General features: G+C 44.9%; 3 protein-coding genes across 5 annotated transcripts in view; 1 reads left to right on the top strand and 2 right to left on the bottom strand.

Moving 5' to 3' along the window:
* The first annotated feature begins 11,009 nt into the window (after positions 1 to 11,009).
* On the top strand, positions 11,010 to 65,349 carry LOC139262703 (uncharacterized). The gene is made up of 15 exons (XM_070877855.1): positions 11,010 to 11,304; positions 13,232 to 13,304; positions 19,283 to 19,503; positions 22,327 to 22,858; positions 26,090 to 37,828; positions 44,582 to 44,785; positions 47,018 to 47,201; positions 49,706 to 49,840; positions 53,024 to 53,144; positions 55,614 to 55,741; positions 57,224 to 57,288; positions 57,804 to 58,009; positions 62,713 to 62,792; positions 64,518 to 64,676; positions 64,760 to 65,349. The coding sequence occupies exons 1-15, from the start codon at positions 11,010 to 11,012 to the stop codon at positions 64,859 to 64,861; spliced, it is 14,244 nt and encodes a 4,747-aa protein (XP_070733956.1). The 3' UTR covers positions 64,862 to 65,349.
* Positions 65,350 to 65,594: 245 nt separating this feature from the next.
* On the bottom strand, positions 65,595 to 161,063 carry cdan1 (codanin 1). The gene is made up of 28 exons (XM_070877856.1): positions 160,872 to 161,063; positions 152,088 to 152,764; positions 146,475 to 146,699; positions 141,325 to 141,500; positions 134,760 to 134,879; positions 131,698 to 131,773; positions 130,066 to 130,186; positions 125,120 to 125,229; positions 124,192 to 124,281; positions 118,288 to 118,363; positions 116,454 to 116,659; positions 109,605 to 109,719; positions 103,179 to 103,322; positions 100,721 to 100,887; positions 95,241 to 95,322; positions 93,975 to 94,055; positions 90,928 to 90,982; positions 88,509 to 88,642; positions 86,952 to 87,055; positions 83,964 to 84,113; positions 80,950 to 81,013; positions 80,453 to 80,531; positions 75,686 to 75,846; positions 74,050 to 74,157; positions 72,864 to 72,927; positions 70,068 to 70,261; positions 68,676 to 68,786; positions 65,595 to 66,452 (listed from the first exon to the last, which is right to left on the bottom strand). The coding sequence occupies exons 1-28, from the start codon at positions 161,061 to 161,063 to the stop codon at positions 66,348 to 66,350; spliced, it is 3,987 nt and encodes a 1,328-aa protein (XP_070733957.1). The 3' UTR covers positions 65,595 to 66,347.
* Positions 161,064 to 189,298: 28,235 nt separating this feature from the next.
* The window catches only part of LOC139263127 (tau-tubulin kinase 2-like), a 269,673-nt gene continuing 170,613 nt past the window's right edge, over positions 189,299 to 288,358 (bottom strand). For 2 of the 3 annotated variants that reach the window (XM_070878714.1, XM_070878716.1), the window contains 10 exons: positions 282,733 to 282,798; positions 275,419 to 275,511; positions 269,103 to 269,228; positions 263,312 to 263,469; positions 249,678 to 249,909; positions 235,045 to 235,256; positions 228,800 to 229,247; positions 211,426 to 211,671; positions 196,296 to 197,734; positions 189,299 to 193,192 (listed from right to left, as the gene is read on the bottom strand). In XM_070878714.1, coding sequence (XP_070734815.1) covers positions 192,715 to 193,192; positions 196,296 to 197,734; positions 211,426 to 211,671; positions 228,800 to 229,247; positions 235,045 to 235,256; positions 249,678 to 249,909; positions 263,312 to 263,469; positions 269,103 to 269,228; positions 275,419 to 275,511; positions 282,733 to 282,798 — 3,498 coding nt within the window. In that variant the 3' untranslated portion in view covers positions 189,299 to 192,714. The remainder of the gene's footprint in view (positions 193,193 to 196,295; positions 197,735 to 211,425; positions 211,672 to 228,799; positions 229,248 to 235,044; positions 235,257 to 249,677; positions 249,910 to 263,311; positions 263,470 to 269,102; positions 269,229 to 275,418; positions 275,512 to 282,732; positions 282,799 to 288,358) is intronic. The other variant, XM_070878715.1, reaches the window with a different exon arrangement.

The raw sequence follows: 288,358 nt of genomic DNA on the forward strand, positions 1-288,358 counted from the left end.
CCTGAATATGTCCTCCTGAAGTCTGTCACCATCCACCTCACTGTTTGCTATACTTCCAAGTTTGGTGTCATCTGCAAATTTTGAAATTGTGCCCTGTAAGTCCAAGTTATTAATATTTATCAAGAAAAGCAGTGGTCCCAGCACTGACCCCTGGAGAACACCACTGTATACCTTCCTCCAGCTCCGAAAAATAACCGTTCACCACTACTCTCTGTTTCCTGTCACTGAGCCAATTTCATATCCATGCTGCCACTGTCCCTTTTATTCCAGGGCTTCAACTTTGCTGTCAAGCCACTTTATCAAACGCCTTTTGGAAATCCATGTACACCACATCAGCCGCATTGCCCTCATCAAAAAAACTCAATCAAGTTAGTTGAACACGATTTGCCTTTAACCAAAATCCATGCTGGTTTTCCTTAATTAACCCACACTTGTCCAAGTTGGTATACATGTTCTTCCCACTGCTGTTTGTGGGATCTTGCTGCCACATTTGCCTACTCCGTGTACAGCCAATGTACTTCAAAACAATTCATTGTACTTGAAATATAATTAAGCGTTTCATCTTTTTTGAATGTGTAGACTTGTTTTCACCTTGTATTGCTGGAACCTCATATTGTGAGCGTGGTCGTGGAGAGCTGCTGTTTGCTTTTTCTCCTTTAGTTGGTGTCCGTATAAGTCAGGGAGGATGAGAATGGTCCCTGGCACAGGCTCAGAACAGCACAAGTCTGAACTAGTTTAATAGCCCGGCTGGTGTAAAAGAACACAGATCAGCTAGAAAGGTTGTTGAGACATAAGTCCTTTGAAAGGGGCCAGTGCCAATGTCAAGGCGATAATGGGTTGTCTGTGCTGGTGTGGGAAAGCTTTTGTATTGTGCAGTTAGAGCTTCTGTAAATGTAAACTAGCCTTATTTACTGCAGAACATTCTTTAGTTGTTGCTTTGAAAAACTTTGAAGATTACGGGAGTTCAGATTTAATTATTCCTTCAGTCTAAATCAGTTTTAGTTGTGGGCAAGTAATTCATTATGTTCTACTTGTATTGCAGTCCTCGATCAGAACCTGGCATTTATTTTATTTGTGGATGCACAGACTCTCTTTCCCATACTTGTGTTGCATTTTTGGGATTGAATTAATTCCACACATGATATACTTCAAAGAGTAACTAACATGGAAAACTCTGGCCACTGTAGTGAAAATTAACAGATTACCTTTCCTTGTGAGACTGTTTGTATTTGTAGAAATAGGATTAACACATACTGGAGCAGACACCACTGTTACTGCACATCTTTGATCACACCTTCATCCTCTCCCTCTCTGCTGTGCAGCATCCCCATTTGAGACTTTCACCTTGTCCTCCACAGTTGCCAGGAGGTGTGGGAGATTGAAATAAAAACAAAATGCTGGAAATACTCAGCAGGTCAGGCAGCATCTGTGGAGGGAGAAACACAGTTAACGTTTCAGGTCGATGAACAGATGCTGTCTGACTTGCTGAGTATTTCCAACATTTTCTGTTTTTATTTCAGATTTCCAGCACCCGCAGTATTTTGATTTTGATTTTGTGTGGGAGATTGATATGGGTGATGAGCGAGATGAATCTGCCCCCTCAGGTGGATGTAAACAATCCCATAGCACTATTTCGAAGACGAGCAGGGAAGTTCTCCCGGGTGTCCTGGCCAATATTTATCCTTCAGCCAACATCACTGAAACAAATGATCTGATTGCTGTTGGTGGGATCTTGCCGGGCGCAAATTGGTGTTTTCTAGATTGCATAGTGTCAGCTGTGGCTCAGTGGGTAGCACTCTTGCCTCTGAGTCAGAAGGTTGTGGGTTCAAGTCCGACTCTAGGGACTTGAGCACAAAAATGTAGACTGACACTCCAGTGAAGTGCTGAGGGAGCACTGCACTGTCGGAGGTGCTGTCTTTTGGATGAGAAATTAAACCGAGGCCCGGTCTGCTCTCTCAGGTGGACGTAAAAGATCCCATGGCACTATTTTGAAGAAGAGCAGGGGAGTTATCCCCAGTGTCCTGGCCAATATTTATCCCTCAACCAACATAACCGATACAGATTATCTGGTCATTATCACATTGCTGTTTGTGTGAACTTGCTGCGTGGAAATTGGCTGCCACGTTTCCCACATTACAACAGTGACTGCACTCCAAAAGTACTTCATTGGCTGTAAGGTGCTTTGGAATGTCTTGAGGTCATGAAAGGCGCTGTAGAAAACCAAGTTTGTTCTTTATTTTGTCATCCTCTCTGCCCCACTTGTTAATCGCTCCTGGTGAACATTTAAATTTCACCTAGTGGAGGGCTATGACATGATCCAAGGTGTGGTAAAAGTCCAGTGTATCTAACACCATAATGCCCCTAGTTAAAATGAGGGGAGGGGAAGGAATGTATATTTGCTGAAAGTACTCCTTCAGTGAAAGAAAATGTTAGCCTCGGGAGAGTTTTCTTCAATTAAAAAAAAAATAATGGTCAGTTTTATTGCTGGCAGGAAGACCCTAAAGTAGAAATGTTTCTCCCTATTCGCCGGATCTTACTGACAACAACAACTTTTATTTATATCGTGCTTTTAACATAGTAAAACATCCCAAGGCGCTTCACAGCAATAAAGGTCTCCCGCTGGAGTGGAACTAAACTACAGAACCAGTGGGAACCTGTTCAACCTTCGCCGTCTCCAGGCCAGATCCAAGACCACCCCAACCTCTCTCGTCGAGCTACAGTACATGGATGATGCCTGCGTCTGCGCACACACACAGGCTGAACTCCAGGACATAGTCGACGTATTTACTGACGCGTACTAAAGCATAGGCCTTACGCTAAACATCAGTAAGACAAAGGTCCTCCACCAGCCTGTTCTCGCCGCACAGCACTGTCCCCCAGTCATCAAGATCCACGGCGCGGCCCTGGACAACATGGACCACTTCCCTTATCTCAGGAGCCTCTTATCAACAAGAGCAGGCATCGACAATGGGATCCAACATCGCCTCCAGTGCGCCAGTGCAGCCTTCGACCGCCGGAGGAAAACAGTATTTGAAGACCAGGCCCTCAAAACTGTCACCAAGCTCATGGGGCTGTAGTAATACCCACCCTCCTGTATGGCTTAGAAACATGTACCATGTATAGTAGACATCTCAAGTCACTGGAGAAATACCACCAATGATGTCTCCGGAAGGTCCTACAAAACCCCTGGGGGGGACAGATGCATCAAAGTTAGCGTCCTCGACCAGGTCTACATCCCCAGCATTGAAGCACTGACCACGCTTGATCAGCTCTGCTGGGCAGGCCATATAGTTCGCATGCCAGACACGAGACTCCCAAAACAAGCACTCTACTCGGAACTCCTTCACAGCAAGCAAGCTAAAGGTGGGCAGCGGAAACATGAAAGGACACCCTCAAAGCCTCCCTGATAAAGTGCAACATCCCTACTGACACCTGGGAGTCCCTGGCCAAAGACTGCCCTAAGTGGAGGAAGTGCATCCGGGAGGACGCTGAACTCCTTGAGTCTCGTCGCCGAGAGCATGCAGAAAGCAAGTGCAGGCAGTGGAAAGAGCGTGCGGCAAACCAGTCCCACCCACCCCTTCCCTCAACGACTATCTGTCCCACCTGTGACTGAGACTGTGTTTCTCGTATTGGATTGTACAGCTACCTAAGAACTCACGTTAAGAGTGGAAGCAAGTCTTCCTCGATTCCGAGAGACTGCCTATGATGATGATCAGACAAAACAGATAAATTTGACACTGAGCCACATAAGAAGAAATGACCAAAAGCTTGGTGAAAAAGGTAGGTTTTAAGGAGCATCTTAAAGGAGGAAAGAGAGGTCGAGAGATTTAGGGAGGGAGTTCCAGAGCTTAGGGCCCAGGCAGCTGAAGGCACAGGTTGAGCAGTTATAATCAGGGATGCTCAAGAGGGCAGAATTTGAGGAGTGCAGACCTCTCGTGGGGTTGTGAGGCTGAAATAGATTAGAGATAGGGAGGGGCGATGCCATGGAAGGATTTGTAAACACGGATGAAAATTTTGAAATCTAGGCATTGCTTAATCGGGAGCCAATGTAGGTCAGCGAGCACAGGGGTGATGGGTGATCGGGACTTGGTGCAAGTTAGGACACAGACTGCCGAGTTTTGGATCACTTCAAGTTTACGTAGGGTAGAATCTGGGAGGCCAGACAAGAGTGTGTTGGAGTAGTCCAGTCCTGAGGTAACAAAGGCGTGGATGAGGGTTTCAGCAGCAAAAGAGCTGAGGCAGGAAGCATCACCTTGAGTCTCGGAGCGCATCAGTAGGAAGTAGCAGTGTCCGCAACTTCAGACCTGCCTGAGGCGACTCCAGGGCTGTCCGACCACCGAAACCACGCCACTGCCTGAGAATGCAGATCCCCTGCCCAGTAGCATGGTTTCCTGGGTTATACTACTCCAGGGACACCACCAGAGTGTCATGTCACCAGCGCAATCTAGCAGGGAGCTCATTGTGTTCCAGGGATTCCATGCTAGCAAGTAAACTGTTTGTTTCAAAATTATTCCAAAGAAAATTCTCCTGAGGTTAACAAAATGAGAAATGACGTGAACAAAATATTTGGCCAAAAATTGTGGTCGGAGCTTCCCGCGGGCGGTTGCCTCCGACCGAAAAGTATTTTAACGAAAGTACCTGGTGGTCCCGGAGGAATGAACACATCCTGTCCGAGGCCTAGATGTGCAGTCCAGCGCAGAGGCCTGCGTATCCCAGGAACGTATGCGCATCTTGGGATCATGTGGGCCTGGACTACCGATCACAATGTAATATTCTCACTGATAATAATGGTGAGTTCTGTTTGTGTGGAGCTCCCATTACTATCAATGGGAACATCCCCAAAAACACAAACACAACAAAATAAATAAATAAAACACCTCGCATATTTAAAATTAATTGAAATTGAATTAAATTAAATGTTATAGGGAAAAAAATATTTTAAAAAAAATGTTTTTTAAATGTTTTAATAGGGTTAAAAGTAAACTTACCTTAATGGACAGTGTTTTGAATATAAAAATTAGTGATAAAATTTGATTTTTCTATCTTTTAAAACTCTTAAGATGGTAAAAGTCGGTCTCATGCCTGCTTTTACCAGGTGTAAGAATTTTAAGGACATTTGCTGGGTAAGTAGCCCAAATCTCCGCCCGCGAAGGCCCTTCGCCCGGTGATGCGTTGGAACATGCGCTTTGCGCGCCTAAACCCAGAACTTGCAGGGCCTCTTTGGGCGTGTGCGCACATTGTACGCACCCGGAGAGGCCGCAATGTATGACCCATTCTCTTTGCCCCTCCCCCAGACTTGCCTTCCCCATTAACTGTTTAGTCTTACAATTTCTGATATTTTCTGGAAAGAAAGTTTGAAATCTGACCATTGCATCTTCCTTGCTGTATCAATTTCTTCTCCTCTGTACCCTATTTCCTCTCCGCCTCATGAAATTAATGACCCATATTCGGGTACAGATATAACAACTGAGTGACTGGTAGTAGGCGGTCACAGCTGAATCTGATCTTTATCTCATTCAACAGCCACAGATAGAAACATGCAGTCCAACAGGGATCACCACATAGCAGTCAGTGATCCCTGTTTGGAAGTGTCAGCTGTGGCTCAGTGGGTGGACCCTATCTCTTCTGAGTCAGATGATTGTGGGTTCAAGCCCCACTCCAGAGACTTGAGCACAAAATCTGGGCTGGCACTCCAATGCAGTGCTGAGTGAGTGCTGCACTGTCAGAGGTGGCATCTTTCAGATGAGATGTTAAACCAAGACCCCATCTTGTCTGTAAAATTTGGATCACAGGTCATACACAGATTACCCAAAGGGTCTTAGGAGTTGTAAGGCGTTTTATTAAAGAGCGACAGTTTTAAGCACAATCAGATACTACCTGCGATTGAGATAGATATAGTAGACATACAACCCGTGACAGATGATAGCGATCTACGGCCCCGCGACGGACGGACGGACGGTGAGGCAGAATGGTGGTCTCGGATTGGCTGGAACCCTGCAGCCTGCGGCAGCAGTTGCTTCTGTTGGGTCGTCCCTCGAGCTGTTGGAGCTGTCATACTGTCAGCTAGCATCGATCCACCCCGGAGGTTAACCTTGACCAAGGTATTAGGCCGTAGCCAGCATATGTCCACCTCGGGGCAGCTGTTCCCCCTAACTGCCTGCTTTTCTCTCTCGGTCGCCTGTATTTATACCTTATTTCTCTGGGCTGGTGGATACCTGGTGCCAATCATTTTTACCCATTCCATGGTCCAATTACTCGGGATGAGTACCTCTGACAGCTCCCTCCCATCCTCCTGAGGTCAGCTTTTTCCTTATCTCTGTTCTAAATGCCTTGTTCTTCTGCAGACAGCCTGTTTATCTTCAAGGTTCCTTGCTAAAATCCCTTATCGGCAGAGCTATTCCATGAAGGCCTGTTTTTCTCTCTCTGACCTTGCAACTCAGTCTCTGTCGAACTCTTCCTGACATGACTGCAATCCTTCTGTGTCCTCAACTTAGGAAAACTGCTGAGCTAGGGAACCTGTAACAGACTATTATTTCTTCCAATCCATGATTTCTTACATGTCCTCAATGGGATGTAAAAGATCCCATGGCACTATTTTGAAGAACAGGGGAGTTCTCTCTGGTGTCCTGGCCAATATTTATACCTTAACAAACACTAAAAAAACAGATTATTTTGCTCTGTTTGCAAGTTAGCTGCCGCGTTTCATACCTTACAACAGTAACTACACTTCAAAAAAATGACTTAATTGGTTGGAAAGCACTTTGGAACATCCTGTGATCGTGAAAGGCACTATATAAAAACATGTACTTCTTTTTTTAGCAGTCAGGAGCATGAATGATGAGTGTCTTATCCCTCTCCCAAGCCAAGAGTTGCTGAGGCCAATCCAGTGCCCCTCCCATCGCCCCGACTATTGGCTAGCGCAGCAAAATCTTGGGGTTAAACCTGAGATGGCCGTGGTCTGCATTGCTCAGGGTCTCACTGTGTTGTACACTAATCCTCCAAGAGGCTGGGAGCCTTTGTGACTTCCCTAACTAGAAACAAAAATAGTTCTAGGATAAATAAATGATCTAATTCGTCACCAAAACCATTGGAATATTATAAGCGAATTGTGTGATATGTTGGAAGTTGTGTTGATGATGAGCTTTTCCAGGTAGTGTAGTTACAAAGCCCACAAAAAAGGTGCGCAGTGTACAGAAAATACGATAAAGACTTACATTTATATAGTGCCTTTCACGACCACTGGACGTCTCAAAGAGCTTTACAGCCAATGAAGTACTTGTGGAGTGTAGTCACTGTTGTAATGTGGGAAACGTGGCAGCCAATTTGCGCACAGCAAGCTCCCACAAACAGCAATGTGATAATGACCAGATAATCTGTTTTTTAAAATGTTGATTGAGGGATAAATATTGGCCAGGACACTGGGGATAACTCCCCTGCTGTTCTTCGAAATCGTGCCATGGGATCTTTTACCTCCACCTGAGAGAGCAGACAGGGCCTCAGTTTAACGTCTCATCCGAAAGACGGCACTGGAGTGACAACCTGGATTTTTTTGTACTCAAGCCCCTGGAGTGGGACTTGAACCCACAACCTTCTGACTCAGAGGCGAGAGTGCTACCCACTGAGATGCTGAATTTCAATAGTACTTCTAGACTGTTTTTGTGATGAAGTCAATGGGAGAATGTCATTCAAACAATTGTGGATGAGCGGCATCTGCTACATTACGACTGCAATTATTGCCTTTATATTAGGGTTGCAAATCTCTCACTTTTTACTTGTATAAGAACAGAAAATGCACAACAGGACAGAAAGCAATCTTGAAGAGAAAGGTGCAACCTTTAGCAGAACATAAAGCACTTGTGTCGCAGCCAGTGTAACTTGTATCTCTTGGGGGACTCGTAAGTTTGGTGGCTGTTTCTAGTTTTCGACGTGTAGTACTGATCACCGACCAATGTTTCCTCTAGGCCGCGCAGTAATGGGAAAAGTCCCACTTAGGCCACTCACCGGCTTTAACACTGCAAACACCGCGCATGCGCAGAAATTTTAAAGAAGCGGCACATTTAAAGAAGCAGGCTGCGCAGAACAAAGCACAGCTTACAGGGAACGTTGTCGCCACATGCAATGCCTAAATCATTGTGTAGCGGATGTGCATGAGGGATTGTGCATGAGGGATTGGTAGTTTACGGAATATAAACGATGAATGCCACAAGCCACATTGTGTGTCCGTTTGACTGAGTTAGCAGCACTCATAATGCAGTTAGATTTAGGGTAGTTATGGAAATGGACAAAGATAGACCAGGAATAAAAGTTCTCAATTGGGGAAAAGCCAATTTTTCTAAGCTGACATGAAATTTACCCAAAGTGGACTGGAAACGGCTATTTAAAGGTAAATCAGTGTCCGAGCAGTGGGAGGCATTCAAGGAGGAGATCCTGAGGGTTCAGAGCAAAAATGTTCCCTTCAAGAAAAAGGGTGGGGCTAAAAAATCTATAGGCCCCTGAATGACGAAGGACATACAGGGTAGGATAAAGCAAAAAAGGGAGGCTTATGACAGATACCAAGGGCTCAATACTGCAGAAACTTTAGAGGAGTATAGAAAGTGCAGGGGTGAAATTAAAAAGGAAATTAGGAAAGCAAAGAGAGGGTATGAATACATTTTGGCAAGTAAAATCAAGGAAAACACAAAGATGTTTTATGAATACATTAAGAGCAAGAGGATAACTAAAGAAAGAGTAGGGCTATTAGAGACCATAAAGGTAATCTATGTGTGGAGGCGGAAGACGTGGGTATGGTTCTGAATGAATACTTTGCATCTGTTTTGACAAAAGAGAGGGGCGATGCAGACATTGCAATCAGGGAGGAGGAGTGTTAAATATTAGATGAAATAAACATAGTGAGAGAGGACGTATTAAGAGGCTTAGCAGCTTTGAAAGTGAATACATTTTCACGCCCAGGCTGTTAAGGGAAGCAAACGAGGAAATAGAGGCTTTAACCATCATTTTATAATCCCCTCTGGCTACAGGTGTGGTGCTGGAGGACTGCTAATGTATCTTTGTTTAAAAAGGGAGAAAGGGATAGACCGAGTAATTACAGGCCAGTCAGGCTAACCTCGGTGGTGGGAAAATTATTGGAAAAACGGATTTGTTAAGGGAAGGTCGTGTCTGACTAACTTAATTGAATTATTTGAGGAGGGTCGATGAGGGCAGTGCATAAGATGTAGTGTATATGGATTTTAGCAAGGCTTTTGAGAAGGTCCCACATGGCAGACTGGTCATGAAAGTAAAAGCTTGTGGGATCCAGGGTAAAGTGACAAGTTGGATCCAAAATTGGCTCAGAGGTAGGAAGCAAAGGTTGATGGGTGACTGGAAAGATGTTTCCAGTCGGGTTCCGCAGGGCTCAGCACTAAGTCCCTTGTTTTTGTGATATATATCAATGATTTAAACTTCAATGTAGGGGGTATGATTAAGAAGTTTGCAGATGATACTAAAATCGGCTGTGTGGTTGATAATGAAGAAAAAGCTGTAGACTTGCAGGAAAATATCAATCAACTGGTCAGGTGGGCAGAACAGTGGCAAATGGAATTCAATCCGGAGAAGTGTGAGGTAATGCATTTGGGGAAGGCTAACAAGGCAAGGGAATACACATTAAATAGTAGAACACTGAGAAGTGTAGAGGAACAAAAGGACCTTGGAGTGCAGGTCCACAGATCCCTGAAGGTAACAGGCCAGGTGGATAAGAAGACATATTGAATACTTGTCTTTATTAGCCGAGGCATACAATACAAGAACAGGACGGTTATGCTTGAACTGTATAAAACACTAATTAGGCCACAGCTAGAGTACTGCAGCAGTTCAGGTCACTACATTACAGGAAAGATGTGAGAGGGTACAGGGGAGATTTACGAGGATGTTGTCTGGACTGGAGAATTTTAGCTCTGAGGAAAGATTGGATCGACTGGGTTTGTTTTCTTTGGAACAGAGGAGGCTGAGGGGAGACCTTATTGAGGTGTATAAGATTTTGAGAGGCCTGGATAGAGTGGATAGGAAGGACCTGTTTCCCTTAGTAGAGGGGTCAACAACCAGGGGGCATAGATTTAAAGCAATTTGGGGGAGGTTTAGAGGGGATTTGAGGGGAAATTTATTCACTCAGAGGGTGGTGGGGGTCTGGAACTCACTGCCTGAAAGGGTGGTAGAGGCAGACACCCTCACCACATTTAAAAAGTACTGGGATGTGCACATGAAGTGCCGTAACCTACAGGGCTACGGACCAAGAGCTGGAAAGTGGGATTAGGCTGGATAGCTCTTTGTTGGCCGGCGCGGACACGATGGGCTGAAATGGCCTCCTTCCGTTCTGTAAATTTCTGTGATTCAGTCTGGTCTCTATCAGAGGGTTGCAGCTTTGAGCCACAAAGTAGGCTTTGGATGGAACAGTAACTTGAGCCACCTGCCTGTTAGTGGTTCAGATGGATGGTGAACATCCAGTAATATAAGAGCAGCAGGGAATCCTCAACCAGTACAACACAAAAACAGAGTCCTCACTCTCCTCCTGCTGTGTCTGGGATGCTGTTGATGGCTACATTCGCTGCACATGAAAATGTTTTGTTGTGTAAAGAGCATTGTGATCTTTCAGCATAAAAGACCCTGTATCAATACAAATAGATAATACAGGTGCAGCGTCGAAGATCCGAAATCTTCCGGACTCCAGACTGATCGGTGGCAGGGTCGTCCGGAATCTGTGAAATGTTCTGGAATCCGGACCAGCAGACCCTGCCGACCTCATCTCGCTGCCGCTGCCCTTCCCTCGGGGCCTCCTCGCCAGCCTGCCCGAGCACCACCTCCACGGCGGGGCCCCACCTGATGACTTTATCAATGGGGCCCCGCCTGAGCACCTCCTCCACAGCGGGGCCCCCGCCCGATGACCTTATCGATGGGGCCCCGCAGGAGCACCTCCTCCACGGCGGGGCCCCGCCCGAGCACCTCCTCCACAGCGGGGCCCCCGCCCGATGACCTTATCGATGGGGCCCCGCAGGAGCACCTCCTCCACGGCGGGGCCCCGCCCGAGCACCTCCTCCACAGCGGGGCCCCCGCCCGATGACCTTATCGATGGGGCCCCGCAGGAGCACCTCCTCCACGGCGGGGCCCCGCCCGAGCACCTCCTCCACAGCGGGGCCCTGCCCAAGCACCTCCTCCACGGCGGGGCCCTGCCCGATGACCTTATCGATGGGGCCCCGCAGGAGCACCTCCTCCACGGCGGGGCCCTGCCCGAGCACCACCTCCACGGCGGGGCCCTGCCCGAGCACCACCTCCACGGCGGGGCCCTGCCCGAGCACCACCTCCACGGCGGGGCCCTGCCCGAGCACCACCTCCACGGCGGGGCCCTGCCCGAGCACCACCTCCACGGCGGGGCCCTGCCCGAGCACCACCTCCACGGCGGGGCCCTGCCCGAGCACCACCTCCACGGCGGGGCCCTGCCCGAGCACCACCTCCACGGCGGGGCCCTGCCCAAGCACCACCTCCACGGCGGGGCCCTGCCCAAGCACCACCTCCACGGCGGGGCCCCCCCCCCCGCCCCCCCCTCCCCTTTCTGACATTCTGAAATCCGGAAATACCCGAACCTGGGCTCGGGTGTTTCCAGATTCATGCCATCAGAAAGACGAACAATCCCAGAATCCGGAACGGCCTCTGTCCCGAGGGTTCCAATTGTCGACGCTGCACCTGTACTGCAGATACTGGAATCTGAGAACAAAAACAGAAAAAGCTGGAAATACGCAGAAGATTTGTGGAAAAACAGAAGCCAGTCAATCGATGTTTCTGGTCTTAAGACTCTGAGGAACCATTTTAATACTTGAAACATCAACTGACTCATTTTTCTCTATAGCTGCTGTTGACCTGCTGAATATTTCAGCATCTTTGCATTTTTATTTAACAGCAATAAAATATTTGGGGGGAGAAATTTGGTCGCGCCTCAATTGAGGCGTTAACCCAGGTGGAGCGGTAATTTTAGCACCTTGAAAAAGTTTTCACCTTCCGCCCAGAAATTTGTCGGAACTGGGCAAAGAGCTGAAGATGGCACAAAATCAGCCTTTACAAACCTGACCTGGGGGAGGGGACGCGAATGAAAATGTTGGCGCTAAATTTCGCATGCACTGATCTCCGATTGCGATCCCGGGAATAGCCGACTCTTAAAGGTGACTTCCAGAAGACTTTTTTTCAAGCTAAACTGTTATGTCTGTCTGCTGCTGCAAACTGGGAGGCTCACACACCACGTTGCACTGACTGTGACCCCCGAGGGAAGCGCTTCCTCATCCCTTTAAGTAGCCACCAGTTAACGACTCTGCAAGCCTGTGTACTGACTGTTTTTCCAGATGTTGTTATTGGCGGGCACTAAGTGAGGCAGCCGCACCTAATTTAGTGAGCTGGGCGCAAGTGTGGGCGTTGCACCAGGACTGATGTCATGATCAAAGTGATCGTCAGCAGCTAGTGGTTTGTGCCCCCGCCAACCCTGTGACAAATCTACTGACTGCGCGCTAAAAGCTGTAAGCCTCGCATTAAAGCCCCCTCTGGGCGCTAACTGAAGTTATAGACAACCGATAAATCCAGCCTTTGGGTTTTGTTCGACATTCAGTAAATGTAATGAATAGAAGAGAGATTTAGTTTAATAATTGTTATGAAACATAGAAACATAGAAAATAGGTGCAGGAGTAGGCTATTCGGCCCTTCGAGCCTGCACCACCATTCGATAAGATCATGGCTGATCATTCCCTCAGTACCCCTTTCCTGCTTTCTCTCCATACCCCTTGATCCCCTTAGCCGTAAGGGCCATATCTAACTCCCTCTTGAATATATCCAATGAACTGGCATCAATGACTCTGCGGCAGGGAATTCCACAGGTTAACAACTCTGAGTGAAGAAGTTTCTCCTCATCTCCGTCCTAAATGGCCTACCCCTTATCCTAAGACTATGACCCCTGGTTTTGGACTTCCCCAACATCGGAAACAATCTAGTTATACAAACTATTCTGCCTCTTAAGTTATCACAAGTTACCATGCATGTTTAGGGGATGAATATTCCATTACATGCATAAACTAAACACAAATGGAAGACATAAAGATAAAAGGGGTCTTCCTAATAAAGTAAAGCAGCTAGTTTTTATCTAATGTGTATATATTTAATAATGACAGGCACAATGATGAATGTGTATTTTTGCATGAGCTGCTTGTTTCTAAACTTTCTTTAGATGGAGTCATAAGTGGGAAGACACTTGTTAAGATCACTTGTTCAGCTGTTGCCATAGTTGCAGAAGCCTCTTGGCACAGTATGTGGAACACCAGCTTTACAGTACAGGCAAGCTTATCATCAAAATAATGTTGCTGTAGCCTCCATTAGGACTTAATCTTTGGGAGTGTTCAGAGCAGCACTGTTTGGGTTATTGGGACACTGGCAACAAAGCATCTTTGGGACTGGGTCATTCATCCTCTGAGGACTACTTGTTCACCTGCGCAATTACTGTAAGGCAAACAACCAAAAATACTATTTGCAGTGTGTGTAGTGTTTTAATTTCATATTTAACATTCATATTTTGTAAAAGTAAATGCCCTACGTTAATTTTCAGCTGTAAAAGATTCAGTATTGGGTTATGTAACAGTCATTAGATACACGATTAACATTCAGTAAACAAGCTGTATGTGGAGCTGTTAGACTACAGTGTCTCGAGGTTTGGTGTCCTATGGGTTTTAATGTCGGAGTTGTTTTTCATTATTCAATCAACTTTTTAATTGTATTTTATTTGTGTCGAAGACAGCCTGCAATCTATACTGTCATTCGTGGAGCATAAATGGCATGATTAAGTTGGGAGACAAAATTCTGCAGTTATTAGTTAGTGGTAGTTAATGGTAGTTAGACAAACTTCAAGTAAATTTCCCAAATCAGTATGCTTACGGCTTTTTGATTCCAGGTTCTAAATCTATTGCAAAGTGCAATATAATTGATTATTAGTTTGAATACAGTGCTTCTGTTTAAACCTTGCAAAATCACGCAATAGTTTGTGACTATATATCCCTTAGTCCCTGTGCAGCCAAGCAAGCTTTCTTTGTGTAACCCAAGCTGCATTGTTGCTAGGTAACATAACGGCTGGCCCTGTGAGGAGTCGCACCAGAAAATGGGTGTCGAGCAAACGGTGCTGAAACAACGGAGTGATGTGTCAGTGGAAGGAAAGGGCTTTGAGCTCTAAAACCCAGGTTTGGTGGCAAGGTTAGAAGGTGCTCGGGCAGGTGCTATCAGACCAAGTATTTGCTTGGCCAAATCTCTGCTATTGTGTTGCGATGCTCGTTACATTTACACACGAAGAATTTCCTGTATCTGCTGCGAACAATTTGCCTTGTGTAAAGAGTCAAAAATGACTGAAGTTTTATAAATGAGCTGGTGACATTAAGGAGCTGAAAGTCTGATACTCGGAGGGTTTACTGTAATGTTGAGTGTTGGCGATCCCACAATCCGACTCGTTTTCTGGGCTGAGTATACTGGCATTAAACCAACTGTTACAACACGTGATCCCCCGCAGAGTGCGTGGTGTCGGGGGTGATCCCCCGCAGAGTGCGTGGTGTCGGGGGTGATCCCCCGCAGAGTGCGTGGTGTCGGGGGTGATCCCCCGCAGAGTGCGTGGTGTCGGGGGCGATCCCCGGCAGTGTGCGTGGTGTCGGGGGCGATCCCCCGCAGAGTGCGTGGTGTCGGGGGCGATCCCCGGCAGTGTGCGTGGTGTCGGGGGTGATCCCCCGCAGAGTGCGTGGTGTCGGGGGCGATCCCCCGCAGTGTGCGTGGTATCGGGGGGGAACCCCCGCAGTGTGCGTGGTGTCGGGGTGATCCCCCGCAATGTGCGTGGTATCGGGGGGGAACCCCCGCAGTGTGCGTGGTGTCGGGGTGATCCCCCGCAGTGTGCGTGGTATCGGGGGGGAACCCCCGCAGTGTGCGTGGTGTCGGGGTGATCCCCCGCAGTGTGCGTGGTGTCGGGGGGGACCCCCGCAGTGTGCGTGGTGTCGGGGGGGAACCCCCGCAGTGTGCGTGGTGTCGGGGGGAACCCCCGCAGTGTGCGTGGTGTCGGGGGGGAACCCCCGCAGTGTGCGTGGTGTCGGGGGGAACCCCCGCAGTGTGCGTGGTGTCGGGGTGATCCCCCGCAGTGTGCGTGGTGTCGGGGGGGACCCCCGCAGTGTGCGTGGTGTCGGGGGGGAACCCCCGCAGTGTGCGTGGTGTCGGGGTGATCCCCCGCAGTGTGCGTGGTGTCGGGGGGGAGCCCCCGCAGTGTGCGTGGTGTCGGGGGGGAACCCCCGCAGTGTGCGTGGTGTCGGGGGGGACCCCCGCAGTGTGCGTGGTGTCGGGGGGGAGCCCCCGCAGTGTGCGTGGTGTCGGGGGGGAACCCCCGCAGTGTGCGTGGTGTCGGGGGGGAACCCCCGCAGTGTGCGTGGTGTCGGGGGGAACCCCCGCAGTGTGCGTGGTGTCGGGGGGGAACCCCCGCAGTGTGCGTGGTGTCGGGGTGATCCCCCGCAGTGTGCGTGGTGTCGGGGGGGAGCCCCCGCAGTGTGCGTGGTGTCGGGGGGGAACCCCCGCAGTGTGCGTGGTGTCGGGGGGGACCCCCGCAGTGTGCGTGGTGTCGGGGGGGGGGGGGAACCCCCGCAGTGTGCGTGGTGTCGGGGGGGACCCCCGCAGTGTGCGTGGTGTCGGGGGGGAGGGGGAACCCCCGCAGTGTGCGTCGTGTCGGGGTGGGGGGGGGGAAACCCCCGCAGTGTGCGTGGTGTCGGGGGGGGACTCCCGCAGTGTGCGTGGTGTCGGGGGAGGGGGGGGGGGGAACCCCCGCAGTGTGCATGGTGTCAGGGGGGAAACCCCCGCAGTGTGCGTGGTGTCGGGGGGGGGAACCCCCGCAGTGTGCGTGGTGTCGGGGGGAACCCCCGCAGTGTGCGTGGTGTCGGGGGGGGGAACCCCCGCAGTGTGCGTGGTGTCGGGGGGGGGGAACCCCCGCAGTGTGCGTGGTGTCGGGGGGGGGAACCCCCGCAGTGTGCGTGGTGTCGGGGGGGGAACCCCCGCAGTGTGCGTGGTGTCGGGGGGGGGGGGGCCCCCGTAGTGTGCGTGGTGTCAGGGGGGGAACCCCCGCAGTGTGCGTGGTGTCGGGGGGGGGAACCCCCGCATTGTGCGTGGTGTCAGGGGGGGAACCCCCGCAGTGTGCGTGGTGTCGGGGGGGGAACCCCCGCAGTGTGCAAAGTGGACAAATGAGAACCAGTTGATGTGGTATATTTGGACTTTCAGAAGGCTTTCGACAAGGTCCCACACAAGAGATTAATGTGCAAAGTTAAAGCACATGGGATTGGGGGTAGTGTGCTGACGTGGATTGAGAACTGGTTGGCAGACAGGAAGGAAAGAGTAGGAGTAAATGGGTACTTTTCAGAATGGCAGGCAGTGACTAGTGGGGTACCGCAAGGTTCTGTGCTGTGGCCCCAGCTGTTTACATTGTACATTAATGATTTAGACGAGTGGATTAAATGTAGTATCTCCAAATTTGCGGATGACACTAAGTTGGGTGGCAGTGTGAGCTGCGAGGAGGATGCTATTAGGCTGCAGAGTGACTTGGATAGGTTAGGTGAGTGGGCAAATGCATGGCAGATGACGTATAATGTGGATAAATGTGAGGTTATCCACTTTGGTGGTAAAAACAGAGAGACAGACTATTATCTGAATGGTGACAGATTAGGAAAAGGGAAGGTGCAACGAGACCTGGGTGTCATGGTACATCAGTCATTGAAGGTTAGCATGCAGGTACTACAGGCGGTTAAGAAAGCAAATGGCATGTTGGCCTTCATAGCGAGGGGATTTGAATACAGGGGCAGGGAGTTGTTACTACAGTTGTACAGGGCCTTGGTGAGGCCACACCTGGGGTATTGTGTACAGTTTTGGTCTCCTCACTTGAGGAAGGACATTCTTGCTATTGAGGGAGTGCAGCGAAGATTCACCAGACTGATTTCCGGGATGGCGGGACTGACCTATCAAGAAAGACTGGATCAACTGGGCTTGTATTCACTGGAGTTCAGAAGAATGAGAGGGGACCTCATGGAAACGTTTAAAATTCTGACGGGTTTAGACAGGTTAGATGCAGGAAGAATGTTCCCAATGTTGGGGAAGTCCAGAACCAGGGGTCACAGTCTGAGGATAAGGGGTAAGCCATTTAGGACCGAGATGAGGAGAAACTTCTTCACCCAGAGAGTGGTGAACCTGTGGAATTCTCTACCACAGAAAGTAGTTGAGGCCAATTCACTAAATATATTCAAAAGAGAGTTAGATGAAGTCCTTACTACTCGGGGGATCAAGGGTTATGGCGAGAAAGCAGGAATGGGGTACTGAAGTTTCATGTTCAGCCATGAACTCATTGAATGGCGGTGCAGGCTAGAAGGGCTGAATGGCCTGCTCCTGCACCTATTTTCTATGTTTCTATGTCGGGGGGGAACCCACACAGCCAGCATTTATTGGCAATCCATAATCGCTTTTGAGAAGGTAGTGGTGAGCAGCTGCCTTACATAAGAACATAAGAATTAGGAACAGGAGTAGGCCATCTAGCCCCTCGAGCCTGCTCCGCTATTCAACAAGATCACGGCTGATCTGGCCGTGGACTCAGCTCCACTTACCCGCCCGGTCCCTGTAACTCTTAATTCCCTTATTGGTTAAAAATCTATCTATCTGTGATTTGAATACATTCAATGAACTAGCCTCAACTGCTTCCATGGGCAGAGAATTCCAAAGATTCACAACCCTCTGGGAGAAGAAATTCCTTCTCAACTCGGTTTTAAATTGGCTCCCACGTATTTTGAGGCTGTGCCCCCTAGTTCTAGTCTCCCCGACCAGTGGAAACAACCTCTCCGCCTCGATCTTGTCTATCCCTTTCATTATTTTAAATGTTTCTATAAGATCACCCCTCATCCTTCTGAACTCCAGCAAGTAAAGACCCAGTCTACTCAATCTATCATCATAAGGTAACCCCCTCATCTCCGGAATCAGCCTAGTGAATCATCTCTGTACCCCCTCCAAAGCTAGTATATCCTTCCTTAAGTAAGGTGACCAAAACTGCACGCAGTACTCCAGGTGCGGCCTCACCAATATCCTATACAGTTGCAGCAGGACCTCCCTGCTTTTGAACTCCATCCCTCTCGCAATGAAGGCCAACATTCCATTCGCCTTTCTGATTACCTGCTGCACCTGCAAACTAACTTTTTGGGATTCATGCACAAGGACCCCCAGATGTTGTAATTTCTCCCCATTCAAATAATATTCACTTTTACTGTTTTTTTTCCCCAAGGTGGATGACCTCACACTTTCCGACATTGTATTCCATCTGCCAAACCTTAACCCATTCGCTTAACCTATCTAAATCTCTTTGCAGCCTCTCTGTGTTCTCTGCACAACCCGCTTTCCCACTAATCTTTGTGTCATCTGCAAATTTTGTTATACTACATTCTGTCCCCTTCTCCAGATCATCTATGTATATTGTAAACAGTTGTGGTCCCAGCACTGATCCCTGTGGCACACCACTAACCACCGATTTCCAACCCGAAAAGGACCCATTTATCCCGACTCTCTGCTTTCTGTTAGCCAGCCAATTCTCTATCCATGCTAATACATTTCCTCTGACTCCGCGTACCTTTATCTTCTGCAGTAACCTTTTGTGTGGCACCTTATCGAATGCCTTTTGGAAATCTAAATACACCACATCCATCGGTACACCTCTATCCACCATGCTCGTTATATCCTCAAAGAATTCCAGTAAGTTAGTTAAACATGATTTCCCTTTCATGAATCCATGCTGCGTCTGCTTGATTGCACTATTCCTATCCTTGAACCGCTGCAGTTCGTGTCGTGAAGGTACTCCCATAATGCTGTTAGGAGGTGAGCTCCAGGACTTTGACCCAGCGATGAGGAAGGAACAGCGATCAGTAGTGCCCCTAATTTCACAGCATGCATGAAATTTAACATTGGAAAAGCCTGTCCTGGGATCCGTGGCTGCTGAGGGAACGTTGATGGTGATATATTGCCAAGTCAGGATGGCGTGTGACTTGGAGGTGATGTTGTTCCCATTCGCCAGCTGCCCTTGGCCTTTTTGGTGGTGCAGGTTGCGGGTTTGAGAGGTGCTGTGGAAGAATCTCCTCTTAACGTTCTTCCCCCTCTGCGGTGTGGACAGTGGTGGTGTTTGGTGAATCAAGCTCCAGAAGATAAGTTCAGTGAGCTTTGAATCTCACCTGCTGTTGTTTATCCTCAGGAGGCAGCTGTTGGAACTTCGGGAGCGGTACCTCAACAAACAGCAGGAGCACGAGGAAGACAAGCAAAAGCTGAAGGGACTGGAAGCGTTTTACCACGAGCAGATGCAGCAACAGCAATGCTACGTGGAGGAACTACGCCAGCGGATCCAAGCAGCCCAGTTACAGGCAGAACAAGAGCTTGAGTACGATCAGGAACAGCTCAAACAACAAATTGAGGAAAGTATGTTGTCACAGCCTTCTCTTTAAACATGATTCAGTCACAGTATGGAAAGGAGATGGACAAGGTAGATGCAGAGAGGATGTTTCCCCTCGTGGGGGAATCCAGAACTAGGGGACATAGTTTCAGAATAAGGGGTCGCCCATTTAAAATAGAAATGAGGAATTTCTTCTGAGGGTCGTGAATCTTTGGAATTCTCTACCCCAGAGAACTGTGGAGGCTGGGTCACTGAATATATTTAAGGTGGAGGTAGACAGATTTTTGAATGATAAGAGAGCGAGCAGGGAAGTGGAGCTGAGCCCAAGATCAGATCAGCCATGATCTTATTAAATAAGGCTTGAGGAGCCAAATGGCCTACTCCTGCACCTATTTTTTATGTTCTTATTCTGGTGTGTATGGCCCAGCAGGGAAGCAAAATATAATGTGCAAACCAGAACCAATACTGCTCTTTCCTTTGGTGGCAGCATTTATATTGGCACCAGAGGCAAGTTGTTTCTGGAAGGGTCAGGAAAATGTCCATCTTTAGGTGAATATCAGCACCTGTAGAAAGTTGCGGCTCTGCCTGGTTTGGCTTGCATGCTTCCTGCTGGGTTGCTGCTATAAGGTAAATGCAGCATTGAGATTTGTGGGTTAAATCTCTGTCTACACCCAATGATCATTAGGTGCAACATTAGGCCAAATTTACTTTTTTACTGCACGTGTAGCAGAGAAAGGATAAATGCTGATAAATGAAAATCATTTAGAGAGAGAGCGGGATCATATTAATAGCTTGTGTCCACATTCTGTAACTATTTACACCTCTTTTGGATGCATCTTTTATCCCATTACTACCTCCTTTTGCCTTGCACCATCTTAAAATCATAGAATGGTTACAGCACGGAAGGCGGCCATTTGGCCCATTGAGCCCGTGCCGACTCTCTGCAAGAGCATCTCCGTTACTCCCACTTCCCGTAGCCCTGCAAATTTTTTCTTTCTGTTACTTATGTAACTCCCTTTTGAAAGCAGTGTTTGAGTCTGCCTCCACCACCCTTCCAGATCCTAACCACTCACTGTAAAAAAACATTTTTTCTTATGTCGCCTTTGGTTCTTTTGCCAATCACCTTAAATCTGTGTCCTCTGGCTCTCGACCCTTCTGCCAATGGGAACAGTTTCTCTCTCTCTACTCTGTCCAGACCCCTCATGATTTTGAACACCTCTATCAAATCTCCTCTCAACCTTCTCTGCTCCAAGGAGAACAACCCCAGCCTCTGCAGTCTGTCCACATAATTGAAGTCCCTTATCCCTGGAATCATTCTCGTAAATCTTTTGTGCACCCTCTCCAAGGCCTTCACATCCTTCCTAAGGTGCGGTGCCCAGAATTGGACACAATACTCATCATTTAATCACTCCTGCCTTCCCTCCACCCTGTCACAGACCTTCCCTTTTATTCCTTCCCTGCCCCACATTCCCCTAGCTCTGTACTTGTTTGTGAACAGTTAAGTCTCTAACCGCGTCCAGTTCTGATGAAAGGTCCATTGACCTTACGGGAAGGCATGTGGACCGCAGTAGCACGAGGAAAACCCAGCCAGCCCGGGGATGCGGAGGTCCTGCCAGACTTCATTATAAATTATTTGTTCAGTTTCCTGCCCTGCAGCCAGCCAAATTAACAGGTTGGCTAGCTGCCCTTGGGAGAACCAGCGGCAGGATTGGGAATGGGCCCCAGCAATTGGGAGGGAGAGCCAGAGATCAGGGCTTGGTGGGGAGGGGGTAAGATAGTAGCAATCAGGAGGGAGGGAACTAGAGATGGGGGAAGGGGGCGTGGGGAAAGAAGATGGCAGGAGGGAGGAGGAACAGGCCGCAATTGGCATGAGGGAAGGCCAAAGGCTTCCTTGAGGGATTGGGGATCGCACTCCTGGTCCACAAAGAGTGCTGTAAAAAGCACTTCACTTCTGGAGTGGCAGCTCCTGCCTCCCTTTCACTGCCGGGTTTCCCGAGTCTTGGAGAACCCAGTCGGCAAATGTTACATTTTCTATTCGGCTCCCATTGCATTGTGGGAGCCCGAATTAATTCATGTTAATGAAGTGTTCCGCATCTCGCGGGCAGGACACTCGCACAGCACCCTACCCTCCTCTGTAAAAATGGCATCTGGCGCGCAAGTGGGGTGTTGAAGGTGTGTTCTCCGTTTTAAAATCCACCTCCTCCCCCCCCCCAGCCCATCGCGTGGGGGTTAATATCGAGGCCATTAACTCTTTCTCTCAAGATGCTACCTGACCTGCTAAGTGTTTCCAGCGTTCTTTGTTTTTACAGTGCCAGCTGTGGCTCAGTGGGTAGCACACTCACCTCTGAGTCAGAAGGTTGTGGGTTCAAGTCTCACTCAAGGAACCTGAGCACATAAATGTAGACTGACACTCCAGTGCAGTGCTGAGGGAGTGCTGCACTGTCGGAGGTGTCGTCTTTCGGATGAGATATTAAACCAAGGTCCCATCCGCACTCTCAAGTGGCTGTAAAAGATCCCATGGCACTATTTCGAAGAAGAGCAGGGGAGTTATCCCCGGTGTCCTGGCCAATATTTATCCTCAATCAACATCATAAACAGATTATCTGGTCATTATCACATTGCTGTTTGTGGGAGCTTGCTGTGCACAAATTGGCTGCCACGTTTCCCACATTACAACAGTGACTACACTCCAAAAGTACTTCATTGACTGCAAAGCGTTTTGGGACGTCCGGTGGTCATGAAAGGGGCTATATAAATGCAAGTCTTTCTGCTTTTTTATTTCAGATTACCAACATCTGCAGGAACTTGCTTCTGCCATATTAACAGCTATGTGCTCCTTTATCTTTCAGACCAGCGATCTCTAGCAAATGAAGAGAAACGCTTAGTTTGCCTGGAGCAGCAGCAGCGAGAGCTGGGGACACAGACCGACTCTGCATCGTTCAGTGAGTGCGGGGTCCAGATCTCGCCGCAGACAGAAGAGATCCCTTCAATCGAGCAGGACAGGAAGCGACTGATGCTGCTGGAACTGCTGCAGAAACACTCGTTGCGGAAAGCCGAGCAAAGTATCAGCAAGAAGAGAGTCAAGTACCAGCTCGAGAGAATCGCCGAGAAACGCAAGCTTTTAGAGGCGAAAACCAACCTGCAACACCTGGAGGCTGCGAGTTTACTCAGCGAGGACCAACTCAAGCAGTCCATCGCAGACAAAGAATGCACTTTACAGACTGCTTCAGATCCAAAACTGACCGACTGGAACAAATCGTTTCCTCCAAACTCTCTACCAGCAAGGAGACATTCATTATCTGTTCCTGGACAGGCTCGGCGCCATTCGTATTCAAATGACCTGGTATCGCGCCTGTACCCGCAGTACGAACCACTTTACAGGTATGTCCCAGCATTTTCTGTGTTCATTTTAGTTTACAGGTATGCCTTGGTTGTACAGAAATATGTTTTTTTTGCAACTCTTGTAAGTTTCTAAATACTTAATTGGGAGAAGCAGTACACGTCCTTTCATTCGTTAAAGCAGATTTTAAAAATCAAAGACACTATAAATACAGAATAGATCACATCTGAAAGGGAAAGGCTGGTTAATAAAGTGTCAGTCGTGGCTGAGTGGTAGCAATCTGAATCAGAAGGTTGTGGGTTCAAGACCCACCCCAGAAACTTGAGCACATAATGCAGGCGGACATTCCAGTGCAGTGCTGAGGGAGTGCTGCACTGTCGGAGGTGCTGTCTTTCGGATGAGCTGTTAAACCAAGGCCCCGTCTGCTCTCTCAGGTGGCTGTAAACAAGCACTATTTTCAAGAAGAGCAGGCAATTCTTCCAGAAGTATCATGCTATTTTTGTATTAGCACAAAAACTCATTCCTGCCTCTCCTACTGCTGATTCTGGCAGCACTCTGGTGAAAAGGTTGCTGCTGGTTATGAATGAGTGGTTCCGGATTGCTGGCTGTGATTTGGCTGTCTGGTTCCTTGTGGCTGGGTGACGTCTGGTGACTGCTGGTTGGCCAGCATCTAGTGGTGGCTAGCTTGGTTGGTTGGCTGGCTCCTGCTGGTGGATGGTGGGTTCATGGTTCAGCTATGGAGTGGTTAAAATCACTGGGGGAGCTTGTTTTGTGTGTGTTAATTGTATGGTGTACTTTAACTTATTTGTTCTTGAGATTTGTCAAACTGGTAATTGCAGTGAAGTATTTGTGTGTGGCATGGTGGCCCCGACCTGTGAGAGACCATCAGCGGCAGGTCGGGGCCTTAAAAGGAGCATACCACTCCAGGGAGCAGCGCGATAGGAATAGTGCAATCAAGCAGACACAACATGAATTCATGAAGAGGAAATCATGTATAACTAATTTACTGGAATTCTTTGAGGATATAACGAGCATGGTGGATAGAGGTGTACCGATGGATGTGGTGTATTTAGATTTCCAAAAGGCATTCGATAAGGTGCCACACAAAAGGTTACTGCAGAAGATAAAGGTACGTGGAGTCAGAGGAAATGTATTAGCATGGATCGAGAATTGGCTGGCTAACAGAAAGCAGAGTCGGGATAAATGGGTCCTTTTCGGGTTGGAAATCGGTGGTTAGTGGTGTGCCACAGGGATCGGTGCTGGGACCACAACTGTTTACAATATACATAGATGACCTGGAAGAGGGGACAGAGTGTAGTGTAACAAAATTTGCAGATGACACAAAGATTAGTGGGAAAGTGGGTTGTGTAGAGGACACAGAGAGGCTGCAAAGAGATTTAGATAGGTTAAGCGAATGGGCTAAGGATTGGCAGATGGAATACAATGTTGGAAAATATGAGGTCATCCACCTTGGAAAAAAAAACAGTAAAAGGGAATATTATTTGAATGGGGAGAAATTACAACATCTGGGGGTCCTTGTGCATGAATCCCAAAAAGTTAGTTTGCAGGTGCAACAGGTAATCAGGAAGGAGAATGGAATGTTGGCCTTCATTGTGAGAGGGATGGAGTTCAAAAGCAGGGAGGTCCTGCTGCAACTGTATAGGGTATTGGTGAGGCCGCACCTGGAGTACTGCGTGCAGTTTTGGTCACCTTACTTAAGGAAGGATATAATAGCTTTGGAGGGGGTATAGAGACGATTCACTAGGCTGATTCCGGAGATGAGCGGGTTACCTTATGATGATAGATTGAGTAGATTGGGTCTTTACTCGCTGGAGTTCAGAAGGATGAGGGGTGATCTTATAGAAACATTTAAAATAATGAAAGGGACAGACAAGATAGAGGCAGAGAGGTTGTTTCCACTGGTCGGGGAGACTAGAACTAGGGGGCACAGCCTCAAAATACGGGGGAGCCAATTTAAAACTGAGTTGAGAAGGAATTTCTTCTCCCAGAGGGTTGTGAATCTGTGGAATTCTCTGCCCAAGGAAGCAGTTGAGGCTGGCTCATTGAATGTATTCAAATCACAGATAGATAGATTTTTAACCAATAAGGGAATTAAGGGTTACGGGGAGCGGGCGGGTAAGTGGAGCTGAGTCCACGGCCAGATCAGCCATAATCTTGTTGAATGGCGGAGCAGGTTCGAGGGGCTAGATGTCCTACTTGTGTTCCTAATTTCTTATGTTCTTATGTAGGAGGGAGATGGCTATGGCTGTGAAGAGGGCAACTGGACTGGATGTCACCAAGGTCTAGGTCAGTGATTGGAGCATGGGCACGTACAGCAGGAGTGGTGAGAGTTTGCAGAATGATGTGATTGAGGCCCAGAAGAAGCATGAGTTCGGGGACCAGAAGAGGCATGGGCAGCACGGGCCAGCCCACACTGTGATATGTGAGCGCACTAGGTCCGTGCAGCAGAGCTGGTCTCCAGTCGTCTTGGTTAATCCTCGCCACTGGACCAAGACATAGCTCTGTCAAGCCTGTGTGGTGGCTGGTGTGCAACAGTCACCACACGTTAAAAAAAAGTCCAGTGTGTGGATTTTTGTAACGTGGGGTGGCTGTTGCACACCAGCCACCACACGGGCTTGACAGAGCTAGGTCCAGTGGCAAGGGTTAACCAGGACGACCGGAGACCAGCTCTGCTGCACGGACCCAATGCGCACACATATCACAGTGTGGGCTGGGCCCTTGCCTCTTCTGGGCCCCAAACTCTCGCCTCTCCTGGGCCCCGATCACATCCCTCTATGAATTCTTGCCGTTCCTTCGCCTCGACCTCGCCGCTCCTGCTGTACCTGCCCGCACTGCGGTCAGCCGTCGCCCTGCAGTGTATGCCGCCGCACGCTGCTCCCTCTCATGGCCCTGGCCTGCTGATGGTCCTGCAGGCCGGGACCGCGCCGATTTGCGACAATCCGGTAGATTTAGCAGTTTGGTACAACTAAGTGGCTCGCTGGGCCACTTCAGAGGGGCAGCTGAGAGTTAAGAACCAGATTGTTGTTTTCTGAGTTTGATGGTCACCTTGCTGATGCAGAATTCCAGATTTATTTAATTAACTATGCTGCCATAGCTCTACCATGAATCTACCAGACAAACTGATATTAATGCAGCTATTAACCAACTGAATGACAGAAGTAATTCGAAATGTTGTGGAAATCAAATGTATTTTTTGAAGTGTGACTTTCTAACGATATAACTACATTTAATGTTTCCAATGCTTTTTGCAGTGATTTCCTAAAGAGAAAGAACTCAACTAGCTCATCTCAAAGGAAGAACCACTACAGTTCAGCACAGAAGTCTCTCTCAGTGGGGTCTCTGCTGAAACTGGCATTGCCCGTTACTCGGAAGCAAGCTTTTAAAAGAGGTAGCGAGACTGTTTCACCTGCATGGGGCCAATTGCATAAGAAACAAAAGGCTGTTGAGCACGAGGAAGTCACAGAGTCCCAAGCCTTAAAACAATCCACTGATTTCTCAATCAATGAAAGCACTCATTTCATCAGCAAAGAGCAACCAAAATTGGGTGAAACAAGCAGCTTTCAGCCAGAAATCGAACAAGTAATCAGTAATATAACTGAAAATAAAAATTCATCGGGCTGTTTGGTCTCCGTGACTAGGATACTTGAATCCGGTTTGATGGCAAACTCATTAGGTGGCCAAGCTAAGCTACTTAAGATAACTAATGAGGATGTGAGGCAGGATTTAATGTGGAAATGTTCGTTCATGAATACTGGCAATACATCATCACCCTCGAGGATTTGTAAAAAGCCACCAACTGGACGATTGAACAGGGTCAAAAGGTTCTGCAAGAGGAGTGCCCCCCTAGCTGCTTCCCCGAGCCAGAGCCAGCTTCCCATTAAGGGGGCTTCCTCAATGGTGGATCTCAACAGACTTTGGGAATCAGTGCCTCGCCCTGGCAAGATGAGGAAGTGGCACAGTGTTGAAATACTGAATGCCGGCAATGCCACAGTCGCCAGTGATTCGCTCGAGGCCTGGTCGGGAGAGGAAGAAATGTCGGACGCCGAAAGCTTGTACTCGGTGGACTCTCTCTCGTCTGCATACGCAAACGCTTTAACAGAGCAGTTACAGCAGGAAGAATCGGTGGGACAGCAATACAGCCAGCGTGAGGATTGTAGCGAGAGTGACGACAGTCAGATGTCCCAGGATTCACTGGTGGACGAGGGCACTGGATTACTCGGTGCATTGAGTGGCAGTGAACACGATGCTCGTGCTCGCTGTTCCCACAATAAGCCAGCAAGGCACAAAGTTGCGAACCGAGGGAAAAGTATTTCTCTGGACAGCTTAGCTGATGTGGAAGAAACCAGTGACATTTTCAGAATGGATTCAGCTGGATTAACAGCTTCAGATGAAATGTCTGCTGAGGTGTACTGGAATCTACCTTGGACTGAAGGTGATGGGAACAAAAGCTACCAGGCTCCTGAAGTACTAATTAATAAAATGGAGGCTGTTGGAGATCTGAAATTAAAAGGGCAGCATTTTTATTTGGACGGTAACACCGAGTTGAAGTCTACAGTCATGGATAAAAATATAGAGTTAGAAAATGTGGAGCCTGATAAAAATGATATCAACTCCCTGATCATGACAGAGGCTTGGTCTAGTAACAGGAGTAATCTGGAGTTCGATTCATCTAATGACATTTCTGTTCTGCCAATCTCATTGGGGCAAACTGCCATGTATAGAAACATGGGGGCTGCACTAACTAAAGCACCAGAAGGTATTTGGATCCGCCCTGTGTTTAATTTTCATCCAGTGCAAGAGACCCGGCAACATGATGCAACCTGTAATGTACATGAGACAACTGCATTCATTACACTCAAAGAGGGTGACAAACCACATGCTGAGAACAAAGAGGACGAGGTAGGTAGAGAAAAGAATTCAACCCAAACAAAGGAATTTTTCATCAGTACAGCTAGAACTGATGAAGTAACTGTGCAAGCTGCAAGTCATACTGACCATCACATGGCTTGTGATACTGAAGTGCTTGGCAGTTCAGAAATAGAAACTATACAGGTATCGGCAACAAGAACATCAACAAATAGAGTTCTTCCTGCACAGCGATCTTGTTCACTAATGGAATCTAAAGAATTTGTAGCGTCTTCTGTGCCCAAGACGTGTTTGAGACTTAAAACATCTGATACAGATGCTGTGGTTACCCTGCAGGATGTTGACTCAGAAATGGAGATAACACAGAGAAGACAACAAGAGAACACAGAAACCGAGGGAACCTGTGCATGGTCCCAGTACAGTCTGTTGGGTGACGATGACTATCACGGAAAATCTGATGTATGCGGCAGTACTTCAAGAGTGAGCGCAACCAAGCTCAATTCCTCATCCAACTTTCAGAAGATGCCCATTTCTGGCACTGAACAATTTATTCAACAGGCAGAAGAGTTAACGTGCCATGGGCAATCTCGTGATGAGACAGAATCCCAAATCTTCTCCAATTCTTCTTGCACTTCAGCTGTTAGTAATTCTGGTAGCCTTTATAGACTAGCTGTTAGACCATCATTACAGGTATTAGAACCCAAGGTGTTGGAGGAGGAATGTGATGCATATGCAGAAAAGAAAGACCTACACACCCAAAGCACATCTTTAACTGACAGATTGCTCTACTTGGCTGAAGAAAAGAATGACATTGTGGACAATAGCTTGCTTATTGAGAGTATGAGTCCAGCACCCTCTATAATACAGAGCCAGACCAAAGCTATTTTGGAGCTTAGTGCAGTGCTAGATCTGGATCATCATATTCACTCAGCTTTAATGAAGAATGGAAATAGTCAATCAGAAAAATTAGCTTTAGCACACGAAGGAGGCAGACAAATTATAAAGCCCATTATAATGCAGGGGAGTCCGGATACAAGATGTGCCTTAATCAAAGGAAAAGACAATTGGGATCTGATGCCCAATTTAATAATGAAGGAACAGTGTGTTGCTCTACCGGAAGCAAAGAACCAAGTGAAGAACGATAGTGGAGATACCTCAACAGAAACTCTGTTAGGGAACACGAACAACCCAGTGGGTTCTGGATCCAAGGTCAGTGAGCTCAAGACTCTGGATGATGGACATTTACACATGGAGAATAATCCTGTTTGTTCTGAAGACATCTGGGTGAGAACTACTGATTCCCCCTCACAGCAGCAAAGCGTAGTGATTGACACTTTGTCTAATGATGAGGAAGAACGTTTATCAAAAGGCAAAACTAATGAGAAAGAGATCAGCAAAATTTCATACAATTCTGAAGTTGAAGACTGCTTGAATGATGAAAGCACCCCACTTAATGTTGATGCACAAGATCAGAAATGTAATAACCGTGTTCTTACAGAAGAAACTGCTGTATTAAGTGTACCTACTTGTGGGCAAAGTTCTCCCAACTCTACGAGTGAAGATCCTGCAGAAAGTGCTGTTGAAAGCAGGATTTGGGATGGATTTAATCTGGTTTACAATATTGCGGCAAAATCGAATCGAACTGACTATATACTTCCAAACAAACTCGACATTTCTGCTGAATCTATTTTCAGGAGTCACCTGCCTTTTATCAAAAAGACTATCAAGATTAACAGGCTAGTTGAAGATGGATCAGAAATATTGCAGGGTCCCAACATGGAAAGAGTCCCTATGATGGAGAGCGTGCCATGCCACCTGGAAACAACCAATCCGCAGATAAACCGGAATAGATTCAAGACTAAAGTTAACCCATCTACCCATGACCATAAAGAAACAGATGTCAACCAGAATAATGTTGCCATTGACTTATTCACAGTCCAATTTATTGAGGATGGCAGCACAAGAGCAGAAAGGTTTACAAGTGACGGTGTATGTACCACAAATTCCCTACAGGGTGGTTTTGAAGATTATGAAGAAATTTGTGTTGGGAATGCAATTGCAGCAAAGCTTAACAAAAGTAGCACAATGGTTCAAGGAGGCATATCTTATTTTGATAACACCCTTCCAGTAGATTTGACTGAAGATTCAGTAATTCTAACAGGCACTGGTTTTTTAGGGGAATGTAAAGAATGTGACGTCACTGTTGAAGAGCAAGTTGGTTCTGCAGGAACATTCGAAGATGTTCAGAGAAGTGATCATGCAGGAGAAGAAGTGCTCGATGGCGACGCTGAATGTGATCAGAAAATAATTATTTGTGCAAAATTAATTCAAAGAGACAGAGGAGCATGTGGCTGTTTAGAACAGAGCAAGTCAAAGGAGAACAGTGTTGTGAGTGGTGGCGCGGAAAATGTTGGCAACAATTCTGGCACAACTAACAACTATTTTCAAACTACGATTGCGGTAACCGGAAGGTCCCGCGCGGCAGAAACAAATGGCAATACCACAACAGCCAGTGTCAACTTGGCGGATAACTCAGAAATCAATGTTCTTTCTGCTTTACAGGAAATCAGAGCCACGTGTACAGCTAAAAGTTCAAATGATCCCAATGAAGTAATATCTTTTCATAACGATGGGTTTGAAAAATTGAGCGAGGACGACAATGCTGAAGCAAGAGTATTTCATAAGGGAACAGGAATGAGAGGAGACTGGATGTCTGGGACCTTCAGCTCTTCTAAATATTGCGTAGAGCAAACTTGCACTACACAATATATTCCGGAAAATGTTGACGCAGTTGGTGGGGCCGTTAAGGAGAGATCTCAGTCGTGTGTTTGGACTTGCACAGAAGCTTGTGACACAGCAGATGCTGCAAGGGTAGCATTTCAGAACGAGATCAGTGCTTCCTGTGATGCCAGTCATAGAAGAAACGAGGCAAGCCAAGCCAAGCAAGAGCACTCTGCCGTAGCTACGAATGTTGTGATGGTAAGCAAACACCATCAAAAGCTTCATCTGGAAACAGTCTCAAACCAAACACATTCAAAGTGCGGTCGTGAACTTCAAATGGGAACTGATTTCCTAACCCATCCGACTGAGAGCAATGAAATGCTAACAGATGTGTGTAGATTATATCCTGAATTTAACCAGGAAAGAGGTACTGTACAGTTAATTCAAACGAATAACCTAATTGGTGAATTTGAGGGCAGGACTCATGATGGCAATAACCTTGATATAAATTCCATAACAGAAAGTGTAGTTAATCAATCGCCCCTCATGGCGGCCACCTGTACTGCCGATTGGAAGGAGATCTCTGAACCTGCAAGTGTATATAAAGGTGCTACTAATTTGATCACTGAAATTACAGAGATAATGACTAAAAACTACAAAACTGTCAAAAGCTTAGCTAGAAGTAATAGCTCAGTGGAAACCAGAAGCCGTGCCGAACAAAAGGGAAGAACTTTGCTCATTTACAGTGATGGTGAAGAAGCCAAAATGGCTACCACTCAGCTAGAGATAGGATCGATGCCAGACGTGGGCACTGATGGACATCAATTGTTGTCTCCCAGATCTGTTGATATTAAAAATACTGATAAAATAATGGACATAAATTCAAAAATAAGAAAGGATCAGCACGCTATATGCGAAGAAAAAGTGCTAAGTTTCAGTGGTACTGAAATTGAACACCAAGACTCCATCAAAAGTCCAAGTACCGTTATTAGGCCCTGCACATTCAACAATCAGGAAACACTCTGCTTTCACATTTCTTCAGGTATGACACATGACGGTGAAGTTAGACAAATACTTGCAGGCAGATATTCCCAAAATCTGCTGCAGGAAGATGTCGCTACCAGGGCTGTAGGAGATCGAGTTGAGCAAGAAATAGATGAGCAGTCCTCTCCAAAGATTCCCAAATCTGTAAAATTAGCAGTGAGTTGTGTAATTGTCTCCAACAATGAAGAACAAAAGATATCACACGAGGAAATACTGTCAGTGATAGAAAAGTCAGACTCTGAGACGCTCCAAGAGACCGAGATGTTTGAAACGGTTCCACGTCAAGGGAATACTAATCGGCATGAAAGCCATTTGGCAGCTTCACTGTGTGACACTGTTGAACATTCATTAAGCGGCCAGCAACTGTGGACAAGTGGCCAGGAATGTACACAAGGAGGAAGTTTAAATAACCGTGCAACCATGAGTTTGAAAACATTCCCAGGTCCTCTAACGGCTGATTCTGGCACTGAGTCTGTAGAATCTAATTTGATCTCCAGTCAGGATGGTGCTCCAGCTGATGAAGATTTTCAATCGAGGAGGAGACTGAACCATAAGTTGCCGAGGGGAAATATTTCACAGCAACAGTTAGCTGAAAGTAGAGCTATTACCGACAGTACCGCTTGTTCCAAGGACACTGTTTTTCTGCAGGACAATGAACAAGGTACGTCATGTAAAGATAGTGTGTGGATTTCACCGGCAACAGGAAACATCCAAGACACAGCTACCTCACAATCAAGTAGGAATACAATTGAAAGGCAAGATACGAGTAGTGGTGTTGGGTCACCTCAGTCCTGTTGTGTCATTAAACATACTCTTCAAGAAATCAATGAAGAAAAGGCCAGGGCATGTGATTGTCAAATTAACAGCAGCATCTGCAGGAAGGAAGAGTATTTGCTACCAGGGAGATCTCTTTATACGTTGCCAAATCAGGATATAGTGTTGAAAGAGGTGATAGGTAGACATGTAATGTGGTGCCAATTTGATGAGAGTGATTTTCAGTCTGATCTGCAGGCAACTAAAGAGTTAGTTCATTCGGATCAGAAGGCTGGTTATGAGGCACTCACTAATCAAAAGCAGAAAACTTCTGCTAAAAATATCGTGTGTTCAGATGCAATTGTGGCGAATACAGGCACGGTAGATGCCATGATTTTATCTCAAAAGCACAATATTTTTAAAGGCCATCAATCACCCTTGTTTTTACACGATCAGAATACAGGGTCTTTAGTCTCTGGCTTAAATACTGATTCTTCCCCTCCGACTTTCCAAGGTGTCCTGAAAATTCTCAGCACAGGTGTCAGTCAGAATACATCTGTCACGCACAGCTTACCGCAACAATGCAAAATGTTTCAAAGCCAAACTGAAGTTGTTCGAAAATGTTCTCTGCAAGATATTTCCCAGTTGGATGAAAGTCAGGTTGTACATGGGGATTCTGAAGTATGCCCAGCAAGTTCATTTGCCCATCAGAGTGAAGAATGGGATGCAAGCAGGGGCACATCATCCAAAGCAGTCTCAATGAAACAAGAAGAAAAGGAGGTCCCAAGTGAGTGTAGGTTATGCATTCATGAAGAGAAACCAATTGAAACTCAGACAGTAGACGGTGATGCAAAGAATGCCATTGCGCCTAGATCTGCTGGGTTAAGCTCCTTGGAAAGCACGTTGGGTTCTGAGCTGTTAAAGAAACACCCTGCAGCAAGACAGGGCCCGGACCATGGTCAACAAGGGCGTCAGCAATCTGTTCAAGAGCAATCTCCAATCACCACTGGATTGCCAGCATCTTGTCTGTTAAAGGCAGAAAGTAAATGCCATGATGTCCAGTTTTCACACGCTGACTCTGTAAATACATTCCAACCACAAAGCTTCATTGAATCGTGCAACCACCAGAAACAAAATAACTTGCTTTGCAGAAGTGAAGAGGAGGATTCTTCAGTGAGTTTGATTGATGGAGACCTTGTTGGGATGGGTGTTTCAGGGCTAATTGCGAATTCTTTAAACTTGTATGTAACAATGTCAGAATGGCCAATGGCCGTTCCTGTAGTTAAGTGTGGAGAAGAGTCTGTTATAGCTGAGGTGGGTTGTAATGAAACCGTTGGGTGTGCTGAAAACCCCAATGACTCGACGAATAATGGGTTAACCAGGGAGAAAGAAAGTGTCAGTGAAAGGTGTGAAAAAGCAGAGTCATTTCCAAAAAAAGAACTGAGTACTTTTAAGCGCGATTTGTTTTGCAGTGGAAGTATGTTATCATTGGATTCCCACAATAAAAATCATCAAGTCTTCGTTAATACAAAGGAGGAAAGTAAGTCAAAGTGCCCCTCCGGAGTTGACGTCAAACTTCAATACGTACTTGAATGCAGCAACAAGGCCAGTGTTGAAAGCTATGTGCAGAAAGAGGTTGAGACTGCTGCATCAGAATGTAAATCAGAAATGCATCACAGTGACAGCCATGTAGTGTTGTGCACCCCTGTCTATGGGGCCCATGTACAAGAACAGCCAGTAGCACAGTTACAACAGACTCAAAATCAATTGACCCCTGGACATAAACTTAGAAATGAATCCAAATTGCAAATCGAGGGTCTGCGTGATTCATGTGCTACTCTCGAAATTGCTGAAACGTACAGTGAATTTTCTTCTCAAGAAAGTGATGATCTACCAGTTATCCAAATAGATGGCAGTGATCTGAGTTCTGACTATGAACAGACTGAGGATGCAGTTCGACAGTGCAGACAGATTGAAGAGTTCAGTTTTCAGTCACATGAAAGCAGTAAATGTTCAGAAATGGATGGAACTTGCTACACCACAGATTTCTCAGTACTTTCAGATTCTTGTAACAGTGGCTGTTCTGTGTGCTCGTCAGTAAACCAAGGAAATGAGATTGATACTGAAGGACTTGGTTCTTCCAATTTGGAATTTTTGGATAGTTCAGATGCGAGACGTGGCATGAATGCAGCCAGTGCTGTGAAGAAGAAATCACAGAGGCTTAAAAGAATGAAACCAAAGTCAACTGCCAATGAAACTAAGGACTCATCAAGTTCAGGTGAATATATTGACATCGAATTCCTTTCACTTAAAGAGCTTCGAACCAAGCAGTGTGGGAGTGCAATCAATAGGTCGCAGTCCTATGCCTGTAAATGCAGAGAGTCAATGAGTATCGCCAGTACTAAACTGAAAAGCTGTGAAGAGGAGGCGAAGGCACCATTGTTGAAGCAGAGACTATCCGCATCAGTTGTCCAAGTGTCATCATCCAATGTTGATCTTGTGATACAAGGTTCCAGTGGGCACACTCTTGCTGCAGTATTGATCGCTAAACCTCCAGATGCATTAAATCCAGGTGTTGCTCCATCATCACCATGTGGAGAAGAGGTTGTGTACCAAACGGAAACACTTGCAGAAAGGATTATTGACAGAAAACATGGCGAGTCCAAACTAAGTCTTCAGCCTGAACTTGTCAGACAGAAAGTTTCAGTGAATACAGATTCACACATGCTTGTTCACAATGCAGTAGTCCATTCCAGGGTCACTTCACCTTGCAATCGAGGCCAAAGAAATCAATCAATCAATCAACAAAGTGATGATGGTCACACCCCAGTGACAAATGGTGAATTTCATCGAAGAAAGTTGACTGAAGGAAAACTCGAAGATCGGCAGTTTTCTGAAGTAGAACTGAGCTTCCAGGAAAAGAAAGATCCAATGCATTTTGCTTCCAGTGATATTAATCCATACATTCATCAACGGCAATGCGACGAATTGAGCAGAGTCAATTGGAAACCATGTGCTTTTGGAAGTGCAAGCAATGTGTGCAGTGTCCAGTCAAAGGTAAATAGATCTGATAACGTTATGAGATGTTCCAGTGTCGACAATGGATTAAATATTCAAAATTCTCCCTTTAATTCACATTTAAGTTCTTATGCCAATGCAAGAGCAACATCCGACACACTAAGCGATGTAAGTGGCACCCAAGGTGAGAATTTTGAAGCTACATACCCTGACAGTAATGACCTTGATGGGGATACCTATCAAATGTCATGTGACCCACCTCCTGCTGATTCATTCATCAGATCGTCGCAACTTCCAAGTTCTAAATCTGAATTCGAAAACGTAAGATCGCAAGTCGATGAAATTGTACTGCTTTACCCAATGGACTTTGAGTCCTCTGTAAAGTCAGCCTCTGCTGGGCCTTGGAAACTCACCTGCAACCAAGAAACGCAAACATCAGGTGGAGTGAGACACCAGAAGCTGTCGCGACGCTGGAGAAGCTATACCCACAATCCACCGCAGGCACCCGCACGACAAGGTCACTGGTCAAGTCTTCAGAATCTTTCTGTCCATCTTTCACAGCTTCTGCACAACACCACGGAGCTGTTGGGTGATATCCACCCAAACACAGACCGTTCGAGTAAAACCACTTCGCCATCTAACCGAAACCGTGCTATGTCAAGAGCAACCAGAACGGCTGACCGTTGTACCCAGACAGCAGTGGACGTAGCCATTCAGACAGAAATATTATCTCATACTATAGGCAAAGGTACCCAGGAAAATCAAAGAAAGGAAGTGCAGAGATCTCCCGAGGTTAATGTTATTGTAAAAGTGATTGGTTCAGATGTTAATGTGTCTCAAGAACATACAAATGTGACATTAACACTACAGGAACGAAAGCCGAACTGTAGTGTGCCAGACTGCAATACTCATCATGTCATTTTGAGCCAATCACTTTGTTCTCCTTCCTCTGAAGGTGAAAATTCAGCTGTCAGGATCTCCACCCCTGCCTCGCTAGATGCTCAGAAATTGATAGCAAACTCTTCACAAGTTTCTCCAGGTGTTTCACCGGTTGCTCCATTTTCGCAGACATCAGTACACAGTGACCATACACAAGGTGCAAGTATCAGCTCTTTGGAAAGCACATCAGAATTTTCAAAGCTGGAAACCAATTATGCCAGAGAAATGAAGAGCTTTGCACAAGGTCTCTGTGCTGAACATGAACCTGCTTCTGCTAATACAAAGGCAGCTGTTCTCGTGGACCGAGCATCATCCCCCATTGAAACATTTGAAGCTGGGTCAGGTAACCAGCGGTCTCGAAGCAAGTCCTTTCTCTACCTTCAAGGTGGAGAGTCTCGTGGACTGCAACATTCTGTACGTTGGCAAAGAAAGCAAAGGCCTGCTTCTTGGTATGGTTTTAATGAAAAACAGCAAAGAAAGATTCATTTCACACACATGGAATCAGAAGTTGAACAGAAAATGGAAATAAATGGTGGTGTGTCTTTGGTTCAGTCAAATGAACAAAGTAAATTTACAGCACATGATTTGTCACGGTCAGTTAGACTAGAGAGCGAAGCCAATCTACAGAGCAGCACCCAATCCGAAGTCTCCTCTGTGAGGTCAGAAGCAGCAAAGACTTGCAATGAACATCAGAATTGGCAGTGTGAAAATAATGTGCCGAGCGTAGGTCATGCTGTTAAACAAATGTCACTTTGTAACTCTACACAGTCCATGGAAACTGAGCCACAGCTGGTCCTTCAAAAGGTTCAGGTGCCCTGTACCTCAAACACTGATGGAAGAAAGCAGGTGAATGCTTCTGCTTTTCAACCAACTTATCAGAATACTGCATTGGATTCCTTTCCTCCCTCTTTCAGTAAAATCAATGATGGGACCAGGAAACTATCGAGAAGGAGCTTTCAAAGATCTCCCAGTATATCTTCCATACAGCACGGTCCTCTTTCTGAAGATGGGGCAGACATTCACGAACAACAAGGCAGAACATTACAGGGTCAAACTAGACACAAAGATGAATCTATGAATCATTGTAATTCCGTGTCCGGGACATCCATAATGAGTGAAGTGACTATCAAATTCGCCACTGAAGATGCCCAATCCTTAGTTTCAAGTGAATGCAACACAGAAGTGCTTCTGAATGAGTATCCCTCCACAACTGGCTGCCACGGGCCACAATTGCCCAATCCTGGGGCAGCGAGCTGCAGAGGCCCAGAAGACTTACCTTTGCACAACAAGTTCTGCAACTGGTCTGGGGTCCACTATAGACCTCCGTCAACAGCAAGTTTTATTAGCACGGCCACCAGTTCACACAGACAGGCAGAGAAAATGCAAACTAGAGACAGAATTACAGAAACGGTGGATGTCAAATCCGAGGTTCACGAAGAAAGGCAGAAGGAAATTGAAAGCTTGCGCCAAGAACGTGCTGAGATCATGTCGGGAATACACCTGGACTTAAACCAGCATCAACTGACGGTGGAACTCACTGAAGCGAAGCTGAACTATGGCCTGGGAGAAACGGATGCTTTGTTAAGAGTACTTCAGAGTGGAGCAGCAGATGACTTGAACATTCCTATAAGGCAGCAGCTTTATGACAGGTAAATGTAAGATTGTAATGTATTTACATTTATTGCCCAGTTGCATGCTCAATAGCTGAAAAACTCGATGTGGGAATGTAGTTCTTCAGTATTGCCCGGAACTAATTAATCCAGAGTGATCGCCCACAATAGTTCACTGCTAGAATTTACATTATTTTTTCCATAACTTTGCCATTTTTAATCACCCCACGTTTCTGTTGATCTTCCCCATCACAATTAGTTTTCACCCCTCCTGTTTATTTCCTTCATCCAAAGATCAGATGACTTGCTCCTGGGCTCCTGTCAGGAAGCTGTAGGGGATCCATGGAAGTGACTCAGGTCACAATCTTTGTACATTTCCCCTTGCTACGGGGGAAGCTATTTCTCTACTTGTGCTTCACTCTGTGACCAATATTGGGGAATGGCCATATGGGGAGTCACAGGGAAACTACTTTTGTTTTGCTCACCTCACTCTGATACTCGACATACCTTGTTAAAAATCTGAAACTTCCGGTCAGAAGACCTCTTAAAAGGGGACTCCTAATGATGTTTTGTTCTTCCAACATTAAGTATTATGTAAAAAGCCCAACAAGAGATGATTGGCTATTGGGTCTAGTAATGGGGAATGAACCAGAGCAGATGAGAGAAGTAAAAGTAGGGGAACATCTGGGCAATGGTGATCATAATATAATACACTTTAAGCTGGTAATTGAGAAGGACATAAGTATGATGAAAACCAGGGTAATAGATTGGAGAAAAGCTGATTTTGAGGGGATGAGAATAGAATTTGGGAAAATAAAATGGGCAACGATATTGGCAAAACACAATGTAGAACAGCAATGGGAAACATTTAAAACTGTGTTCCACAAAGTGCAGGAACAATATATTCTGCCAAAAGGCCAGAACAAACGAAACACTAATGAGATTCCATGGATGAATAAAGCCATAAGGGAACAATTGAGGGTAAGGAAAGAGGCTTACATTAATACATAGACAGCAGGGGAGTGCATAATAAGGGAGATTACGAAAAGATTAGAAAGGCAAAGAGGAACTATGAAATTAAATTATCAAGGAACATAAAACAAAAGAGTAAAATATTTTTTACAAGCACATCAATAAGTAAAGGAAGGGTGAGGTGGGAATAGGACCATTAAGGGATGGACAGGATAATACCACAGGTAACAATAGAGATATGGCAGAAATATTAAATAATTATTTTGCTTCAGTATTTACCAGGGATATAGAATAGGTGGGCATGACATTGGATGATGAGATTAGTAATCAGATAAGCACATTTAAAATAAAGAGGGAATATATTAAATAACTAATCAAATTCAAAGAGGATAAAACCCCTGGTCTGGATGGATTGCATCCACACATTTTTTTAAAATCTAGGGAAGAGATAGCAAAGGCATTATTACACTTATTTAATAATTCATTAGAAAAAGGTGCAGTGCCAGAGGACTGGCAGATAGCTAACGCAATATCTATATTTAAGGGAATTATAGACCAGTCAGCTTAACATTGGTAGTAGGAAAAATAATGGAATCCCTACTAAAGGAGAAAATAGAAGAACATCTAGAAACCAAAAATATAATAATGAATAGTCAGCATGAATTTCAAAAGGGAAAGTACTGCTTGACCAGCTCATTGAATTTTTGGAAGAGGTAACAAAGAGCGTAGACAAGGGTTATACAGTAGATGTAATTTATCTAGATTTTCAAAAGGCGTTCGCTAAGGTACCACATAATAGACTGATGAACAGGGTCAGAGAATGCGGAGTCAGGGACAAGTAGCAGAATGGATCGCTAGCTGGCTTCAAGACAGAAAGCAGAGAGTAGGGGTAAAAGGTAGCTATTCACAGTGGCCGAAGGTGGGTAGTGGTGTTCCATAAGGATCAGTGCTCGGACCACTGTTGTTCACAATTTATTTTAACGATTTAGACTTTGGAATCAAAAACACAATTTCTAAATTTGCTGATGACACCAAATTGGGGGGATAGTCAATACTGAAGAGGATTCCAACAAATTACAGGAGGACATTAATAAACTTGCAGAATGGGCATATAATTGGCAAATGAAGTTCAACACAGATAAATATGAGGTATTATATTTTGGTAGGAAGAATAGAGAGGTGACTTATTACTTGGAGGGTGCGAGTCTGGGTGGGGTAGAGGAACAAAGGGATCTCGGATACAAATAAACACATCACTAAAAGTTGCGACACAGGTTAACAAGACCATAAAAAAAGCAAACCAAGCACGAGGGTTTATTTCTAGAGGGATAGAATTGAAAAGTAGGAAAGTTATACTAAACCTGTATCGAACCTTGGATGCACCACATTTAGAGTCCTGCATATAGTTCCGGTCGCCATAATATGAAAAGGATATAGAGAGGGTGGAGAGAAGATTTACAAGGGTGATGCCAGAAATGTGAGGGTATACATATCAGGAAAGTATGAATAAAGAAGGCTGAGGATTGACATAATATGAAAGGTTTTGATAGAGTGAATACAAAGAGAATGTTTCCACTTGTGAGGAAGAGCATAATTAGAGGCCATCAATATAAGATAGTCACCAAGAAATCCAATTGGGGATTCCGAAGAAAAGTCTTTACCCAAAGAATGGTGAGAATGTAGAACTCTCTTGCACAGGGGGTGGTTGAAGCGAATAGTATCGATGCATTTAAGGGGAGGCTGGACAAGGTCGCTGATTGCAGTGCGGGCAGGCACAGCGGGAGGGGTGAAGGAGCGCCAAAGTTTGTAGATGGAAGTGACCGGGGCCCAGGAGAGGTGTGAGTCTGGGGCCTAGTAGGGGCAAGGGCCCAGGGGCAGCATGGACCAGCCCACACTACTATATGTGTGCACGCTCGCTCCATGCAGCAGAGCTGGTCTCCAGTCATCTGAGGTAATCCTTGCCACTGAACCAAGATCTAGCTCTGTCAAGCCCATGTGGTGGCTGATGTGCAACGGCCACCACACGTTTAAAAAATCCAAGCACAGGCATCTTCCACTCTCCAAGATCTAGTTCGTGATCTGGAATATTGGGTCCTTCATTGAAACATCTGTGAATTCATCCCTTTTTGACGTGGAAGCAAGTCATCCTCACATCGAGGGACTGCCTATGATGATGATGATGAGACAAGTATATGGGGGAGAAGGGAATAGAGAGTTATGCTGATAGATTTAGATGAGGAAAGATGGGAGGAGGCTCGAGTGGAGCATAAATGACGGCATGGACTGGTTAGGCCGAATGGCCTGTTTCTCTGCCATATATCCTACGTCATCCTTTGTAATCATAGAATCATACAACAGAGAAGGAAGCCATTTAGTGCCTGTGCCAGCTCTCCTGAAAGAGCTATCCAGTTAGTCCCACTCCACCGCTCTTTCCTCATAGCCCTGCAAATTTTCCTTTTTAAGCATATATCCAATTGCCTATTGAATCTGCTTCCACCACCCCTTCAGATGGGACGTTCCAGATTGCAACAACTCTCTGTATAAAAATGTTGACTGTTTATGCCAGGGTGAAAACTGTAAATAAAAAGATATTTTGACTGATAATCCAATGTGACACACACCTATGTATTTTGATGAAAGTTGAGAGTATAACACTCCAGATATCACATTTTGTAGAAGTACAAACACCAACAATTTTCAGCGGAGAACCCCCGTTATTTCCTGCCGCTTTCTGACCTTGGGTTACTTGGAGAAGTTGCTGAGTTGACGAGCTGAGCCAGGAAACTGCCAATCTTAGAGAAAGCTCAAATTGGCCTCGGACCCTATTTGGGCCTTTTCTCTTCAGGGAGTACCTGAGCAGTGGCCTTAAAGGGACAGACCAGGTTAACAGCCAAACATCCCAGTCATGCTGTGAATCCCACACTACCTGTGAGCAACGCATGGGAGATCCAGCTATTTCATTCATGCTTGGTATAGATATGGTGTGTCAGCAGCAAATTGTCATGGGCTGTGCACCAGATAAAATAACATCCTTTGTTAGTTTTCAACCTGGCAGAAATGATCAGAAATATGATCTGGCCCTTGAACCACAGGTATAAATTATAGCAAGAAAACTGAAGATGTGTTGTCTCAAACAACACAGTCCACTGCACTTTAAGGAGCTGTACATAACAAATTCTTAATATTGCCTCTTGTCTTGTAAACTTATTCTTTCTAAGTACAGTACTTTATGCTGTGGTAATGAATATTATGTTGGTATTTGTTGCTTTAAACTGCAGTTAGCTTGTAACTGTATATATCAATGAAAATAGGAACAGGAGGCCATTCAACCTTTCAAGCCTGTTCCGCCATTTAATTAGATCATAGTTGATCTGTATTCTCCAGCCTTGGTGCACTAACCCTTAATACCCTCACCTAATAAAACGGTTGACATTTTCAATTGACATCCCCCCCCCCCCCCCCCAGCCTCAGCAGCTTTTTGAGGGAGAAAGTTCCAAATTCCCCACTGCCCTTTGTGTGAAGAAGTGCTTCCCGACATCACCCCTGAACGGCCTGGCTCTTCTAGTTTTAAGGTTACTCTCCCCTCATTCTGAACTCCCCCACCAGTGGAAACAGTTTCTCTCTATCGATCCTATCAACTGCTTTAATCATCTTAAACACCTCAATTAGATCACCCCTTAATCTTCTATACCACAGATTATCAATTTTTTCCTCCTGGGAAACAACCAACAAGCACTGATTGGAATATCCCCCATGAAGCCCACTCATTTCTCAATGTTTCGGTGATAACATGCACATTTCTCAATGTCCAAGTGGGCATTTTTTTTTTAGTAACCATGGCAATTCAGCTAAGCCATGAAAACGGCATAATAACAGAGATTGGGTGTCATCATGGAGACCAAAGGGTTGGACTTCTGGTTAAACAGAAGTTGGCTGTTAATCAGAAAAGATATTCTTCATGGCCAAAGAATTCCATTTTAGCAAATGTTGTGGTAACTAATATTTAAACACTTCAATCATACACTCAAGTTAACCCTGCTGAAGGACCAACTCTGATATAATCTGTAGCTGTTCACTAGTCACTTGATGACCTTTCCGAGCTCATGCTGTCCACGAGACCCACTTCCTGCTCCCTTGACCCTATTCCCATCAAACTGTTGACCACCCAACTTCCTTTTCTGGCTCCCATGTTAGCTGACATTGTTAACTGTTCTCTCTCCTCAGGTACTGTCCCCTTCTCCATCAAATCTGCCGTCACCCCTCTCCTCAAAACCAACCCTCGAACCCTCCTTGCAAACTACCGCCCCATCTCCAACCTCCCTTTCCTCTCCAACCTCCCTTTCCTCTCCAACCTCCCTTTCCTCTCCAACCTCCCTTTTCTCTCCAAAGTCCTTGAACATGTTGTCGCCTCCCAAATCCGTGCCCATCTTTCCCACAACATCATGTTTGAATCCCTCCAATCCAGTTTCCGCGCCTGCCACAGTACCGAAACGGCCCTCATCAGTCACAACTGACATCCTTTGTGATTGTGACAAAGGAAAACTAATCCCTCCTTGTCCTTCTTGACTTGTCTGCAGCCTTTGACACATTTGACTACTCTATCCTTCTCCAATGCAGGGTTGGACTGCACTTACCTGGTTCCATTCTTATCTTAGCCAGAGAATCACCTGCAACGGCTTCTCTTCCCGCCCCCACATCGTTACCTCTGGTGTCTCCCAAGGATCTATCCTTGGTCCCCTCCTATTTCTCATCTATATGCTGCCCCTTGGTGACATCATCCGAAAACAGTTTCCACATGTACGCTGATGACACCCAGCTCTACCTCACCCCCACTTCTCTCGACCCCTCCACGGTCTCTAAATTGTCAGACTGCTTAATTGACATCCAGTTCTGGATGAGCAGAAATTTTCTCCAATTGAATATTGGGAAGACCGAAGCCATTGTTGTCAGTCCCCGTCACAAACTCCATTCCCTAGACACTGACTCTGTGCCTCTCCCCAGCTCCTGTCTGAGGCTGAACCAGACTGTTCGCTACCTGTGTGTCATATTTGATCCTGAAATGAGCTTTCGACCACATATCCACAGCATAACTAAGACCGCCTACTTCCACCTCCATAACATCGCCAGTCTCCGCCCTTGCATCAGCTCATCCGCTGCTGAAACCCTCTTGCCTTTGTTACCACTAGACTTGACTATTCCAACGCACTCCTGGATGGCCTCACACATTCTACCCTATGTAAACTGGAGGTGATCCAAAACACGGCTGCCCGTGTCCTAACTCGCACCAAGTCCCGCTCACCCATCACCCCTGTGCTCGCTGACCTACATTGACTTCCGGTTAAGCAACGCCTCCGTTTCAAATTTCTCATCCTTGTTTTCAAATTCCTCTATTGCCTCACCCATCCCTATCTCTATAATCTCCTCCAGCCCCACAACCCGCCCTCCCCCCGTCCCCCCGAGATGTCTGCGCTCCTCTAATTCTGCCCTCCTGAGCATCCCTGATAATTGCTCAACCATTGGTGGCCGTGCCTTCAGTTGCCTAGGCCCCAAGCTCTGGAATAGACTGCCTAAACCTCTCCGTCTCTCTACGCTCCTTGAAACTGACCTCTTTGAAGCTTTTGGTCACCTGCACTTTCCACTTATGCGGGTCGGTGTCACATTTTTATTGCATAATATTCCTGTGAAGCGCCTTGGGATGTTTTACTATGTTAAAGGTGCTATATAAATACAAGTTGTTAATGGTCACTAAAGTTTATATTTACCCATTAAAGTGTTACAAAAAAAATCAAGGTTTTCTACATTTTTATAAAATTACAAAAGACACATGAAAACCATAGAGACCTTGAGAAAGGAGAGAGAGGAGAAACTACAAAAGTTCAGAAGGACCCGCAGCCTGAGTCCACAGAAACATTTAACCTTACGACGGCAAAAGCATCCGACTGCATCCCATCATGTACAAGACCTGCCAAGCAAGCGCAGGAACTACCTCCAGCAGTTACGCCAAGACGTTGTGGAAAATACACGGTAAGTGCTTAGCTATATCAAGGAAATCTTTATTGAGGAATTGTTAGACCAGTGCAGCATCAGCACTATTGCGGAGAAGACTATTTACATTGAATGTTTCCAGAACGCTCATTCAATCTTTCTCCTATCTGCTTATTTGAATCAGAATACATTTCTTAAATTTGGGCTGCTTTGGGATGTCCTGATTCCTAAGGTTACGAAAGGACAAGTTAACAAAGCAGTTAATAAAGTATATGGGATCCTGGGCTTTATAAATCGAGGCATCGAGTACAAAAGCCAGCAAGTGATGCTAAACCTATATAAAACCCTAGTGCAGCCCCAGCTGGAGTATTGTGACCAATTCTGGGCACCACATTGTCGGAAGTAGGTGAAGGCATTGCACAGGGTACAGAAGAGATTTACTAGACTGGATCCAGGGATGAGAGATTATAGTTACATGGATAGACTGGCGATGCTGGGATTGTTCTCCTTCGAGCAGAGAAGATTAAGAGGAGATTTGATGGAAGGGTTTAGAAAGAGTAAATAAAGAGAACCTGTGCCGATAACCAGAGGGCACAGGTTTAAGGTGATTAGCAAAAGAACCAGAATTAACATGAAGGAAAACTTTTTTACGCAACGAGTGGTTAGGATTTGGAATGCCTGGTAGGGTGGTGGTTCCAGATTCAATAGTAGCCTTCAAAAGGGAATTGAATAAATACTTTTAAGGAGAAAAAACTGCAGGGATATGGGGAAAGAGCGGGAGAGTTGAACTAACTGGATTGATTGCTCTTCGAAAGTGCCCGTGCCGACTCAATAGGCCGAATGGCCTCCTGTGCTATACTATTCTATAATTCTATATAAATGCTCCTTTCTTCCTTTTATTTTTACATTTGTTTTTGTAAATTTGACCAGTTTATGTTGGATTTCTGGGTACCAAATTCATAGCAACACATTGTACCCAGAAATCCAACATTGCTATTAAGAACTAGTTGGTTTATTAGCAAAGGTTTAACAATCACACTACACATTACCAGGCTCACAACCACCTGCCTTATCGTGGATCCCCCGAATCCAACTGGCTGGGGTTTTATTGAGTCTTGTGAACATCACGTGACTGGCTAAGTCACTCCTAACTCAACAACTGTACAAACCTGTGAGCATACTCTCAGGTGCATACATTACAGGGGCCATCTGTTTTGTCCTCTGTTTCAAGCCCATCTTTATTGTTCTCTTCTCATCTCTGACTGCCCACATATTGGTGATGTACTGAAAGAACGTGTTTGCGTCCCTCTTCACCTCCAACCATCCTTTGAAGGCTGCTGCCCATTGATCTCTTACCATGTGCTTCATAATATCGCTTCACAGCCAATGAGGTACTTTTGAAGTGCAGTCCCAGGAATTAGCAAGTACTGATGAGCAGCAACGGTCAGGAGCTGTGACATGGAGGATAAATTTGCAGCAATCACAGAAATTAACAGAGGTCTCGTTACTGTACTAGTAATCCCGAGGCCTGGACTATTGATCAGGAGACGCGAGTTCAAATCCCACCATGGCAGCTGGGGAATTTGAATTCAGTTAATTAAATAAAAATCTGGAATAAAAAGTTAATGTCAGTTAAGATGACCATAAAAAACCCATCTGGTTCACTAATGTCCTTTAGGGAAGGAAATCTGCCGCCCTGACCTGGTCTGGCCTATATGTGACTCCAGACCCGCAGTTATGTGGTTGACTCTTAACTGCCCCCAAATGACCTAGCGAGCCATTCAGTTGTACCAAACCGCTGCAAGGAACAGCGGTTCAAGAAGCTCACCACCATCTTCTCAAGGGCAATTAGGAATGGGTAATAAATGCCGGCCTTACCAGCGACGCCCACATCCCAGGAACAAATAAGTTTAAAAAAAATTAGTCATTGGAATTATTTCTTTCCAACTCATTTTTAGAACTTTTTCTTTGCACCTTTAGTCAGTAACAGACATACTAAAACGTATGGCCATCTTCAAAGAGAATGGATTGTGGTTGAACTGTTGTATGAAAATTCAAGGACTTAGAACATTCTTTTTGAGCTTTTCAGTCATGTGACAGGATCATTTCAACATCATCCATTGACGTACCTCAGTGACGGTCTATCCCTGATCTATATTTGTTCTTGCATCCTTCGAAGCTCTTTACCAAAGCTTTAGTTAAATCCAAGAAAATAAAAGGCATCATGTGTCTGTTGGTGATGCAACCTAATGAATTATTGTAACCCTGTAGAACTCAAGCAGTTGTCAAGGGGAGAGAGGAAACCCCTTCAGAGATCGAGTGTCTTCTTCGAGATTATCAGAAGGCACGAGAGGAAGCGAAAGTGGAAATAGCAAAGGCAAGGGACAAGCTGCGTGCAAGGGCTGAGAAAGAGAAATGTCGTTTACAACAACAAATGCTCTCGCAGTTATTGAAGGTAGCTATCGGATCGAATAAGGCATTTATGTAAATATTGAATGGCCGTGAGTCATTTAACACTAAGTGCATTGTGTATATGCGTTATAAACTTGTAATCATTTTTACAACTCTTCTTGGGTAGTCCCTCGGAGTCGAGGATGACTTGCTTCCACATTAAAAATGAGTTCTCAGGTGACTGATGAGTCTCTGTCACAGGTGAGGCAAATGGTGGTTGAAGAGACTGGTAGGTGGGGTGCTTGGGTTGCCGTGCGCTCCTTCCGCAGTTTGCCCTTGGCTTCTGCGTGCTCCCGGTGAAGAGACTCGAGGTGTTTGCCGCCTTCCCGGATGCTTCTCCGCTACTTTGAGCGGTCTTGGGCCAGGGACCCCCAGGTGTCGGGGATGTTACACTTTTTCAAGGAGGCTTTGAGGGTGTCCTTGAAACGTTTCCTCTGCCCACCTGAGGCTCGCTTGCCGTGTAGGAGTTCCGAGTAGAGAGCTTGTTTTGGGAGTCTCGTATCGGGCATGTGGACGACGTGGCCCGTCCAACGGAGCTGATCAAGCGTGGTCAATGCTTCGATGCTGGGGATGTTGGCCTGAGTGAGAGTAGTATAGTATTAGGCAGTCCCTCATGTCAACGATGACCTGCTTCCACACCAAAAAAAAGATGAGTTCGCAGGTGTTTCCATGAGGGACTTGACACTCCAGATCCCAAACTACATCTTGAAGGGTAGAAGATGCCTGTGCGTGAATTCTTTTAACGTGGGGTGGCCGTTGCATACCAGCACCATACGGGCTTGACAGAGCTAGGTCTTGGTCCAGTGGCAAGGATTAACCAAGACAACTGGAGTCCAAGCTCTACTGCATGGACCTAGTGCGCACGCATACTCCTACTGTGTGGACCTCACAGCCTTGCTGTAGTCCTGTGCTGCACTTTCCCTGGGCCCGGACCCTGCTGTTGTTATACGCTGGGCCGCTCCTTGACCACGACCCCGCTGCTCCTGGGCCCCGATCTCTTGCCACTCCTGCGCCCATGAACTTGCTTCTCCTGAGCCCCGATCGCTCTCCGCTCCTCAATCCCGCCGCACCTGGGCCTTGATCTCTTGCTGTTCCTGCGCCACGATCTCTTGCCGCTCCTGCGTCCATGAACTTGCCTCTCCTGGGCCCTGATCTCTCGCCGCACCTTGGACCCGAGAATACTGATGTTGGTGCGCCTATCCTGCCAATGGCTTTGCTGGATCTTGCGGAGGCAGTGTTGGTGGCATTCTCCGGTGCTTTAAGGTGCCTGCTGTACATAGTCCGTGTCTCTGAAGCAACTATCCCATTAATGAAAACATTTAAAGAAGTCTGGCAGTGCAAACAGATTATATAATCAGTACATGATGTGCGTTTTAAGGTTGTAATTGGAGGAAATGAACTTATAACGTTGTTAATCATTTATTATAGGAAATAAAAGATCAACATCACAGTCGGAATTGGAGTAAAGAATATCATGACAAACATGTTACCGCTCTGAATATGACCAAATGGAATATATTGCACCTATCACAATTATTTACCTAACCATTAATGTAAAAGTGAAAAGAATAGTTTCCCAGAACTTGCGGTTAGAGGCTTTCCGCAGGCGGATGCCTCCGACCGCAAACATTTCTCCGAAACTACCTTTTGTTCCCAGAGGTTCAGAGAATTCCAGTCCTGGGCCTCTGTGCGAAGGCCTGCTTAGAGACCCACGTATCCCAGCAGCGTATGGGCTTCAAATGCATCACTGGGATCACGTGGGCCGGCCCAACCTATCAACGTAAGTTATTCCAATTCATACCATTCCAATCACCATAAGTATGAACAGGAATACCCCCAAAAACACACAAGCGCAAGATGTTTAAAAAAAAAAATTAAATCACGTATTTAAAATTAATCATCATGGAATTTAATTAATTATTTAAAACAAAAATTTAATTTTTTGAAAAATAAAATTACATATTTCAAAAGGTCTAAAAATAAACTTGCTGTATTTAATAGGATTTTAAATATTTAAATTATTGAAAAAAATATATTATTCTGTGTTTTAAATATCTTACCCTGATGAAGCATGCCTTACGCCTGATTTTATCAGTCGTAAGAATTTGAAGGACATGCGCTGGGCAAGATTTGGGTAAATAGCCAACTCTCCGCCCGCGATGGACCTTTAGTTTTGGAGGTGCGCGATCTGTCAAGAGAATTTTTGACCGATCACAAGTGCCGGGTTTAGGCGCATGCGGCGGCACTTGCAAGGATCCCATGGGCGCGTGCGTGCCTGTGGGGAGTGGGAATTCAGGCCGTGAGTGTGGTGTGGTGTGGTGTGTGTGTGAGTGTGTGCGCGCACTCCCACATGTGCTTTCTGGGCAATTTCTTCGTATCTTTCAGGAATTTTTTAATGAATCTTCAGCCTCCTTCGAACAGTCATGCGTTTTGTGAGGATTTGGTTGGTGCTGATTACTATTTGGAATAGTAATTTTTGTATGTCTGCTATATTTTTCCCTTCAATAGGAGGAAGAGAGGGTGAAGAACGTAGCTAGCAGGAGCAGTTTGTGCACCGGGTCAAATCTTAGTCTGTCTTCCAGCCCCACATCAGGCTACAGCAGCAGCAACACAACCTCGCCTGACATCAACCCTCATACCAAGGTCAGACTTCACTCACTGGTCAACGAGCATTGACTGGCTGATGAGAACTTGATGTGGGTGCAGTGGATAAAACACCAGTTATTCTCAGTCCCAGTATGGTTTATCCCATAGGTATCCAAGGATCAAATTATCGCAATCAAACTTCTGCTGTTTACTAAATTGCAGGTAAAAGAAAGAACTTGCATTTATATAGCGCCTTGCACGACTTCAGGACATCCCAAAGTGTTTTACAGCCAATGAAGTACTTTTGAAGTGTAATGACTTGTAATTTACCAAACTTACCAAAATTCCCTGGATTCTGGGGAGGTTCCAGCAGATTGGAAAACCAAAATGTAACGCCTCTATTTAAAAAAAAAAAGGAGGCAGACAAAAAGCAGGAAACTATAGACCAGTTAGCCTAACATCTGTGATTGGGAAAATGTTGGAGTCCATTATTAAAGAACAGTAACAGGACATTTGGAAAAGCAAAATTCGGTCAGGCAGAGTCAGCGTGGATTTATGAAGGGGAAGTCATGTTTGACAAATTTGCTGGAATTCTTTGAGGATGTAACGAACAGGGTGGATAAAGGGGAACCAGTGGATGTGGTGTATTTGGACTTCCAGAAGGCATTTGACAAGGTGCCACATAAAAGATTACTGCACAAGATAAAAGTTCATGGGGTTGGTAATATATTAGCATGGATAGAGGATTGGCTAACTAACAGAGAGTCAGGATAAATGGTTCATTCATGTTTTGACAATCAGTAACTAGTGAGGTGCCGCAGGGATCAGTGCTGAGACCCCAACTATTTACAATCTATATTGACGACTTGGAAGAAGGGATTGAGTGTAACGCTGCCAAGTTTGCTGATGATATAAAGATGGAAGGAAAAGCAATGTCTGAGGAGGACACAAAAAAATCTGCAAAAGGACATAGACAGGCTAAGTGAGTGGGCAAAAATTTGGCAGATGGAGTATAATGTTGGAAAGTGTGAGGTCATGCACTTTGGCAGAAAAAATCAAAGAGCAAGTTATTATTTAAATGGAGGAAGATTGCAAAGTGCTGCAGTACAGCGTGACCTGGGGGTACTTGTGCATGAAACACAAAAGGATAGTATGCAGGTACAGCAAGTGATCAGAATCTTGGCCTTTATTGCAAAGGGGATGGAGTATAAAAGCAGGGCAGTCTTGCTACAGTTATACAGGGTATTGGTGAGGCCACACCTGGAATACTGCGTTCAGTTTTGGTTTCCATATTTACAAAAGGATATATTTGCTTTGGAGGCAGTTCAGAGAAGGTTCACTAGGTTGATTCCGGGGATAAGGGGGTTGACTTATGAGGAAAGGTTGAGTAGGTTGGGCCTCTACTCATTGGAATTCAGGTGATCTTATCAAAACGTATAAGATTATGAGGGGACTTGACAAGGTGGATGCAGAGAGGATGTTTCCACTGACAGGGGAGACTAGAACTAGAGGGCACGATCTTAGAATAAGGGGCCGCCCATTTAAAACTGAGATGAGGAGAAATTTCTTCTCTGAGGGTTGGGAATCTGTGGAATTTGCTGCCTCAGAGCTGTGGAAGCTGGGACATTGAATACATTTAAGACAGAAATAAACAGTTTCTTAAACGATAGGGAATAAGGGGTTATGGGGAGCGGGCAGGGAAGTAGACCTGAGTCTATGGTCGTATTAAATGGCGGAGCAGGCTTGAGGGGCTACTCCTGCTCCTATTTTTTATGTAATGTAGGAAAACTCCCACAAATGACAATGAGATAAATGACTGGATAATCTATTTTAGTGATGTTGGTCAAGGGGTAAATATTGGCCAGGACACCAGGGAGAACACTCCTGCTCTTCTTCAAAAAAATGTCATGGGACTGTTTACACATCTCATCCGAAAGACGGCACCTCCCTTAGTACTACACCGGAGTACTACACTGTAAAATACATCTGATGTTGGAAATATCTGATTTATATTTACTTTTTAATGACTTAAATAAATAAAAAGCTATACACTTACATCTCAAATTTGATCTCCAGGAATCAGCAATTTTGTGTTACTGCATAAGGTAACTTTTTTTTTGTACATCAGATGGCATTTAAAGATGCAACCAGAGACCATTGTAAACTTGCCAAAAAGACCCTTGTGGTTGCTGGCACAACAGAAAGGAATTGTAATGAGCTAGCAATAGATAATCAATAACCAAAAGCACGCTGCCCTGGTTCAGCAAGTGATAACTGAAACAATATTTTATTGCTTCGATCTCCCTTGAATCACCATCTTCATGGCCTGCTGGACTCTATGCAAAATGAGAGCGCTTGGGCAGGGAACCAGACTACACGCTGTAAGTTTAGAAATGGTAACGGGGTTGTTGCAGGATGTTGTCCCATGTCAAATCTCTCTCTTTAATTTATTCTCGGGATGCGGGCGTGGCTGACAAGGCCGGCATTTATTGCCCATCCCTAATTGCCCTTGAGAAGGTGGTGGTGAGCCACCGCCTTGAACTGCTGCAGTCCGTGTGGTGAGTGCTACTAGGGAGGGAGTTCCAGGACTTTGACCCAGTGACGATGAGTGAACAGCGATATATTTCCAAGTCGGGATGGTGTGTGACTTGGAGGGGAACGTGGAGATGATGGAGTTCCCATGCGCCTGCTGCCCTTGTCCTTCCAGGCGGTGGAGGTCGCGGGTTTGGGAGGTGCTGCCGAAGAAGCCTTGGTGAGTTGCTGCAGTGCATCTTGTAGATGGTACACACTGCAGCACAGTGCGCCGGTGGTGGAGGGAGGGAATGTTTAAGGTGGTGGATGGGGCGCCAACCAAGCGGGCTGCTTTGTCCTGGATGGTGTCGAGCTTATTGAATGCTGTTGGAGCTGCACTCATCCAGGCAAGTGAAGGGTATTCAATCACACCTGACTTGTGCCTTGTAGTTGGTGAAATGGCAGTCCTTGCTTCGTGATTGGTTAACTCTTTACACATAAGCTTAAGCACAGAGAATAATGGGCTAGATGTTTTGCCCACTGCCTGTGAATGGCCAAAAAAAATCTAGCCATCGAAGTTCCACAAGCAGAATAATGATGTATGAAGCTTTATCGCTGCCATTATGTGCAGACAATTTGATTCAGATTTCCACTTTTTTTATTATACTGTATAAGCTGTGATTTATAAAGCAAGTTATTAATGTCCTCATTATTTTACTGTCTTTTTAGTTTTGCCAGAACAAATGTAGCACTGATCCCATGATGGCCAGCAGAGGGCGCACAGCTTCTCGAAGTTCACAGCTAAATGTAACTGAAGATCCAGCAACTGGAATGATCCAAAGTTTCCATAGTGAGTAACAATGCCCATGCTCCGTAAACTTGAGCTCATCCAAAACTCTGCTGCCCATGTCCTAACTCGCACCAAGTCCCGTTCACCGATCATCCTTGTGCTCGCTGACCTACTTGGCTCCCGGTAATGTCTTGATTTTAACAAATCCCTCCTTGGCCTTGCCCCTTCCTATCTCTAACCTCCTCCAACCCTACAATACTCCGAGATCTCTGTGCCTCCAATTCTGGCCTCTTGAGCATCCCCGATGTTAATCACTGCACCATTGGCGGCCATATGGAAATCTTCCTTAAACCTCTCCACCATTCTCTCCTTTTAATATGCTCCTTAAAACCAACCTCTTTAACCATGTGGCTCGGTATCAAATTTTGTTTGATAAAAAGTGCTATACAAATACAAGTTGTTGTATTATAGTAACAAGTCATTGGGCATCGAAACTTGTTTTTTCTTCAGTTATGCACTTAATATTTTTATTGTCACGTTTTTGGTTATTGGGGCTCAGCCTCACTTCTGTAAGTGACCCTCATGTCCCCTATTACTCGGAGTGCTCATTTTAGTATGTATAGAAATTTAGGTAGATGCTAACAATACCCAGGGATTGTAATCTGTTACACTGGAATACATCACTTGTTGCCACTTCAATTCTCCCTCCTCTTTCCAAACAACAGACTCAATTAAACATGCATTTCACCTCGAGACACAAGCTTTGAACCTATAAGTGGTTTTATTTATGCAAGACAGATGAACAAGCAGTAAAATGTTGAACACAATGAGATATATATATTTCGTGACATTCCTCAATAGAACAAGAAAGACTCAACTTTCACTCTCTCTAAACAGAAGACCATGTGTTGTACGGTGTAGTTCCTCGGCTAAACATCTCATACTTTAAAAACTCAGACGGCCATTTGACTGCAAGGTTGACATACATTAATTGCTCTCATTCAAGACAGACTATGGGCTGCCAACAACATTTGGTAAGGTGTGGTCTCTGGCCCCCACAAACTGCCACTTGCAAAGGGCCGTCACTGTCTCAATCCTCTTGACAAGCAACTCAGAACCAGCTGTTAATCAAAGTCACTACCCCAGAGTGCGTCCTGTTCTCTAAACTGTGACTCAGGGCATCTCATAGTCTGCTTGGGTAGCATGCTGGGCAAATTAAATAGAACGACTCCTTAAGCAGCGAGGGGGTCCCAGTGTATGTCTGAGGAACAGTGTGGGCCATCTTCGACAATAGTATAAGATGATCAGAATTGCAAATAAAGCCCATCCCAATTAACGATTAACCAAACACTTCAGACCACCTCTGTGTGGGCCAAAACAAAGTTACGCTTCTAGGCAAATCTAGCAGACAAACTGACCAGCTCAAATTGAAGGCTTTCTGTTGAAAAGACCACTTTCTATTGTCTTCAAAATATACATGCTGATTGTAGCAGTACAAAAATACAAGTTAATAACTTCAACACCTCAATAACTGAATATCCTTCTGTGTACCCCAATAACTGAATATCCTTCTGTGTACCCCAATAACTGAATATCCTCTGTACCCCAATAATATCATTCTCTGTACCCCGTAACTGAACATCATTTTCTGTACCCCAATAACTGAATATCCTTCTGTGTACCCCAGTAACTGAATATCCTTCTCTGTACACCAATAACTAAATATCCTTCTCTGTACCCCAGTAACTGAATATCATTCTGTGTACCCCAGTAACTGAATATCATTCTGTGTACCCCAGTAACTGAATATCATTCTGTGTACCCCAGTAACTGAATATCCTTCTCTGTACACCAATAACTAAATATCCTTCTCTGTACCCCAGTAACTGAATATCATTCTGTGTACCCCAATAACTGAATATCATTCTCTGTCCCCCAATAACTGAATATCCTTCTCTGTCCCCCAATAACTGAACATCATTTTATGTACCCTGATAACGGAATATCATTCTCTGTACCCCAATAACTGAATATCATTCTGTGTACCCCAATAATGGAATATCATTATGTATACCCCAATAACTGAATATCTTTCTCTGTACCCCAATAACTGAATATCATATACCCCAATAACTGAATATCATTCTCTGTACCTTCTCCAATAACTGAATATTCTTTCTGAAATAGACACCAAAACTGCACGTGCTACAGCCAATGCAGTTTTTAAGACACCTCTATGGATTGAAGTCTTACACTTTGCTCTGCATCCCAACATGATGTTTGCTTTTTTTTTTAAACAGACTGAGAACATTGTGCTGATGGTTTTAGTGACCTGCCCGGTAAAACCCCGAGATCTCTACCTTGCCCCGATACTTCTTGGAGATCTTGTGGTTTTGTAAGGGGAGGGTGATGCGGATCAAGTTTTGGGGGTGGTGGGGCAAGACGACAAAATGTATTTGCAGTTGGGAATATGGAGAGCCCACGATGTTTCTGTAGACAAACAGTATTTTATATTTAATTTTCTTGCAGCAGTTTCCTGTCCACTTGAATCAGTTTCTGGGAGCACAACAAAAGACAGCAGTCACACAGCAAGTTCCACCTGTCTTAAAAAATACCAGGATTTGGCAACTCACACCATAGCTTCTGTTAAAGCAGAGGTAAGTTTTCTCCAGCTCCCTGATATTATTGATGGAAATGTTTGATTGACCGGATTGAAGGCTGTATATGCCGCTTAAGATAAAGAGATTGCTAACAACTCTTCAATCCCACTGTCGTGGCACATTCTCCACATGAGCTTGGCCAGGGAGGATCACAGCTAAGCCTGATTTTGGCTTCACAATGGCCCCTATTTTCGCCACGATTGTGCGCTGTATTTTGGCGTGAAATACTCACTTTCCAACTTTCCAACTTTCGGCAATGTTTGGACACCGGCGCGACAATGTGCGGCAGTTTTAAAAATGTTGCCGCTGACCTGATCGGACACCCTTTTTGGAGACTTAGCGATTTTTTTTTTCAGCGCGGCGCACAAGTGCCCAAAAGCCCTACAAAAAAATACGTTAACTTGAGGAATCGGCGCGGCGCACAAGTGGACAGGAGCAAGGCAATAAGAATACACGAAGGAAACTGTTTTTGGAGCAAGGGAAGATGATTTCCGGGCTGAAAAGACAGTTCTCCCCCCCCCCCCCCCCCCCCGGCTGGACCTGCTGCAATCCCGGGCCGAATGCCCCCACCCCGCGATTTGAAGTTCGGGAGTGAGAGGACCATTTGGCCCGGGATTGCAGCGGGTCCAGCCCGGGGAGAGGGGGGCAGTCCTTTGTGGCCCTTTCAGCAGCGGTGGTGTAACAGGCTTCAGCGTCTCTGGTTGCCCAGGCACCTACAGCTTTTAGCGCAGACGTGAAGCTCCGCCCCCCCCCCCCCCCCCCCCAGACTAACCTCGGAGAGCGCTACGCCAAATTCAAATATTTCTTTGTAGCAAGGGGAAGATAGGGGTCAATGTCCCTATAAGTGCAGTTCCAGCAGAGGTGACTGGATATTATTCTAAAATTCGGGGTGATTTCCCCCCCCCCCACCCCCTCCAAATCCAGGGGCACTGAAACCAATTGTAGTGGCACTCCTCCCAATTAGGAAGAACTAATTCTGCCCAGACCAGAGATCAAACGTTACCAGTACCATATGCTGGATTAAAAAAAATTATTAATGAATGCTCAGAATGTGGGTGTCACTGCCAAGGTAGGAATTTATTGCCCATCCCTCCTTGCCCTTGAGAAAGTGGTGGTGAGCCGCCTTCTTGAACCGCTGCAGTTCTTGTGCTGAAGGTGCTGTTAGGGAGGGAGTTCCAGGATTTTGGGCCAGTGGCGATGAAGGAATGGCCAATATATTTCCAAGTCAGGGTGGTGTGACTTGGAGGGGATGGTGTTCCCATGCACCTGCTTGCTTGTGTACTTCTAGGTGGTGGAGGTCGTGGGTTTAGGACCCCTGAGCCATCAAGGGCCAAACTTCACATTTTAAAGTCTATTATTTACATTGTTCACAAAATGTAAATTTGTCCGGCACGGGCTTGATGGGCCGAAAGGCCTTTCTGTGCTGTAACCATTCTATGATTCTATGAAAATACATGATGAAAAACCCTGTCTTTTCAGATCATGGTAGCATCTGTTAACAATCTTGACAACCTTCTTAATGGCAAAGCGGCAGCTGGATGGAGGTGGGTGCAATTATTCTGACAAGTAAAACAATTCTACAAACTTTAACCTTTCAGTGCTTAAGTTAAAGAAAGAAAAAAAACTTGCATTTCTAAAGCAGCTATGACCTGAGGACATCCCAAAGTACTTTTGAAGTGTAGCCACTGTTGTAATGTAGGAAATGCAGCAGCCAATTTGCACACCGCAAGGTCCCACAAACAGCAATCTGATAATGATCAGGAAATGTGTTTTTATGTTTTGGTTGAGTGATAAATATTGGCCAGGACACCAGGGATAACTCCCCTGCTCTTCTTCAAAATAGTGCCGTGGGATCTTTTACATCCACCCGAGAGAGTACATGGGGACTCGGTTTAACATCTCATCTGAAAGACGGCACCTCCAACAGTGCGGCACTCCCTCAGTGTTGCCAGATTTGTGCTCAAGCTCTGCGTAAAAGCAGAAGAAATGCCTTATGTTTTATTTTGATCCCCAAAATGAATATTGTGTGAAGTAATTTAAATATTTGTGTGTTCATTAGATATCACTGCACAGAAAAAGGGATCCTGATGTTCTATAAGCCGTACAACTCCTCAACCAAACATGGCTTTCTGGGAGTTGGCGTAATTGAGAAACCCTTGCACTGTGTGTGGTGCATGGTGAAAGATCACAGCAAGAGGCAGCTCTACGATAAGACAATAAAAACTGTGAAAATACACCAGCAGTTGGGAAATGGCATTGAGCTTGGTAAGGTGCCACTACCCCAGGGCGCAGAGAAATGGCAAAACAATTTCATTCGAGAAGTGAAGATTTAAGATATTGGAGAGATTTCATGCAATTTCTCTCATCATTATAGGCAGTCCCTTGAAATCGAGGAAGACTTGCTTCCACTTTAAAAGTGAGTTCTTAGGTGACTGTACAGTCCAATATGAGAATTACAGTCTCTGTCACAGGTGGGACAGACAGTTGTTGAAAGAAAGGGTGGTGGGACTGGTTTGCCGCACGCTCCTTCTGATGCCTGCGCTTGATTTCTGCATGCTTTCAATTTCTGCATGTTCTCGACGACGAGACTTGAGGTGCTCACCTCCTCCACCTAGGGTGGTCTTTGGCCAGGGACTCCCAAGTGTCGGTGGAGATGTTGCATTTTATCAAGGCGGCTTTGAGGGTGTCCTTGAAACGTTTCCTCTGCCCACGTTGGGCTCGCCTGCCATGAGGGAGTTCCGAGTAGAGTGCTTGCTTTGGGAGTCTTGTGTCAGGCATGCAAACAATGTGGCCCGCCCAATGGAGCTGGTCGAGTGTGGTCAGTGCTTTGATGTTGGGGATGTTGGCCTGATCGAAAATGCTAACGTTGGTGCGCCTGTCCTCCCAGGGGATTTGCAGGATCTTGCGGAGACATCGTTGGTGGTATTTCTCCAGCGATTTGAGGTGTCTATTGTATATGGTCCACGTCTCTGAGCCATACAGGAGGGTGGGTATCACTATAGCCCTGTCGACCATGAGCCTGGTGCCAGATGAAGGCCTGATCTTCGAACATTCTTTTCCTCAAGCAGTTGAAGGTCGCGCTGGTGCACTGGAGGTGCTGTTGAACCTCGTTGTCGACGTCTCCCGGGGTATGGAAGGTGGTCCATGTTGTCCAGGGCCGTGCCATGGATCTTGATGACTGGGGGGGCAGTGCTGTGTGGCGGGGGGTCAGGTTGGTGGAGGACCTTTGTCTTAGATGTTTAGTGTAATTCTCATGTATTCATACGCCTCAGTGAAGATGTTGACTATGACTTGAAATTTAGTCTGTGCGCAGATGCCAGCGTCGTCTGCATATTGTAGTTTGACGACAGAGGGTGGGACGGTCTTGGATCTGGCTTGGAGACGACGAAGGTTGAACAGGTTCCCACTGGTTCTCTAGTTTAGTTCCACTCCAGCGGGGAGCTTGTTCAGTGTGAGATGGAGTATTGCAGCGAGGAAGATTGAGAAGAGGGTTAGCACAATGATGTAGCCCTGCTTGACCCCGGTCCGGACGTGGATTGGGTCTGTGATGGATCCGTTGGTCAGGATCACGGCTTGCATGTCATCATGGAGGAGGATGGCAACAAACTTTTGGGGGCAGCCGAAAAGGAGAACGCTCCATAGTCCCTCGTGGTTGACAAAGAAGGCCATGCACAAGGATTGGTACTGTTCCCTGCATTTTCCTTGCTGCTGTCGTGCTGTACAAATCATGTCTGTTGTATCCCGTAGTGGACGAAATTTACACTGACTCTGGGAGGAGCTCCTCAGTCACAGGTAGCTTATGCAGGCTGGGTCATTGAACATATTTACGGTGGAGATACAGATTTTTGAGCGATAAGGGAGTACAGGTTTATAGGGAGCGGGTAGGGATGTGGAGTGGAGGCCAAGATCAGATCAGCCATGATCTTATTGAATGACGGAGCAGGCTCGAGGGGCCAAAGGGCCAAATGGCCTAGTCCTGCCCCTATTTCTTATGTTATGCAAGCATGTCTTTCAGGGTTTAGTTGTTCTGGGTAATGATGTTGCAGGAGGTAAGGTTTGATGGTTGATTTTAATCTGCCCCAGTCCTTGGGATACCCAATGAAATTTCTTCCCAGTCTTTCTGAAGGCCAACCTTTCTAAGCAGCTCCACCAGGAAGAGGCTCCTCATTCCTATGTATGGGCTGTTCCGTGGGCCAATGTATGAAGGGTTTCTCTTGAAACTGGCGTCCCTTCACTGACCGAATACACTTGCATTCAGTGAACATTCTGGCGTAATGCAGTAGATTGTCATTTATCTAGATTTTCAAAAGGCCTTCTATAAAGGTACCACATAATAGACTGATGAACAAGGTCAGAGAATGCAGAGTCAGGGGACAAGTAGTAGAATGGATAGCTAGCTGGCTTCAAGACAAAGCAGAGAGTCGGGGTAAAGGTAGCTATTCACAGTGGCAGAAGGTGGGTAGTGGTGTTCCACAAGGATCAGTGCTGGGACCACTGTTGGTCACAATTTATTTTAACGACTTAGACTTTGGAATCAGAAACACAATTTCAAATTGGGGGATAGTCAATACTGAGGAGGACAGCAACAAATACAAGATGATATTGAACTTGGATATATAATTAGCAAATCATATTGGCAAGAAAAATAGGGAGGTCACACATTATTTGGAAAATACAGAAGAGCACAAATACATAAATCACGAAGTAGCAACACAGGTTGATAAGGCCATAAAAAACAAACCAACCTCTAGAATTGAAAAGTAGGGAAGTTATGCTAAACCTGTATCGAACTGGGGTTAGACCACACTGTGTACAGTTCTGATCGCCTTATTTATAAAATGGAGTGACTCCTGCCAATGAACTGGAAGCTACCGGAAGCATTCTGCGCATCACCGTCAGGTCCCAAATTTAAAAATAATTACGTTCACTGCAACACATGGAGGATTGGAAGTGCTGAAGCACATCACTAACCCAACCTAGTAACAATAATGAAACTTTATTAATGTTACTGGTCATATTTTCAGTTTAAGAACCACTGTCTCAAAAGGTAAACAACTACTTTTAAAAATAAACTCTTGGGTTCTAACAGAATTCTCTAAATCCACTTCATAATGGGGAAGTCTGGCCCCAACAAACAAAAAAAACATGAACTGTGTGTGCAATGCCGTTTGGTTGATTAGTAGCATTGGCGTCCTTTTTTTAATTCCACCAACATCGTGAGGGTCACCATTGACCAGAAACTTAACTGGACCAGCCACATAAATACTGTAGCAACAAGAGCAGGTCAGAGTCCAGGTATTCTGCGGTGAGTGTTTCGCCTCCTGACTCCCCAAAGCCTTTCCACCATCTACAAGGCACAAGTCAGGAGTGTGATGTAATACTCTCCACTTGCCTGGATGAGTGCAGCTCCAATAACACTATCCAGGACAAAGCAACCCGCTTGATCGGCACATCCACCATCTTCAACATTCCCTCCCTCCACCACCGGCGCACCGTGGCTGCAGTGTGTACCATTGACAAGATGCACTGCAGCAACTCGCCAAGGCTTCTTCGGCAGCACCTCCCAAACCTGCGACCTCTATCACCTTGAAGGACAAGGGCAGCAGGCGCATGGGAACACCACCACCTTCACGTTCCTCTCCAAGTCACACACCACCTTGATTTGGAAATATATCCCCCATCCCTTCATCACTGGGGTCAAAATCCTGGAACTCACTCCCCCATCAGCACTGTGGGAATACCTTCACCACAAGGGCTGCAGTGGTTCAAGAAGTCAGCTCACCACCATCTTAACAGCATTTAGGGATGGGCAATAAATGCTGGCCTTGCCAGTGGTGCCCACATCCCATGAACTATGAGGGAGAATATAGGGTTATGCTGATTGTTGGATGAGAAAAGACAGGAGGAGGCTCGAATGGAGCATAAATGCAGAGATGGACTGGATGGGCAGAATGGTCTGTTTCTGTGCTGTATATCCTCTGTAATGTAATAACTGTCAAAAAGGTTTTGATAAAGTACAACATAATAGACTGGTGGGAAGTAGACAGTGGGTTCTCCTAGGGGCCAGTAGTGGGACTACTGTTCTATTTGATATATATCAATGACTGGGAGTTGAGTTGACAGACACATGGCAGATGAAATTTAATGGTACAATTTTAAAGTGGGGTGAATATACACAAATCATCGAAGAGCAAGTTGAGAAGGCTGTTTTTAAAAAAAAACATAGGACACTCTTGACTTTATAAATAGAGACAGAGCACAAAAGCAAGGAAGTTATGTTAAACCTTTATAAAACACTGGTTAGGTCCCAGTTGGAATAGGGTGTCCAATTCTGGGCACCACACTTTAGGATGTCAAGGCCTTGGAGAGGGTGCAGAGGGGATTTACGTGAATGGTACCAAGGATACGGGACTACGGTATGTGGAGACGCGAGAGAAACTGGGGTTGTTCTTAAAGCAAAGAAGGTTAAGGGGAGATTTGATCGAGGGGATTTGATGGAGTAAATAAGGAGAAACCTTTTATGGGCAGAAGAGTCTTTAACCAGAGGACACAGATTCATGGTAACTTGTAAAAGAACCAGAGGCCAAATGAGGATAAAAAAAAATTATGCAGCAAATTGTACTACCTGAAAGGGAAGCAGATTTGATAACTTTCAAAAGATAATTGGATAAATACTTGGTGAAAACATTTGCAGGGCTATGGGGAAAGAGCAGAGTGGTACAAGTTGGATAGCTCTTTGACAAAGAGCTGGCAGAGGCACGATGGGCCGAATGGCTCCTCCTGTGCTGTATGATGGGATATAACTAGGCAGTTGAAGAAGCAGGCTTAATATTTATACACATCAATATATTGATTTTTTGAGGCAATTTAATCTCATCTATCTCATATAGCTTTAAATTTGGAAAGTGCTGAATGTTCCACTTTGTAAATTCATACTTCCTTTTTATTTGATATTTTCCCTCTTCAAGTTTATCTTGTGAATGACACCTCTGTGTGCTACCTCAACCAGCCCAGGGACTTCTGCTGCATCAGTGTGGAGGCAAAAGAGGTAAGGCTAACAATAGCATACCTTCCTTTTGGAGTTGATTTCTTCTGGTAGAGCACTGGATACATTAACCATTTGACTATTTGAATGACAAGTAACATGCTCCCCTCCATAACATTTGGATTTATATATAAAGATCACAAGACATTGCAGAACTTAAAGATTTTTCATCAGTCCCAAAAGTAACAACTCTCAAATCACCAAATCCTCAAATAATCTCCCTTATATTTTTCCGCACTGCTGCCTCACAGGATAGGTACATTCCACAGGTTCACCACCTCCTGCATAAAGCACTTAAATCTAATCTGTGTACACCTTGTCACAGCTGGACTCGTGATCCCTGGTTCTTGTTAGCCGAACATACTAGCGAGATTCGATCTATCTACTCTCAAATAACATCTCCCCTGAGCCTACTTCAGAGTAAACAAACCCAGGCTATTCAACCTCCCTTCGTGGCTCAGCCGCCTTGAGCAACAAAGCATTTTATTTGCTGTTCTCTGCACTCTCTCTCGTGTCTGGATATCCTCACTGCAGTATGGTGACCAGCACTGTGCAGTGTGGCTGTACCAGTGCATCAGTCACTCTTTGGCTATACATGCCTCTACAGCTTTCACTGGTTACTGCTGTGTCCTGTCCTGTTGCTTTTGAGAGCTTTCTCCCAGCACCACAACTCCCTCACCTGCATAGTGTCCTATAGACTAGAGCCATTTAGTTTATTTCTCTACCATGGACTCATTAGCTTACCTCTGCCCACATTAAATGCCATTCGCCTATCCAGATCCTTCCCACTCACCTGAGAGCTTTGTTTATGGCCCATGACACCACACTAATGTCCTTCACCTCAGAAAGGTAATCACTATCTGTTGATGCAGAGTGGTCAGCACCGAGTGTTATTAAACTGGGTGCTTCTAAACAGTGTTAAAGTTGGGAATTTGGAGAGTGGAAGTCTGTGGTACATACTGGGTGAGTGTTAGCTGTAACAAGTGAAATTTAGTTTAACATTTTAAATTTAACACTGAACTTTAAAAACTGCAGTTAACAGAAACTGCCTGCCAGTGACTGTTAACTGTCAGTCAGCTGTGTGTTTTTCTTGAATAGGTGTCAATCACAGAATAGGGAGCTCAGACAGCACTTTAACTTGGGTGTGGTTCCAAGGGTATAAAGGAAATGCTATCCTCTGATGCACAGTGATCTTAAATGCAGTGCTTCTAAACAGTCATAACTTAGGGAATTTGGAGAGACTAGGAATTCTTATAGAACTTTGTGTTACAGGTAAATATTTAATTCCATCTACCTAGAACTTAAACACGATTGAGTAATTTAGTTAAAAATGAAACAAGGTTATTACAGGATGGCAGTTTGTGGAGAGCATCACTATCCTGGAGCACCACGTCTGCAGGAAGTGTCTGCATCTCGAGGAACTTCGCTCAGAGTTCAAGGTGCAAACATTGCAAAGCATCAGGGTTGGGGAAGAGTTATCTGGACACTTTAATATAGATTGTAAATAGCTGAGCTCCAAGCACTGCCTTCTGGATTAATGACAAGAGTGGAGGGGGTGAGGTGCATGTAACCTCAATCAGTATGGTGATAAATCAGCGAGCTCTTCCCACTTGCTAAATGGGATGCAAAGGATGTGGTTTATCAGCAAACAGAGGAGTGTGCAGTTCTCCTTTACACTCTGGCTAGGAGCAGTGTGCTCACAGTTTGAATCCATCATTCTTTCACCAGGACCAAAAGTACATTCTAGCAATGCAATCCATCTACGAGGAATCCATGCCTCGGCCCGTAAAGGAGATTGTACGAGGGGAAATGCTGCCCAGTGGCTGGATCCTGCAACCTGACACACACAATGGAAAGGAAATAACGAGACTTATCTATTTGACTCAGGTAAAGGCAATACATTTAAATAGAATTTTTATAAAAACGTTGATACTAAAATGATGAATTAAGCCAAGATTTCTGTTTTTAAGGTGGATCTTGGTGCTCCTGCTCTCCCTGCCAGACTGCTGGGGTCAGTTGCCAAACGACAACCTTTGTGCATTGCAAATCTTGCCGACTTGCTCTCCTGCTGACTTTTTTGGTTATAAAAGGCGGATATTGCACAGTGCAGCCTCCTCCCCTCTGCATTAGTAATCTGAACAGACTGTGTTCAAGGACTTAGTTACCTGGCTTGCTCAGGCCACACATTGTTTTTATAAACACTTTTACTATAATTATGCATGTTCAGTAACAGTAGGTTGTGTATAATATGTACAGTTTTGTAGATATTTTTGTATTGTATAATTTAACAGAATCAGTGTTGCTGACTTAGTCCCTCTGATAAAGACAATCCTTCCAAATGGACAAGTCCAGCTACAGATCCTCAGTGGCTTAATACAAGTTGTTCTAGGTTTTTATTAAAACATGTACAGCTAAGATTTTTATTTTTGTATGCAAAATCAAAGATCCCATTGAACTTTTATTTATATAAACTGGTTGAAGCGTTTTATAGTTAATTCCATGGAATTTGACAATTAAGGTTTTATATTGGAATTATGTTTTTATGAATGAGCAATAAATATTTTGTGGTCATTATTCTATATGATGGTATTTATAATGTGATGCTTTGAATTTAAGTTTAAGTTTATGAAAGCAAAATGTCTTCTGTCTTTTATTATGGTTCCCCACTAGTGACTGTACCCTCAATATTTAATTTACTGTAAAGACGTTTCATTAAATACAAAGATCCCCTCCACCTACGTGAGCTGTATAAAAAGAGCAAAATCCATCACCCAGCTACTGTAATAAATTTAAACACAGGGTTCACACAATGCAAGATGTCTTTATTCTGGTAAATGTTTGAAACAGGTAGGTGATAGAGTCAGACTGAACAATGGGTGAAAATACTTCTTCCTGTATATTTTTCTCCCAATAACTTCCAGCTTACCTTTCCACTTTGAAGGTAGGAACAACTTTAATTGGCCCGGATTTTGCAGCAGTAATAATTTGAGCCCACAGCATTCATTGTTGAGTGAATCGGACTGCAGTACGTGCCGTTAAACGGGGAATTGCCCTTCACTGCATCAGTACTTCACCGTAAGATTTGGCATATTAACACACAAAGGGCATGAAGTAACCACTCCATTAAATGGTGGAGTCTCATTCCTTCAGGATTTTAAAAAAATATATAAATTATTTTAACTTTGTCTCTCTATTACATCACCCTGTACATGATTTTACATTTCCTGGTTTAGACCCTGTCTCAGTAATGGTTCTTCAATCTGGTTAAGGTCCCCTGTAGAGGCTGCACAGAAGCCCACAGGCAGCGTATAATAAAACAGTTCGTTTGCCGCAAAATCTGGGCCAATTTCACAGGAATTAGTTACACCAAAATATAAAATGGTCTAATTGTTAAAAAAGAGTCCAATATGAACTACATAATATTCACAAGTGAATATCTGATTAAATTTAGCAGCATTAGTAAAATTTCATAACACACACACCACCCCCCCCCCCTCCAAAATGAATTGCACTTATGAATGGCAAAATACTGCAAGAAATCAATCTAAGCACACTATTTTACTCGGAAGATCTTCGTCCATTTGGCATCTGGTCTTCCATTTTATATGTCTTTGCCGATTCTGAACACATTCTGAATACGGATTCTATCACATGAATGAAATCCTGAATAAGAAGCAAGAGAAATATGTTTTTAACAACCAAGACTATTGGTGTGATCATAACATGGTAGAATTCTTTATTAAGATGGAGAGTGACACAGTTAATTCAGAGACTAGGGTCCTGAACTTGGGGAAAGGTAACTTCGATGTTATGAGACGTGAATTGGCTGGAATAGACTGGCGAGTGATACTTTAAGGGTTGACGGTGGATAGGCAATGGCAAACATTTAAAGATCACATGGATGAACTTCAACAATTGTACATCCCTGTCTGGAGTAAAAATAAAACTGGATAGGTGGCTCAACCGTGGCTAACAAGGGAAATTAAGGATAGTGTTAACTCCAAGGAAGAGGCATATAAATTGGTCAGAAAAGCAGCAAACCTGAGGACTGGGAGAATTTTGTAATACAGCAGAGGAGGACAAAGGGTTTAATTAGGAGGGGGAAAATAGAGTATGAGAGGAAGCTTGCTGGCAACATAAAAACTGACTGCAAAAGCTTCTATAGACATGTGAAGAGAAAAAGATTAGTGAAAACAAACGCAGGTCCCTTGCAGTCAGATTCAGGTGAATTTATAATGGGGAACAAAGAAATGGCGGACCAGTTAAACAAATACTTTGGTTGTTTTCACGAAGGAAGACACAAATAACCTTCCGAATGTACTCGGGGTTAGAGGGTCTAGTGAGAAGGAGGAACTGAAGGATATTCTTATAAAGCGGGAAATTGATGGGATTGAAGGCTGATAAATCCTCGGTGCCTGATAGTCTGCATCCCAGAGTACTTAAGGAAGTGGCCCTAGAAATAGTGGATGCATTGGTGATCATTTTCCAACAGTCTATCGACTCTCGATCAGTTCCTATGGACTGAAGGGTAGCTAATGTCACACCACTTTTTAAAAAAGGAGAGAAAACGGGTAATCATAGACCAGTTAGCCTGACATCATTAGTGGGGAAAATGTTGGAATCAGTTATTAAAAATGAAGTAGCAGCACATTTGGAAAGCAATGACAGGATCGGTCCAAGTCAGCATGGATTTATGAAAGGGAAATCATGCTTGACAAATCTTCTAGAATTTTTTGAGGACGTAATTAGTAGAGTGGACAGGGGAGAATCAGTGGATGTGGTGTATTTGGACTTTCAAAAGGCTTTTGACAAGGTCCTACACAAGAGATTGGTGTGCAAAATTAAAGCACATGGTATTGGGGATAATGAATTAACGTGGATAGAGATGACACCAAACTGGGTGGCAGTGTGAGCTGTGAGGAGGATGCTAAGAGGTTGCAGGGTGACTTGGACATTTTAGATGAGTGGGCAAATGCATGGCAGATGCAGTTTAATATAGATAAATGTGAGGTTATCCACTTTGGTGGCAAAAACTTGAAGGCAGAATATTATCTGAATGGCAGACTAGGAAAAGGGGAGGTGCAACGAGACCTGGGTGTCATGGTTCATCAGTCATTGAAAGTTGGCATGCAGGTACAGCAGGCGATGAAGGCAGCAAATGGCATGTTGGCCTTCATAGCTAGGGAATTTGAGAAGAGGAGTAGGAAGGTCTTAATGCAGTTGTACAGGGCCTTGGTGAGGCCTCACCTGGAATAGTGTGTTCAGTTTTGGTCTCCTAATCTGAGGAAGGACGTACTTGCTATTGAGGGAGTGCAGCGAAGGTTCACCAGACTGATTCCTGGGATGGCAGGAGAGACTGGATCGATTGGGCCTGTATTCACTGGAGTTTAGAAGAATGAGAGGGGATCTCATAGAAACATATAAAATTCTGACGGGACTGGACAGGTTAGATGCAGGAAGAATGTTCCCAATGTTGGGGAAGTCCAGAACCAGGGGTCACAGTCTAAGGATAAGGGGTAAGCCATTTAGGACCAAGATTAGGAGAAACTTCTTCACTCAAAGTTGTTAACCTGTGGAATTCTCTACCGCAGAGAGTTGTTGAGGCCAGTTCGTTACGATATATTCAAGAGGGAGTTAGATATGGCCCTTATGGCTAAAGAGATCAAGGGGTATAGAGAGAAAGCAGGAAAGGGGTGCTGAGGTGAATGATCAGCCATGATCTTATTGAATGATGGTGCAGGCTCGAAGGGCCGAATGGCCTACTCCTGCACCTATTTTCTATGTTCTCCAACCAACGTATAAATGAGCCTAGATTTAACAGAGATGCGATCAGCCCCCGCTGTCACAGATTTACCCACCGAACAGAAACAAATCAAACTCTGTTACCTGGGGCCAAGGCCGCTGTGAAAGGTCCCTCCAGCAACTCTCTATTTCCCCAGTCTTCATCAGCCCCTGCTCAGTAAGGCCATGAATTAGAAACAGGAGCTCATTCCACAACTAATGGGAGAAGAAATTGGTAATGAAGCTTTGAAAGATGATACTAACACAAGAAATGAGTTTTCTCTAGTTTGATTTGCAACAGTTTTCTCAGATATCCACGCTCCTTAAATAAACTACATTATAATGCAGTGTATTTACATAGTGACTGGACAATTCACATCTACCCATTTTTTTCAACTTGGTCAGCATTTCCCTACAAAAAGTGTAGTGTTGAGCAAGTAGAAGGGAACTTAGCTTCAAGATGGGTTTCCATGAAGTATATTAAAAGGGCTGATTCCCTGATGTGTTGCAGGGACCCTGATTTAAATAAGCCCTGCAACAAATTTCCCTTGTTCTCAGATTCTAAAACAGGACTGAATGGGTTATTATTCTTCTGTTATTTTGTTTCCTGCTTTGTCCAAATCTTAAAAAATAGGAAATCTATTCATTGCATTGGCCCTTTACAGTTTCCGTTCCATTTGTACACATTAAATTTAGGCAGACTTGTTAGAATTGACACACATTTAAAATACTATCTTTTGTATTTGGAAACAAGGACCTGGAAGAATCTGTCTACCTTAGTGTTCATGGCAACAGTCTTTGTTGACCAAAGACATTTTTTGAGATAATTCAGCACAATCTAAAACAATGGGTCTTAAAACAAATTCTGATCGAAGCTTCCTCATTTTCTATAATCCTTAACCCAAGTTCAGAAGATAAATTGTTGCTTCTGTTGCTATTATGAAACTGAAATTACTCTTGCCAAGGATTTTATGACTATTTCCGATTTAAAATAGAGACACATTATCTGTTTTTTCAGGTTACTCATAGATCCACGAGTGAACAATCCTGGAGACCAATGTGCCCTTTAAGCTGCGCGGAACGCTCGGGAGGTCCCGTGCACCGGTTTTTAAAGGAAAAAAGCCAAGCATGTGCGGAAATTTTAATGGGCCAGTTAAAGGGGTCGAGCAGCCCCCAAAAATTCTAGGGAACATTGCTGAAGACCCATTAAGAGCTGCTGCACTTAATATTCCTTACTCACCAAATGTACAGGGTACATCTCACATTTTAGCAGAGCTCATGTCACTAAATCCAGCAAGATTAGCTCCCCACTCCACTATCATGGGAGTGCTCACAGTCCCCCGATTTCAGGGAATCAGCCCTGAACTAGAATTAACACAACTGTTGTTCAAATGACAGATAACTGAAAAACAGAAGTCTACCAGAGTCATGTGCAGTATGTGTGAAGTAATTCACAATGGGGTGAGCTGTATTTAAAAAATACTCGACAAGAGTTACCTTTCGATTGCTTGCCCCGATTGTATACGAAATGTTCTTCTCACTAAATATTAGCTGAAGAGGTACAGGCACACAGAAATCATCTTTCCACAAAGCGAAGAGGAGTCTGAGCGAATGCTGGATGGACTTGCACTGAGAAGCCGGATCTCTGGAATCCTTCAAATTAGGGTTGGATAGTGGAATTTCTCCTGTAACTGTGGAAAAGAACCCGAGGTAAGACTTCGGTTTGGGTAGAGCTGAAGCTATTTTGGAACAACAGCAAACTAGTCCACACTGTTACAAGACAACAATCTTGCTGTACATTCCCCAAAACAAAAAGGAAAGATTTCCTCTGCACCACCTGTAATAAAATTCAATTATGATTTTTATTATTCAGTGTACAGACAAAACCTCAGAGATTGTTAACTCTGAAATCGAGTGAGTTAGTCAGCCTCACAAACTGAAGTCTCAAAACATGGAGAGGAAAGCTACAAGTAATGGGCTTTTGCTTCAATGAAAAGTACAAACTAGAGTAAACGTACAAAAAAATGTTCCACTGTTGCCGAAGACTGCTATAGTCGTCAGCCGTGGCTCAGGTAACTGTCTCACTCCAAATCAGATCATGGGTTCAATCCTATGAGGAGAGATCGTGTAGATCAGGCCTATACTTTCTGGAGTTTAGAAGAATGAGAGGTGATCCCATTGAAACATAGAAAAATGCTTAAGGGCACTGACAGAGTAGGTGCTAAAAGGCCGTTTCCCCTGGCTGGAGAGTCTAGAACTAGGTATCACATTCTCAGAATAAGGGGTTGGCCATTTTGGACTGAAATGAGGAAAAATGTCTTTACTCAAAGGGTTGTGAATTTTCGGAATTTTCTACCCCAGAGGGCTGTGGAGGCTCAGCCTTTGAGTATATTCAAGACGAGATTCAAGACCGCCTCCAGTGCAGCCTTTGGCCGCCTGAGGAAAAGAGTGTTTGAAGACCAGGCCCTCAAAACTGCCACCAAGCTCATGGTCTACAGGGCTGTAGTAATACCCGCCCTCCTGTATGGCTCAGAGATATGGTCCATGTACAGTAGACACCTCAAGTCTCTGGAGAAATACCACCAACGATGTCGCCGCAAGATCCTGCAAATCCCCTGGGAGGACAGACACACCAACATTAGCATCCTCGACCAGGCCAACAACCCCAGCATTGAAGCACTGACCACACTCGATCAGCTCCGCTGGGAAGGCCACATTATTCGCATGCCAGACACGAGACCCCCAAAGCAAGTGCTCTACTCGGAACTCCTTCATAACAAACGAGCCAAAAGTGGGCAGAGGAAATGTTACAAGGACACCCTCAAAGCCTCCCTGATAAAGTGCAACATCCCCACTGACACCTGGGAGTCCCTGGCCAAAGACCGCCCTAAGTGGAGGAAGAGCATCCGGGAGGGCGCTGAGCACCTCAAGTCTCATCGCAGGCAGCGGAAGGAGCGTGCGGCAAGCCTGTCCCACCCTCCCCTTCTCTCAACGACTATCTGTCCCACCTGTGACAGAGACTGTGGTTCTCGTATTGGACTGTTTAGCCACCTAAGGACTCATTATTAGAGTGAAAGCAAGTCTTCCTCAATTCCGAGGGACTGCCTATGATGTGGATGATATTCAAGTCAGAAATCGATAGATTTATGGACATTAAGGGAATCAAGGGACATGGGGACAGTGCCGGGAAGTGGAGTTGAGGTAGAAGATCAGCCATGATCTCATTGAATGGCGGAACAGGCTCGAGGGGCAGAATGGCCTACTCCTATTTCTTAATGTTTTTATGTTCTTAATTTCCACACCAGGCTCACACTTCAGCTCTGCACTGTCAGAGGTTCTGTCGTTCAATTAAAACATTAACCAGAGACTGCGTCAGCCCTCTCGGATAGATGTAAACCATCCCACAGCACAATTCAACAGACAAGCGGGGGAGTTCTCCCCGTGAACCAGCCAATATTTATCCCTCAAAAAAAATATCAGAAACAGACGAACTGTTCATTTCTTTCATTGCCTTTTTTGGGGCTTCACTGAGCTCAGGTTGGCTGTGGAGATGTCCTGAGGATGTGAAAGGCACTATATAAATATAAGTTTTCCTTCCTTTAATTTACAGATCGTTACAATTTACTCCACTAGTAAAATTAAATAAACATCTTCCCTCTAGATGTTAATCACACTGGTGTTAACTGTGGCTCAGTGGGTAGCATCTCGCCTCCGAGTCAGAAGGTTGTGGGTTCAAAATCCCACTCCAGGGACTTGAGCACAAAAATCCAGGCTGACACTCCAGTGCAGTGCTGAGAGTGTGCTGCACTGTCGGAGGTGCCGTCTTTCGGATGAGACGTTAAACCGAGGCCCCGTTTGCTCTCTCAAGTGGACGTAAAAGATCCCACGGTACTATTTCGAAGAAGAGCAGGGTAATTATTCCCGGTGTCCCGGCCAATATTTATCCCTCAATCAACATAACAAAAAAACAGATTATCTGGTCATTATAACATTGCTGTTTGTGGGAACTTGCTGTGCGCAAACTGGCTGCCGCATTTCCCACATTATAACAGTGACTACACTCCAAAAGTACTTCATTGGCTGTAAAGTGCTTTGAGATGTCCGGTGGTTGTGAAAAGCGCTATATAAATCCAAGTCTTTCTTTTACAAGTTAAAAAAAAAACTAATTTCAGTCACAACAACACCAACTGCAGGTTACTTAAATGTTATCTGTACATGAACACATTTGCATCTGAAGGTGGAAGAAATACAAGAGTGGAAAAAATAAAACCATTTCGTTTTTCAATTACTTACCCAACAGAGAAGCGAGCTCCACGGTATATTTGGCAAGGGCATGTTCAATTACTGGACAGATGTACTGCAAAAAGAATATCACAGCTCATCACAAGTGTCACCCCTATCAGTTTCATGATAACACAATGAAGGGTTTACATAGAATGTGCAGCATACAAACAGGCCATTGGGCCCAACTGGTCCATGTCGGTGTTTATGCTCCACACCACTCCATCAACATATCCTTCTATTCCTTTCTCCCTCATGTACTAATCTAGCTTCCTCATAAATGCATCTATGCTTTTCGCCTGAATTACTCCCTATGCCAGCAAGGTCCACATTCTGACCACTCTCTGGGTGAAGAAGTTTATCCTGAATTTCCTGTTAGATTTAATAGCGACCATCTTACGTTTATGGCCCCTAGTTTTGGTCTCCTCCAGAAGTGGAAACATCTTCCCTACCCTATCGAGCCCTTTCATAATCTTAAGCACCTCGATCAAGTCACCCCTCAGCCTTCTCTTCTAGAGAAGGGTCCCCCAGTCTATTCAATCTTTCCTGATCGGTACAACCTCTCAGTTCTGGTTATCACCCTTGTAAATCGTTTTTTTGCACCTTCTCCAGTGCCTCTATACTCCTTTCATAGTATGGAGACAGAACTTTGCACCAGTACTCGAAGAGCAATCTAACCAAGGTTCTATACAACTTTTCAAGTCTATTCTTCTAGAAATGAGATGCTGGTTGATAGAAACCTAGCTTGAGTTGCCAAATTAAATTACTCACCAATTTCTTGAGACAATTAAACATTTTTGCTGAATACACCTTATGGTGTGACTTTGCCCAAGTTGAACTTACATTTTTTTGACACAATGAACACAGAGCAGCTTTGATGGGCCAAATGGCCTCTTAGGTTTGACTGGTTTATAAAATTACCCTAGTCCCTCCTGAGAATTGTCCATGACAGTTATAATCCTGCTTCAACAAACCATGAAGTGACTTGCTCTAAAACTGGCCACCAAGACCAAGGCAGGGCTGGAGTCAATCCCAGCCACCACTTCCTCCCTCACTTTCAGGGGAAGCATTCAGAATCTGCCTTTTCTACAACAGTTGAGGCCAAAATTGGTAATTATCATTCATCAGGAATCAGGCACAAATCAGAGACCTGGGATTGCATCTTATCAAATGGATACCTTTGAATAGAAATTCTCACCTGTCTACATCTTAGCGTTTGGCTTAACCTTCTTAATAAGTCATCAAGTTGTTTGTGGTCCACTGTTTCATTGCTGTGCCTGGGACCCAATGTAATACTCAACAGCTCCTAAGAAAAGGAGAGATTACACAGCAAATTAGGCTGTGGGTTTTCAAACCAGAGATTTCAGCAAAAACCTACTGCATTAGAAGGCATAAATTCCTTCCCCCAAACGTCAGACTGACTGTGGTTTAGTTAGCGACCAATGCTTCGACCTTTACTTGTTGAGATAAGGAACTCAGGTTTTATAAGATTGAACTGGTGTTCCTCCTGTACTTCACCATTGCTGCCCACTCCAATTTTCTTCCCTCTCCTGCTGGGATACCATCTCATGGACACCAGAAGCCTTCCAATCTCTTGGCCAACTGTTCATACTTTGAGGATGAAACCAATGAACGTCAGCATGCAATTTTAGCATGGAGAACATCGCAATCAAACCTGCTTCCCTAACCCAATGTACGTACAGATTTCCAATTCAATAGGAATCATTGGAAGGAACCCTGGTAGATCTTCCCATTCCCACCACCACCCTGACTAACAACAATCTTTAACCGAAAGCTTCTTCAGCAGCACCTCCCAAACCCACGACCTCGATCACCTAGAAGGCCAAGGGCAGCAGGTGCATGGGAACACCACCCCCTCCAAGTCACACATCATCCTGACTTGGAAATATATCGACCGTTCTTTCATCGTTGCTGGGTCAAAATCCTGGAACTCCCTCCCTAACAGCACTGTGGGAGCACCTTCACCACATGGACTGCAGCGGTTCAAGGCAACGGCTCACCACCACCTTCTCAAGGGAAACTAGGGATGGGCAATAAATGCCGGCCTTGCCATCCCATGAACAAATAAATAAAATATATATATATGGCTCGGGATAGCGTGCATTCACCCTGAGGCCAATTCTCAGGAAGCACGTGTGAAGCTATGTAAAACAGCTCAAGCCCCAGTGGGGCCAAGTGCTGCTGTTTTTCCAAGACCACATCGACAAATTGAACGTGGACACACAGTGGGGGGAGGAAGCCTAAATAAGGAGGGACTCACTTTTGTGTTCTGCTACAACGTCCATAAGTCCTCACCATCGTGAAATGTTGGGCAGAGACAGAGCGCAGACACACACGTTTATCTGCATCATGGTAACCATTCAGAACAAGACCAAGATTCTGATGCAGGTGGCAGAACAGTCCCACTATTGCAACTAGTCTTTCAATAGCCGGAGCAGGAAAGCTTTTTTACGGAACTCATCAGTGCGGTAAGACTCAAAACAACATCAGACCAACTAACTCCTTCCAGACAATTCCCACCCCAACGAACCGATATCAATAAATTGCTAAATGACATGCCCCGAAAATAAACATAAATCATAGTCCCTTGTACCAGTTTGTGTATGTAAGACAGAAACTACACAATTAAAAATTCTCACATTACACATCGAATTTATTTAGCTTCTGTAGCAATGGACCTGGAAAAAGACACTCATTTAAAAAAAAAAATCAGGGTTAAGTTGCGTTTTAGTAAGGTTATTTTATGAAACCATGTTTTATATTGAACCAATTTTCCATTTCTATCACATTTGGACCGTGGGAATGCAACATACCTTAAACTCACTGGCTATCTGGGACGGAGATGGGGCAATGTGTTTACACTCTGGTGAGCAACTCCCTTTCGCTCCAGGAACCTCACTCACATTTGCCGATTCCAGTGTTTGAGATTTCTTCAGTCTGTCAAAGCCGAGCTTCATTTCTTTTTTAATTAAAGCTGACAGCAAAACAAAGAGAAAAACCTGATCTCGAATGCGAACGAGCACAGCAGCCCGACCTCAAAGAACATTTCACACAGCACGCTCCACGTTTACCAGACACAGTGCAGCAATGGAAGGTGCATTTATTATTCACCAGCACCCTGCGGTGTCATTATTGCAGAAACAAGCAAGGGAAAGCTGTAGGCAAGTTCTCCCAGTGACTGGCTCAAAAGCATTAGAACACTGGGAGAGGGCATCTGCACTCAGCCAGGCAAACAAAGTCAAAAACAGGAATCGGGAAGTGACATTAAATATCATTGAATAAGATACAGTTCATCCTCCAAAAGCCCCACCTGGTTTCAAAAGCAATTCTCTGCTGGCAATAAGCAGACACTTCCCTTACTTTGCAGCTTTAGCCAACCTGTTGTCGCACTGCCTCTCTGCATCCATTCATAAGAACATAAGAAATAGGAGCAGGAGTAGGCCCTACAGCCCCTTGAGCCTGCTCAGCCATTCAGTAAAATCATGGCTGATCATCGACCTCAACTCCACTTTCCCGCCCGATCTCCATATCCCTTATTCCCCTAGACCCCAAAAATCTATCTATCTCAGCCTTGAATATATTCAGAGTTCAGCATCCACAGCCCTCTGGGGCAGAGAATTCCAAAGATTCACAACCCTCTGAGTGAAGAAATTCCTCTTCATCTCTGTCTTAAATGACTGACCCCTTCTCCCAAGACTGTGCCCCCTAGTTCTAGACACTCCAGCCAGAGGAAACAACCTCTCAGCATCTACTCTGTCAATTCCCCGCAGAATCTTCTATGTTTCAATGGGATCACCTCTCATTCTACTAAACTCGAGAGTATAGGCCCATTCTACACAATCTCTCATCATAAGACTGCCCCCTCATCCTCGGAATCAATCTAGTGAACCTCCATTGTACCGCCTCCAAGGCAAGTATTATCTATGTATCATTCATGGCAGGCACGGCTGTGGGATGATGTTAGCGCCGTCTCCTTTCTACAGTGAGAAGCAAACAAGCAAATACTACTGGCAGATTGCATTATGAATATTCTGGATAGTCTGGCTCCCAAACAAGTGTCTTCATCCAACAAGGAAAGGCAGCATGGACTGAAACAGCAGCAGTAGAGAGAGGAATCTAAAACAGGAGTAGGCCATTCAGCCCCTCGAGCCTGTTCTGCCATTCAATGGCTTATCTGTGACCTACCTCCATATACCTGCCGTTGCCCCATATCCGATAATACCTTAGTTTAACAAAAAGCCATTAATCTCAGAATTAAAATTGACAATTGACCCAGCACCAATTTTTGTTTGGAGAAGAGGAGTTCCAAACTTCTACCACCCTTTGTGTGTAGAAGTGTTTCCCAACTTCACTCCTGAAAGACCTGGCTCTAACTTTTAGGCTATGTCCCCAGTCCTAGACTCCCCAAACAGCGGAAATAGTTTCTCTCTAGCTACCCCATCAGTTCCCCTTAATATCTTCAAAACTTCAATCAGATCACCCCTTATCCTTCTAAATTCCAGGGCGCACAACCCTAGTTTGTGTAACCTCTCCTCACAATTCAAGCCTTGGAGTCCAGCTATCATTCTGGTAAATCTACGCTGCACTCCCTGCACGATGGTTTCCATCCCATGTCACTCCGCTATTTGGGAAAAATGAGGGGAGAAAACCAGGGAATTCTTCATCACTCTTATTTTGCTGAAGTTAATTTTGGCAAGTCCCAGTCCCTGATTCAACATTAGTTTTCTTGGGCTGTCCTTCCTAAAGGTGTGGTGCCCAAAACTGAGCATAGTACTCCAGGTGTGGTCTAACCAGGGCTTTGTATAGCTGCAGCATAACTTCTACCCCCTGGTATCCTAGTCCTCTAGATTTAAAGGCCAGCATTCCATTAGCCTTTTTGTTTATTTGCTGGACCAGTCCAAGACATTTTAATGATCTATGGTCATGGACTCCCAAGTCATTTTGGACCTCCACGTTTCCAGCTTTTCGCCAGTTAGAAAGTACCCTGTTCGAACCTTTTTAGGTCAAAAGTAGATGACTCCACATTTGCCTACATGGAAATCCATGTGCCACAGTTTTGCCCATTCACTTAATCTGTTAATATCTCTTTGCAATTTTATGCTTCCATCTATACTACTTACAATGCCTACCTTTGGGTCATTGTCAAACTTGGATACGTGGCTCTCTATCCCATCATCGAAGTCATTAATAAACAGCAAATAGTTGAGGCCCAACACCGATCCCTGCGGGGCACCACTATCACATCTGCCAATTGGAGTACCTGCCTATTACCTTGTCTCCTGCGCTCAGCCAATTTCCCAACCAGGTCAATAATTTGCCTTCAATTGCATGAGCTTCAACTTTAGTTAACAGTCTCTTATGAGGGATTTTATCACATCCCTTCTGGAAGTCCATATAAACAACATCCATAGACATTCCCCTGGTCACTGCTTTAGTCACCGCTTCACAAAATTCAATCAGGTTCATCAGGCATGACCTCCCTTTCATCAATCCATGCTGGCTCTCTCTGATCAGCTGAACAGTTTCAAGGTGTTCAGTCACTCTATCCTTAATTATAGACTCTAGTAATTTCCCAGCAACAGATGCTAGGCTAACTGGTCTATAATTCCCGGGTTTCCCCCTCTCATCTTTCTCAAATAAATAGTGGAGTGACATGTGCAATTTTACCATCTAAAGGAGCGGTTCCTAAATCCAGAGAACTTTGGAAGATTATAGTTCGGGCATCTGCAATGTGCTCACCTACTTCCTTTAAACCCCTGGGATGGAAACCACCTGGCCCTGGGGATTTGTCGCTCTTCAGTCCCATTATTTTCTTCATTAATGTTATTTTACTTGCATTAATTTTGGTGAGTCCCCGTCCCTGATTCAATACCAGTATTCTTGGGATGTCCAGCATTCTATTCTCTTCCTGAACTGTAAATACTAATGTATAGTAATTATTTCCTCAATTTAATTTATAATATCACCGTTAACAGTTTTCACCTCCTAACCACCTCTTTTTCCTAATACAACTGTAAAACAATGCTGTGTTGATTTTGATATCCCTTTCATACTCCCTTTTTGTAGCTCTATCTGTTTTGCTGTTCTTTGTATCGTTCCCAAATCGCCAGAATCTGTGCTATTGTTTGCATTTCTGTATGTTTAGTTTTATGCTGTCGCTCACCTCTTTAGTCGTCCATAGCTGTTATTGTTGGCAAGTAGAGCTCTTGTCCCTCAGGGGTATAAATTGGTTCTGTATCACATTAAATTATTTTTTGAATACCTCCCACTGATCTTCTGCCGTTTTACCCATGAACAGATTTGCCCAGTTTACTGTGGACAGTCTCTGTCTCATTGCATTGAAGTCAGCCTTAACCAAATCTAGAATCTTAGTAGCTGTATTGCATTTCTCCCTTTCAAATGCTGCATTGAACTCGATCATATTAAATTGTTATTGGATAAATGTTCACGCACAATTAGGCTGTTACGTAAATCTGGCTCATTACTCATCACTAAATCTAATATGGCCTGCCCCTTGTTGGCTCTACAATATATTGTTGTAGCAAACTATCCTGGACACACTCGAAATTCACCACCTTTCTGACTGGTGCTAGTCTGCTTATCCCAATCTATATGAAAGTTAAAATCCCCCATTAAAACCACTCTGTCTTTGCTAAATGCTTGTCTAATCCCTGCATTTATACAATCTAGCACTTCACAGCTGTTACCATGGGGCCTATACACAACTCCCACTACAGTCTTAAATCCTTTTATATTTCTTAATTCTACCCATAGAATCTCCGCTCCCTGCTCACCTCTCATTAGATCCTCTCTTATCATTGAAACAATTTCATCCTTAATCACTAAGGCTACTCCTCTCCCCCTCTGCCATTTTCCCTATCTTTCCTGTAGATCTTATAACCGGGTATATTTAGTTCCCAGTCCTGACCGTCTTGCAGCTATGTCTCAGAAATGGCTACCATGTCATACCCTTCAAGTTGAGTGTGCGCCTATGATTCATCCAGTTTATTCCATACACTCTGTGTTTGTATAAAAAAAAAAGAATGCTAATTTGGGCCACACCCCCTATCTTGTCCTATCCTTCTGCCCTATCTTTCACTCACACATTTCTTATTTCTCTTTGCTGGTTTAATTATTTAGCATCTTTTAGTTTTCACTTTATCTGTAGTGCCTAAAGCAAACTTCTGACTATTACGCTACTCTCTTCTCTTAAAGGACACATGCACTGAGAACAAGAATAATTCTCGTTGTTCCTATTCCAATAAATTGGTTTATTTTCCTGTGCCATGAGCCTCATCAATGAGAGGCTGGGTTGGCAAAATAAATGATATGCACCTAATTCACAAACACCTTGCACCAGATTCCCCTCCCTCCCCTGCAAGGATTCTAAAACATGATTTGTCAATTGCTGAAAGAGCCATTTCATGCAGTAGTAGCTTGCAGTCAGCACGGCTGAGATTAGACCCTCAGTGTGATGACCTGCCATCATAGACAAATCCCCCAGAATTGCATGGCATGGCTGAGGAGTTTCCAGTGATCCTTTGCAAAAAGCTGGTTTTTAAGGTTATGTTTCTCTGTACCTGTGATGTTGGCAGAAAGCCATGTGCAAGCTTTCTCAGTAGCAAGGCGGCTTGTAATGTCTTCAGCTGTGCTCAGCACCTATAAAAGAAATGGCTTGATTACTTTCAAACATTACCAAATCATCAGAACAGAAATAAGGCAACTGAAATGCTAAACAAGACAAGAGAAGAAGAAAAGACCGAGGGGAGGGGGGAGAAACCGAGAGGAGATTGGGGGGGGGGGGGGGGGGGAAGGGGGGGCAAGGGAGACATAACAGAAATGGAAGTGAATGTTCGGTGATGGGCTGGATGTGAGGTTTGAAGATCAGACACCATTAGGTTCCCCCTGAGCAAGTAGCAGGGCAGGGGAAAGGAATACGTGACCGAGGAGCACAGCTCCTGCTAAGAATGATACGCTTGTGGACCGGAGACCGGAAGGGTTCCCCACCCAACAAACCAGGGGGGCAGGATAAAGCAGGGGCTTTGTTTCCAGAGTCATTTCTGAAAGTTTAACAAACCGAGGCCGATGTCTCTTCCGGGAGCAGAACTTGAATTGCTTCCGGTCCCTTTCTGCTACAGAATCTGAAACAGTGGAAAAAAATATATTTTACTCTTAAAAATATTTTCAAAATGTCATTGGAATCCTTACAGCAAATAAGGTCTCGCTCAGCCATCCTTCTACACCATGTTGTCTGAAATAAGGACACGGGGGTGGGGAGGGGGGGACCTGGGGGTAGGAAGGGAGGACCGGGGGGGGGGGGAACCACGGGGCAGGGAACAGACAGAACCATGTAGTTAGCATCTTTCCTCATTCAAGTACAAGGATATATTTACTGCACTACAAGAGAGGCAGCACCCGTCATTAAATAGTCCAACGCCTGGAATTTGCCATTTACCATGTTAACAGCATATGAGCTACTACTTTTTTCCCCAAAAACTTTATTTTGCCATTAAGAGTTGTCGACACCATAAGCAGATCTACGGGTCAACACACTCTACAGCTCTTACTGAGTTGTTGGCTGATAGTGGGACCGTGGACAGACACTGTGGGCTGGATTTTCAGTTTGTTGTCGCCCCGGAGTGTCGGTAATGGCGGCAGGAAGCATTTGCGGGCGGGCGGCCAGCTTCCAGCTCCCCACCGGGACATTCGGGGCCGGTGTCGGCGGGGCGCTGAGCAGTGCCGCCCGGGAGAGGCGAGCCGATGTGCAAGGCCCCTAGTTGCGATACCGGCTCAGAATTTGAAACTCGCCCGATCTGGAGCACCCCGCAGCGCCTCCTGGTGCAGACGCCTGTGAAAGCGAGCGGTCCGAGCTGGAGCAACCGCAGTGAGGGAAGGAATGTCGACCCGGGGTAAGTGTGAATGGTTTTCATTTTTGCGATTCAAGTGGATGTGGCGTCAGGAAAGTATTGGAAATGTTTTGGTGTTTTTTCCCCACTTTTTTTTTTAAAAACCTCTCTTCGGGTGCCCCGCGGCCGGCTGTTTAGCTCGGGATTTTCAGTTGCTCAGCCGGCCTAGCGCCCTGAGAGAGGTGTGGAACGCCTCCCTTAGCGCCCCGCTGCACACTCAGGGCCTAGCTGCTACATTTTGCGGCTGGAGATGCAAACCCTTTCCCGGCGCAAAATTTACCGCCCCACCTGGGTTAACGCCACAACAGAGGTGCGACCTTAAAGCTTAGAACCATTGCTACCAATACAGTGAACATATGACATTCCTATTATCCCTGTTTTAAACCAGTTACTGCCTCCGTAAAAACACAGGATGGAAGAATGGCAAACCAACACTTGAAGTATTCGTCCAATATAGCAGCAGCAAGTCATTCTTTAGGCAGAATCGACAAACCAGTGATGATATATAATTGATTACTGGGAGGAAATATCAGTGAACATTACATGACTGAAGGAAATGGTCAGTCGATTGGAGGTGTCGAGTAGTTGCCTGCCTATATACATCATTAAAATGATTCCCCCGTGAGACGAGAACTAAGCTTTTAGGCTTCACCTCACCTCAAACAGGTGGGTGCTCCACGCTGTAACCTATGGACAAGTTTATAGAATCGCACAGCACCGAGGGAGGCCATTCTACCCATCGTGCCTGGGCCAGCTGTGAAAGAGCGATCCAATTAGTCTCACTCTCCTGCTCATTCCCCCCAGCAAATGTCACCTGCAAGATGTATGGCCCCGTGACGCTCCAGGGGCCCCGCGCATTGCTCATAGCCCTGCAAATGTTTCCTTTACAAGTATATGTCCAATTCCATTTTGAAAGTTATATCTGCTTGCCCCACCTTTTCAGGCAGTGCTTTCCAGATCCTAACACAATAGGATGAAGGAGGGCCAGAAAGGACTCAGATGGTATTGATACTTCTCCATTCATGCACCTCCCCAGCAGCAACCAGGTTGGTCTCAAATGTTAGAGTTTTTTTCTATAGTGTGTTTTCCAGTCACAGCCACAAACTAAATCAAAGTGCATTCTCAATGTGGGGATTGGAAATGACTGATCGCCACGTGGTGGGAAGTAATGAAAATGAGGGCACTGATTTCGAGATAGGAGATATTCCAGTCTTTTCTGCTAATAGGTGTTGTGTCTTGTTTTAAAATTCTCATCCTTGTTTTCGATTTCCTCCATGGCTTCACCCCTCCCTATCTCTAACCTCCAGCCCTACTGCCCTCCGAGATCTCTGCACTCCTCCAATTCTGCCCTCGAGCATCCCTGATTTTCATCGCTCCACCATTGGTGGCCATGCCTCCCTAAATCTCTCCACCTCGCTCTCCTCCTTCAAGACGCTGCTTAAAACCTACCTCTTTGACCAAATGTGGCTCAGTGACAAAGTTTGTTTGGTAACGTTCCTCTGAAGCACCCTGGGGAGTTTTATATTAAAGGCGCTATATAAATACAAGCTGTTGCGGACATTTTGTACTTCCTCACTCTATCGTCCTTCTCAACCAGTCGCAGTTCTTTGTTCAAAACAGGGAGCAATCAGCTGGTCACCGAGCATGTACACTTGTTAATAACCCTTCAACTAGGCTGGAGTTTAATATTTCAAACAACAGTGTTGATTTTTGATGTCTCCAAGACAAGAGGAGGCTAATTGATGTCCTGTTACTGACTGCTCCATTTTTGATCGGGGCGGAGAGAGATCGGGGCCCAGGAGCGTCGTGATCGGGGCCCAGGGGCAGCACAGGCCATCCCACACTGCAATCTATGGATAGTAGGAGCATGTGTGCACACTAGGTCCGTGCAGCAGAGCTGGTCTCCAGCTGGTCTTGGTTAACCCTTGCCACTGGACCAAGACCTAGCTCTGTTAAGCCCATGTGGTGGCTGGTGTGCAACGGCCATCTCATGTTAAAAAAAATCCACACACAGGCATCTTCGACCCTTCAGTATGTAGTTCGGGACCTGGAATGTCAGGTCCCTCATTGAAACACCTGTGAACTCATCCCTTTTTGGTGTGGAAGCGGGTCCTCCTCGATAGGCGGGACTGCCCAATACACTTGCCATACGAACCGTCACCACTCAAATCTTGGAGATGCTTACTCTTTGCCTTTGACCACTGCTTGCCTGCCTTCTTCGCAGAGCTCACTGGTTACACTGTCAAAGAGCTTGGGCAGGTTGGTCTTCTCGTCCTTCATTCCACTGCGCAGCATTATTGTCCCACGCTTGACTAGCTCAGACACTAGAGTCGCCCTAGGAAAGGAAATATAGGCAATAATCAAGTTTTACTGTTATTACTGCATGTTTCAAAGGGATTGAAAAAGTCACCTGGAATACAAAACCTAAACCTGTTATTTTTTTTTTTTAAAGTCATCTGTCCCACTCCAGAGACTTGAGGCCATAATCGAGGCCGACCCTGCATGGTGTACTGAGGGAGTGGTGCACTGTCGGAGGTGCCATCTTTCAGATGAGATGTTAAATCTGCTCACTCAGGTGGATGTAAAAAAAAAAAATCCCATGACACTTATTTTTGAAGAGCAGGGGAGTTCTCCCTGGTGTCCCGGCCAATATTTATCCCTCAGCCAACATCACTAAAAAGCAGATTAACTGGTCATCACACTGTTTGTGTGACTTTGCTGTGTGTAAAATTGGCTGCCGCGTTTCCAAACACAACAGTGACTACATTTCAAAAAGTACTTCATTGGCTGTAAAGTGCTTTGGGACGTCCTGAGGCTTTGAAAGGTGCAAGTTCTGTTCTTCTATCACCTTCTATGGCTCGGTGTCAATTTTTGTCTGATTGCAGAATGTTTCCCTACCCGAAAGGCGCTACCTAAATGCAAGTTGCTGTTCCCGACTGCAGATTCCAAACTGTTAATTTGCTCAGATTGGCAAGTCTGGGTGAATGACCTATCAGCTAACTAGTGTAACATGCAGTGGGTTAGACACAAGCAGGGCAACACAGCTAACGAAGAGTCTTGTGGGAGTTATTGCACATCCAGGCGATGTTTTTAGTCCACGACTCCAGCTGCAAACATCCCAAAGGGTTTTAGGTAGAAGAACAGGAGAAGGGGAAATATATGACATCACCATAGGCAGTCCCTCGAACAAGGGTTCACAGATGTTCCAATGAAGGACCCGATGTTTCAGTCTTGAGCGGCAGTTGAAGGGTGGAAGATGCCGGTGCATTTTTTTAAAAAAAACGTGTGGTGACCGTTGCACATCAGCCATCACACGGGCTTGACAGAGCTAGGTCTTTATCCAGCGGCAAGGGTTAACCAGGACGACTGGAGACCTGCTCTGCTGCATGGACCTAGTGCGCACACATATCGCAGTGTGGGCTGGCCCGTGCTGCCCCTGGGCCCTCAGCTCTTCTGGTCGCCGTACCCTCATTTGCCGCACCTCCACCACGATCTCTTGCCACTCCTCTGCCACAAACATTTGCTGCACCTCCGCCACGATCTCTGACCGCGCCTCCGCCACAAACATTCACCGCAACTGCGCCATGATCACCCACCAAATCTCAGCCACGATCCCTTCTCTGCTTTACCAGGGTCCCGCCGATGCTCCTGCCCACGCTCCAAACAGCGATCTGGGTCCTGATGATGTCGCCCACCTCAAAGCCGTCGTACACTTGGAACAATACTCACTGTAAAAGCTGACTCAGCGATCATTGGAGCTTTACCAATTGCATTTATCAAACGTTAGTCTTAAATGGAACCAATTCCCTTTCATCTTGTGCATTTTCAGAGATCCTATTAATGACCTGTGCTGCAAATACTTTTAATCAACTAGCAAATCCCCTCCTGCAGGTAAATGAGCCGCCGGGCAGGATTAGGTTCAGTTGTGATTCCTCCTGCAGTTGAATACCCCAGGGACTCTCTCTGCCCAAGGCTCATGCATGAAGTATGGGCAATTGGGTGAGCTACTGGAGGGGGCCGAGCAAGCTGTCGACACCTTCAGGAATGGAACAGGGGGCAGGGAGAGGGGAGAAGAGATGAAATTAGCGAAGGGGTGAGAAAAACTCTACATGCAATTTTAAGAAGACACAAGTGGCAAAGACTGAAATTGAATTATCCACAGCGTCTGTGGTTATGTAAGACATCAGCTCCCCAACCAGAGCAGAAAAATAAAAGCTTCAAATTCACCATCTTTCAGTCTTTACATTCAAGGAGGGTGGTGGGAAGGGGAGTAATTCCAGTCTTTACCATTGCACAGAAAATCGCTAGCTGTGTACAGAACCCACCGGATTTTCTTTCCATTAACTTCAATAGGAGGAAGACCAGGTGGGTTCTTATTATGAACACAGGACTCTACCTCCAGGTGCTGCTCAAGGCCCCGGTAGTGAAGGCAAGTATCAACCCCATTGTTTTGTCCTGATTCTACCCGATGCAAACTGGAGGCTGCCCGTGTCCTAACTTGCACCGAGTCCCACTCACCCATCACCCCTGTGCTCGCTGACCTACATTGACTTCGAGTTAAGCAATTCCACGATTTCAAAATTCTCATCCTTATTTTCAAATCCCTCCATGGCCTTTCCCCTCCCTATCTCTGTAATCTCTTCCAGTCCCACAACAACCCGCCCGAGATGTCTGCGCTGCTCTAATTCTCTCTTGAGCATCCGATTATAATCGCTAAACTATTGGTGGACATGCCTTCAGTTGCCTAGGCCCCAAGCTCTGGAACTCCCTGCCTAAACCTTTCTTCCCTCCTTCAAGACGCACCTTAAAACATAGGTCTTCAACCAAGCTTTTGGTCATCTGCGCTGATTTCTACTTATGCGGCTCAGTGTCAAATATTTTTCTCATAAAAATCCTATGAAAAGTCTTGGGACGTTTCACTACGTTAAAGGCGCTATATAAATACAAATTGTTGTCGAACATACAAGTGTTCGAACATACGAGATTACAAGTGTTGGTGTTTCTGTACTGACATATCGTCAAGTATATACCGACAATGTTGCTTTGTAAAGAGAGTGGGATATTCCTTGGAAAAGGTACCTTGAAATAAGATTATGCTTTTAAAAAACCTTTTATGCAATACTAAAATAATCGGCTCCTAATTTAGCAACGATGGACTTTTATTTCCACTCACTTGATGTGCTTCACACAGTTCGATCCAACTCTTTCAGCCACAAACTCAACTGTTTTGCGAAGCGATGGGGGTTGATTGTGAAAAAAAGCCTCCTCCAACTCTGCCTAACCAGGAAACAAAAACTGAACATTAAGCCCCTGGTGTAAAATTCTTCCCCATCTAGTTGAAACTTCACACTCACTGTACATTACCCTACAGTTAAACCACCAAGATGATGCCATTTAAACAAGTGGGTTTGTCTGCTCTGATGGTTCACTGCTCCGTGTAATACTGAGCCCCGTACAGATAGGTTAGTTCCCCAGTCCCTGCTCCCATCTCATCTCATCTCAACTGGGGCACTGAAGGGGTGCTACAGTCAGTCTCAGTGACCACAAGCAGGAGGCTGTCACTGACTTGTTAGTTGTACGTGTGCAACTAACAAAATGATTTAAAAAAATACTCCTTTAGGATTTGAGTTCTTTACAGAAAATTTTAAATGTGACACAAGAATCTTTGGAATTATCTGCCCCAGAGGGCTGTGGGTGCTGAGTCTCTGAATATATTCAAGGCTGATTTTTGGAGCCTAGGGGAATCAAGGGATATGGAGATCAGGTGGGAAAGTGGAGTGGAGGTCGATGATCAGCCATGATCTCACTGAATGGTGGAGCAGGCTCTAGGGGCTGTATAGCCTATTCCTGCTCCTAATTTTTGTGTTCTTGCTTGTGTTTTGATTCAAAGCCATGTTGGAAATAGCAATTATATATTGTGAGAGGGGATTAATCACCCTGGACAACTGACAGACCTCAGCATGAGCAAGGAGACAACTAGACCGTGGGCCCAGTCTCAAAAAAGTGCTTTGCCGTAGTCCCTTCTGTGGAAGTACTTCATAGTCACATCAATATTAGTTTAGGGACCACTTACCACAAAAATCAATGTTCCCATCTTCAAAAAGTGAGCATTTTGCAGAAATTTTCATTGGAAAATAGGTAGAAATCTCATCAAAGCCCAGAGTGATGACATAATTGCGAGTTACTTAAATGACCAATCGCAACTGCTGTATTTGTCAGAAACTCAGTCAGCCAATAACGATCTCTGTACTAGATCGATTGGAGTCAGTGACTGCATGCACCAAAATAATGGCGTGCTGCATGCATGTAACTGCGGGAGCCAAAGGCAAGATCATTTATTTTTTGGACTCTAGCTGGATAAACAGGCACCAGCCTCCACCTTCCAATAACAGATTTATCCAAACAGTATTTGTATTTATCAGGGGTTAAGAGAAATTGTTGGAGAGTGTAGATAGTATTTGGAACCTGGAAAAGAGGACTGATATTTCTCTTTACTGAAACAAAATGATTGAGAGTCAATCTGAGGCACTTAAAAAAAAAAAAAGGAAGTCGTGCATACATTGCATGAAGACCAACATATAATAGACACTTAATTCAGGAAGCGGTCACTTGGTTATATGCGGGGTAGTCTTTATGAAAAAAACATTTCTCTGAAAGACAAAAATGTAGATACTATCAAGATAGCACGCTGTTTATAGAGGATTTGAGAGTGCAAGGATGAAGGTATTACCTGGAGTCTCTGCTGCGATTGTGCTAAAGTTGGTACTAAAGGCTCCGCTGCAGTAGGCGTGATCTTTCTCATATATCCTCCATTTTTAACCCCACTGCCAGCTACGTAGGAAGCCAACAGCTTGCGTAACTCACCTGCAATACAAGACATGGTGAAATACCTTGGCATGGCTTGGATTATTTGGCACGCATCATCAGTGAATAAATATCACACAGGTTCTGCACGAGTTAATCATTTCCTTTAATAGCCGAGGCATAGAATACAAGAGCAGGGGAGGTTATGCTTGAACTGTATAAGACACTAGTTAGGCCACAGCTAGAGTACTGCGTGCAGTTCTGGTCACCACATTACAGGAAAGATGTGATTGCACTAAAGAGGGTACTGAGGAGATTTTTCGTGGATATTGCCTGAACTGGAGAATTTTAGCTATGAGGAAAGATTGGATAGGCTGGGTTTGTTTTCTTTGGAACAGAGGAGGCTGAGAGTGTATAGAATTATGAGGAGCCTGGATAGAATGGTCCTATTTCCCTTAGCAGAGGGGTCAACAACCAGGAGGCATAGATTTAAAGTAATTGGTTGAAGGTTTAGAGGGGATGAGAGGAGAAATTTCTTCCCCCAGAGGGTGGTTGGGGCTAAAGGAAGAAAATCTCCATAGGTCATGATCACATACCTCCCGACAATCTGTGGAGCTGCCGGATGTTTTTTTTAGGCAAGGGTATGAAGGGATATGGAATAAAGGCGGGTAAATAGAGTTGAGGTACAGATCAGCCATGATCTGATTGAATGGTGCAACAGGTTCAAGGGGCTGAATGGCCTCCTGTTCCTAAAGTGAAAAGATGATACTCACAGAGCAAATAAAATAAGAGATAAACGAAAAATACAGATCATTACAAAAAGCCAACATTGTAAAGCAAAAATTCACGTGAGTTCCCTTTTCCAAGAGAACAAACCCAACTTCCTCGGCCTTTCCTCGTAACTTAAATTCTGGAGAACATGCATCAACTTGGCTGCCGTACACAGCACCCTCTCAACAGGTCCATCAGCCTTCCTAAGAACATAAGAATTAGGAACAGGAGTAGGCCATCTAGGCCCTCGAGCCAGCTCCGCCATTCAACAAGATCATGGCTGATCTGGCCGTGGACTCAGCTCCACTTACCCGCCCGCTCCCCATAACCCTTAATTCCCTTATTGGTTAAAAATCTATCTATCTGTGATTTGAATACATTCAATGAGCTAGCCTCAACTGCTTCCTTGGGCAGAGAATTCCACAGATTCACAACCCTCTGGGAGAAGAAATTCCTTCTCAACTCGGTTTTAAATTGACTCCCCCGTATTTTGAGGCTGTGCCCCCTAGTTCTAGTCTGCCTGACCAGTGGAAACAACCTCTCCGCCTCCATCTTGTCTATCCCTTTCATTATTTTAAATATTTCTATAAGATCACCCCTCATCCTTCTGAACTCCAACGAGTAAAGACCCAGTCTATTCAATCTATCATCATAAGGTAACCCCCTCATCTCCAGACTCAGCCTAGTGAATCGTCTCTGTACCCCCTCCAAAGCTAGTATATCCTTCCTCAAGTAAGGTGACCAAAACTGCACGCAGTACTCCAGGTGCGGCCTCACCAATACCCTGTACAGTTGAAGCAGGACCTCCCTGCTTTTGTACTCCATCCCTCTCACAATGAAGGCCAACATTCCATTCGCCTTCCTGATTACCTGCTGCACCTGCAAACTATGATATGGTGACCAGTGATTCTCCAGTACAAACTGATTGATGCCTTATAAAATAACATCACCTCTTAAATAATCTATGGCCACAACATCCACTCCATTTCCTTGTCTTCCATGCTAGTAATATCTTTGAAAAATGCCAACAGGTTAGTTAAATGTGACAGAAAGAGAGAAAATGCTGGAAATACTCAGCAGCATATTCATTGGAACAGTTCTAACCAAGGGTCATTGCCCTGAAACGTCAACTCTGTTTCTCTCTCCACAGATGCTGCCTGACCCGCTGAGTATTTCCAGCATTCTCTGTCCTTATTTCAGATTTCCAGCAGCTGCAGTATCTTGCTTTTGCAATTAAGTATGACGCTCCTTTCCTGAAAGACGCTTTATCAAGCGGTGCTTTTCTACATATTCCCCGACTAGGCTGGTTAACTTAGCATTAGTTAAATCAAAAACAATTTTACAGTTCTCAGGTTTCTCTCTCAATCCTTTTTAAGTAACAATACATTCACTTCTCAGGAATGTCTCCTGAATCCAGTAAACATTTAAATATCTAGTGGCATGCAAATAAGGAGTCAAAAGTAGATGTGTGAGATTTATTTGAAGCATTAACCTTCTATGTATGTATGCATTTATTTATCTCCCTCTGTTCCCCTCCTCCCCAGCCTGTCCTCCAACATCCAGAATATACTCACTCAGATATGGACAACAGAGGTAGAGCAGTTGCTGGTCAACCAAAGGAACAGAATCCTGAAAATAGATAAAAACAAAACATGCAGTACATTCGGTATAGAGAAGATACATTTCCCAGAGATGGACGCTCGATTATAACTGATAAGGCATTTCAAGTCACTTGGCCATTTTAATGAAACAGAGCAACAGAGTGTGACTTTATATCCAGAATTTCCCTACTTCAACCAGAAGTGTGCAAGATAGCAATTGTAACCCCACGATTCAATGTAACCCCTACATTGGCTCCCGGTTAAGCAACGTCTCAATTTCAAAATTCTCATCCTTGTTTACAAATCCCTCCATTTCTCTAATTTCCCCAACCCCCCCACAAGATCTCTGCGCTCCTCTAATTCTGCCCTTATGAGCATCTGTGATTATAACTGCTCAACCATTGGTGGCCGTGCCTTCAGCTACCTAGGCCCCAAGTTCTGGAACTCCCTCCCTAAACCTCTACCTCTCCTCAAAACCTACCTCTTTGACCAAGCTTTTGGTCATCTGCCGTAATTTCTTCTTATGTAGCTCAGTGTAAAATTTATTTATTTTATCTTGTGAAGCACCTTGGGATGTCTTAGTACATTAAAGGCACTATATAAATACAAGTTGTTATTGTTATTCAAGAAAGGAGGGAGAGAGAAAAATGGAACTACAGGCCAGTTAGCCTGACATCATCGTAGGGAAAATGCTAGAATCTATTATTAGGGACATGGTAGCAGGGCACTTAGAAAATGACGATGAGACAAAGTCAACACGGTTTTATAAAGGAAAATAGTGTTTGACAAATCTATTAGGTTTTTTTGAGAGTGTAACTAGCTGTGTTGATATGGGGGAACCAGTGGATGTAGTGTATTTGGATTTTCAGAAGCCATTCGATAAGGTGCCACACAAGAAGTTGTAACAAGATTGGGGCTCATGGGATTGCCGCAAAGATCAGTGCTTGGGCCTCAGTAATTTAGGGCTCAATTTTGGCCAGGAGTTGCTCTTCCCCCCCCACCCCCACAGAGTAACTTGGTTTTTCTGGCGTAACTTAAAAATCCCCATTTTCCCCAATCAATTTGCACCACTGAGTTAGTTACAATTTTTTTACGTTCGTTTTTTTTTCTCAAAAGGGGGCGTTACCAGCCACCTACGCCAGTTCTGCCCATTTAGGCAACTTTGGCCAGCTAATAGTTACTCCATTTATACTTAGGCCAGCTTATGTGGCCACTTCAGAAAACCCTTGCGGAGAGTTAAAGAAATCAGCGCAGGTAGGTACATCGGAGGCCATTCGGCCTGGGATAGGGACGGGAAGCGGAGAGGATCTGCCTGCACCTAAACCACCAAGCCTTACAAACAAAAAATAAGAATTCAATAAAAAATTAAAAATTGAACTAAGTCCTACCTTCATCTTCAAACTTGGCCCGGGAAGTTAGCGGACCGGCCGGTGCGGGAGGCCACTTGGCCAGGGCTAGGGACGGGCAGGAGAACTGATAGTGCTCTTCACCTCCAACACTATGCCTGGGAGTCCAATTCTAAGTGTTGATCAAGCACTGTGCGAAGAACTTTGATAGCAGCCAAAAAGTTATCTTTTACGTTTGAACCAGTGAAAAGCCTGTTTCTCAAGTGTTTCCTCACAACTCAGATCCCCGACACTAAAGATCAACCTCATAACTCTCCTCTGCCCACCCTTAGCCCAACAAAGGAGGCAGAATAAATGTAGAGAAATTTACCTGAAGGAGCCCATCACCACACAGAGATCTACTGTTGTTGCAGACTCTCAGCACTACTGCGTATGCGCGGACATCACCAGCAGACTCCACTGCACATGTGCAGACGTCCCGGCACAATTTTCGGCGCAGAACACTGGCTCGACCCCCAACTCGACTGGCCACACTGCGCGACTGCAGTGAAGAGGCCGGAGAGCGGCCAAAGTGGCAACAACATTTTTCGGCGCACCTCGGAATGCAGATAAGCGGCGCAACTCCAGCAAGTGCGCCGAAAAACGGGCTCGGCCAAATTGAGGCCTTAGAATCTATATCAATGACTTAGTGAGGGGACCGAATGTAATATATCCAAGCTTGCTGACAATACAAAGCTAGGTGGGAAAGTAAGCTGTGAGGAGGAAGCAAAGAAGCTGCAAAGGGATATGTGAGTGAGTGGGCAAGTAGATGGCAGATGGAGTACAAGGTGGGGGAGTGTGAAATTATCCACTTTGGAAGGAAGAAGGGAAAAGTAGAATATTTTTTTTAAAAAGGTGAGAGATTTAGTAAATGTTAGTATTGAGGGATTTGACTGTCCTTAACATGCACATGCAGCAGGCAATTAGGAAGGCAAATGGTATATTGGCCTTTATTGCAAGAGGGTTGGAGTAGAAGAGTAAGAAAGTCTTACTGCAACTATGTAGGGCTTTGGTGAGACCACACCTGGAGTACTGTGTACAGTTTGGATCTCCTTACCCAAGAAAGGAAATACTTGCCTTAGAGAGAGTGCAACAAAGGTTCACTAGATTGATCCCTGGATGAGAGGGATGTCCTAGGAGGAGAGATTGAGTAGAATGGGCCTATATTCTCTGGAATTTAGAATGAGAGGTGATCTCATTGAAACTTATAACATTCTTGGAGGGCTTGACAGGATAGATCCAAAGAGGTTATTTCCCCTGGCTGGAGGGTCTAGAACCAGGGGTCACAGACCCAGGATAAGGGGTCAGCCATTTAGGACTGAGATGAGGAGAAATGTCTTCACTCAGAGGGTGGTGAATCTTTGGAATCATCTACCCCAGAGGGATGTGGGTGCTCAGTCGTTGAGTATATTCAACACGGAGATCAGTAGACTTTTGGCCACTAAGGGAATCAAGAGATATTGGGATAGAGCAGGAAAGTGGAGTTGATGCAGAAGTTCAGCCATGGTCTTATTGAATGGCAGAGCAGGCTCGAGGGGCCGAATGGCCTGCTCCTATTTCTTGTGTTCTTGTGTCATGTTCTGGTTGAGGCAATAAAAAGCTGTCGGTGTCGTGCCTGCTTGACAGATTACTTACTAAGCCTTGGTCCGATAAGTTTGTTTCAACTACATCAATCTTCTCTTCATTGAAGAACATTTCTTCAGGAACTGCAGGAATCTAAGAAGATTTTGACGATTAAATATTTGAATTACATATATCACACGTACACATTTCATGTTTTATTATTTGCATTGTCCGTTTCAAAGCCTCAAGTCTCTCAAACCAGCAGTGTATAGAGTTTGCAACGTAACCATTTTTAACCGATTACCCAAAACCTTCTGTTGCAGAAATGGATGTTCCATCTGCAAAATGGGTAGAATTTACACGAGACAAAAACCAAAGGGCAACTAATAACATAGAAATTACAGCAATGAAACAGGCATTCGGCCCAACTTGTCTACGCCAGTGTTTATGCTCCATCGGCCATCTCGGGTGTTATCGTAGAAGAGATAGGTAGTTCTTCCCGGTGTCCTGGCCAATGTTTGTCCCTCATCACTACAAACAGATTGCTGTTTGTGGGAGCTTGCTGTTTGCAAATTGGCTGCTGTGTTTCCTACGTTACACAGTGATTGCACTTCAAAAGTACTTCATTGGTTGTAAAACGCATTGGGTCATCCTGAGGTAGTGAAAGGCACTATATAAATGCAAGTCTTCTATTCCTCACTTTGAATTCATTCTCAAGATGTGGGCGTCGCTGGCAAAGCCAGTATTTATTGCCAATCCCTAGTTACCCTCGAGAAGGAGATGGTGGTGAGCTGCCTTCTTGAACCGCTGCAGTCCATGTGGTGAAGGTGCTCCCACAAGGGCAGGGTAGGGAAGGAGAGTTACAACATGCACAGTATAAAAAATAATCTTAAAGCAAAGACTGGCATTCCCAGAAATTTCTACCAACCTATATACTCCAAACCTGTCAAACATTTGAAAGGCCCATTACCTCTAATATGTATTCTATAGTCCTGAGGTTATGGCCCCTAGTTCTAGACTCTCCAGCAAGGGGAAACAACCTCTCCGCTTCTACCTGGTCAATCCCCCTCCGAATCTTATATGTTTCAATGAGATCGCCTCTCATTCTACTAAACTCCAGAGTATAAGAACATAAGAAATAGGAGCAGGAGGCCATACGGTGCCTCAAGCCTGCTCCGCCATTCAATAAAATCATGGCTGATCATCGACATCAACTCACTTTCCCGCCCAATCTCCATATCCCTTGATTCCCGTAGACTCCAAAAATCTATAGGCCCATTCTCTTCTCAAAGGACAACCCTCTCATCCCAGGAATCAATCTATTTGGTAAATACTCACCTGGAAAAGCCACCCCAGTACAGCAAGGATCAGCAACTTGTTCAGAAAATTTCCATTTTGCGCACTTGTTAGATCCAAGCATCTATTTGATGAACCAAAGTATGGTCATTTTAATATATAAACAAATGTGCAGGTTCTCCACTTCACTTTCCTCCTCTTACAGTATTGCAATATATTTTCATGTGCACATACCAGATAATCATATAATTCTTTAATGTTTACCACTGGACAGAGTTTTTAGATTGAGAATACTGTATATTTTTTAATTTATTAATCTGAATTTTACATTGGTGCAGTTATACATCTTGCTTGCAGGCCATTTTCAGATCATTCATTTATATAATGTGTCTATTGGCAAAGGTGAATAGTGTAGTAATGTTACACCATTCAGGATCAGGGCGTGTTGTTGGTAGCACTTTGAAAGTGTAATTGACCACAGCAACACAAAAATTGTGGTACAAACAAAGGGGAAAAAGTAGCATCCACAAAATTGGTTTTAGATTAAGCAATATCTTCTATTCCACCTGTACCTGATTTGAAGAATAATTCTGCTAGGGTAGGAGGGCTAGGTGTCCCGGCCAACAATTACCCCTCAACCCACACCATGAAATCAGACTAACTAGTCATTACCTCATTGCTGCTTGTAGGACTTTGCTGTGCACTAACTAGCTGCCACATTTGCCAATGTAATAGTGACTACACTGTAACAAACCAATTCATTGTCTGTAAAAGGGCTGAGGAAATCCTGAGGGTATGAAAGGTGCTACATAACTGCAAGTTCTTTCTTAATTCATAGTGATGTGTTCAAGTAGAAAATAATCTGTAAAACAAGTTTTGTAAAACACCAATTAATTCAAATATGAAGATTATATTAATACAAGAGCAAGGAGGTTATGCTGGAACTGTATAAAACACTAGTTAGGCCACAGCTACAGTACTGCATACAGTTCTAGTCACCACATTACAGGAAAGATGTGCTTGCACAGAGGAGATTTATGAGGATGTTGCCTGGACTGGAGAATTTTAGCTATGAGGAAAGATTGGATAGGCTGGGCTTGTTTTCTTTGGAACAGAAGAGGCTGAGTGGAGAACTTATTGAGGTGTATAAAATTATGAGGGGCCCAGATAGAGTGGATAGGAAGGACCTATTTCCCTTAGCAGAGGTGTCAACAACCAGGGGGCATAGATTTAAAGTAATTGGGAGGAGGTTGAGAGGGGATTTGTGGGGAAATGTCTTTCACCCAGAGGGTGGTGGGGTCTGGAACTCACTGCTGAAAGGGTGATAGAGGCAGAAACCCTCATCACATTTAAAAAGTCATCAAGATTCACGGCGCGACTCTCGACAACGTGGACCATTTCCTATACCTCGGGAGCCTCGTCGACAAAGGCAGACATTGATGCGGAGATTCAACATCGCCTCCAGTGCGCCAGTGCAACCTTCAGCCACCTGAGGAAAAGAGTGTTTGAAGACCAAGCCCTCAAACCTACCACCAAGCTCATGGTCTACAGGGCTGTAGTAATTCCCACCCTCCTATATGGGTCAGAGACATGGACGACTTACAGAAGACACATCAAGTCACTGGAGATATATCACCAACAATGTCTCCGCAAGATCCTCCAAATCCCCTGGGAGGACAGATGCACCAACATCAGTGTCCTCGTTCAGGCTAACATCCCCCAGCATTGAAGCACTGACCACGCTAGATCAGCTTCGTTGGGCAGGCCACTTAGTTCGCATACCAGACATGAGACTCCCTAAACAACTGCTATATGCGGAGCTCCTTCATGGCAAACGAGCCAAAGGTGGGCAGCGGAAACAGTACAAGGACACCCACAAAGCCTTCCTGGTGAAGTGCGACATCATCACTGACGCCTTGGAGACCCTGGCCGAAGACCGCCCTCGGTGGAGAAAGTGCATCCGGGAGGGCGTTGAGCTTTCGAATCTCAACGCCGCGAGCGTGAAGAGATCAGGCACAGGCAGCGGAAGGAGCACATGGTAAATCAGTGCCACCGCCCTCCCGTCCCTTCCCCCGACAAATATCTGTCCCACCTGTGACAGAGTTCGTGGCTCTCGTGTTGAACTGTTCAGCCAACAGAGAACTCACTTTAGGAGTGGAAGCAAGTCTTCCTCGATTCCGAGGGACTGCCTATGATGGATGTGCATTTGAAGTGCCGTAACCTGCAAGGCTACAGACCAAGAGCTGGAAAGTGGGATTAGGCTGGATAGATTTTGGTCAGCCGGCGCTGTAAATTTCTATGATTACAAGCAATCCTTGGGAGCAATTGCCCATGGCGATCCTTTGCTGGACGAGCTTCATACCATGATATCCAGAATTGGTGCCAGAGGGAGGCCATTCAACCAAACTTCAGTCCCCCATCCAGAATAAAAGAACTACATAATTTCATCAAATGCATTCTTGAATAAGTCTAAGGTTTCCACCTTCTTTGCTCTTTGCAGAAGACCATTCCAAGTGGCGTCATTCTGACATTCTTTCCACCATCTGGCCTTAAACTTTCCTGTCAGCCAACACACCCTTGTTTTTGTATCCTGGCATACCTTGCAATGATGCTCCGACTATGGCATTTAATAATTTGCACATTTATACAAGATCCCCACTCAGACACTTCCTTTCAAAGCTGAAGGGCTCCAATTTGTCCCATCTTTCTATATAACTCAATCCCATGACACCAGGATCAGCTTTGTGGTTTCCCTACATTACAACAGTGACTACATTTCAAAAGTATTTCAGTGGCTGTAAACGCTGCGTCATGAAAGGAGCTATAGAAATCCATGCTCATTCTTTCTTTAGCTGAATTGCCTCCATGGCTTGAATGTTTTACTTGAACACAATAGCTGCTGTCTGACCAGGGCACTGTGCTGCGATAGCATGACATCTTCTGACTTATACACAACTGAACAAACAATACAATCAAGCATTCTTCACCCTCCTGCCTCCCAAATGACAAAAATGAAATGTAATTTGCAAATTCTAGTAGGGAAGTGAAGAAAACGAAAATCTCAACAATGAAACTAGCGACTAGCTGGGTGGGACTGCACTTGCCCGTTTCCATTCTTATCTATCTAATCGTAGCCAGAGAATCACCAGCAACCCTGTGCTCGCTGACCTACATTGGCTTCCGGTTAAGCAATGCCTTGATTTCAAAATGCTCATCCTTACTTTCAAATCACTCCATGGCCTCGCTCCTCCCTATCTCTGTAATCTCCTCCAGCCCCAGCCCCCCCCCCCCACAAAATGTCTGCACCCCTCTAATTCTTCCCTCGAGCATCCCCGATTATAAATCGCTCAACCATTGGTGGCTGTGCCTTCTGTTGCCTAGGCCCCAAGCTCAGTAATGCCTAAACCTCTCCACCTTTCTATCTCTCTTTCCTCCTTCAAGACGCTTCTTAAAACATAACTCTTTGACCAAGCGCTAATTTCTACTTATGCGGCTCGGTGTTAAATTTTTATTGCATAATACTCCTGTGAAGCGCCTTGGGACGTTTCATTACGCCGCTATTTAAATACAAGTTGTTGCTGTTGACGTTGACTAAAAGGCCAGGCTTCAAACACTGCGGTCCTAAGCAATGTTCCCTTTAAGCTGCTCTCTGCAGCTCCCGTGCAGCCAGCTCACCGGCTTTTAAATAGGAAAAAATGTGCATGCTGTGGTATTTTGAATGGGTTGCACAGCCCCTTAAAAGGGGCCGCACACCCAAAGAAAATTAATGGGAACATTGGTCCTGAACCCAAGTCAACTCTAACAGAGAGTTACATTCATCAAGCCCTTGTAGTCCATAAAGCAGTCCTGTATAACTTACAAACTATTCTGTATATTTTACTTATTTGACACTCTTCCAATATTCATCAAACCAGACAGGTACAACTTTGAAATGACCATCACACTAGACCATGCAAACCAGGCTTGTGTTGTATTAAACTATCATGCAATCTTAAATCTTGTCAAAGGATGTATCTGCCCAACCAGTGGACACAAGTCAGTCACCATGCTGATTTTTCACTTCAGCTGCTCACATGTCACGGCAGGGAAAGGGGGATTTTGTCCCCAAGCGATTTCAGACAAGCAATTTTAAAGTATAAAACATGCTAACAAGTTAACAAACACAAACTGATAACTCTACAACTATCCTTTACATCATTTACAACTAAGCATGCAAAGCTCAGCACATTTACCATGCTGCCTTGTACAGGAATTAGTTCAGCTGAAAATTAAACCATAAAACAGCAGTTACCCTTTAAGCTGGGAACTCATGGAACAGGCATTAAACTATCTGTAACACACTCACCAGCATCCTAGTATCATTTTAAGTCTTTACTAAGAAAGTTATGATCTGTAATGTTGGAAACAGATTCAATAGTAACTTTCAAAAAGGAGAATTGGGTATATACTTGAGGAGGAAAACTTTAAAGGTCTATGGGGGAAGAGCAGGGGAGTGGAACTCATTGGATATGGTTGCCACAGCCACAATGGGCCAAATGGAATAGGGTGAGCTTATATTCTCTGCAGCTTAGGAGAGGTGATCTCATTGAAACATATAAAATTCTTAAAGGGCTTGACAGGGTAGTTGCTGAGAGGCTGTTTCCCCTATCTGGAGTCTAAAACCAGAGCTCAGGATAAAGGGTCGGCCATTTAGGACTGAGATGAGGAGAAATTTCTTCACTCAGAGGGAGGTGAATCTTTGGAATTCTCTACCCCAGAGGGCTGAGTGCTCAGTTGATGAGTATATACAAGACTGAGATCGATAGATTTTGGGGCACTAAGGGAATCAAGGGATATGGGGATAAGGCAGGAAAGTGGAGTTGATGTAGAAGATTGGCCATGATCTTACTGAATGACGGAGAAGGCTCGAGGGGCTCTTATGGCCTAGTCCTGGCTCCTATTCCTTATGTTCTTATGTAGGATTCCATGATTCTTTCTAAGCTCCCAGGAGATATCATGGCCCAATGCATCAGACATCTGTCCCCATGATAAAGAAAAAGACTTGCATTTATCAGCACCTTTCACAACCTCAGGATGTCCCACAGCCAATTTACTTCTGAATTACTGTTGCGATGTAGGAAACAAGGCAACCAACTTACATGCAGAAAGATTCTACAAACAACAATGTGATGATAACCAGATAATTTGTTTTAGTGGTGTTGGTTAAGGGATAAATATTGGCCAGGATTCAAGTGCCCTACACTTCTTTGCCCCATGGGATCTTTTACTGAGAGAGCAGACTCAGTTTAATATCTCATCCGAAAGACAGCTTCTTCAGCAGTACAGCACTCCCTCAGCACTGCACTGGGGTGTCAGTCTAGATTATGTGGTCAAATCTCTAGAGTGGGACTTGAACCCACGACCTTCTTACTCAAAGACCAGTCGGATCCAGCAGCACACTGTTATGTCATCTATCTGACATACAAAAAAAGAAATGGGGAGGGGGAAGCAAATGTGCTTAACTACTATCTCCTGACACTCACCTGTATAAATGCAAGAAAAGCGTAAACACTCTGTGATAATAATCCAGGAACGGTGCCACATGGTCCACCATACTAAGAAACTCAACCACCCAGGGTATAGTGAGAATGGTGCGCTGATTTTCAATTGACCTTCTCAGTAACTTGTACACATTCAGAACAGGCATGCCCTAGGCAAGTAAAGACAAAAAAAGAAAGCTTAGAATAGCAAATATTGTGACTTATAGTTTAAATTCATTTCTTTTTTTTTTTAAAAACGCTACCCGCTGCCACCGGAGAGGGACGGCTAAGTCCTTACCGTCAGCAGCGACCGGGGTTCCTAGTCTGTCAGGAAATTTAGTTGGATAGTGGCGGCAAGACATACCGCTGCGCGCTCGGCCACCACCCACGTGATGACGTGGCTCTGAAATGAGGAGAGTATGGTGGCCTTACCGGCAGGCATCCATACAGCCTGGGAAAGGTGGTGGGACATCGGGGGTCCTGGGGCGGTAGCATCCAGGGATCAAGGTTAAGTGTTTATGTTTTTTTTTAAGCATTTCTGTTTTAATTGGACCAGTGGGGAAGTGTTGGTGTGAGTGCGAGAAATTGTCGGAAACGTTTTTTTTCATTTTCCTTTTAAACTCGCATGCTGGCCGCCTACCGTCTGGAAATTCGGTCGGTCTCCTGAGCCGCCTCTCCGTTGGTGCCCGAGGACGAGTGTACAACGCTACTTTTAGCGGTGCTCTCTCATTTTTGGGCGGCAAAACTAAATTTTGCAGTTTGAGGCAGCACCTACCGCCTGGTGTTAAAATCAGCACTCAGCCAGTGACACCACCTCAAAAACGCGGGACCGAATTTCAACCCTTTAAGGCTGCAACAACATTTAGGCAGAATGTTATTTGGGCTTCTCCTAGAAGCTATCCGAGACAAGGCATCAGAGGGATCGAAGGGATAGGAGGGGGGGGCGCCTCTTCACAACTTTTTCGGGTGCTTCTTGGTAACCAACCGAACAACCTGCATTTATATTTATAGCATAGAAAATCATCCCAAGACACCACATGAAGGTATAATCAGAGAATACTGGATACTGAGACAAAGGAAGGGAAGAGGTAGGTTTTGAGGAGAGCCTTGAAGGAGTACAGGTTGATGGAGAGGTTTAGTGAAGGAATCAGAGCGTGGGGCCTAGACGGTTGAAGGCACATCCACCAATGATGGGGTAAAGGGAGGGGAAGATGCACAAGAGGCCAGAGTCCAAAAAATGGAGAGTTTGGGAGAGCGGTGGGAGCTGCAGACCTGGAAGAGGTTACAGGAGATAGTAGAGGCCTGGTCAGGAAGAGTTTAACACAACAACTTGTATCTATATAGCGCCTTTAACGTAGTGAAACATCCCAAGGCCCTTCACAGGAGTATTATGTGATAAAAATTTGACACCGACCCGCATAAGTGGAAATTAGCACAAGTGACCAAAAGCTTGGTCAAAGAGGTAGGTTTTAAGGAACGTCTTGAAGGAGGAAAGAGAGGTAGAGAGGCAGAGAGGTCTAGGCAGGGAGTTCCAGAGCTTGGGGCCCAGGCAACAGAAGGCACGGCCACCAATGGTTGAGCGATTATAATCAGGGATGCTCAGGAGGGCAGAATTAGAGGAGAGCAGTCATCTCGGAGGGGTTGTGGGGCTGGAGGAGATTAGAGAGATAGGGAGGGGGCAAAGCCATGGAGAGATTTGAAGGATGAGAATTTTGAAATCAAGGCGTTGCTTAACCGGAAGCCAATGTATGTCAGTGAGCACCGGGGTGATGGGTGAGCGGGACTTAGTGAGAGTTAGGACATGGGCAGCCGAGATTTGGATCACCTCTAGTTTACGCCGAGGATGAGAATTGGGGCTCCGGGAGCCAACGTAGGTCAGTAAGGACAGAGTAATGCGCAAGCAGGACTCAGAATAGGATACAGGCAGCAGAGGTCCAGAGAACAGAAACAAAAAGGGAAAAAAGAAAACATTTCCCCCACAATCAAAAGAAGTATCCCTGTTAGTGAGACAGAAAATGTTTCCTCAACTGTTGCAGTCCATCTGAGAGCAAACATATAGATAAATGGCATCTTAAATTATGTCTAAGATGATCTCATTTATTATAGCAAAGCCCTCTTACGCACACAAGATGTGGGACTGTGCCCAAATAAAGGATCGACACTCAAAACATTAACCTATAATTTCTACCGTTTATTGACAGAATCCCCCATTTACAAATGTTCCCTCATGTCAACTGTTACCCATGCAAGCCAAGTCAGTGCTAAATGTTTTTTTTTTAAAAACAATAAAGGAAAAATGTACTGGCACATTGCAAAGAGATGGAAAGGGGAAATGATGCTTCAAGAAATAGATGAGAATGGTTGCTTTTATAAAATGAACAGACGCGATAAATATCAACATTAACGTATACCTAGAACAAGATTATCTACAGGAAATGTGAAAATGACTCCAGGCGTGTACCTTGCTCCTCAGGGAAATAGCTGCCTCCTGCATGTCCCTTGTCGGGCGATCTCCTGTACGATAAGGGAGGAAGGTGAGAAAACCAAGAAACTTAGCCAGTAATCTTGCTGTCATCAAGACCGAGGCAAAGTGCTCCTTCTCATCCTAAAATCAACAGAAATAAAGAGAAGAAAATGCATCAATGGCAATCACTGGCATATTGTTGGAAGCATGATGCCAAAGCAAGGCACTCAGTCTCAGGGAACCAATATCTACAGGTCACAGCTTCATGTCACTGAACCTTTGCCGTTCTTCTGCTCCAGTCAAGTAACCAAGTATCTATGCTTGGGAAGGAAAAGGGAAGAACAAAGTTACTGGGAGTCTCAACTTTGGGCATTCTCAAGCACCTCCTCACGCCCCGTTTAGAACAGCTTTTCCCTACCAGTTCAGCAATGGTACATGCTAAACATCAAAAGTTCTTTCAGAAAATATCACTGAAGACTTGTTTTTCTCTCCATTTTATTCCTCTTTAATAATATTCAACTTTTTAAAATTCGCATCCTTCGTTGCTTTAGAAAACTTCTACCCACTTTACAATATTCTTCTGAGTGTATTTTGTGGCCAATTTTCCACATGGTCGATTTTTGGCGCAGTTGTAGAGGTTCGGCTGATTTTTTAGTGGCCGACTGCGCCAAAAAAAAGGTTCCAAGTTTCACCGGCATAACCTTTCATTTTGGAGCATTGCAGATTATCCTCAAGCTCTGTGGGTGGAGCTTAAGGTCTGCGCCAAAAAACTGAGGTTGACAGGGCAACGAGGGACACACTGAAGGGCTGAGGCTGCAAAGTGAAACATACAAGATGCAGCAAGACAGATGCAGGTGCATATTACAATTGCCAAGATCTCTTCACTTCTGTTTATTGGAAAATTGTACTGACAAACTATCATACTTTGCAATATTTATTTCTTTAATTTTAGATGAAACAAGCCGAATAAAATATGAGTCATTCCACACACAATCGCATATTAGATTACCGCTTTTTTGTAGAGCCCAGGTACCGGTGCTATCCCGGGCCGAATGTCCCCCGTGCCGGTGCCGCAGCTATCCCCAACCGAAAGGCGGCCCCCACCCCCATGTCTTTAGCTCCACTAAAACAACGGCATCTTCTCCACGCCGATTTTCTTAAGTGCAGGTAAGGTTTTTTTTTAAAAAAAGAACGGCGCATTGCGCCGTTAAAAAAAAAAATTCTACTTTGCCAAACTCACTTAAATGGCCAGAAATAGTGCAGCCGGCACCTCCAGTGACGTCAAAAAATCATGAACTAAAAAAAATTGGCCGTAAGTAGTTTAGGATGGCGCAGAAACTTTAGCGAAACTTGCAGATTTTAGTCTGCTCCAAAAAAACACCGTAGGCCAAAAGAAAACGGCGCAGAATGGTGGTAAAAATTCAGCCCAAAATCTTTTGGCTTGTTTTCAGTTGGGTTATTATTCATGGTTTTGGTGCCATTTTTGTTTCAATACAAACAAATCCCTCAATTTTTCTCCCCAAAGCTACCAATCACCAACAAGTGGTACAAAATTAACTGAATTGCTCAAATTTCACCACCATTTTCTTCACTCAGGTCAATTAGAAATAAAATATATATATTTTTTAAACATACTGCATGAATATTACATAGTTCTAAAATAAATCCACGAAACTTGATTAAATTAATTATTCAACATTTGAAATTCCTCCGACAAATACTCAGATAGACTACAACTCCCAGAATGGAACTGAAGCCTGCCACTTTCCCTTCAGTATAAATCAGACTGGGCAGGACTTATGAACAGGATTTATGCCGCATGTTCTGAATGAACTATTCTTTCTAGCATAGAATCATACAGCACAGCAGGCCATTCAGCCCATCGTGCCTGTGCTGGCTATCTGAAAGAGCTATCCAATTCTTCTTAGGCAGCCCCCCCGGAGTCGGGGATGACTTGTTTCCACACTAATCTGAGTTCTAAGGTAACTGATGAGACCAATGCGGGATTTACAGACTCTGTCACAGGTGGGGCATATGGTGGTTAGAGGGACAGGTGGGTGGGGGTGCTTGGTTTGTCGTATGCTTCTTCCGCTGTTTGTACTTGGCTTCCGCGTGCTCCCAACGAAGAGACACAAAGTATTCAGTGCCTTCTCGAATACTTCTCCCCCACTTTGAGCGGTCTTGGGCCAGGGATTCCCAAGAGTCGATGGAGATGTTACACTTTTTCAAGGCAGTTTTGACAATTAGTCCCACTCTCTCTTGCTCTTTCCCATAGCCCTGCAGGTTTTTCCTTTTAAAGTATTTATCCAATCTCCTTTTGAAAGTTACTATTGAATCTGCTTCCACCGCACTTTCAGGCAGTGTATTCCAGATCACAACAACATGCTGTGTAAAAAATATTTTCATCACCCCTGGATTTTTTGGGGCAAATTATTTTGGCCAATTATCAACTGTCAAACAGACAAAAATAAAATCTGTTACTTTAAAGACACACCCCAGTTTTATGGCTGGACAATCTCTAGCATTCAGCTTCCTCATTCATGTCAGAGAAAAATCTCTCAGAAAAGCTGCGTCAGTTCATCACATTCCCAATGCCACGGGACAGTGCTTCGAGTTCACATTTCCAGCATTCGTGGCCTTTCACTTGGATCTAAAACTGATTCAACTGCCTAAATCGTATTTCTGCTCATTTTCAACTCACACCAGGTGATGGAAAGTTTTATAGTTTAATGGAGAGGGTGAAGAAGAATTCTGGGATTCTGCAGCAAGGGCTTTTGAGTCTTTGGGTAATTCTAACACCTGGATGTTGAATACATTGCAGATGAAACAACAAACACAAACATATTGAGTCTGCAATGTCCATGATCCATCAGAAATAAAGCAAGGCACCTTTAATCAGGCTCAATTTACACCATGCCAAGATAGATTTTGCCTTTATTACTAGATGTTCCACAACAATGGATTAATCAAGGACAGTCAGCATGGATGTGTTAAGGGAAGGTCGTGTCTGACCAACTTGATTGAATTTTCAAGGAGGCAGTGCGTATGATGTAGTGTATATGGATTTCAGCAAAGCTTTTGATAAGGTTCCACATGGCAGACTGATCATGAAAGTAATAGCCCATGGGATCCAGGGCACAGTGGCAAGTTGGATCCAAAATTGGCTCAGAGGCAGGAAGCAAAGGGTAATGGTTAATTGGTGTGTTTGTGACTGGAAGGCTGTATCCAGTGGGGTTCTGCAGGGCTCAGTGCTGGGTCACTTGCTTTTTGTGGTACAGGTTGAACCTCTCTTATCCGGAACCCTAGGGACCTGGCCTGTTCTGGATAAGGGATTTTTCTGGACGAGGGGTGGTCACGTTAAATTGGATGGTACAGGTACTGAGCATGGGGATATCGGGGCTGGCTGGCTTGGGGCTGGGAGTGCAGCAGAGAGCGCATGGGGGGTGTGGGGGCGGTGGATCACGGGGTCAGGCCAGTGATTGCAGGAGTCGGCAGCGAGGAAGGACTTCAGTATGTACATGTCGGAGTACTGCGCGTGCGCCACCAGATGGCCGGGAATGGTTCTGGACGAGGGGTGGTTCCGGATAAGGGAGTTCTAGATAAGGGAGGTTCAACCTGTATATATCAATGACCCGGACTTGAATGTTGGGGGTATGATTTAAACAGTTTGCAGGTTACACAAAAATAGACTATGAGGTTGATAATGAAGAAGAAAGCTGCGGACTGCAGGAAGATATCAATGTACTGGTCAAGTGGGCAGAACAGTGGCAAATAGAATTCAGTCCAGCTAAGTGTGAGGTAATGCATTTGGGGAGGTCAAACAAGGCAAGGGAATACACATTAAATGATACAACACTGAAAAGTGTAGAGGACCCTGCAAGGGGACCTTGCTGTGCTGGTCCACAGATCCCCGAATGTAGCAGACCAGGTAGATAAAGTGGTTTAGAAGGCTTATGGAATATTTGCCTTTAGTAGTCGAGGCATGGAGGTTATGCTTGAGCTGTATAAAACACTGCTTGGGCCGCAGCTAGAGTACTGCGTGCAATACTAGTCACCACATTACAGGAAAGATGTGATTGCACTGGAAAGGGTGTAGAGGAGACTTACAAGAATGTTGCCTGGACTGGAAAATTTTAGCTACGAGGAAAGATTGGAGATGCTGGGTCTGTTTTCTTTGGAACAGAGAAGGTCGAGGGCAGACCTGATTGAGGTGTATAAAATGATGAGGGGCTTGGATAGAGTGGATAGGAAGGACCTGTTTCCCTTGGCAGAGGGATCAACAACCAGGGGGCATAGATTTAAAGTAATTGGGGGGAGGTTTAGAGGAGATACGAGGGGCAATTTCTTCACCCAGAGGGTGGTGGGGGTCTGGAACTCACTGCCTGAAAGAGTGATCGAGGCAGAAACCTTCAACATTTAAAAAAGTACTTAAAGTGCCATAACCTACAGGGCTACAGACCAAGAGCTGGAAAGTGGGATTAGGCTGGGTAGCTTTGTCGGCCGGCGCTGACATGATGGGCCGAAATGGCCTTCTTCCATGTTGTAAATTTCTATGATTCTATAACAATAATCTATTGCAATAACCATAAATTTCACCCCAACATTCCAGCCTGATGTTTTCTGGTCCATACACTATTCAAGCATAATGTTGCATGTTCAAGTTGCTCATCGTAACACAAAGAGCAGTATTCAACAGGTTACCAGAATAGATGTTTTACTGAAGTGCTCAAGATCTCTATTCTTGAACTGGGAGCAATGTACCTAGCATTGTAAACTAAACTATGAATTAAGAAGAATTCTTACAACAGTCGATTGACTCTGCATCAGTTCCTATTGACTGGAGGGTAGCTAATGTAACTACTTTTTAGTAGTTTTTAAAAAAAGGAAGGAGAGAGAAAAAGGGTAATTATAGACCGGTCAGCCTGACATCAGTAGTGGGGAAAATGTTGGATTCAATCACTAAGGATGAAATAGCAGCGCATTTGGAAAGCAGTGACAGGATTGGACCAAGTCAGCATGGATTTATGAAAGGGAAATCATGCTTGACAAATCTTCTGGAATTTTTTGAGGATGTAACTAGTAGAGTGAACAAGGGAGAACCAGTGGATGTGGTGTATTTGGACTTTCAAAAGGCTTTTGACAAGGTCCCGCACAAGAAATTGGTGTGCAAAATCAAAGTGCATGGCACTGGGGGTAATGTACTGACGTGGATAGAGAACTGGTTGGCAGACAGGAAGCAGAGAGTCGGGATAAACGGGTCCTTTTCAGAATGGCAAGCAGTGACTAGTGGAGTGCCGCAGGGCTCAGTGCTGGGACCTCAGCTCTTTACAATATACATTAACGATTTAGATGAAGGAATTGAGTGTAATATCTCCAAGTTTCCGGATGACACTAACCTAGGTGGCGGTGTGAGCTGTGAGGAGGACGCTAAGAGGCTGCAGGGTGACTTGGACAGGTTAGGTGAGTGGGCAAATGCATGGCAGATGCAGTATAATGTGGATAAATGTGAGGTTATCCATTTTGGGGGCAAAAACAGGAAGGCAGATTATTATCTGGATGGCGGCAGATTAGGAAAAGGGGAGGTGCAACGAGACCTGGGTGTCATGGTTCATCAGTCACTAAAAGTGGGCATGCAGGTACAGCAGGCGGTGAAGGCGGCAAATGGTGTGTTGGCCTTCATAGCTAGGGGATTTGAGTATAGGAGCAGGGAGGTCTTACTGCAGTTGTACAGGGCCTTAGTGAGGCCTCACCTAGAATAGTGTGTTCAGTTTTGGTCTCCTAATCTGAAGGAGGACGTTCTTGCTATTGAGGGAGTGCAGCGAAGGTTCACCAGACTGATTCCAGGGATGGCTGGGCTGTCATACGAGGAGAGACTGGATCAACTGGGCCTGTGTACACTGGAGTTTAGAAGAATGAGAGGGGATCTCATCAAAACATATAAGATTCTGACGGGACTGGACAGGTTAGATGCGGGAAGAATGTTCCCGATGTTGGGGAAGTCCAGAACCAGGGGACATAGTCTTAGGATAAGGGGTAGGCCATTTAGGACTGAGATGAGGAGAAACTTCTTCACTCAGAGAGTTGTTAACCTATGGAATTCCCTGCCGCAGAGAGTTGTTGATGCCAGTTCATTGGATATATTCAAGAGGGAGTTAGATATGGCCCTTATGGTTAAGGGGATCAAGGGGTATGGAGAGAAAGCAGGAAAGGGGTACTGAGGTGAATGATTAGCCATGATCTTATTGAATGGCGGTGCGGGCTCAAAGGGCCGAATGGCCGATTCCTGCACCTATTTTCTATGTTTCTATGTAATCCAGGATTTAATTACACAAGAAAGGGAGAGCAATCCTTTGTCAGGAGAAAATGTTTGTGGATCACGGACACTCAGTACAAAATTGACAAAAACTCACATAAATGCTTTACCTGTTCATCCATGTCCACTTCACCTTCTGAGGACTCACGGCTCAGGATTGCAATGCTGTCCAGTTCCAAAATCTGCTGGCACAGGGTGTCTGACAAGTGCTGATTTAACTGATGGCTACGTCAGAAAAGCAATGTGAAATTAGTCCTTTAGAAGAACGAAGTGGCAGTAATGTATATATTTTAAAAATTGCAGAAAGGGACAGATTATATTTATTTATTGAGGATATATTGTTTTATAAAGAGGAGGGATGTTATTGTATGTCATGTTGTATTATCAAGGCCAATAACTACCTAAACGCACGCAGCATTATGGCGAGAAAGCAGGAAGGGGGTACTGAAGTTTCATGTTCAGCCATGAACTCATTGAATGGCGGTGCAGGCTAGAAGGGCTGAATGGCCTGCTCCTGCACCTATTTTCTATGTTTCTATGTAAAGTAAATGAGTTGACAGCACAAATCATTACAAATGGGTATGATTTGGTAGCCATTACAGAAACGTGGTTGCAGGGGGGCCAAGACTGGGAATTAAACATACAGGGGTATCTGACAATTCGGAAAGATAAGACAAGAAGGGAAAGGAGGTGGGGTAGCTCTGTTAATAAAGGATATCAGGGCAGTTGAGAGAGACGATATTGGTTCCAATGAACAAAATGTTGAATCATTGTGGGTGGAGATTAGAGATAGTAAGGGGAAAAAGTCACTGGTGGGCGTAGTTTATAGGCCTCCAAATAATAACTTCACGGTGGGGCGGGCAATAATCAAGGGAATAATGGAGGCATGTGAAAAAGGAACGGCAGTAATCATGGGGAATTTTAACCTACATATCGATTGGTCAAATCAAATCGCACGGGGTAGCCTTGAGGAGGAATTCATAGAATGCATACGGGATTGTTTCTTAGAACAGTATGTTACAGAACCTACAAGAGAGCAAGCTATCTTCGATCTGGTCCTGTGTAATGAGACAGGAATAATAAACGATCTCCTAGTAAGTCATCCTCTCGGAATGAGTGATCACAGTATGGTTGAATTTGTAATACAGATTGAGGATGAGGAAGTAGTGTCTCAAACGAGCGTACTATGCTTAAACAAAGGGGACTACAGTGGGATGAGGGCAGAGTTGGCTAAAGTAGACTGGAAACACAGACTAAATGGTGGCACAACTGAGGAACAGTGGAGGACTTTTAAGGAGCGCTTTCATAGTGCTCAACAAAAATATATTCCAGTGAAAAAGAAGGGCGGTAAGAGAAGGGATAACCAGCTGTGGATAACCAAGGAAATAAAGGAGAGTATAAAATTAAAAACCAATGCGTATAAGGTGGCCAAGGTTAGTGGGAAACTAGAAGATTGGGAAAATTTTAAACGACAGCAAAGTATGACTAAGAAAGCAATAAAGAAAGGAAAGATAGATTACGAAAGTAAACTTGTGCAAAACATAAAAACAGATAGTAAAAGCTTTTACCGATATATAAAACGGAAAAGAGTGACTAAAGTAAATGTTGGTCCCTTAGAAGATGAGAAAGGGGATTTAATAATGGGAAATGTGGAAATGGCTGAGACCGTAAACAATTATTTTGCTTTGGTCTTCACAGTGGAAGACACAAAAACCATGCCAAAAATTGCTGGTCACGGGAATGTGGGAAGGGAGGACCTTGAGACAATCACTATCACTAGGGGGGTAGTGCTGGACAGGCTAATGGGACTCAAGGTAGACAAGTCCCCTGGTCCGGATGAAATGCATCAAAGGGTATTAAAAGAGATGGCGGAAGTTATAGCAGATGTATTCGTTATAATCCGCCAAAATTCTCTGGACTCTGGGGAGGTACCAGCGGATTGGAAAGCAGCTAATGTAACGCCTCTGTTTAAAAAAAAAAAGGGGGCAGACAAAAGGCAGGTAACTAAAGGCCAGTTAGTTTAATATCTGTAGTGGGGAAAATGCTTGAAGCTATCATTAAGGAAGAAATTGCGAGATATCTAGATAGGAATAGTGCAATCAAGCATACGCAACATGGATTCATGAAGGGGAAATCATGTTTAACTAATTTACTGGAATTCTTTGAGGATATAATGAGTATGGTGGATAGAGGTGTACCGATGGATGTGGTGTATTTAGATTTCCAAAAGGCATTCGATAAGGTGCCACACAAAAGGTTACTGCAGAAGATAAAGGTACGCGGTCTTTGAATCTGGGAGCACTGGCAAAGGGTCCCAGAGTCCTGGGAGAAGAGAGCAGGGTCTGTCAGCCTCCTCACATGACCTGTTTGTGGCCACTTTTTGGCCATTAAAACACCCTCCACCATATTCCCAGTCATCAGCCAAGGGAGCTAAAGAATTGAGTGTTTGTGTCCACTAATAGTCTTTAATACACCTTGGCCAAAATCAAAGAAAGTTACAGCATAGAAGGAGACAATTCGGCCCAGTATTATCAGCTGTGGCTCAGTGGGTAGCACACTCGCCTCGGAGTCAGAAGGTTGTGAATTCAAGTCCGACTCCAGGGCCTTGAGCACATAAATCTAGGCTGACACTCCAGTGCAGTACCGAGGGAGCGCTGCACTGTTGGAGGTGCCATCTTTTGGATGAGACATTAAACCGAGGCCCCGTCTGCTCTCTCAGGTGAGCGTAAAAGATACCATGGCACTATTTTCGAAGAAGAGCGGGGGACTTATCCCCAGTGTCCTGGCTAATATTTATCCCTCAATCAACATATCAAAAGCAGATTATCTGGTCATTATCACATTGCTGTTTGTGGGAGCTTGCAGTGCTCAAATTGGCTGCCACCTTTACAACAGTGACTACATTCCAAAAGTACTTCATAGCTGTTAAGTGCTTTGAGATGTCCGGTGGTCATGAAAGGCGCCATATAAATGCAAGTCTTTATTTTCTTGATCATCCCTGTGTCGACTCTTCAAAAGAGCTACCAATTATACCCACTCCCCTGTTCTCTGTCCATAGCACTGCAATTTTTTTCCTTTTCTAACATATCTATTTACAAATTTACAATCTATATTAACGACTTGGAAAAAAGGGATGAGTGTAATGTAGCCAAGTTTGCTGACGATACAAAGATGGGAGGAAAAGCAATGTGTGAGGACACAAAAAATCTGCAAAAGGATAGACAGGCTAACTGAGTGGGCAAAAATTTGGCAGATGGAGTATAATGTTGGAAAGTGTGAGGTCATGCACTTCGGCAGAATAAAATCAAAGAGCAAGTTATTATTTAAATGGAGAAAGATTGCAAAGTGCCACAGTATAGCAGGACCTGGGGGTACTTGTGCATGAAGCACAAAAGGATAGTATGCAGGTACAGCAAGTGATCAGGAAAGCCAATGGAATCTTGGCCTTTATTGCAAAGGGGATGGAGTATAAAAGCAGGGAAGTCTTGCTACAGCTATACAGGGTTTTGGTGAGGCCACACCTGGAATACTGCGTGCAGTTTTGGTTTCCATATTGACGAAAGGATATACTTGCTTTGGAAGTAGTTCAGAGAAGTTTCACTAGGTTGATTCTGGAGAGGAGGGGGTTGACTTATGAGGAAAGGTTGAGTAGGTTGGGCCTCTACTCATTGGAATTCAGAAGAATGAGAGGTGATCTTATCGAAACGTATAAAATTATGAGGGGGCTTAACAAGATGGATGCAGACAGGATGTTTTCACTGATGGGGGAGACTAGAACTAGAGGGCATGATCTTAGAATAAGGGGCCATCAATTTAAAACAGAGATGAGGAGAAATTTCTTCTCTCAGAGGGTTGTAAATCTGTGGAATTCGCTGCCTCAGAGAGCTGTGGAAGCTGGGACATTGAATAAATTTGAGACAGTTTCTTAAACGATAAAGGGATAAGGGGTTATGGGGAGCGGGCAGGGAGGTGGAGCTGAGTCCATGATCGGATCAGCCATGATCTTATTGAATGGCGGAGCAGGCTCGAGGGGCCGTATGGCCTAGTCCTGCTCCTATTTCTTATATATCCAATTCCCCTTTGAAAGTTATTGCTTTTGCCACCACCCATTCAGGCAGTATATTTCAGATCATATTTACTTATTAAAAACATTAATCGTTTCTGCCGTTCCAGGTTTTTAAACCAAAATAAAATGCATCTTTAAGGCACAAAAATGCTTTGCCACCTCTCGAAAAGATTTCCAACTGAACTTGGAGCCAAAATAAAGAGGAGAGGAGCTTGCCCCGATTGATCAGGAGAATGCAATAATTTAAGTTCATCTTCTGGCTGGGATTGATCGGACACGATGGGCCGGAATGGCGTCCTTGTGTGCTGTAAATTTCTATGTTTCTATCAAATCACTTGGAAAACAAACTGCAATAATTGTCTGAAATAAAATCTTGAGAATTCAATCACCAGTTTGTTTTGCAATCTTTTTATAAAAATAGCAAAGAAACTCACAAATCCTCATAGGATAAAGCTAAAAGTTCCCATATTTTCTATTCTTTCCTGTGCCGGCTCTTTGAAAGAGTTATTCAATTAGTTCCATCCCTGCCCTTTGTCCATAACCTATAATTTCCCCCCCCCCCCCCCACACACACACCCCTTTTAAGTATATATCCAATTTCCTTTTGAAAATTATTATTGCTTCCACCAGCCTTTCAGGCAATGCATTCCAGAGCAGAACTCACTGCGTTAAAATAAATTCTCATCTCCCCTCTGGTACTTTTACCGATTACTGTAAATTAATTCATGGCCTCTCTGGGCTGCGTACTAACAGGTGGTCAATGCATAGCCCATCAACAAAACATGCTACAGCAATCCAGAGATGTGCCATTCATTTCACACTAACTTTTGGAAAGCATTCAGTCTCTATCTTGGCACTTCCTACTAACAACCTAGCTGAAACAGGGAACCCAGCAGTCGGGGGCAAGATCAGGGGGCAAAGCCATGTTCCATCAGTCTGACATTCCAAGACCATGTGGCCTCAGCATACCATTATAAATTACTATAGTTTGGCATCTCAATTGACAGAGGATTTGATCACCTGCTTCAGCTCATTTGCAACTGAAACTCTCATCCCCTGACTTGGTTACCTCTCGACTTGACTCTTCCAACGCTCTCCTGGCCAGCCTCCCATCTTCCACCCAACACAAACTTTAGCTCATCCAAAACTCTGCTGCCAGTATCCTAATTGGCGCCAAATTCTGTTCATGGGTGCACCCCTGTGCTCGCTGACCTATATTGGCTCCCAGTCTGGCAACGCCTCAATTTTAAAATTCTCATCCTTGTTTTCAAATCTCTCCATGGCCACGCCCCTCCCAATCTCTAATCTCCTCCAGCCGCCCGCCCCCCCCCCCACCCCCCAACCCGCTCGAGATCTTTGCGCTCCACCAGTTCTGGCCTCTTGTGCATCCCCTATTTCCATCCTTCCACCATTGACGGCCGTGTCTTCAGGCACCAAGATCTCCAATTCGCTCCCTAAACTTCGCCACCTCTCTCCTCCTTTAAGAAAGCCCTTAAATCCTATTCTTTGACAAAGCTTTTGGTCAGCTGTCCTAATATCTCCTTATGCAGCTCGGTATCGAATTTTGTTTGATAATGCTCCGGTGAAGCGCCTTGGGACATTTTACTACCTTAAAGGCACTATATAAATATAAGTTATTGTTGTTCTTAAGGCAACATAACTTTTGCATAGGCTGTAATTTGGAGAGTTAACATGGTGAAATCTGCAGTCCAAACAGATTATTGCCTTTAACAATGGTGTCTGGAAATGTAATACTCCAGCAAGTCGAGTCAATTTAGGATGGTTACAGACGGAGACAGTCAACACTAACTTGTAAGGGATAGTTCAGGCTCGACTAATTTAACCAAGTTTTTCTAGAAAATTACGAAGCATACAAAGATTAGGATATATTTGGACTTTCAAAAAGCTTGTTACAAATTTTAAGCCCCAAGCATTAAAGGTAAATTGGCAGCATGAAGAGGTGGACTGTGGAAAAATAAAGTGTAAGCAGTAGGAGTAAAACATGTTTCTCAGATTGGTAAGAATCAGGACTCCACTGATTGGAGCCGAGAAGATTGGGGGATAGCCAAGGATTTGAGAAGGTAAACAGGGAGAGATTAATCACTAATCAGAGAACTGCATGAACTTACAGGGCTGCATGAACTCAGGATTAGAAGCAGAGAAGGAGAGCTTACAACAACAACTTGTATTTATATAGCACCTTTAACATAGTAAACCATCCCAAGGCGTTACACAGGAGTGTTTTAAGACAAAATAAATAAATTTGACACTGAGCCACACAAGCAGATGAACTAAAGCTTGGTCAGAGAGCTACGTTTTAAGGAGCTTCTTAAAAGGAAGAAAAAGAGATAGAGAGGCAGAGAGATTTAGGGAGAGAGTTCGAGCTTGGGTCCTAGGCAGCTGAAGGCATGGCCAGCAATGGTTGAGCAGTTATAATCAGGGACGCTCAAGAGAGCAGAATTTGAGGAGGGCAGAATTTGAGGAGCGCAGACATCTGAGGCTGAAGGAGATTAGAGATAGGGAGGGGTTTGAAAATAAGGATGAGAATTTTGAAATCGAGGCATTGTTTAACCAGGAGCCAGTGTTGGTCAGCGAGCATAGCGGGTGATGGGTGAACGGGACTTGGTGCGAGTTAGGACACGAGTAGCTGAGTTTTGGATCACCTCTAGTTTACGTAGGGTAGAATGTGGGAGGCCAGCCAGGAGTACGTTGGAGGGAGCTTAGGGGAAAGCTTTTTTTTTAAAAATGAAGAAGATCGTTAGGTTATGGAATGCTTTATCACAAGTGGCCATTGAAGCGGAGTTAATCGTAACATTCTAGAGGGAATTAAACACAATGAATTGTTATTCCCTGAGCAGAAGCTGATAATAAAGCAAATTAAAACAGAACCAACCTTCCAGCACACAGCAGGAAATCCCTGAAGAACACTTGGCAACCGGAGAAAGCTGGAGGGGGGCATGGCCCCCCAATATTTTGGGGCACGACAAAACGCTCCTGCAGCCGTTTCAGCTTGGTTAGATTGTCTGTTCCAAACATGTCCAGCACATCCTGGTCAGGATGCTCCCCACCTGCGAGTGCTCCATCTGCACCCTTACACATCTATGGGAGAAAAATGGAGGATTATTCGTAAATCTCGGTGCGAATATCTGAATTGAAATAAAATTTAAGTCACAAAGATTAGATAGTTTTGCAGAAGCCATAAAAGAAAAAGACTTGGATTTATATAGCGCCTTTCATGACCACCGGACGTCTCAAAGCACTTTACAGCCAATGAAGTACCTTTGGGGTGTAGTCACTGTTGCAATGAAGGAAACGTGGCAGCCAATTTGCACACAGCAAGCTCCCCACGAACAACATTGTGATAATGACCAGATAATCCATTTTTTTTTGTTATGTTGATTGAGGGATAAATATTTGCCAGGATACCGGGGATAACTCCCCTGCTCTTCTTCAAAATAGTGCCATGGGATCTTTTATGTCCTAAGGAGAGGGCAGACGGGACCTCAGTTTAACGTCTCATCCGAAAGACGGCACCTCTGCAGTGGAGTGTCAGCCTAGATTTTTTTTGTGCTCAAGTCCCTGGAGTGGGACTTGAACCCACAACCTTCTGATTCAGAGGCGAGAGTGCTACCCACTGAGCCACAGCTGACATAGGGTGGTAACCAGCTGTACTTAGAATACTTGCTCCCGTTCTACCTCAAGTGCACCGAGGCTAGTTATCTAATTTAGCACAGGGTGCATACAAAACCTGGGCTTTCCTGATCGTTATAGCTCAGCAACAGAAGACAGTCACTAATAAATCCAATAAGTAATTCAGGAGAAACTTCTTTACCCAGAGAGTGGTTAGAATGTGGAACTTGCTACCACAGGGAGTAGTTGAGGTAAATAGCATAGATGTATTTAAGGGGAAGCAAGATAAACACATGAGGGAGAAAGGAACAGAAGGATATACTGATGAGGTAAAATGAAGTCGGGTGAGAGAACAGCATAAACATCGGCATGGACCAGTTGGGCCATAGAGCACGTTTCTGTGCTGTAAATTCTGTACACCACACATGATTTTCAATGTGACAGCTAAACAGCTCTAAAAGTCATTTCACATGATTACAGCCCCTGAATTGTTGCTTTAAAGTAAGAGATTGAAACCAAATGTGGGAATACAGCAATTACACTTTGTGCAGACTGTACTGGATCTCATCTTACCTTTCATCTTATCTTTCATTGGGGTTGTTTTCCTTGGAACAGAGAAGGCTGAGGGGAGATTTAATTGAAGCATATAGAATTATGAGGGGCCTAGATAAGAGTGGATAAGAAGGACCTATTTTCCCTTAGCAGAGGGGTCAATAACCAGGGGGCATAGTGGGAGTGTGGAACTCACTGCCTGGAAAGGGTAATAGAGGGAGAAACCCTCATCACATTTAAAAGGTACTTGGATGCGCACTTAAAGAGCCATAACCTACAGGGCTACGGACCAAGAGCTGGAAGGTGGGATTAGGTGGGGTAGCTCTTTTTTGACCGGCACAGACACGATGGGCCGAATGGCTTCCTTCTGTGTCGTAATTTTCTATGATCTACAAAATACTACTTTAAGGGGGTGACCACTCTGTTTTTCTTTAAGTCATCTTATAACTAAAAATCAAAATATTTCATTAGGAAAGCGTCTGCATCACTGTCAGGATAGACTTGAGAACAATGAAGGATGCTGTAAACACAAACCATATACTCACCCTTATCACTTGTTTCTGAAACAGTCTTGCAAAGTGGCTATGGTTACAAGCTGTGCTTAGATTGACCATCATGTGCCTGGAATACAGAAACAAAATGCTTAGCTGCAATACATTCATGGACCAGGATATGAAGAAGCCAGCAAGGTACCAATTCTGCGGCGGGAGCAGGACTTCCACGCTGGGGGCTAAAATTCCCTGCCCCAGAAGGTTACCGTCCCCAAGATGGGAGCCCATGCAGGGAGGCAGAGGGAAGTTGAGGGGAGACGGGAGCAGGGGATAGAGGGGAGAGTGGTGGAGATGGGGGGCGGAGAAACCCAGGGCGGGGGACAGGAAGGGCCACATTGCAGCGGAGGAGAAGTGTGTTGGAGGGGCGGGCCTGGGGGCTCTGTGTCTCGGTGCGGGGAGTGTTCAGAGTGGGGTGGACGGGTTGACTGCACAGATGGCGGTTGGTGGATGTGGTGTGGTGTGGTTGGCATCGCGGGGGCGTGGCTCTGGGGTGGCCAGGGGCTCGACATCGGGGGTGTTCAGCATTTGGGAAGGATTCTGATGGGACGGGGCGGGTTGGGTGCGGGGGGAGTGTTCCCGGTGTTGGGTGGGTCCGGAGCCGGGGGGGGGGTGGGGGCACACTCTTGGGATGGGGGGTGGGCTGTTTGGGGCTGGGATTGGGAAAGACTTCTTCACTCGGGGAGTTGTTGGCCTGTTGGGTTCCCTGCCGCGGAGAGTTGTTGATGCCAGTTCATTGGATGTGGTCCTTGCAGCTGGGGGGGGGGGGGGAGGTGCTGGGGTGGGTGATCAGCCATGATCTTGTTGAGTGGCAGTGCAGACTCGAAGGGCCGAATGGCCTACTCTGGCACCTATTTTCTATGTTCCTATGTACCAACAATGATCCAGTGGAGGGGTTCAACATCACCTTGTTTGGTCACATTTTCTGCCTGAATTCCTCATTTCATGCAACTATATAATCCACTATACATACTATTTGGCTTTAAAGCTTTTAAGAGTTGGTTTGTTTCACGAGAATGTTTTGCAGGGCATCATGAGATAAGATGCAGAGGTTTACTGGAAAATACACTGACGGAGACGGAGGAATTGGATTACGAGGCGTGATTGTGTAAATTGGGCATGTTTGAACTGGAATAGAGAAGGTTAAAAGGTGATATAATTGCTGTTTTGGGGATTCTAAAGGAACCAGTTACTGTCGATCATGACGAGCTGTGTCACCGTGTCCGGGTCAGTAGAACCAGGGGACACGGCCTGCGCTTGAAAGGAATAAATTCAAAACTAATCTGCGGAAATGATATTTCAGTGAGCGACTGGTCAATCTATGGAACAGGCTCCCTGGGGAGATGGTGGGAGCAGTTCATAGAATCATAGAAATTTACAGCCCAGATGGAGGCCATTTCGGTCCATCGTGTCTGCACCGGCCGACAAAGACCTATCTACCCTAATCCCACTTTCCAGCTCTTGGTCCGTAGCCCTGTAGGGGACTGACTTAATTTTTTTTTAAATCCAACTGGTTACAAAGAAATCAAACCAACCTAGGGACAAGTGTAGTTGCACTCCTGCTACAGATTGCACCCACCTGCAACCAGGCTACACAAAGCTGTCATTGTTAGCTAGCTAACTTATGGCAAGTTCATTCAAAGTTTTGCTTATTCGTAGTTTAAACCTCCAAATAAGGCAAAAGACTTAACAAATTAAGCGAATCTAATTTGGGGAGACAAGGCCCATCGAGTATAAAGTTCTTGAGTTCAAACTTTTCCGGGGCTTCATAGCTACAAATAACTAATTTTCCCCAGTATTTGCTCCGTTTTTTTTTGGAGTAGGCTGCTTTTTCTGGCCTAACTTAAAAATCCCCAGCTTCCCCAATCAATTTGCACCAGCGTAACTGACTTAGTTACTTTTTTTTTTTAGGTAAGTTTTTTTTTGCTCAGAAGTGGGTGTTACCAGCCACCTATGCCAATTCTGGCCATTTAGGCAACTTTGGTCAGCTAATAGTTACTCCAGCGTATGTGGCCACTTGAGAAAACCCTTGCGGACAGTTAAAGAAATCGGTGCAGGTAAGTGCAGCAGATGCCCAGACAGCAGCAGTAGCAGAAAAGTTATGGGGGGGGGGGAAAGAGAGAGAAGGGGGGAGAAAGAGAATGGTGGGAGGGGGAGAGTGTGTGGTGTAGTTAGGTGCTGGGACCGGGAGGGGAGGAGGTCACTCGGTCTGGGCTAGGGGTGGGAGGGAGCAAACTGGCCGGCATCACGTCCACAGAGCGGCGACAAGTCAACATAGAGACTGGGGGGGGGGGGGGTGGCGGGAGCATATAGACCCTCCAACAACACGGTAAACAATACCATGCTTTTAACAAGAAGCACAGTCACAATATTGTGTATGTCCTAATGTAATTAATCTCTTGTTAAGGAATATGAAAGAGGTAGTGTGAGTGGCTTCAACAATGAGGCCACTTTCAATGCAGTCCCTCAACTATTCCCTCAGCCGTGGTATTTTGAACAAACAGCCTTCAGTCTCTTAACAAGATGGTGATTGCAGCGTCTGGCTGTATTGATGGCATTACGTTGCAGCGCAGTTTGTAGGCTGGGAGCTTGCCTCTGTAGTGAACGCACCGCTCTGGTAGGTTCGCCACTTCAAAGGCAGTTTGAACACAGCCTTTCACTTGAGGGTTGTTCTGAACTGCCACCGCGCATGCGCAGACGTGCTGGCGCACACCGCAGACTCCACCCCTGAGGCGACTGGCCACGCTGCCCTCCAGAGTAGAGGCCAAACATCGGCGAAAGTCCGAAGATTTATTTCTGGAGCATCTACTGGAGTAATGAAGCGGTGTAACTCGCGCAAGTACGCTAAAAAATGGGCTTGGGGAAAATTGAGCCCTAAATGTCTGAATAAGGTCGGCCTCACTTGGACACACGCATATAAACTCCACCGACACCTTAGTCACCCCATACTGACAATCCACACACGCCCACACCACCTGCCAACCCCCCCTCACCCTACACGCACATCATAGAATGATACACCACAGGAGGCCATTCGGCCCATCGGTCCATCGTGCACTTGCCAGCTCTTTGAAAGAGTTATCCAATTAGCCCCACTCCTCTGTTCTTGCCCCATAGCCAAACTAAATGTTTTCCCTTCCAAGTATTTATCCAATTCCCCTTTGGAATGCTATTATTGAATCTGCTCCACCACTCTTTCAGGTAGTGCATTCCAGATCACAACAACTCGTATGAATATATTAACCCCTGTCCTAATATTAACCCCTGGGGAAAACCACTGTATTCCTCCCTCCAGTTTGAAAAGCAACCATTCACCACTTCTCTCTGCTCTCTGTCCCTTGGCCAATTTTGTATCCATGCCCCTTTAATCCTATGGGCTTCAATTTGGCCAACAGGTCTATTACGTGGTACTTTTGTCAATGCCTTTTGGAAGTCCATATGCACATCAACTGCACTCCCCTCATCAACCTTCTCTGTTACATCAAAGAACTTAATTAAGTTAGTCAAACACGATTTGCTTTTAACAAATCCATGTTGACTTTCACTAACTCACCCATAACTTTCCAAATGCCATTTAATTTTGTCCTGGATTATTGTCTCAAAGTTTCCCCACCACCAACATTATGCTGACTGACCTGTAGTTGCTGAGTTTATTCCTCTCCCCCTTTTAAAAAAAAAACCAGGGCTGTTACATTTACAATCTCCGGCCCTCTGGCACCACCTCCCATATCCAAAGAGATTGTAAGATTTGGCCAGAGACTCCATAATTTCCACCCTTACTTCCCTCAGCAATCTAGGATGTATCCCGTCCGGAACGGGTGACATTTCTACTTTGAGGACTGCCGACATTGTAACTCCATTCTCTTTAACCAATATTATCCAATATCGCTACTGCCTCGCATACACCCCAGCGCACACCTCAAATAGAACACCATGGATTAAGTATATATCCAATTCCTTTTTGAATGTTATTATTGAATCTGCTTCCACCACCCTTTCAGGCAGTGCGTTCCAGATCACAACGGCTCACTGTATAAGAAAAATTCTCATCTCCTCCCGGATTTGGTGTTAATTATCTTAAATCCATGTCCTCTGATTACCGATCCTCCTGCCAATGAAAAGAGCTTTTCCCTATCTTCTACATCAAAACCCTTCTATTAAATCTCCCCTTAACCTTCTCTGCTCAAAGGAGAACAATCCCAGCTTCTCCTGTTTCTCCACATAACTGAAGTCCCTCATCTCTGGTACCCCTGTGGTAAATCTTTTCTGCACCCCCTCCAAAGCCTTGACATCTTTCCTAAAGTGTGGTGCCTAGAATTGGACACAGTACTTCAGCTGAGGTCTAACCAGTGTTTTATGAAGGTTTAGCATAGCCTCCTTGCCTCTATTTATAAAGCCAAGGATACCACATGCATTAAACAAATAGGCAGCTTTATCAGCTTGTCCCGCCAATGAGGGGGGAATGTAATGTGTGCGGAGGAAGCAATACGTCTGCACACGGACATAGACTAGGTGAGTGGGCACACATTCGGCAGATGGGGTATAATGCAGGAGTGCACTGTGGCAGCACATGGGGCTGGGGTATACACGTCGTCCTCGTCCTCAGCCTCCAATGCAGCCTCCAACAGAACACTTCAGGCAGAGCTTAGCTTTTGACAGTACAGGAGATGTTCAAAGCAACTGACTCATTGAATGACAGTCTGATTAGGAGCTGATACGGTAATGTCCCCGTCAGACTTAATAAATTTCCAAGATAAATACAGCGACTCCATTAAACAGCATGACAGATTTCTTTCAGAAGCAGAAGAAACTCAGATAAAACTTTGCCCTCTGGCATGCAACTCCTCTGCTGCAATTCTCTGCTTCTGGTAAGCCTGAAAATGTATCCATCCAGTAACTGAACATAGAATCATAAAAATTTACAGCACGGAAGGAGGCCATTTCAGCCCATTGTGTCTGCGCCGGCCAACAAAGAGCTATCCAGCCTAATCCCACTTTCCAGCTCTTGGTCCGTAGCTCTGCAGGTTACGGCACTTCAAGTGCACATCCAAGTACTTTGTAAATGTGGGGGTATCTGCCTCTACCACCCTTTCAGGCAGTGAGTTCCAGACCCCCATCAAGAAATTTCTCCTCAAATCCCCTCTAAACCTTCAACCAATTACTTTAAATCTATGCCCCCTGGTTATTGACCTCTCTGCTAAGGGAACCAGGATCTTCCTAGCCACTCTATCTATGCCCCTCATAATTTTATACATCTCAATAAGGTATCCCTTCAACCTCCTCTGTTCCAAAGAAAACAAACCCAGCCTATCCAATCTTTCCTCATAGCTAAAATTCTCCAGTCCAGGCAACACCCTCGTAAATCTCCTCTGCACCCTCTAGTGCAATCACATCTTTCCTGTAAAGTGGTGACCAGAACTGCACGCAGTACTGTAACTGTGGCCTAACTAGTGTTTTATACAGTTCAAACATAACCTCCCTGCTCTTGTATTCTATGCCTCGGCTAATAAAGTCAAGTATTCTGTATGCCTTCTTAACCACCTTATCTACCTGGCCTGCTACATTCCGGGATCTGTGGACATGCACTCCCAAGGTCTCTTTGATCCTCTACACTTCTCAGTGTCCTACCATTTAATGTTAGTCCTCCCCAAACCTTACGCTTCTCTGAATTGAATTCCATTTGCCACTGTTCTGCCCACCTGACCAGTTCATTGATATTTTTCTGCAGTCTACAGCTTTTACGAAACATTTAATACTGATTTGTTCAAAACTGGATTACAAAAAAGTTCACTTGATTCGAGCCTTTTTTTTTCCTCTGGGTGTACCAGAATATGCAGCAGTTTTCTGTTCCTGATCTCCATTCCAACCCAAGAATGGTAACAGAAGAGAAGGCTGCCATACCTGATTCGAAGACCCAGCGCTCTCTCAAACTCCCAACCAGGATTTGTATGCTTGTCCTCCCACTCTCGCAGCAATTCGTAAAAGACATCTCTGGAAAAGAGTGAAGGGATACTGCTCTTCAATCAGTGCTTGCATTGTGCTACAACAACTTGTATTTATATAGTGCCTTTAACATAGTAAAATGTCCCAAGGCGCTTCACAGGAGTATTTTAAGACAAAACAAATACATTTGTAGGACCATTGCACCGTAAAACATCACTTCTTGTCTTTCATTAAACTTTGACAAAAAGGAGTCCAAGTTTGACATATAATTTGTGAGTAGATAAATGTATAGAAACAAACATTTTAAATTATGTAGTACATTGCAAACATAAAATTGCAAAGATTCAATTTTAATGTTGAGATAGAAGGCTGAGGGGTGATCTAATAGAGGTCTTTAAAATTATGATAGGGTAGACAGAGAAGTTTTCACTTGTCCGGGAGACCAGAACCAAAATACAAAATAGTCACTAATAAATCCGAGAGAGAATTCAGGAGAAACTTCTTTATCTAAAGAGTGGTTAGAATGTGGAGCTCACTACCACAAGTAGTCAAGGCGAATAGCACAGATGCATTTAAGGGGAAGGTCGATAAGTACGAGGGAGAAAGGTATATGCTGCTGGAGATAAATAAAGAGAGGTGGAAGGAGGCTCGTGTGGAGCATAAATGCCGGCATAAACCATTTGGGCCAAATGGCCTGTTTCTGTGCTGTAGATTCGATGTAATTCTTTGTAATATTACTGCAGGATAAAGAGTTGCATTTTCACAAGGTGTTAGGTTAGTAGGCATTCCCCATCTGTCTGATCAGTTTGGGTGCAGAACGGGCTCGAGAGGCTGAAGAAACTACTCCCATGTTTGCGTTATATTTATAACAAAACGGGCTCTGTACCTTTGCTTCTTGAAATTCTGAAAGGCTCTGTCACTGGTAAAATTTGATCGATTGTCAGTTTCAGGCTCGAATGGAACAGACTGTATGACTGAAGGGAGAACGAGTGATACCTGGAAAACAAGAATCAGGTAACAGTGAAATAGCACAGCCATTCTTTAGGGAAGGCAAACTACATTGTGGGCAGGGTGTCACAATCCAGAATCTAAAATGCAGACGTTCAGAATTTACATTTTTGGTTGTTTGGGGGAGGGGGGGGGGGGTCATTACATATATTTGCAGCAAGATGCACACTTCACACACTATTTCAATCAAGAACTCAACAATCACACACACTGCCAGTGCACTCCAGCGATGAGAATTCAACGTTCAGCAGAAGCAACTCATTTTTACCAACTGATCAGCGCTTTTACCGTCCTTCAGTGCAGAGAGAATTGTAGGTGCACTTTAAAACCCATAATTACAACTTCCAGAGGTGACAGATGGAATACAAAACCCTGAAAAGTCCCATATCTGTGAGCAACGAAGTACAGCTGAGTGAGTAGACACTCCATAGCAACAGGGCGAGTGAAATCCCACAAGGTTAATCAGGTTTTTGGTCCGATATTTGTTTAACCAAATACAAGCCTATTAGATAAGCAGCATGGGCCTGCCCACACTGCGATATGTGCGCGCACTAGGTCCGTGCAGCAGAGCAGGTCTCCAGTCGTCCTGGTTAACCCTTGCCACTGGATAAAGACCTAGCTCTGTCAAGCCCGTGAGGTGGCTGGTGTGCAACGGCCACCACATGTTAAAAAAAAAATCCACGCATAGACATCTTCCACCCCCTCAACTGGAGTTCAGGACTGGAACATCGGGTCCTTCATTGAAACATCTGTGAACTCATGTGGAAGCAAGTCATCCTCGTTCGAGGAACCGCCTACGATGCTGATGATGAGATGACCAAGTTTTTAAATAGAGTGCATTAATATTTCAAGACCATAACCTGACAGCTTCCAACCAGAGAGAAGTTACATCTATGAGGAAAGAGATGTTAGAAGAGAAGATCATACAAAGATGTGAGGATGGAATTTAGAACAGGGAGCAGGTGCTTAATTTAAAAGGCGAATGAAATGTCGGCCTTTATCTTCGAGGGCTGGAATACAAAGGGATGTAAAGCTATGTTACAGCTGTATAAAGCCCTGGTCAGACCCCAACTGGAGCACTGCATTCAGTTCTGGACACCACACCTCAGGAAGGATATATTGGCTTTGGAGGGGGTGCAGCACATATTCATTAGAATGATACTGGGGCTAAATGGGTTAAATTATGGACAAGTTGTATATTCTCTTGAATAAAAGATAGAGTCATCTAATGGGTTTGTCACCGCTCTCCTCCATCTGTCCGAACTTCTCACATTGAACAACTTCTCCTTTGACTCCACTCACTTCCTCCAAATTAAAGGTGTTGCTATGGGAACCCACATGGATCCTAGCTATACCTGCCTTTTAGTGAGATATGTGGAACATTCTTGGTGCCAGTCCTCCTCAGGTCCCATCCCTCACCTCTTTTTCCGGTACATTGATGACTGTATCGGTGCCATTTCATGCTCTCACCCTGAACTGGAAAATTTAATTCATTTTGCTTCCAAAATTTCCAGCCTTCCTTCACCTTCACATGGTCCATCTCCAACTCTTCCCTTCCCTTCCTCAACTTCTTGTCTCCATTTCTGGGGATAGGCTTTCGACCAGTATTCACTATCAGCCCTCTGACTCCCACAGCTACCTGGACTACACTTCCTCCCACCCCACATCCTGTAAAGGGACTCCATTCCATTCTCAGTTTCTCCACCTCTGTCGAATCTGCTCAGACAACGCCACCTTTCACTAGTCTTCCCATATGTCTTCCTTTTTCCTCAGCCAAGGATTCCCCTCCTCCGTGGTTAACATGGCCCTCAACCGTGTCCGTTCTATTTCTCGCACTTCTGCTTTCACCCCTTCCCCTCCCCCTCAGAACCATGACAGGGTTCCCCTTGTCCTCACCTTTCACCCCACCAGCCTCCACGTTCAATGGGCCATCTCCGCCATTTCCACCACCTCCAGTGTGATCGCACCACTAATCACATCTTCCCCTCCCCTCCCCCATCAACAATCCGAAGGGACCGCTCCCTCCGCGGCATCCTGGTCCACTCCTCAATCATTCCCAGCACCCTCTCCTCTTCCCATACAAGCGCAGGAGATGCAACACCTGCGCTTTTACCTTCTCCCTTCCCACTGTCCAGGGCCCCAAACACTCCTTCCAGGTGAAACAGTGATTTACTTGTACTTCTTTCAAATTAGTATATTGTATTCGCTGCTCACGATGTGGTCTCCTCTTCATTGGGGAGACCAAACGCAGATTGTGTGACCGCTTTGTAGAACACCTCCATTCAGTTCCCAAGTGTGACCTCAAGCTTCCAGTAGCCTGTCACTTTAATTCCCCATTCTACTTCCACTCTGACCTCTACGTCCTGAGCCTCCTACACTGTTCTAATGGAGCTCAACGCAAACTTGAGGAACAGCATCTCATCTTTTGTTTAGGCACTTTACAGCCTTCTGGACTCAACATCGAAGTCAATAATTTCAAACCATAAACTCTGCCCCTATATTTTTTCTTTTTTCCTTATTTTTTCTTTCCCATGGCAGCTGTTGATTCTGCCATTTACACCCTAAATAGACTCATCTTTTGTTTCTTAACTTGTCCCATTACCATCTCCTTTTGCCTTGCACCATCATCCCTTTTGTCTCTTAATCTCTTCTGCCTTCCACCTTATCACAGACCTTCCCTTTTGTTATTTCCTCCGCTCCACCCTTTTCCTGTCCCTACACTTGCTTAAAAACTTGTTACATCTCTAACTTTTTCCAGTTCTGACGAAGGGTCATCGACCTGAAACGTTAACTGTGTTTCTCGCCCCACAGATGCTGCCTGACCTGCTGAGTACTTCCAGCATTTTCTGTTTTTATTTCAAATTCTAGCATCCGTAGTATTAGCTTTTGTATTTAGGATTAATGGAATTGATGGGGTAGATAGAGAGAAACTCTAGTGAGAGAGTCCACAACAAGGGGGCATAACCTTAAATTTAGAGCTAGGCCGTTCAGGGATGATGTCAGGAAGCACTTCTTCACACATAGGGTAGTGGAAATCTCAAAAAAATTCCCAAAAAAGCTGTTGAGGTAGGGTTGCCAACCCTCTCGGATTGGCCGTGAGTCTACCAGACTCGACATCGATCTGCCAGTGACTACTGAAAGCAATCCGGGAGATTTTAATAGGATATTTTAAGAAAATAAATTAATATAATGAATGTAAGAGGACTGATTAATATACAGTGATACCTGTACAGACAGACACCTGCAAAAAAGACACTTAGTGACAGTCCCAAATAATTTGCATTGTAATAGATACACACTGCACCTTGAACCAACGGACACTTGCAAATTACTAACTACGAACAGTCTTCAATGCACCAAATGCGAGGTGGCAGCGGGTGAAAAATGTTTTTTTTTGTAATGGAGATCCCTTTACCCAGCATCCATAGCAGCAGAGAAACCACTATCTCTAGGATTGAATTCTTCCACGGCTCGATCCCAAGAGTAAAGCAGTTTCTCTGCCGCTGTGAATGCTGGGTAAAGAACTCCCCATTTCCCACTTACTGTAAATAATGACCAACAGGCTGGTGTCAGGAATCAATCAGGTTAAACCGCATTAATTTTAAACAGAACAATTTCCCATCTATTCCACGGAGCTCATCACAGGCTACTGGACGTGTTGTCAGCCGCAGACAACCGTGACTGAGTCGCAAATTGGGGGCCCTGAAATTGCAAGGGGGTTTGAAATTGCAGGGGCTCAAGAATTGGGAGGGGACTGGGGAATGCTGGCTCGGGGTGGGGGGGGAGGGGAAGAGATGGAGTCTCAGGGAAGAGTAAAACGGGAATGGGGAGCTCGGGGGAGATAGAGACTGGAATAGGGGTTGTGGGGCAGAGATGGAATTGAGAATGGAAGCTGGGAGGGAGAAATGGAGATTGGGGACATGGCGGGGGGGGGGGGGGGAAAGAGAGGGAGACTGGGGAAAAGGGGCTACGGGAGATAGATAAAGACTGAGGTCTTGGGGGGGGTGGGGGGATGTGAGGGAGAAAGAGATGGAGAGAATGATTTCCTCCATCTGTTCTCAAGTGGCCTCCTGGTTATTGGAACTTCTCGCACAACAGCTACTGGCACAAAACCACAAATAAAGATTCTCAGCCACAGAGAACCCAATCTTTAAGGTAAATCCAATAACATTTGTCGAAGTCATGTGATCCGATGACACGTGGTCAGAACATCACGTGATCAAACCTCCAGGAATGTCTCCAACCAGAGTTGGCAACCCTATGTTGAGGCTGGGGGGGGGGGGGGGGAACTGAAGTGAGATTAATGGATTTTTTTCAGGCAAGGGTATTAAAGGTTATGGAATTTAAAAAAACAGGCAGATGGAATTAAGGTACAGATCAGCCATGATCTAACGGAATGGCAGAACAGGCTCAAGCAACTGAATGGCCTCCTCCTATTCCTATTTAATACTCCCATTAAGGATGGGTTTGGGAAGATAGCGGGTAAATTTAATCAAAATGGCAAAGATGAACAAAACTGGTTCTCCGCTTCCGAACATGCTCAGATTCTGCCACCATGCAGACCATAGGACTGTAAGTTCTTACAGCACGGATCCATGACCAAACATTCAGTTGTAAAACCAAGGTAGAGCTACGCCAACGCTGGATTCTAAAACTGAGAAGTGGCAAATTTCAGTTATGGTAATTAATAAAGGAAGATGGTCTGTCACTAAGTAATCCACTTAACAGAAAAACTTAAGCAAACAACTGATTGAAAAAAAATTGAATTCAGATTACTACAACCTACTGTCAGACAGCAGTAAAGGCAAGTGTACATTATCTCACCTGAGCAGTGCTAACCTCATTGGCACGGAGCAACTGGTCACGTAACGAAGCAGAGAACATACCAAGTCGGTCATTCTCACCAAGAAGCCTTATAGTCCCCTTATCTAAATAAGAAATTATCCTACAAAAGTAAAACAAAACAAAAATTTAACTGAGGGAATGCGATCCACATTATTCTATCTGAGATCATTTTCTACGATCTAACATTTTCCAGGTTTTTACTTCCTCTCATGATTTGTGATGTATAGGCCACAAGTGCCAGCTCTTCTCTGATACAGCAATCAAGTGGCTATTCTTCAAGTGCACACCAGCAGGCAATTCAACTGTAGGGGCATCATCACGAGTTCCAACCTGGTCCTCGCTCGACATCAACACGCCTGTACTTTCCAGTGGGGTCCATTGGTTAGCAATTGGGGTAGGAACTCCGGCTGCTTCTTTTCTTCTTCGTCTTCTCTAGCCCCATCACTCCCTCAACTGAGATCAGCTAAATAAGTGAAGACCAAAGACGATCTCAGTTTCCTTCCTTGTGCAGTCCAGTCTATCCTGGCCATCTTGGAGCTGTATTACCTCAGGAGCTGTATTACCTCAGACCTCCCTGATTTGTGCAGTTCCATTTCACACTGGGCATTTGACAATCTGTGGGGAAGATCTGTGGAAACTTTAAGCCCTGGAATTCTAACACCGATCCACTTTAGACCTAAGCATCAACATCCAAAGCAGCATGGGCCAAAGCTCTCTCTATACTGGCCACAAACAACTTGCCTTACCTCCCATCACAGAAAAGCTTTACAATCGCAATACACCACTGAGAGCTTCCCTTTGTATCAGCTGTGGCTCAGTGGGTAGCACACTCGCCTGAGTTAGAAGATTGTGGGTTCAAGTCCCGCTCCAGGAACTTCAGCACAAAAAAATTAATTTAGGCCAACACTCTGGTGCAGTGCTAAGGGAGCGCTGCACTGTTGGAGGTGCCGCTTTTCGGATGAGACGTTAAACCAAGGTCCCGTCTGCTCTCTCAGGTGGACGTAAAAGATCCCATGGCACTATTCCGAAGAAGAGCAGGGGAGTTATCCCCAGTGTCCTGGCCAATATTTATCCCTCAATCAACATAACAAAAAAAAACAGATTATCTGGTCATTATCGCATTGCTATTTGTGGGAGCTTGCTGTGCGCAAATTGGCTGCCGCACATTTCTCACATTACAACAGTGACTACACTCCAAAAATACTTCATTAGCTGAAAAGTGCTTTGAGACGTCCGGTGGTCGTGAAAGGCGCTATATAAATCCAAGTCTTTCCTTAATTGCTCCAAACAAACCATCCCTTGGGCCTCTTTGAGCGAGGCTGTTAGTTTAGTTGTTCAGGGAACATCAATCTGCATATACATTCAACAAAGAGCTCGAGTCTTTGGCGAAAGGCTGGGTTTGCAGATTCACTCTCACCAAACAGTGGCCCTTGATAATGAACACTAATTTTTTTGTTTCCCTTCTCCCTGGCAAGTCCATTATCAGGGTCAAGCTGACTTCAAAAGTTACCGCGATAGATGTATCCAAAGGTAAAGTTTATCCATTTGTACTGTACTTGTATCTTCAATTATAAAACTGTGCAAGTTCAATAATGGGGGAATAAAACTCACGTGAACTGCGTTTCCAGAACTCTGACAGCAAAATAGATGCAATTATGTACACTTCTGAAGTACTGCCTTTCCACATCTGGAAAATAAATTAATTTTATATTTAGGCATACGGATTATAAAAGGCAGTTGAGGTAAAGAAAAAAGGACACCGGGGAAAACAACACTGCTCTTCTACAAATAGTGTCATGGTATCTTTTATTTCCACCCAAGAGGGAAGATGGGGCCTCGGGTTAACATCTCATCCGAAAGACAGCATCTCCAACAGTGCAGCACTCACTCAGTACCGCACTGAAGTTTCAGCCTGGATTATGTGCTCAGTGGGGCTTGAACACACAACCTTCTTGGGTCCTACCCACTGAGCCACAGCTGGCACTGTAAATTAGGTACAGATCAGCCATGATCTAATTGAATGGCAGACATGCTCAAGGGGCTGACCCTTGTTTCTATGTTCCTAGATGCACTAGATTAAGCAGACAAAATGAAGTCTCTTCAAAAGACTTCAGTAGATAGCTTATACAGAAATGAGATTGTAATTACTAGATACGTTATACAGGCAAATGCACGTCCTTCAGGAAAGGAAGTCAAACTGCTCTCATCTACTTCCCTACTCCTGCCTCCAGACAGTATAGGTGGAGGACTGACTGCTTGCCATCTAAGAAATGGTGCTGAGCACAAGGGATTTGGAGGAGAAAAATTATTCCCAGCACTATTGGGGACAGGAAGGAGTAAATACAAGGTTGTCAAATATATTTTGGTGTTTTGGGGAAAGCAGTCATTTTGGTTATCGAGTATTAAGATTCCCTTTAAGGGCTCAAAAGATGAAGCAATGTGTGAAAAAGTCTTAAAAAGCAGAATTAAATAAACACTTTTCCACAGCAGCGCCTAAATAATTTTTGAATAAATTATAATCGTTATTATTTTGTCACAGCTAATCCACCACGCTGGTTAACTCTGACAATCTTCCTGCCATTCCCAGAGTCGACACACCAAAAATCGTATGGCAGTCAGCAGCTTTCTCTGATCTGGCTGTACCGGAATGTTTCTGCGAGGATTACATCTGTATCTGGCACTTTGGTGGACTTAGAATTTAATCGGAGAAAATTACATTTGCACTCTGACTCCAGTATCTTTTCTATTTAAACAAATTTTTTCATCGGATCGGAAGATGTTCCCAAAAAGACCTCCTGCCCAATTTAGCCACACTGACAGGGTGACAGGCAAACTGTCTGAGAATTGGATGCCTAAGTGGTGAATTACTTGTAGTTAACAAGTGACCCCTTGGCCTGTCTTACACGCACTCTGATCATGGACAACAGTCTCTGATTTAAATGGCTTCCTTTATTGGGGTGCGGTGGGGTGGACATGGTGGTAATTGTCAGCTACAAACTCAGCAACTGTTTGCTATAACTTCCTTTCAATGCTTACCCTCCTGTGAATTCAGAGGTAGAACTACGATGGTAAGTTGACTCAGCTCCTCCTTGATGTCTTCAGATGTAGGAATTGTGTGTGTATGCACGTGGGTATTATTGATTTTCCATACTGGATCTTACTGAGGTATTTATGTTGGTACATAAGAACATAAGAAACAGGAGCAGGAGTAGGCCATTTGGCCCCTCGAGCCTGCTCCGCCATTCAATAAGATCATGACTGATCTGATCATGGACTCAGCTCCACTTCCCCGCCCGCTCCCCATAACCCTTTATTCCCTTATTGCTCCAAAATCTGTCCATCTCCACCTTAAATATATTCAATGACCCAGCCTCCACAACTCTCTGGGGCATAGAATTCCATAGATTCACAACCCTTAGATAAGAAATTCCCCCTCATCTTAGTTTTAAATGGGCGGTCCCTTATTCTGAGACTATGTCCCCTAGTTTTAGTTTCCCCTAGGAGTGGAAATATCCTCTCTGCATCCACCTTGTTGAGCCCCCTCATTATCTCATTCTTCTGAATTCCAATGTGTATAGGCCCAACCTATCTTCATAAGTCAACCCCCTCATCTCCGGAATCAACCTAGTGAACCTTCTCCGAACAGCCTCCAATGCATGTATATCCTTCCTTAAATTCTCTAATTGCAATTCTGCCATTATGCTCACTTACATAAGGCTTTCCAATCCTGCATTGTTGCCCCCTCTGTTCAACTGTATTCCATTGTATTATTTGCATCCCAATCATTATCTGATCATTAACCACATTCGTGGGAGTTACTATGTGCAACTTGTCTGCCACATTTCCTACATTACAACAGTGACACTTCAAAAGTACTTAGTTGGTTGTGAAGCTCCGTGGGAAGTCCTGAGGTCCTGAATTACACGATATAAATGCAAGTTTATTCTTTATTTCTTTCCTTCTATTACATTGCATTGCTTGTATCACACACCTTGTGGTAGAAATTCAGTATCGCCACCAGTTACCGGGCACGGGAGGCGGCTAACGGGCGGAAAAGGCCTACCTTCAACGATAAGCGGCATCCACGCCTGTGCAGAAATTCAGTCGGCTCTTTGGCAGAGGCGCCAAGAGCCAATATTGCGCAGCTAACGCCACCCACGTGGTGATGTCCTCCAGCTGCAACGCCTTTCTCGCGATATTTAATTTGAACATGGCCTTCCCGGCAGGCATTCTTGCAGCCTGGTAAAAAGTGGTGAGTAAGCAGTGGAACTCGGGCAGAAGCGGCCAGAGAGCAAGGTAAGTTTTATTCTTTATTTATTTCTTCATTTTTCATTATTTGTAACAGTGGGGAAGTTTGTGTATAGGTCGGTAAAGTTTTGAGATTTTCTTTCTTTCTTCCTGTTCTCCAGCTAGCATGGCGGCAGCCTCCCGTTGCGAAATTCAGAGGGCCTCCTGAGCTCCCGCCACTTTTTAGCGCTGCGCTCTCACCTTTGGGCGTAAAAACTGAATTTGGCAGTTGGAGCCTGCACCCAATGCCTGTCGGTAAAATCAGCACTGGGGGGGTGACACCGCCTCAAAAACGGCAGTACCCAATTTCAACTCCCTTGCATTTGGTTTGATCATCAAAATTGGACTATAGATGCTGTTACAGCTCCTCACTGGGTAACTCTTACCTTTTACCTCAGTGGCATATTCCACCTCGACGTCCAAATCATCCGTTGATGCTCCTCCCCTGGATGTCAACAACTGCAGTATAAAGAACAGCTCCAGAAAAATGTTGGGCACTAAATTCTCTAGAATTAAAGAATATAACATTTGTTTACATTTGGTTGCCTCTCAGTTGTCTTCCCATCTCCATGCAGCCCTCGGGCAGTCTGCACCATGGACCTCTCCACACTTGGTTAAAGGTCACTTTATTGCCCGCAAAGCACCAAGTCCCTGCATTAATATTTTTCCCTACCTAAAGAACTGCCAGTATTGTGAATCACCTGTGAAAATGGCCCACTAATACAAGATTGTGGAGCCCTGGTATCAGTAAACTCTTGGACTCAAATCCAGAGGACTGAAGTGCTGGAACAGCCGGTATGTAAATTAGATACCATCTTAACATCAGACGTAAAAAAAAGTCACGCAAGGCCAAGTCCTTTGAAAGAGGACCAAAGGCAGGAACGCACCCAGGTGACCAGCTTATGTGAAAAACGGTTTTGTTTTTAGTTTGCTTCATCCAGATATCATTACAGTCTCCCACAAACTCACGTGAATGGCGAGTTCCCAACCTCAGCTATAGTACTGAGAGAACATGTGAATGAAGTGTGCACACACGTCTACAGAATCCAAAGTATTGCACAAAGGGAGCCACCAGGCATTTTAAATACACAAACTAGTCCTACAACCAGAATTTTTAGGTGCTGGCATAATGTATGCACCTGTGAGTATGCTCACAGGCTAGTAGAGCTGTCAAGTTGTGACTGGCTTAGCCAGTCATAAGAACATAAGAAATAGGAGCAGGAGTAGGCCATTTGGCCCCCTCGAGCTGCTCCGGCATTTAATAAGATCATGGCTGCTCTGATCTTGGGCTCAGCTCCACTTCCCTGCCCGCACCCCATATCCCTTTACTGCTCAAAAATCTGTCTATTTCCACGTTAAATATATTCAATGACCCAGCCTCCACAGCTCTCTGGGGCAGAGAATTCCATAGATTTATAACCCTCAGAGAGAAGTAGTTCCTCCTCATCTCAGTTCTAAATGGGCAACCCCTTATTCTGAGACTATGCCCACTAGTTGTAGATTCCCCAAGAGGGAAAACATCCTCACAGCATTTATCTTGTTGAACCCCCTCAGTATCTTATATGTTTCAATAAGATCATCTCTCTTTATTCTAAACTCCAGTGAGTATAGACCCAACCTGCTCAACCTTTCTTCATAAGTCACCCCCTTCACCTTAGGAATCAACCTCGTGAACCTTCTCTGAACTGCCTCCAAAGTACATCCCTCCTTAAATAAGGAGCCCAAAACTGTACGCAGTACTCTAGGTGTGGCCTCACCAACACCCTGTACAATTGTAGCAGGACTTCCCAGCTTTTATACTCCATCCCCTTTGCAATGAAGGCCAACATTCCATTTGCCTTCCTGATTACTTGCTGTACCTGCATATTAACATAGAAACATAGAAAATAGGTGCAGGAGTAGGCCAATTTGGCCCTTCGAGCCTGCACTGCCATTCAATAAGATCATGGCTGATCATTCCCTCAGTACCCCTTTCCTGCTTTCTCTCCATACCCCTTGATCGCTTTAGCCGTAAGGGCCATATCTAACTCCCTCTTGAATATATCCAATGAACTGGCATCAGCAACTCTCTGCAGCAGGGAATTCCACAGGTTAACAACTCCGAGTGAAGAAGTTTCTCGTCATCTTAGTCCTAAATGGCCTACCCCTTATCCTAAGACTATGTCCCCTGGTTCTGGACTTCCCCAACATCGGGAACATTCTTCCCGCATCTAACCTGTCCAGTCCCGTCAGAATCTTATACGTTTCTATGAGATCCCCTCTCATCCTTCTAAACTCCAGTGAATAAAGGCCCAGTTGATCCAGTCTCTCATATGTCAGTCCAGCCATCCCTGGAATCAGTCTGGTGAACCTTCGCTGCACTCCCTCAATAGCAAGAACGTCCTTCCTCAGATTAGGAGACCAAAACTGAATACAATATTCCAGGTGAGGCCTCACCAAGGCCCTGTACAACTGCAGTAAGACCTCCCTGCTCCTATACTCAAATCCCCTAGCTATGAAGGCCATTCACCAACTGCTATACCTGCATGCCAACTTTCAATGACTGATGAACCATGACACCCAGGTCTCGTTGCACCTCCCCTTTTCCTAATCTGCCATTCAGATAATATTCTGCCTTCGTGTTTTTGCCCCGAAAATGGATAACCTCACATTTAGCCACATTATACTGCATCTGCCATGCATTTGCCCACTCACCTAACCTGTCCAAATCACCCTGCAGCCTCTTAGCGTCCTCCTCACATCTCACACCGCCACCCAGTTTAGTGTCATCTGCAAACTTGGAGATATTACACTCAATTCCTTCATCTAAATCATTAATGTATATTGTAAAGAGCTGGGGTCCCAGCACTGAGCCCTGCGGCACTCCACTAGTCACTGCCTGTCATTCTGAAAAGGACCCGTTTATCCTGACTCTCTGCTTCCTGTCTTCCAACCAGTTCTCTATACACGTCAGTACATTACCCCCAATACCACGTGCTTTAATTTTGCACACCAATCTCTTGTGCGGGACCTTGTCAAAAGCCTTTTGAAAGTCCAAATACACCACATCCACTGGTTCTCCCTTGTCCACTCTGCTAGTTACATCCTCAAAAGATTCCAGAAGATTTGTCAAGCATGATTTCCCTTTCATAAATCCACGCTGACTTGGACCAATCCTGTCACTGCTTTCCAAATGCGCTGCTATTTCATCCTTAGTGATTGAATCCAACATTTTCCCCACTACTGATGTCAGGCTGACCGGTCGATAATTACCTTTTTTCTCTCTCCCTCCTTTTTTTTAAAAACTACTAAAAAGTAGTTACATTAGCTACCCTCCAGTCCATAGGAACTGATCCAGAGTCGATAGACTGTTGGAAAATGATCACCAATGCATCCACTATTTCTAGGGCCACTTCCTTAAGTACTCTGGGATGCAGATCATCAGGCCCCAGGGATTTATCAGCCTTCAATCCCATCAATTTCCCACCTAATAAGGATATCCTTCAGTTAATCCTTTTCACTAGACCCACTGTCCCCTAGTACATCCGGAAGGTTATTCGTGTCTTCCTTCGTGAAGACAGAACCAAAGTATTTGTTCAACTGGTCTGCCATTTCTTTGTTCCCCATTATAAATTCACCTGAATCCGACTGCAAGGGACCTACGTTTGTCTTCACTAATCTTTTTCTCTTCGCATATTTATAGAAGCTTTTGCAGTCAGTTTTTATGTTCCCTGCAAGCTTCCTCTCGTACTCTATTTTCCCCTCTTAATTAAACCCTTAGTTCTCCTGTTGAATTCTAATTTTCTCCCAGTCCTCAGGTTTGTTGCTTTTACTTGCCAATTTATATGCCGCTTCCTTGGTTTTAACACTATCCTTAATTTCCCTCGTTAGCCACGGTTGAGCCATCTTCCCCATTTTATTTTTACTCCAGACAGGGATATATAATTGTTGAAGTTCATCCATGTGATCTTTAAGTGTTTGCCATTACTTATCCACCATCAACCCTTTAAGTATCCTTTGCCAGTCTATCTAGCCAATTCATGCCTCATACCGTCGAAGTTACGTTTCATTAAGTTCAGGACCCTAGTTTCCAAAATTAACTGTGTCACTCTCCATCTTAATAAAGAATTCTACCATATTATGGTCACTTTTCCCCAAGGGGCCTCGCACAACAAGATTGCTAATTAGTCCCTTCTCATTATACATCACCCAGTCTAGGATGGCCAGCTCTCTCGTTAGTTCCTCGACATATCGGTCTAGAAAACCATCCCTAATACACTCCAAGAAATCCTCTTCCACCGCATTGCTACCAGTTTGGTTAGCCCAATCAATATGTAGATTAAAGTCACCCATGATAACTGCTGTACCTTTATTGCATGCATCCCTAATTTCTTGTTTGATGCTGTCCCCAACCTCACTACTGCTGTTTGGTGGTCTGTACACAACTCCCACGAGCATTTTCCGCCCTTTGGTATTCCGCAGCTCCACCCATACCGATTCCACATCATCCAGGCTAATGTCCCTCCTTACTATTGCATTAATTTCCTCTTTAACCAGCAACGCCACCCCACCTCCTTTTCCTTTCTGTCTATCCTTCATAAATGTTGAATACCCCTGGATGTTGAGTTCCCAACCTTGGTCACCCTGGAGCCATATCTCCGTGATGCCAATTATATCATATCCGTCAACTGCTATCTGCGCAGTTAACTCGTCCACCTTATTCCGAATACTCCTCGCATTGAGGCACAGAGCCTTCAGGCTTGTCTTTTTAACACACTTTGCCCCTTTAGAATTTTGCTGTAATGTGGCCCTTTTTGTTTTTTGCCTTGGGTTTCTCTGCCCTGCACTTTTACTATTCTCCTTTCTATCTTTTGCTTCTGCCTCCATTTTATTTCCCTCTGTCTCCCTGCATAGGTTCCCATCCCCCTGCCATGTTAGTTTAACTCCTCCCCAACAGCACATGCAAACAGTCCCCCAGGACATTGGTTCCGGTCCTGCCCAGGTGCAGACCGTTCGGTTTGTACTGGTCCCAACTCCCCCAGAACCGGTTCCAATGTCCCAGGAATTTGAATCCCTCCCTTCTGCACCACTCCTCAAGCCACGTAATCATCTGAGCTATCCTGCGATTCCTATTCTGACTAGCACGTGGCACTGGTAGCAATCCTGAGATTACTACTTTTGAGGTCCTACATTTTAAATTTAGCTCCGAGCTCCCTAAATTTGCCTCGTAGGACCTCATCCCGTTTTTTTATCTATCGTTGGTACCTATATGCACGACAACTGGCTGTTCACCCTTCCTTTTCAGAATGTCCTGCACCCGCTCCGAGACATCCTTGACCCTTGCACCAGGGAGGCAACATACCAGCCTGGAGTCTCGGTTGCGGCCGCAGAAACGCCCATCTATTCCCCTTACAATCGAATCCCCTATCATTATAGCTCACCCACTCTTGTTCCTGCCCTCCTGTGCAGCAGAGCCACCCACGGTGCCATGAACTTGGCTGCTGCTGCTCTCCCCTGATGAATCATCTCCCTCAACAGTACCCAAAGTGGTGTATCTGTTTTGCAGGGGGATGACCGCAGGGGACCCCTGCACTATCTTCCTTCCACTGCTCTTCCATTTGGTCACCCATCCCATCTGGCTGTGTACCCTTTACCTGCGGTAAGACCAACTCACTAAATGTGCTATTCACGTCATTCTCGGCATCGTGGATGCTCCACAGTGAATCCACCCGCAGTTTCAGTGCCGCAATGCGGTCAGTCAGGAACTGCAGGCGGATACACTTCCCGCATATGTAGTCGTCAGGGACACTGGAAGCGTCCCTGACTTCCCACATAGTACAGGAGGAGCATAACACGTGTCCAAGCTTTTGTGTTTCATGCACAAGCACCCCAGGTCCCTCTGTACTACACGTTCTGTAATTTCTCTCCATTTAACTAATAATTTGCTTTTTTATTCTTCCTGCCAAAGTGGATAACCACACACTTTCCCTCATTATACTCCATCTGCCAAATGTTTGCCCACTCACTTAGCCTGTCTATATCCCTTTGCAGATTTTTTGTGTCCTCCTCACAACTTGCTTTCCCACCCATCTTTGTATCATCAGCAAACTTGGCTACGTTATACTCGGGTGTACAGTCATGTGATGTTCACAAGACTCAGTAAAACCCCAGCCAGTTGGGTCCAGCCACGATGAGGCAGGTGGCTGAGAGCCTGGTGGATGAACTGGTAATGTATCGTATTCGGCAGTCCCGCGTATCGAAGATGACCTGCTTCCACACCAAAAAGGGATGAGTTCAGATGTTTCAATGAGAGACCTGACATTCTAGATCCCGAACTACATCCTGAAGAGTGGAAGGTGCCTGTGCATGGATTCTTTTAACGTGGGGTGGCCGTTGCACGCCAGCCACCATTCATTGGCAATGTGTCATGTGATTGTTAAACCTTTGCTAATAAATCAACTTGTTCTTCATAGCAATGCGTTGCTATGAATTCTTAAGCGAAGAACCCATGAAGCAAATACATTACAGACGGGAATCAGAATATTCTTCTACAAGATAAGACAAACCCTATGCTTCACCATCATAAGACAAACATGTACCAGTACATAAGATTTCACCATCATATATTAAATTAAAATTGACTTGCAAATGTATGAATCAGCACAGCTCTGTTTAACTATTACATCAGTTGTGTTGTACACATTGCAATTCACTTAATATCATAGAATGTTAAAGGAGGCCAATCGGCCCATGGCGGCACTTTGAAAGAGCTATTCAATTAGTCTCACTTTCCCTACAGCCCCGTAGGTCTTTCATTTCCAAGCATATATCTAATTCCCTTTTGCAAATTACGATTGAATCTGTTTCCACCACCCATTCAGGCAGTGCATCCCAGATCATAACTCACTGAGTAAAAGAATTCTCATCTCCCCGCTGGTTCTTTTGCCAATTACCTTAAACTTATTCACTTACCAGAGATACAAGCAGAGTACAGCTGAGCCAACACATTCAACTGCTTTGTATGGGAAACTTTGTTTACATCAGCAGAGACAGCGATACTGTCTGAGGAAATGCTAAAGGATCTTCCATACTGACATTTATTGGGAGCGGTTGGGTCCAAGATTGACGACTGCTGAAGCAACTTGGATCTAAATAATTTGAAAACAAAATATACAGAAATGACCATTAATACAAAAGCCTCCGAGAGGTCAAAACTCCGATTGCAGTGTACACACTTTCGATTTTCATCAATTTTCCATGCACTAATTCAGGAGCATAGTTAATCCATAATAAGTAGTAAAACTGTAGGACTAAAAGAAAAGTGGTAATTAAATAAGAAAAACAGAAGGGGGGGTGGAGTATAAAAGTAGGGAATTCCTGCTACAACTTGGGAATACTGCATACAGCTTTGGTTTCCTTATTTAAGGTGGGATATGCTTGCATTGGAGGCAGTTCAGAGAAGGTTCACGAGGTTGATTCCCGAGATGAAGGGATTGCCTTATGAAGAAAGGTTGAGCAGCTTGGGCCTATACTCATTGGAGTTTAGAAGAATTGAGAGGGGACCTTATTTAAACGTATAAGATTCTGAGGGGGCTGGACAGGGTAGATGCCGAGAGGACGTTCCCCTCGTGTGGGAATCTAGAACTAGGGGGGGGGCATAGTTTCAGAATAAGGAGTCGCACATTTAAAACAGAGATGAGGAGAAATTTCTTCTCTTAGACGGTCATGAATCTGTGGAATTCTCTACCCCAGAGAGCTGTGGAGGCTGGGCCATTGAATATATTTAAGGTGGAGATGGACAGATTTTGGAGCAATAAGGGAATAAAGGGTTATGGGGAGCGGGCGGGGAAGTGGAGCCGAGTCCATGATCAGATCAGTCATGATCTTATTGAATGGCGGAGCAGGCTCGAGGGGCCAAATGGCCTACTCCTGCTCCTGTTTCTTATGTTCTTATGTAAGTGAGCATAATGGCAGAATTGCAATTAGAGAATTTAAGGAAGGATATACACGCATTGGAGGCTGTTCGGAGAAGGTTCACTAGGTTGATTCCGGAGATGAGGGGGTTGACTTATGAAGATAGGTTGGGCCTATACACATTGGAATTCAGAAGAATGAGAGGTGATCTTATCGAAACGTATAAGATAATGAGGGGGCTCAACAAGGTGGATGCAGAGAGGATATTTCCACTCCTAGGGGAAACTAAAACTAGGGGACATAGTCTCAGAATAAGGGACCGCCCATTTAAAACCAAGATGAGGGGGAATTTCTTCTCTAAGGGTTGTGAATCTATGGAATTCTATGCCCCAGAAAGTTGTGGAGGCTGGGTCATTGAATATATTTAAGGTGGAGATAGACAGATTTTTGAACGATAAGGGAGTCAAGGGTTATGAGCAGCGGGCAGGAAATTGGAGTTGAGGCCAAGATCAAATCAGCCATGATCTCATTGAATGGCGGAGCAGGCTCGAGGGGCCAGATGGCCTACTCCTACTATTTCTCATATTCTTACATTCTTAAAAGTAACATCGCAGGTCTATCAGTATCTCTAAAGAGGTAAAACTTGCGCCATTAACCCTTCATAGTTTTATTTCTTGTTAATAAAATACTGTAAAGGGTGGAGGAACAATGCCTAGATCCATGTACTGTCTTTATCATGCATCATGTGCCAGCTCGAAGGTTGGACAGATGACCAACTCCTGGGTCTGCGCCAATGATACTCTGTACCAACACTAGGAGGCATATAGACCCACCAAGGTTCCACTCAGAAATTCATTGAGGGTAGGGAGAGGACGGAGGTTAATACACAAATCAACTTACTTTTTGTGAGAAATATTTTGTCACCTCACTTGTTGGAGGAGATCAGTAGCCTACATCAACTTTCATTTAAATAATGCCTTTAACTTGGAAAAATAGATCAAGGTGGTTCTCAGAGACACAAGGAAATAAACAAGTAGAACTTGTAAGTGTGTATTTGTACCCTACCACTGGTGCTCTAATGTGTTAAATTACCATAATGGCTGTGCAGAAAGAAGTTTGTTTATTACTGTTTGCACTACATAAAAATACTGCAACCAGTAAAGTAGCTGACAGAAATTCTGATCACTACAGATGAATTATTTCTGCCTCTTTGTCGTTGCTGATTGTGGATTCAAGAATTCACATTTGGAGAAACAGTACAGACAGAGAGAATTTAGAGAGTCAGAAATAAAGAGAGAAGTCTGATGGAAATAATTCCACTCAGACTTGTAGAATACATTGCCAAAAAGGCCGTTGGAGCAGATATTATAAATGGATTTGAGAGGCAAATAGGTAATGATGGTGAGGAATTGAAACACAGTAGGAAGGGTTGATTTATCAAAAACAGATGAGTTTATAAAGCTTACTGCACTGATCCTTTTCGTACAAATTATCATGCTCTGCTGAAGATTATCTTGCTCTTTTACTAACTGGAATACACAGAATGGACACCAAGCTGTCCATATCCTTAACACAATCACTACTCAAATGATTAAGGAGAAATTTGGAATTTTGAGCAGATACAGATTTAAAATAGAAATTAAAAATGCTGGAAATACTCAGCAGGTCAGGCAGCATCTGTGCAGAGAGAAGCAGAGTTAACGTTTCAGGTCGATGACCTTTCGTCTTTCCACAGATGCTGCCTGACCTGCTGAGTTTTTCCAGCATTTTCTGTTTTTATTTCAGATTGCCACTACCGCAGTATTTTGCTTTTGTACAGATTTAAGATAATGGGCAAAAGAACCAGGGGGAGAGATCGGGAGAATTAATTTTTTTTTTTAAAAAACACAGCAAATTGTTGTGATCTGGAACACGCTACCTGAAAGTGTGGAAAAAGATTCAATAGTAACTTTCAAAAGGGAATTGGATAGATACTTGAAAAAGGATAAATTTGCAGGGCTATGGAAAAAGAGAAGGGAAGAGAGATAAATTGGTAGCTCTTTCACACATGGACCGAATGGCCTCCTTCTGCACTGTGTGATTCTCTCATTCCAGTTTGTATCATCAAGTTGCATTTATATGGATAAACATCCAACGGTGCTTCACAAAGGGCCCATTCAAAAAGTAAATGCTCAGAATGCTACTACACACTGAAATATTGAAGTAATACATAACCTGGCTATGTATTATGCACTATTTTCCTTACTTTTTACCAAAAGACATTTTTTTTGTTGAAAATCTCCGGTGCTATAATGTAGTGTGGGCGTTTTAAAGTTCAGGGTACTCAAAAAGCCAAAAATTTTTTGTGCGGCAAGAGTAGGATTGTTTAGCCGATAAGTCAACCAGACGATTGGAAGATAAGTCAGACAGTGAAATAATTCAAACAAACAGAAAATGCTGGAAATAATCAGCAGGTCAGGCAGCATTATGTAGAGAGAGTGAGAAACAGAGTTAACGATTCAGGTCAATGGTTAGAGATGAAACAGGTTTTAAGCAAGTATGGAGTACTGTGCACAGTTTAGGTCTCCTTATCTAAGGGATGTACTTGCACTCGAGGTGGTGCAACAAAGGTTCACTAGATTAATGAGAGGGTTGTCTTATGAGAGATTGAGTAGAATGGGCCTGTATTCTCTGGAGTTTAGAAGAATGAGAGGTGATCTCATTGAAACATACAAAATTCTGAGGTAGATGCCGAGAGGTTGTTTCCCCTGGCTGGGGTGTCTAGAACCAGGGGTCAAGGTCTCAGGATAAGGGGACAGCCATTTAAGACTTAGATGAGGAGGAATTTCTTCACTCAGAGGGTTGTGAATCTTTGGAATTCTCTGCCCCAAAAGGCTGTGGATGCTCAGTCGATGTGTGTATTATTGGTTGAGATAAATAGATTTTTGGACTCTAGGGGAATCAAGGGATTTGGGGATTGGAAAGTGGAGTTGAGGTCGAAGATTATTGAATGGCAGAGCAGGCTCGAAAGTATGGCCAACTCCTGCTCCTAATTCTTGTGTTCTTGAAAGCTCAATAATGTTACACAGAAACAAGCAAGTTTGCAGTCTGCCCTCAATCCTTAGCACTGTAATAAGTTCCAGCTCGTTAGGAACATTAGGAACAGAAGAAGGCCATTCAGCCCCTCGAGTCTTTTCCACCAATTAGATCATGGTTGATCTATACCTCAACTCCGTTTGCCCACCTTCCATATGGCTCCGGTTGGGGTGGCATGTAAAATGTTTCGGTGCAAGGGGTGTCGCAGTTGTGTGGGGCGGACTGGTTGGGCCGGATGCTCTTTACCTGTCCGCCATTGTTCATTGGTTTAAATGCAACCTTCAGGGCTGCTGACCTGAGGGCCGTGTAGCTCTTGGTCGGCCGGCGCGAACACGATGGGCCGAAGTGGCCTCCTTCTGCGCTGTAGATTTCTATGTTTTTATATCCCTTGATACTCTTACCCAACAAAAATCTATTGGTCTCAGTTTTGAAAATTCCAAGTGACCCAGCATTCATAGCTTTTTTGGGGGAAGAGATTTCCAGATTTCCACTACCCTTTATGTGAAGAAGTGCTTCCCAATTTCACTCCTGAATGGCTTAAGCTCATATTTTAAGATTATGTTCCCTTGTTCTGGACTCTCCCACCAGAGGAAATAGTTTCTCTCTATCTATCCTATTGAATCCTTTTAACATTCTAATACTTCTATCAGATCACTGCTCAATCTTCGATGCTCAAGGGAATACAAGCCAAGTTTATAAAAGCTGTCCTCATTGCTCACAGGTAGTCTGGGGTCTGCAGTGCGGATGGGTTGTTTAACTAATAATTTGTCCAGTGCCCAGGCCACTGCTTGTTTGCTGGAAGGTAAGAAATGGCGATGTGTGACTCTCACAAAAATGAAGAACCAAAGAATTTCTGGTAAGGTGTTCTGCCCCTGCAGTGTTGAAATTCAGACTCTGGTGCATGCAAGGCGTCCGAAGTTTGCGGAGAGCATCACGGTGCTGCTTGAAAATATGCTGAGGTTAATTAGAAAATAGCTTGTAAACCTTAAACTCCAAGTCAGAACCCAGAATGGAACACATGGGTTTCTCTTCTGAATCTTTAAGTGCCGTAAACATGCGGTAGAAACAAGAAAATAGAAATACATACAACAGAAATTTCCCCTGCATGTTTAGTAGATTTTTTTTTGTATTACCTTTCAATTTTCAGCATCTCTCGCTCTTCCTGCAAGCTGCTGGGAGATGAAGCCATGGCAAATCCCTCCAGTCCAGCCCCAAACGCTTCTGATGTAGTTCCTGTGGAGTATGTGGAGGACGGTGGTTGACTCAAAGGAGTGGAAGTGAAACATATCTTAGGTTTGGACAGTGGCCGCTCTACACTGACTGGAGTAGGGTTAATTCTTCTCGATGGTTTTGTTTTACTGAAATAAAAACAGTATTTAAAATTATTATTTTGACCCATAAATGTAATTATAGTACAGAAAAGCTTCATACAGCAGTATCATAAAAATACTTTTATTTATATAGCACATTGGAGTGTATGTCCACAAATCCCTGATGGCAGCAGGCCAGGTAGATAAGGTGGTTAAGAGGGCATACAGAATACTTGCCTTTATTAGCCGAGGCATGGAATACAAGAGCAGGGAGGCTATGCTTGAACTGTTTCAAACACTAGTTAGGCCACAGCTAGAGTACTGTGTGCAGTTCTGGTCACCACATTACAGGAAAGATGTGATTGCACTAGAGAGGGTACAAAGGAGATTTACAAGATTGTTGTCTGGATTGAATAATTTTAGCTACGAGGAAAGATTGGACAGGCTGGGTTTGTTTTCTTTGGAACAGGGGAGACTGAGGGAAGATCTTATTGCAGTGTATAAAATTATGAGGGGCCTAGATAGAGTGGATAGAAAGGATCTATGTTGGACCTGGGGTCAACAACTAGGGGGCATAGATTTAAAGTGATTGGTAGGAGATTGGTAGGGGATATGAGGGGAGATTTCTTTACCCAGAGGGTGGTGGGAGTCTGGAACTCACTGCCTGAAAGGGTGGTAGAGGCAGAAACCCTCACCACATTTAAAAAGTATTTGGATGTGCACCTGAAGTCAGTAGCCCTACAGGGCTATGGACCAAGAGCTGGAAAGTGGGATTCGGCTGGATAGCTCAGTGTCGGCCGGCGCAGACACGATGGGCCAAAATGGCCTCCCTCCGCGCTGTAAATTTCTATGATTCTATGATTACATGTCCTCGGGACATCCCAACGTGCTTCACAGCCACTGTTGCAATGTAGGGAAACGTGGCAGCCAAGTTGCATGCATCAAAGTCCCACAAACAGCAATGAGGTAATGACCAAATAATCTGGTTTAGTGATGTTGATTAAGGGATAGATATTGGCCAGGCCACCGGGATAACTCCCCTACACATCTTCAAATAGTGCCATGGGACCTTTTATGTCACCTGAGACGACAGACAGGGCCTCTCATCCGAAAGTCGCCACCTTCAACAGTGCAGCACTCCCTCAGTATGCACTGAAGAGTCAGCCTCAATATTGTGCTCAAGTCTCTGAAGGGGTTTGCAAGAATAGAGATATGTTTTTACATTATTCTAACACATAACAGCTAATGTAGATCGAATCGGTTTAAATTGTGTGCTCGCAAATCCCATCTTTTCCCCTCAGATGACATTGGAGAAGAATGTAATGCAAGGATAGGCATATACAGATTAAATAAATAAGCTAATACAAAAGCAAAGTACTGCAGATGCTGGAAATCTTAAATAAAAGCAGAAAATGCTCAAACTACGGTTCTGACGAAAGGTCATTGATGTGAAATGTTAACTGTTTCTCTCTCCAAGTTAGGACATGGGCTGTTCTGTATGACGTTTTAAGAAGAATTTTTAAAAACAATAATAAAAGTTAATTGTCAGACATCTTACTGTTTCTAGCTTTACAAATCTGCTAAAAGGATAAGGAAGGAATTAACCAACAGGACCTGAACCCACAACTTTCTGACTCAGAGCCAAGAGTGGTACCACTGATCCAAGGCTGACATCCAACTTGTCCTAGCAGGGCAATCTTGACTCCTGTTTAAAGATCAATAACTTTAGTAGATAAAAGGCAACACTGTGACCTTTAGTTAAAATATAGGACAGTGACTAGCCTTGCATCTTCAGCAGGCGTACCAGGCTGAACTAACCAATATAGCTAATTTTGGACACTTGCATAAATGCAGAAGAACTTTTCAAACCCTTTTGTAATTTCCCTATCTAACAAGTTTTGTTTAAAAAAGGAACATGAGCATTGTACAAGGAAGTTGTCCTGTTAAAGCTCCTTCTTCACACAGACCATGTACAATTTGCCCTATTTTGTGCTCTGCCCAATTTATTCAGTCTCCTGAAGTGACAACTCTTCCATCTATAAGCTGGACTAGGGCTTCTAGATATTTCTCACATGCTCAGTACAAACAGGAGCACCCTGAACAGAAATGTGCAGTTACACACACAATATCCAGTGATGTAACTGAACACAGACCACTGTCACTAACTCAGCTTACTAGAACGACACAAGCGTTCTTGTATTCTCGTCTTTGGTTAGAGTGAACTTGTATTTATATGGCACCTTTCATGACCTCGTCATCCCAAAGCACTTTACTTTTTTGAACTGCAGTCGCTGTTATGAATCTAGGAAACACAGCAGCCAACATGTGCACAGCAAGGTCCCATAAACAGCAAAGAAATAAATGACCAGATAATGTTTTTTTTCTAAAAGATATTGGTTGAGGGCGCCAGTTTCCACATGTACGCTGACAACACCCAGCTTTACCTCACCACCACTTCTCTCGACCCCTCCACTGTCTCTAATTTGTCACATTGCTTGTCCGACATCCAGTACTGGATGAGCAGAAATTTTCTCCAATTAAATATTGGGAAGATCGAAGCCATTGTTTTCGGTCCCCGTCACAAACTGCGTTCTCTAGCCACCGACTTCATACCCCCCCTCCCAACATCTGTCTGAGGCTGAACCAGACTGCTCGCAACCTAGGTATCATATTTGACCCTGAAATGAGCTTCTGGCCGCATATCAGCAGCATAACTAAAACCGTCCTTTTCCACCTCCGTAACATTGCCCGTCTCCGTTGGTAGCCGTGCCTTCAGCTGTTTGGGCCCAAAGCTCTGGTACTCCCTCCCTAAACCTCCCCGTCTCGCTACCTCTCTTTCCTCCTTTAAGACCCTCCTTAAGGCCAAGCTTTTGGTCACCTGGCCTAATTTCTTCCATTGTGGCTCGGTGTCAAATGCATTTATTTTGTCTATTAATACTGCTATGAAGCGCCATGGGACGTTTCGCTATGTTAAAGGTACTATATCAATACACGTTGATGTTGTTGTTGAGGGCTAAATATTTGGCCAGGAGACCAGGGAGTCCCCTGCTTTTCTTAATAATGCAGAGGGATCTTCTACATCCACCCGAGAGGGCAGAGTATTTAACATCTCATTTGAAAGATGGCACCTGGGACAGTGCAGCACTCCCTCAGTGCTGCACTGGAGTGCCAGCAGGGATTATGTGCTCCTGTTTCTGAAGTGGGGCTTGAACCCACAACCTTCTGATTCAAAGGGAAGAGTGCTCCCACTAAACCATGGCTAATGGACATTCAACTTTGGGTTTAAACTATAAAATCATATTTATAACAAGAAAAGGAAGACACGCATTTCTATAGCACCTTTTATGACCACCGGGCATCCCAAAGTGCTTTATAGCCAATTAAACACCTTTGAAGTGTAGTCACTGTTGTAATGTAAGAAATACGGCAGCCAAATTACTCACAGCAAGCTCCCACAAACAGCAATGTGATAATGACCAGATAATCTGTCTTTTATTGTTATGTCGGTGGAGGGATAAATATTAGCCAGGGCACCTGGGATAACTCCCCTTGCTCTTCTTCGAAATAGTGCCGTGGGATCTTTTACATCCTCCTGAGAGGGCCTCAGTTTATCGGCTCATCCGAAAGACGGCATCTCCACCAGTGCTGAACTGGAGCGTCAGCCTGGATTTCTGTGCTCGAGACGCTGGAGTGGGACTTGGTATTCTGACTCAGAGGCGAGTGTGCTACCCACTGAGCCACAACTGACACTACAAGTAGGCAGGGGCAGTGAATCAATACAGCAGACATCATTTCATTACAGAACCTATAACCAGTCTCAGGTACAAAAACAAGACAAGTCACATTTCTCCAACTCTCCAAACACTGTGTAACCTGGGCCGCTATCCATAATACAGACTCAAGCATGTCCAACCACTAGAATATCTAGGTATTTGTCTCTGTCACTATGAACTCAGGAACTCGCAGAACCAAGTCAAATCTCTCTCTGCCTGGGGTAGGAACTGTCATTCAATCCCAGAGACAACAACTTTTATTTATATAGCGCCTTTAATGTAGTAAAACATCCCAAGGCGCTGCACAGCAGTGTTATAAAACAAAACAAATACATTTCATACTGAGCCACACAAGAAGAAATTATTAAGGAGTGTCTTAAAGGAGGAAAGAGAGGTAGAGAGCGGAGAGGTCTAGGGAGGGAGTTCCAGAGCTTGGGGCCTAGGCAACAGAAGGCACAGCCACCACTGGTTGAGCAATTATAATCAGGGATGCTCAAGAGGGCATAATTAGGAGTGCAGACATCTTGGGGGGGGCACGTTGGAGGAGATTTCAGAGATAGGGAGGGGGCGAGGCCATGGAGGGATTTGTAAACATGGATGAGAATTTTGAAATCGAGGCGTTGCTTAACCGGGAGCCGATGTAGGTCAGCGAGCACAGGGGTGATGGGTGATCAGGAAGTTCAAGTTTCACAGAATTTTGTCAAATAAAAGATATAATGACATCTAGCTGAGATAGCCTGACGTCTTCAAAATATAGACCAGGCTCAGCTCCATTTCAACAACCGCTGCTTTCATTGGCTAACTTCAGAATAAAGCAAGCAGTCTATCTGTACAGAATCGACAGGAGGCCCATTAATTTGATGTTAATACGAGTCAAAAATGTAATGTTGTCACAATTCTTGTATTTACTCTTAATTCGTCGCTTCAAATTGCTCCCACCACTTGTGACATACTTTTAACCAACAGTAAATAAATCAAAATTCTCTCTCTAGACACAAGTCACGATCGGAAGGACAAGATCTACAATGTTGTTGTACGGCTGGGAGTTTGTTAAATTTTTTCACAGGCACTTTTAGACTGAAGTTAGAAGAGTTTGTTATAATGTCAAATAAAGGAGATCTACTAAACGAGTACAACTCTTGCTCTTAACAAAGCCAACTGCGAAAAGTAAGGTTACAATTTGCACAATGTGCCACTTATATACAACGTAAAAGTGCACTTTCACTACATCAGGACATCCCAAAGTGCTTTACTGCCAACTTCCCACAAACAGCTATAAAGTAATGACCAGATAATCTGGGTTTTCTCCCCCTCCCTTCCCCCTCCCCCCTCCCCCCATGTCGGTTGAGGGATAAATATTGAGAACTCCCCTGTTCTTTCTCGAAATCGTGCTATGGGATCTTTTACGTCCACCTGAGGGGGCAGACGAGGCCACGGTTTAACATCTCATGTGAAAGACGTCACCTCTGACAGTGTAGCACTCCCCCAGAAGAGTGTCAGCCTGGATGATATGGTGAAGTATGTGGAGTGGGACTTGAACCCACAACCTTGACTCCAGGGCGAGACCAGAGCAATGCCTGGCACTTTAGATAACACACTGGCGTTCCAATCGTGAACACTGACTGAACTGTGAACTAATCTATTAACACAGAAACAACATTACCTTCCCCAAGCGGTTGCACCCACTGGTGGAAATTCTTCCAGGTTATTTATATTCAACGGAGTAGCAGGCTGAGCGTTGCCGACATACTCCATCCTCCTCCTGTTGCCACTCCAAGTCGCACCATCCTCTTCAGCTAGGAACTTTGCCGGGTCGTTGCCGACCTGGCGACCACTGAGCAAGGTGTTCTTCTTCTTGGTGCGTCGCTGGGACTGGCTTTCGGGGCCTGGGATGATGAACTGGCCGAGGCTGGCCCGCTGAGTCGACCGCCGCTCACCATAGCGCTGCGCCGCGCTACAGCTGAAGTCGGGGCTAATTGGTGACACTGCACCATGCAAGTCACTGTTTGACTTTGAAAAGAATGAAGAGCCACTGGCCGAAGGGGAGTGGAAGAAAGCGGCAGAGTTAAAGGAACCGCTTGGAGAATCCGAGAATAACTGGGCTCTCATCCCTTTCAGCATCTCGGGGTTACTGGTCCTTCTTTCTGCCCGGTTGCTCTCAGTCCAGTCCTGACGGCACCTGGCTGATCTCAGCCCTTGGGCAGAGGATGTCTTTGCAGGAGTAGAGGGACCATTTGGAATGAGTTGGTTCGTCTGCTCTCTTAAAAAGTTCAAAAGGAAGGGAACAAAGCCTCTCCGCAGCGAATTGTATGCCAGAAGTTTGTCGCTCAGCTCACTGTTCTGAAAACAGAAGCCAGACAAAAATATACTGTTGCTGAATATGTTGTCACATCTTTGGGCTTTCTTAACCTTATTACTGAAGGAAAGAACTAGACAATATTTGTTGCTTCTCTTCGTGTTAGGTGATTAGTGATTGCGAGTGGGTTGGGGGGAGGGGGGGGGGGGCGGGGGAGACATAAGAAATAGGAGCAGGAGTAGGTCATTTGGCCCCTCTAGTCTGCTCTGCCATTCAATAAGATCATGGCTGATCTGATTGGGCAGTGAAGAATGTTTGTGGGGGTTTGGAGGAAGGCTGGTGATGGGGACTGATGGGGATGAAGGTTGCTGGCTTGTGTGTGAGGGAGTGGGTGGTTGATGATGGGGGTGTTGGGAGAAGGTTGGGCAGTGTGGAGGGGCTTTGTGGGGTTGGTTGTGATAGGTGAGGGGATGGTTTGTTGGGGTGGGGGGGGGGGGAAGGACGCATGTTGGAATTGTAGGGGGTTGGGTGAAGGGTGGTGGTGATAGGTGAGGAGGTTTGAGGGTTTGCGGTGTAGGGGGGTATGTTTGTGGGCAGGAGGCTGGTTGGTGATGGCTACTGGTGTTGTCGGGGGGGGGGGTGTGGAGGTGTATTTGGTGGTAGGGGGGACTGGTTGGTGAAAGGTGCTGGTGATGTGGCATGAGGCGTGTTTGGTGGGTGGGCTGGTTGGTGGTGGTGAGGGGGGGCTTGGGTGGGCAAGGGCTGATTGGCGAGGTAGGTAGGCTGGGCAGGGTGTTTGGGGGCGGGATTGATGATGGGGCGCGGGGGGAGAAGAGGGTTTGGTGAAGGGTGAGGTTATGTGTTTGTGGGGAAGGAGGGGGGCTCTCTCCGCCTCAGGCCCCTTACCCGGGTCACGGTTTGGGGGTGTTGGGCGATAGGGGAGGTCGGGGGGGAGGGGAGGTCGGGGGGGAGGGGAGGTCGGGGGGGAGGGGAGGGGAGGGGAGGGGATGTCGGGGGGGAGGGGAGGGGAGGGGATGTCGGGGGGGAGGGGAGGGGAGGGGATGTCGGGGGGGAGGGGATGTCGGGGGGGGAGGGGATGTCGGGGGGGGAGGGGATGTCGGGGGGGGAGGGGATGTCGGGGGGGGAGGGGATGTCGGGGATGTCGGGGGGGAGGGGAGGGGATGTCGGGGGGGAGGGGAGGGGATGTCGGGGGGGAGGGGAGGGGATGTCGGGGGGGAGGGGAGGGGATGTCGGGGGGGAGGGGAGGGGATGTCGGGGGGGAGGGGAGGGGATGTCGGGGGGGAGGGGAGGGGATGTCGGGGGGGAGGGGAGGGGATGTCGGGGGGGAGGGGAGGGGATGTCGGGGGGGAGGGGAGGGGATGTCGGGGGGGAGGGGAGGGGATGTCGGGGGGGAGGGGAGGGGATGTCGGGGGGGAGGGGAGGGGATGTCGGGGGGGAGGGGAGGGGATGTCGGGGGGGAGGGGAGGGGATGTCGGGGGGGAGGGGAGGGGATGTCGGGGGGGAGGGGAGGGGATGTCGGGGGGGAGGGGAGGGGATGTCGGGGGGGAGGGGAGGGGATGTCGGGGGGGGAGGGGAGGGGATGTCGGGGGGGAGGGGAGGGGATGTCGGGGGGGAGGGGAGGGGATGTCGGGGGGGAGGGGAGGGGATGTCGGGGGGGAGGGGAGGGGATGTCGGGGGGGAGGGGAGGGGATGTCGGGGGGGAGGGGAGGGGATGTCGGGGGGGAGGGGAGGGGATGTCGGGGGGGAGGGGAGGGGATGTCGGGGGGGAGGGGAGGGGATGTCGGGGGGGAGGGGAGGGGATGTCGGGGGGGAGGGGAGGGGATGTCGGGGGGGAGGGGAGGGGATGTCGGGGGGGAGGGGAGGGGATGTCGGGGGGGAGGGGAGGGGATGTCGGGGGGGAGGGGAGGGGATGTCGGGGGGGAGGGGAGGGGATGTCGGGGGGGAGGGGAGGGGATGTCGGGGGGAGGGGAGGGGATGTCGGGGGGGAGGGGAGGGGATGTCGGGGGGGAGGGGAGGGGATGTCGGGGGGGGAGGGGAGGGGATGTCGGGGGGGAGGGGAGGGGATGTCGGGGGGGAGGGGAGGGGATGTCGGGGGGGAGGGGAGGGGATGTCGGGGGGGAGGGGAGGGGATGTCGGGGGGGAGGGGAGGGGATGTCGGGGGGGAGGGGAGGGGATGTCGGGGGGGAGGGGAGGGGATGTCGGGGGGAGGGGAGGGGATGTCGGGGGGGAGGGGAGGGGAGGGGATGTCGGGGGGGAGGGGAGGGGAGGGGATGTCGGGGGGGAGGGGAGGGGAGGGGATGTCGGGGGGGAGGGGAGGGGAGGGGATGTCGGGGGGGAGGGGAGGGGATGTCGGGGGGGAGGGGAGGGGATGTCGGGGGGGAGGGGAGGGGATGTCGGGGGGGAGGGGAGGGGATGTCGGGGGGGAGGGGAGGGGATGTCGGGGGGGGAGGGGAGGGGATGTCGGGGGGGAGGGGAGGGGATGTCGGGGGGGAGGGGAGGGGATGTCGGGGGGGAGGGGAGGGGATGTCGGGGGGGAGGGGAGGGGATGTCGGGGGGGAGGGGAGGGGATGTCGGGGGGAGGGGAGGGGATGTCGGGGGGGAGGGGAGGGGATGTCGGGGGGGAGGGGAGGGGATGTCGGGGGGGAGGGGAGGGGATGTCGGGGGGGAGGGGAGGGGATGTCGGGGGGGAGGGGAGGGGATGTCGGGGGGGAGGGGAGGGGATGTCGGGGGGGAGGGGAGGGGATGTCGGGGGGGAGGGGAGGGGATGTCGGGGGGGAGGGGAGGGGATGTCGGGGGGGAGGGGAGGGGATGTCGGGGGGGAGGGGAGGGGATGTCGGGGGGGAGGGGAGGGGATGTCGGGGGGGAGGGGAGGGGATGTCGGGGGGGAGGGGAGGGGATGTCGGGGGGAGGGGAGGGGATGTCGGGGGGGAGGGGAGGGGATGTCGGGGGGGAGGGGAGGGGATGTCGGGGGGGGAGGGGAGGGGATGTCGGGGGGGAGGGGAGGGGATGTCGGGGGGGAGGGGAGGGGATGTCGGGGGGGAGGGGAGGGGATGTCGGGGGGGAGGGGAGGGGATGTCGGGGGGGAGGGGAGGGGATGTCGGGGGGGAGGGGAGGGGATGTCGGGGGGGAGGGGAGGGGATGTCGGGGGGAGGGGAGGGGATGTCGGGGGGGAGGGGAGGGGAGGGGATGTCGGGGGGGAGGGGAGGGGAGGGGATGTCGGGGGGGAGGGGAGGGGAGGGGATGTCGGGGGGGAGGGGAGGGGAGGGGATGTCGGGGGGGAGGGGAGGGGAGGGGATGTCGGGGGGGAGGGGAGGGGAGGGGATGTCGGGGGGGAGGGGAGGGGAGGGGATGTCGGGGGGGAGGGGAGGGGAGGGGATGTCGGGGGGGAGGGGAGGGGAGGGGATGTCGGGGGGGAGGGGAGGGGAGGGGATGTCGGGGGGGAGGGGAGGGGAGGGGATGTCGGGGGGGAGGGGAGGGGAGGGGATGTCGGGGGGGAGGGGAGGGGAGGGGAGGGGATGTCGGGGGGGAGGGGAGGGGAGGGGAGGGGATGTCGGGGGGGAGGGGAGGGGAGGGGATGTCGGGGGGGAGGGGAGGGGAGGGGAGGGGATGTCGGGGGGGAGGGGAGGGGAGGGGAGGGGATGTCGGGGGGGAGGGGAGGGGAGGGGATGTCGGGGGGGGAGGGGAGGGGATGTCGGGGGGGAGGGGAGGGGAGGGGAGGGGATGTCGGGGGGGAGGGGAGGGGAGGGGATGTCGGGGGGAGGGGAGGGGAGGGGATGTCGGGGGGGAGGGGATGTCGGGGGGGAGGGGAGGGGATGTCGGGGGGGAGGGGTGGGGAGGGGATGTCGGGGGGGGGGAGGGGAGGGGAGGTCGGGGGGGAGGGGAGGGGAGGGGATGTCGGGGGGGAGGGGAGGGGAGGGGATGTCCGGGGGGAGGGGAGGTCGGGGGGAGGGGAGGTCGGGGGGAGGGGAGGTCGGGGGGAGGGGAGGTCGGGGGGAGGGGAGGTCGGGGGGAGGGGAGGTCGGGGGGAGGGGAGGTCGGGGGATGTCGGGGGGAGGGGAGGTCGGGGGATGTCGGGGGGAGGGGAGGTCGGGGGGAGGGGAGGTCGGGGGATGTCGGGGGGAGGGGATGTCGGGGGGAGGGGAGGTCGGGGGATGTCGGGGGGAGGGGAGGTCGGGGGATGTCGGGGGGAGGGGAGGTCGGGGGATGTCGGGGGGAGGGGAGGTCGGGGGATGTCGGGGGGAGGGGAGGTCGGGGGATGTCGGGGGGAGGGGAGGTCGGGGGATGTCGGGGGGAGGGGAGGTCGGGGGATGTCGGGGGGAGGGGAGGTCGGGGGATGTCGGGGGGAGGGGAGGTCGGGGGATGTCGGGGGGAGGGGAGGTCGGGGGATGTCGGGGGGAGGGGAGGTCGGGGGATGTCGGGGGGAGGGGAGGTCGGGGGATGTCGGGGGGAGGGGAGGTCGGGGGATGTCGGGGGGAGGGGAGGTCGGGGGATGTCGGGGGGAGGGGAGGTCGGGGGATGTCGGGGGGAGGGGAGGTCGGGGGATGGGGAGGTCGGGGGATGGGGAGGTCGGGGGATGTCGGGGGGAGGGGAGGTCGGGGGATGTCGGGGGGAGGGGAGGTCGGGGGATGTCGGGGGGAGGGGAGGTCGGGGGATGTCGGGGGGAGGGGAGGTCGGGGGATGTCGGGGGGAGGGGAGGTCGGGGGATGTCGGGGGGAGGGGAGGTCGGGGGGAGGGGAGGTCGGGGGATGTCGGGGGGAGGGGAGGTCGGGGGGAGGGGAGGTCGGGGGATGTCGGGGGGAGGGGAGGTCGGGGGGAGGGGAGGTCGGGGGATGTCGGGGGGAGGGGAGGTCGGGGGATGTCGGGGGGAGGGGAGGTCGGGGGATGTCGGGGGATGTCGGGGGGAGGGGAGGTCGGGGGATGTCGGGGGGAGGGGAGGTCGGGGGATGTCGGGGGGAGGGGAGGTCGGGGGATGTCGGGGGGAGGGGAGGTCGGGGGATGTCGGGGGGAGGGGAGGTCGGGGGATGTCGGGGGGAGGGGAGGTCGGGGGATGTCGGGGGGAGGGGAGGTCGGGGGATGTCGGGGGGAGGGGAGGTCGGGGGATGTCGGGGGATGTCGGGGGGAGGGGAGGTCGGGGGATGTCGGGGGGAGGGGAGGTCGGGGGATGTCGGGGGGAGGGGAGGTCGGGGGATGTCGGGGGGAGGGGAGGTCGGGGGATGTCGGGGGGAGGGGAGGTCGGGGGATGTCGGGGGGAGGGGAGGTCGGGGGATGTCGGGGGGAGGGGAGGTCGGGGGATGTCGGGGGGAGGGGAGGTCGGGGGATGTCGGGGGGAGGGGAGGTCGGGGGATGTCGGGGGGAGGGGAGGTCGGGGGATGTCGGGGGGAGGGGAGGTCGGGGGATGTCGGGGGGAGGGGAGGTCGGGGGATGTCGGGGGGAGGGGAGGTCGGGGGATGTCGGGGGGAGGGGAGGTCGGGGGATGTCGGGGGGAGGGGAGGTCGGGGGATGTCGGGGGGAGGGGAGGTCGGGGGATGTCGGGGGGAGGGGAGGTCGGGGGATGTCGGGGGGAGGGGAGGTCGGGGGATGTCGGGGGGAGGGGAGGTCGGGGGATGTCGGGGGGAGGGGAGGTCGGGGGATGTCGGGGGGAGGGGAGGTCGGGGGATGTCGGGGGGAGGGGAGGTCGGGGGATGTCGGGGGGAGGGGAGGTCGGGGGATGTCGGGGGGAGGGGAGGTCGGGGGATGTCGGGGGGAGGGGAGGGGATGTCGGGGGGAGGGGAGGGGAGGGGATGTCGGGGGGAGGGGAGGGGAGGGGATGTCGGGGGGAGGGGAGGGGAGGGGATGTCGGGGGGAGGGGAGGGGAGGGGATGTCGGGGGGAGGGGAGGGGAGGGGATGTCGGGGGGAGGGGAGGGGAGGGGATGTCGGGGGGAGGGGAGGGGAGGGGATGTCGGGGGGAGGGGAGGGGAGGGGATGTCGGGGGGAGGGGAGGGGAGGGGATGTCGGGGGGAGGGGAGGGGAGGGGATGTCGGGGGGAGGGGAGGGGAGGGGATGTCGGGGGGAGGGGAGGGGAGGGGATGTCGGGGGGAGGGGAGGGGAGGGGATGTCGGGGGGAGGGGAGGGGAGGGGATGTCGGGGGGAGGGGAGGGGAGGGGATGTCGGGGGGAGGGGAGGGGATGTCGGGGGGAGGGGAGGGGAGGGGATGTCGGGGGGAGGGGAGGGGAGGGGATGTCGGGGGGAGGGGAGGGGAGGGGATGTCGGGGGGAGGGGAGGGGAGGGGATGTCGGGGGGAGGGGAGGGGAGGGGATGTCGGGGGGAGGGGAGGGGAGGGGATGTCGGGGGGAGGGGAGGGGAGGGGATGTCGGGGGGGAGGGGAGGGGAGGGGATGTCGGGGGGGAGGGGAGGGGAGGGGATGTCGGGGGGAGGGGAGGGGAGGGGATGTCGGGGGGAGGGGAGGGGAGGGGATGTCGGGGGGAGGGGAGGGGAGGGGATGTCGGGGGGAGGGGAGGGGAGGGGATGTCGGGGGGAGGGGAGGGGAGGGGATGTCGGGGGGAGGGGAGGGGAGGGGATGTCGGGGGGAGGGGAGGGGAGGGGATGTCGGGGGGAGGGGAGGGGAGGGGATGTCGGGGGGAGGGGAGGGGAGGGGATGTCGGGGGGAGGGGAGGGGAGGGGATGTCGGGGGGAGGGGAGGGGAGGGGATGTCGGGGGGAGGGGATGTCGGGGGGAGGGGAGGGCGAGGGGAGGGGATGTCGGGGGAGGGGAGGGGAGGGGAGGGGATGTCGGGGGGAGGGGAGGGGAGGGGATGTCGGGGGGAGGGGAGGGGAGGGGATGTCGGGGGGAGGGGAGGGGAGGGGATGTCGGGGGGAGGGGAGGGGAGGGGATGTCGGGGGGAGGGGAGGGGAGGGGATGTCGGGGGGAGGGGAGGGGAGGGGATGTCGGGGGGAGGGGAGGGGAGGGGATGTCGGGGGGAGGGGAGGGGAGGGGATGTCGGGGGGAGGGGAGGGGAGGGGATGTCGGGGGGAGGGGAGGGGAGGGGATGTCGGGGGGAGGGGAGGGGAGGGGATGTCGGGGGGAGGGGAGGGGAGGGGATGTCGGGGGGAGGGGAGGGGAGGGGATGCGGGGGAGGGGAGGGGGAGGGGAGGGGATGTCGGGGGGAGGGGGGAGGGGAGGGGAGGGGAGTCGGGGGGAGGGGAGGGGATGTCGGGGGAGGGGAGGGGATGTCGGGGGGAGGGGAGGGGATGTCGGGGGGAGGGGAGGGGATGTCGGGGGGAGGGGAGGGGATGTCGGGGGGAGGGGAGGGGATGTCGGGGGGAGGGGAGGGGATGTCGGGGGGAGGGGAGGGGATGTCGGGGGGAGGGGAGGGGATGTCGGGGGGAGGGGAGGGGATGTCGGGGGGAGGGGAGGGGATGTCGGGGGGAGGGGAGGGGATGACGGGGGGAGGGGAGGGGATGTCGGGGGGAGGGGAGGGGATGTCGGGGGGAGGGGAGGGGATGTCGGGGGGAGGGGAGGGGATGTCGGGGGGAGGGGAGGGGATGTCGGGGGGAGGGGAGGGGAGGGGATGTCGGGGGGAGGGGAGGGGAGGGGATGTCGGGGGGAGGGGAGGGGAGGGGATGTCGGGGGGAGGGGAGGGGAGGGGATGTCGGGGGGAGGGGAGGGGATGTCGGGGGGAGGGGAGGGGAGGGGATGTCGAGGGGAGGGGAGGGGATGTCGGGGGGAGGGGAGGGGAGGGGATGTCGGGGGGAGGGGAGGGGAGGGGATGTCGGGGGGAGGGGAGGGGAGGGGATGTCGGGGGGAGGGGAGGGGAGGGGATGTCGGGGGGAGGGGAGGGGAGGGGATGTCGGGGGGAGGGGAGGGGAGGGGATGTCGGGGGGAGGGGAGGGGAGGGGATGTCGGGGGGAGGGGAGGGAGGGGATGTCGGGGGGAGGGGAGGGGAGGGGATGTCGGGGGGAGGGGAGGGGAGGGGATGTCGAGGGGAGGGGATGTCGAGGGGAGGGGATGTCGGGGGGAGGGGGATGTCGGGGGGAGGGGGGTCTCTCGCCGCCTCAGGCCCCTCACTCGCACGCCGGTGACAGGCTCTGGGCCGCGGGCTGACAGTACGGGAGAGACCCGGCTGCCGGTCCGCTGTCTGTCCCCCCGGTTACCTGGCCGTGCCGGCGCGGTGTGTCAGCAGCAGCTCGAGCACGTCCGCCATCGTACGCTCCGCTCCCGCCGCTCGCTGCCTGACCCGCGCAGGCGCGCTGACCCCCCCCCGCCTGGCCCCACCTCCTCCCGCTCGCGGCGGAAGTTTCAAACCCTGGGCCACGTGGCCCCGCGCCCGGGGCTGCATCCTGCATTGGGGCTGCTTGTGTCTCGCTGCAAACCACGCACAGCCTGCACTGACATTTTAAGCACAATTACACTGTGGTTCAGTGGGCAGCACTCTCGCCTCTGAGTCAGAGCTTTGTGGGTTCAAGTCTCATTCAAGTCCAGGAACTTGAGCACAAAAAATACAGCTTGACACCCCAGTGTAGTGCTGAGGGAGTTGCAGCCCTAAGTGGAGGAAGAGCATCCGGGAGTGCACTGAGCATCTCGAGTCTCGTCGCCGAGAGCATGCAAAAATCAACCGCAGGCAGCGGAAAGAGCATGCGGCAAACCAGTCCCACCCACCCTTTCCCACAATTACTCTCTGTCCCACCTGAGACTGTAATTCCCATATTGGACTATTCAGTCACCTGAGAACATACGTTTGAAGTAGAAGCAAGTCTTCCTCGATTTTGAGGGACTGCCTATGATGATGATGATGGAGTGCTGCACTGTCGGGGGTGACACATTAAACCCACGTTCTGTCTGTCCTCTGAGGTGGGCGTAAAAGATCCCATGGCACTATTTCAAAGACCAGGGGAGTTATCCCTGGTGTCCTGGCCAATATTTATCCCTCAATCAACATAACAAAAACACAGATTATCATTGGTGTTTGTGGGAGCTTGCTGTGCACAAATTGGCTGCTGCGTTTCACACATTGTGACTACACTCCAAAAGTATGTGGTCGTGAAAGGCGCTATATAAATCCAAGTCTTTCTTTACAATAAAATCTGTCTTAGCAAAATATTTCATCCAGACAACAGTGAAAAATGAACTTGAGAGTTAATTTATGGCATTAAAAGCATCTTAAATGCAAGCTAGCTGACATTGTTAATAACTTCCCTCTGCAGACTCCTCGTCCCTTTCAAAATTGCCTTACTCATCTCCTTATGCTTTTAATGTCCCCCTGCCCGCCCGCCGTCCCCCTGCCCGCCCGCCACCCCCCCCCCGCCACCATTCATCCTCTCCACCACCTCATAACCTCCCTTTTTTCTCAAATGTTTATTTCAATTCGAAGATCCGTCCCAATCTCACTTGGGAACTCCATGTTCAAATATCTCCAGTCTAGCTTCAGTCTTTCTCAGATCACCAAGATGGTCCTGGCCAAAGTCATGGAAAGCATCATCTGTGATTATGACACATTATCTCTCCTTGTCCTCTTTGAGCTTTCATAAAATCATAGAAATTTACAGCACAGAAGGAGGCCATTCAGCCCATCGTGTCCGTACCAGCCAACTATCTAGCCTAATCCCACTTTCCAGCTTTTGGTCCATAACCGTGGTAATGTGGTGATCAGAAATGTGCGTAGTACTCTGGCTATGTTTTATACAGTTCAAGCATAACCTCTGGGCTCTTATATTCTATGCCTCAGCTAATAAAGGCAAGTATTTCATATGCCATTTTAACCACCTTAGTCTACCTATCCTGCTACCTTCAAGGATCTGTGGACATGCACTCCAAGGTCCCTTTGTTCCTCTACAGTTCTGTGTGTCCTACCATTTAATGTGTATTCCCTTGCCTTCTTAGCCCTCCCCAAATGCATTACCTCACACTTCTCCCAGTTGAATTCCATTTGCCACTGTTCTGCCCACCTGACCAGTACATTGATATCTTCCTGCAGTCTACAGCTTTCTTCTTCATTATCACACGGCCAATTTTTGTATCATCTGCAAACTTCTTAATCATACCCCCTACATTCAGGTCCAAATCATTTATATATGTACCGCAAAAAGCAAGGTACTGAGCCCCATTGGAAACATCCTTCCAGTCACAAAAACACCCATCAAATATTACCCTCTGCTTCCTGCCTCTGAGCCAAATTTGGATCCAATTTGCCACTTTGCCCTGGATCCCATCGGATTTTACTTTCGTGACCAGCCTACAATGTTGGACCTTATCAAAAGCCTTGCTAAAATCCATATCGCCTACATCAAACACACTACCCTCACCGACCCTTCTCGTTACCTCCTCAAAAACTTCAATCAAGTTAGTTAGACATGACCTTCCCTTAACAAATCCACGCTGACTGACCTTGATTAATCCGTGCCTTTCTAAATGAAGATTTATCCTGTCCCTCAGGACTTTTTCCAATAATTTTCCCACCACCGAGGTTAGGCTGACTGGCCTGTAATTACTCGGTCTATCCCTTTCTCCCTTTTTAAACAAAGGTACAACATTAGCAGTCCTCCAGGCCTCTGGCACCACACCTGTAGCCAGAGAGGACTGGAAAATGATGGTCAGAGTCTCTACTATTTTCTCTTTTGCTTCTCTCAACAGGCTGGGATACATTTCATCTGGGCCTGGGGATTTATCCACTTTCAAAGCTGCTAAGCCCCTTAATACTTCCTCTCTCACTATTTTTATTTTGACTAATATTTCACACTCCTCCTCCCTTATTGCAAAGTCTACATCGCCCCTCTCTTTTGTGAAACCAGATGCAAAGTATTCATTAAGAATCATACCCATGTCTTCTGCCTCCACACACAGATTTCCTTTATAGTCTCTAATAGGCCCTACTCTTTCTTTAGTTATCCTCTTGGTTATAATGTATTTATAAAACATCTTTGGGATTTCCTCGATTTTACTTGCCAATATTTTTTCATGCTCTCTCTTTGGGCTTTCCTAATTTCCTTTTTAATTGCACTTTCTATAGTCCTCTCGGGTTTCTGCAGTATTGAGCCCTCGGTATCTGCCATAAGCCTCCCTTTTTTGCTTTATCCTACCCTGTATGCCCCTTGACATCCAGGGGGCAGTGGATTTTTTAGTCCCACCCTTTTTCTTTAAGGGAACATACTTGCGCTGAACTCTCAGAATCTCCTCCTTGAATACCTCCCACTGCTCTGACACTGATTTACCTTCTGGTAGCTGTTTCTAGCCCACTTTGGCTAAATCACATCTGAGCTTAGTAAAATTAGCTTTTCCCCAATTGAGAACTTTTATTCCTGATCTATCTTTGTCCTTTTCCATAACTAAGCTAAATCTAATTGAATTATGATCACTAGCACCAAAATGATCTCCCACTGATACCCCTTCCACCTGCCCAGCTTCTTTCCCTAGAACTAAGTCCAGAACCGACCCCTCTTTTGTTGGGCTTGCTAAGTACTGGCTAAAAAAGTTCTCCTGAATGCATTTGAAGAATTCTGCTCTCTCTATACCATTGACATGGATCCTATCCCAGTTAATATTAGGGTAGTTGAAATACCCTTCCATTACTGCCCTATTGTTTTTACACTTCCCAGAAATGTGCCTACAAGTTTGTTCTTCTACCTCCCTCAGACTGTTTGGGGAGTCTATAGTACACTCCCAGCAGTGTGATTGCCCCTTTTTTGTTCTTTAGTTCAATCCACATAGCCTCATTTAATTATCCTTTTAACATATCATCCCTCCTCACTGCTATAATTGTTTCTTTAACCAATACTGCCACTACCCCTCCCTTTTTTACCCCCTCTATCCCGTCTGAAAACCCTGTAACCAGGAATGTTGAGCTGCCATTCCTGCCTTTCAGCCATGTCTCAGTTATAGCTGTAATATCATACTGCCAAGTGTCTATCTGTGCCCTCAGCTCATCCGACTTATTCCCGAGACTCCTTACATTGAAGTACATACCATTTGGCACTGTCAACTCCCTTGTTGTCTATTTTCTAACCTTTGTTTCCTCTGCCTTCCAAGCTCACTTACCAATTTTCTGCCTTCCATTTCCAGCTTTTCTTCTCTCCCTTCTGAATCTACCCTCAGGTTCCCATCACCCTGCCAAGCTAGTTTAAACCCTCCCTAACAGCACTATCAAACCCCACCACAGGGAGATTGGTCCCGACTCTATTGAGGTGCAACCCGTCCAGGTTGTACAGGTCCCACCTCCCCCAGAAACCGTCCCAATGCCTCAGGAATCTAATGCCCTCACTCCTGCACCATCTCTCCAGCCATGCATTCATCTGCCCTATTCTTCCATGTCATGTATGTACATGTTGAAGGTAGCCACCAGTTGGCGTCATTGTTGGAGGTTACTGAGCAGCATGCACAGGGTGCTGCTCTGGTATAAAAGGCCAGCTATTTTGTGAGTCAGGCACTTTGGGACTAAATAAAGCACAAGCAAGGTCGTACCTTGCTTAGTTAAACTGTACTCAGTTTGTACCTTTATTGCATACATAACATTTGGCGACGAGAATACAAGAACCTTTGTTTGCAAAATGAGCACGATTGGATTTTTAGAGCGATTCGTGGAGGGAGAAGATTGGGCAGACTTTATGAGCCATTTGAACCAGTACTTCGTGGCCAATAAAATGAAGGGGGTCGACGATGCAGATCGGCGCCGGGCCGTGTTCCTCACTGTGTGCGGTTCAAAGATCTACGGTCTGATAAAGAATCTACTCATGCCGAGTGATCCAACAGAGAAAACTTATGAGGAGTTGTGTACATTGGTACGGGAGCACCTCAAGCCAGACGACGGCATCATCATCTCGAGATACAGGTTTTACACACACGTTCGATCGGAGGGCAAGAGCGCAGCGGGATTCATTGCCGACCTGAGACGTCTAGCGGGACCGTGCAAGTTCAGGACGGTGTTGGCAGACATGCTGCGGGACTTCTTGGTTATCGGTATCAACCACGAGGTGACCCTCCGCAAACTTCTGGTGGTGGAGGAGTTGGATTTAAAAAGGGCCATCCAGATCGCTCAATCATGTATGACAATGGACAGGAGTCTAAAGCAAATGTCGATGAAGAACCGAACCTCGGCAAGTACTGTAAATGCGATTGATTCGATGTTCGGCAGAGCGGCACATGGCAGGGCCTATCCGGCTGTGTTCACGAAACCTGTGGCTGCCCAAGTCCACCAGCGGGAATGTATCCGACTTCTCCGTGTTGGCATTGTGGGGGAAATCATTGGCACCAGCAGTGCCGATTTAAGCAAAATAGTTACAAAGGCTGTCTGAGAGTGGGGCATCTCCAGCGCAAGTGTCCACAGATGAGCAAGCGAGCTGCGACACACCACATGGAGGCTGAGAGTCAGACTAGCGCGGATCCAGATACGCGATTTGAGATGCCAGAGGAGGAAGTGTATGGACTGTACTCTTTCATAACCAAGAATAAATCAATTTTGATTAATGTGAAGTTTAACGGGATACCGGTATTGATGGAACTGGACACAGGGGCGAGTCAATCGATCATGAACAAGAGGGCATTTAATAAGCCGTAGGATACTAAGACTGTGAGACCCAGGCTGAGCCCTGTTAACGCCAAGCTGCGCAAATACACCAAAGAACTGATAAAGATGATTGGCAGTGCACAAATTAATGTGTCGTATAATGGTCGGTTCACGAGTTACCGCTGTGCATTGTTCCAGGCAATGGCCCAACGCTGCTCGGCAGGAGTTGGTTGGAGAAAATCAGATGTGACTGAAACGACATAAAGGAGTTGTCGTTGGAGGAAGATACATGTGCCCAAGTATTGAGCAAGTTCCCCTCGCTGTTCGAACTGGGTATTGGCAACTTCACGGGAGCCAAGGTGCAGATCCATGTGGACTCAGATGCAAGACCCGTCCATCATAAAGCTCGGGCAGTGCCGTATATGATGAGGGAGAAGGTCAAAATTGAACTGGACAGACTCCAGCGTGAAGGGATCATATCATCGGTCGAATTTAATGAATGGGCCAGCCCCATTGATCCTGTGCTGAAAAGTGATGGCACAGTCAGAATCTGTGGAAACTACAAGGCTACGATCAACAGGGTTTTGAAACAAGATCAGTACCCATTACCGAAGCTGATGACTTGTTTGCGACGCTAACCGGAGGGAAGTCATTCACAAAACTGGACTTGACGTCGGCCTATATGATGCAGGAGTTGGTCGAGATGTCGAAGAGACTTATGTGCATTAACGCGCACAAAGGACTGTTTATTTAGCACAGGTGCCCAATTGGAATTTGCTCGGCTGCAGCAATATTCCAGAGAAATATGGAAAGTCAACTGAAGGTCCGTTCCCAGAACCATCGTGTTCCAAGGACATCCTGATCACCGGTCATGACTCCAAGGAACATCTGAACAACCTGGAAGAGGTTCTACATTGTTTGGACAGAGTGGGATTCAGACTTAAACGCTCGAAGTGCGTCTTCATGGCACCGGAGGTCGAATTCCTCTGGAGGAAAATCGCCGCTGATGGCATCAGACCTACTGACGTGAAAACCAAAGCCAGCAAGAATGCACCCAAGCCGCAGAATGTGGAGCTGCGTTCGTTCCTGAGTCTACTCAATTACTTTGGTAAACTTCTACCTAAATTGAGCACCTTACTTGAACTACTGCATATGCTATTGAGAAAAGGCAACAACTGGGTGTGGGACGCATTGCAAGGCAGAGCTTTCGAGAAAGCCACCAATCGAACAAGCTGCTGGTACATTATGACCCATGTAAACGTTTAGTTTTGGCCTGTGACGCATCGTCATATGGAATTGGTTGCGTGTTACAACAAGCCGGGGAAACTTCAACCTGTCGCGTAGGCATCCAAAAGTTTGTCTAAAGCAGAAAGAGCCTACAGTATGGTAGAAAAAAAAGCTTTAGCGTGTGTGTACGGTGTTAAAAAGATGCATCAATACCTGTTCGGTCTGAGGTTCGAATTAGAGACCGATCACAGGCCGCTCATTTTGTTGTTTTCCGAGAGCAAAGGTATCAATACCAACGCTTCATCCCGCATCCAAAGGTGGGTGCTGACATTATCTGCCTATGATTATGTCATTCACCACAGACCTGGTACAGAGAATTGTGCCGATGCTTTGAGCCGGTTGCCGTTGCCCACACCGGAGGTGAAAATGCCACAACTGGCAGATTTAATGTTAATAATAATGCTTTTGAGAGTGAAGGTACCCCTGTCACGGCTCAACAAGTTAAGACCTGGACCAGCCAGGACCCAATATTATTGGTGGTAAAGGGTTGCATTCTCAAAGGGGATTGACCTGTCATATCTCAGCAAGTGTGCGAGGAGGCCAAACCGCACATTCGTCGCAAGGATGAACTGTCTATTCAAGCAGATTGCATATTGTGGGGCAATCGTATTTTAATGCCCAAGAAAGGGAGAGAGAAGTTTGTGCGTGAGTTACACAGCACACATTCTGGTATAGTGATGATGAAGGCCATCGCCAGGTCCCACGTATGGTGGCCAGGAATTGATTTTGAGCTGGAAGCATGTGTGCATCAGTAAAACACCTGCATGCAGCTCAGCAAAGCACCAGTGGAATCGCCGCTGAGTCTGTGGTCATGGCCATCCAAACCTTGGTCCAGGATCCATGTAGATTTTGCAGGTCCCTTCCTGGACAAGATGTTTTTAGTGGTGGTGGATGCTTATTCGAAGTGGATAGAATGCATAATCATGTCATCCAGTACGTCCATGGCAACCATAGAGAATCTCAATGTCATGTTTGCGACTCATGGTCTGCCTGACATAGTGGTGAGTGACAATGGGTCGTGCTTCACCAGTCAGGAGTTTCAGGAGTTTGTAAAACTTAATGGCATAAAACATGTAAGGTCAGCACCGTTCAAGCCTGCATCCAATGGGCAAGCAGAACGTGCAGTACAAATTATCAAGCAAAGCATGAGGAGAGTAACCCAAGGGTCACTGCAGACCCGCTTGTCTTGCATATTGCTGAGGTACAAGACCCCACACACTCACAGGGGTCTCGCTTGCTGAACTCATGATGAAAAGAGGTCTTAAGACCAAGTTATCGCTTGTACACCTGGATTTAACTAATCATGTTGAATACAGAAGACAGAGTCAACAAGGGTACCACGATCGCACAACTGTGTCACGCGAGATTTCTGTTAATGATCCTATATATGTGTTGAATTATCATCAGGATCCCAAATAGATCGCTGGTACAGTCATGGTCAAGGAGGGCAACAGAGTATTTGTTATTAAGCTCAAGAATGGGCAAACTTGCAGGAAACACATGGATCAAACAAAGCTGAGGCAAACAGACGAGCCAGAGCAGTCGGACGAAGAAACCGTCGACAACCAACCAACCTACCAGCAGCCTTCAGTGGACTCAAGGGTCATCAGTGAACCTGGAATTTCCATCACGGACTTGTTCAATAAAAATGGACTTGCAATTCTTGACATGGCCACTGCCACCCCCAACAAGTCACCCATCCAGCCATCAGCCACAACAGACTCCGCACATTCACCCAAGGCCGGAATTGAACTGAGACGGTCAACCCGGGAGCGTAAAGCACTGGACCGTCTCAACCTGTGAAAGACTGTGATAAGATCTCAGAGGAGGTATTGTCATGTATGTACATGCTGTTGGTGACCACCAGATGGCATCATTGTTGGAGGCCAATGAGCAGCATGCACATGGTGCTGCTCTGGTATAAAAGGCCAGCCATTTTGTGAGTCACTTTGGGATTAAATAAAGCACAGGCAAGGTCGTACCTTGCTTAGTTAAACAGTACTCAGTTTGAACCTTTATTGCATACATAACATTCTATTTCTGTAGTCACTAGTGTTATGTATGGAGAAGGAGTCAAACTGAACACTGAGCTGAAAGTAAAGTGTGACCTTAGTCTTTTATTGCAGGTCTCCAGAGTGCCTCTCCAACCTGTGAAGCCTCCTTAAATACCAGTGCTCCCAAGGGATTATGGGATCCCTTGGGACTCCAGGGGATGAGCCCTCTGGTGGCTGTAGAGTAAATACAAGTTTACATATATAACAACACTCCCCCCGCAAAGTCAATAGTGTAGCTAGTTACAATGCTAGTCAATCTGGGGCCCTTCTTGCCCTGGTTGATCGTCTCGGTGTGAAAGCTGGTATTGTTGAATCATTTGTTAGGCCCTTGCTGGGCTGCTATGCAGCTGGCCTTGCTGGGCTGCCTGGTGTGTTGGGCCCTGCTGGGTTGCTGTGGATGATGGATTCTGATTCGTGGTCAACCGTGGTGCTGGTTTCCACTGGTGTGTATGTTGGGGGATCAAAAAAGGTAGGGTCCAAGGTAGGCTCAGGATAGTCCATGAATCTGAGTTTGATTTGGTCCAAGTGTTTCCGGTGAATGAGTCCATTTGAAAAACACCCTGCTCCCCTCTTTAGCCACGACAGTGCCAGGGAGCCACTTGGGACCTTATTCATAATTCAATACAAATACAGGATCATTGATTTCAATCTCGCATGACACATTTGCACTATCATGGTATGCACTTTGTTGAAGCTGCCTGCTCGCTACCTGTTTATGTAGATCAGGGTGAACTAACGAGAGCCTTGTCTTAAGTGCTCTTTTCATGAGCAGTTCAGCAGGTGGGATCCCAGTGAGTGAGTGGGGTCTTGTGCAGTAGCTAAGCAGGACTCGGGATAGGTGAGTCTGCAGTGAGATTTCAGTTACCCTCTTCAAGCCTTGCTTGATGGTTTGCACTGCTCTCTCTGCCTGATCATTGGACGCTGGTTTAAACGGGGCAGATGTGACATGTTTGATCCCGTTAAGGGGCATGAATTCTTTTAACTCAGCACTGGTAAAACATGGCCCATTGTCATTCACCAGGACATCGGGTAAGTTGTGAGTGGCAAACATGGCCCGCAGACTTTCAGTAGTGGCAGTGGATGTGCTAGCCGACATTATCTCACATTCAATCCACTTGGAATATGCGTCTACAACCACAAGGAACATTTTACCCAAGAACGGGCCTGCATAGTCGACGTGTACCCTAGACCATGGTTTGGAGGGCCAAGACCATAAACTTAGCGGCGCCTCCCTGGGTACATTGCTTAACTGCGAGCACGTATTACATCTGTGAATGCAGGACTCTAAGTACGCATCGATACCGGACCACCACACGTGGGATCTGGCTATCGCTTTCATCATTACGATGCCTGGGTGGGTACTGTGGAGGTCATTGATGAAGGTGTCTCTGCCCTTCTTGGGGACCACTACTCGATTGCCCCACAGAAGGCAGTCTGCTTGTATAGACATTTCAGCTTTGCGCTGCTGGAACGGCTTTATCTCTTCCTGCATTTCCACTGGGACATTGGACCAGCTCCCGTGAAGCACACAGCTTTTGACTAGAGATAATAAGGGGTCCTGGCTTGTCCAGGTTTTGATCTGCCGGGCAGTGAGAGGTGATTGCTCACTCTCAAATGCTTCCATAACCATGGCTAGATCTGTGGGCTGCGCCATTTCCACCCCTGTGGTGGGCAATGGCTGCCTACTGAGAGCATCGGCACAGTTTTCTGTGCCTGGCCTGTGGCGGATGGCGTAGTTGTATGCGGGCAACATGAGCACCCATCTCTGGATGCGAGCCGATGCATTGGTAGTTATCCCTTTACTCTCGGAAAACAGGGATATAAGTGGCTTATGGTCAGTTTCCAATTCAAATTTTAACCCAAACAGATATTGATGCATTTTCTTTACCCCATAGACACACACTAACGCTTCTTTCTCAATCATGCTGTAGGCTCTCTCAGCCTTAGACAGACTCCTGGATGCATAAGCAACTGGTTGCAGTTTCCTGAAATCATTAGCTTGTTGCAATACACACCTGACGCCATATGACGACGCATCACGCTTACATGGATCATACAACACAAGCAATTTGTTTCAGCATAACAATTTTCTCGCTTTTATAAAGGCATTTTCTTGGTTTTCGTCCCAAACCCATTTGTCCCCTTTTCGTAGTAAGTGGTTCTATCAGCGTACTGAGACCTGGTAAGAAGTTACCAAAGTAGTTCAGGAGTCCCAGAAACGACTGCAGCTCCGTCACGTTCTGTGGCCTTGGTGCATTCTCGATTGCCTCCATCTTCGCATTGATGGGCCTGATGCCGTCCGCCACAATCCTCCTTCCCAAGAACTCCACTTCAGGCGCCAGGAAAATGCACTTTGAGCGTTTTAAACTGAGCCCCATGCGGTTGAGTTGACTAAGAACCTCCTCCAGGTTCTGCAGACGCTCGATTGTGTTCCGACCTCTGACCAAAATGTCATCCTGGAAGACCACGGTGTGGGGGACCGACTTCAGTAAAATATCCATGTTTCCCTGGAATATTGCCGCTGCTGATCGGATTCCAAACGGGCATCTGTTATAAACAAAAAGACTTTTGTGCGTGTTGATGCAGGTGAGGGCCTTTGATGATTCCTCCAGTTCCTGCGTCATGTAGGCTGAAGTCAGATCCAGCTTTGTGATCGTCTTTCCTCCCGCTAGCGTTGCAAAGAGGTCGCCGGCCTTTGGTAGTGGGTATTGGTCGTGCAGGGAGAAACGATTGGTAGTTACTTTGTAATTGCCACAGATTCTGATGGTGCCGTCTCCCTTGAGGACTGGGACGATAGGAGTGGCCCACTCGTTGAACTCAATCGGTGAAATGATGCCCTCTATTTGCAGCCACTCTAGCTCGATCTCTACCCTTTTTCTCATCATGTACGGTACTGCTCTCTCCTTGTGATGGATGGGTTGTGCCCCCGGAATTAGGTGGATCTGCACTTTTGCTCCTTGGAATTTCCCAATGCCTGGTTCGAACAGTGAAGGAAATTTGTTTAAGACGTGTCGCCAGCGGGCGATAGTGCTTGGACGTCGGCCCAGTTCCAGCGTATCTTTCCCAGCCAGCTCCTGCCGAGCAGCGTGGGACCATCGCCCGGTACCACCCAGAGTGGTAGCTTGTGCCCCACTCCATCGTAGGAGACCTTTACGGTAGCACTGCCGATTACAGGAATCAGTTCTTTTGTGTCAGTTCTGGAGTGCGAACTGGAGTTAAGACTGGCCTTGAGGCCTTGTTGCACCACAATCTTTTGAAAGTCTTTTTGCCCATGATGGACTGGCTCTCGCCCGTGTCCAGCTCCATTGACACCAGGAGTCCATTTAGTTCAACATTCAGCATTATCGGGGACAATTCGTGGTGAATGTGTGCACCCCATGTACCTCTGCCTCCTTAGTCTGAGGCTCTGGTTCGTCGTGATCCTCTGTGGATCTGTCCTCCTCTGCAACATGGTAGTTTGCAGGTTTAACAGGCTTTGCAGCTTGCCTGCACACTCGTTGGAGGTGTCCCATTGTTCCACAGCTCTTGCAAACGTATTCTTTGAATCGGCATGAATGGAAACGATGATCACCCCTGCAGCGCCAACAAGGTGTTAATGGCCTTGCATTCATCACCCTTGATGGTGGACTCTGAGTCATCTGCGGACGTGCAGCTGGAGGTATGTGTGACCTGCCTTGTACATTATGATTCGAAAACAACATCACTTTGTTCACAGTACTTGTAGCAGCATTTGTGTGCTGAGAGATTTGCTTCGTATTGTCACTGGTGGCAATGAACGCCTGGGCTATCGCTATGGCCTTACTCAAGGTTGGGGTCTCTACAGTCAAAAGTTTGCAAAATATGGTTTTGAAGCATGTGCTCCAAATGTCTTTCAAATTCGCAATGTCCTGTAAGACGTCTTAGCTCGGCGACATAACTCGCCACTTCCTGGTCTTCAGACCTTTTGTAGGTGTAGAACCGGTACCTCGCCATCAGAACGCTTTCCTTCGGGTTCAAATGCTCTCAGACCAGTGTGCACAAATCAGTGTGCACGATTTCTCCGTGGGTTTCGCTGGAGTGAGCAGATTCTTCATGAGGCCATACATTGGTGCCCCACAGATGGTGAGGAGGATTGCCCTTCATTTGGCAGCGCTCTCTTCCCCATCTAGCTCGTTGGCCATGAAGTATTGGTCGAGTCGCTCCACAAAAATTTCCCAATCATCTCTCTCTGAGAATTTCTCCAGGATGCCCACTGTTCTCTGCATCTTTGGGTTCGCTATCTGTATCTCGTCGCCAGTTGTTATGTATGGAGAAGGAGTCAGACTGAACACTGTGAGCTCAAAGTAAAGTGTGACCATAGTCTTTTATTGCAGGTCTCCAGAGTGCCTCTCCAACCTGTGAGGCCTCCTTAAATACCAGTGCTCCCAAGGGATTATGGGATCCCTTGGGATTCCACGGGATGAACCCTCTGGTGGCGGTACAGAGTAAATACAAGTTTGCATATATAACTAGCACAGAGATTACTACCTTTGAGGTCATGCTTTTTAATCTCTTTCGTAGCTTCCTAAAATCTGCCTGCAGGACCTTATCCCTCTTTCTACCTATGTCGTTGGTGCCAATATGAATCACGACCTCTGGCTGTTCACCCTCCCCCTTCAGAATGTCCTGCAGCCATTCAGTGACATCTTTTACCCTGGCACCAGGGAGGCAACATAACATCCTAGAGTCACGTCTGTGGCCACAGAAACGTGTTTGTTCCCTTAATTTTCCATTGCATTTGATAGAGTGGATCACACCATCCTCCTCACCGCCATTTCTTTGTTGTCCAGGTAGGTGGAACTGTCTTCTTCAGATGATCCCATCCCATCCATCTGTCTATTTCTCTATCTCTCTATTTGTTGAGCTGCACTCTCAAAACCTATTTTTGCAACCGAGCTTTTGTTTAGAAAGACTTGGATTTATATAACACTTTTCACGACCACCGGTCATCTCAAAGCACTTTACAGCCAATGAAGTACTTTGAGTGTACCTACTGTTGTAATGTAGGAAACGTGGCAGCCAAATTGCGCACAGAAGCTCCCACAAACAGCAATACGATAATGACCAGATAATCTGATTCTTTGTTATGTTGATTGAGGGATAAATATTGGCCAGCACACCGGGGATAATTCCTCTGCTCATCTTCGAAATAGTGCCGTGGGATCTTTTACGTCCGCCTGAGAGAGCAGATGGGGCCTCACTTTAACATCTCATCTGAAAAATGGCACCTCCGACAGTGCAGCACTCCCTCAGCACTGCACTGGAGTATCAGCCTAGATTTTTTTGTGCTCAAGTCCCTGAAGTGGGACTTGAACCCACAACCTTCTGACTCAGAGGCGAGAGTGCTGCCCACTGAGCTGACACTGACTTTTTTAATCCTGCTCATCTCTCCCTCCGAGGTTTGGTGTGTGTTTCTGTGTCTATTTCCATTTTCAAAGAGCCTTGGGGCTTTTATTTACATAAAAGGTCATATTATAAACTGAAGACAATTGTAGAAAAAAAATGTGGTTTTTGGATATATCTACATCCATGAGATCAACCAGAATATCACTTCCCCAAAGCAACCTCAACAGTCACTCTCTCCCTCATTTTATAGAAGCACTCTTCCCTCTCATTTCATGCAAACACATGTCCCCTTCCCCCAGGTCCAGCGGCCACTATCCTTTCCCTCCACTCAGTGCCATTCCAGCTCCTACCCTTCTACTCTTCCTGGGATGAAACATTGCAATGGCTGGGAATTCTTGCCATAGTATTTTGGGATCAGGATTTCCAATCTTGTCCAAACGTGTTTCATCAAATATCAATATAAGAGCAGGGAGGTTATGCTTGAATTGTATCATCATCATAGGCAGTCCCTCAGACTCAAGGCTGACTTGCTCCCACTCTAAAAGTGAGTTCTCTGGTGACTGAGGAGTCCAATGCGGGACCTACAGTCTCTGTCACAGGTGGGGCAGAGAGTCATTGAAGGAAGGGATGGGTGGTTGAGGAGCCTCGGTTGACGCACGCTCCTTCCGTTGTCTACTCTTGGTTTCTGCTTGTTCTCGGTGATGGGACTCGAGGTGCTCGGCGCCCTCCTGGATGCTCTTCCTCCACTTTGGGCAGTCGTGGGCCAGGGATTCCCAGGAGTCGGTGGGGATGTTGCACTTTATCAAGGAGGCTCTGAGGGTGTCCTTGAAGCATTTCCTCTGCCCACCTGGGGCTCGCTTGCCGTGTTGGAGCTCCACATAGAGCACTTGCTTTGGGAGTCTCGTGTCGGGCATGCGGATAATGTGGCCTGCCCAACGGAGCTGATCGAGCGTGGTCAGTGCTTCGATGCTGGGGATGTTAGCCTCAGCAAGAACACCGATGTTGGTGCGTCTGTCCTGCCAATGGATTTGCAGGATCTTGCGGAGGCAACGCTGGTAGTACTTCTGCAGCATTTTGAGGTGTCTGCTGTATATAGTCTACGTCTCTGAGCCATATAGCAGGGCGGGTATCACTACTTCCCTGTAGACCATGAACTTGGTGCCGGATTTGAGGTCCTGGTCTTCAAACACTCTCTTCCTCAGGCGACCGAAGGCTGCGCTGGCACACTGAAGGCGGTGTTGGACCTCGTCGTCAATGTCTGCTCTTGCTGACAGTAGGCTCCCGAGGTACGGAAAATGGTCCACATTGTCCAAGGCCTCATCGTGGATTTTGATAATCGTGGGGCAGTGTTGTGTGGCAGGATCAGGTTGGTAGAGGATCTTTGTCTTACAGATGTTTAGCATACGGCCATTGCTCTCGTACGCCTTGGTGAAGGTGTTCAAGGTATGAAACATGAGTAAGACCGCAACTAGAGTACTGCGTGCAGTTCTGGTCACCACATTAAACGAAAGATGTTATTGCACTGGAAAGGGTGCAGAGAAGATTTACAAGGATGATGCCTGGACTGGAGAATTTTAGCTATGAGGAAAGATTGGGTAGACTGGGTTTGTTTTCTTTGGGACAGAGGAGGCTGAGGGAAGATCTTATTGCGGTGTATAAAATTACGAGGGGCCTGGATAGAGTGGATACGAAGGACCTATTTCTCTTAGAAGAGGTGTCAACAACCAGGGAGCATATATTTAAAGTAATTGGTAGGAGGTTTAGAGGGGATTTGAGGGGAAATTTCTTCACCCAGAGGGTGGTGGGGGTCTGGAACTCACTGCCTGAAAGGGTGGTAGAGGCAGAAACCCTCACCACATTTAAAAAGTGCTTGGATGTGCACTAAATGTGCCATAACCTACAGGGCTACGGACCAAGAACTGGAAAGTGGGATTAGGCTGGATAGCTCTTTGTCGACCGGCGTGGACATGATGGGCCGAAATAGCCTCCTTCCATGCTGTAAATTTCTATGATTCTATGAGCAACAAAAGTGCAGGACGTCCCAGCAGGGAGCAGCGTGAGGAATGGAGAAAAAACTATTTTCAGTGTCACCAGTATTTGAAAAGTGTACACAATATTGGAACAAAGGAGGGTGAGAGGAGACCTCATTGAGGTGTACAAAATATTGAGGGGCCTGGACATAGTGGATAGTAAGAGCCTATTTCTATTGATGGAGGGGTCTATAATGAGGGGGCATAGTTTTAATGTGGTTAGTGGAAGGTTTAGAGAGGATTTGAGGGGGGCGGGGCTTCTTTACGCAGAGGTTGTAGGGATCTGGAACTCGCTGCCTGGAAGAGTGGTGGATGCAGAAACTCTTACCACTTTTAAGAGATGGTTGGATGGGCACTTAAAGATGTAGTAACCTGCAGGGTTACGGACCTAGAGCTGGTAATTGGGATTAGACCTTTTGTTGGACGGCGCAGATATAATGGTAAGTATTGCAGGGAATAGAATACAGCCAGCGTGATCTCCTGGACTAGTTTCGATCGCCTGGATGGGTCGGAGAGGGATTTTCCAGACTTTTTCTCCCTAAATTGGCCTGGGTTTTTATCTGGTTTTGCCTCTCCCAGGAGATCACATGGCTCCGGTTGGGGTGGAGTGCAGAATGTTTCAGTATAAGGGGTGTCACAGTTGTGTGAGGCGGACTGGGTGCTCTTTGCCTTTCATAGTTTCATTGTCATTGTTCATAGGTTTATATGTAACCTTTAGGGCTGCTGACCAAGGGCTATGCGGCTCTTTGTCGGCCGGCACGGACAGAATGGGCCAAAATGGCCGCCTTCTGCGCTGTAAATTTCTATGTTTCTATATGTACACCTGGTTATGCTCATAATTGACAGTATTACTAATACTCCAATACTGGTATCATTGGTGAAACTGCTTTGTTTTTTAAAAAGCTATTTCAATTTGCAACTTTGCTTCCGATATATCACTAGCATTCGATATTAATGACCAGTCATTTCATTGCCTAAGAAAATGCTTTCTACAATACATTAAAAGATGTGATTTCTATAAGGCTCCCAAAGCAAGCGCTCTACTCGGAACTCGTCCATGGCAAACGAGCCAAAGGCGGCAGAGGAAACGTTACAAAGCCTAGCTGATAAAGTGCAACATCCCCACTGACACCTGGGAGTCCCTGGCCATAGACCGCCCTAAGTGAAGGAAGTGCATCCAGGAGGGCGCTGAGCACCTCGAGTCTCATCGGCGAGAGCATGCAGAAATCAAGCGCAGGCAGCGGAAGGAGCGTGTGGCAAACCAGGTTCCCTGCCCACCCTTTCCCTCCGACCTATGACAGAGACTGTGGTTCATATTGGACTGTACAGCCACCTAAGAACTCATGCTAAGAGTGGAAGCAAGTCTTCCTCGATTCCGAGGGACTGCCTATGATGATGATGACTTATAGATAGAACTGTGTTCATTTTCAAATATTCGTTCCGGGGATGTGGGCGTTTCTGGCAAGGCCAACATTTGTTGCCCATCCCTAATTGCCCTTGAGAAGGTGATGGTGAGCCGCCTTCTTGAATTGCTGCAGTCCATGTGGTGAAGGTACTCCCACAGTGCTGTTAGGGAGGGAGTTCCAGGATTTTGACCCAGCGACGATGAAGGAACGGCGATATATTTCCAAGTCAGCGGGGTATGTGACTTGGAGGTTATGGTGCTCCCATGCATCTGCTGCCCATGTCCTTCAAGGTGTTTGGGGGGTGCTGTTGAAAAAGCCTTGGTGAGTTGCTGCAGTGCATCTTGTAGATGGTACACACTGCAGCCATGGTGTGCCAATGGTAGAGGGAGTGAATGTTTAAGGTGATGGATGAGGTGCCAATCAGGCAGGCTGCTTTGACCTGGATCATGTCGAGCTTCTTGAGTGTTATTGGAGCTGCACTCATCCAGGCAAGTGGAGAGTATTCCATCACACGCCTAGCTTGTGGCTTGTAAATGGTGGAAAAGCTTTGGGGAGTTAGGAGATGAGACACTCGCTACGTAACACCCAGCCTCTGATCTACTCTTGTAGCCACAGTATTTAAGTGACTGGTCCAGTTAAGTTTCTAGTCCCACTTCCCCATCCCACAATCTCCATTGGCTTCTTATCCCCCAGCACAATGAAGTAAAAATCTTGATTCTCACATATAAATCCTTCCACAGTCTTATCTCAGTCCCAGATGCTCTCCACTTTCGGTTGGTCGGTTGAAGAAAGAACTTGCATTTATACAGTGCCTTTCATAACCTGTTAGCGTCCTCGAGCAGGCCAACATCCCCAGCATCGAAGCACTGACCACACTCGACCAGCTTCATTGGGTGGGCCACATTGTTCGCATGCCGGACACAAGACTCCGAAAGCGTGCTCTACTCGGAACTCCTTCACGGCAAGTGAGCCCAATGTGGGCAGAGGAAACGTTTCAAGTCACCCTCAAAGCCTTCTTGATAAAATGCAACATCCCCACCGATACCTGGGAGTCCCTGGCCAAAGACCGCCCGAAGTGGAGGAACTGCATCCGGGAGGGCGCTGAGCACCTCGAGTCTCATCGCCAAGAGCATGCAGAAACCAAGCGCAGGCAGCAGAAGGAGCATGCGGCAAACCGGTCCCACCCACTCTTTCCTTCAACGACTGTCTGTCACACCTGTGACAGAGACTGTAATTCCCGTATTGGACTGTTCAGTTACCCAAGAACTCATTTTTAGTGTGGAAGCAAGTCTTCCTTGATTTCGAGGGACTGTCTATGATGATAATGTCTCTAAGTGTTTTACAGCTAATGAAATACTTTTGAAGTGTAGTTACTGTTGTAATGTGGGAACACAGTAGCCAATTTGTGTACAGCAAGCTCCCACAAACAGCAACGTGATAATGATCAGGGGGCAGTCAGGGCAGTTGGTTTAACAACTCATGCGAAAGACGGCACCTGCGACAATGCAGCACTCCCTCAGTACTGCACATATCTAAGCAATGTTTCTTTTAAGCTGTACAGCTCTCAGCACCTCCCACACAGCTGGCTCACTGGCTTTCCAATGCAAAAAACCGCGCATGCGTGCTATTGTGAATGGGCTGTGCACCTGAAAGAAAGGAGGAACATTGTATTTAAATAGACTGAGAATCAAAGAAATATCTATTTTTAAGACTGATACGTTTTAATGTAGGCCACATTTTTAAGCCAAAATTAATGTTTGTTATTCATCCTGACTTGGAAGGACCAATGGGAGTAATAGGTTAAATGTCATATTATAAGTTTTATAACTTGGTTTTGAATAGATTCCATTGAAAATAATCTGATCAGTAAAAGTTTTGATTTCCCAAAAGTGATAGCATCCTTTTATGCCTTTCAGCAATCAATAATAATTAGGTTTGCTATGGGGAGTAAGAAGAGTACAAATTATAGTCAGAGAATCATAGAAAAATTACGACACAGAAGGAGGCCATTCGGCCCATCGTATCTTTGCCAGTAAGGGCAATTCAAGTTAATTTTTCTTCTCCATTACCTACTGAATAGAATGGCCTATCAACTGATATTTCGGAGAACCCAACGACAATATGATTACTTTCAGTTTTTCTACATTACAAACCCTTTAAACTTTCACTACATTGGCTGTAAAGTGCTTTGAGACATCCAGTGGTCATGAAAGGCGCTATGTAAATGTAAGTCTTTCTTCTTTCTTAAATAAGAATGACCATGAACACACAATTTCTGCATTCAGTCCTTAAAAATCATGCCCCAGTGTTATAATTACAGCATTATTTTTTGAAAGCAGGAAAATCAGGCAGCCCTATGGGTGGTGTAACCACAGGCACAAAAAAATTGGAATGTTATTCTGTACGTGAGGTAGAAGTTATGATTCTACATGAATGCAGCTTTGGTCAAGCGTCAACTGATTGACCAAAGCTGCATTCATGTAGAATCATAGAATAGTGCAGCACAGGAGGCCGCCATTCGGCCCACCAGGTCTGCGGTGGTTCTTTCGAAGAGCTATTCAGTTAGTCCCACTCCCCGCTCTTTCCCCATATACCTGACATTTTTTCTCCAAGTGTCCAATTCCCTTTCGAAGGCTACTATTGAATCTGTATCCACCACCCCATAAGGCAGTGCATTCAAAATCCTAACCACTCGTTGCGTAAAAACATTTTTCCTCATGTCGCCTCGTATCGAGGTAAACTAGCATCACCTTAACTGATGCTCAATATTAGCTTTCTCCTTGGTGGATTTCATTACCCACTGCAATGTCACCTGCAGGAGAAGAGGAAAACTGCCTGGGAATCCTTGTTCACATGTCCTCCTATTAGGCTGATCTAGAAGTACATTGATGGTGTCCACAGAGATGTTCACAGACTCATTCACTTTACCGCCTGAGGAATAGATTGAAAACCCCCAATATTTGAAAGAAGGAAAAAGAAAGAACTTGCATTTATATAGCCCCTTTCACGACCTCAGGATGCCACAAAGCGCTTTTTACAGCCAATTATTAACTTTAGAAGTGTAGTCACTATTTTAATGTAGGGGAAACTGGATCTTAAGTTGGAGTGAGAAAAGGAAAATAAAAAGCGAATTGATAGTGAATCAACTGAATGATTGGAATCCCCAGGGGGGTGCAAGAAACTTTTTTTTTTGTAAACTGCAAAGTCAGTGGAACACAATGTGGCTCGGTGAGTCTGAGATAACCTGTGCTACATCTTATCTTAAGAAGCAATAACTATGGGGAAACTCAGTTACACTGAGTATTGAAAGAAATAAAGTGCTTGCATTTATATAGTCTCTTTCATATCTTCAGGATATCTCAAAGTACTCCACAGCCAATGAATTAAAACCATAGAAAAATAACACAGGAGGCCATTCGGCCCATCGTGTCCGCACCGGCCGACAAAGAGCTACCCAGCCTAATCCCACCTTCCAGCTCTAGGTCCGTAGCCCTGTAGGCTACAGTACTTCAAGTGCACATCCAAGTACTTTTAAATGTGATGAAAGTTTCTGCCTCTATCACCCTTTCAGGGAGAGAGTTCCAGACCCCCACCACCCTCTGGGTGATTTTTTCCCCCTCATCTCCCCTCTAATCCTTCTACCAATTACTTTTTATTAAAGTGTAGTCACTGTTACCGAGACAAATGCAGCAGCCAATTTGCACACAGCAAGGTCCCAGAAACAGGAGCATTCAAAAAACAGGTAACGTCCAGCAGGTTCATCAAACCTGTCCTTTCTAGACATGGTACTATCTACACACCAGCATCCCCATCCCATCGCACCTCAACTGCCCCAGTTACACAATCTTCTTGGAGACAAAAAAAAATAAAAACTTAGATCAATTTAGGAAAAAACACTCTTGGAAATTCCTCTCTAACTCCAGAAGCCAATCAAGCAAACACCAGGAAAACACGGTGACTGGTATCAGTATTCCTCATTCACCATCTTACAGTCTATAATTCAAAAGATGTCTTCCACTTGCAGGAACTTGTCCATGTCTTTTGAACTCTACAGCGAATCCACACTCAGTGAATTACATTTTTTTTTTACAGGATGTGGGTGTCGCTGCCATTTATTGCCCTTGACAAGGGGGTGGTGAGCCGCCGCCTTAAACTGCTGCAGTCCACATGGTGAAGATACTCCCACAGTGCTGTTAGGTAGGGAGTTCCAGGATTTTGACCCTGCGACGATGAAGGAACGGCCGATATATTTTAAAGTCAGGATGGTGTGTGACTTGGATGCACTGACAATTTATTCCACAGGCCAATGACCCTCTATGACCAGGAATACTCGCTGGTATCTAACCTAACTCTCTGTTTTTATAACTTTTATAAGAACATAAGAAATAGGTCGGTCATTTGTCTACTTGAGCTTGCTCCGCCATTCAATAAGATCATGGCTGATCTGATCTTGGACTCCACTCCATTTCCCTGCCCGCTCCCCATAATCCTTGACTCTCATCTTTCAAAAATCTGTCTATCTCCATCTTAAATATATTCAATGACCCATCCTCCACAGCTCTCTGGGTAGAGAATTGCAAAGATTCACAATCTTCAGAGAAAAAAAATCCCCCCCTCATTTCCATTTTAAATGTGTAAACTCTTATTCTGAAATTGTGCCCTCGAGTTCTGGATTCCCCACGAGGGGAAACATCTTCTCTGCATCTACTCTGTCAAGCCCCCTCAGAATCTTATACGTTTCAATAAGATCACCTCTCGGTCTTCTAAACTCCAATAAGTATAGGCCCAATCTGCTCTTCCCTACTTTTATACTCCATCCCCCTTGCAATAAAGGTCAACATTCCATTTGCTTTCCAAATTACTTGCTGTCCTGCATGCTAACCTTTTGAATTTTATGTACAAGGACCCCCAGATCCCTCTGTATCGTAACATTTTATAATCTCTCCCCATTTAAATAATAATTTGCTTTTTTATTTTGGATAATTTCACATTTTCCCACATTATATTCCATCTGCTAAATTTTTGCCCACTCACTTAGCCTGTCTATATCCCTTTGCAGATTCCTTGTGTCCTCCTCACAATTTGCTCTCCCACCCATCTTTGTATCATCAGCAAATTTGGCTACATTACACTCGGTCCCTTCATCCAAGTCATTAATATAGATTGTAAATAGTTGAGGCTCCAGCACTGATCTCTGTGGCACCCCACGAGTTAGTTTGCCAACCGGAAAATGACTCATTTATTGCGACTCTCTTTTCTGTTAGTTAGCCAATCCTCTATCCATGCCAACCCCGTGAACTTTTATCTGGTGCAGTAACCTTTTATGTGGCACCTTATCGAATGCCTTCTGGAAATCCAAATACACCACATCCACTGGTTTCCCCTTATCCACCCTGTTTGTTACATCGTCAAAGAACGCCAGCAAATTTGTCAAACATGATTTCCCTTTCATAAAACCATGACGACTCTGCTCGACTGCATTATGATTTTCTAAATGTCCTGCTACTGCTTCCTTAATAAAGGGCTCCAGCATTTTCCCAACGACAGATGTTAGGCTAACTGGTCTAGAGTTTCCTGCTTTCTGTATCCCTCCTTTCTTAAATAGGGGTGTTACATTTGTGGCTTTCTAATCTGCTAGGACCTTTCCTGAATCCAGGGAATTTTGGTAGATTACAACCAATGTACCCACTATATCTGCAGCCACTTCTTTTAAGTCCCTCGGATGCAGGCCATCAGGTCCAGGGGACGTCCACCTTTAGTCCCATTATTTTACCGAATATTTTTTCTCTGGTGATGGTGATTGTTTTACGTCATCCCCCTTCCCCCAATAGTCCCTTGAATATCAATTTTTGATATGCTTTGTGTCTTCTACCATCAAGACCGATACAAAATATTTGTTCAAAGTCTCTGCCATTTCCCTGTTCCCCATTATTAATTCCCCAGTCTCATCCTCTAAGGGACCAATGTTTACTTTAGCTACTCTTCCTTTTTGTATACCTGTAGAAGCTCTTACTGTCTGTGTTTATATTTCTTTCTCATCTCCACCCAAACTGATTACACATCTTGATCTTCTGAACCAATATTATTTCCCACTACTGCACTGACCTCATCCTTTATTAACAGAGCTATCCCACCTCCTTTTCCTTTCTGCCTATCCTTCTGAAATGGCAAATACCCCTGAATATTCAGTTCCCAGCCTTGGTCACCTTGCAACCACATCTCTGTAATGGCCATTAGATCATACCCATTTATTTCAATTTCTGTCGTCAACTCAACTATTTTGTTACGGATGCTGCATGCATTCAAAGAGATTTTAATATTGTCTTGCCATTTTTCCCTACTCTGACCCCACTTTCTGATGCACTCTTGGGTGTACGTTCTGTCCCTTCCTGTCACACTCTGGTTATTACTCCTATCGCTACCCTGCACTATTATCTTCTCCTTTCTCTTTGACTTTTAAAATTTTCACTCACCGGATCCCTCTCCTACACTATTTAGTTTAAAGCTCTATCTACATCCTTAGTTAGTCGATTCACCAGGACCCTAGTCGCAGCCTTGTTCAAGAAAAGCCCACCCCAACTTAGACAAAGATAATCTGCATCTAAAATTAATATATTTGGTTTGTGGCATTTCCATCATTTAATAAAGAACTTGTATATATCACCTAATACCCGCTGAATGTCCCAAACTGATTATTTTTGAGGTGTAGTCACTTGTTATGTAAGCAAGCGCATCAGCTAAGGTGCACACAGCAATGCCCACAAACAGTAAATGAGTTGAATTACCAGCTCATGGTGTTTTTTGGTGGTATTGGTTGAGGGAGGAATGTAGGCCAGGACACCGGGAGAACTCCCCCCTCCTCCTCCTCTTTAAATATTTCATGGACGCTTTAATGGCACTTGAAGTGTTAGATCAGGCAGACAGAACTCAATCATATCCTAAAGCTAGCTCCTCTGATAATGCATCATCCCCTCAGTAAAGACTTGCATTTATATGGCATCTTTCATGACCTTGCATAAGAACATAAGAAATAGGAGCAGCAGTAGGCCATACGGCCCCTCGAGTCTGCTCCATTTAATACGATCATGGCTGATCCGATCATGGACTCGGGTCCACTTCCCTGCCCGCTCTCCATTACCCCTTATCGGTTAAGAAACTGTCTATCTGTTTTAAATTTATTCAATGTCCCAGCTTCCACAGCTCTCTGAGGCAGCAAATTCCTCAGATTTACAACCCTCAGGAGAAGAAATTCCTCCTCATCTCAGTTTTAATTGGGCGGCCCCTTATTCTAAAATTATGCCCCCTAGTTCTAGGCTCCCCTATCAGTGGAAACATCCTCTCTGCATCCACCTGGTCAAGCCCCCTCATAATCTTATACATTGATAAGATCACCTCTCATTCTTCTGAATTCCAATGAGTAGAGGCCCAACCTTTCCTCATATGTCAACCCCCTCATCTCCGGAATCAACCCAGTGAACCTTCTCTGAACTGCCTCCAAAGTAGGTATATCCTTTCGTAAATATGGAAACCAAAACTGTACGCAGTATTCCAGGTGTGGCCTCACCAATACCCTGTATAGTTGTAGCAAGACTTCCCTGCTTTTATACTCCATCCCCTTTGCAATAAAGGCCAAGATTCCATTGGCCTTCCTGATTACCTGCTGTACCTGCATACTACCCTTTTGTGTTTCATGCACCAGGACCGTAGGACGTTCCCAAGCTCGTTACAGCCAATGAAGTACTTTTGAAGTGCAGTCACTAATGTAATGCAGGGAACGCAGCAGCCAAATTGTGCACAGCAAGCTCCCACAAATAGCAATGAGTTAACGACCACATAATCCAGATACTAAAATTGTTGATTTAGAACTAAAACGATCATTGGATTTGTGTATTTCTTACAGTTTTACAGAAGTGTTGAATGTATCCAGATCTTAGCATGGTCTCCGAGATGTAGTGCTACCAAGAGGATGGCATATGATGAACTAGGTTCTGTAAGATTATAAGATATGTTATTACATTATTCTAACAGAGCAAAGACAGAAAAGCTAATGTATAATGAATTGGTTTAAACTGCGTGCATGTAAATCAAATGAATAAGCTAGTTGAATAATATGGAGATAAAAGGGTCATTAGGTTGAAACTCAGAGTTTCAAATCACTTGCTTTTGATCACAGCATGGGGGAATGCAAGAGAAAGAAATTACTGCAGTCTCCAAGGGTCAAAAAGCACACGATAATATAGGAAATAGAAGCAGGAGTAGGCCATTTGGCCCCTCGAGCCTGCTCTGCCATTCAATAAGATCATGGCTGATCTGATCATGGACTCAGCTCCACTTCCCCGCTCGCTCCCCATAACCCTTTACTCCCTTATTGCTCAAAAATCTATTCAATGACTAGCTTCCACAGCAGTCTGGGGCAGAGAATTCCACAGATTTACAATCCTGAGAAGAAATAATTCCTCATCTCAGTTTTAAATGGGTGGCCCCTTATTCTGAAACTATGCCCCCTAGTTCTACATTCCCCCATGAGTGGAAACATCCTCTCTGCATCTACTTCGTCGAGCCCTCTCATTATCTTATATGTTGCAATAAAATCACCCCTCATTCTTTTAAACTCCAATGCGTATAGGCCCAAACTGCTCAACCTTTCTTCATAAGACAGCCCCTTCATCTCAGGAATCAACCTTGAGAACCTTCTCTGAATGGCCTCCAAAGTAAGTTAAATATAAGACCAAAACTGTACGCAGTACTCTAGTTTGAATCCAGTAGGAAGCCAGACGATGAAAGAAAATTATATAAAAAGAGATAAGTTTCACTCAGTAGGAACATGACTATCATCAAGACCAGGTAGCATGACCAGGCATCGATAAGCTATGCTCATAATTTCCCAGAGAAAATCCTGAACTTGTGGTTTTAGATGTAGGGTTAATGTGGACTTTCTCTGTTTGGAGTTTTGAGATGAATGTTTTGAAACTATAATAAATGAAGTTAATTGACAGACATTACTGTCTCTCCTTATCCTTTTAACATATTCGAAAATATAAAGAATTATCCTAACAGTTTCTACTTTGAAAAAAAATGGTAAAATGTAGTAAGAATTTTATCAATTTTGCTTCCAATTTCCACCCTTCCCTCACCTTCACATGGCCCATCTCGGATTCTTCTATTCCCTTCCTCAACTTCTCTGTCTCAATTTCTGGGGTTCGGCTATCAACCAACATCCACTCTAAGCCCACTGACTCCCACATCTACCTTGACTATACTTCCTTCCACCCTGCTTTCTGTAAGGTTTCTATTCCATTCTCCCAGTTTTTCCATCTCCGCCACATCTGTTGCTGCGATGCCACCTACTATACTAGTGTCTCCGATATGTCTTCCTTTTTCCTCAACCGAGGATTCCCCTCCTGTGTGGCTGACATGGCCCTCGGCCGTGTCCTTTCCATTTCCTGCACTTCTGCTCTCACGCCTTCCCCTCCCATCCCAAAATCATGGCAGGGTTCTTCTTGTCTTCACCTTTTACCCAAAGCCTCCACATTCAACGGATAATCCTCCCCCATTTCCACCACCAAAAACATCTTGCCCTCCCCTTTCAGCATTCTTAAGGGACCATTCCCTCCGCGGCACCTTTGTCCACTTCTCTATCACCCCCAACACCCACTCCCCTTCCCACGGCACCTTCCCGTGCAAGCGCAGGAGATGCAACACTTACCCTTTTACCTCCTCCCTTCCCATCTTCCAGGGCCCCAAACACACCTTCCAGGTGAGTGATTTATTTGCACTCTCATTTTAATATACTGTATTCTCTGCTCACAATGTGGTCTCCTCTACATTGAGGATACCAAATGCAGATTGGGTGACTGCTTTGCTTTTGACCGAGCAACAATGAAGGAACAGCGATATATTTCCAAGTCAGGATGGTGTAGCTTGGAGGGGAACTTGCAGGTGATGGTGCTCCCATGCGTTTGCTGTCCTTGTCCTTCTAGGTGGTAGAGGTTGCAGATTTGGAAAGTGCTGCTGAAGAAGCCTTGGCGAGTTGCTGCAGTGCATCTTGTAGACGGTACATACTGCAGCCACTGTGCGCCAGTGGTAGATTGGGTGCCAATCAAGCGGGCAGGATGGTGTCGAGCTTCTTGAGTGTTGTTGGAGCTGCACTCATCCAGGCATGTGGAGAGTATTCCATCACATTCCTGACTTGTGCCTTGTAGATTGTGGAAAGGTTTTGGGGAGTAAGGAGCCGAGTCACTCACCACAGAATACCCAGCCTCTGACCTGCTCTTGTTGCCATGGTATTTATGTGGCTGGTCCATTTAAGTTTCTGGTCAATGGTGACCCCCAGGAATTTAATGGTGGGAGATTCAGCAATGGCAATGTCATTGAATATCAAGCAGAGGTGGTTAGACTCTCGCTTGTTGGAGATGGTCATTGTCTGGCACTTGTGTGGCGCAAATGTTACTTGCCACTTATCAGCCCCAGCCTGAATGTTGTCCAGGTCTTGCTGCATTATCTGAGGAGTTGCGAATGGAACTGAACACTGCAATCAGCCAACATCCCCACGTTTGACCCTATGATGGAGGGAAGGTCATTGATCAAGCATGATCAATGCTTGACTTGAAGATGGTTGGGCCTAGGACATTGCCCTGAAGAACTCCTGCAGTGATGTTTTAGGGCTGGGATGATTGGCCTCCAACAACCATCTTCCGTTATGCTAGGTATGACTCCAGCCAGTGGAGAATTTTCCCCCTGATTCCCATTGATTTCTTGACCTGAAATGATCACTTCATTTTTAGTAGCAAGATAAAATGTAGAAGGTCACTTGCTCTAAATTAGTGGCTTTGTAATTAGATTTCAAAACAACAGAAAGCTGCTCTTCACACCGCAAATGATGCGAGAACAGGGGGCAAAGATTATGAGGTCAAATAAAAAACAAACTATTATTCATAGGCCTTTTTTATTGGAATACACAAGACAACAAATATTTATATGTTGGCATGCTTAATGAATATTTTATTTTACTGGTTTATAAAAATAAAATACAAAATAATTTTAGAACACAACATAAAACACTGTACAAGGCTTTGATATGATACAAATCAAAGAACTTAAATAATTACAGCTTTATGTACACCCTACCTTCAAACGATGTATGCCATTTTGTTCATCTGTCTATACTCTGCAGTTGAAACGTGCCAGATCATTTCATACTCATTGCTGCTTTTGTAAACTGTTATGTTGACTCTAAACAGGGCTCCATAAAACAGATCACAACCTCTTGCCCAAGATAATCAAAAGTAGTATAAAAGGCCTCAAAAACCTTTATTTCCTGTCCTATTCAAGTTGCGCTATGAAGACAATTGAAAATAACCTACCAGATGCAATTTAGGATTGGAAATGTTATCTTTTTATTCAACTACAAAGACAATTAATAGATCCCATCACATGGAAACACCTAGCAAACTATTCTTTAGCTTGTGGTTACTTGATCGTAGCTAAGACTTTTCTATGTGCGTCTCTTCATATTACATCACCACGATGCCCATATCTTGAGCAATGCCATCTATACCAATACAATTTTCTGCCGGGAAAGAGGTTTGATGGAGCTGTATGGAGCCCACTTTTCACTCACATTAAAAAAAACTTGTGTGCATTATGCTATATATTTCCAAGAGCAGATAAACAATAAGCCCAATAGGATTGAAGGAAACCCATTTTAAAAAGGAACTTGGTGCTGCAAGCAGTTTTTGTAAAAATCTTTTAGCACCTTCAATGCAACCATTTACTAGTGTCATGGCCAATCAAGTCTTTCAGTGCACACAATTTGCAAGTGAAGCTCACAAGGCGGCCAATGAATATGGACTTAGACTGAAAAAGGCCAGCAGCTTGGTAATCGCTCCATCCCTTTCTTAATTGTTCACATAAAATACAAAGTTTGAAATGACTTCAGATTAACTTTTAACGCATGCATAAAGCTTAACTGACCCATTTTTGAACTTATTACATTGATATTACTTCACAAGTTATTCCATTGGCAGAGATTAGATTAATATTCGGGTAATATGAGTGGCAACATTATTAATCTAGAGTCACTTCAATTTACAGGTTTAAAAAGTGCAGTAATTCCACTTTCAGGGAAAGTGCATGATGTTGCACTATCCATTTGAATTCAGCGGAGGCGACACCATTTCATGCCCTCTGCACAAACGTCTCCAAACTTAGTTAAAGCTGCCACAGTTCCTTTTGTTGAAAACTCCTGTTTTGCCGAAGTCTCTTTGCTCCAACTAGATTTTTTGTGTGTGTTTAAAATCCCCGTTTTGAAAACAGCTATACTTCTACGGACGTTTTGATAATTTCTTTTGGAAGAAAGTTATGCGGTATGGGCGCACACAGGAATCCCGTGTAGATTCGATATTTCAAACACAGCTGTTTGAGCGAAACCAAAAAAAAGATACTGCAGCTTTAAAAAAGTCCATGCTGGAGGGTCGACAGTTGCACAACTACCGGGCGATCAAGACAAACAGTAGCTTGGATAACATTATTATTTTTGTGTGTGTTTCTTTTTTGCCTTTACAGTGCAGTTACAGAAAGAAAGAAAAAAAAACCCTATTTGTTCTACTTCCAATCTCAACATCTTTCACATTTACAGCCCCTGTAGGATGAACAGACTGTACACCTTTGCTGTTCCACACCTTACAGTAGTTCAAAATCATTTTGTTTTTAAAGTTTAGTTTTGCAGTGTACGTTTTCCCCAATCGTGACACTAAGGTTTTGCATGCCAGGAAGGAAATGTAAAGCAAATAGCATTCAGGCACGCAAAAACAATCTTACAGCCTGTAGCCAATAACGTTTAATCCATATGAAATCAATAAATACATACATATTACTGTACGACATGCAGTTATTGTTAGCATCTATAATACAATAATATACAAACCATAAAACAGGGCTTCAATTTCTTCGTAAGCATTCAAAATGCTGTTGAAAGGCTTAGAACTTCAAATTACCCAGCATGTTACATTACAGATGGAAAATATTACACATTAAATAATTTACCCACCCAATGAAAGCTTGCAAAAAGTGAGAGCTGATATGATTTCAGTTTAACAACAATCAGGCTTCATGTGACTTAAGTGTCTTGTAGGAAGCGCTTACTTCAACCAGAGATTCTTGCCTTGGCAGCAAAGTAATATATAGTTAAAATACATTAATATATTTAGACAGGCACATGGCAATCAAATGCTGATCGGTAATAGTTTACGCACAATGATGTGCACTTGAAATCTTAATTTTTTGTTGCTCTAGGTACTATCACTACCAAATCAATCTCTCTGATTTTTATTTCTTTTTTTTGGTGATTATTTATTTGGATGGTGTCGGATATCACAGTGGTAGCAAGGATAATGGGTTAGTAAACGTTTAAAGCAGAAGTTCCTCATTTCTACGAGAAGGTGTCTACATCTATGGTCACTTTTGAGCATTAGAGTATGCTACTGGGACTAAGTCACCATTTTAGTTAAATTAACCTTCAGGAAGAATGGAAAATAAATTGAGGCTTACTGACCCCCGCCCCTTCATGCCTGTTTTCAAAGTTCTAGTATCTTACATCCTTTTAACAGAGGTAATTCAGGGTTTTGCCTTTTAATTCCATAGAACAATTACAAATCTAGGAAAACTACCCTACTTGTGTCAGAGGTCAGTACTATGCAACAAACATGTATATGCTCTGGTCCTTCAACTATTTTGAGTTCAACTACTTCCTATGAATTCTGAATCGATTCAGTTTACTTAAATTAAATTTTATTTATAACTAAACACACTGTACATTTAAAAAAAAAACTCACAGTTGACATTTGCGTAAAAAGATGGCGAAAACATTATATTACTATTGGCGATTGAAAATGCTACAGCAGCCTTTCGTCTATTTATGAACCTCTGAGGCTTCGCTCGAGATCTAAAATGGCACAAGGACAGGTCAAGTCATAAGGTTTTCGGAGGAGAACACTGTACGCAGTGAAAACGATGGAAGTACCGGACTAGTATTTCCTACTCAACTAGCTCAAGGCAGCAGAAGCCCAAATAAAACCTAGCAACACTCCTGCACAGCGTATGACCGAAAGTGTACTGTGCTATAGATCAATTTTAATTTCTCAGATAGCTATCCTAGTTTATACAAAGCAGCACCTGTCCAACACTTGGATTCAAAATGGCATATAAGCTACTGTCCAGTAAGGGAGAGACAACAGCAGATTTTGTTTTAGTAAAGACTAGACAACATGCAACAAGGAGAGAGAGACACAGAGAGACAGAGAGAAAGAGAGAGAAGGAGGGGAGGGAGGGAGGGGAGGAAGAGACGCTTGCACAAATTGTTACTATCTGCTGAGTTTACTGGACACTTTGCCATCTCTGCCTGAGCATTTTCCCTTTGTGGATTTGCCTTGACACAAGTGGTGAGGACTGCCAGGTCCCTTCAAGCTATTTTTGCCCTGTTTACCACAGCCGTGCTCCTGCAGGAAACTTCTTCGGGAGGGCGAGGACCCGGAGTAACTGGGAGGAGAGCGGCTTCTGGCAAAGTGCGGCGATGAGCTTCGCTGATCAGTGTACGGGCGTCCGCGCGAAGGGGAGGAACTGGCAGTGCGCGGCAACGAGACGCTCCGTGGTGAAGCGCTGGGGCTTCGCCGGGGGATCACCGGGCTTTTGGGTGGAGTTTTGGGGCTGCGAGGGGACTGTGGACTTTTGGACTGCGGGGAGCTCCTGGTCTTTTGGGATCCATTTTGAAGGATTTGAGCAAGTTGGGTTAGCAGGTCAGAATCAGAACTCCCACTTCCAACTACCCTGTACCGTCGTAACCTGCAAGGGAAAAGAAACAGAAGATACATATTAGAATTTAAAACATTTAGCACTGAAAGTGGTCCATATATACCTAAAAATTCAATGCATAGCTGATTGTGGACTCATGGTCACTCATGAGCTCTTGGGCGTGGGTGCTGCCTCACTAGCGGTTGCACAAGTGTCAGCTGTGGCTCAGTTGGTAGGTCTCTTGCCCACAACCCAGACTGACACTCCAGTACCGAGGGAGCGCTGCACTATCGGAGTGTGCCAGCTTTAGTATGAGAAGTTAAACCGAGGCCCTGTCTTCCTTCTCAGGTGGATGTAAAAGATCCCCTGGCACCATTCCAAAGAGCAGGGGAGTTCTCCCCGGTGTCCTGGCCAATATTTATCCTTAACCAACATCAATAGAGAGAGATTATCAGTATCGCATTGCTGCTTGTGGGATCTTGCTGTGTGCAAATTGGCTGCCGTCTTTCCTACATTACAACAGTGGCTACACTTAAATAAAGCACTTCATTCACTGTAAAGCACTTTGAGGCACCCTAGTGTCATGAAAGGTCAGTCTTTATAAGGGATAAATGCCAAATTATTAACTTTATTTTTTGCAGGGCTATGAGGAATGAGCAGGTTATTCAAGAATTGAAATGTAAACTTTTGATTCTCAGGCATTTGCTGAGTCACAGTTTGTCTGGTAGCTTGGATTCTGATTTAATAACCACCTAAATGCACTAATCATAGAATCAGACAAATTTACAGCACAGGAGGCCGCCATTTCAGCCCATCGTGTCTGCGCCGGCCGACAAAGAGCTATTCAGCCTAATCCCACTTTTCAGCTCTAGGTCCGTAGCCCTGTAGGTTACGGCACTTCAACTGCACATCCCAGTACTTTTTAAAATGTGGTGAGGTTTTCTGCCTCTACCACCCTTTCAGGCAGTGAGTCCCAAACCCCCACCACACTTTGGGTGAAGAAATTTACTCTCGCACCTCCTCCAAACCTGCTCCCAATGACTTTAAATCTATGTCCCCTGGTTGTTGACCCCTCTGCCAAGGAAAACAAGTCCTTCCTATCCACTCTATCCAGGCCCCTTATAATTTTATACCTCAATCAGGTCTCCCCTCAGCCTCCTCTGTTCCAAAGAAAACAAACCCAGCATCTCCAATCTTTCCTCATAGCCAAAATTCTCCAGTCCAGGCAACATTCTTGTAAATCTCCTCTGCATCCTTTCTGGCGCAATCACATCTTTCCTGTAATGTGATGACCAGAACTGCACGCAGTACTCCAGCTGCGGCCTAACCAGTGTTTTATACAGTTCAAGCATAACCTCCTTGCTCTTGTATTGCATGCCTCGACTAATAAAGGCAAGTATTCCACATGCCTGCTTAATCATGTTAACTACCTGGCCTGCTACCTTCAGGGATCTGTGGACCTGCACTCCAAGGTCCCTTTGTTCCTCTACACTTCTGTGTCGTACCATTTAATGTGTATTCCCTTGCCTTGTTAGACCTCTCCAAATGCATTACCTCACACTTTTACGGATTGAATTCCATTTGCGACTGTTCTGCCCACCTGACCAGTACATTGATATCTTTCTGCAGTCTGCAGCTTTCTTCTTCATTATCAACCACACAGCCTATTTTAGTGTCATCTGCAAATTTCTTAATCATATCCCCAATATTCAAGTCCAAGTCATTGATATATTCCACAAAAAGCAAGGGGCCCAGCACTGAGCCCTGCGGCACCCCACTGGATACAGCCTTCCAGTCACAAAAACACCCATCAATCATTACCCTTTGTTTCCTGCCTCCGAGCCAATTTTGGATCCAACTTACCACTTTGTCCTGGATCCCATGGGCTTTTACTTTTGTGACCAGTCTGTCATGTGGGACCTCATCAAAAGCTTTGCTAAAATCCATATACACTATATCATACACACTGCCCTCATCGAACCTCCTAGATACCTCCTCGAAAAATTCAATCAAGTTAGTCAGACACGACCTTCCCTTAAATCCATGCTGACTGTCCTTGATTAATCCAGGTCTTTCCAAATGAAGATTTATCCTGTCCCTCAGGATTTTTTCCAATAATTTTCCCACCACCGAGGTTAGGCTGACTGGCCTGCAATTACTCAGTCTATCCCTTTCTCCCTTTTCAAACAAAGGTACAACATTAAGCAGTCCTCCAGGCCTCTGGCACCACACCTGTAGCCAGAGAGGATTGGAAAATGATGGTCAGAGCCTCTGCTATTTCCTCTTTTGCTTCTCTTAATATAGCCTGGGATACATTTCATCCGGGTCTGGGGATTTATCCACTTTCAAAGCTGCTAAGCCCCTTAATACTTCCTCTCTCACTATGTTTATCTTGTCGATTATTTCACACTCCTCCTCCCTCATTGCAATTTCTGCATCGGCTCTCTCTTGTGAAAACAGATGCAAAGTATTCATTAAGAATCATACCCATGTCTTCTGCCTCCACACACATATTTCCTTTATGGTCTCCAATAGGCACCACTCTTTCTCTAGTTATCCTCTTGTTCAATGTATAAAACATCTTTGGGTTTTCCCTGATTTTATTTGCCAACATTCTTTCATGCTCTCTCTTGGCTTTCCTGATATCTTTTTAAGTTGCACCCCTGCACAGTTTCTGAAGTATTGAGTTCTCGGTATGTCATAAGCTTCCCTTTTTTTCTTTAACTTTACCTGTCTGTCTATTGACATCCAGAGGGCTCTCGATTTGTTAGCCCCACCCAAAAAGGGAACATATTTGCTCTCTACCCTTCTTGAATGCCTCCCATTGCTCTGACATTGATTTACCATCAAGTAGCCCTTTCCAGTCCACTTTGGCCAAATCGCATCACAGCTCAGCAAAATTGGTTTTACCCTAATTGAGAATTTTTTTCCTGGTCCATTTTTGTGCCCAATAGCCAAGTTCAAGTGAATAAGTGTGCAACGACTGCTCATGCGTGCATGCAGTGAGCTTCATGATGTTTTGAAACAAACTCTAAGTAATTAGTTCCAAACTTTTGGCACACTGCACTCGAGAGGCTTGGTTCAAAGTTACAATCGAGCTAAGTGCGTTTTATTCTTTAACGTAGAAGCTGAAATTGGCCAAGCTGGCACTTACCGCACTTCCACACTGGGCCTGGTTGGTGGTTTTCCTGGAGGTGGTCTTGGGACAAATTGGGATGCGGTTGAAGTGGGGACTTGTTCATTACTGGTCAATGAAACCGGTCTCGGGATTTTGCTCCTCCGGGATTGAAGACTGGTTAATAGACAGTCCTCATCAGTCTGCTTGCCCGATTGTTGTTCCGCTCCAGCTTTCACCGGAGAAGGCCCAGAATGAGTTCCATCATCTGACAAAGTCACCGATGGGACAGACATCTTCTCCTCCAGGGACTTCTCAGAAGCAGACGATATGTCACCCAAAAGGGTGGCTCGGAGGGTATGCTGTCTCTTTTCAGCTAATTGCCTCGTCAGGTCTGTTTGAATGGCCTTCTTTTGGAGCAGTTTCTCTTTAGCCGAGACAGGAACTGATGACTCGGAGACAGTTTCTATGTCTGATGCAAGGATTGGGATGCGACTTTGCCGGAGGAGAGATGGTTTGGCTTCAGCCTTCTTGGGATGCAGTGAATTGTCACCAACTGTCAAGATGTGAAGCAGATCTCCATTTCTGAATCCACTTAACTCTGAAAGGTTGCTCTGTTGTTCCTGAATCTTTCTCTGCATAATCTCAGAAATATAGCCCATTTCAGACCCATCGTTTCCAACATTATTTGCATGGTCTTCTTGCTCAGATACAACATTGTGAAGCAACTCCTTTACGCATTCGTACGAAATGTTTGAAGCAGACTGTAACTCACCTGCCTCGTCTTCAATATACTTACAAAAACCATTTTCTTCTCCGTCATACAGTTTATCTTTCAGCCCTCCCATTACAAGCTTTGTATACTCCATAGGCTTAGCTAATGCATCCTCTTCTTTATATGAAAGCACTTCACCAGTTTCTACTGGGCTGGTTATAATATCAATCAAGTAAGGACCAGGAGATTTACTCTTTTCCTGTTTTGGCACAGAAGACAAGGTTCCTTGTTGTGCTAGTGTTGCATGTTCAATACTCAGGTGTAGATGCTCACCCATGGGTTCACTTTCACCTGAAGGGCACTGTCCTTCATCAGGTTGACTTCCTACATCCCCAGAAATCACTTTACATTCCACTTCTCGAGCTGAACTGAGCGAGTCATTTCTGTCATGGTCAGACTTGACACTAATTGTTGCAATGACCTCACCTTGGTGACTGCTTTGCACTGTACCAGTCACGATGGACTCTCCTCTTTGCATCATGCCTTTGTCAAATTCCAGTTTGAGGTCAGCTCTGGAGGTACCATTACACAATGTGCCGGGCAGTGCCAGAGCTGGGGTGGATTTCTCTTGTGGGGATGGGGGTCTTTGTTTTTGATCAGTGGCATTTTCGCCTGTGTGCCAGTCAGCATCTACCTGCTCGTCATGCTGTATAACCACAGAGGCAGCACGAGTTGGTGCTACTGCAGGCATGGGCGCAGTTATCTTAAAAACAAAATGAATAAGACTTTGAAAATATGAAGCAAATTACATGTGGCTGAGAGTTTCATATGAACTCCATTCAGAAGAATTAATTTAAAACACTTCATACGCTACAAAGAATTTATACTCAAAGACTAATCAAGAACAATTCACTCAAGCCAGTTATACCCAACCATAAAGATTGAGTGTAACCCATATTCAACTAGGGCAAGTGATATGCCATGGTTCAACATCCTGGAAGCATACTATGAATTTCTACACTCACTATATGGTGCTCAAACTTACTGCCTGAAAGGCATGAAAAGGCTCAGATAATGTTCTGTTCTGGTCAATGAATTGCAGCAGCGAGTTTGAGCAGAACAAATGTCGCAACAGAGGTGCATGAGCAGAAACAAAGGCCCCAATATTTACCCCAGGCTGGGAGGATAGCGAAGACTGAGGGACCGGAAGCAAGGGTTTCCCACATGTCCTGTTGACTTTTTCCAACAGATTTCCCGTCTGACAGATAGCCAGAGTGACAGGTTGGGTGGGAAAGCAGCAGAGGAGCAGACGTCAGGCAAGCCGGACAATGCGGAGGGGGCGAGGGGCAACAGAAAAAGGGTGGGGGGGGGGGGGGGATTCCTCCCAAAGATTCAGTGGAAAGAGGGGAATCGAAAGCATGGAGAATGGTGGAGGAGACACCCATTGACACAATGTGCCCACACGGAGACCTGATTCAAGAGGTCGGACAACTGCTCAAAATTTGTGCCACTTTTTTTGTTGTGACAAATCACTTTTCCTATTCGTAACATGCAATTAAAGTACTACAGTCAAAAAACAATTACAGCCCCCACCATTTAAGGCCGACACTTCAGTGTAGTAGTGAGGGAGTGCTGCACTGTCAGAGGGGCCTCTTTCCATCAAGAGGTTAAACCGAGGCCCTGTCTGCTCTCAGGTGGATGTGAAAGATCCCATGGCACTTTTCAAAGAAGAGCAGGGGAGTTCTCCTGGGCAATATTTATTCCTCAACCAACATTACAAACAGATTATTTGGTAACTATCACATGATTGTTTGAGACCTTGTGCACAAAATGACTATTTCCTACATAACAGTGACTACACTTCAAAAGTACTTCATTGGCTGTAAAGCACTTTAGGACGTAGAGGTTGTGGAAGGTGCTTTAATAATACACGTTCTTTCTTTAAGTACTTTGAGAAGTCAGATGTTGGCAGATGCTGTATCTTTCCATTTGCCAAACACAAGCGTTAACCCAGTAATGCGAAACTTGTCCACAATCCCCCGATTTATCAATTTTCTTTTAAAAAAAGCTAAGTAAAGATTCTTGCGGAGATCCCCATCGTTTCAAGGTTCGTTGGGTACACAATATTCTACCCTCATTACCTATACCTATTGGATATCTCGGGAATCTTTACCAAACTTCTTTAAATGAAACGTTCATCTGCAACATCTATGAACCTAAAGACCAAGATTGCAGGCTACCTGTGTAAAAAGTACAAAAATCTAGGCTGACTCTCTAATGCAGTGCTGAGGGAGTGTTGCACTGCTGGAGGTGCTATCTTTCAAATGGGATGTTAAACCGAGGCCCCATCTGCTCTAAGTGGACGTAAAAGATCCCATGGCACTATTTCGAAGAAGAGCAGGGGAGTCATCTCTGGTGTCCTGGCCAATATTTATCCCTCAATCAACATAAAAACAAATAATCTGGTCATTTTCATAGTGTTGTTTGTGGGAGCTAGCTTGTGTGCAAAATGGCTGCTTCGTTTCCCACATTACAACACTGACTACACTCCAAAAGTACTTCATTGGCTGTAAAGTGCTTTGAGACGTCCGGTGGTCATGAAAGGCGCTATAATAATGTAAGTCTTTCTAATAGCATAAAAACAAGGTTCCATTTCAAGGAAGACTAGAGTGAAAATAACTTATTTAGCACACGGTACACCTAGTTACCAGGGCTAGCGAATTCGATTTTGTAATTTAATCTGCTCGGCGAAAACAAGCTTCAAAGACAATGTTTTCTATGCCTCTGATTGGTGTGGAGACTGCTCGTAACCGTTTGTTGCCAGATTATGTTGCCACACTGCATTTTTCGGCTGTAACCAAGTAGAAAGCGGAAAGTGATCGAGGCTTTCAAATTAAATTGCTTTTCTTTTGTTAGATTACAGTACAATGCAAGTAATTTCAACTGCAGACTGCTGCATAATACGATAACCCAGCCACAAAGTAACATGAACAATCCCTCCATAGCAATCAATGCTATCTTCAGCAAGTGATATCAACTTTATTCCTCTGTGCGTGTATAAATTATATCTGCATCACTCATCTGCTGATTACCATCTTTTCAAACCATAACGCGCTGCTTTCTATAAATGAACAGCATTGGCTTCTAAACTTGAGTGTTTAGTGTAGAGGGGAAATTATAGAAATGAATCAGGAAGCAGATACTGGAGGAATGCGCTACATATCTTTTGGAAGTCGCTTGGAACCAGTAGCTCTCATAGAATCATAGAATAGTACAGCACAGAAGGAAGCCATTTGGCCCATCGAGTCCGTGCAAGTGCAAACCAGTTAGTCCCACTTCCCCGCCCTTTCCCCATATCTTAGCAATTTTTTCTCCTTCCAAGTATTTATCCAACTCCCTTTTGAAAGCTGCGATTGAATCTGTATGCATCACCTTATCATCTTACAGCAAGTTTTTTTTAATACACAACACTAAATAAAGAGCAATTTTGCTTATAAAGGAAGTCATTTTTTGTTGTGATATAAAAACATTTGTATCAAAGCCATAAAAATCACACTTGCTAATTCGCAGCTGTTGTACATCAGGGAATCATTGTGTGTGTGATTGAAAACCTGTACCTGTAAATGCAGAAATAATAATCTGGGCAACAAAGTTTAGGATAAACATGCCTTCAGCCGTCTCGGCCCCAAGCTCTGGAATTCCCTCCCCAAACCTCTTCACCTCTACCTCACTCTGCTCCTTTAGGACAATGCTTGAAACGTACTTCTTTGACCAAGCATTTGGTCACCTGTCCTAATATCTCATGTGGCTCGGTGAATTTTTTCTCTGATTTAAGCTCCTGTGAAGTGCCTTGGGATGTTTTACTAAGTTAAAAGCGGTATATGAATGCAAGCAGCTATTGTAAACCATCTGGATGCGATCCTCCAACTAGATTTTACCTAGGAAAACTATCAAGGTGCACGATGGGGAGCTCATTCCTCATACAGAAGCTACACGGCCACCATACTCAAGATGGCGAGTTGCCTTCACTCAAACCCACTTGCCAGAGTTGGCATTGAGTTTTGCCAGGCCTTAGTCAGACTACAAAGAGTGCTCTGTAGTTGTGAGGTGATTCACCCCAGCCAGGCCGATGGAAAACGAACACTTTCATTTCCACACAACAGGCACATCTTTCGTGTTAGGATTACACAGACAGTGGCTGTGGCCAAAAGCACCCCTTTCCTTTGTGTCAAGGAGGTTGCTTGCAGAGAAATACTCCTGTGGGAAAAGAGTAAGGAAAACAAAAATATTGGGGCTGAATTTGTGGCCCCTACGGGTGCGTACGAGGTGTGTGGGCGCTGGTAGGAGCCCCCCAAGTTCCGGGTTTACTGCACGCTGCACATGTGCTGAATCCCCTTGACTCATCGTATGAATGTGAAAGAAAAGTGCATTCGCGGGCAGAGAGTTGGGTTATTTGCCCAACTTCTGCCCAGTGAATGCCGTTGAAATTCTTACGCCTGATAAAAGCAAGCGTAAGGTTTGCTTTTACCAGCATTGAGTTTTAAAAAGATAGGCAAGTAAAATTTTATCATTTAAATCATACATTAAAAACCCTGTCCAATAAGGCAAGTTTATTTTTAGTCCAGTTAAAACAATTTTTATTTCTTCAACAAATTAAATGTGTTTAAAATATTTAATTAAAAGGCATTTTCATTAATTTTAAATATGTAATTTTTGAAAAAATATATTTATTTCATGTGTTCATGTATTTTTTTTGGAGTGATCCCCATTCATGTTTATGGGAGTTTTGTACAAACATTAACCCCATTAGGTATGAATGGGGATTTCCTTCTTTCATTGGTTGGGCAAGCCCATGTGATCCCAGGGGCGCTTGCGGACCGCACGTCCCCAAAATACGTGGGCCTTTACCCATGGGTATACGGAGAGGTCCAGGACCACGAATCTCGTGGACCACCAGATAAATTCGTAGATTTTTTGCATGGTCAGAGACATCTGCCCGCGGGAAGCCTCTGACTGCAATTTCTACCCCAAAATAAACAGGCTTTTAAAAAGGAAATTAGAACAATGGCTATTTACAGCAAGAAAAGGCAACAAGTATACTCAGACATTAGTTTGCATTCAGTCACCTTCAGAGCTGTTTGCCATCTTGTGGCGAAGAAAGGTGAAACAGTTTCTCTCAGTAATGCCTCTCAGTCACTGTCTTAATATAATAACCCAGACAGAAAGCCACTCCCAATGCACCTCTCCATCATCATTTAATTCTGAAGACCCAAGAGCACATCTGTATTTCACTCAGAAGCTTGCGACAGGTTCTGCTGGCAGGGATTATTGATTACTGACATATCATCTATATGGTCACAGAGTAATAAAGCGGTGTTCCAGTAATTCTAAGACAATAACGGAAATAGAAAAGAACTAAAGCAGACAGACCATGAGGGCCCCAGGTTTGATCCCCAAGCTTACTGAGCTTGCTGATCTCACCACTCGGTGGTAATAGGGATGGATCAGTCGGGGTGTGCGTGTGCGCGCCTCTCTGCGCGCGTGCGTGCACGTTTCTGCGCGCGGCGTGTGTCTCTCTGTATAATTGGCCTGGGTTCCCATTCCTGATTGCTATCTAGTAACCCTTGCTGCAAGTTTGTGTGCACTGATGTTCCTATGATACGATTGGTTGTGATACTCATTGTCAATGAATGACCTAATGGCACTTGGGGTCATAGGCTTACGAATAATAGGCATTTCGGTGAGATGTACCCCAGCCAGAAATCAGGAAAAGGAAGCGAAACACACATGATACTAATCAGATCAGACTGCATTAATATCTTTCCCCACTTTTGTTTTAGTCCCCCATTAACACATGGCTAATGTCCCATCGGCTTCTGCATCTTTTAGAGGCTTAAGAATTAGTTTTTATAAAGCCTGAAATATCCCAAAGTAAAACAGGCAACACCAGGAATGCAAAGAAAAGAAAAACAGTTTCTCATAAGATACTGACAGACAAGAAAGGTGACACAAGAAAACAGTCCAGATTATTAAAGGACCTAAAAAAAAGTCTTGCATTTATATAGTGCCTTTCACAACCTCAGAGCAGCCCAATGTTATTTTTGGGGTGTGCGGCCCATTCAAAATACCGTGCATGTGCATTTTTCTGCATTGAAAAGCCGGCGAGCCGGATGTCTGGGAGGCCCAGCGAGCTGCAGCCATGCAGTTTAACAGGGAACAATTGATCCCAAAGTACTTCACAGCCAATTAAGTATTTTTGAAGAGTAAGCATCGTTACAATTTAGGAAATGCGGCAGCCAATTTGTGCACAGCAAGGTACCACAAATGGCAACGTGATAATGACCAGATTATCTGTTTCAGTAACGTTGGGTTGAAGAATAACTATTTGCCAGGACACTCTTCAAAATAATGCTGTGGGATCTCTTGCGTTCACCCGAGGGGATAGGCGGGGCCTCAGTTTAATATCTCATAAGACGGCATGTCCAATAGTGTAGAACTCCCTCAGCACTGCACTTGAGTGTCAGCCTAAATTTTGTGCTCCGGTCGCTGGAGTAGGACTTGAACCCACGACCTTCTAACATCCGAGGCGAATGTGCTATGGTTAAGGTTTCTGCCTCAACCTGGTAGATCATTCCCAGGTGTTGATCATTCTTTGCATCCTAGCTTTACCTTTCAGGCAGTTTTATCCTACTTGTTCTACCGTCATGGCTTAACTTGAAGCAATGTTCCAGGTTAATCTTTTCTATATTATTTATTATTTTATACATCTTTAAGTCCCTCTAGAGTATGGACTTTTGATGTAGAAAAAAAATTGTAATTAAATATTTACAAGCTGCAGCAAAATATTTTAATACAACTGTACCCCAGAGAGAGTCAGTATCTATGGAAGATAGCCAAGTTTGTCTTCCCGTGAACTTATGTTCCTCAGTTAGGTTTTAAAAAGTCTGAAGACTGCGGGAGGAAGACAGAAGTGAGGAGTTTTGAGGTCTTGGGAGAGAAGAGTAGAGGAATGTGTAAAAAGTGAAGATTTAATTAGTGAGGCTGTAGGGAGGAGTAGCACCCTGTAGAAGAGTATATGGAACTTAAGGGGGAAAAAAGGAGGGCAAGTCCAGTGGAAAATGACCGAAGCAATAGCAATAAAATGGAAAAACAAAAGTATAATAAAATAGACACAAGAAAGGTACTATGAGAGAAAGAGAGAACATTAGCAAGCAGTGGAATCAAAATTACGTTAATTTTTTTTCTGATATTATTAGAATTAGGGCATTAGAAAATGGAAGAAATGGTCTTTGCTCAGCCCCGATTCTTATGTTCTTATAAACACAATGGATTTCCAAAATATTTGCACTAATAAACACAGCAAGTAATGGAAAGAAAGAAATTGCCCCATCAAAGCCTCAGGAGATCCAATGAAATACTCATTTTATGTTGTAATTCACAGTGCCCACTGCATCTACTATTACATATCCCATCAGAAACGCATTAAAAGATAAAAATCAAAAGGTACTGTGGTTAAATCAGCGTTAAAACTGGTGCTCCAATTCACTGCGGCACAGAATGGTAGGACCATTGACATATTAACAGAGATTCCAGCAAAGAAATGTGACCTTTCACACTTTTGTTGACACCCTCCCAATGTCCCTTGCTATTTATGAAAAGCCCACTCTATTATATTGGAAGCTTTCAATTGCACTCAAAGCATTGAGATGAAAGACACAAGTGGATGGCAGATTCGGCACTAAGACTTCATCCTATGATATAGTACTAATCAACTAAACAAACGATCACTCACTGTGGTTATATTTTTTGGTCAATTTGTCAGTTTCATTTTTGCCACATCTATTCCCTTAGTGCTTATGTACACCTTAAATGGTAGGAAAATCATGACCAATAAATGCAGGACACGAGGATTGATACAATACTTTTATTGCAAACAATAGTGCAAATATTTTGGAAATCCAAAATCTTGCAAGTTAAACAAAGCTGTGTTTACAACATAACTTGTAAGCAACAAGAAATACCTAAATTCAATTATTTTTATAGCACATTAAATACAATGTCAAAGCTGAAGATTTATCTTAAAATTTACTACGTAGCAAGTATTGTAAAGACAGCAAGTATGGAAGTCAGATTGTGTTCTAAGTTATAGATAAAAGTTTGCAAATAACTGAGGAGCTGTGGTAGGAGTATTCCTTGGAGATACTCTCCATATGGTCATCCTCAGGATAGAGGAATACATCAGCCCCAGCATCACTGGACGATACCTCAACATTGGCCTTCAACAATCCTACGGGGTTCTGTACAACAATGTCCTGGAGTAGTGAGGAGGAGGACTGGAGGTGCATCACCAGTATGTGCGTGCCCAATATTAAACATTCGACAACAAATGATCCTATTACAGAATGCTTTTGTACTTGTGTACGGGTGGTGTAGTTGAAACCAAACTGCAAAGTTCACAACTATATCCAGTCTCTGACATATAAAGTTATCCCTCCTTTTGCTCTGGGGCTATAATGTGGGTGAAGGGACCACACCTGCGCACTCTGGCTGACAACCCTCTCTTTTACCGGTCATGGCCTTGTGGACGATGCCACTGCACAACAGAAAACTGTCCTATTGCCTAACTGCATACTCCAGGATCTGCTCTCCATGGTCTTTTCTTTCTATGCCTCCTTTGGTCATACCAGATTACTTGTGCTGGGTTTCTCCTCCTCTATTATTGCACCAGAACAGGGGATAGCTATGTAGACAAATCATCTGTGGAAATAGAAGGACAGGCCTCGGATTAATTTAACTATAAATTAGAACCATTTGACAATGAAACGTTACAAATATTCAGACTGTTTTGAATTTATGAAAAAAGGACCATATTATGGATCACAGCACTTAATATGCTTTAAAGAAGTGGCATTATTACAATGCATATTGTGCATCATGTAGTAAGGCTGATAGTTATAAAAATAATAGAAAAACTAACCAGAAATTGAGTAGTCAGGTGATAGATTTGGTCTTGAGCCAGCGTTAGCTTTGCACGCAATTGTTTTCCTTGGGCACGTGTTATTTTTGTTGAACTTTTATTTTGTCCAAGTGCTTGTATTCCCTGCAGTCTTCAGGTCTTTTCCGAACTTGGGCAATTCCAATTACTTTTCTAGAGACTACAGTGCACCAACTGTACTGAGGAGTGTTTCTTGTAGATGTTTGTTATTTTATGTTTGTAAATAAATCATGTGCGACTAGTATGTTGCATTCTTTCGGTTATACACGCAAGAGTGTGGAAAACAGTGTTGCCTGCAGGGACACATGCAGGAAAGGAGAAAACAAGTCATTTGTACAGGGAAAGTGGCTCACTTTAGTTGGTCACTGTCGTTATCTTGAACGGATATCTAAAAAGTCCACTGGCAGAAAAATAAGTGTTGTCATGACAGAATGTCAAAAGAATGCAGCCACACTGCATGTCCATCCACAGCCTAGACAACATCATATTTCCATGGTACTGTGTTTCAATAACAATTAGCTCCTGTGCTGCAGGATCTCTTTTGGATATCAGAAGAACTCAAATTTAATTGGTTTAAGACCAATTGAGGTTATTACGCCTGAAGAACAAGAGCATCAATTGGCAGGCATCAGAATACCATGCACTTTTCTGATAAATTATGGTTTAGGTGACTACAAATGACTTGACCTGCACTCTACAGTCAGAATGTCATGATTCTGTTAGTTGGCAACAAACTACTCTAGATTTAATCTGTTTTTCTTCAAGACTTACCTGCACTATATAACTGAACCATCTACTACTGTGCAAGAGTCAAAGGATTACCCTATCGACACATTTACAATCGGCCTTGCATTCAGAAGTCCTGAATTAAATCAGGGACAAGGTACTTAACAGCCATTGTATTAAATAAACTTTTATATTAATTTTCAAAATGTTGGCCCACAACCCCTCAGATGTCTGCGCTCCTCTAATTCTGTCCTCGAGCATCACTGATTATAAATCGCTCAACCATTGGTAGCCGTGCCTTATGTTGCCTAGGCCACAAGCTCCCAAGCTCTGGAACTCCCTGCCTCCCTTTCTTCCTTCAAAACGGTCCTTAAAACATAACTCTTTGACCATCAATATCATAGGCAGTCCCTCAGAATTTTGCTTCCACTCCTGAAGTGAGTTCTTAGGTGGCTGTACAGTCCGATACGAGAACCACAGTCTGCGTCACAGGTAGGACAGATAGTCGTTGAGGGAAGAGTGGGACTGGTTTGCTGCAAGCTCTTTCCACTGCCTGCGTTCGATTGCTGCATGCTCGACGACGAGACTAGAGGTGCTCAGCGCCCTACCGGATGCACTTCCTCCAATTAGGGCGGTCTTCGGCCAGGGCCTCCCAGGTGTAAGTGGGGATGTTGCACTTTATCAGGGAGGCTTTGAGGGTGTCCTTGTAATGTTTCCGCTGCCCACCTTTGGCTCGTTTGCCGTGAAGGAGTACAGAGTAGACCGCTTGCTTTGGGAGTCTCATGTCTGGCATGCGAATTATGTGGCTTGCCTAGCGGAGCTGATCAAGTGTGGTCAGTGCTTCAATGCTGAGGACGTTGGCCTGGTCGAGGATGCTAATGTTGGTGCATGTGTCCTCCCAGACTTTTAGTCACCTGCGCTAATTTCTACTCCTGCGGCTCGGTGTCAAATTTTTAGCGCATAATACTCCTGTGAAGTGCCTTGGGACGTGTCTCTACATTAAAGAAGCTATATAAATATAGTTGTTGTTGAAGAGATGGCCCCTGGGGACGTATCCAGCATATGGCCATCCGGAAACAAAGACAGTGACATTCTACCAACAAATTTATGCCTATTCATATAGGGGATCCTGAGCCCCAATTTGGACTGGGTGCATATTTAGAATAGCTTTCACACAACCTTGTATCAACACAATGAAAAATAGACGTGCATCACTAACCTTATTTAGCATACTGGTACCAATATGGTAGAAGAAGAAAATAAATCACACTCACGCCGCCACCTGCAATTTATTATACATCACACTTCAAGCTCTACAGTTGCACTGCAGAGAGGTATTTCACACTTGAAGAACTTAGTGCCTTATGAAAATTTGAGGCTCCAGGAAATTCCACACACCCTGTCTTCACTGATTTTCATATGGCTTTCAATCTAGTGCCTCATGAAGCTAAAAGTTAGGAGAGTATAATGGATTTTATCCAAGAGCCATGTGAGTACCTGGGAGACTCTCAAAAGAGTACAGCAAAATTGGCCATTGTCCTCCATCCCATTTAATATGTTAGATTGCATTTTATGAGAGGGTCACAATGTCTGTTCCAGGATTTCTGAAAATATTGCAACTTTCCTTTTTGCAGACGACATCACGCTGCTGGCAGAACTCTCTGCAATATAGTGCATTCTGCTCATCATCTTAAACAATGGGATGTGCCCGAAATGCAATATTGTGTCTTGGCATGATACCTTGGGGTCCAAGCGGACACAAGCCTCTGGGATTGCATCAAGAAGCAAAGCAGGATTTGTTCTCGCTCATCTTTCTTGAACAGCAACAGTATCACAATACAAGTTAAAATTATAGCCAAGACATATGGCTGAACAACTCTCCATCACGGTTCAGAACTCCTGGGTGTACAATGGACAGGCTTCATCTGTCCTAAATCCAGGGACCAAGTTGTGAGGTGGATTTGTGGCAAAAAGGGAAAGTGGGTGGAGGGAGTGACGGTTGCAGCTTACCTGCTACTGAATACCCTGGAGGGCAGCCATGGCTCTTAGCTTACACCCCTCACAAGGCCTGGATTAAGTTCTTGACAACCCTGTAAGTCAACGTCCCAACAGAGAGAATATTCCTTGCTGGACAAGCAATGAAAAGCTTACCAATACTTTTATCAGGGAGAACGTCCCGCCTCCGACCCGTTGTTCTTCAAAATAGTGCTATGGAATCTTTTATGTCCATCCGAGAGGGAAGACATTAAATAATTTTAACGTCTCATCTGAAAGACTGCACCTCTGATAATACTCCCTCAGTACTGGCACTGGGCCTGTCAGCCTGGATTATATGGTCAAGTCTCTGGAGTGGGCAGAGGGCTGGGGATGGTAATTGAGTATATGCAAGACTGAAATTGCTAAGATTCTTGGGCACAAATGGAATCAAGGGATATGGGGATCGAGCGGGAAAGTGGAGTTGAGATCGAAGATCAGCCATGATCTTACTGAATGGCGGAGCAGGCTCGAAGGGCTGTATGGCCTACTCCTATTACTTATGTTCTTAAGAGCTGTGCCAGAAGCATTATCCTGTCTGTTCTCTTCAGAGATACTGACTGACCTGCTGTGTTTATAGCATTATCCTGTTTTTTGTGTATTATTTAACTATTAAATCTATTTTGCAGACTTATTTACATTACAACAGTGACTATACTTAAAAGTGCTTCATTGCCTGTAAAGCGCTTTGAGACATCCTGAGGTTATGAAAGATACTATAGAAATGCAAGTCTTTCTTTTCTTTTTACTCATGTCCCTTCATGGAACAATCTTATGCTATGCATCCTCCCCAGCTGAAGGAACGGGTAGAGGGCCTGCTCCAAGGTCGGATTAGGCGGGAAAGCTTTTGGTCTGCCGGCACGGACATGGGCCGAGATGGCCTCCTTCCGTGCTGTAAATTTCTATGATTCTATGAAGGTGTCTGCCAAAATGCTCCACAGCCAGGCACTGAGAGATGCATGTGATGCCAATTTAGTGACGAGTCTTCAACATTTTTTCTCTTTCGTTCTGTGTAACGAATTGCCTGATCTCTGCTTATAGCCATTTATGTAATAAAGAGTCGCTCTTGCTTTCAATCTCTTGCATTCAATCTTGTATCTATGTCCCCTCGTTCTAGATCGCTCAATCACTGGAAACAATCTCTGTCTACTTATTCCATCCCATCCCTCTACTTTTAAATCAAATCATCCCACAATCTTGTGTTTCAACGAAAACATCGCTCAACTTTTCAGGTCTTTCTTCCTATTCATATCCCTCAACCAACGCCATTAAAAACAGATCTCGTCATTGAAATCATAGCTGTTCATGGGACCATGCTGACTGTAAATTGGCTGCCACATTTCCCTACATTATAACATTTTAAAAGTATTTAATTGGCTGCAAAGCACTTTGGGGTGCCTTGAGGATGTGCAAGGTGCTGTATAAATGTAGGTTCTTCCTTTCTGCACTACAGTATGGTGGAGAATGACACCTTGATCTGTGGCAAATGACAAATCTCATCCAACTGTCCTGTCGAGCACCAGCCTGCATGTGCGGTTGAATCACGTTCTGTTAACTCCAACTTAAACATCTATATGTCTAAGCAGCGGTTAGATGATCTGCAGCACTGACATATCTCAGTTTGAGTAAACTCGCGTTATATTTAATATAAACATATCCGCTGAGAAGGACTGTTTTTGTAATGTTGATGTCACCTAATGAATTAGTCAATTGATTGCGAATACACTTCGAATATGGTTTCATGTAATTTCCTATTATGTTGTCTGCATAAGTCACTACACAGCAAAACAATTAATTGGGAGACATTTCCATGTGATAAGGCAAGTATTATTGTCCCAAGCTTGCATGGAATTTTAACAAAACTTCACCCACCATGTAGCCCCAATAAACCTTCACACAAACCTTACCTCGCCATCTACAGACAGCAGCACAAAAAGGGCAGACTTCATTAATTTCATTCTAGTACTATGCACACAGTAAAATGCATGGGTTTGGAGCAGTTACAATATACATGATTTAAATGTGATGTTGGTGCCCCTCAATTATTTTCTCAAAAGGAAACATTCATTATCTCATATTATATATGACGTTTTCGCCCTCTTATAATTTGTGGAAATTAGTTCGCTTATAAAAAGTGCACATTCTTGCGTCAGATCATACATTTAAATCTACTTGTTTGACAGTGCTTCGAGTTCACAAAAATATATGTAATGTTATGAATTTTAATCCAAATGAGGGGATAACTGCCCAGATATGGAGCATACTATTGTACTAGTGGCCATCGACGGGCTCATTATAATGACCAGCTATTTTTCAACCACTGCACAGCTAGACAGATGATGCAGTGAGAATCATTAACTCAATAATGGTAACGCACGCCATTAAAACAAATTCTAATAGAAGTCAATGACACGTTTACCAATTGACGACTCATTTAAATGGTCTACTCTTTAAAAGCTGCATAGCTCCTCCCAAACCGAGACCGTTCCTTAACTCAAACATTTCTCAACATATTCCCAAAATGTCAATGAAATAAAATGATTAATACATTTGTAAGTCACTAAATTTAGAGTTAGTGCAAAATTCTGACAGATGCATTGAAAAAAAACATGAGTTAAACATTTATTCCTGATTTACTCCAGGAATATTTTTTAAATTAAAAATCCTCTACTACAGTAGAAAATAAGCTATTGGTTCACCTGTTGGAGCTGAGCTTTGGAGATGCGAATGATAGAAGGCAGCTTGGTGTTGCCTGGAATGAAGGGTAGCTGCCTGCGACCAGGGGAGCGTGAATAACTGCTCTCAGCTGACTGGCTCCTGTGCAAATCTGACTGCTTCCTGTGAAGTGGATCCGAATCAGAGGATAATACTACTACAGGGCTCGGGGAGCGGAGGGGACTCTGCATCCTTGGAGTGTTGGGATGTGGCAAATGAGTTGTGTTCAGCTGTGAGAACATATGGATGGGAATATTGGTGAATTCAAGATTATGATTGCTTTCCGCTCATATGAAAAAAAATGCAAGCACACTAGAGAAACACTCATACATTTATAATATACTTCACACACCCAATCCAGGTACAACTCAGTTTGGAGTGATGGCAGTGTTCACAATGGAAAACATATTAGTAAAGACATATTTTCATTCAAACATATAACCAACCATGCAACTCAAAAAACATGATACAACCCCTTTAACAGACTGATGATAAATGGATGAAAAAAGACTCCACCAACAACCACATTTTCTTTATTTTTATTTTCCTCTCCTGCCTTTTAAGCCACTCTGCTCTTCTCATTTCACAGTTTCACAGGTGACGGCAGCTCAGTAGCTCCAAGTGGCCATTCTTCATGTGCAAGCCTAGACTTGAGTGTCGGAAAGTGAATTGACCATGCGGGACATAACCAGAGTCCAACTCTGTCTTCACTGCATGTCCACACACATGGACTTGGTTGGCAGATGTCGCTGGATAGGGATCATGAGCTAGAACCCCTGTTTATTCCCCCCACCAACCACCTCCATCGCTCAGGCATGCTAAGGCCAATTGCCAGCACCCTAAAGTCTGCCCTGGCTGCGATTGGCAATACAGCACAGACGTTTTGGCCTGGAATTTTCAGTGCTGCACTGTATGGAGTCTTCACCGATAAGGCTATTGGGAGAGCTGCAACTACTGCGTTGTGAAACATACCTTCATTTATCCAGCACTGATTCTGTCAGTATTACAGCATCATTTTGGATCCCAATGCCAGTATGCCACTCCCGCTACACATTTTAGAGAAAATTATAGCACAAAATAACATATAGCCAGCATGGGCTCGACAGGCCGAATGGCCTTCCGTGCTGTAACCATTCTATGATAATGGAGTTTTTGTACAGAACAGGCCAATGTATGAAATTCTGAATGGCTTGTCAAGGACGCAAAATATAAAAAAAAACATCAGGTTAAATTGGTTATCGCTGGCAACCACAAGTAAATTTATAACTAGAATTATTCAGTCATTGCTTAAAATTTCTGCACTGGAAGTTGTGGAGTGTTGAGACACTGATGTTGCGAAGGTGGGAAGAACATTCCAGGAACACAAAAAGTCAAAGTGTTAATTTGAAGGCCAGCTTTGTCATGAAAAATTTCTGGATAGCCAAAGGATACGATAGAAATAACAACCTGCATTTTGGTTACAGGTTTGAATGGAAAAGAAAAATATCACAAACAGCCCCATATGGTTGCAAACAACTGTTGAAAATTAGTTGTTAGTCTCTACGGTCAAAGTTCCTGCACTGTGTGTTAACCATGCTGGCGTTATGAGATGCATTTGATTAAAGATAGATTATACAGTTTCCTTTGCTAACAATCGATATAAAGAACCACTCCCCCCACCCTGGACAAAATCTTTACTCCCTGACTTACTGTTTGGGGACATTTAATAAATTCTGCCAGTGAAGGGTATAGAAGCCTATTTCCTCAAATAAAAATTGCTCCATATTTAAACTAAATCCCAATTCCTTTCATCCACTTTTAATTTCCATTATCTGAAAAGACCATTATGTTTCATAATAGCCCCAGCAAGTACCATATTGCTGTGTTTTGATATTTCGGCTGGTTTAATTCATTGCCCAGTGTGAAAAGTGTGAAACTGGCATACAAACCAGGAAGGCACCAAGTTCGATACCTAGTCAGTGCCGAGCTGACCGGTCTCAGCTGAGGTCACATAGGCGAGCTGAACTCGGGTAGGGATACAGCACAGAAGGAGGCTATTCAGCCCATCGTGCCTGTGCCGGCTCTTTGGTAGAGCTATCCAATTAGTCCCACTCACCTGCTCTTTCTCCACAGCAAAATATATTTTTTCCTTTCAAGTAATTATCCAATTTATTTTTGAAAGTTACTATTGAATCTGCTTCTATCACCCTTTCAGGCAGTGCGTTCCAGATCACAACGGCTCACTGCGCAAATCTTTCCCCCTCATGTTGCCTCTGGTTCTTTTGCCAATGATCTTAAATCTGTGTTCTCTGGTTACCGACCCTCCTGCCACTGGAAACAGTTTCTCCCTATCTACCATATCAAAACCCCTTATGATTTTGAACACCTCTATCAAATCTCCTCTTAACCCTCTCTACTCCAAGGAGGAGAACAACCTCAGTTTCTCCAGTCTCTACATAACTGCCATCCTTCATCCTTGGTTCCATTCTAATAAATCTCCTCTGCATCCTCTCGAAGGCCTTGACAATCCTTCCTAAAGTGTGGTGCCCACAATACTAACCAGTGCTTTTCTTGAAGGTTAGTTTACCTTCCTTGCTTTTGTACTATACGCCTCTTAATAAAGCCAAGGATCCGATATGCTTTTTTTTTTAAAAAAAAAGACTTCTCAACTTGACCTGCCACCTTCAAAGATTTATGTACATACACCCCCAGGTTTATATTGCCTCTCCTCTTCTTTCTTACCAAAATGTATCATTTTACACTTTGTTGCATTAGGTTTCATCTGCCACGCATCTTCAACAGTCTGTCGATGTCCTCCTGAAGTCTGTTTCTAGCCCCCTCACTGGTTACCACATTTTCAAGTTTCATGTCATCTGCAAACTTTGAAATTATGCCACCTATAGCCAAGTCCAGATCATTGATATCTCAAAAACAGCAATGTTCCCAACACCAATCCCTGGGCAATACCACTGTATTCTTCCTCCAGTCGGAAAAACAACCGTTCACCACTACTCTCTGCTTTCTGTCCCTCCTGAGAGAAGAAAATATAATCAGCCAGTATTTCCACTCCTGATCCAGTGGCCCCTCTGCTGGACAGTGCACACGTAGATGTGATACGAGAACAAGAATAATCTCCAGTGCAGTGCTGAGGGAGTCTGCACTGTCGGAGGTGCCATCTTTCAGATGAGACGTTAAACCGAGGCCCTGTCTGTTCTCTCAGGTAGACGTAAAAGATCCCATGGCACAATTTCGAAGAAGAGCAGAGGAGTTATCCCCAGTGTCCTGGCCAATATTTATCCCTCAATCAACATAACAAAAAAAATTATCTGTTCATTATCACATTGCTGTTTGTGGGAGCTTGTTGTGCGCGAATTGGCTGCTGTGTTTCCCACATTGCAACAGTGGACAAGCCAAAAGTTCTTTATTGGCTTTGAGATGTCCGGTGGTCGTGAAAGGCGCCATATAAATCCAAGTCTTTCTTTTTCTTTTAGTATTGAGGGTGTGTTGCACTGTCAAATTTTCTTTCAGATTAGATGCACAGTGACTACGTTTCAAAAGTACTTAATTGGTTGTACAGCGCTTTGGGACATCCCGATGTCGTGAAAGGCGCTATAGAAATGCATGTCTTTCTTTTATCCAAATGAGAAATACTTCAGAACAGAATTAATTCAATGGTCACAGATATGGAGCTCGCTTCCTTTGGAGCAGGAGGCTGTCCCAAGGGGGGAGGAGGAAGAGAAGAGGAAGAAAGGGAGTGTAATGTGGTAGTTGTAGGGGATTCTATAATTAGGGGGACAGATAGCATCCTTTGTAAGCAAGATCGAGAGTCCCACATGGTATGTTGCCTACATGGGCCAGGGTGAGGGTCATCTCGAACCTGCTTGAAAGGATATTGGAGAGGGAGGGAGGGATCCAGTTATCGTGGTCCATGTTGGGAGCAACAACATAGGGAAGAGTAGGCAAGAGGGGAATACCAGCAACTAGGAGATACATTAAAGAACAGGATCTCAAGGGTTATAATCTCTGAATTATTAACTGAGCAAATTGGTGTAGAGATAAGCTGATCAGGGAAGTGAACACACAGCTAAAGGAGTGGTGTGAGAAAGAGGGGTCCCAATACATGGGGCACTGGCGTCAGTGTTGGAACAGGAAGGAACTGTACCATTGGGATCAGTCTGGGAACAGGGTCCTAGCCGAAAGGATAATTAGGGCGGTCACAAGGGCTTTAAACTAGTAAATGGGAGGGCGGGGGGGGGGGGGGGGGGGGCGGCGCCAAACAGCTCAGGTGGAAATTGTAATACAAATGGCAGTTCAAAGACAAACAAAAGGGAAGAGAGTAGAGCGACAATCAGAAATTGTGCTTTAGGCACTACAGGTAAAGGGAAAACTAAAAGTTGTAAAGTGATTAAACCAGGAGAGAGAAATAAGAAAGTGAGTAAAACATTAGAGCTGAAGGACAGGTTAGGGTGTGTGGCCCAAATAAGCATTCTTTATACAAACACATGGAGTACAAGGAAAAAATTGAATGAACGGTGAATTCAAATTGGAGGGTATGACATGGTAGCCATTAGTGGGACATGGCTGCAAGACGGTCGAGACTGGAAACTAAATATACCCGGTTATAAGGTCAATAGGAAAGATAAGGAAAATGGCAGAGGGCCTTAGTGATTAAGCATGAAATCACTTCAATAAGGAGAGGATCTAACGAGAGGTAAGCAGACTTTATGGGTAGAATTAAGAAATAGGAAAGGATTTAAGACTGTAGTGGGAGTTGTGTATAGGCCCCATGGTAACAGCTGTGAAGTGCTAGATTGTATAAATGCAGGGATTAGACAAGCATGTAGCAAAGGCAGAGTGGTTTTAATGGGGGATTTTAACTTTCATGTAGATTGGGATAAGCAGACTAGCATCAGTCAGAAAGGTAGTGAATTTTGAGTGTGTCCAGGATACAATATGCTCTGGAGGTAACAATGGGGCAGGCCATATTAGATTTAGTGATGAGTAATGAGCCAGATGTAGTTAACAGCCTAACTAACTGTGCATGAACATTTATCCAATAGCGATCATAACCTGATCGAGTTCAATGCAGCATTTGAAAGGGAGAAATGCAAAACAGCTGCTGAGATTCTAGATTTGGGTAAGGCCGACTTCAATGCGACGAGACAGAGACTATCCACAGTAAACTGGGCAAATCTGTTCATGGGTAAAACGGCAGATGGAGATGTTTAAAAAAGAATTTAAGGTGATACAGAACCAGTTTACACCCAAGGGGAAAGAGCTCTACTGGCCAAAAATTAACAGTCATGGAAGTCTAAAGAGGTAAGAAACAGCATAAAACCAAGAAAAAGCATAAAATTAAAAAATTAAAAATTGCACAGATCCTGGCGAATGGGAAAGATACAAAGAACAGCAAAGGTTTACAAAACAGATAGTAAGAGCTACAAAAAGGGAGTATGAAAAGACTATCAAAATCAACAAAAATAATTTTTACAATTATATTAGGAAAAAGAGGGTAGTCAGGAGAAATGTTGGCCCCTTAAAAACTGAAAGCGGTGATACTGTCAATGATAATAAGGAAATGGCAGAAATGATGAATAATTACTTTGAGTTTACAGTAGAAGAGGATAGCATGCCAGAAATCCCAAGGAAAGTAATACTGAATCGGGGACAGGGACTCAATAAAGTTCACAAAAGTAAAATAACATTAAAGAAGAAAATAATGGGACTAAAGAGCGACAAATCCCCAGGGCCAGGTGGTTTCCATCCCAGGGGTTTAAAGGAAGTAGGTGAGCACATTGCAGATGCCCAAACTATAATCTTCCAAAGTTCTCAGGAACCGCTCATTTAGATTGGAAAATTGTGCATGTCACACTGCTATTTGAGAAAGGTGAGAGGGGGAAACCCTGGACTTATAGACCAGTTAGCCTAGCATCTGTTGTCAGGAAATTGTTAGCGTCTATAATTAATAGGATGACTGAACACCTAGAAAACTTACAGTTGATCAGAGAGAGCCAGCATGGATTGGTGAAAGATAGGTCATGTCTGACAAACCTGATTAAATTTTTTTTGAAGAGATGACTAAAGTTGTGAACAGGGCAATGTCTATGGATATTATTTATCTGGACTTCCCGAAGGCATTTGATAAAATCTCACAAAAGAGACTGTTATCTAAGGTCGACGCCCACAGAATAGAGGGCAAATTATTGACCTGGTTAAGAAATTGGCTGAGTAGCAGGAGACAGAGAGCAGGGATAATGGGTAGGTACTCTAATCAGCAGGATGTGATTAGTGATGTCCGCAGGGATCGGTGTTGGGACCTCAACTATTCATTAATGATTTATTAATGCTTTAGATGATGGCATAGAAAGTCAGATATCCAAATTTGCCAATGGCACAAAGATAAGCGACTTTCTAGGCAGTGTAGATGAAAGCATAACATTACAAAACGATATATTGACAGATTAAGGTGAATGGGCAAAACCGTGGCAAATGGATTTCAATGCAAGGAAATAGTCACTTTGGACCGAAATGGTGAAAAGCTAAAATCAGTGGAGGTCCAAAGAAACTTGGGGGTCCAGGTACATTAAAATGTCAGAAAATAATCAAAGGGGATAATAGAGTGCTGGCCTTTATATCTAGAGGACGAGAATACAAGGGGATAGAAGTTATGCTGCAGATATACAAAGCCCTGGTTAGACCACACCTGGAGTACTGTGAGCAGTTCTGGACACCACACCTGAGGACGTATATATTAGCCTTGGGGGGAGGAGAATTGTGTGTACACGGACAACAGATTCATGGCTTGCAGCTGGGTTTAAACAAATGGTCACAGGATGATTATTGTAACCTCTATACCCAAGGCTGCAGAACATAATTTTATAGATGAACTGGAATCAACAAAAAGAATGGAATTTAAAATTAATTGTAACCATTAAACTTTTAATGGCATCCAAACAAGGTATAATGGATTCGGAGGAAAATGCCAAGCGGTTTTCTGGCACAGTATTAGATTGGACCCAGTTCAGATTTGATTAAAGACTTCTGCCTGCATATACTCATAGCAGAGACCATTCCAGATGATGAGAATCTAAAAGAAACTTACTGCAACAAGGTGGTCAAGGTTACAGCGGCAGGCAATACAGCCGGAAAGATTTTTTTCCTCTCAATATGGATTCTACTTCAAAATACATTGGCATAAAACCTATTGGTTATAAATCTTTCCTTTGTTAATAGCGGACACAGTAAGGAACCAAGTTTATTCCTCGAGTGAGAAATGGTGCAATCATTTCAATGGGGCAGGGTAGAAAGGGACACTGTGATTTTAGACTGTTGTTACTCAAAGTTGGGGGGGGGGGGGGACTTCTTGGGGCCCATGTCTAAGCCTGTGGTCTCTCAATACTTGTACAAAAACACTGACAATTATTTCAGTTATAGTAGAGCACGGACTTGTCTGGGGCGGAAAGGGTACCGTACATTTGTGCCCCACAAAATGCTCCCTCCTTGAGGTACCACTGGTGATGACCATTTCAGAAGAGATTCTAATCGGTACACAAGGACATCACAATTTTTGGCGATTTGCACTGTTAGATCAATTAGTTCATCCAAGAGTCTTCAGCCATGAGGCTTTTGTGACACCACAAGTTCTGTTTTATTTGATAAGCAGCATGATGCGAGCAATAATGTCCCCCCTGTGTGGTAATCTGTGTGGTAAAGCATAGATGAGAGGAAAATACTTCTGCCCTGTTCATTTTGCAATAAAGCTATGAACATACAAAACCTTTTCTTTGAAGGCTACTTTCTCAAAATGGGCCAAAGAATGTGTTAAAAGGAAACCACAGAACAAAGAGCTTTGTTATGCCACCATCGTTGCTGTATTTCCTGTTCTTACTTGATGCAGCACTTGCATCTTTGCTCAGTTAGAGAGACTTTTTAATGGCTTTTTAAAGTAATGTGGCAGAATATAAAATTACAGGGAAAACTACTTTAGTTTCCCATCTCACCATGGTAAAGTATCATTCAATTTACAAACATATGCAAGATCAATCGTTCAGCAATAAGGTGTAATTCCAGACCTGGCAACAGATGAAGATTATATGGGCAAACCTCCTCAATGCTAACCAGTTTTAACATCTTGATTCTAGTTTTGCACTGTCAATTTATTTTGCTGTCAAAATAACCACAGCTGAAATTTTCACCATATGTCACTGACAGGCCCACTGAAAGGCAATAGGAGGCATAAGTAGAAATCTGCCATTAGCATGGAAACACTAATCTTATTTGCCTCCAAGAGTTAGGACTCTGCTAAGAGATAGCTGATATCTGCTCTTTAAAAAAGTGGGTGGTCATCAATTTTGAGCTTTTAAACAGAAATTTAAATTTACAAAAGTGGGTTCGAGTCAGCAAATGGCTCCTGAATGGGAGTTTCACAAACGTTTAGTCTCTGGAGCGCATTCTTTTACAAACTGAATTTTGAAGCTCTCCAAAAATTAACAGCTTGAATGTTTCAATTAAAAAAAAGTCAGAGTTACATATTTACAGGTTTTATCCTAATTTAAAGAACAGGAGCACAAAAAATCTGGAATGAGAAAAATACATTGGCACCAACAAACCGATAAGTATAGCCAAAGACAGACCAAGCTAAGACTTGGTTAAGGTGAGTCTCGACGTGAATCTTTAAGCTGCTTTATTCTACAGTTAGGTGAACGCAGAGCGCAATAGTTATCAGATTCACTTATTAAAATTTATCTTTGCATCATGCTATTTTGCCCAATTATAATGGGTTGTCTCATAATAACTCCTCTGCATTCTGTCCTATAGCTCAGGGCAGAGCCTCCTCTCCTGTCTTGTCAAACTGCTCACAGCACTTCACTGGAAGACTTCCTTCTGCTTCTGCAGTTCACTCTTATTAAAAAAAAACAAGACTCCAACGTCTGTATGTAGTCGCATGTGACAACCTTCCCTCCGTTTCTCCATACCCCAGAAGTGGAACGCCAGCCTAACTTTGTAATTACCCCTGCTGAAAAAAATAGGATCATTACAGCAGCAATGAGTGAGAACAGTTGCTGGAACGTCGAATATTCTTTATCTTCAAGACGCTGGTTCAGATGCTCCATCTGAAATCAAAGTGTCAGCCATGGTTCAGTGGACAGCACTCTCGCCTGAGTCAGAAGGTTGTGGGTTCAAGTCCCACTCCAGGGTCTTGAGCATGAAAAGAATCTAGGCCAACACTCCCATCAAAGGGCCTATTTCCCTTAGCAGAGGGGTCAACAACCAGGGGCATAGATTTAAAGTAATTGGTAGAAGGTTTAGAGGGGACTTGAGGGGAAATTTCTTCACCCAGAGGGTTTTGGTGGTCTGGAACTCACTGCCTGAAAGGGTGGTAGAGGCAGAAACCCTCACCATATTTAAAAAGTACTTGGAAGTGCACTTGAAGTGCCATAACCTACAGGGCTACGGACCTAGAGCTGGAAAGTGGGATTAGGTTGGATAGCCTCTTGTTGGCCGGCAAGGACACAATGGACCGAAATGGTCTCCTTCCGTACTGTAAATTTCTATGATTCTATATAATTCCAAGTCTTTCTTTCTTAAAAAGGTACAGCTACCAGCCTTTCTTTCCAGTTAATTTAACCAGAGTTACATTTAGCTAAACAGCAGAATTTTAAACATATATTCCAAGGTCCGCCATAGTCTGCACTCCAAAACAGGACAGTGCCCTCATCAAAGCTCCACCAGCACTCATCCGATAGAATCGGGTAGAAGGATTCACAGAGTTTCTTTGGGGTGAAGTATGCATCATGAAGGATTGAGCTGTCCCATTTTCACTCAGTAGAGGTTGTATGAGTCAGGATGAAGTGTGTTCCTCTATTGTTTCTCCCAGCAGTGGGTGGCCCGGTCCTGGTCCCAGGATTTGTGTAAACTACATTTTTCTTTTTATTAGTACTAATCAAACTTGCCAGTCTGACTGCGCTGACATACCACCTCTCTCCTTTTTAAAAAGTCTCCAAAATTGAAGCTCACTTAAAAACTATCGACTTCTTTAGTCTATGTACAAGCTTCCCAGATCATATAGAATCTCATTGCAGAAGTCTAAGAGTTGTGTAAAACAAAGCACCAAAGCCGAACACATTTGTTCTTCCCAATCTTGCGTGGATTCTGCAATCCTGCCAATGTGTTCATCACAATTCAGATGTCACACCTCAGGCCTTATAACTTGACTGGCAAGGTGGGCGCCACAGCTTTATTGACTCAATTTCACAGTTATAAGCAAGCCAATCAAAACCTGGCAGAGCAAGTCCATAAACTCCCAATGAAAACTGCTAAGATGCAATAAAACCAATGAGAAGCCAGCCAGAATAATAAGAGTAATACACAGAAACATAGAAAATAGATGCAGGAGTAGGCCATTCGGCCCTTCGAGCCTGCACCACCATTCAATAAGATCATGGCTGACCATTCACCTCAGTACCCCTTCCCTGCTTTCTCTCCATACCCCTTTAGCCGTATGGGCCATATCCAACGAACTGGCATCAACAACTCTCTGCGGTAGGGAATTCCACAGCTTAACAACTCTGAGTGAAGAAGTTTCTCCTCATCTCAGTCTTAAATGGCTTACCCCTTATCCTTAGACTGTGTCTCCTGGTTCTGGACTTCCCCAACATTGGGAACATTCTTCCAGCATCTAACCTGTCCAGTCCCGTCAGAATTTTATATGTTTCTATGCGATCCCCTCTCATTCTTCTAAACTCCAGTGAATAAAGGCCCAGTCGATCCAGTCTTTCCTCATATGTCAGTCTAGACATCCTGGGAATCAGTCTGGTGAACCTTCGCTGCATTCCCTCAATAGCAAGAACGTCCTTCCTCAGATTAGACGACCAAAACTGAACATAATATTCCAGGTGAGGCCTCACCAAGGCACTGTACAACAGCAGTAAGACCTCCCAGCTCCTATACTCAAATCCCCTAGCTATGAAGACCAACATACCATTTGCCTTCTTCACTGCCTGCTATACCTGCATGTCAACTTTCAATGACTGATGTACCATGACACCCAGGTCTCGTTGCACCTCACCTTTTCCTAATCTGTCACCATTCAGATAATATTCTGCCTTCGTGTTTTTGCCCCCAAAGTGGATAATCTCACATTTATCCACATCATACTGCATCTGCCATGCATTTACCCATTCACCTAACCTGTCCAAATCACCCTGCAGCCTCTTAGCGTCCTCCTCACAGCTCACACTGCCACCCAGTTTAGTGTCATCTGCAAACTTGGAGATACTACACTCAATTCCTTCATCCAAATCATTAATGTATATTGTAAAGAGCTGGGGTCCCAGCACTGAGCCCTGCGGCACTCTACTAGTCACTGCCTGCCATTCTGAAAAGGACCAGTTTATCCCGACTCTCTGCTTCCTGTCTGCCAACCAGTTCTCTATCCACGTCAGTACATTATCCCCAATACCATGTGTTTTAATTTTGCACACCAATCTCATGTGGAACCTTGTCAAAAGCCTTTTGAAAGTCCAAATACACCACATCCACTGGTTCTCCCCTGTCCACTCTGCTAGTTACATCCTCAAAAAATTCCAGAAGATTTGTCAAGCATGATCTCCCTTTCATAAATCAATGCTGACTTGGATGAAACTGCTCCAAATGTTTATGAAAATCCATCACATTGCTTTCTTCACGAAGCTGAGAATGTATGACTGTAAATAAGCATCGAAACATGCTAAACCATAAAAAAATACATTTCAATTGCTTAAACAATAGCCCTTTCTGTGTTTGAAATGTCTCGATCAATGTTCCTCCATTGGATGTCCGTGCCTCTCGGAGAAACCTGTGATGAGCTATCACTGTCATTTATTGTATCTGGCTCCAACATCCAATATGCATCCATGCCTACAAATTTCAGAATTATTTTTACAATTGACAAAATACCTAATGATTCAAAGAGCACGATAGCATTTACTGTACACCCCACCACTCATGGATGGAAAAATGACTGAAAATAAAATCATTTTAGGAAATGTGAAAATAAATCCCCAACACTCGATTAAAATAGGTAACTCCAATTTTTGTCTGCAATAACTTTAAGTTACTATATTCAGTGTCATTTACATTTTGATGTAACAAATGACATTTTGCAATTTGAAATCTTGCCTTTTAAAAAAATATTTTGTAATATATTCTAAGTAATTATAGTTTCCACATTTATGTGTGCTTGAAAGCGATAAAGAAAATTAACATGGGCAAATTCTGGAAGGACTGTACCAGAGTTCAGGTTAACAGGTTCTGAACTGAAGTCCTGAATGTAAACAACAACTTCAACGTAGTCAAACTATTTTAAAGTAGGGCTTAACAGGAGCATAATTCAGGCAAAATTTGACATCAAGTCACATAGGGCAGATGACCAAAAGCTTGATCAGAGGTAGGTTTTAATGAGTGTCTTAAAGGAGGAGAAAGATGGTGAGATACAGGGATCGAATTCCAGAGCTTGGGGCCCAGGCAGCTGAAGGCATGGCTGCCAAATGGTGCAGCGATTAAAATCAGGGATACGCAAGAGGTCAGAATTGGAGGATCGCAGAGATCTCGGAGGGTTATAGGGCTGGAGGAGGTTAGAGAGAAATAGAGAGGTGAGGCCATGGAGGTATTTGAAAACAAGGATGAGAATTTTTTTTTTTTTTTTAAATCGAGGTGTTGCCAGAACAGGAACGAATAGGTCAGCGAATGCAGGGGTGATGGGCGAACGTGACTTGGCAGCAGAGATTTGGATGAGCTCAAGTTTATGGAGGGGAAGATTGGAGGCCGGCCAAGAGAGCACTGGAATAGTCAAGTCTAGAGGTAACAAAGGCATGGATGAGGGTTTCAGCAGCAGATGGGGAGAGACGGGGCAATATTACAAAAGTGGAAGTAGCGTGTTTCAGTGATGCAGTGAATGTGTGGTCAGAAACTCATTTCAGGGTCAAATATGATGCCCTAGCTTGTGAACAGTCTGGTTCAGCCTCAGACAGTGGCCAGGGAGAGGGATGGAGTCAGTGGGTCTGGAACAGAGTTTGTGGCAGGGACCAAAGACAATGGCGCTGGTCCTCCCAATATTTAGTTGGGAGGAAATTTCTGCTCATCCATGCTGTCTGACGAGCAGCGAGACAAATCAGACAAAATATGTTTATTTAAGCAGAAGCTTTTAGTATGACCAAGTAATGTTGCAGTAAAATTTGGTACAGAAGGAAAAATGTAGTTTTCTTAAATTTTATATGTCACTATAAAAACCTGCACCCTAAAAAGATGGGACTGTGTACACAACAGTTAACCCCTCTCTCCACTCCCCCCATGAGGCATACAGATTTATTTATTGATAAATGTAACTATGGTATACAAGTCAAACATATTTTGGGAGGGTAAGAAATCACTTAAAAGATCTCTAAGCCAGAAAAAAATCTGTCCTTGATATTCTTTAAAACACAGTGGTATGGATAACCTTACTGTGAGTCATGCACACGCCAGCTGCTATCCCTTGAACAGTTCTCAAATTTAGTCAGACATTGATTTTCCATCCATTTTCTCAGCTCTCAACCTTCATCAACCTCCATTAAGGATGATGAAGGTCAAGTCACCACCAGCTTGGAGGAATAGCACAATGCTGATTGAGGGAGCCTATTATAGTTAACCCAATAAAACAATTATGAATCTCTGTACCCATTCAGCAGTAACTCTATCAGCTAATCAATGTACCATGTGACTAGATATTGCCTTCACAGCAGATAATCTTGCTATCAGTCAAGGCATGTCTCTCATCATGTCCATGTGCTCAATATAATGGTCCCCAAGGCTTATTCATCTTTTTGGTCAATTCTGTAATTTTTCAAATGCTTAAAACTACTAAAAGTCAATGCAAACACTCCAAGGAAGACTGGTTTATTTCTGCTAATAATTGTACAAGTGATCACAATCAGAAACAACCCCTTTATTTTAGCAAATCATCACTAGGAGAATTAAACAACATGCAGTCCCTTTAATGCAGTAAAACATCCCAAGGAGCTTCACAATAGCAGAATCAGACAAAATAGCAAGCCAAAGGAGGAGGTATTAGAACAGGCCACCAAATGCTTGGCCAAAGAGATAGGTTTTAAGCAGCATTTTAAAAGAGGAGAGGCGCAGAGAAGTGGAGAGGTTTGGGAAGGAATTTCCAGAGCTTAGGGCAGAGACGGATGAAAGCACGGCCACTAATGGTGGGGCTAAAAGAGCAGGAATATATAAAAGGCTAGAATTGGAGGAAAGCAGTGCTCTTGAAGAATGGTAGAGCTGGAGGAGGTTACAGAGATGGTCAAGGCCCTGGAGGATTTTGAACACTAGGATGAGGATTTCAAAATTCTCAACACAGAAAGCAAAGCTACACAAATTCAAGGGTTGGGGGCGGCGGTGTAAAATGTTGACACCCTGTGTTCTGACATGTAGTGAGCTTGGGGTGGAGGGTCAGTCCATGGATTGCTCCGATGCTACAGATTCAACTGTGACATTGACATATTCCTGCATCCAATCAGGGAAATTAGGTAAAACGGTCACGAAGAATCAAAAAGGAAGAGAAAAAAAAATTTCAACAACACAAAGCTGCAAGAACCCACTATTTTCATCTCACTGAAAACAATGCAATGTGTCCTTCTTATGCAATGGGCTTTACTGCCTTTTTGCATCACCATAGTTTAACAGTGATTGGGATACTTTATTTCTTGGCAACACTTGGTTAAATGAAGTTTAGGTTATTCATTATGAGATTGAAAAGTACTAAAAACAAACTATTTGAAGTGGTACTGAGACTTGTGGCCTCTGGTGGCGGTGAAAATTTGCAATCCCAAATAAACCCTGGAAATCCTTGGACCCAGGAAGAAATTGTGACTGTGATTTCAGAGAAAGACACAGGAGGCTGACTCATCCAAGAGGACCAAGCAGTGAACAAGTGCCACGTGAGCAAATACTGCTGTAGGTCGCTATCTTGACAAGTGTTCACAGCTATTAAACATCGGTGTCCCAGATATATACCTGTCTGTATCCTGATAGTTTCTCATTCATTATAGGAAGGCACCTGAACCTACTCACTGAACCTACTCACAAGGGGGAGCTTCTTCATTACGAAGAAAACAGAATCAAACCTGAATTCTCAAACACTTGATTCGCATCATAGATGCCCTGCAAAAATCAAGAATTTACGCTCAAGCCTGTTCTCGTCAGTCATGTTTGTGCCTGTCAGTATGATCATAGTTTCGTTGTGATGTTGTCTATGCTGCCTTTGGAAATAGTGGAAATTTTAGACTGTGAATCCTGATATTTCGGATTCATTAAAATCTTTGGTACGGGATAACAAACCATGGGTCACATCACAGAAAACTACTCCAAATACAATGCCAGTAAATGAAAGTACACTACAGGCCATGTGTGGCATAAACTGATTAAGTACACAGTTCTCATCCCCTGCCTTTCCTCTTCCCCATCCTTCCTCATTGCAGTGACACAGCTAGCAATCAATAGGAACACAGATACTTTGGGGAATTCTAATGCCACTGCTTAAGCTGCACTCAGCAGAGATGCTCTCATTACAAGACCCAGTGGACCCAGCATTCCCCTAAAGTCCTGAATAGTTGTTTGGCTTAAGAACGGATGAGAAAGAGTGTTAGACCTGATCGATAACGAAGACTGGGACAAACACTCGACCAATGCACGACAGATAGACTGACAGCTGTGTTACAGCACCAAACACACACCAGTGAAATAACATAACGTAAGAAATAGGACGAGTAGGCCATATGGCCCCTCCAGCCTGCTCCACCATTCAATAAGATCATGGCTAATCTGATCATGGACTCCGCTCCACTTCCCTGCCCATTCTCCATAACCTCTTGTCCCCTTATCATTTAAGAAACTGTCTATTTCTGTCTTAAATTTATTCAATGTCCCAGCTTCCACAGCTCTCTGAGGCAGTGAATTCCACAGATTTACAACCCTCAGAAGAAATTTCTCATCTGCGGCCCCTTATTCTAAGATCATGCCCTCTAGTTCTAGTCTCCCCCATCAGTGGAAACATCATCTCTGCATCCATCTCGTCAAGCCCCTTCATAATCTTATACGTTTCGATCAGATCATCTCATTCTTCTGAATTACAATGAGTAGAGGCCCAACCTACTCAACCTTTCCTCATATTCGGAATCAATCTAGTGAACCTTTTCTGAAGTTTAAAGATCCCCTGGTACTATTGAAAGATGAGTAGGGAGTTCTCCTGGTGGCCTGGCCACCAGTTATCCCCACCAAAAGAGATTATCGCGTTGTTATTTGTGGGACCTTGCTGTGCACAAAATGGCCATTATGTTTGCCTCGTACAACAACAGTGACTAAACTTCAAAAGTAATTCATTGATTGTGAATCATTTTACAATATGAAAGGCACTATAGGAATGCACATGAGTGCATTCCTTCTTTTCAAATACTTTAAATTAAATTATCTTTACAATCTCTGCCTCAATGCCTACTCATAGTAAAGCATACTAATGATTATCCTCAGTCTGATCCATTTTGCTGATTTGAAAAACAGTAGGAAAAATCTTTAAATGTTCACCCTCTCAAAAGCTTTCATTATTGTGAAAATCTTTATTCGATCCCTCTTTAACCGTCTATATTCCGGAGAAAAAAGGCCCAATTTTCTCGGCCTTCCTTCGTAATTATAACCTCATATTCCTGGTATTGTTCCAGTGAATCAGGACTGTACCCTCATAGCTCTACTATCCTTCCTGTAATGAAGTGCCCAGAACTGCACACAACACCCCAACTGCACAAGACATTGGTTAGGCATAAAGCTAACAGCGCTTTCTTGCTTTGATATTCAAAAGCCCACATAAAACCCAGAACTTTTATTTGCCATTTTTGTGGCCTTTTCTACCTGCATTCTCAATTTTAAAGATCTATACATTCACACCCCAGAAGCCTTTCTGCACATCTTTCATTAAAAGCTGTAAAAACATAAATACTGATCTGCTTTCTCCTCATTAAGATAAATATGAGTTTTAAAATTCAACCTCAACTTTAAGCCTCCAACAGTATGGCACTGAAGTTGACTAATGCAGATGAGAGTCTGGGGCTGTATTCCAACACTTTGACACAATGGCACAGACAGACAGATGGGATGGGGAAAATTAGTATCAATCCTTTCAGACTGCACTTAAAAAAAAACCTTTGAAATAAAACAAACTGATTTATTTTAGTTGTACACAATCCCCAGACTGAATTTTCAGCAGACTCTCATGGTTAACCTGTGATAGCTGACCAACACGTCTCGCTGAATGGTGCAGTTACACAAACACGCGCTTCTAAAGCCCGTCTTTTCATTAGCAGGTACCTGTTCTCTCCCTGCTTCTGGAGATTTTGGATGTCCCGTATTTTCACTCGGTATGGCCGCTTCCAACTTTAATCCTTCATCCCGAGGAGAATCTTCTGCTAGGACTTCTGGCTCATCATCTGTTGGTCCAGATGGACTGGTCAATTTCTGGCCCTGACCTCCGTCAGTCCTGAAATCCTGGAGATCGCGCTCCTTATCCACAATGACCCACTCTTTGGAGTCAACCTCCTGCCTGCAGGAGCTTAAATTAACCGCTACAAATCCATTGCTAATGACAGCATCGCCGTGCTCAGGAGATCCCACAGAGACGGGCTTTGAACTGTCTGGGATGTACTCCTCGTCAAAGTGCCACACTCTGTCAGTACGAACAGCAGCAGCAGAGGCTTTGGGAGGCTGGGACACAGCAACATCCTTAAACAAGCCCAAGTCTTCCTGAGCCTTAGTGGAGCTGGACATAAAAAACATATATAGTTACACAGGCATAACAATAACAGTACACGAGAGTCCGAACAACTTATAGTACCAAAGCAAAATACTGCAAATGCTGGAATCTGAAATAAAAACAGAAAATGCTGGAAATCTCAGCGGGTCAGGCAGCATTTGTGGAGAGAGAAAAATAGAGTCAATGTTTCGGGTCCGAGACCCTTCGTCAGAACTGGCAAAGTCCAAAATGTAACAGATTCTTAAGTGCAGGGGCAGTGAAAGGCAGAGGGGAGAAAAGAACAAAAGGGAAGGTCTGTGATGGGGGGAAAGCAGGAGAGATTTGAGACAAAGGGGATGATGGGCCAAATTGAGATGGTAATGGCACAAGTTAGGAAACAAAAGAGGAGTCTAGACGGGGTGTGACTTACAGTACTATCAGGAATAAATAAACCTATACTGTGCAGACTAGGTTGTATTTTTTTTTTTTAAATTGTTATTTGTCAGATTTCCTCTGATAAATCTGAATACCGTGCCTGTGCTTTGAGGACATTATTGCTGCACAGGCAAAGGGAGATGATATTAAAATGAATCCTGACCATTAATCAATCTTCCCATTTCCCCACACTCCTTTTTCTGACCAGCCACTGTGTGGAATATAATAACTTTAAAAAAAAAATAAATGTCGTTAAGCATAGTCAGATTTTTGTTTAAAACCCAAAGCTTAAATTGGAACAAGACTTGGATAAGGGACACATTCTACATTTCATCAAAATTCTGGAATCAACTAGTACAATTACTATTTGATGTAAATGCCTGATGTATTAAAACACGTGCAACGCCAATCTGAACAAGTCAATTTAAAGGGTTTACATACTTGTATGATTCTAGGTTGAGAGGATGGTGGTGAGTGGCTTGATAGTTTGCTATTTGAGAAAAATAGCAATTTATTTTCAACAGTATCTCCTTTACTGCAAAGTGCTTTGAGAAGTCATCAGAGGCAGTCCCTCGGAATAGAGGAAGACTTGCTTCCACTTTAAAAATGAGTCCTTAGATGGCTGAACAGTCCAATACAAAAACCACTGTCCCAGTCACAGGGATGTCCTGAACTCGTGAAAGGTGCCATATAAATGCAAGTCTTTCTTTCTTTACAACCTGGTATGTGGGAATCACGCAGTCTATCAAAATGACTTTATTCGGATTTGGTGGGTAGGAGCATTTCAGCTTCCTTTCAATATTGGTGGTACGCATTAATATTTTGGAATGAATTTGCAGCAGATCACGCAGAAAATTTTAGCTATGATGAAAGATTGGAAAGATTGGCTGCGTTGTTTTCTTTGGAAAAGGAGAGATTTAATTGAGGTGTATAAAATTGAGGGGCCTAGATAGAATGGCTAGGAAGGACCCATTTCTCTTCGCAGAGGTCAATAACCAGGGTGCATAGATTTAAAGTAATGCATAGAAGGATTAGACGGGAGTTGAGGAGAACTTTTTTCATCAATGGGTGGTGGGGGCCTGGAACTCACTGCCTGAAACGGCGGGAGAGACAGAAACCCTCTTCACATTCAAAACATACTTGGATATGCACTTGAAGTGCCATAACCCTCAAGGCTACGGACCAAGAGCTGGAAAGTCGGATGAGGCTGGATAGCTCTTTGTCTGGCACAGACATAGTGGGCTGAATGGCCTCCTTTTGTGCCGTAAATTTCTATAATTCTATGAACCAGATGAACAATATTAAGCGACATTCCAAATTGTCACAAGGAGTAGTTGAGGCAGAGACCATTGCCCTTTCAAGGAAAAAGTAAATAAATATTTGCAGCAGACGATACACAGCATTGCAGTGGGATTATATTTTGGATTGCTGGCACAGGCATGATGAGCTGGAAATTTCTATGGCCCTATCTAATCAATCTCATTAACTAGCCACTCGTAACTGTACTAACCTTTATTATATATGCTTTACTCTTCAATCTTCCAATGCAGTATAGTTATCAGACACCGATCCATTGGACTCAGATACGTGGCTAAATCAACCACTAACATCCCCGTAAGAACTCTGCCTTATTGCATGTATCCTCCAAACCCTCATGTTAAAGGCTTGCCTAATTTTTTTAAATTCTGCTATTAGTACCTTTTTCTTTAATGCAGTTTCAGTGAAACTACATCCATCCCTTGGTTACCTTTAGACTCGACTATTCCAATGCTCTCCTGGCCAGCCTCCCACCTTCCAAACTCCGTAAATTTGAGCTGATACAAACTCTGCTGACCGTATCCTAACGCGCTCTATGTCCCGTTCACCCATCACCCCTGTGCTCGCTGACCTACATTGGCTCCTGGTCCAGCAACGCATCGATTTCAAAATTCTCATCCTGGTTTTCAAATCCCTCCATGGCCTCGCCAACCGATCTCTCGGACTTTCTCCAGTCCCACAACAACACCGCCCGCGCCCCCCCCCCCCCCCCCGCCCACTGCCGAGACCTCTGTGCTCTACCATTGGTTGCCGTGCCTTCAGTTGCCTATGCCCCAAGCCCTGAAATTCCATCCTTACACCTCGCCGCCTCTCTCTCCTCCTTCAAGTTGCTCCTTAAAAACTACCTCTTTCACCTGTCCTAATATCTCATGTAGCTCAGTGTCAAATTTTGTTTGATAATGCTCCTGCGAAGTACCTTTAGTATGTTAATGGCACTATATAAATGCAAGTAGTTGTTCTTGTTGTTGAAAGGTACTTATTCCCCCTTTGTGTTCCTGGTGGTTATAACTTTGGAAGAAACTTTTAAAGCATTCCTCAGAACTCCAGCGGACAGCTGACCTTCCTAATGCCTGCCCCCAACCAAGCTTCGGGCCACCTACCATCAAGGGTGCTACTCGCGCCGAGCTTGCGGCCAACATCTTGCCGTAGGCAATTAGGCTCATATAGCAATGCCTGGTCTCCAGTCGTCTTGGAACCCCTTGCCACTGGACCAAGACCTTGCTCAGCTGAGCCAGTGTGGTTGCCGATGTGCAGCAGCTATCCCACGTTAAAAGAACTCACGCACAGGCACCTTCCACTTCATTAACATGAAGTTCGGGACCTAGAACGTCAGGACCCTCATTGACAACTCCAACAGCGACAGGCGGGAACGCCGCACCACCATAGTTCCCCAGGAACTTAAGACACTTTGACAAAGCCATCGCCGCCCTAAGCGGGCGGACAGGGAAAGGCCAGATCAAGGAACAAGGTGGAGGTTACACCCTTTTCTGGAAAGGAAAACCAGAGGAAGAACGCCGCCTTCACGGAGTCGGCTTCACTATCAAAAATGAGCTGGTCAACCGCTTCAAAAGACTCCCCCTGCGGGGCTAACGAACGCCTCATGACTCTTCGACTCACCCGATCCCGGAACCAATGCGCCACAGTCATCAGTGCGTACACCCCAACACTCGATGCAACGGATGAGATTAGAGGATTTTTATTCCAACCTTGACAAATTGATCCTCCTAGGTGACTTCAACGCCAGGGTCGGCAAAGATCTAGCCCTCTGGGGAGGCGTGATTGGCAGAAAGGGGGTAGAGAAAGCCAACTCCAGCAGTACCCTATTCCTGACAAAATGTCTAGAACATGAACTCATCACCAACACCCTGTTCTGCCAGAGCGACAAATACAAGGCATTGTGGCAACACCCTCACTCCAAACACTGGCACCTGCTGGACTATGTCATCGCCCGAGCCAGGGATCGCAAGGATGTGCGCATCACCTGCACCATGACAGGAGCTGACGACTGCTGGACGGACTATCGCCTAATCCGATCCATCATCGAAATTAACATAGCTCCAAAGCAGAGGGGATAGCAGAAGCAGTGCTGCAAAAAAGAGTCAATGCTGGGGCACTTAAAGAGCCCTATACAGCCAGTGCTTCACAGCTAACCTGGCGTGTCTTGATGAGCCCGAGATGCTGAATGCCCACAGCGCTTGGTCTGCCCGCCAGGCCTCCATAACCAGCGCCTGTGGAGAGATACTTGGTCACTCAACCAGAAAACACCAGGACTGGTTTAATGAAAATGATCAGGAGATCCAAGAACTAAATAGATCGCAAGTGCAGAGCATTTCTGAGCCTCAAGCAACAACCCAACTTGGGAGCAGCAAAGCAACATTACAGACGGCTCGAGGCTGAGGTCCAACAAAAAACCCGGTGTACAGAAGACACCTCAAATCGCTGGAGATATATCACCAACGATGTCTCCGCAAGACCCTGCAAATCCCCTGGGAGAACAGGCGCACCATCAGTGTCCTTGTCCAGGCTAACATCCCCAGCCTTGGAGCACTGACCACATTCAATCAGCTTCACTGGGCAGGCCACACAGACTCCCCAAACAAGTGCTCTTTGCGGAGCTCCTTCACGGCAAACGAGCCAAAGGTGGGCAGTAGAACTGTTACAAGGACACCTCAAAGCCTCCTTGATAAAGTGTGACATCACCACTGACACCTGAGAGTCCCTGGCCAAAGACCGCCTTAAGTGGAGAAAGTGCAACAAGGAGGGTGTTGAGCACCTCGAGTCTCATCGCCGAGAGCATGCAGAAACCAAGCGCAGGAAGCGGAAGGAGCGTGCGGCAAACCAGTCCCACCCACCCCTTCCCTCAACAACTGTGTGTTCCACCTGTGACAGAGTCTGTGGCTCTCGTATTGGATTGTTCAGCCACCAAAGAACTTACTTCAGGAGTGGAAGCAAATCTTCTCGATTCCGAGGAACTGCCTTTGATTTTTTTTTTTTTTAAAAACCATATATTTTTATTTCTTAAACCAGTGGTGAAACGTCCTGTGTGGTACCCAGAATACATCATATTAATTGATGAATAGAAAAGTTGGAACAGCCCATTGTCAACTATGTGCATCCCCATGGAGTAGACTTGTCATTTTCTCAAGAATGAACAAAACAGAAACAAAATGGAAATAAGCACAATATATTGAAATTTCTCACCTCCAGTTACCTTCTTTAACTGTTTTAACAAGCAGTTTATTGTATTTTATTTTTGATTAAATTGCGTCTTTTTGTTTGTTTTTCTATTTTAGCGCCATCTTCTATGCTACACAAACAATATTTAGAATTATTACATTACAACATTATTCCTACATTACAGCTGTAACACTTCAAAAGTATTTCATTGGCTTTGGAACGCCTTATGGTTGTGAATATAAGAAATATGTGTGAATCATAGAAATACAAGTCTTACTTTCTCTCTTAAGCAGCAGTATTCAGCTGGTAGCTTGCATTCCTATGGTAGCGCAACTCGATCAGCTACAGGATGGTCCATTGTTGGGGACTTCATTAAAATAAATGGAGCTATTGTGGGATCCAGCCGACATCAGCAGAATGGTTCTGAAGGGAGCGAGGCCTTAAATGACAGGTCTCTGAAGCGCAGCAAATATTTTGTGTGAAAATTGAATAAGTATTTTTCCCCACTCTTCCTCACCTGTTTGCTCCCTTAGCTCTGCCAAGTTTTACTAAACAGAAAATAGAACAAACCAATTTCAAAACCAAACGTTGGGATTTCTAAACTATATAAAACATTTGTTTGTAACTTTTTCAAAAAAACTATAAACAATATTATAGATGGGATCGGACCTACAAAATTGTTAATTTTTCTGTGTCAGCAAAGCAAACTGACTGTTAAGTGTGAGATTCATGTCTCCCATTGTTGAATTGATGTCCTGAGAAACATATTTTTCCATTAAGAAATGAGCAGCATTCAGTAAAAGCACCAGGATTCTCTAGGGTGTTCTCCTTTAAGTAAAAGCCGAACATACTTGCAACACAAAGTTATGCCAGAACTGAGTAAACCTACACTTACCAAGCTTCCAAGAATTTATCAGTGCTAGGCTTTGGCTCCAAGGTGAGACGTTTTTCAAACTCAAAGCTGTGTATGGACCTTAACTTTCTTAACAGTGGGACATCCCGATCTGGTTGCAAAGTCTCAGAACGCACCTTCACAGGGGAACCCAGGCTTGGCCCGTTTTGAGGCCCATTTCCAGCACCGTGGCTGTTCTCTTCCTCTGTAACGCCCTGAATTTCCAAAAGAAAAATGGTTTACTGCATCTGTCACATGGACTACAAAGGAGAGTCAAGTGCCACTAATAAACTAGCCTTTTCCGGTCATCCACTTATGTACCTTCCTTTCTCTTCACAGCCCATTTAGCTATCCAATTACTTAGCCAACGTTTTGTCTTAATTACATGCACGCGTAGATTTCTTCTTTTTTTTAAAAAAGTTTTTCGGGTGAGATGTTAAACTGAAGCTCTGTTTGCCCTCTTAGGTGGACGTAAAAGAACCCATGACGCTATTCAAAGAGCAGCAGTGTATTCTCTGATCAGTGTTCATCTCTCAATCAACCTCATTAAAACATATTGGGACAGAAATCCCGGTTTCTCCTTCCTGTGGATTTTTGAAAAAAAGATGCCCACCTATCTGAAGCTGCTGCGGCCACGCAAGATCCTGGTCCCAAGGCCTCTCCTGACTGCGCATCGCAGCGCGTGCACGTCAGGACACGCGCAGGCCTGGAGCTGGAGTTACATGGCTCTGGACAGCCACAGGTGTAGTATATTCTCATTAATAATGGGAACTCCGTAAATTGGAGTTCCCATTATTATGAATGAGAACCCCCCCACCCGCCGCGAACACTAATAACCAATAATAAAAGATAGAAAAAATGCACAACATATTTTTAGTAATTTAAATTAGTTATTTATGTATTTAAAAAATATATATATTTTTCCGATTTTTAAAAAACTTTTTAAAATTATGGTTTAAAATAAACTTACCGTAGTGGGGAGGGTTTTTAACAAAAACATCTGTTTTAAAAATGTTATTTTACAATGTTTTTGTATGTTTTAAAACTCTTATGCCTGTAAAAGTAAGCAATGCGCCCTCTTTTATTAGGCGAAAGAGTTTTGAGGACACTTGCTGGGCAAGATATGCGTAAATTCCACAATCTTGCCCTTACAAATGTCCTCGCTCCAGATATGCCCGAGATCTGTCAAGCAAGAAACTTGACAGATCGGAAAAGCCAGTTTTCAGTGCATGTGCGTTGAAAACCGGCTTTTCCAATGTTTTCCCGGGTCCGTTGAAACTCCGTACGGACCCAGGGAGGTGGGGATTGCCAGGCTATTATCTGGTCATAATCTCATTCTTGTTCGTGGCACCTTGTTGTATGTAAATTGGCTGCTGCATTTCCCTATATTACAACACTGCAAAAGTACTTCATTGGCTGTGAAGTGCATCGAGACATCCTGAGGTTGTGAAAACCACTAGATTAAAATAAGTTATTTCTTCCTTTAAAAAGCATGTTTCAAGAGTAGATAAAGTTTGAAGCAGACTGAACAAAAACTGGGATCTGCAACTGTTGCGAATTTACATCGTGGGCTGCCCCGACCTGTGTGAGAACACCACTGCAGATCGGGGCTATAAATAGAGCTGGAGCGCCGGGCCCTGGAACATTGCAGCGGAGATGCGGCGAATGAGGGCACGGGGCCCAGAAGAGCCGAGGGCCCAGGGGCAGCATGGACCTGCCCACACTGTGATATGTGCGCGCACTAGGTCCGTGCAGCAGAGCAGGTCTCTCGTCATCCTGGTTAATCCTTGCCACTGGATAAAGGCCTAACTCTGTCAAGCCCGTGTGGTGGCTGATGTGCAATGGTCACCACACATTACAAAAAAAATCCACGCACAGGCATCTTCCACCCCCTCAACTGGAGTTCAGGACTGGAACATCGGGTCCTTCATTGAAACATCTGTGAACTCTCGTGGAAGCAAGTCATCCTCGTTTGAGGGACCGCCTATGATGATATGAATTTGGTCTACTCCATTGAAACACCGAGCAGGTCTGAGAGATGCAATGATGGTGAATCATTAAAATAATGATTTCTTGCTATCGCTGTGTTGTTCCATCCCAATTGACCAATGATCCTGGAAGTCTTTCTTGCAGATTTTCTGACCGTACAGATGATAATCAATTATAGAAGCCTGGCTTAATTGAGGTTGTATCCTAATTATTATTCTTGCCCCAAGGGTTTGCACAGATTCTGCTTCATGTTGTTACATAAACTGCAGGTTTTATCAAAAAACTTAGTGGCTACTGTAAAAGAAATGACTTTCAATGATTATACAATGATTATTCTTGTTTTAAACTGCAATGTTAGCCTCATCACAACTTGGCTAGATGTTCATTTAAAATGCTGTGTAGTATAAATAGTTTTTAATGTGCTCAAGTTGTCGGAAATACAGACTTTGGGAGGATTTGCAATAAATCAGTGTCAGATGAAGCCAAAATCTACTTGTCTCAATATTAGAAATGCCACATTAAAAAAATAGTTGCAGCACTGTTACATTTATTAAGGAATAAACATCTATGTTTAACTCCACAAGCTGTGGCTAAATTAAAAGTTTAACACCATGACCTATGTCCATAAGAATTTTCCTGCCAAAATGTATAAATTTAGGCTGGTTAATGTAGGGCAGTTAAGAAAACAGCTTGTGCCTTCATTACTTGCAATTAATACTCGATGTCCACAGGGTCCTCATTTTAAACCAGTGAGAGCACAATGCCTGCCTCACATTTAAAATAAAAATTGTCTTCACTTTCATAATCTAATAAGAGCATATAATAACTAAAATCATTCACAATCAATTGTCCTACTTTGCCTTGCGTTGATTTCAGATCTCTTTTGTAGTTGTTCACAGGGAAGTCAGAAGTTATGCTATTTTATAACAAGATGTCACACAATGTATTATCAGGACCACTGTTATATCTCCACGCTCTTCCCTTGGAGAATACTGGGAAGTAATTGAAGGATTCGCAGGCTGATTACCAGACCAACAGTGAAGCCTGCTTCCATAGCCAGGTGGTTTATGGAGACTGAATGTCAAATTCCATTTTTATTACATGGCACTTAAATTTTTTTTTACACGTACACTAGGGATTGAATTCTATGATTCAGGTCATTTTTTCATGAAACCCATCAATCAGTGGCCTTAATTTGTATCTTATTCCTTTACCCTGGAATCAAGTTTTCTCTATCCTGTTTTATTGTAACTGGCTATAAAAGCCTTGCACAGCAAGATGGCAGGCAGCATGTTACCAGGCAGAGAAATGCTGTCTGTGAGGAGATGGAAGACACAATTGAGAGAGCAAATGGAGGTTAGGAATTCAGGCTGGAAGAGCGAGAAGGTACAGATGAGGAAGAAACAATGGGCGATAAAATCTGAATGACACATTCGAGAGACAGTTGAAGACTAGAGCCTGGAAGGAACATTCAGGGAAAGGGACCAAATGGAGAGCTCATTTAGAGAGCCGGCACCGTTGTGATGGACTGAATGGCCTTGTACAGTGTTGCAAAATTCTATGGTAGCTTTATTCTCTATTCAACTGATCTTGCCTGACCTTGGAGCTTTCATTGCTTGCATTATACCAAAATTTTAAAAGTTTCATTATGCAGTTCTGAAACCTTTGATCTTGAGCATAAAAAAAAAAGTTACCAAAAATATAATTACAGGAAAGATGTGATTGCGCGAGAGGGGGTATAGAGCAGATTTACGAGCATGTTGCAAGGACTGAAAAATTTTAGCTAGGAGTAAAGATTGAATAGGCTGGGTTTGTTTTCTTTGGAACAGAGAAGGCTGAGGGAAGACCTTATTGAGGTGTGTAAAATTATGAGGGGCCTAGATAAGAGTGGCTAGAACGGACCTATTTCCCTCAGCAGAGGGGTCAATAATAACCAGGGACACAGATTTAAAGTAGTTGGTAGAAAAATTAGAGGGGAGAGGAGGAGGAAACACTTCTTCACCCAGAGGGTGGGGGTGGGGGGGGGGGGGGAGAGTCTGGAACTCTCAGTCTGAAAGGGTGGTAGAGGCAGAAACCCTCATCACATTTAAAAAGTACTTGCATGTGCACTTAAAGAGCCGTGACCTACAGGGCTACAGACCTAGAGCTGGAAGGAGGGCGCTGGGAAGCTTTTTTTCAACGCAGACACGATGGACTGAACCGCCTCCTTCTGTGTCATAGCTTTTCTATGATTATATGATATAAATTTATATAAAATAATTTATGCATCACAGAGCTAATTAAAATAAAATAAAGACTTGTATTCACACAGCACCTTTCACAACATCAGGCTAATATTCCTTAAAGTTTGGAAGAATGAGAGGTGATCTCATTAAACAGCAACAGCAACAGGAGGATAAAGAGCAGCCCTAGAGCAGGCCTGAATTAAAGCAGTGACAGGAGGGTAAAGAGCGGCCCTAGAGCAGGCCTGAATTAAAGCAGTGACAGGAGGGTAAAGAGCGGCCCTAGAGCAGGCCTGAATTAAAGCAGCAACAGGAGGGTAAAGAGCGGTCCTAGAGCAGGCCTGAATTAAAGCAGCGACAGGGCGAGAGGGTAAAGAGCGGCCTGAATTAAAGCAGCGACAGGGTAAAGAGCGGCCTGAATTAAAACAGCAACAGCAGATAAAGAGCGGTCCAAGAACAGGCCTGAATTAAAGCAGCAACAGGAGGGTAAAGAGCGGCCCTAGACTGGGCCCGAATTAAAGCAGCGACAGGGCGAGAGGGTAAAGAGCGGCCTGAATTAAAGCAGTGCCGAGGCTCCAATTCAAAAACAACAAAAAAAAATCGAAGAGTACTTTTTTCACAGGAGAGCAGGTAGGTGATTGATTGGTGAGTATTACAGCTATTTTTTGTTCCCCAAGTTAGTGAAGTGGATTAAGAGCTGAGAAACTAACTTGCTAGTACTCATTAAATGAATAACTAATTAAACAATAAAATTAAAATATCAATTCAAATAAAAGCTTTAACTAAATAATTAATTAATAAAACAAGGTAAGAGATGGCAGGGCAGGTGGTATGTGGTAACTGCAGCATGTGGGATTTGGTGGAGAGCATCGCAATCCCGAGCAACGATATCTGCAGTAAGTGCCTGCAACTCGAGGGACTTCGGGACTTCGACTGGAGTGCGAGCTTCAGACATTGCGATGTATCAGGGAGGGGGAGAGTTACCTGGACACTTTGCTCCAGAAGGCAGTCACACCCTTAAGGTTAAATAATACTTTGGAGTTAGTCAATGGTCAGGGATACGAGGGTGTGACTGCGAGCCAGGCAGGTATAGGGAGCCAGGATGCAGTGAGGAGCCTCAGCCCTTGACCCTGTCCAACAGATTCGGGGTACTGGCTACCTGTATGGATGAGGAAAAGAACTTCAGGGAGGATGGGCAAACTGACCATGGTACCATGGTACAGGGGGCCATCCAAGTGGGGAGAGTAGGAAAGAATGTGGTAGTGGAAGGGGATAGTATAGTCAGGGGGATAGATACTGTTCTCTGCAGCCACGACATTTCAATCATTGTGTTGCCTACCCGGTGCCAAGGTTAAGGATATCTCTTAGCGGCTGGAGAAGAACTTGGAGTGGGAGGGAGAGAATTCAGTTGTCGTAGTCCATGTAGGAACTAGAGAACTAAGAATGAGGTTCTGCTGAGGAAGTTTGAGGAGGTAGGGTGTAAATTAATAAGCAGAACCTCAAGGGTAATAATCTCTGGATTACTACTGGAGCCACACACAAATTGGCATAGGGTCAACAAATCAGAGAGTTAAATGTATGGCTCAAAGAGAGGTGCGGGAAGAAGGGGTTTCAATTCATGGGGCACTGGCAGCAGTACTGGGGAAAGAGGGAGCTGTTCCGTCGAGACCGGCTTCACTTAAACTGGGCTGGGACCAGTGTCCTGGCGAATCGAATAACCTGGGCTGTAGATAGGGCTTTAAACTAAAAAATGGGGGAGGGGTCAGCTAAGGGAAAATTTAGAAATCTAAAGAGGAAGGTCTCCCAGGTGTCAGTGATGATGTCGCACTTTACCAGCGAGGCTTTGAGAGTGTCCTTATAATGTTTCCGCTGTCCTCCTTTGGCTCGTTTACCATGAAGGAGCTCCGCATAAAGCATTTGCTTAGGGAGTCTCGTATCTCGCATGCGTACTATGTGGCTTGCCCAGCGAAGCTGATCGAGTGTGGTCAGTGTTTCAATACTGGGGATGTTAGCCTGGTCGAGGACACTGATGTTGGTGCTCCTGTCCTCCAAGGAGATTTGCAGGATCTTGCGGAGTCATAAAACAGCTTAAGAACAACAAGGCTACGGGTGCGGATGGAATTCCTGCTGAGGCGCTGTTGGCGTGGATACATGACCTCATCTCTCTCATCTGGAGGGAGGAGAGCATGCTGGGAGATCTCAGAGATGTAGTGATTGTGACCATTTTTAAAAAAGGGGGACAAGTCCGACTGCGGCAACTACAGGGGAATCTCCCTGCATTCAGCCACCGGGAAAGTTGTCGCTCGAGTTCTCCTCAATTGTCTTCTGCCTGTGGCCGAGGAGCTCCTCCCAGAATCACAATGCGGATTTCATCCCCTACGGGGCACAACAGACATGATCTTTGCAGCGCGCCAGCTGCAGGAAAAATGCAGGGAGCAGCGCAGCCCTTATACATGGCCTTTTTCGAACTTACAAAGGCCTTTGACACTGTCGACCGTGAGGGACTATGGAGCGTCCTCCTCCGTTTTGGATGCCCCCAAAAGTGTGTCAACATCCTTCGCCTGCTTCACGATGACATGCAGGCAGTGATCCTTACAAACGGATTCATTACAGACCCAATCCACGTCCGGACCGGGGTCAAACAGGGCTGCATCATCGCCCCAACTCTCTTCTCAATCTTCCTCGCCACCATGCTCCACCTCACAATCAACAAGCTCCCCGCTGGAGTGGAACTAAACTACAGAACCAGTGGGAAGCTGTTTAACCTACACCGCCTCCAGGCCAGGTCCAAGATCACCCCAACCCTCTGTCATTGAGTTGCAGTACGCAGACGATGCCTGTGTCTGTGCACATTCAGAGGCTGAACTCCAGGATATAGTCAATGTATTCACTGAGGCATATGAAAGCATGGGCCTTACGCTTAGAGCAGTGTAGTGATTTGGGCAAAAATAAGCAGAGTGTGACAGGATGGGACAGAGAGTCTAATGGTAGCAGTGCAGCAGAGAATAGGGTCAAATAAGGGAATAATGGTTAAAAAAAACTAACTTAAAGACTCTTTATCTGAATGCGCAAAGCTTTTGTAACAAGATAGACAAACTAGTGGCACAAAGAAAGATAAATGGGTTTGATCTAACAGCCATGACAGAGACTTGGTTAGAAGATGACTACGGTTGAGAACTAACCACTGGGGGGGGGGGGGGGGTGGAATGATAGCCCTGATAATAAAGGATGACATAAGGAAAGTAGAAAGCAAGCATGTCGTCTAGCAAGATCAGGAAGTAGAATCAGTATGGGTGGAGATAAGGTATAACAAGGGGCAGAAAGCACTGGTAGTATATCGGCCCTCTAACAGTAACTATACCGTTGGATAGAATATTAAAAACAAAAAATAGTGGGAACTTGTAACAAAAGTAATGCAATAATCGTGGGGGACTATAATATTTATAGACTGGACAAATCAAATTGGCAAATGTAGCCTAGAACAATACGTTATGGAACCAAACAGGGAACAGGCTATTGTAGATCTTGTATTGTGTAATGGGACAGGGTTAATTAGCAATCTCATAGTAAGGGATCCTCTTGGGAAGAGTGATTATAATATGATAAACAAAATGTGAAATTCTGAGTGAGAATTACCCAAGTCAGAAACTAGAATCTTAAACTTAAATGAAGCCAAATACATAGGTATGAAGGGCGAGTTGGCCAAGGTAGATTAGAAAAATAGATTAAAAGGTATGGCAGTAGATAAGCAATGAATAGCATTTAAAGAAATATTTCACATTTCTGAGTAAAAATTCATTCTACTGAGAAACAAAAACTCCATGGGAAAAGTGATCCATCCGTGGCTAACTAAAGAAGTTAAGGATAGCGTTAGATTGAAAGAAGCAGCTTATAATGTTGTGAAGAATAGTCAGTCGTACGTAAGCCTGAGGATTGGGAGAGTTTCAGAAACCAGCAAAGGATGACCAACAAATTGATCAAAAGGGAAAAAAATAGAATGAGAGAAAACTAGCAAGAAATATAAAAACAGATTGTAAGAGATTCTATAAGTATGTAAAAAGGAAGACAGCAGCAAAAGTAAACATTGGTCCCTTACAGGCTGAGACAGGAGAAATTATGGGGAATAAGGAAATGGGAGAAACATTAAACAAATATTTTGTCTTCACAGTAGAAGATGCAAAAAGCAAACCTAAAATGGTGGGGAACCAAGGATCTAATGAGGGTGAGGAACTTAACATAATTAATATAAGTAGAGAAAAAGTACTAGAGAAACTAATGGGACTAAAAGCCGACAAATCCCCTGGACCCGACGGCCTACATCCTAGGGTTCTAAAAGAGGTAGCTGCAGAGATAGTGGATGCATTGGTTTTGATCTTCCAAAATTTCCTAGATTCTGGAACGGTCCCAGCAGATCAGAAGATAGCAAATGTAACACCCCTATTCAATAAAGGAGAGAGAAAACCGGGAACTACAGGCCAGTTAGCCTGACATCAGCCATCGAGAAAATACTAGAATCCATCGGTAAGGAAGTGGTATCAGGGCGTCAACTTGATTTTATGAAATGGAAATCATGCTGACAAATTTATTAGAGTTTTTTTGAGGATGTAACTAGCAGGGTAGATAAAGGGGAACCTGTGGATGTAGTATATTTGGATTTCCAAAAAGGCATTCGATAAGGTGCCATATAAAAGGTTATTACACAAGATAAGGGCTCATGGGAATGGAGGTAATGTATTAGCATGGATAGAGGATTGGTTAACTGACAAAAAAAAAGAGTAGGGATAAACGGGTCTTTTTCAGGTTGGCAGGCTGTAACTATTGGGGTGCCGCAAGGATCAGTGCTGGGGCATCAGCTATTTACAATCTATATTAATGACCTAGATGAAGGGACCTAGTGTAATGCATCCAAGTTTGCTGACGATACAAAGTTAGGTGGGACAGTAAGCTTTGAGGAGAACAGAGACTGCAAAGGGATATAGATAGAGTAAGTGAGTGAGCAGTAAGGTGGCAGATGGAGTATAATGTAGGGAAATGTGAGGTTATTCACTTTGGTAGGAAGAATAGAGAGAGAATATTTTTTAAATGGTGAGAAACTTTTAAACGTTGGTGTTGAAAGATTTGGGTGTCCTCGAGCAAGAAACACAGAAAGCTAGCATGCAGGTACACAGCAAGCAATAAAGCAAGGCAAATAGCATGTTGGCCTTTATTGCAAGGGGGTTGGAGTATAAGAGTAAGGAAGTCTTGCTACAACAGTACATGGCCTTGAGACCACACCTGGAGTACTATGCACAGTTTTTGTCTCCTTATCCAAGGAAGGATATTGCCTTGGAGGTTCACGGGGTTGATCCTTGGGATGAGAGGGCTGACATATGATGAGAGATTGTGTAGAATGGGCCTATACTCTCTGGAGTTTAGAAGAATGAGGTGATCCCATTGAAACATACAAGATTTTGAAGGGGATTGACAGGGTATATGCTAGAGGTTGTTTCCCCTGGCTGGAGTGTCTAGAACTAAGGGGCACAGTCTCAGGATAAGGGGTAGGCCACTTAAGATACAAGGAGGAATTTCTTCACTCAGAGGGTTGTGAATCTTTGAAATTCTCTGCCCCAGAGGGCTGTGGAAGCTGAGTCGTTGGGTATATTCAAGGCTGAAAGAGATAGATTTTTGGAGTCCAGCAGAATCAAGGAATATGGATCGGGCGGGAAGGTGGTGTTGAAGTCGATGATCAGCCATGATCTTAATGAATGGCGGAGCAGGCTCGATGGGCCGTAGGGCCTACTCTTGCTCCTATTTCTTATGTTCTTATGAAACATAACATTCTTAAGGTGCTTGACAGGGTAGATGCTGGGAGAATGTATCCCCACGTTTAAGGCAATTAAGGTATATGGAAACACTGCAGGAAGGTGGAGTTGAGGTAGATGAACCATGATCTTATTTAATGGCAGAGCAGGCTCAAAAGGTCATGTGGCCTACTCCTGCTTCTATTTCTTATGTTCTTGTAAGAACGTCCCAAAGCATTTTACAGCCAATTAAGTACTTTTAAAGTGTAGTCAGTGTTGTAATGTAGGAAACGTGGCCACCAATTTGCACACAGCAAGGTCCCTGGACACAGTAATCGTGACCAGATAATCTGTATTCGTGGTGCTAGTTGAAGGATAAATATGGGCCAGGATACCAGGGAGAACTCCTCTGGTCTTGTCCGAATAGTGCCATGGTATTTTTTACATCTACCCAAGAGGGCAGACATTGGTTTATCGTCTCATCTGAAAGATGGCACCTCCGACTGTGCAGCACTCCCTTAGCCTAGATTATGTGCTCAAGTCTCTGCAGTGGGTGTTGAATCCATGACCTCTGGCTCAGTAAACAGAGTGCTACACTGAGCCAAGGCGGACGACCATGATAAAAGAACAATTTCACCTATTCAATCACCGTAAGTCAATGGCTCTGATAATATATTGTACAATAAACAGTGCATCCTGCAACTTACCACAAGCAGTCACAGAAGATCCACTAGTAATAAAACTGTTTCTGTTCTTGGTGTTTCAGACATCTAAGGTTTATTGATTTTCTTGTGCTCATAGTAGTTGATTTATGTTCTGCAGTAAACAAATTGCAGCTCAGATGGTGAAGGGTCATTTATCTTCTTGGCATCAAGGGTGGTTATGTTGGGGCAGGGTACTGGCCAAAAGGACGAGTTGCTGTTCTAATGCTGCTCTTCCCAGACTTTTAATAGAACAATGTCTTAGATAATGGCCCTGAAACGTAGCAACGGAGTCCGCTGCCGATCTCAAAGGAATTTGCACGAGGTTCCGCTCGTAAACTTGCTGTCAGACGCTGCAGAGTTGTGCGCAGCGTAGTGCGTCACGGAGTCCAGTGTACCTGATGTATCCAACATGCTAAGAATGGTAAGGGGCTTGATTATGTTCTTATGTTTAATTTGCTTATTTATTAATCCCAAGCTGGTAATGTTGACATTGAATTGAATGTTTAGATATATTTGCAGCAATTGCACTTTTTTCGGGAAGGGAAAAGACTCAAATTTTCTGGCAGATCTGCAATAAAATCGCTAATTATCTAAACTTTTATACTAGAGTACAACATTTTTTACATTGCGAGCATTCTAACAAAGTTGCCTTATCCCACTACAAAAAATGATAATGTTTTGTTTCTTTAGAGAAAGTAATCAACAAATCAAATTACATCTTGAAACAAATAGAACATTCCAACAGTTTTTTAAATTTAAAATCAAGACATCCTATTAATTTCCTCAACTGTTCCTTTTTTTGGGGGTGTGGGGGGCGATGGGAGGTGGAGACATGAATGGGTAGGGAGCAGGTTACTTTCAGAAATTCAGATCCTTTCTGAAGCTGAAAGGGCAATGAGAGTTATAATTAAAGATGTTACACTGTGCAAACAGGTTTTGCATCAGCTGTACAATTTTCATGTGTAATTGGAGGGCAGTTGGTGGGCAATTAGCCCAACTCTGCGCCAGTAAGTCAAAACTTGACAGATAATAAACATCTCTGGGATATCACCAAAGGTTAAATATTTCTTAGAAATATTGAATCCAGTTTTCCTAGACAACACTCAGGTAGCTGCTTCTTAAAAAGCATATTGAAAGCAGATACAGCATAGTAATTACTCAAATGTTTTTCAAAATCAAGAACAATTTCCGTAGAAAATAATGGAATTAATCCTATATTTCAGGGAACTAACAGAGTTCAATTCTAATTTGATCAGTCCCTGGAAACAAATGACTAATTAGGATGCAACAAGCGAATTTCAGGGCTTATGACTAACAACCCAATTATGGTTCTTTAACATAATAGAAATGTTATGCTGAAACCGTTACAAGATGAGCTCTACATGGTACAACTAGGTTAGTGTATGTAAGTAGCTTCATAAAATTGTTAGTGATTCCAGATCTTTAGAGATTCCTATATTTAATAAGTCAAGTCCAATACAGATACAAGCAGGAAAATGAAAGACATCAGAGATATGAAAATGGCGACAAAGGTTCTTCGTGCCATTTGGGCCTTTGCTCTGTTTCCCTACTTTTACCACCCGATGCCTGCTTTTGCTTCCAACTCCATGTTCTTTTTAAAAAAATTAATTCACAGGATGTGGGCATGCTTGCAAGGCCACCTTTAATTGCCCATCCGCATTATCTCCCCTCCCCACTCCTACCTCCTTTATAACCATAAGAGTTCGGCAACCACACTGATACATTCTCTGACATTTTATCATTATAGCTTAGCAAAACAATAGTTTCATGGGGCTCAATTTTCCCCAGTATTTGAGCCGTTTTTTTTTGGAGCAGGATGCTTTTTCTGGCCTAACAAAAATCCCCAGTTTCCCCAATCAATTTACACCAGCGTAACTCAGTTATGAATTTTTTAAGTCAGTTTTTCTTTCAGCCAAAGGGGGCGAAACCAGCCACCTACGCCACTTCTGGCCATTTAGGATAATTTAGCCAGCTGAGAGTTATTCCAGTTCTGATTAGGCCAGCTTATGTGGCCTGCCCTGAAAAACCTTCCCTAGAGTTAAGGAAATTGGCGCAGGCAAGGAAAGCGGTGCAGCAAATGCCCGGACACACAAAGAATTGAAAAAACACATAGCAGCAACTTATCTCCAACCCCGCCCGAAGGCTGTCCGGTCCCATTCTCGGTTCCCACACACAGGAAGGCTGTCCGGTTGCAGTCCGAGTTCCCGGTTTACACATACAGTCCCGGGGGGGAGAGAAAAGAGAGAGCAGAGCAGACAGAGAGAGAGAGAGAACAGACATACAGACACCGACAGAGAGAGACAGACAGACAGACAGAGAGACAGAGAGAGACAGACAGAGAGAGACAGACAGAGAGAGACAGACAGAGAGAGACAGACAGAGAGAGACAGACAGAGAGAGACAGACAGACAGACAGACAGACAGAGAGAGACGAACCGGCGACCGAGATTGAGACCAGACTGGACAGCCTTCGGGCGGTGTTGGAGGTAAGGTGGTGCTGTGTGTTTTTCAATTCTTTTAATGTATTGCGAGGTGGTTGTATGTTTCACTTTGCAGCCTCAGCTTGCATTGTGTCCCTGGTTACCATGGCAGCTCGATCTTTTTGGCGCAGATCAAGGCTCCACCCCCCTTGGGTTAGGTCATGCCAAAATGAATAGATCCAACAGAGAAACTTACAACACTTTTTTTTGGCATACTTGGCCCACAAAAAAATTCAGGCGTATCTCTTCAAGTATGCCAAAAAAATGCTTTGGGGAAAATTGAGCGCATGGTGCTGGATGGCTGGCAAAGCTCCATTTTTGAATTTATCAATCTCTCATCACGACCAAATATATGGAAACAAGTGATTTAATCTGACAAGTGCTGTGTGAACCAGAGGGATCTCAAGAAGGCGGCGGCGGGGAGGGGCAACTCCTTGTCCAAATTCATCCCAAACACTTAAAAGATATTATTTAAACAATGATGTAGACTTTCAGTCAATAGGCATCTTGGATAAACATAGGTACCACTTTTGTAGATTTGGCAATCTGGATGCTTATTGGGATTTTTATAAAAAGCAAATGAAACCCAACTATATCAACATGAAATAAAAAAGGGACAAAATATTTAGACAATGTGCTTTTGGAACAGTTTGCCCCATTTCACCTCCTGTTTCCTGTCTCCATGCATTGCAATGGTATTGACTAGTTGATTTTGGAAATACTTGGACTAGAGGTGGAATAAATGAGTTCAAAAGTCAAAATTATTTTGAATTTGAGATTTGTAATGTTTTTTTAAAAAACACTCAAAATTTGGCTTTCCGATCTAAACTTAAACATAATTTTCTCTTTTTTTTCCCCATAAAGTGCTGATAAGGGAAACAAAACTTTTTAAAAAAATCATCCATCCCTGCATCTTATTCACATTCAAAGACCACATTTCAGATTACTGGTTTTGTTTTATTTCTCATACCTACTTCAGTAAACTAATGCCCTTAAAATCTATTGTATATAAACCAGTAGATGGTGAGGGGTGAACTGCTGACATGGATAATAGCCACAACAGCACTGACGAGCTCCAGATCAATAAGATAGTCCAAACACATCAATAATGACCATATTTTACTATTTTGCATAATCTGTACACAAGGGCTTTTCTTTCATGCTTAACCTTGAAAATAGCCAGCATACATCAAGGTAAAATATCTGCACCAATGAGATGATTGCTGGTAAAGGAATAGACAGACCTGTGACCTAAAAGGTCAGGATCCTATAATGATTCTCTACCGCTGAAGGGGGAAAATTGCAAGGCTATAAGAGGGTTATTTCCATGTAAGAACACAGCTTACAGTATAATTTTCATTAAAAATGGCAAGCAGGAATACAATTTATTACATCCTATATGCTTTACCACCCTTATTTAACACATTGAACCCAATTTACCTTACAGCCAGCCATCTTCATTTTGTTCCTGTTGATATCCATTTCTTCCCAAACATCTTTCTCCACAACATAAGGAGCTTGAGGGTTATGGGATCCTTGCATTTCTGCCATCCTTTCAGGGCATATTATGCCTGGAATAACATTCTCACCATCACTGAGCTGTTCATCCTGTAGTACCTCATCAGTGTTTTCTTTCATCAGATCTCCTGGCACCAGTGAAGCATTAGCAATTCTGTCAAAACACAAGCAGCGAGACACTTCATGCAGTCTACTTTCAAAGGGAGGAAGAGAACAGCAGCAATTTCCAACATTAATTTTAAAAATATTTCTCTTGACTGCACACTTGTCTGACAAAAAGAGATGGGTTAGAAGTTATGATGATCTGGAATGCACTGCATGAAAGGGTGGTGGAAAGCAGATTCAACAGAAACTTTCAAAAGGCAATTGGATAAATACTTGAGAAGGAAACATTTGCAGGGCGATGGGGAAAGAGCAGGGGGGGAGTGGGACTAATTGTGTTGCTCTTTCAAAGACCCAGTTCAACCACTTCTGGGCTATAAAATTCTAGATCTCTCTTAAAAAGCAGTCTTGTGATTCATACAAAAACACGTTATAGCAATGAGTGTATGGTCAGCTGTGGCTCAGTGGGTAGCACACTTGCCTAAGGGTTGTGAGTTCAAGTCCCACTCCAGGGACCTGAGCACATAAATCTAGGCAGACACTCCCAGTGCAGTGCTGAGGTGCCGTCTTTCGGATGAGACGTTAAACTGAGGTCCCGTCTGCTCTCTCAAGTGGATGTAAAAGATCCCATGGCACTATTTTGAAGAAGAGCAGGGGAGTTATCCCCGGTGCCCTGGCCAATATTTATCCCTCAATTAGATTATCTGGTCATTATCACATTGCTGTTTGAGGGAGCTTGCTTGTGCGCAAATTGGCTGCCATGTTTCCCACATTGCAACAGTGACTACACTCTAAAAGTACTTAATTGGCTGTATAAAGTGCTTTGAGCCATCTGGTGGTCGTGAAAGATGCTCTATAAATCCAAGTCTTTCTTTCTATGGTTCTTTTATATTATGTAGTTAGATACTGCAATGCATGTGGTGTGGCAGAATCCTTTTATACATCAGTTGCTTATGCTGAGTAAAATCCGCTTTCCAAAAACACATCCCATCTGATGCTATATTCGTGCAGTGATCAGTGTAGGTCAGTTATAATCATTATTTTAGTGGCGTTTCCTCATTGCTAGACTACTGCCTCAGCTGTATCATTATTTGTAAACCACCTAGCATGTGAATAGATAATGACACTGCTAATGGGCAGTCTTTAACTGATTAATTGTAAAGGATCCTCTGAGGGTGGCTCTGTGATTGCATAGCGAAGAGCCTCCTCTATTTTCACTAGCAGTTTAGCCAATGCTCCACTCAATTTAAATTTTGGGTCCAAACCAACATTCTGAGCAACACATTGGGGAGGAGATGCTGAGCAGCTATTTTGTCGTCTGCTTGAAATACCAGTGAGTACTGAGCAGTGTAGTACACTTTGTGGATCAAGGAATCAGTAGAACACATTGGGGATCAACCTTCTGATATATTGATCAGTTAGTTTATAGGGAACAAAATAATAACAGATTAATACTGTATATCAGAAGCTTATAATGAAGCACTGTATCTGGTGGCAATGGAGTGTGTTTTTCAGCCAAAGGTAATTGTGCAATACCTCAAACATTATAGCAGCAGAGCAGGTGGAGTTCAAGTCAACATCAGGCTCAAGAAATGGTCAGTTGACCACAATGTACCACATTTTTCCTACTGTGGGAAAGCAACTGGAAGCTAGTAAACTTGGAGAAATGTACGATGACTTTTCCTGTTCAGAACAAGTTATCAACAAGAAATCGAGGGATCAAATGTCCTGGCTATTCAAAGGGGTACAATCTGAGTGTAAGACTTTTGAGCAAACAGCAAAACGAACTAGTTTTAAGCCGCCCTTGACAATCTCTAGGACGAGTCTGTTATTAGCTTGTGGCCCTATTCCATTGCGAGAATGGGCCATATTGGAATGGGCCATATTGGAATAGGGCCACAAGCTAATAACAGACCAGTCCTAGAGATTGTCAAGGGCAGCAATTCAACCTTACAAAACTCCATTCTACATAGGCAAGACCATCGGTATGTCAGGACACACCTTAACCGCAGAGACTATCAAATTATCTAATCCTCGAACAACACGTTGCCGAGCTCACTCTGCCTTGCCACGACCCCACCTGGTTTCAAAAGCCTTCTCTTTGACTGTACCTTTGGTCTTTCAACATAGTTCTCTCCATTTTTTTAAGCTTTTGTCCATATGCTCAGCAGACAACGTTAATGTTCCTCCTTAATATAAAGCGGACATCTTCCTGCGAGTGAGAGTACTTTAGAAATACAAGCTATAGTTGTGAGCCTGTGCACAATCATACTGATGATCCAAATTTGGCCAGGTATTTTCCTCTAACTACCAAGGCAAAATTGTAGTGACTTCACAAATGATGAAATAGTATATCCCAATTTGTGATTCATTCTGATTAATGTTAAGCTATTTATATTAATTAAAAAATATGTACAAAGAATAAAATTAAGTAAAATTAAGACTGAACTACTCCAAAGCTCTCCAGGTTGGGCATGCATCCTCCACCCTCCATAAACTTCAGCTCATCCAAAACTCTGTTGCTTGTATCCTATTCTGTACTAAGTTCCGCTATCCCATCACCCGTCTTTGCTGAGCTGCATTGGCTCCCAGTTCCCATAGCCTAAAATTAAAAAAATCTCATCCTTGTGTTTAAATCATTCCATGGCCTCAGCCCTCCCCACCTCTAATGTCTTCCAACCTACAACCCCTGCATTTTTCAGATTCCAACATCTTGTGCACCCATCACTGCTGGTTGTGCCTTCAGCTACCTAGGTTCCACACGCTAGAATTCCCTCTCAAAATGCATCCACCTTTCCAACTCTTAACACCCTCCTTAAAACCCACCTCAACCCTCCTAGGTTCAGTGTGTATTTTACCTCACACCCCGATGAAGCATCTTTGGATGTTCTGTATTTTGTAAATGCAAATTGTTGCAGTATGTTGATGGAAAAAAAAAATGCTATTTGTAATCTGCATTGTTCCCTTCCTCGGGGCCCAGGAGAGGCATGAGTTCAGGGCCCAGGGGCAGCACGAGCCAGCCCACACTGTGATGTATGTGTGGGCTAGGTCTGCGCAGCAGAGCTGGTCTCCAGTCGTCTTGGTTAATCTTTGCCACTGGATAAAGACCTAGCTCCGTCAAGCCCGTGTGGTGGCTGGTGTGCAACGGTCACCACACGTTAAAAAAATCCACGCACAGGCATCTTCCACCCTTCAGGATGTAGTTCGGGATCCGGAATATTAGGTCCTTCATTGAAATACCTGTGAACTCATTGCTTTTTGCCGTGGAAGCAAGTCATTCTCGTTGCGAGGGACTGCCTATGATAATGAGTTCCATTGCCGTTTAGCTTCCGAATGTGCCGCATTATTCCCTGCATAGGAGAGAGTCTATGATAGGAAATACAACTCTTTAACCAGTTGCTGGGATGTGCCTAGTTATGTAGCCATCTCAGCATTTCCTTAACTGAGTAACGAAGACATGTTTATTGCTTTCAGTGCAGTAGCAGTGTATGTGGGAGTCTGGGGAGGAGAGAGAGAGAAACAATGTTCAAGGAAGACAATTGGCAGTGGCAGTCAATGGTAGTAAAGATGGTTATGGCGGCATACGGAATACTTGTATTCTATGCCTTGGCTAATAAAGGCAAGAGCAAGGAGGTTATGCTTGAACTGTATAAAATACTAGTTAGGCCACAGCTGGAGTACTGCGTGCAGTTCTGGTCACCACATTCCAGGAAGGGCGTGATTGCACGAGAGAGGGTACAGATTTACCAGGGTGTTGCCTGGACTGGAGAATTTTAGCTATGAGGAAAGACTGGAAAGGCTGGGTTTGTTTGTTTGGAAAAGAGGTGTATAAAAGTTTGTTTTCTTTGGAACAGAGGCTGCTGAGGGGAGACTTTATTGAGGTGTATAAAATTATGAGGGGCCTAGATAGTGGATAGGACAGACCTATTTCCCTTAGCAGAGGGGTCAACAACCAGGGGGAATAGATTTAAAGTAATTGGTAGGAGGTTTAGCAGGGATTTGAGGGGAAATTTATTCACCCAGAGGGTGGTGGGGGACTGGAACTCACTGCCTGAAAGGGTGGCAGAAGCAGAAACCCTCACCACATTTAAAAAGTACTTGGATGTGCACTTGAAATGTCGTAACCTACAGGGCTACGGACGAAGAGCAGGAAAGTGGGATTAGGCTGGATAACTGTCAGCCGGTGCGGACACGATGGGTCGAAATGGCCTCCTTTCATGCTGTAAATTTCTATGATTCTACGGTAATGGAATGAACTGCTATATTTCTTCAACGAAGGTTAGAACAGCAGATGCCAGCTTAATTTGGAAGCCAATGCACAAGTTTTGGATCAAAATCTTTTGAAAGATTCATTTCTTACATTAGATCCATGGGTGGGCAAGTGATATTTTGCCCAAACTATGCTCAGGCTGTTATTGGGTCTTACTCGATGTACCCTTTTATATATTTTTTTCTATTTAACAAATGAAATAAGATAAAACTTATTCAATTTGTTAATTGTAAACATTTTATTTGTGTACTTTGAACGTTACATCAGCTGTTCTGTAACATCCCATTTCAAATCAGGTATTCCCATCAGAGAATATTTTGCATCAGGGCTCCAATGTGATCCTTTCACTTAAAGTTTCACGATAGCTTTCCTAATTCTGAATATTAAAGCAAGTTCGACTAGCCCCCAGTCCACAATGAAGCCTGTCTGTGCAGATCCCATATACTCTGTCTCAGTTTCTTTCTCTCTGTTGCTTTCTCTCTGTAATAGAAAAATAAAAAATTCTTTAATGTTTAAAAACTTTTTATTTTCCTCTCATTTCTTTATTGTCTCTGGCACTTTTTATGTCCCATTCTAATTCTATCCTCCCTCCCCTCCAGTCCCAATCTATGCTATCCCCTCATTAACTCTTCATTTACAGTCAACTTTTATTCCTATTATTTGCCATCTGCATGCTCTACAACAACTTTGCCCCAAGGGTGCTTCACAGGAGCATTATCAGACAAAATTTGACACCAAGCCATATGAGGAGATACAAGGAAAGGTGACCAAAAGTTTGGTCAAAAAGGTCAGTTTTAAGGAGTGTCTTGAAGGAGGAGAGACACAGAGCGGTTTAGGGAGGGAATTTCAGAGCTTAAAGCCAAGGCAGCTGAAGGCACGGCGGAGCAAAGCAAATCATAGATGTGCAAGAGGCCTGATTTGGAAGAGTGCAGACTTCTTGGGAGGATTGTGGGGCTGGAGGAGATTAGAGCAAGGAAGGGGCGAGGCCTTTGAAAGCAAGGATAAGAATTTTTTTTTTAAAAAGAGAGATGTTGCTGAACTACGAGCCAATGTAGGTCAGTGAGCACAGGGGTGATGGGTGAGCGGGACTTGGTGCGAGTTAGGACACGGGCAGAAGAGTTTTGGATGAACAAGTTTATGGAGGGTGCAATTTCAGAGGCTGGCCAGGAGAGCTCTGGAATAGTCCCTGACTTTGTTATTTCCCCATCTCCATATCCTTAGCCCACAAACATCATGCTTCGTCCTTTATCAACATCACTGCAATCCATGTGAATGCAGATTGTTGCTTCTGCTGGGACAGCAAAACAGAACTGCTGTTACCGCCACCATTATTACAGAAGGTTAGAATGAATTTAAGACACGTTTCATTTTAATTATATTAGCTGTTACTAGTAACCATTCAAAAAACTGTTGCTATTGATTTTGTGGTTATGCTTTCAGGCCAATTAACTTGTTAAACTGAGAAACCGAGGTGAATAGCCACAGTGCAGAACACCATGGACCCGAGCCCCATAGTGTATAGAACACCACGGACCCGAGCCCCATAGTGTATAGAACACCATGGACCCGAGCCCCATAGTGTATAGAACACCACGGACCCGAGCCCCATAGTGTATAGAACACCACGGACCCGAGCCCCATAGTGTATAGAACACCATGGACCCGAGCCCCATAGTGTATAGAACACCATGGACCCGAGCCCCATAGTGTATAGAACACCATGGACCAGAGCCCCATAGTGCACCATGGACCAGAGCCCCACAGTGTATAGAACACCATGGACCCGAGCCCCATAGTGTAGAACACCATGGACCAGAGCCCCATAGACCAGAGCCCCATAGTGCACCATGGACCCGAGCCCCATAGTGTATAGAACACCATGGACCAGAGCCCCATAGTGTAGAACACCATGGACCCGAGCCCCATAGTGTATAGAACACCATGGACCAGAGCCCCATAGTGTAGAACACCATGGACCAGAGCCCCACAGTGTATAGAACACCATGGACCCGAGCCCCATAGTGTAGAACACCATGGACCCGAGCCCCAGTGTAGAACACCATGGACCAGAGCCCCATAGTGCACCATGGACCAGAGCCCCATAGAACACCATGGACCAGAGCCCCATAGAACACCATGGACCCGAGCCCCATAGTGTAGAACACTATGGACCAGAGCCCCACGGACCCGAGCCCCATAGTGCACCATGGACCCGAGCCCCATAGTGTAGAACACCATGGACCAGAGCCCCATAGTGCATAGAACACCATGGATCCGAGCCCCATAGTGCATAGAACACCATGGACCTGAGCTCCATAGTGTATAGAACACCATGGACCAGAGCCCCATAGTGTAGAACACCAAGGACCAGAGCCCCATAGTGTAGAACACCATGGACCCGAGCCCCACAGTGTATAATGCACCATGGACCCGAGCCCCACAGTGTATAGTGCACCATGGACCCGAGCCCCATAGTGTATAGAACACCATGGACCCGAGCCCCATAGTGTATAGAACTCCATGGACCCGAGCCCCATAGTGTATAGAACTCCATGGACCAGAGCCCCATAGTGTATAGAACACCATGGACCCGAGCCCCATAGTGTATAGAACACCATGGACCAGAGCCCCACAGTGTATAGAACACCATGGACCCGAGCCCCATAGTGTATAGAACACCATGGACCAGAGCCCCATAGTGTAGAACACCATGGACCAGAGCCCCAAAATGCACCATGGACCCGAGCCCCACAGTGTATAATGCACCATGGACCCGAGCCCCAGTGTATAGAACACCATGGACCAGAGCCCCATAGTGCACCATGGACCCGAGCCCCAGTGTATAGAACACCATGGACCCGAGCCCCATAGTGCACCATGGACCCGAGCCCCATAGTGTATAGAACACCATGGACCCGGCCCCATAGTGTAGAACACCATGGACCAGAGCCCCAAAATGCACCATGGACCCGAGCCCACAGTGTATAATGCATCATGGACCCGAGCCCCACAGTGTATAGAACACCATGGACCAGAGCCCCATAGTGCACCATGGACCCGAGCCCCATAGTGTAGAACACCATGGACCCGAGCCCCATAGTGTAGAACACCATGGACCCGAGCCCCATAGTGCACCATGGACCAGAGCCCCATAGACCAGAGCCCCATAGTGTATAGAACACCATGGACCCGAGCCCCATAGTGCACCATGGACCCGAGCCCCACAGTGTAGAACACCATGGACCAGAGCCCCACAGTGTATAGAACACCATGGACCCGAGTCGCAGTGTAGAACACCATGGACCAGAGCCCCATAGTGTATAGAACACCATGGACCCGAGCCCCAGTGTAGAACACCATGGACCAGAGCCCCATAGTGCACCATGGACCAGAGCCCCACAGTGTATAGAACACCATGGACCCGAGCCCCACAGTGCATAGAACACCATGGACCCGAGCCCCACAGTGCATAGAACACCATGGACCCGAGCCCCACAGTGCATAGAACACCATGGACCCGAGCCCCATAGTGCATAGAACACCATGGACCCGAGCCCCATAGTGCATAGAACACCATGGACCCGAGCCCCATAGTGCATAGAACACCATGGACCAGAGCCCAATAGTGTATAGAACACCATGGACCAGAGCCCCATAGTGTATAGAACACCATGGACCAGAGCCCCATAGTGTATAGAACACCATGGACCAGAGCCCCATAGTGTATAGAACACCATGGACCAGAGCCCCATAGTGTATAGAACACCATGGACCAGAGCCCCATAGTGTATAGAACACCATGGACCAGAGCCCCATAGTTTAGAACACCATGGACCCGAGCCACACAGTGTATAATGCACCATGGACCAGAGCCCCACAGTGTATAGTGCGCCATGGACCCGAGCCCCACAGTGCACCATGGACCCGAGCCCCACAGTGCACCATGGACCCGAGCCCCATAGTGCACCATGGACCCGAGCCCGATAGTGCACCATGGACCCGAGCCCCATAGTGCACCATGGACCCGAGCCCCATAGTGCACCATGGACCCGAGCCCCATAGTGCACCATGGACCTGAGCCCCATAGAGTATAGAACACCATGGACCCGAGCCCCATAGTGTATAGAACACCATGGACCCGAGCCCCATAGTGTATAGAACACCATGGACCCGAGCCCCATAGTGCACCATGGAACCGAGCTCCATAGGCTGTGAAGGTTTGCTAGTGCTATTTGGGAGGGCTTAAACTAGCTTGACAGGGGGATGGGAACCTAAGTGGAGATTCAGAAGGGAGAGAAACTAAGCTGAAAATGGAAGGCAGTAAATTAGTGAGTGAATTTGGAAAGAAGAAACAACAAAGTGGTTTTGATATATACTTCAATACAAGGAGTCTAGTGAATAAGGCAGATCAGCTGAGGGCACAGATAGACATGCAGAAGTATTTCATTAAAGCTATTGTTGAAACATGGCTGAAAGAGCAGCTGGTTACAGGATTTTCAGAGGAGACAGAGGGAGTGATAAAAAAGGAGCTGGGGTCGCAATATTGGTTAAAGAAACAATTACAGCTGTTTGGAGGGATGATATATTAGAAGAAACAAATGAACCCATATGGGTTGAACTAAAAAAAAAAGGGGCAATTACACTGCTGCAGTGTAAATTGGACCTCCAAATAGTTAGAGGGAGATAGAAGAGAAAATAGTAGGCACATTTCTGAGAAGTGCATAAATAGGGCAGTACTAGTAGGGAATTTCAACTACCCTATTAACTGGGATAGGATTTGTGTAAAATGTTTAATGGTCGCAGAATTCTTAAAATGCATTCAGGAGAACTTCTTTAGCCAGTATGTAGCAAGTCCAACAAGAGAGGGGCGATTCTGGACTTAAGTTTTCGAGAATGAAACTGGGCAGGTGGAAGGGTTATCAGCGAGAGAGCATTTTAATGGCTGTGATCATAATTCAGTTAAATTTAGGGTAGTTATGGAAAAGGATAGAAAAAACAGGAATAAAAGATCTCAATTGGGGAAAGTCTAATTTTACTAAGCAGAAGCGTGATTTAGCAAAAGTGGACTAGAAACATCTACTTGAAGATAAATCAGTGTCCGAGCAGTGGGAGACATTCAAGGAGGGTTCACAGCAAATACATTGCCATAAAGAAAAAGGGTGCGAGTCCCAAATCTAGAGTCCCCTGGATGTCAAGGGGCATACAGGGTAGGGTAAAGCAAAAAAGGGAAGCTTATGTCAGATACTGAGAGCTAAATGCTGCAGAAAGTCTAGATGGAGTATAGAAAGTGCAGGGGTGAAATGAAAAAGGAAATTAGGAAAGCAAAGTGGGGGCATGAAAAAAAAATATTGGCAAGTAAAATCAAGGAAAATCCAAAAGATGTTTTACAAATAAATTAAGAGCAAGAGGATAACGTGAGTAGGGCCTAATAGAGACCAAAAATGAAGCTTGTGTGGAGGTGGAAAATGTGGGTATGGTTCTAAATGAATACTTTGCATCTGTCTTCACAAAAGAGAGCAATGATGCAGACATTGTGCTTGGAGTGTGAAATATTAGAGGAGATAAACATAGTGAGAGAAAATATTAAGTGCTTTAGCATCTTTTAAAGTAGAATGATCCCCAGGCCTGGATGAAATGTACCCTAGGCTGTTAAGAGAAACAAGGGAGGAAATAGAGGAGGCTCTGACCAACATTTTCCAATCCTCTCTGGCTACAGGTGTGGTACCAGAGCACTGCTAACATACTGTTGTTCATAAAGAGAGAAAGGGATAGACCAAGTAATTACAGGACAGTCAGTCTAACCTTAGTGATGGACAAATTACTGAAAAAAATTCTGAGGGACAGTATTAATCATCTTGCAGAAAGGCACGGATTAATCAAGGACAGTCAGCATGGATTTGTTAAGGGAAGGTCATGTCTGACTAACTTGATTGAATTTTTTGAGGAGATAACAAGGAAGTTGATGAGGGTAGCACGTTTGATATACTCGACATGAATTTTAGCAAGGCTTTTGACAAGGTCCCACATGGCAGATTGGTCAAAAGCCTATGGGATCCAAGGAAAAGTAGTAAGTTGGATCCAAATTGGCTCATTGGCAGGAAGCAAAGGGTCGATGGATGTTTTTGTGACGTTTCCAGTGGGGTTCCGCAGGGTTCCGTACTAGATCCCTTACTTTTTGTAGTATACATCAATGATTTAGCCTTCAATATAGGGAGTATGATTAAGAGGCTTGCAGATGATTCAAAAATTTACAGTGTGGATGATAGCGAGGAAGAAAGCTGCCAACTGCAAGAAAATATCAATGGACTGGTTAGGTGGGCAGAACAGAGGCAAATGGAATTCAATATGGAGAAGTGTGAGGTAATGTATTTAGAGAGGGTTAACAAGGCATGGGAATGCACAATAAATGGTGGAATACCAAGAAAGTAGAGAGAAACAGAGCGACTCCTTGGAGTGCATGTCCACAGATCCCGGAATGTAGCAGGCCAGGTAGATAAGGTGGTCAAGAAGTCATACGGAATACTTTCCTTTATTAGCCGAGACATAGAGCAGGGAGGTTATACTTGAACTGTATAAAACAGTTAGGCCACAGCTAGATTACCACGTACAATTCTGGTCACATTACAGGAAAGATGTGATTGCACGAGAGAGGGTACAGAGGAGATTTACGAAGATGTTACTAAGACTGGAGAATTTTAGCTATGAGGAAATACTGCACAGGCTGGGCTTGTTTCTTTGGAACTGAGGAATATAACATTGAGGGGAAAAGATAGAGTGGATGGGAAGGACCTATTTCCCCTAGCAGAGAGGTCAATAACATAGGAACATAGATTTGACATAATGGGTAGACGGATTAGAGGGGAGTGGAGAAGAACTTTTTTCATCCAGAGGGTGGTGGGTGTCTGGAACTCTCTGCCTGAAAGGGCGACAGAGACAGAAACACTCATCACATTTAAAAAGTACTTGGATGTGTACTTGAAGTGCTACGGACCAAGAGCTGGAAAGTGGGATTAGGTTGGACAGCTTTTTTTTGGCCGACAGACACGATAGGTCGAATGGCCTTCTTCTGTGCCATAAATTTCTATGTTTCATACCTGTAGTGCAAAACTCCATCGAAACAAGAACCATAGTGGAGAGCACATTAATACTCGTTAACTGTTTACTTCATTCTGCAGCATAGTCAATTAAGTCAACTGGGATTTGCAGCAAGCTGACAGTTAGATAGAATCTACTAACACTCACGGGCATAGACTCAAGAGTCTGCAGACATTCCTTGTGCCTTTAAACGTGTGTAAGATTAACAGCTGTATTTTGAGTTTAAAACATGCATTTTTTTTTGTTGCTGGTCAAACTTCAAAGATGAAGAAAAGTATATATTGGAAAGCTTTGCAAGCACATTTTTCAGTTCTTCTAGCTAGGGACTGGAGACTATATGGGTCTGAGGAAAGCTAGTGCACAGGTTATGTTACAGACACTGATCCAGGTCTCATTACCAGGAGAATTACTGGAGCAGATGGTTATACAGTTTGTTATTTTTGCATGGTGATACAAGTAAAGTTTCATAAACTACTGTATTCTCTATTTTAAGTACCTTATTCCATAGTTTACAGCCTAAACCATGGTTTGATAATATTTATTCCACTGCTTTCCCCAGGTCGAGGAAATCACAAGAGGACTTTTGTACCATATCCAGCAAGCTAAATACAGCACCATGGTTATCTGTTCCATCCCTATTTAATACCAGGGAGCAGGAGCTTTTTTTATGGGAGTATCCCTTGATGCGGAGAATGAAAGAAGATCAGAGTAAAACCCAAAAGTGTTAGTGTAAGTCAAGAAGTGATTAGGCGGTGCTAAGCTCTGATCTTAAAAGCAGTTTTGAGTTCTGGGGAGAAATGAGGAGTTGAAACTAAGAATCAGCAAGGAAATGCACATAGGACATGCAAATTCTTTAAACAAATGTGGGGCGCATTGACAAATTAAGAAACCATAATAAGTGGGAATCCTTTTAAGGTCTGACTAAAATTGACCACATTTCTAAAACCCTATTTAGAAGGCAAATATCGTACATGGTATTAAAATTAGAGATGCCACCTGTGACAAAAGCCAAGCTTCTATCCTCCAAGTACAGAATTTTTTTTTTAATGTGTAGCTTAGGACATACAAGACTAACTTGTTTTTGAAATAACTAGAGTTAAGATGGATGCTGTGTAGGCAGATTCTTTTGAGCTGCAGTCTAACTAGGATGCAGAAAATCTGCCCTCGGGCTAAATAGATTACACATGGTGTAAACATGGGCCAGTTGTGAATGGTGTCTCGTCAAATGATTCTATGTAAATCATTTACCGTTGTGTCTTTGACCAATGCTTTATTCAGGATAGTTTTGTCTAGAATATATGCTACAGACTTTCCTCAATGGCCTTTGTTAGGTGTTTATCTTCAGGGTTTTTATTTCTGGAACTAATAATTTAACGGGCATCGATATCAGCTCATCCATGTATTGGAACGTTGAAGAATATTGCCTGAAAAAGTCTTACTGATTATTGGGCTGTAAGAAATGAGGGCACTCTAAAATCCTGTGGACTAATTTTATCTATATTCCTTTGTAAATATTTATACCATCAGTATTTCGCTATTTTACTACTTCTGTGCAAATCTATTAATTTCAACTGTATAGGTTACCTGCAAGATATTATTTACCAACTTTCACAGTAAACAGGATCAAGTGGTAGGCATTCCACATGGTCTCTGGTGTGATATCCCGCAATAGAAAGAATATTCATCTTGTGACATGCTATCCCATTCACAGTACACAAAGGCACAGGTTCCAGCTTATAGAAGACTTGATCTGCCTGTGAAACTTCCCGTCTTCTGCAAATACATGTTAAAGGTGTTGGGAGACAGACCAAAACCTACTACTATCTATTGACTATAAATTAGATCAGTGGCAGATTTGCATAAGTTTCCCTCCCTCTGCCCACCAAATATGAAACACTCATTCTGCACTTGCATCCCAAGTAGTAAATCACACTTGGATTTTTCCATACACGAGTATAACTGTAATTAACAATGGTGAATTGTCTGAATAATGAAACGCTGCATTGTGAGCAGTATTATAATATTTCTCCTATGGATTCAAATTCTCAACTACAGCCTTATAATAATCTTCTAAGGGCTCTCTACTCACCCAAGAGCAGCAGGTGTCTGCCGCGTATGTAGCTGAGGAGTGGTAGAGGTGGTTATCACAGTAAGAGATCCATCCGTCCCAGTTTTCTCCCAGTCGAAAGGGTCACTGTCAACGACCCCATGTGCTTTAATGCTGCTGTCAAACACAGACATCAACAACTGCAGAATAAAGAGAAATAAAAGCAGATCAGAATTAATTAAAAACCAGCTCTAGGATGGTTAGAGAGAAAATAATACATAGCTGGCAGTGATTACAAGGAAGGGATCTCAACAGGAGATTCAGAAGAACATAAGAAGTAGGAACAGGATTGGCCATCTAGCCCCTCGAGCCTGCTCCGCCATTCAACAAGATCATGGCTGATCTGGCTGCGGACTCAGTTCCACTTACCCGCCCGCTCCCCATAACCCTTACTTCCCTTATTGGTTAAATATCTATCTATCTGTGATTTGAATACGTTCAATAAGCTAGCCTCAACTGCTTCCTTGGGCAGAGAATTCCACAGATGCACAACCCTCTGGGAGAAGAAATTCCTTCTCAACTCGGTTTTAAATTGGCTCCCTCATATTTTGAGGCTGTGCCCCCTAGTTCTAGTCTCCCCGACCAGTGGAAACAACCTCTCTGCCTCCATCTTGTCTATCCCTTTCATTATTTTAAATGTTTCTATAAGATCACCCCTCATCCTTCTGAACTCCAACGAGTAAAGACCCAGTCTACTCAATCTATCATCATAAGGTAACCTCCTCATCTCCGGAATCAACCAACTGAACCTTCTCTGAACAGCGTCCAATGCAAGTATATCCTTCCTTAAATACGGAGACCAAAACTGTGCGCAGTACTCCAGGTATGGCCTCACCAATACCCTGTACAGTTGTAGCAGGACTTCTCCGCTTTTATACTCTATCCCCCTTGCAATAAAGGCCAACATTCCATTTGCCTTCCTGATTACTTGCTATACCTGCATACTAACCTTTTGTGTTTCATGCACAAAGACCCAGGGGTCCCTCTGCACTGCAGCACTTTGCAATTTTTCTCCATTTAAATTATAATTTGCTTTTCTACTTTTTCTGCCAAAGTGGATAACCTCACATTTTCCCACATTATACTCCATTTGCCAAATTTTTGCCCACTCACTTAGCCTGTCTGTATCCTTTTGCAGATTTTGTGTGTCCTCCTCACAATTTGCTTTCCCACCCATCTTTGTATGGGTGGGGCATCCACGGGGCAGAGATTGGGCTATTTGCCCAACAAATGTCCTTCAAACTCCTACGCCTGGTAAAAGCAAGGGTATAGCCTACTTTTAACAGCGTAAGAGTTTTAAAATATAGAAAAATTAAATGTAATCAATCACTCTTATATTTTTAACCCTATTAAAACATTAAAAAATGTAAAAAAAAATGTTTTTCAAACATTTAATTGCATTCAATTTCAATTCATCTTAAATTGAGAGTTTTAATTTTTTTTTAGTGTGTTATGTTTGTGTTTTGGGGGTATTCCGATTGATAGTAATGGGAAGCTCATACAAACAGAGTTCCCATTATCAATGAGAATACTAGATGTTCATTGGTGGTCCAGGCCCACATAATCCCAGGATATGAATACGTACCTGGAAGACATGTTCCCGTACGCTGGACTGTGAAACTAGGTCTCCAACCGCAATCCTATATTCCTTCGGGACCACCAGGTATTTTCGTTAAAAAAAATTCTGGTCGGAGGCATTCCCCCGAAGGAAGCCTCCGACCGCAATTTTCCCCCCAATGACTCCGGCAGAGCCTGAAGGTGTGAGGGATGCTATCATTAAGGGAATGATGCATATACAAAAGGTAGGTAATCTTATTTTCTTCATCAATCAGGCATCTTAGACACAATGCAAGAGCCACACCAGAAGGGAAGCCCTGGCCGGTACCAATCTCCAGTTACCAAAATATCACTGAATATACTGTGTGCAAATGCATGTAATGCTAATCTGAACAGATAAGGCATAGGATAATTTATAGGTGGATTGGTTCGAGGTACACGTGAACATTAGGCCTTGAACTGGGAATCCCACCTTCTCTTCCAGAGATCAATCAATCCAATAAGCCCTTGTGATCTACATGGATTGATGCCTGCAAAACCTAAACTCAAGAGGGATGGGGAAGGTTAGCACTGACCAGAACATTGTGGCTGGACCTTGGTTTCTTAGAACTTTTTTTAGGTCCACCTTTTTGTTAATTCTAGAGTGCAGAGTCTGACTAAGCGAGATTTGGTGGATTGCGAATTGGAGAAGATGCAGTCTGAGAAATTCTCATGTCAATCGCCAACAAAAAATTGACCATCACATTTCTTGCACAAGGGGCAGCCATATATCTCCCTACCTGAAGGTCCTAATAAGACTGCTCCTTGAAATGGATTGGAGTAGCGAATGACCAATCCGCCTCTTTTTTCTTAACTATGATTTAATTGCTATTATTAGCCTCTAGTTTGATCACCTGCTGGACAACAGAATATTGGGGTACATGCCCTGCAACCAGATATTGTTAGAGCGTGAAGAAGCAGCTTACAAAGTACACTTTTTTAACTGCGCCTCAGTCTGAACAATAAAACAATGATTTAACCCAGGATACTTTTTTTTTTTTAAAATCAACATTTTAGACAACAATCGTAGCAGAGATCAAAGCGGTGCAGCTGAGGTCCCCATCTCTTGCGTCTTAATTCTTGAAACTGGGTGCATAAGAACATAAGAATTAGGAGTAGGCCATTCGGCCCCTTGAGCCAGCTCCAGTATTCAATGAGATCATGGCTGATCTTCTACCTCAACTCCACTTTCCTGCACTATCCCCATATCTCTCGATTCCCTTAATATTCTAAAATCTATCGATCTCGGTCTTGAATATACTCAAAGACTGAGCCTCCACAGCCCTCTGGGGTAGAGAATTCCAAAGATTCACCAACCTCAGTGAAGAAATTTCTCTTCATCTCAGTCCTAAATGGCCGACCTCTTATTCTGGGACTGTGACCCCTGGTTCTAGACTCTTCATCCAGAGGAAACACCCTCCCTGCATCTACCCAGTCAAGCCCTGTAAGAATTGTGTATGTTTCAATGAGATCACCTCTCATTCTTCTAAACTCGAGAGAATATAGGCGTAGTCTACTCAATCTCTCCTCATAGGACAATCTCCCTCGAAGCTCTCTGCTGCATCCTCTACCATTGAGAAGGACAAGAGCAGCAATGTTGTAGGAATACAGTCACCTCCAAGTCACAGTAAATCCTGACGCTGCTCCTTCCTTAACACTGGATTAATATATCAGAATTCCCTACATAACTGGTAGCACCATCACCACAAGGACTGGAACAGTTTCAAGGGGAAGGCCCACTACCATCTTCCAAGGATAACTAGGGATGGGCAATAAATACCAGCTATGCCCGCAATGCCCATATCCCGAATGTTGGTGTTTTTTTTTTTAAAAACTAAAAGAGAAGCTATATTCTGAAGGTACCTTTCTATGCAACAAAACCCCCAATGGATATCCTGAGAATTACAGGAGTCTCTCATTTTGTAGACCAGTCCTGCAGATGGTACAAGGACACAGCATTGCAACAGCGACTGAGAACAATGTATTCTGTATTCAAGAGAAGCACTTTGTTTAAGGAAGACTAGAGGGTAGATTTTAACTATTGGGCGGCTGTCCAGATTTGGTCTCCTTACCCAAGGAAGGATATAGTTGCCAGAGAGGGCATGCAATAAAGGTTCACTCGACTGATTCCTGGGATGGGGGAAATTCCTGGGATGGGGGAATTTCCTATGAGGAGAGATCGAGTAGACTAGGCCTATATATTCTCTAGAGTTTATAAGAATGAGAGGTGATCTCATTGAAACATACAAAATTCTTACAGGGCTTGACAGGGTAGATACAGGGAGGATATTTCCTCTGGCTGGGCTAGAACGAGGGGTCAAAGTCTCAGAATAAGGGGTCAGCCATTTAGGACTGATGAGGAGAAACTGCTTCACTCAGAGGGCGGTGAATCTTTGGAAGTCTCTACCCCAGAGGACTGTGGATGCTCAGTCGTCGAGTATATTCAAGACAGAGATTGATAGATTTTTGAATATTAAGGGAATCAAGGGATATGGGAATAGTGCAGGAAAGTTGAGTTGAGGTAGATGATCAGCCATGATCTTATTGAACGATGGAGCAGGCTCGAGGAGCCAAATGACCTACTCCTGCTCCTAATTCTTATGACCAGCGAAGTGGGCCACCTGCCCAATAGCTGGTACTGGCGGGAGATCTGGTCTGTCTTGAGGGATGGATCTTATGGTGTATGTAGCACACAAATCACTGACTCCACACGGTCTGGTGTAAATCTAACTGTGTGACCTTCATCCTTTATTGTTCAGCTCCAGAGTGCCTCTCAGGTGTGGTGGTCAGCCTTTTATAGCACCTGTTGCAGGCACTTCCAGGTTTCCCACCACAGCGCCCTCTGTGGTGTAGCATTGTGCTTACATTACATTTAAGGTACCAGGATGATACACACATCAATACACCACAGCTCCCTTTGTGGTGTAGCATTGTGCTTACATTACATTTAAGGTACCAGGACGCTACACACATCAATACACAACAGATCTTATTACCGTGCCTCCGACAGGCTGCAGGCGTCAAATGGGTGACCCACTATAGCACACCGACCGTGTGCTGGTCCAATAACAGGGGTCCTTTACCCCCTCCCCTCCCAAAGGCCGACGCACTCAGCAGCATGGCAAGTCTGTCGGGGGTGGGGTGCTTCGCCCAGTTATCTCTCAAAATAGCATTCAGGATCCTATGTCACAAGACACCATTTTCATACTGAAAGGGCCTAACTGCCTGCAGGGTTGTCAAGATGGCGTTGGCCAAATTGGGAGCAGCAACAGGGCAGCGTGTCGCCTCCCCACGATTTTCAGGTGGCTACTGCCCCGTTTCCGCCCAACAGAGCCAGTGAAAATCTATCTTCGAGTCTTGGAATTATAGCAGCAAGCCAGCCCCTATAGGGCATGCACGCAATGAATCAGGTAGAAGACAAGACAGATAAAAGGATAACTGTACTTAGCTCTACTAACACTTGCTAAAAACAGCAGGGCTTGGCTTTGGAAGTTGAATAAAAGGGACGCTGAAAACTTAAAACTCTCAAAACTAGATACAAACATACAAAAGCATTGAACAGGAAAAGACTAGCTCGCCCATGTAGTCTGTCTCATACGAGTAAAAGCTACCGTGCAGGTTCCGAATGCAGAACAGGTGGTCACTTGAGCGGGCAGTCCTGACGAGGTCAGGGCAAAAAAAAAAACGTGTGATAATCCAGATCCAAGACTGGGTAGGTTCCTACATTATGTGAAGAATGCCAGAATGACAAAGAATTGTGATTATACAAAGCGCTGTAACAGTTCAGTGGTGCAACCTGCAAGTGTACAAACATATTTCACCCCAAATTGCTGATACAGAGCATCATGTCTCCAATTATTCATGATGGGGGAGGTTTCCACTGCGTGTTATGGGTAGCCAAATTGTAATGGTATTCTTTAGGAATGGGCTTACATTTTCATTACACGGTACACACAGGAAATTCCCTCATGGAGAGTTCCTAATCTCAGCTGGGCTCAGGAGGTGGCAAGGACCGGAGGAAAATAAATACTGGAGGCCAAGAGAAGCTGTGTCACTCTTGCACTATCTTCTAGCAACTAGCTGAAGAGAGGCAGAGACTGTGCAAAACCCACTAAATCCAGAACTATTATGGGTCTGTACAAGATTCTCACATGCACCCCATTGTATTGTAATTTACCTGGTAATCTGGTTTGGTGAAATAATCTAAACAGAGAACATGTTCCAGAAATAAAGCAAACTCTTGGGGGAGGTGCTTCAACATTTGTCGGTGATCATATTTTTCTTTTAGTAGGCCCACTTGTTCCTGTAAACGCAGAACAGAAAAGACGGACACAAGTTTAATCCATATACATCCAATTAGCAACATTGAGGTCATAGGTTTCAGCTGCAGTCTGTTCACTACTTCAACTAGTTACCGGTGACTGCCTACTTCATAACTCCAGACTAAGCAACAAAAATAAATCCTTAAATATAGCTTGTGTTCTTTACTTCAGGCTCTTTTATTCGGTTTCTTTTCATAAAAGGTGTGAGCCGTGGCTCACTCGCGCCTCTCATTTAGATGTTTGTGGGTTCAAGCCCCACTTAAGTCTTGAGATCTCTGGGCTGACACGCCAGTGCAGTACCGAGGGAGTGCTGCACTGTCGGTGATGCCATCTTTCAAATAATAGGTCCCATCTGCTCTCCGCTTTGGAATGCACTGAGGTCGTGAAAGGTGCTAATTAAATGCAGGTCTTTCTTGCTTTCTATATAATACTTCTCACATACAAAATATCAATTATTTTCCTTGTTTAAAAAAGGTTTAGCTTCTAATTTACAATTGCTTTTCTTTTTCTATCTAGATTAGCTATGATGTAATTCCCTTCTTTGTAGATCAATGGTCTACTAGAATCCATTTACTGCCCTTCTCTCAATGCTTTCTATTGCATTATCGTATCTTCATTAAGTATAGTGGCCATAGCCATACTCCCTACATGGCCCCACCAATTCTTTGAGAATAATTTCTGATTAGTTTTACCATCTTTCAGGAGGTAGCAATTACCTTGAAATACTACTTTGGGTGTTGGGGAATTAACCTAACCCTTCATTACATTAAATAAAAATACTCAATCGTTAAAACAGTATTTTTCCAGAGGTGCTGTGTCTCTGCTGCTTCCCCTCCTCAGGGATGCCTTTTCTCCATTTCCTGCAACTGAAGTGTGAAGCAGCCCATTAAATATTTTGGAGATGACAAAATTGCAAGAACTATATCCCCTTGTTGCCTGACCTAGTGGCACTACCTTTATAGTTCGGTGGATAACAAATTTCTTACTTTTCTTAAGAGTACCACGAGCGAATCCAAGGCAAACTAATGGCAAAAATCTCCCTTTAATTTCTGAAAGAGATAGAGCTTTCATGAAGCAGAAAATACATGTGCACCTTTGGTCCATGTGGGATTTTCAACCAGTTATTTCCTTAGGTTCTTGGGTTCATAGCTTCTCACCCATAAATGCAACCAGCAACATCCTGTGGAATCCAAGGCACTCATACTAACACACTATTCCCTTCAAGAAGTTTGTCAATGCCACATTCTCACCACTCTCTCGAAAGAAATTCCTCCTAAATTCTATATTTCATGTTAGTGGCTATCTTAATAATATTTACCCTTGTTCTGGACTCACCCAAAAGTGGAAACATTTTCCACATCGCTCCAGTGAACCTTTTCAAAATTTAAGACCTCTAACAGGCCTCCTCTTAGTCTCTATTTCCCAGAGAAGAGCCCCGGCCTGCTCAATCATTCCTGCCGGATGCATCTTTTCAATTCTGGTAACACCCTTGTAAATCTTTAATGCACTTTCTCCAATATCCTTCTGTAGTATGGAGATCAGATCTGTACACAGCACTCAAGTATGATCCAAGTATAAATTTAACATTGCACAATCTACAATCCTACGAGTGTCAGGACTATAGGCAATGCGCGACCATTTCAGGCAGATCTCGATTCGTTGGGGGATTGGGCTCGTGACTAGCTAAGGATGTTTAACTTGGAAAAGTGCACATAAGAATATAAGAAAATAGGAACAAGAGTAGGGCATTTGGCCCCTCGAGCCTGCTCCGGCATTCAATATCATGGCTGATCTGATTTTGGTCTCAATCCACTTTCCTGCCCGCTCCCCATAACCCACGACTCCTTTATCATTCAAGTCTGTTTATTTCAACCTCAACTATATTCAATGACCCAGTGCAGTGTTGTGCATGTGGGCAGGGTGAGTGCTGAACACATATACACCTTTCAGAAAAAAGCATTAAAACCTAAGGAGAGAGAGAGCTGGGTGTTCTAGTGCATAGATCTTTAAAGGTTCATGAGCAATGCCATGAAGTAATTGCTGGAGTGAATAAGGAGTTGGGTTGCATTTATAGGACAATTGACTACAAGACAAAGCTATTTCATCCTTGTTCGAGACCTTGGACAGACCTCAGTTGGGATATGATGACCAGTGTTGGTCGTTTCACATGGTGGGTGATATTGAGGCTTTGGAAAGAGTATAGAGGAGGGTCATATGACTAATTCCTACTTTAAAGCATCTTATTTGTCAAGGTAGACTAAAAGAGCTGGGACTCTACACTTTAGTGTAGACTTGGGGATTGATCAAGGTTTAGAGGATGAAGCGAATCGATTGGAACAGACCGTCCACTTGAATACAATTAAATAGGTTAGGGAGGGTCAGAGGTCAGGGGTCAGATTTTTAAGTAGTATAAAGCATGTCGTCAGGATGTGGTTGTTTCCCCGGAGAATAGACAACCTCTGGGCCAGACTGCTGGCTCGGGCGGTGGACTCAAATTCAATGAATTCCTACAAGTGGGAGCTGGGCTCGTCTGTTTGGGGCGCAATTCACCTTGTACAAAAGGTAGCATTATCAGGGCAGTGATATCTCCTGGACTAGTTTCTATCACCTAGGGGAGTTGGAGAGTAACTTTCCAGATTGGTCTGTTTTTTAGAAACCTGTTCTTTGCCTTTCCCAGGAACTCACATGGTTTTGGGTGGGGTGCGGAGTATATACGTTGATGCACAAGATATCACAATTGTGTGGGAACGGCTGATTGGGGACCAGAGAGTCTTTTCCTGTCCGTCAATGATCGTAATATCACCTGATTGTGTATTCTATTCCTCTAGAAATGGACCCCAGTACTTGGCTGCATTTTAACTCTGTGCCTCATCAAATTCTGTTGCTATTTTTAGTGATTTATGCATCTATGTTCCCATATCGCTTTGCTGCGCTGCTCTACCCATTTAGTTTAACTTCCAAGGAGTAAATAAATGGCCTCCTTATTCCACCGACCAAAATAAATCACCTCACTTTGCTATAATTGAATTTCATTTGCTAGAACTTTCGTAGATCCAAATGGATAAGTCGTCAGACCGCCAACAAGCTCTCCTGCATCGTTGTCCTCTTTTAGAAAAATAAAGTCCCGGAATAGGCAATCCTCCCTCATAACTCATCCCTCCAAGTATAGGGATCAGCCTCAAAAGCCTTCGTTTTTGACTCCCTTCAAATAATTCTACATCTTTCCAGTAATCAAAACCAAAACTGAACACAGTATTCCAGATTTCGCCTCATCATGACTTGTCACAACTTCAACATCGCCTCCTCAGAGTTGAGTCACACCTATTATACATTGGTCAATGTACCCAACTTGATGCCATCTGCAGAGGTAGATGCCATGGACAGTATTCGATCCTCTGATACATAAATTATAAACTGCAGCAGCCCAAACACCAACCCTTGTAGGACTCCACTGGGCGCGGATTGCCACTCCGACACCTTCCTGCGCAACATCACTCTTTGATGTTTACTTTTTAACCAGGCATGAGTCAACCTATCGTACTGACATCTACCGCATTAGTCTGTTGTGTGGGATAATGTCAAACGCCTTCCTGAAATCCAGGCAGGGTATATCCAAATCTTTAACTTCCTTGAAGAAATCCAGTGAACTGGCCGGATATAATCTTAACCTATTTCTCATCAGATCCTGTCCTTTCAGCTGATTCCTTATGTTATCCCTCAAAGTCTTAAACACAATTGCGGTAAGGTTCCAAGATCTGTAATTTGAGATGTCAACCTTACCCAATTTTCTTTTTAATAAAGTGTCTTTATAAAGTGCAGATCACAGATTTACTACTGTCCAATCCACTGGGACGTTACCCAATTCCAATGAGCTTTGAAAGATATTGATAAAGGGTTTTGCAATTTCTTCAGCCAACTCCATCAGCAGCCTTGGATGGAAAGTGTCACAGCCCGGAGGCCTTGTTTACATTCTACTTCCTCAACCTTTTTGCTATGCCTTCTTTTCGGATTCTGAGGATTTCTAGTGGATTTTCTGCCTCATATTCCTGTGTCCACTCTTTCCTTCCTTTCAGTGATAAAAACAAATCACAAAATAATGATCTAGTGAATCTGCTACTTCCTTACCCTGACATTGCTGCTGGTAAGTGGTCCAACATCTCTGTGCAGCCTTCTCTTGCTCCTGACTTATTTAAAAAGAATGGCTATTGCCCGTTACATTTTCTATATCCCTCTCATGTTTCTGCTTTGCCTCAGTTTGTTGACCTCAGTTCTCCCAATCCTGTTCTTTCCCATACATTGCTGAATTTTATATGTGCCTTCTATCTAATGCTTTTCATGACTTTCCCTCTCATCCATGTTAATTTTACTCATGATTGGTGCTCCATGTGCTTTTGGGATAAATTGCTTAAAATATATCCTTAAAATGACCATTTTTCTTCCATATTCTTCCCTTTAAATAGTTTTTCCCATTTTATTTTTCATACAATATTCCAACCCCTCCAAGTCTGCTATCCTGAAATCCAATTTCTTGGTAGCTTTTATTCTCTGTTCCATCTTCATTTTAACCTTAAAATTAAAACCAATGGTCACTAGACCCCAAATGTTACCATACTTAAACTTTGCTTATTAGTTTATTAGTTATGAGCAAATCCAATGCAATCTACTCCTGATAATTCAAAATTCCTTTTAATGGAAATTCAGTGCTTAAGTAAAAATTTAATTCCAGATAATTCAAATTAATCTATTTTGAAATGCACTGCTGTCCTTCTTGTGCTTTCTTCACCTGCAGTTTAAGAAAAGAATCTTGACGTATTTCAGTAAACTCTTTTGTCCATAGATTGTCCCCACTCTATGTTCCAGTCCACGTCAGGTTGACAATCCCCTTCGGTTATAACGGAGGCTTCCGCACAAATTATTTTTTGGAAAAAAAATTTCTGAAGACTTTGTGGTGACTAACATATTCCTGCTACAAACATTTTCCCTTGTCCATCTTTCAGCTCCAACCAAAGAGATTCTGTGCCAATTCCCAGTTCCTTCTTAACAGCATATAAAACCTCCCTGATTAAAACAGTGTAACCCCAGCCCTTTCTTCTCAATCCTTCCTGAAGCACACAGTCCTGCACATTTGTTTCCCACTTCGTCGTCCTTTTGCCAGGTTTTCTTGACTATTGTATCTAGCAGCTCCCCATTTACCACCAATTCGAACACCTATTTTATTTCTTATGCTCCTAGTGTTTTAGCTCATTTGTTGTCCTTGCTGTATTCACATGACTCCTCCCTAATGATTAGTTCACACCATTATTCCCTTTCCCGTTGATGGGATTTTGAAAGTTAATTCAAACATAGAAAAGAAAGAAGCTTAACGACACTAGATCCCAGTAAGGTATACGCAACATTATAAACAGCTTTCTGTGGGACCATTTTTTGTGGGTGAAGGGTGCAGTGCAGGTTCCCTTAATTATGCCCTTGATGTTGCAAGATGTTTAATTAAATAAAAGCTTATCCGCACTTGCGAAATCTCATTCATACAGACAATATATTTTACTCCGATCTAAAAACAAAAGGCAAAAATCTGTTGGACCTCACTAATAGAAAGGTTTATAGCTAAGTTAAGATAAGTAAAACCCATTCCTTTCCAGGTGGCTCAACAAGGTTACACAGTAGGTGGCTGAGCTATTCAGACCAGGAAGGGCAAGATTTCGCCCCCAGTCTGTGCTCAGTTAGCCGATTCTGTTGGGTAGCACGATGGATGCTAGAATTGACCGCAGTTTAAATTTCATCCGAGTCCTCAGAATTACTTGAGGATTAAAAAGAATGGATTGTACACATGAATATCAGCAGGTACATGTTTGCTGTTTTTACTGGACTCATAACTTCAACCTCAGTCTCATGAATGTTTAATCAAACCTTATTAATAAAGATGGCTTCTAATGATGAAAGGCATTGTGCAGACATACAAGCCCTGCAGTAATCAGACCAACTGCCAAGGGCCCCTTGTGATCATCACCTAAAACGCTCTCGATAAGCCCAACATCTGCTGATGTGGCAATTTATGCTTTTACTTCCACTCCAATCGTTGTGTAGGTAATTAACTGAATGGAAATCATTATAATCTTTCACTACTACACCGAGTTCTGCCTTTGTGCTTCAGTTTAGTGCTTTAAGAAATACCTTGTCCTTTATCTTCCTCCATGGTAGCTGCCCAACGACAAACTCCACCAACATGTAAAATAAGGACCAGAGGTCATCGTGTCGGCCCATTTCCTGTTTAAAAAAAAATGATCTGTAAACATGAGGAATTTAAATAGCATCAGAAAGCTGAATAGATAGAGCAAGCAATGTCGTGGGATATTGTTAGGTAACGGACTCAGACCAATGAAATCTATTAAAAAGTTATTTCATTCACTCTTTAAAAGTTCACTGAATATCATCATACGGAGAACTTGAGCATCCCTGATTATAATCGCTCAACCATTGGTGGCCGTGCCTTCAGCTGCCTAGGCCCCAGGCTCTGGAACTCCCTCCCTAAACCTCTCCGTCTCCCTTTCCTCCTTTAAGACGCTTCTTAAAGCCTACCTCTTTGCCTACCGTAATTTCTTCTGATGTGGCTCGGTATCAAATTTATTTGTTTTGTCTTATAACACTCCGGTGAAGTGACTTGGGACGATTTACTGCGTTAAAGGCGCTATATAAATAAAAGTTGTTGTTGTTGAGACCTGTAATGTGTCCAAGTGTTGTTAAAGCAGCCATTCTGTCATAAGGACTTCCTTAGCTTAATAAAACAAAATGTAAAAATGGTGTCCCACTTGCATCAACTGTTCTGTGATTCTGTCCTTTGACGTAGTGCTGCTGCTGTCACATTGGTTATTGGCAGAATCAGCAATATGCCGATCCTTCCACTAACAAACACTAAACATAAAAAAGAAATGTTGGCCAGGCCCGTCAGTCTGGAGATCTGCAGCTGCACATTAGTCTCCCACAGCACCAACCCCCAAGGCCCTGATTCAGTTTCCATGGAAGCAAGTTGCATTGGGATAGATGTATAATTGCATCTGGCACTGCACAATGGAATAGATGGGCCAGGGAGACAAGCTTCATTAAGGGTGCACTACAATAATTTCTTTAAATTGGATTAAAAACGAAAATTTTTAAAAACATAAATATACAATTCTCACAGTGTTAAATAATTGAATTAAAACATCCAAACACCATTCCTTTCGTTTTTAATTGCTAATTCTATTTGTCTTTATGAAAAGGTGTTACAGTGATAGTGCAGAGATAAAGTTAGTTATGGGATAGAGCTCCTTGCATCGATAACTGGCAATCACACGCTACTTTTCCTTTGGTTACTTCACCATTTCAACCACCTTATCTGACTTGGGGTACAACAGAACCTTATTCACAATGGTCTTCGAGCATTTTCATTCAATGGTCAAAGTTGTCGTGAGTGCAACAGCGGATGGATGATATTAGTCAGGCTCGCCATAAAAACATATATTTTCCCTCTGGTCAGGTAAATAATGTGTAATTAATGCTACTGAGGCTTTGGTCTGAAAGATTATTAAAATTGTTTGGCATATACAGGTACAACGTCCGATATCCGGAATCCTCGGGACCGAGTCTTATTTTGGGTTTTTCCATATTTCAGACAAGAAAATAATGGAAGCGCAAAATACTGTGGATGCTAGAATCTGGAATAAAAACAGAAAACGCTGGAAATCTCAGCAGGTCAGATAGCATCTGTGGAGAGAAAGCAGAATTAAGAAATAACGGTCTGAAATCCGGACTCCTCGACCGAATCGTGCCGGATTTTGGACCTCGACACTTGCACTGGGGCTCAGAGATATCCGGAGCCGAGGGGCAATATTCTCGACCTCAGTGATGGCTCAACTCCGCCAGGTAGGGTCAGTGAGCCCGGTGGCTGGTCATCGATGAGCAGGTCCCTAATTGAGTGCAGTCTGTTGGCGGGGTACCACACAGAGGGTGGGTAAGGTGCTGAATTTCCATCACAAGCTCATCTCCTCTACACCCTAAATTCACGCCGCTCCAATTCACGCCGCCTGCCCCTGCCCCCGCCTGCCCCTGCCCCCCTCCGGGCGCTGGGCTTTTGTGTTTCCTCGTCCCTCACTGCCTGATGTCGCCATCTTGGCCGTCTCAAAGTGTCCGGTTTTCAGAGAATAATTCTGGATTCCGGACGACTCCATCCACGATGCGCAAAGTGCCTAGTTTTCAGACGATTCTGGTTTTCGGAGTTCTGGATTCGGGACATTGTACCTGTAGTAGTTTGTGTGTCCTCCCAAGTGATAGACATGTCAGTGTTATTTTGCTTTTTAACAAAAGTTGAAGATGTCATGAGACCCAATACTGATACAAAGCTAATCATACTCCATAAAATCGGATCATTGAGCAAAATCAAAACTTTATACCCAAGTAGATTTTAGGACTCACCAAAGACTTAGCGAGTATATGCATGGTGGAAAGCTGCACCAACCAGTAAGATCACAGGTTTGACACCTGCTCTCAGCCAGGGTGAAGGCAGCACTACAATTGTCCGCAGAGGAAGAATCATCATCCGCTCCTGATGTAACTACTCCTGCTGCTAGTACACTTGTAACAGATATTTGCTGCGATGCTTTCTTAGCATTGAATAGCCTGTTATCAGTCACTGCTTTGACTGCTACATGATTATAGAGGTACTTTGGAACAGTTCTGCAGACACCATTAAGAAACCAATTTCGAGAGAGGAAGCGCAAGGACAGAAAGATCAGAAAACGGCCTTTGCATGTATGGGCAAGAGAGTGGGCCCAGCTCTCACATGTGGTGCCTGTTCCTATCCTGCACATACAAGGACAGATGCTTGCATGTTAGGTACAGGTTTTTATTTTTAAACACCTGATCCTAGTCTTAATTTAGATTGTAAAAGAAACTGGTCAATATTTTTTTTTCATTACCGTAAGTCGTCAAAAGTGCGAAGTTAAACATTGGAAAGAATGAGAGGAAATATAAACTAAAGGGTACAATCCTAAAGAGGGTGCACGAACAGATAGGCCTGGGGGGGTGGGGGTATACATGCACAAATCGTTGAAGGTGGCAGAACAGGTTGAGAAAGTGGTTCAAAAATCATACGGGATCCTGGGCTTCATGTATACAGTACAAAAGCATGGAAATTATGATGAACCTGTACAAAACACTGGTTCGGCCTCACCTGGAGAATCGTGTCCAATTCTGGGCACCGCACTTTCGGAAGGATGTGAAAGCCTTTGGGAGGGTGCAGAAAAGATTTACGACAATGATTCCAGGAATGAGGGATTTCAGTTATGCGGATAAACTAGAGAAGCTGAGGTTGATATCCTTGGAGCAGAGAAGATTGAGAGGAGATTTGATGGAGGTCTTCAAAATCATGAGGGGTCTGGACAGAGTAGATAGAGATAAACTGTTCCTATTGGCAGAAGGGTCGAGAACCAGGGGACACAGATTTAAGGTATTGGCAAAAGAACCAAAGGTGACATAAGAAATTTTTTTTTTTTTTTTAAAAAACAGTGAGTGGTTAGGATCTGGAATGCACTGCCTGAGGGGGCAGTGGAGGCTACTCAATCACTGCTTTCAAAAGGAAGTTGGATAAATACCAGAAAGACAAAAAATTTGCAGGACTGTGGGGAAAGGACGGGGTAGTGGGACTAGCTGAAAGGACGGGGTAGTGGGAACCGGCACGGGCTCAACGGGCCGAATGGCCTCCTTCTGTGCTGTAACCATTCTATGATATTTCAGGCACAAAATCCATTATAGCGAACAAATATATACAAGCTAAATGGTACCATTTTAAAAGGGCTGTGTGAACAGAGGTGCTTGTGCACAGATCTTTGAAGGAGGTAGGACAAGTTAACAAAGCAGTTAATAAAGGATATGGGATCCTGGGCTTTATACATAGAGGCGTAGAGTACAAAAGCCAGCAAGTTATGCTAACCTACATAAAACACTAGTTTGGTCCCAGCTGGAGTAGTGTGTCCAATTCTGGGCACCACACTTTAAGAAGGACTCCAAGGACGAGAGATTGCAGTCACATGGATAGATTGGAGAAGCTAGGGTTGTTCTCCTGAGAGTAGAGATTTAATAGAGGACTTTAAAATCATGAACAGTTGAGAGAGTAAAGAGGAACTGTTTCCAATGGCTGAAGGGACGATAACAAGGGGTCACAGATTTAAGGTGATTTGCAAAAGAACTAGAACTATTTTACACAGCGAGTGGTGAGGATTTGGAATGCACTGCCCGAGAGGGTGGTGGATTCAATAGTAGTCTTAAAAAGAGAGAATCGGATAAATAGCTGAAGGAGAAAAGATTGCAAGGATATGGGCAAAGAGTGGGGGAAAGTGGGATTAACTGGATTACTCTTCGAAAGAATCGATGCAGGCTCGATGGGCCAAATGGCCTCCTTCTTGCTGTACTATTCTATGCTTTCACTGTATACAAAATTAATGTAAATGTCCTGTAAATTCCCAACCTCAATCAATGCAAAATGGAATCAGTATAATGGGCAAAATCCATTTGTCAATTGCATTCTTTAAAGAACCTTTATTACTTAAACTATGTTACATTTTTCATGAAGTTACAAAATCCCTATAGAAGCCTTTTTTATACATATTACGATAATCAATACAAACACTGCCTTGTATGCTGGAGCTGTGCAGTAACTATGTAAGAAACTGGAAAAATAAATAAATCTTTAATTTCATAAGAAAAAGCCATGAAGCGACATTTGAGGGGGGCATTTATGAATGGCTCTACTCTTCTCCATGGGTGTTAATAGATTATAAAGCACATGAAGACATACCAAAAGTATTTAGGATTGAGTAGTGGGGAAAGCAGTAAGCAAATAAAGGCTGTTCAAGGTCCGATTACAGAATTTATCCTTCAAATGACCAGGATAAATAAGCTTGTGCATGGGTCCCAGTCATGAGTGCAATAAGGTGTATACTTAAACAGCATGCTATTGAGTTAAATTTAATTTTATTATGGTATCAGTTATATTTCAATCTGTATCATAACAGCTTCAATATCTTCACAAAAAAAAAAAGAGTATTCACATCTCTCCGGGAGCTTTTGAGTCGCATCTTTTAAAAAAAAATCTCCTTAGCAGAACTAAAGTTAAAAAGTATGGACATGCATTCCTGGCAATCAAATGGGATAATAACTTGTTAAGGAGCTCATTTAAATTCCTGGCTTCTGGACTCTTAGCACACTACATTTTACATATTAATAATTATTGGCACCACAAGTAGTCTCAACAGTTACTGGCAGAAACAGAAAAACCTTCCCACATCAGTTGCTTGCAAAACTCTGGGATTTTAAAATATTGAATTATCTACCATGAACCAACTGGGTAGAATTTTAGAGTAGAACTGAAATTAAGTATTAATTTGAGAGCATTAATGAAGGTTTTTTTATGGTGCAGGAGAGAGTAGGAGAATAGCCCACATCCCTATGCTTGAACACAGTAAAACGAGAGGACAAAAAGTGATTTCAATGATCTATACCCAAACATAATTGTATGTCCCACATTCTACCCTATGTAAACTAAAGGTGATCCAAAACTCAACAATCCAATGATTTAGATGAGGGAATTGAGTGCAATATCTCCAAGTTTGCAGATGACACTAAACTGGGTGGCGGTGTGAGCTGTGAGGAGGACGATAAAAGGCTGCAGGACAGGTTAGGTGAGTGGGCAAACGCATGGCAGATGCAGTATAATGTGGATAAATGTGAGATTATCCACTTTGGTGGCAAAAACACGAAGGTAGAATATTATCTGAATGGCGGCAGATTAGCAAAAGGGGAGGTGCAACGAGACCGGGGTGTCATGGTACATCATTGAAAGTTGGCATGCAGATACAGCAGGCGGTGAAAGCAGCAAATGGTACGTTGGCCTTCATAGCTAGGGGATTTGAGTATAGGAGCAGGGAGGTCTTACTGCAGTTGTACAGGGCCTTAGTGAGGCCTCATCTGGAATATTGTGTTCAGTTTTGGTCTCCTAATCTTGCTATTGAGTGAGTGCAGCGAAGGTTCACCAGACTGATTCCCGGGATGGCAGGACTGACATATGAGGAGAGACTGGATTGACTGGGCCTGTATTCACTGGAGTTTAGAAGGATGAGAGGAGATCTCATAGAAACATAAAATTTTGATGGGATTGGACAGGTTAGATGCAGGAAGAATGTTCCCGATGTTGGGGAAGTCCAGAACCAGGGGACATAGTCTAAGGATAAGGGGTAAGCCATTTAGGACTGAGATGAGGAGAAACTTCTTCACTCAGAGTTGTTAACCTGTGGAATTCCCTACTGCAGAGCGTTGTTGATGCCAGTTTGTTGGATATATTCAAGAGGGAGTTAGATATGGCCCTCACGGCTAAAGGGATCAAGGGGTATGGAGAGAATGCAGGAAAGGGGTACTGGGGTGAATGATCAGCCATGATCTTATTGAATGGTGGTGCAGGCTCAAAGGGCTGAATGGCCTACTCCTGCACCTATTTTCTAGGTTTCTATGTACCCAGTGTCCTAACTCGCACCAAGTCCCACTCACCCATCACCTCTGTGCTCGCTGACCTATAGCAGTTTTCGTTTAAGCACCGCTTAAGCAAAGCAAAATTCTCACTTATTTTCAAATCCCGCCATGGCCTCGCCGCCCGCCGCCCCCCCCCCCCCCCCCCCCCACCTCTAATCTCCTCCAGCCCCATTACCTCCAAGTCGCACGCCAACCTAACTTGGACATCTCCCATTGTTTCTTCATCACCGCTGGGTCAAATCCCTGACCTAACACAATTGTGGAAGTGCAATCACCATGTGTACTGCAGCGGTTCAAAGAGAAGGTGCCCTATCACTACCTTCTCAGGTCATCTGGGGATGATCAATAAACACAGCCTTACTAGTGTTGCCCATATCCCAAGAAGAAATGAAAGGAGCTGGTCAGATATTGAACACTCAATATGCTGAGCACCTGATACAAACATTAAGGAACCACAAAACAGAACGCAGTGAGACTGTGCAACATTCAGGGAAAATACAGTAACTAAACACTATATAGACAGTTGAATCATTCTCCAGATGAGCAGTTAGTTTTTTTGGATGCTGTTCTTAATATAGGTTAAAATGAAATTCTGCCCCATGGTTGGATGACTACAGCTGAGCACGAATCTACAGACAGCTCAAATTGATTTGTTGGCTCGTGTAAAAGTGAAGGGTTTCAAAATGGAACAAGAGTAAACGTTTTTAATTGTGTTCATGCCTTGCTACTTGCATTTGCAGCACGTTATAAATGCTACTTTTACTTTAGTCATTAGGATACATGGTATTGAACAAAGAAAGCAACCACTTGGCTGCAGTCTTACTACATAATCATGGAGATGGGAAAAGTACAAGCTAAAATATCTGTGCTTCATCATGTTGCTGAGTTGATGTTCTGCATGCATTAACCTTTCAAGACATCTTTACATACCCGGTTTTTATGTGCATTGATTGATGCATAGCGCACTGTGCCTCTGAACCCTGCTACCACTCGAGGCTGAAAAAAATTGAAAAAGAAAATTAGTAATTTCTTATAATTTTGACGAAAATTACCAAAAGCGAAAATGAAAATGACAAAACAATGTTCCACCAAATTCTGGAGCAGAGCTAATACACCATTGAACTACACAGCAGTACTTCTGCACCAAGAATGAAACACAGAAATTTACAGCGCAGAAGGAGGCCATTTTGGCCCATCGTGTCTCCGCCGGCCGACAAAGCCGCATGGCCCTTCGTCAGCGGCCCTAAAGGTTACATACAAGTAATGAACAATGACACAAAGGCAAAGAGCACCAAGCCCAACCAGTCCGCCCCACACCACTGCAACACCCCTTATACTAAAAACATCTACAATCCATCCCAACCGGAGCCATGTGATCTCCTGGAAGATGCAAAAACCAGATAAAAACCCAGGCCAATTTAGGGAGAAAAAAATCTGGGAAAATTCCTCTCCGACCCATCCAGACGATCGAAACAAGTCCAAGAGATCACCCTGGCCATATTCGATTCTCTGCAGTACTTACCATTATATCTGCGCCGACCAACAAAAGGTCATCCAGTCTAATCCCAATTACCAGCTCTAGGTCCGTAACCCTTCAGGTTACTGCACTTTAAAGTGCCCATCCAACCATCTCTTAAAAGTGGTGAGGGTTTTTGCATCCACCACTCTTCCAGGCAGCGAGTTTCAGATCCCCACAACCCTCTGCGTAAAGAAGCCCCCCCCCCCCCCATCAAATCCCCTCTAAACCTTCCACCAACCATCTTTAAACTATGCCCCCTCATAATAGCTCCCTGAAAAGAAAAGGCTTACTTTGTCAGTCTACAAATATTTTGACTATTAATTATTTGTTTCCGAATGCATGCAAAGTAAAGCAAATGGTTCACTTTCTGCAGTGTGAGTTGGTTAACTAACCCAATTCCTGCAATTACAGTTTTACAAATCAGGTACAGACAGAAGTCGCTTAAGGGATGTCCAGTGCAATGCAAAGTCTAATTGCTTCATGATCTTCAACTTTTTTTTTTAAATCAGCATGCCGAGGTTCTCTGTGGTGAACTACAATGACATTATCTAGCAACTACACTCCAAAAGTATTTCATTGGCTGTAAAGTGTTTTGGTCGTAAAAGGCGCTATATAAATCCAAGTCTTTTCATCCAATTCAAATTTCTTTAAATATATGGAAAATTGATTTGCAACACTGAGACAATATTGAAAAGTAGTACAGTTCTTAATTTTTAAACAGTTAAAACTAGTGGTCACGATCGAAATAAAGAAAGTGAACACTCATCCCTTATTATAGTTTTTGCCATCAGAGTAAACTTCCCAATTTACATTAGTGCTTAGAGTGACAACTAAAATGATGTTCTAAAGTGAACAGCTTATGAAAATAGTGACAAACTTTGATCATTTTAATCTATAGAAAGAAATATTTAATCAGATACCAAGTTCTACCCAATATTTGACAACAGGGTTTTTCAATAAGGATGAATTCTTGATGTGTTCGTTAAAATGTGTGTGTTGAAAAGTCAACATGTTCTTTCATCAGATCTGCCTGAATCAATAAGCAATGACATAAGAATATCGCCTAAAAATCTAATGGTTCGTCTAACTTGACAGCTTGCTTTAGGATTAGTTATATAAAAAGGATCCAAAAAGTTCAAAACTGTTCATCCAGAAGAAATGGAAGCGAACGTACAGTGGATGTATTGGTCACCTATAGTTTGGCCTATCCCTCACCTGTATCAGCGCCACCGGCCAACACCAACAAGGTTACATTTCAGTGGGATAAGCAGAAATTCCAATTTGCAGCACATTCACAAATAGTGTCGTGAAAGTGGACGAATCATAATTTAAACAGTTTAATTACCATTATAAGGCATTGAGAAACAAACCTGAGAGAAAACGTTAAACATTTTCAGTACTTGATTAGTGAACAAGAGTCTCTGGTGTGCTCTGGACAATGTGTAATGGGGAAATTGAGATTACAATATGGTGGACACCACTGCTTTTCCATTTGGCTCTAATGCAGGTACTCAACTACATGCAATTTGTTTTATTGCACGATTTTGATCTGTATTTTGGTGCATGAAACAAATATTCATTTTAATTTAAACAAGCGATATCATAAAAATTGCGGAGTATACTGAAAGCTTACAGTAAAACACTAAGTTCTCTGTCATTTGTGAGTGCAAATCCTTCATATCTTCCACCTTCTCTCAGGTAAAGCAAACTTGTTTTTAATTTGGTTTCCTCTTTAATAGGCTGGTAAATGTGACAGCTAGTTTCCGTACATGATGGTTTGTACTTGCAATGTCAATTTAAAAAAAGGTTCCAGTTGCGAGATATTAATCAAAGCACTTGGGTACAGTTCCTGTTTCATATAGTTAAGGGGAAGAATTTGTTACTAAAAGGCCATTTGACCAATCTCCCTCAGCTGAAACTTTTTAAATTTAAATTGATGCAACAATCAAGTACAAAAACTACCTCTGGAACATCAGCCAGTCTGTTTATGGACAGAAAGCAAATTAGAAGCTGCAATAAAAGGCAAATGGAAAACAAAGCATTTTGAGACCCAAAATAGAAAAAAGAGCATCAAGAAATCCATCTCCCTGGCTATTATTGTAGGTTTTCAGCTCATTCATGGTCATGGGAACAAACCAAGAGATGGAAGTACTTGACTATCAGCCTCTGTTACCACAGTACATATTAAAACATTACAACTAAAAATTATAAATGTCAATCTTTGCACCTCCTTGACTTTATCCTTTTTTCATCAATCCTCTCAATCATAATTTTAAGGCCGAGGGGGTGGGGTTATGGATCTTGTAGGGCCATCGGGGAAACCGGTTTATTTTTTAAGTTGGGTGCATCAACAATGACCTCCAGGGAACATGAATCACAGCCTTAGGCCCGACTGATAAGGGGGAAAAGATAGAGGTAAAGTAGCTGGTAGAAGGAGTCAGCCATGGAGCAGTTGGGGTAAGAGTACGCGAGGGAGCCAAGGTGGAGCTGAAACACATGGTTGTTGCAGTGTGATTGGGCAGAAGGCACTTATCGGCGAGAGAAGTTCTTGTGTAATACAACTGGTGAATAAAGAAAATAACCAATTAGAAAGAAAAAAAAACAGTACAAAACAGAACTCCGCCATTCAATAAGATAGAAACATAGAAAATAGGTGTAGGAGCAGGCCATTCGGCCCTTCGAGTCTGCACCACCATTCAATATCATGGCTGATCATGCAACTTCAGTATCCCATTCCTGCTTTCTCTCCATACCCCTTTGATCTCTTTAGCCATAAGGGCCACATCTAACTCCCTTTTGAATATATCTAACTGGCCTCAACAACTTCCTGTGGTAGAGAATTACACATGCTCACAATTCTGAGTGAAGAAGTTTCTCTTCATCTCGGTCCTAAATGGCTTACCCCTTATCCTTAGACTGTGACCCCTGGTTCTGGACTTCCCCAACATCGGGAACATTCTCCCTGCATCTAACCTGTCCAATCCAGTCAGAATTTTATATGTTTCTATGAGATCCCCTCTCATTCTTCTAAATTCCACTGAATATAAGCCTAGTCGATCCAGTCTTTCTTCATATGTCAGTCCTGTCATCCCGGGAATCAGTCTGGTGAACCTTCGCTACACTCCCTCAATAGCAAGAATGCCTTTCCTCAGATTAGGAGACCAAAACTGTACACAATATTCAAGGTGTGGCCTCACCAAGGCCCTGTACAACTGTAGTAAGGATCTCCCTGCTCCTATACTCAAATCCTCTCGCTATGAAGGTCAACATGCCATTTGCCTTCACCGCCTGCTGTTCCTGTATGCCAACTTTCAATGACTGATGTACCATGACACCCAGGTCTTGTTGCACCTCCCCTTTTATGAATCTGTCATAATTCAGATAATAATCTGCCTTCCTGTTTTTAACCACCAGTGGATAATCTCACATTTATCTACATTATACCGCATCTGCCATGTATTTGCCCACTCACCTAACCTGTCCAAGCCACCCTGCAGCCTCTTAGCATCCTCCTCACAGCTCACACTGCCACCCGGCTTAGTGTCATCTGCAATCTTGGAGATATTACATTAAATTCCTTAGTCTAAATCATTAATGTATATTGTAAATAGCTGGGGTCCCAGCACTGAAACTTGCGGTACCCCACTAGTCACTGCCTGCCATTCTGAAAAGGACCTGTTTCTTCCTACTCTTTGCTTCCCGTCTGCCAACCAGTTCTCTATCCACGTCAGTACATTACCCCCAATACCATGTGCTTTAATATTGCACATTAATCTCGTGTGGGACCTTGTCAAAAGACTTTTGAAAGTCGAAATACACCACATCAACTGGCTCCCTCTTGTCCACTCTACTAGTTACATCCTCAAAAAATTATAGAAGACTTGTCAAGCATGATTTCCCTTTCATAAATCTATGCTGACTTGGATCGATCCTGTCACTGCTTTCCAAATGCGTTGCTATTACATCTTTAATAATTGATTCCAACATTTTCCCCACCACCGATGTCAGGCTAACGGTCTATAATTCCCTGTTTTCTCTCTCCCTCCTTTTTTAAACAGTGGGGTTACATTAGCTACCCTCCAATCCATAGGAACTGATCCAGAGTCTATAGAATGTTAGAAAATGATCACCATCTAGGGTCACTTCTTTAAGTACTCTGGGATGCAGACTATCAGGCCCTAGGGATTTATTGGCCTTCAATCCCATCTTCAACCTCAACTCCACTTTCCCACCTATCCCCATATCCCTTGATTCCCTTCGTGTCCAATATGGAATTGAAAAAATAAAATTCACTGCGTTGCATGTAAGGGCAAAGTTATAAAACTAGATTTAAAAGGTACAGATGGAAAAAAATGCATTGTAATCAAACAAGGCTTTTCCCTCCATAAACCAAGTAAAAACAATTCAACAGTAGAATGTATCTCTATAATTCATTTAGCCTCCCAAGGAAGAGTCTGGCATGTACCTCCTGCCCAACAAAGGTAATCTCACAGAACTTCACATTTTCTCTTCATCGAGAACTTGCATATATAGGTTGAGCGTCCAAAATCTGGAGTTCCGAAATTGGGCCGATCTGTGGCGGGGTCGTCCGGAATCTATTCTGGAATCTGGACATTTTTTTTTTTTTTTTTTAAACTGATTACCGCTGCGAGTTGCGCCTAGGGAGAGGGAAATACACCCCCCACCACCCCCCAAAATCCACACCTACTAAATTGCCAAAACGCCAACCCAGAACCCCCAACCCCAGAACCACCCCCCCCCCCCAAAAAAACCCGGAACCACCCCCAGCTCTACCGCTGGACCCCACCCCCTCCCTGCTCCGCCACCTTTAAAAATCGATTCATTTGGAGGTTTGAAACAGTTTAAGAACCAAAAGCCATTTCAATTTTGTCTGCACAATACAACCTCACACATTACAGTAATACTGACAGCTGAAACAATAACAGGGGTCTAGAAATTGCAAGCAGACAACAAATTAGCTTCCTCACTTGCAGTGGTCTAATTACTACAATGGTACTTTGTACATTCAGATTGATG

Source organism: Pristiophorus japonicus, chromosome 4, assembly GCF_044704955.1.
Source record: "Pristiophorus japonicus isolate sPriJap1 chromosome 4, sPriJap1.hap1, whole genome shotgun sequence".
Taxonomy (NCBI): domain Eukaryota; kingdom Metazoa; phylum Chordata; class Chondrichthyes; family Pristiophoridae; genus Pristiophorus; species Pristiophorus japonicus.

Coding starts and splice junctions, on each gene's coding strand:
- LOC139262703 (XM_070877855.1), top strand. CDS start 11,010: ATGGGGCCCCGCAGGAGCACCTCCTCCACGGCGGGGCCCCGCCCGAGC. Junction 11,305..13,231: donor GCCCGAGCACCACCTCCACG/GCGGGGCCCTGC, acceptor AACTTTCTTTAG/ATGGAGTCATAAGTGGGAAG. Junction 13,305..19,282: donor ATAGTTGCAGAAGCCTCTTG/GCACAGTATGTG, acceptor GTTTATCCTCAG/GAGGCAGCTGTTGGAACTTC.
- cdan1 (XM_070877856.1), bottom strand. CDS start 161,063: ATGCAGGATGCAGCCCCGGGCGCGGGGCCACGTGGCCCAGGGTTTGAA. Junction 87,056..88,508: donor AATCGCAGCAGAGACTCCAG/GTAATACCTTCA, acceptor TTTCCTGGTTAG/GCAGAGTTGGAGGAGGCTTT. Junction 70,262..72,863: donor GGAGCTCGCTTCTCTGTTGG/GTAAGTAATTGA, acceptor TCTTTTCCACAG/TTACAGGAGAAATTCCACTA.